Below are 225,275 nucleotides of genomic sequence, written 5' to 3'. Positions count from 1 at the left end.
GCTGGAGTACTACTGCCTTCTGCTCCCTGTGGTCCAAGAAGAAATCAGGGTCCATGAGCCAGAAGGGATCAGCAGCACACTTTGACCAAGCCCCTGCTTTAGATCATGGGACCAGGTGTCCAGAGCTTGGCAATTTCCTTGTAACGTTCCAAGCTTCAGCACCCTCGATTGCAAACCTGCCTAGTCCTTCACTGGCCAGAGAGCACTTCTCCCTTCTCATCTCCCACACACTTCAAACAAGCTCTGACAGGCTTGGGAAGTCAGACGTGGTGGCTGAGGCCAGGGCGGCTTTCCGCATGTGCACGCTGCCACAAGAGAATGAAGGTCTTAGATGGGCTGGGTCTACCTCTGCTGACAGATACCCGTTCGAATCCGCGCTCGGGCGCCCGCAGTTTTCCCCGGGGGAACAGCCGCCCCCATCCCTCACGGCCCAACCGAGCGGGCGCGGTGCTCGGGGCAGCGCCAGGGCTACACACCGGCGCGTGCGGCCGAGCCCCGCCCCGCCCCGCCTCGCTCGCACAAGCCCCCACGCGGCGCACGCCGCACTTTCCCGCCGCGGCCGCTAGGGGTCCCCGCCCCCCGCCCTGCCCGCCCCTTCCTGCTCACGTGACGGCTCCCGGCCTCCCCCGCGCCCGGCGACTACAGCTCCCGGCATGCGCCGCGCCCTGCCTGGGGCCCCGCCGGCCGGCGCCTCCCCTCCCCCGCCCCAAACGGCCGCCGGGCCCACGTGACCGCCGCGCGGCCAACCGGGTTTGAACCTGGATGTTCCGTCCGCCCCTTCCCCTCCCCGCAGCGCGTCTGCGATCAGATCGATCTAAGATGGCGACGGTGGAACCGGTGAGTGTTTCATTCCTTCTCCCGCCGCCTTTCTCCTTCCTCGCTCTCCCGCCGCCGTCTCCTCTTCGAGCGGCGGCTCCCCTGGGCGAGACGGCGGCGGCCGCCGCCCGGCCGTGTGAGGGGCGGATGGGCGCCGGGGCGCGGGCGGCGAGGAGCGCGCGCACGCACGCAGGGGGACGGGGAGCGGGGGGAGGGGGAGCGGGAGGCGCCGGCCGCAGCGGGGGGAGGGGGAGGCGGGGGCCCGAGGGCTGTGCCGGCACCGCCGCCCGCCACACGGCTGCGGGGGGCGCCGGGCCTGCGGCGGCCCAGGGCGGGCGGGAGAGGGGCGGGGGCAGGGCCCGGCGGGTGGCAGCCAGCGAGTGAGGCCTGTGAGCCGCCGGCGCTGCCTTGCCGCCGCGGCGCCCATTGTGCCGCGCCCCGCCCGCGGCCCCCCGCCGCCCGGCCCGGCCGCCCGCGCGGTGCTGCGGTGAGGTGGGGGACGCCGGGGCCGGAAGGCGCGACGTGGGGCGGCCTTGGGCGGCGGCGAACCGGCCCGGCCGCTTGGCGGGCAGCTCTGCGCCGCGCCGGGCGCATGTGGCGCGGTGGAGGTGGCCATGTTGCTTTGCGCCCGGAGAGACCGGTGCGGTAGGCTTGCCGGTCACTGAGGGGGCGGCTCTTCCTCCTCGCCCGGCGAGCGGCCCCCTGGCCGGCGGGGAGCGGTGACGGGCCAGTTAGAAGGAGGCGCAGCGCTGGCGGCGAGAGGCCTGCCTCGTGATGAGGAGGCGCGGGGCCGCCAGCCGGGTGGGGAGCGGTGGGTGAACAGATGCGCCGCTCGGCAGCTGAAACGGGAAAACCGGCAGCGGTAAGACTCCAGGCGCGCTGTGAACGGCATCGGCTTTTCCCGGCAGTGGCGTCTTTCTGGAAGTCAAAATGGTATTCGAGTTCGGTTGGGTTTTGGGGTTTTTTTTTGTGGGTTGCATGATAATTAACAGTTTTTTTGTTTTTCTAGGTGTTGAGTTATGTTTATGGTGATGTGCTCTATCTTATAAACATTGTCCCAGCCTGCGCTTCCATAAAGAACTGAAGCGTTGGGAAGTGGTCCAAGTGTGGTTGTTATTCTCACCCCACGTGCTTGTGTATCATGAGGAGTGGACAGCAGGAGGCTGTATATTAGGGAGTCAAGGAAAGGACGAACTTAAGGGAAGCGAGTGTGTACTTTGGAGAGGTTTTGTGACACTTAAACACTTTTTGTCTTAAGTTAGAATCATTTTGTGGTATTTAAAGATTAATTTTGCACATTTGTGTAAGGGATGCTGACCTTCCTCTTGTGATTTTCTTCCAGCAACAAAGAAATCCAACCCACCTTTACTTGCAAGGAGGAGATTGAAATTGGTCAGCACATGAATTGCTTGACTAACAATTCTGAAGAATTGTTAAATTGTTAAGGCGGTGAGCTGGACCACAAGCAGCACTCTTCCCATGTTCTCCAGACACGGTGTTAGACACTTGTTATTCCATCCAAAAGCTGATCTTTCAGAATTATAGCTCAGAAGATGGGACCTGTCTGTCAGCTTAGTGTTTTGTGATAACCATCAACCTTAGCAAGGGTTATGATAAGTAATTTGTAGTACTGATGGTCATTGGAAATAAAAATTACTCTAAAGACATAGGTTTGTGCCTTTCTTGGCTGTGGTAAGCCCCTCTCTCCACCATTCTCTCCATTGCTCTCGTGCAAGACAGAGATTGCATGTTGCACTAGATCTGGGGCCTAATTTAACCACAAATAAACAACTGATTATGCCATGCCAGTTGCTGGCAAGATTGGTTTCCCAGATTCAATTTAGGGTCCAGTGACAGGCAGTTGTGCTGAGCCAGTAAAAGTGGAAGGGAGGGTAACGCTCGCAACGGTTCAAGTAATTCTGCTGTTGAATGTTCTGCTGTAGTTAAAATACATTTGTCTCAATGAAACAAGTCTCAGTTATGCTTGCTTTGCTTAAGATTTATTTTAATAGTAAAATTTTGTTTATTGTCCTCTTAGGTGGCTCACATTTCTCCTACCTGAGCTTGACGATAGACTTAAGTAGTGACTGAGATCATAGGCACTTAATGTTGCAGAAATATGTGCTTGAATTAAATTAATGTTCAATTACACCAAGCAATTTAATTGTATGTGACGTTAGGGATTGGATCACCTCTTGATCATAGGGAAGCCTTTCTAGTGCTGACCTTGGATTGTAGAGACGTCATATGTGATGCTTCCCTAGTGTGAAAATGTGTTGTGGGAAAATGCAAAGCACTACTGAATGTTGGTTGGTTGGGGTTTTTTCATATGTAGGCTCCTAATGAAGGCAGTGATGTTGCTAGTACTTCCATGCACTCAAATGTAACATCTATTTTAAGTCTTGTTAAGAGGTTTGAACAAAAGTATGAAGCTCTTAAGGAGTACAGAAATTTGATTTTCAAGTACTGTGAATCAGAGTCTCGTGGAAGTTGCTAAGAAAAGCAAGATTATTCTAAATAAATACTGATCTGTTGTACAGTGGTTTGAGTCTCCACTCCAGGGAAAACTTAAACCTCTGCAACATTGACAGGTTAAAACTCTGTTTTTCTTGTGCTGTCTGGATTGGTTTTCTTTTAAGACTGGTAAGTTATTATTTGTTAGAATATGCAGGAGCGTGTCTTATTAAAGTGTGTTCATATTGTAGCCTTTGAGGATTAAATGTGATCAGATAACACTGTGCAAAAGTCCGCAAAGTCAACAGCAAAACCATTAGTAATGCTTTAGTAAATAGTAGTGTACCAAAGGTGACTTTAAAACGTAGCCTCACAAAGCCTGTAACTTCTAGACTTCTAGGTGTGTATAAATCGTGTGGAAGTAACTTAGATGTGAGTGTCTGATCCCTCGCCGCTAACATTGGAAGTGGGCATCATGGTTCAGGTTTAGGTTGTTGGGGTCTTTGTTTCATGACAGTTACCATTACACTTGCACAAACGCTGTTCTTGTGAATTTAAGGTACGTGGGTGAAACTTCAGTTAAGTATAATCTGAAGACTTCTTGTTTAAACAAGTAATAGTCAATAAGCAGGACTCAAAGCTGTCTTCAAATGAAACAGTATTATGTCAAAGCACTGCAAACGTAGTGGTGCAGGGCCTTGACCTTCTGGAAAGTTCAGCATAACTTTGAAAGTTCAAGGTAGGCTGAAAGAGGTATTTCTTTCAGAACTATAACTGACAGACAGTTAGTATGTATGTATAAGTACAGGCGATATTCAACTTGAGACTTAATTCTTACTGCTTGGTACTCCTGCTGTAATATCCTCAGTGACTTGCTGTGGTTGAAGTGGGTATAGTGTGCAGCTGTGATATTGTGAACACAGTTGCTTGCTCATTGCATTTTTCTGGAGTGATGCAGGATAAATGTATCTTGTGTGCTGTTTAAGTGAGAATGCCTATTGTAAACTTTCCAATTATAAATTTAATTTCTAACTGAAATCAAAGCTGCTTCTAAAAGGGGGAAGAGGTCATACGACTTGCAAATTTTTGAGATAAACTTTTCTGAAAACAATTTTTAAATACATTTCAAACATTCTATAAAATGTCAAGCTTATTTCAAGGTAATGCATAAAAATAGCACATGAGACTAGGTTGTGTTTCATTTCCTGATAGTGCTGGCAGGTGTGGAGGTATATGGGAAACTTTAATGACAGAATGTGACCTTTTTGGCACCTTTGTGACAACTGGTGTGAATTTTGAGGGGATAGAAGGGACAATCGAATGAGGGGTGTCAGTAGCTGTACTGTGAAAAAGAAATGCAGATTTAAAAAGTGAATTAATGTGACCTTTTCCTCAAATAGATTTGTCTTTCACTTTTGAAATAGTCTAAAGTCAAGGTTAAACATACGTTTAGAGACTGTTTTTAACTTAAAAACTGGAAGCAGTCACTCATTTCTTAAAGTTATGAAGGCACCAGGTGTGTGATCTACAGGTTTAAATGTGCTATGTAATGCAAGTGTTCTTTTTGCTGCCTTGAAATGGTAGTTGTCTTTGATTCTTACATAATGAGTTCAAGGCAGAAAAAAATTAACTGTTTAAGAGACCTTTCTTAATATGTGCAGAGCAGTCATTTAAATGAATAATCTTTTAAATAGTGAGAAGTTTTTCTCAGGTTTGGTGCAGTTTATCAATCATCATTTGTACATTATGTGCTCTGCAGTTATTTGGCATACCAGAAGTATGTCTAGTACTTTTATCTTGACTGACCTCTTGGACATCCATACATTCATTATACAATTTTGTTTGAAATTCTTTTCTGAAGGTTGACTGTGTCTTAGTTTTTCAGCTGTTGTAAAACTATGCAGGGGTTTGTATGACCAATATGCTTGTGGTAGTCTGGAGAGCTTTTGTGTTTATTGTGTAGAAGTGTTCAAGGAAGTTAGAGGCGTTCTGTCCCCTGAGTCATTTGAACTGCTCTCAGCAGTTTTGGGGAAAGGTTTTATCTTCTTCTCCAAGTGCCTTAGAACTAACAATGTTAGGTGTGGAAAGTCATCTTATCCCATGGGTAGAGCTCATGTTCCAGTAGCAAAGGCAGTGGCAGACTGCAAACTGGGGTGAGAAATGGTAGTACAGGAGCAGCCTGCCTAGGCAGCTAGAAAAAACACAAAGATAGTCAAGTGTTTCAGTATAGCTTGTGACTTGTTTGCTAATTGTAATCATAAGGTTGAGACTTAAATGTTGAAAATCTGATGGGTGCCTTCAAGCATATGAGGAAGTGTTTGACTCTTCTACTTCAGTCCTTGGTTCCTGTCCTCTTCTACATGTGTTGCACTTCTAATTTGGTGGGATGTCACTCAGTTAAAATCACGTCCTGTGTTTGTATGCTAATGGTGAATGCCTTTCTAAAAGTCTGGGGTGGTCTAAGTAATAATGTATGCAGCTAGGATGGTTGCTCTCTGTTAGACCTTATGTCATGCCTAGAAAATTTTTCTCTGTCCTGGTATCTGGGAAGCTATTTAACACTGTGTAATAGGTGACAAGTGGCTACTGGTACCTCTTTCAGTTGATGTTGAATGTACTGCATACAATTTTTACCTCTGTATTCACTCTTCAGAGTTGTGTGGACTACACCTTTAAAGGTCCCTTCCAACACAGTACATTCTAAGATGGTTTTGTTTTCTTACAGCATATAGAATCCTGTTTTGTCCAGAATATTTTGAAATAAAGAACTCCTGATTTTGTCATGTGAATTGTAACCCTAACCATAATGTAGTAGCGGTATCTGCAAGAAGCACAAGGACCAGCAGGTAGTTCGCATGCATTTTCCCTGGACATCTGATAATTGGGGGGGGAACATGGAGTTTTTTGTTCTGTTGGAAACCCTAAACAAGAAGGTGGAAAATCCAAAGCATAATTTATTTTAGTTTGATGCAAGAAAGCTTTAGAAGCCTCTTCCACTCATTGATTCTCTTAACTTTCACGAGGAATGCACCGTAGTGCTAGGTTATGTCCTTTTGGGACGTAGGTGTTGCACTCTCTCAACCGGACTTCCTAAACAACTTCTCTAGACAATTAGCTGACATAAATGTGGTCTGGACAGAACCTGAAAACTCTCGGTGGAACCTAGTCAAGCTAGTTGTTCTTGTCAATAGACAAACCTGATCAAGCAGTTTTTACTGTAAGTGCTATTTGTTTCCTGTCCCAGTGACTCGCACGCCTTCTTTTTGGTATGCTGGTCATTATGTGCTGTGGAGAAAGAATAAGTAACACCAATTAAATCTGCAAGTGTCAGAATCTGAGTAACGTGCAGATACGCACAGTCATTAAAGCTGAATAAGCAACTGTTTCATGACTTCTGCAGGCTGATTCATACGTAAGAAAAAATGTGGCTAGTGAATAAATGTCACTTATAATTATGTGCTGTCTTGTGTATGAGGATTAGGATTGGCCATATGAAGCTTTCCAGTTTATCTGGTAGTTCTACCCTATTTTATTACATCTATTTTAAAAGCAGTAAACCCAGTGGTGGCTTAGTGTTACAGTAGATGCAAAGTGAATTTTAGGTTAAAGAATGCATTAGTTATAAGGAGTAGTGAAGTATTATAAGGATTTTAACTTTCGGAGTCCAGAAACTGAGTGGAGATAGTCTGACTGTAGTTAATAGTGTAGCAATTGCAGGATTTCAAGGTGTGAATTGTAAAAATGTGCACAACACCACTTCAATTCATATGTTGTGTCAATAGGATCTTTTAAAATTCACATGCTTGTGGTTTGGGCAGAATTTCAATAGCTGGAAAGAGGCTGGATACAAAAAGTGGACTTTGATTGCCAGTTAGTGAACTTACATTGTTCGTATTTGACTAACAATGAGAAGTGCTTTGCTATATGAGTACTTTAGTTTGGTGGTCAGAACAGTGAGATAAAAGATGAGAGGAAATAAGAGCTTACGTGATAAACCATCCAAAAATGAATTTTTTGTTTTCTCTGATGACACTGGGAAATAACAGAGTGAAAACAGTCTGCTTTAGGCTTCTCTCTTACACCAGCCAGAAAACTGCTTTGGGGTAGAAAACTCTGCTTCTAACTTTACACCTTTACTCCAGGTTTATTCCTGTGTGTACTGCTGTCCCCTTCCTTGAGGGGCGGTCTGGTACTGAAAAAACCCTTCTTTTTCGGCTGGGCTCTCTTTTGAGGGGCGTAATCCTGGGTCAGGATAATAGGTAGCCAGGCCTGGAGGTGAGGTGTCATTTACTGTTTAGGAGCATGAAATAATGGTTAGTCTGAGTTTCATTAATGTTGTGTATGTAGCTTTCAAAATATCTTAGAGGACTTGTTACTGTGGTGACTTAACTAAAGTGTTTGTACCCAGTCAGATGCCTTCTGTTTGTCCTGAATTGGACTTTCACATAGCTACCTGAAAGGTGACTGTCTGTGTTCTGGGCAGGCATTGAGACTCACTACATTTTTTAAATAGTCTGGAGGTGCTACTTTAGTCCTTTCTGGTGGTATCTTGCATTAGAAATCAGGAAATGGCATAGCCCTGCACGTGCTGCTTAGTTTTGTATTGATTCTTCCAGTTTATGTGGTTAATGATAGTTCGGGAAGCCTGACCAGGGAGAAGTTAGAATTAGCTCTTTGAAAACTATTTGCTGAGCAAACTTGATTCAGATGCTCAACTGAAATTATTTTTGGAAGATGTACTACATGAGTCAAGAGTGACTCTATTTGTTGTAAAAATCTTCAGTGCAATGATATTTGTAAATCAGTTGTAAATATTAGATGGCACAGCTGCAGAGGATTGTGAATGAGAGCAAGCCTTATCACAAAGCCTGCAGTGCTTAGTCTGCTTCCAAAATGTCAACAAGGCTTTTATTGTATGCTCACTGTATTTATGCATGTGATCTTTCTGACTCTTCTAGTCAGAAGTGCCTGAAGGGGCAACACTTAAATTCTAGTTGCCTGTGCCTGGCTTTTTGTAGTGTGGTACAAATGGTAACCTGAAGAAGGAAGTCTTGCGGTGCTGCTATGGTGCATTTTGTGGCCTTTGTGCACTGACCATCTCAATTTGTTTTGTGGGGTGCTTGTGTGAGGCTAAAGGGGAAGATGTGTATTTCATCCCATTGGCTTAAAAATAAATGGGGCTAAGGCTAGCAATCTTATTCTAGATAGCTTAGTAACAGCTTCAGGGTTTTTTTTGAAGATCTGTTTAGCTGTTAGTGTTACAGTGAAGGCTATTTGACAGATTGTTCAGCATTGTCAGTAATGTTCCCCACTAGGGAATCTTCAGAAATCATTTACTTTTATTTAGAGGCAGGAAACTGCTTGTACTGGCTAAAATGAAGCACTGTCCTAGTTGTCACTGCCCCTGTTAGGTCTTCACATTTCAGTCTCTTCACTGTGAACATGGGAGCATGTGAAAGCGTTCTTAAACATGATGTAAATTACATTTAGCTTTTGAACTGAAACTTCTGCTAGGTGAGCTGGTAAGCATACTTAATTATTTTCAAGCGTAAAGGTGTAACTTCTCTGAAGTAAGACATAGTATTATGCTTAATAATGCTTATATACTAATAATCAGAAGCGAGTCCCTATTAAAGCAAACCTTAGGTGTTACCAGAAGAGTTTGCCAGCTGGGAAGGTGAAGGGTAAACAGTGTGTGTTTATGTTATCGCTTTAAATCCATTCCACTTTTCAGCAGCTTTGGTGGTGATAAACTGAGTAACATGAAAGCCTGGAGTAAACTGTTCCATTAATTAGATGACTTACCATTACTTAATCCACCCCTAGATTCCTTTGTTCTCTTAAAACCACAAAGTTTAAATTAATTTTTAAGTACTGCTTTTGTATTGTCACATGTAGGAATAGCTGGAGTCTTTGGGTCTGCTGGAGTTAATATTTGTTTATATTGCTGAAGTGCTTTTTCTTTCACAGGCTTGGCTGTACAGGCATTTGCGTGTTAGCTGTAGGCATTGAGCTCTGGTCCTCATTCCCTGTGTCTAATGTTTTAGCAGGGATTGCAGATTATTGAGAGATGGTGGTAACTGGTGGGGACACTTGGCCTCACAATAAAGCTTTGTGTTCCCTGGTTTGAAGGAATGGCATTAGAATTTCAAACCTGGCACAGTGGCTCTTTGAACTGAATGACAAGCTTGAGGGTGTTTGCATGCAAAGGGAATATATTATTTCACTTCTTTGTGTTAAAGTGTATTTGACATCTCCAGTGCTGTCTAGAGAATTGAAAAAATAATGCTTGGCATCATTCTGATCTGTGGTAAACATGTCATTACGTTTATTTCAGTTTGAAATTTGAGAGCAGATATGTGTTTAAAATCTGGTGTTTAGTGCCTGAAGCTTTGTTAGTAAGGATGTTGTAAATACAAAGACAACTATTTACCAGTTTGACTTCTAGTTGCTTGTAATAACTGATTTCACAACAGAGAATTGTAGGCATGTCTCCTACTTGTAATAACAGATTTTGCTAGATAAACAGGGCTTGCACATCTGTTTCCAATGGTGCTTTGTCAGAAACATCCTAAAATAATTATTCTGGAAATAAATTTTTGCATGTGCATTTTCTAGAAAACATAGTATAGTGTGTATTGCTAAAATAACTCTTATCAAAGACAGACAAGTATGTAAAGCAAACCATTCTGGAAACAAGTGACACAGGAAGCAAATCATGGAACAGCAGATTGTGAGTCCCTGCAGTGAATATTTATTGTAGGACCTGTTAGATGCTGAAGAATAAAAGGATGCAGCGTGTACTTCCATGGTGTGATTTGGCCCCCTTGTTCAGGATGAGTTAGAAAGAACTCTTAGCTTCAACCTTCTTACAGTTACTTCAAATAATTAATTTACTTCAATTAAAAAATCGAAAAGGAACATACTAATAACTTCTTTTTTTTTTTTTCAAACAGGAAACCACTCCCAACCCTCAGCCTTCAGAAGAGGAGAAAACTGAGCCAGCACCTAGTCAGGAGGTTGCCAGCCCTGAACAGTATATTAAGCATCCACTACAAAACAGGTAAATAGTGTGGAAATGTGATCGTAATTTTGCCAAAGATAGAAGAATGCCTGTGACTTTACAGCTCTCATTTATCTTACACTTTCTTAGCATCATTTTGAGAGTTCCAAATTTTTTTAGGTTTTTTTGCAGTGGAAATAGAATCTGATTCTGTTATGAATTAGAGCCTTACTGTGTAATGCTACAGAAGCTAAAAGTCTTTGCAGGCAGGTGATTGGAAAGAGTGTGGCTTTGTGTATATTTAGAGTCTAGCAGAGCTGTTGTTGCTTTTGTCTGTTGTGTTTTAAGCGACTGACACTGATATGAAGCTGCTGCCAAGCAGAACTGGCAAACCTGCCGTTGTGCCTTTGATCTAATTGTGGCAATTAAGGTGCCAGTGGTGAAGACTTCTCATTTCCATTTCTTTTCAGAGGCTTACTCTGTCATATCTTTTTGTCCTCTTTGGCACTGAAAGTAGTAGAAGCTGTGTTAATTGGCCAAGGAACTAATTAGACTTGATCATATGAGTGGTTAGTGTCTACAGTAATACTGTTTTCTTTGTCTGTAGGAAGCATGGCAGAAGAAACCCCCTAAAGTGCAAATGCACACATTTGTACCAGTGTGTCACTAAGAAAAGTGTAGGACATGTAAATTCTTCTTGTTAACAAGAAGAACATGGAGCAGTAGTTAAAAGTATAACTAAGAAAAGGTAGCAAAAAGTCAAAGCCCTCATACTAAATTTTGTGTTCAGTGTGCAAAATCAGGTATGTATTAAAAGCTGCTACTTGCTTTCTGTTGAACGTGCACAGAAGTCACTCCAGCAGGGTACCTGTGCTTTAGAAAGAACAGCCAGGAAGTTGTTTTCTCCAGATAGCTGAAGAGTTGATGTGGAATGCTCAGTGCTTAACATTGGTAGGTAGGTGCTGCTGCTCCAAAGTGAACACTTACCAAGTGACTTGGTAAGATTCAGTGACACCTAAATCTTTTTCTAAGTTTTGAGCAGGCATGGAAAGCCACTGTGCACTACAGTGCTATGCTGTGTGCATCCCACTCCCCCTTGTCTTTCAACTTCCATCCTTGCTGTTTTCCTCTAACGACTTTGATTAAATTGGTGCTGCCACTCCTTTACAAGTGCTAGTGGGGCTATTACTGGAAAAGAGTGAGCTTTTAAAACACAAGTTGCTTAGGAAAGGTCTCAAATCAATAGATTGACACCTGGAGACTCAAGTACCTCACTGTGAGAAGATAAATCTACTTTAGTGCTAACCTGAGTGATTTCAACACTATGAAAACTGGGCTTGTTTTGTTAAATTGCCTCATCAGGTATCCTTTTCCAGCATTTTGTGATTATGATATTTAAGTCCAGAAGGATCATCTTTGAAAGGTTCAATTTTATAATGTGTTGAGATTTGTACTCAGCAGAGATGATGTTATAGAAAATTGGATGGAAATTTTTTTCCATTAGTCATATATGTGCAGATTTAAAATCTTGCAACAGTTAAAGTTAGTTGGTGGGTTTTTTTAACACTGTCACCGTTGTTAAATTTAATATAACTTCCCTTTTAAAATATGTGCTCCCCTAGTATGTTAGCGCTTGGGAAACTCATGTCATGTATAGCTTTGGAGAGGTGTGATTATCTTTTGTAAGATTTACAAGGAAATTACTGGGAAGGGGGAGCTGTGCTCCCAGTTTAAATAGTTGGTGGTGTTTTAGACCATACTAAGTTATCTGTGGTAGGGGATTGCAGTTTAGCAGTAGAAGTGAGGAGAAACATCCAAGGCTTAGGCTTACAGTTATATTCCAAATATCCCAAAACTATGTAAAATATTTAACTAAACTGATCAAGTCTGCCATATTTCTTGTAATGAGAACACAAATATTGTTGATCTGCAAAGAGTTGGACTTGAGAACTGAATGTCTTGTGTAGTTTACTGATGAAAACTGATTTCATGCTGATTATATCTTAGGGTTTGCAATTAATCTGGATATAACCATGCAAATGGTGTATTATATTTGTAATATACTTCTATATGCTATTATTTTATTTTGCTTTCCTTTAGATGGGCGCTCTGGTTTTTTAAAAATGACAAGAGCAAAACTTGGCAAGCAAATCTTCGTCTTATCTCAAAGTTTGACACTGTTGAAGACTTTTGGGCGTAAGTAAAGGGGTTTTTTCAATCTGCATAATAATCCTGGCATATGTTGGCAAAGCTTATGCTAAAGTCAGGAAAAAAGTACTCTAACTGCAACTTTGGAGAAATTTTCCATACTGTAAATGCACATAGTCTTGCTGTTAACATTGCAGCACTGCTTATATTTGTATGTACATGGCCTACCTGTAGAAAGTTGTATTTATGGAGTAGCTATCTCATATGAACAAGAATTTAAATTCTTTTGGCCAGCTGTTACTTTCTTGGCCCCAAATTCTGCTCATTGACAAAATTCTCAGATATCTGGCTCACTTGAGATGCTCAAGAGTGCCTGAATTGAGAGCATAGTACTTGGGAGATTGATGCAGGTTAATGGCATCCTTGAAAGAAGTTCATTAGAGGTTACAGAAGAAAATTGATTCATTCTAAATTGAAGGTGTGTGAAAGCAGTTGGGCTTAAACGGCAAGAACAAAGCCTTTGAAGGTAGGTCTGTGCTTTCCTAATACCTCAGACAAATTTGGGTGGCTTATTCAGAAGATAGCAGCTGCCATAATAATGAAATACAGAGAAAATATAAATGGCATGAAGTTGAGTATGAAAAAAAAAAAGGATTATATAGTTGATCTTCCATAGCGTTTCATGCTGCATTGAGCGGTAGGGGTGTTCTTTTGGATGTGATCAGGAAGGAAGAGATGGTCTCGTTATGGAATAATGAGACCTATCAGTGACCCATTAGAGTCAACCAGAAATAAAGATACCAAAATTGTTGAACAGGTATTTATCAGTGCAAGTATTTGAGGGAGGGAAGTAGAATTCTGTGCTTGTAACCAGCTTTCCCATTCCTACAGTGAAGGTGACTGATGTTTGAGTTAACAGTAGCTTGCAGTCTTGGAGTATGTGAAAGGAGGCTAATTTGTTTGAAGCTCACTATTAAAGTCAGTTAAGAATGAGATTTTTGGAGCTCCTATAACCAAGACAGTCTGGGTAATTAAAAGAAGTGCGAAGCTAGCTGTCTGCAGTCAAGGTATAAAATCAGCCACAAGCAATTGAGAAATCATGCCTCGGTTGTCAGAGTGGGAAATAGGCATGTTGTTCTGAGGAGGTAAACTTAAGGGAGGGAAGCTGGTAAATCTGTAACTAACTTTGTCAATACCTGTGCCTGATACCTAATTACCAGAACATTTGGTGCTAGACTGTGCTTGAATGTTAGTTGGTCTTGGCCTGCAACGTACTATGGTATGCACAGAACTTTTTCTAAAGTCTTGTCTTAACAATGCAAGGGGGGGAAGCATCTCCTTGCCTGGGGAGGAGACAATATGTACTCCTTATTTCCTTTTTCGTGAACAGTGGTGGTGTAAATTGAATTCAGAGTGTGTGTATAGTGTTTTGTTGCTAGGCATATGTTCTTGCCTTTTGAGTCCTTAGTTCAATTTGAATTATCAGGCCTACAGCCTTCACCCCTAGAGTATTGGGCTAAATAACAAAGTTGAATATTTTTCCTAAAACTTCTTTCTGAGTAGAAAAGAGTTATAGTTATAAGAGCAACCTTATAAATAACTATTCTTTATTCCATGTACGTATATGTACAGAATACACATGCCTGCAGAACTTAGTGCCGTGAAAGTTCAGTGAATTATGTTTCCAGTAACTTCATTAGAATTAGGTTTAAAAGAAGCATTACTTCACTATTTCTGGAAAATACTGTTGTGTAGGAATCCAGGAAGTGTTCATTAAACCAGTTTCCATTCTGCTGCTTTAAGCACAGAACATGTTTAAACCTAATGCTTTTGTACTGCTGATGAATATGTAGGGAATAGGGTGGCTTCTGAAACAACTTTATGGCTTTTTAATTTTTGTATTTTCTTCAGTCATATGTCTTAAATTCTTTAAGAATTTTGTACCTTAAAATAATGCCTAGTTTTTAATCCTGCTTTTTTCCCTCCCAATAGTTTATACAACCATATCCAGCTCTCTAGTAATTTAATGCCTGGTTGTGACTACTCGCTCTTTAAGGTATGCTTGCTAACCTTTTTTCCTTCAGTTATGGATGTTGATGGTTTCCTGAATAAGCAAGACACTGTCAAAATATTTCACTTTGGATATTTAGTGAAGTGTTGGGTATGTCCTAAAGATGTTATTTTTTTAGGAAGTCCCCCAAACACATGCCCTCTGAAAACAAGGATGTCACTAGTCTGAAAATGCAAGTACTTGCTTTAACACAGTGCATTTTAATCTGTTGCCATGTGTGTCCTCGTTCTGTGCTTGAGATGCTTGTGTAAATAATTCTTAATTCCTATAACATGAAAGATTTTCCAGCTCTGTCATTTGGTGTGACACGAGGAGTTAAAATATTCCGGTTCTGTGAGAGGCTGCAATGTTCTCCAGTATTCCTAATGAGCATTACTAGCCAGATCCACAGTACACGTATAATTTCTACACCACAAGTTACGTGCTGTATTACTCATGCGTGAAACAGAAAATTGCACCCAGTACTGACACTTAAAGCATGCTGAGGAAGTAATTCAGACTAGTGAATAGAAATGCTGATGAGAGAAATCCTGCCTTGGCTGGAGTGGAGATCTGAACTGGAACTCTAAATTAAATCCTAACCTCTCCGAAGTGCTTCTAACATACGCCTTCCTCTCTGGTTTCAGATACCTAAAAAAACCCCCCATCTACTGGTGCCTGGTTCCCTCTTTGCTATAAAACATAGCTGCTGGCTGGGACCCCTCAGTGGACTGTGTACCTAGTTTGTAAACCATAACAGCTTTAGGTAGGGAGGAGGTGGTGACACTTGACTTTGGGATGGTCATGATACTTTAGGTGACTGAGAAACCTTGGGTTTTTTTGTGTGAATCTTAAATTTGTATTTAAGTATGTGTATCTGTTCAGTGTTTGCATGTCATCGGTCAGCAATAATTTATTCAGATGCATGGAACAGGTACATGGAACAGAATTGGCAACTGTTGTGGGCCTCTATGCAGTCTCTTGCTGCTGTCCTTCAGTCGTGACCTCGTAAGAGTGCCTCTTAAAGGTGATGAAGTAGTTTGAGCTCTGCAGCTGCCAGTGAGGGTGTTAAATTTAAAGTGAGCTGACACCACTCCATCCTGCATGTTGAACACTTAATTAGTTTTCAGCCAAAGTTCTGTAGTGTGGCTCTCCTAATAGACATTTCTTAACCAAATTTCTGTCTAGACAGTTACCTGCTCTTTTCAGTGACTGATGTTCCTGAAGTGTCGTGTAGCTGGTGGATGTGGGAGTGGCAGCTGGCTGCTTTGCTGGATCAATGCATCCAGAGTTACTTAATTCATTGCAAGGCCATGGGTAAAGCATGAATCAGAGTGCAACTTGCTTCTAAATGGTGTGTTGATTTTTGTGGCCCTGGCAATTAAAACCCTCTTATTCTCACTTTATGCGTGTAGGAAGTCATTGAGAAAGACTGCCAAGGGTGTCTGTTTCAGTGAGGTAATCTTTATGCATAAGTGAAGCACTTGGCCAGAGTTGCAACGAGTCCAAGACTTAAAATAAGGACTCAGAATGTAGCTGCTAATTTTGTCTGGTTTCATACAGGCCAAAGTGAATGTTTGGCTTTCCCCATTCCCAGAGTTTTTTATGTAATGTTGTGTAGCTAAGACTTCTGCCAGGGCTGGCTATCTTCTGTAGAAAGAACAAAGTTGGTTAGCAAAAATGCACTTTTTAAGCGGTGTTGGTGTGAGACAGTACTTCTGGACAGGTATGTATCCTAAACTATACACCTTTTTCTTCAGTTGTTATTTCAGTTATCAATGGCCTTTTGGTTATTCTTTAGGAAAAATAAAGTTCAAGTCTGATTTACCTTCTGGCTGTTCTTTGCAGGATGGGATCGAACCCATGTGGGAAGATGAAAAAAACAAGCGAGGAGGACGATGGCTAATTACACTAAACAAGCAGCAGAGACGAAGTGACCTTGATCGCTTCTGGCTAGAGACAGTAAGCACTGTGGCCTTACAAGTAGCAGCTGAAGGATCTTGCATTTGCATTATTTTAGCTGGTTTGTTCTTTCCGTGTGTCACACTAGACTCTTAAGTTCCTGGCTGCGCAGTGCCCTGTAAGTTTTTATTGACAGGCTGATTCGAAACATGAGTTTTCAGTAGAGATGCTGGGTGTAGTTGTGTACTGTTGAATACTGCCTCGTGATGGGCAGCAGTAGTGGTAATTCTACAGGAGGGGTTAACCTTTTGTGCAGAACATACAGAACAGCTGTTGAGCTGCAGGAAAATAACACTTTGCCTTGAATGTGACTCCCAAATTTAACTGCTCAAATGTAGTGCTTTGTTCTACAGAACTCTTACAAGTCAATGGTTTTCAGGTTTAGTCTTGCTGAAACAAGGGAGTTACGGATTTTTTTTTTTGATGTTTCTGTACTCACCTTAACAGTGGGATAGGCAAGTAGTAGCACAGTCTGCCTGCGTGCTGTAAAAGTACTCTTTTCCATTGCTGTTATCTTTGTGGAATAGATTGTTTTAATGGTAAATATACTTCAACATATGTGGGTTGTAGTAACTTGTAGAAAAGGATACAACTGTATTGTCTAGGAAGTGACTTAAATAGCCTAAAAATCTAGTGTGATCTGGGTTTTAGGGGCATGGATTGCAGGTAGTACAGTGCAAAGCAGTCATCAAATCTCTGATCTTTTCTATCTGCTTGTGTGAGAGACACTGTTGCACCCCTTTGAAAGGGAGAAATGGCCTTCAGGATCAGAGCAGCAGTGTCCAACAAACCAGATAAGGATCTTTATAGTTCCTGTAGTGGTGATTTGAAGAAAGGATGGTGAGCATTGTATGACTAGGCAGTATGATGGCACATGAGGCAATGTCTTGCTCTGTGATTTTGACTTCCCCAAAGGCCTGAGTCTTAGTAACCATTACGTATGGATTGGAAACATATAGATGGTTTACATAAACTTGAGGCTAGAGCGCTCTCCTTTTTGTTTAGCAACAAGCAGTGGCACAGAGCCTGAATACCCAGGTGACTGGGATGTGCTCTAAAATACAAAGCAAAGCCAATTCCTTTATCACTCCCTTTCGGAACAAAATTTTACTATAATCTAATGATCTTTACCATTCTTTACTGTAAACTAAACTGCATTTAGGAAGACCTAACTTCCCCCTGCCCCCATTGAGCAGCATTCATGAAGAATGTTCTTGACTGTAGTATTTGAGCATATCGGTTGCCTTTGCAGGTGTATGTACTAAGGCTGTTGATAGATATTTTTAATATGTTGTGTGTGGTTTAACTTAAACATTTGTGGCTTTCATTACTCAGTGTGTGCATCCTGCAATTGGGTGTAACACTTAAAGTACGAGTAGTTATACCTGGTTTATTCAGTGACACACTTTGTCCTTTTTATATTTCCTCCCTGAAATCAGCCCTTGCAGCTCTCATGGGTACTGAAAGACCTGCTCTGTTCAAAAAAATTGCCAGTGTGTTAGATTTCCAAATGTTCTAAGTGATTCTGGAAAATAAGTATAATGGCAATGTATTTAACATACTGGGCAAGCAAGCATCCATTTGGAGACTAATACTTCATTGTGCTAAAGGATTTTTAATGCAACATGGACTAGATACATCTCAACTAGAAGAATTTTTCAGCTTTGTATATCTGTCTACAAATTGCTTGTTTTAAAAGTTTCAGATTTTAAAAATCCCTTTCGCAGTTAGCATATTGCACAGGGATGTGACCTAGCTGAAACTGATGTTCCTGAAGTGTACCATCTTTGCCAATTCCAAGCTTCACCATCTGAAATGTGGGGGAGAAGCTTACATTGCTTGTATGCTTTTATCGTTACACTTGCATTACACTCTGTTGAGGATGACTAATTCTCAATTTAAAGTCCGTGGGAGCTCTGAAGCTTCCTGGGTGTGCTGATAGGAAGTAACACTTTACTAGATAGCACTTTCACCAAAGTTGCAGACTGATTTGCCTCCACATTGATTCACTTCAGAATTGAAGTTGGACCTTACATATTGGACATTGCCCAAATAGTTCTTCACAGGTTTTTCCCAGGTAACAAATGTGTAAGCACTTAAATGTTCATATTTGTCTGCCTGTGTTAAATGTACTTTATAAAGAATAAATTCCTTTAGTTCTTATCTGGTTTTGGAGTGGCGGGATGGGGCAGGAGGCAATGCTATGTAAATGATTGTGTCAGACCTTGAAGCTACTGGGGGACAGTGGGAGAGACAGGAATACTCAAAATAGGAGGGAGACACTTTACAGCAACTGAGTTTATGCTCATTTGTTAAGCTCTTAAGCTCACTTGTTAACATTTGGAACTTCAACAAGATACTGCAAGAAACAGAAAATGATTGTTGTATGGTAAGCACCTACAAGCAGTAAAACATGATACTCCTCAAGTCCTTTGTGCACAGAGTGGTTGCTTTTGGGGCAGGATTCTGACTTTGAACTGCCACTTTTAATGGTTCATTTTTGTTTTGTAGCTGCTGTGCCTTATTGGGGAGTCGTTTGATGACTACAGTGATGATGTATGTGGTGCTGTTGTTAACGTTAGAACTAAGGGTGATAAAATAGCAATATGGACAACTGAATGTGAAAACAGGGATGCTGTTACGCATATAGGGTAAGTAACATGGTTGGTGTCTTGAATATATTAAGTGTAATGATCCATTTAAAGCAGCTAACTTGGTAGGTGTCACCTGTGCAGAGCAATCCCGAGTTCAAGTAACTCAGTGCCAAATTATTTGCATTATTGTGTAGGGATTTTTGTATAGGCTTATGCTAATAACTTCTTCCCACTGCTGCACTACCTTCACTGTATCTAGAAATAATGAAGAATTGAACACAAATCTAAGTACAAGTTTTTGATTTCACAGTGAGGCATTGTAATCACTACTGTAGCATGCTGGTTTGTAAAGGTGGGTTGCCAGTAACAGGAGAGCATTGATAGAAAAGACTTTTCTCAAGAAAGCAATGCTACCAAATAAGAGAATCATTTTAAATCTACAGCTCACAAGGCTGCTCTTATATTTGATGAAAGCTGGACAGTGATGTGCTGTGAAACTCTGCTGGTATCTTCCTACGTTCTTGTCTAAGTGCAAATCAAAACAATGCTGAGTTTCATGGATTATTTGACGTGTGTAATAGCATGTTGCAGTCTTCGTTCCAGGAAGTGACACTAGTCATCTCAGATTGTCATGGGCCTCTGCTAAGGAAAATGGTGTGTTGTGCTCTGCTGTTAGGAAGTATTGCTCAAGCCATTGGATTCCTTATGCTGCGGTATCGATGCTTCACAACTACCTCCTGTTAGTCATGCATTAAAGACCACTTAACCTGTGCAAACTAATGAAAATACTTACCTTCCTATTTTAGTGCTTCTGTCTTAAGCGACTTGTAACTGTCAGACATACTAACTTGCTAAAATTTTTCACTTACTGGGTAGCTCTCTTGACACATTCCTCATTTGGGCCTTGATGAATCTGGTGGGGTTACCTTACAGTAACCATTTTGTTACACAGTCGTGTTCAGACTTGTGGGGTGTTTAACACAGGCAAATAGAACTGTAGTATGCATCTTCTGCTAGTAGAGAATAACTTTGCATTGAAGCCTATTTTTGGTGTGACATGAACCATTAACGAAGGAGCAAAGATGACTCTAACTGTAAAAAAAAAAAGTTAAGATGTTTGCAGACTGATTGGCACAATAACCTAGGTAAATTATGTCGACTACCTGCTGTCACCTTGCTGTAACTAGAGAGACAACACATCAAGCTTTTATTTAAGTTAAAATTGGGGTAAGCTGTGGTCCAGTAAACTGCTCTATTATGATTAGAGTAAGTTTAAAAAAACCCAGCTTCACATAATTAATAATTTGCAGTTGAACAGACTTCTGTGGTTTGGTCAGAGCTTGCAGGCTAGTGCCACTAGTGATTCGCATCTCACTCATACTCTATGCTTAGGAACACAGTGTAAGTGGGGTGCTGCTGCTGCTTAAGTCATAAAATAAAATCCAAGCTGATTTTTCATAGAGCTTTGGTTGGGTAGCTGCCTGACCAGAACTGTAATGAGTTGGGGGGAGTGAGTGTTTTCTTATCAGTAGTTAAAGAAATTGCAGCAAATCTGTGCAACCGAGATGTGTGTGGTGATAAAAACGGGCTGTCTTACTTGGTTCAGGTGACTTTGTCTCAGTAGTCCTGGAATTGGGGACCATGACTTCCCACATGTAGAAAGAAGCCAGCTATGAGTATAGTTTGCTGCTGTTAGTGGTGCTGGCACAAATGCAGCAGAGTCCCCGTGTTCTGCATTTATACAGACCTGTTAGTTATTTTTTGGCAAGAGCTTATCCTATTTTCTAAGGTAAGTCATTGTTCATACAGAGCTATAAGCTCATTTTAGATGCAGTAAGCTAGATAAAGTCCTGTTTCAAGTCCTTTATTAATATTTTAGAAATTGTTTCTAAATAGGCAACTATTTTTCATGGGTTTGTCAGATCTTAAAGGCAGGTGTCCTGTTACTAATTCCTTCCTAAGGGCTTTGCTTAAACTGTTGTATTTCTTCTCTGCAGGAGAGTATACAAGGAAAGATTAGGACTTCCTCCAAAGATAGTGATTGGTTATCAGTCCCATGCAGACACAGCTACTAAGAGCGGCTCCACCACTAAAAACAGGTTTGTTGTTTAAGAAGACACCTTCTGAGTATTCTTTCATAGGAGACTGCGTCAAGCAATCGAGATTTGGGAGCTGAACCAAAGCCTCTTCAAAAGCAGAGTGGACTACATTTAAATTCGATTTCCATCTAAGTGTTGCTAAGATTTGTGAGAAGTCTCATTCGCCTTTGTCTTGTACTTCTGTGTTCTTCTTTTTTTTCTATTTTGGCTGAAGTAACCATTACCAATCAAAATTTTAGTACACTTCACCCCTCAAATCCATACATGTATTCCTGGCCCACTCTGTAACAGCTTGGTAGAAACATTACTATTACAAAAAAAAAAAAACCCAACCAACCCACACCCCATTTGTTTATCCACAGTATTCAGAAAAGAAGCTGCATTTCTGTACCTGCAGGAAATTACTCTGTTTTACATTTGCATTGTATGCAGTAACATTTTGCTGGTTTGGAGAAAAAAAAAAAGAGTATGGTGCATACAGTTTTCTAGCAATTTTTTTATACAGCATCTTCTTTGCTGTAACCTATGCTGATGGCTGCTAGATTAATTTATTTGTTTTCCCTATTTGGTAACATTAGTGATGTTTTGATTTCAGTTGTTTTTCTCATGTAACATTTGGTGAAGAATTTGGGAATATGACAAAGGTGGAATAAACATTAATTTTGTGCATTCTTTGGTAATTTTTTGGTTTTTTGTAACATCAAAGCTTTGCTACAAATTTATGCATTTCAGTCAAATCAGTGATCTGTTTGTGTGTTTTCCTAAACATAATTGTGGATCTTTTTTTTAATGTAACACCATAATTTACATTCCTTACTAGAAATAGTTATGTCTGTTTTTGTATCTTATGCTGTATTTTAACACTTTGTATTACTTAGGTTATTTTGCTTTGGTTAAAATGGCTCAAGTAGAAAAGCGGTCCCATTCATATTAAGACAGTGTACAAAACTGTAAATAAAACGTGTACAGTGAATTGTCTTTTAGACAACTAGATTTGTCCTTTTATTTCTCCATCTTTACAGCAAGTGTTTGTACTTCTTGTGACAAGGCAGTCTCCACTGTGGCTTTGGTAGTGTCTTCCAAGAAAGATGAAGTCTGGAGCTATAGTCTGTTGAAACTTAATAAATCTATTAGACAGCACCCTAAATCTAAGTGAAATTATATTGATGTGGCTGCTGTTTTTTTCTTAGTGGCTGGACTAATTGGTCATGGTTTGCATTGTTTCTCTTTTGACTGGCTTATGCCAGCCAAGAAGTTTGAGGGTTCATAGAAAGCTGTTTAGTTTCACATAGGAGCTACACTAAGCGTGGTTCTACTTTAAGTATATAATTCCTATATGAAGTGCAAGTAAAGCGCATTAGAGCCATGGCTGCAAAATAAAAAGTGAGCATCTGGATAGGCTGCTGGTGTGTGTTTCAGTGAAATGGATCTTTTATTGCCTTGAAAGCTGCTGTGGAAGCTGTCAGTTTGCTTGACTTGGACTGGGGGAAGTTTTGAAGGCCACTGAGTTCTTGTTTTGAGCACAACATGAGAGGCTTTTTCTTTCCTCTCTCTAGGGGGCTTGCAGCAAAATCAGTGCTTTATTGTCAATTTCTTTAGTGTGTGGTAAAGATCTTGCCAGGGCTATATAGCCTGTTACAAGGCAAAAGCTTTGTTTTGATCTTGAAGTGAGTTTAGCCACTGTGGCCGCGAACCTTCGGTTGAATCGGGCTCCTAGGCCAGGCTAGTTAAGGCACTGAAGTGTCACTGTGTGCAGCAGACCTGGGCACTCTTTTGCACGTCTTCTAAGAAATGTGCGTTGTGGTACCTTGTTGGTATAGTCCCACACTAACTTCTGGAGTACTCTTACATCTAACAGAAACACTTAAGGCAGATGTCTGTGTCGAATGGTGCTGTGTAACCAGGGTAGATGCTGGATGTGGAGAGCACTATTGGGCTGTCGGCCTGCTGGTTTCTGCTGGTGTAACTGGCTGCTGCCCTGGTTCCGCAGGCGTGCAAAGCAAGTCAGGTTTAATAGGGCTGTTCGTGGTGGAATATAGCAGTCCCAGCCTGTTTTCCAGCTTACTGCTTCAGCTAATCATCTTTGCAATTGAAGTAAGGTTTTTGAGCTAAATTTCTCTAAACTACTCTTGTTCTAATCAACAGCCATGAGCTGAGTAGTCTTTATAAAGGTGTTGGTATTTCTGAGTAAACCAGTAACGCTTGTTTGCATGGGACAGTAAAGATTGTCTACTCGTACATAATTTGGGAGCACTGGGGCAAGGCTCACCAAAATGAGCGTAGTTCAGAAACACAGGTAGTGCTGTCCTTGTGTAAGGAGTGTGAGATTAAACCAGGTGCTGTTGTGTGTATAATACTGGGTTTGTTACTGTTTGTTACTGCCCGGGTTATTGTTCAGGGTAGCAGCATTTTGTTCATCTAGAAAGGTGATTGGAGGCTTTTGGTACAGCCTCAGGTTTTTGAGTCTAACCCTATTTAAGCAGCCAACTGACTTGTTCTGTAGTATAGAAACTTCTCTAGGTCAATTTGAGGCTCTTCGCTGCTCAAATGACAGTTGCTATGTTTCTAGAAGACTTGAGGGAAAACTAAATGACACACTTCATGAAATACATAACCTATGGCTTTAATGCATTGCTAGAAGCAGCAAGTGACCATGAACCTAGTTTTTGCCAACTTGCAAATCATTTTGTGCTGCAAACTAGTGTTCATCTCATTACAGTGGTGTAGTTTGTATTAGACTCTGGGAGGAAGCTGTGAGCTCCCCATTCTGTGTATTAATGAAACAGCCACAGGCTCAGAAGATGAGGAAACAGCAAATGTTTGAAGTATCTAGTTTTGATTAAAAGTATCTGGTTTTGTTAAATTTCTAGTTAAATGGGTAGCTGCTGTGAATGTTTGGTTTTAGTAAGCCTGAGAAGACTAAAGAATATGTGTCTGAGACATCTAATCTGGAGTGCTTTACGTGGTATAAAACCAGCAGAGCAAGGAAAGAAAGTGACAAGTTTGCAGTGTTCGAAAAGGTGTAAGAAGGTGCCAAAATACAGCCTGGGAAGAAAGGGGTAAAAAGAGATTAATATTTGTGAATTAGTGGCTTCTAGGTGTACTTTAAGTCTTGGCCTGTGCAATCCTTTTCGTTGTCACTTTCTGTTTGTCCTGCTGCACTGTCACTCTACTGTGTTTCAGGCTGTCTCTAGCTCAGGAAATGTAGTTAATGTTACTCAAATTCTGGGAACTTGGAGGACTAGCTTTTAGCAAAGCTTGGACTGAGCTCAAAACTTCCATCTCACCTATGGGAATCTTTTCCTTACAGCAATGTTTGGGAAGAATATTCTGGCCTCTGTGGGACCCTTACTAAAAGAAAAAAAAAAAAAGTGTTGCATTTCAGCCTGGTAAAGTGATGTGGATCTTCCCTTTGATATATTTGTGACCACCCTTGTTTCCAGGAAGCTTTACTTTCCAGTCAGGGCCTGATGGTTTTAAAACTAGGTTGTAAGAACATCCTGCACTGAAGTACTAAGCCAAATAGTTGAGTTTAATGGTTAAACCTGTAGATTTCAGCCTGCCTAGCACTTAACTTGTAGATGACTTTGCCCTCTTCAGAGCAGCCAGTGATTTGCAAGTATGGGGTTGGATTTTTTGTGTGTGTAGGTTTTAGTTAAGTCTTACAACAGTTTTTTAATGAAGATTCTGTGCCTTTTCATATTGGGCAAGAAACAGACAAATGAAGATGCCATCAAAAGTAAGGAAATAGTTTCTACTTGTTTCACTTTGAGACATTTCATACCTGTCTGCCCACACTAGAGTGGGAGGGCAGGCGTGCAGAGCATGTTAGCAGGAGCGTGCAGCCAGCCCCGGCTATGGCACCCGCCGTCCTTGCCGTGAGGCTCCGGAAGCGGCTGTGTGGGAAGGCTTTCCATTTTGATCTCTTTGCAGGACACTTGTCACTGCAGCTGCTGGAACGTTGTGTCTCTCAGTTTTGTATTCCACCACCATTTGTTTTCAGGCATCCAGCCCTGGTGCTGCAGCAAAGCCTTTAATAGGCACTTAAATTCCTTTTGCTGTGATGAAAACCACAGTTACTTCTGCTCTTGCCTGGTGGCTGCCAGGCACTTTCCCAAAAGTCGATGGGATGCCCCACCAGCCTTCCTGTTTTGAAATAAAGCACGTTCCTGTGTCCAGAGCTAGATGTGAATTGTGGCTGAGCACATGATGACTGTTATGCTTCCTAGCATTACCTTGTGTTGTGTGATGCCTTAAATGTAAAAACATCCTCGCTTGAAGTCAGTCTGTTGGTTTGCCTGCTAACCAAACATATCTCTGGGGGTTTTATTTATTTTTTTCCTTGCCCTGCTAGTACTGAGCCTGTGACAAGACTGGCTGTGAATTTGTGGGGGTTATGACTGCCTGGGCTTTTCTCATCTCTGTCTTTCTAAATCCTGATACTTTTCAAGCCTTATTAAAACACATTTATTAAAGGGGGAAAATGGCATTGAGTCTGGTCAGTGCATTTCTCGTCACTGTGGTACAGTGCAGAGTTCCGGGTGCCGCTAAACCCAGATAAAGTTTGTGTGACTACTTTGGCATAATAATCTGCTTATGGGATTTTCACTTTTTTTATCTCTAGCCATGTGAGTATGATAATAGTGAAAATGATACTTGAAAGTACATGTGTGAATATATCGTATATAAAGCAAAAATGACTCATCTATTTTTTCTATTTTTTTCAAAGTAGAAAACTGTTGTTACTTCTAAAAACGTTTCTTTGTAATGAGTTCTTGGAGTTTGCTTTCAGTAGGTAGTTGAGATCAATCGCCTTTCCTTATGTTGTGCCTATTAATGTTATCAAGGAGTTGGAGCCAGCCTCATAGGTAAGGTTTGGCATTCTTCGAAGCAGAGCTAGTTTTTAGCCTTACCTTGCTCCGTGTGTACAGGGTAGTTATCCTACTGCATCTCACCCTGAGCCCTGCGAATCTGCATAACGTATAATGGGAAATTGGAAGGTACTACTCTTACTTCTGTAGCTTGAATGAAAATAAAGCTTCTGAGGAACTGATTGTCTCAGCTTCTTGACTCTGTGGGATGAAGAGAAACGTGAATTGAGGGTAAATGAGTTAAGGTACCACTTTGAAATGTGCCTTTGCTTCAGTGTGAAGTTTGTGTGTCACTAGGGGTTCTGCAGATCGCCCGCAGATGAGCCTTGTTCTTAACAAAGCTGGGGTAATGTGATCGCAGAGTGGCCACTGACTGCTCTTCCCTTGCTCACCGTAGTTTCCCCAGGAGGAAAGACCAGGCTAATTGTGTTTGTGTAGTGGTACCAGCTAGCAGAAAACTGCAGTCGATCTAACTGGAGTTGTGGCTCCCGGTTGATGTTGAACAGGTGGAGAACAGTACCTTGAACATTAGTCTGTTTCTGCTACTCATTACGAGCTTTAAAGCCAGAATGAAATTGTCTCTGTACATCTATCTCCCACAGCTCTACATTTGTATCCAAAAAATCTCCAGTGTTGAAAGTATGTATTTTAATCTGCTGTAAACTGATTTTGCTACATGGCTTTAGTTCATCTTGTGTTTAAAATGGGACTGTTCCTGTGTCGTGAAGAGAGATGATGGCTACTGGCTTCCAGAGGTGATGCTGCCTCAACCTTTACATGGACCCAGAAGATTCATCCTTGAAGTCATTGCCTGAAGGCAAGGGAAAAGGATCTGCAGGCTGCCGTGTGGGGACAGATGTGTTCCAGACTGGTTAGGTAAAAAAATAAAAAGCAGCAGAGGTGTGTCTTCCCTGTATGCACAGACTGGGTGGGGTGAAGGGGAGGGTGGAGGGGTGGGGGGGATGGAAAGCAGGACTGAGACTTGATTTTTCTCAGGCCGTAAGGCTTATTCTAAGGTATTCTGGGGGAGGAAAAAAGGGGGGAAGGTAAGATTCAAGCACTAACGGGTTTAGCTGAAAATCACTGTAAGGTCAATTCCCTGTGTTGGTAGGAACTGCTACTCCTTTAACTATTGCAAAAGTACCCCCAGATCCTCGATGTCATCTTCTCTGAAGTTTGTGCGTGTGACCTTGGGTCATAGGGATTCATCTCATTTTAAATGGGATTTCCCCACGTTTTGGTGCAGGGTGGTCATAAGCTGCAACAGCCCCAAGCTGTTCCAGATATGTAATGCAAAGGAAAAAAGTGAAAATGAAGAAGAATGAAGAATTGGCCTTTACCTGACAGTTGTGATGTTTTTCCTTGGCCGTTGTTTCCTCACAGATGCAGTCCTGCGTAGACATCCCTCTGCAGCTGCCCAGCAGGTCTCCCTGTGGTGGGATCAGTGGCCCTTGCTGAGGGGTACTCTGGCTGACACAGCAGCAGCTGGAGAACGGTTGCATTTTATAAGCTGCTGCTGTGGGTGCTACCTGACAACTTAAGTACCTGACAACAGTAAGCTCCAGGATTGAGAGATGAGGTGCTCAGTTCTGCCCTGTGAGGTAATCTCCTCCAACTGCACTTGTCTTGCAGCGTAAAAACATGCTCAAGCGTCTGGTGTGCCTGATGTTACTGCACTAACCCTGTCACTTGCATGGGTTTTAATACTGGGATACAATCCACGATGAGTATTCCTGTGGCATTCTAGGTGTTCTGCCAGAACATGATTAATTCAGAACTCAACACAACCCCAGTAACCTCTCCTCATTAATGCTTTGGAGGCTACATCTTAATTGCACTGAAGTGTATGGTTTAGGGCCATCTCTAGTAAAATTACCTTGCGGCAGCTCAGTCCTACTCGCTGCTTTTTATAGTTTCTCTAGATTTGAAGACTTTATAGTTTCTCTAGGTTTTGAGACTTTGCATTCCTGAGGTGCTCCAATGTATATGGCTTTGTTGCAACATAGGTGAGTGTCGACTGCAGCCTAGATCTGCCCTCCTGCCCCCGAAGGAAGTGGTTACTGGAATTTGCAGCAGAACTGGTGTGTGTCAGGGAGGGAATTAAACGCTTGGACCCTGTGAGCTGCCTCCAGTGAGGCCATTTGGGGGCTGTCCTGTGCCCGGCTGCTACGCCTGGAGTTTGTATGGAGGTTTGTACAGATACCTATGAGAATATTTCTGGCTTAAAAAGCATCGCTGCTTCTCCGTGGTTTGAAGTGCTTTATTTTTGCCTGTTTTGTACCCGTTTCTGACTTCCCCTGTGGCACTGAGCTGTGCTCAGTAAAGCCAATTGATGATGCCAGAGCACTACAGTGCTTGAATGGTTCTTGAGCGGCGTGTTGGTTGATGTGCCTGTATGAAGGGTGGGCTGGCTGCTGCCCGGCTTGGCTCACTTGGGAAGGAGCAAAGAGGAGATTCCCAGCTGCTTCATGCTTCTATTTAGTTTTATTTTTTTCAAAACTGTGCTGTGACATTAAATTGGAGAACATCTATAGTTACAGTAGCCTCTCAGTTGTTCCCCGGGGAATATCTTCTGGGGGGTCCAGCAGCAGAGAGGGGAGGAGCAGCAGCTCGTGAGAGTGTGCTAAAGGCCAGGAAAATCTATTACTCCTCAGCAGCTCAGCCACTGCTAAGTGGCATGTTTCCTGCTGGATCTAAGAGATCAACCCAAAAAAAGTAGTAAAATCTGTAGGTTTTGACCTAAACTTTGTAATTCCTCCTTTGCATAGGTCTGAGCCCAAATACCTGGGAAGGCTGATGTTCCATACCTGGCTCTGCAGGTTTCAGAGGCCGGTAGAAGCTGTGGGTTTGCCAGAGCAGCCGAAGAGCTGTTTGTGCAAGATGGGCAGCAGCACGGCGCTGTCTTGTGTGAGGGCAGCTCAGCACGGAGCATGGGCTTGAGCACTGGGCTTTCCCCAGCTGCCTTTGCCCTGTGCTCTCTCTTCAGGCTGTTTTTTGCTTAGCTAAAATACAGCTGCTGGGCAGTTAAGGAATGGAAAGTCCTGTGCTGGGTGTGAAGTTTGGGAACAGCTCAGGCACAGTATGTGTGAGCTGGTCCATGGCTTGTCATGGCAGCAGGGCAAGGATGATTCATGCCAGAGGTTTGGTGCCAGGGTATTCAGCAAGCATCACCCTGATGTTAATTACAGTGAGGAAACATGCATTGATGGTGGTGGTGAAGATAAACTGAAGGTGGCCGAGCCAAAGCATTTCCCTGGGCCTTGGGCAGAAGCTGGACCTGAAATCAGACATGATAGAGATTGAATGAGCTTTACAGCTCGTCCTCAGTTGGCATCAAATCCTTTTGCTATACAGCAGCTGCTCTGTGTGGTGACTGTTGTATGTGCAAGAGTTTTGTCAGTTTCGGGGTTTTCTGACTTGCCCCATGCTGCCTCCTTTCCAAAGCGGACGGGAATCTGTGGGATGGTTTGGTTGGATGGGGCGGTTCGCATTTGCCAGGCTGTAGCCTGAGCTCTCTCTTGAGATTGAGACAACTGACTGTGAGGGCCTTGAACTGCAGAAGACTTTATTTTGGGGGGGGGGAGAATAAGCTGGCAGTACTGTGCAGCAAAGTCCATGTGTAAACATCAGCACTCAACTGGGAAGGGAGGAAGGGGCGTGCAAAAGAGAAAAGAAAGGCGTTTGCCCCAGCACTCATCCAGTGTGCTCCTCAGGGGTTAGCAGATGGCTCCTGGGTGATGTGGATGTAGGAAAGGCAGAGAAAAACAAGCTTCTGTGACTTCCTGATAGTCTGGCCAAGTCCATCCAGGACTTTGTATCTGTGTGGGGAGTGTTGGGGTAAAAAAATCCATGGGCTTCCCTACCTGTCTTCTATCTATGTCCTTGTGATAATTTACAAAGGAAGAATTCAATTGAGTTGGAGATCCTGTAGAAGGGGAAACAGTTCAGATAAGCTGCTACTTAAACGTTTTATTTTGGTCACTGGTGAGCCCTGCTGATTTTTATTTTTTCCAAGTATCTGTGAACACTGACAACAGAGTTCTTGTTTTCCAGTAGTTTCAGCCTTGTGGCTTCAAGTTCATTTGGTGTGGTCTGGTCTGTTCTCACCACTTTATTACCCAGGCAGAAACCAGTCATTGACAGCTTAAACTCAGCCTGTTGGCTTCTTTCTTTCAGCAAAGTTTCCTTTGTGCTTTTTCATTAAGCAACACAGGGACAATCTCCTGTGGTCCAGGACTTGCTGCAGAGGCTAGAAAGAAAAGCAGAGATAGGAATGTGTGGATTAAAAAATTTGCCCTGGAGAAAGGAAGGAACTCGGTGGCACAGAACTGGCAGATACTAGAAGAGGATGTGCTGCCTCTGGGAGGTGGAACACTGGTGGCACTGATTAGAACAGCTCTGGTCCAGCTGAGCTGCAAACTCTCCCCCAGACTCCAGTGCCATCCCTGGCTTTTGGGTATCTTTTCTTCCACCAGCAGAGCTGAGCTGCTGCAGGAATGTAGCCACGTGTTTTCCTGCAGCAGGCTGTGGATCACACACAAAAGTGTTGTGAGAGCTTCGCCAGGTGTGTGTATGGTTTCCAGGTATGTTCTGCAAAGGCTGAACAGCTGAGCCTGTTCCCACCTCCCTCCTGGTTGAAACGATGTGATGCTAATTCAAATACTTGTCATTTTCCAGGTGCTGGCCTCCTGCTATCATCTGCCCCCAAGCACTAATAAAAGAGTAACATAGAAAAGTTCAGGAGGTAAACACGTGTGGAGGTTGGCGTTCTGCACCACGGCAGCAGGCAGCACCTCCCACGGGAGACTCTGCTAAACAGCACAGGTGAAGCACGGTAGAACCTGCAGCCCTCTGCCTTTCCCCCACCACTGGTACTGTGCTCACCTGTCCTGTGTTTGAGACCACGTAAAACCTTCATTGTGTGTTCCCGCAGAGCTGGTTGTACCTGCCCCAGTGAGGAGGGCTGACACACTTGGAAAAATCCATAGACTCGAGCAGCAGGAGGCTGTGACATGAGGTGGCTTTTGTACAGAGCCCTTGAGAGAGCCTTTTCCCTTCTACCTGGTGGCATGAGAGATGTGCAAGAGGAAAATAGCTGTTGCAGAAAATGTTCTTGTATCTTGCCGTGGTCCGAAGAGGCAGGAAATGCCAGAGATCCAGCTGGTCTCTGTAGCTGTCCTCATTAGAAAGGCAGCTCTTGGTAACTCTTACAAGGCAGATGTTTCTGAAAGAATATTGGTTTTGTAACATCACTAAAAAGGGATATGCTTTGCTTTTTCTCTGTGTGGTTTAATCCAGGGCCTGTTTGGCTTTGGAGACGGTTTAAAAAAAATACCCTCCTGAACACATGGGTTTCCTTACTGCTTGTAAAGTCACAAAAAAAGATACTTAATATTAGTGTTCCATGCAGAAAGCTGCTGTTCAGGCTCAGTTGAGAGCCAGGAGCTCCCAGAGTGCCTGCTTTTGGCACATACTGTACTTTTTGGATGTACTTCTTTTGACCTTGGGGCTGATGGCAGAGGTGCCCTCCTATCTATTGTTCTGGTCCAGATATTGACCTGACTGTACTGCTTCCAACAGACAGATGATTAGAAAACAGCTAAAGAGATGAAAGAACTGTGGTGTGAACTTTCCTCTGAGATGCCTTGTCAACTTCTGGCAAAAAAAGCCTGTACCTGGACCTTTGTGTTGAACAGCTACTGATTGATCTGTCTCTATATAATTGAGAGTCCCTTTTTGAATGAATTTATACTATTGCTCTTAGACGTTCTCATGGCAACTGAATTTCCAGCGTAGTGAGAAGCTGCTTCCATCTGTATTGTCCTCTGTAGTAGCTGCCCACAAACCAACCTGTCTCAGCTTGAGCCTCCCCTTCCAGTTCAGCCTGGTGGCAGACATGCCAGAACCAACACTTTACAAAAGGAGGTGGAGATACCAACCTTTGCTTTTGATTTTAACTGTGCTCTCTACCAACCCTCTGTACAGCTGAGTTTGCATCTCCCCTCCTGTTGGGTTGTTCAGTTGCCGCATGCTGGAAATCTGGTTATCCGCTTCATTTCTTCCACCTAGGACAACAGTATATTCTTGCAACTTAGCAGACTGTGCCTTCAAGAAAGGAATTACAGAAGCAGAAAAATCTGATTTCAGACTAAAAGCAGTGACTCTTTCCGATAATTAGCAGCGCTTTTCCAAAACGAGTATCAGCTGCCCCCCTCCGAGTCCACCTTTGCCTCAGGTTTGCTTCAAAGGCAAGCCTTCTTTTTTGACCCTCGTCATAGTTGGATCATTAAGTCTGGCTTTTGCTTGCCAGAGCTGCCTGTAGTTACTGTGAGCTTTTCATTGCTCTGGCGCTGTGAGCCCACTCTCGGTTAAAAAGGAGCAAATTCAGACAGTGTACACTTGCAAAGCATCTCCTCTCCTCTTAGCTATCTTCCAACAGCCCTGTGGGTTCTTGATTGCTCCAGGCACCTTTTGACCTAATAAATGAAACGGCCATAAACAAAGCCAGCGTCATTTCTTCACGTCAGGCATTTTGCCATGGAAAGTCAGCGTTGGCCGCCTCAACTCTGTGGTGAAACAGAAGAGGTATCGGGAGAGCGGTGACTCATCCCGTAAACTCATCTTCCTCTGTGACGGTGAGGGAGCTTCAGATGTTCCCCCTTCTCTTGGGGAACTGCACCACCTGACCAGCACACCCTGGGTGGGTGGCAGGTTCATTTTGAAGCATCAGATGTGTTTCCCAGGGGGCTGTTTCCCCAGTGAGTATGCTGTGTCCTTGTGCTGCTTCTTCCACAGTTCAGGCATCCTCCCCCATTCAAAAAACCCCCAAAAAGGTAGCTGCAGTAGCTCTTTTTAAAGCTGACCTTTAAAGGAATAAGCAATGTCAGCTGGGTCCTGTTTTGTCTACTTTGTGCTATATGAAGAAAGGCTGAAGTGAGGGAGATGTCTGAAGATGTCCCCGTTACTATGTTTTTCCTTTTCTGCTTGCTCTTTACATCACTGATGAAGATCCTGTCTGTCCTGGGTGGCAGAATGGCAGACCTGGAAATGTAGCGACAGTGAGAATTCACAAGAGTTAAAAATTGGATCTGCTTAAGGGGAGGGGTATTTATTTTTCCTTTGATTGTTCCATAATAAATTAATTCATGATGAAGCTTGCAAAAGGAAGGAGCTACTGTTACAGATAATATGTAAGAATCCCTGGCTTTCACAGATACTCGTATTATTTTTTATGAAAATCTGACCTGCTACTGGAGCCCGGATTTCAGGTACATCACACTTCCATGTTTGAATCAGTCTGTGTTTGCAGAGAAATAAAAGCCCAACCCTGGTTTAATTGCTACAACTCTCTTAGGTAGAACTGTTAATTCTTCTCTGCCAAGGAAATGTCTTACCAGACTTTGATGTATTCTGTTGCCTCCTGAGAAACTAAATTCCTTCCTAGATAAATTTAATTGAAGATAGAAGTGCTTCCAGAATCAATTGTGCTTTATTTGTGTACCAGTTTTATCAGTAATGGAAGTTTAATGACTGTCCCTCAGCTTGCTTCCATAAAATTTACTTTCACACGTCTGTACTGTAGCCTGCTAATAAAACATCTCTTAAGCCTACAAAAATGCCAGCCATTCCATACAGTAGCTTCTTTAATATACACTTTATGTTTCGAAGGTAAAGGGGGCTACAAATCTTTCAAGATGAGATAGAAGACAAACTCAAGTTAACAGAAAATTCCAGCTATAATCTCCTTTGGGAAAAGAGTGTGTGTGTGAGAAGGTGAGATTTATAGATACACCCAGCTTGTGTTTTATTTCAGTTCTCATATTTAAGGACCTGCATTTCTGTTATGGACCCCGATGTAACGCACAGGCTGCCTTTAGTGCCTCAGATAAAAGTTTCTTGAGAGATCTGTAACGTAGTGGTAAACCAGAGGCACAATTCGAAAGCTAAATGGGAGAGCTGGATGTGACTGCTGCTGAGTCATGCTGACAGCTCAGCCTGGGCAGCCGTAATGAAGGTTCAAAGGGGAACCGGGTGGCTTTATGTTATGAGCGAGGAGGGCAGACGCTGCGGGTGCTGCCCGTGCTCAGTTGTGCTTGTTGCTGAACCTGCTGTCCTGGCCTCTGAGCTGACAGCACAGGAAAGGGTTTGCCTTTTGTTCCTCAGGTTTCTGGTACTGGCAGTAGAGCTTTAGCTTTCGGACTCATGTAACATCAAAACAGCTTGAACAGTTCCTCTGCTGTCAGATATCACCGAGGGTGCAATCAAATTGTCATTGACTTCAGAGAATGTGCCCGAAGTGTGTGGTTGCTGGTTGCTCTATAACTCCCTACGTGTGATTAGGCATTCCTGCACTGGAGGCTGCTGTTGCAGCGGAGGGATGCTGGGAACACACTTAATATACTGCTTAAATTTGAGCACACTGTGAATGGATGAGCTTATTTTCTTGCAACCAGTCAGGTTAAAACTCCTTTGTGCCCATGGAAAGCCAAGGGAAAAGGGATGTGAAGTCACACGGCAAAAGTGTTTTCTAGCCCAAGCAACTGTTTGCGGTTGTCTGTCCCAGTGTGGCCGCCTGCAAACGTACATCTGCCCTCGGAAATGCCTCCTTGAGAAGGTTACATAGCGACAGATGTTCCATGTCCTTAGGTGGGTTTACCCAAGGGTTGGGGGGGGAGGGGGAGGGCAGAGGGGAGGATGTGCTTCCTGTCCTCTGGGTACATGTTCAGTTGAGGGGAAAAAAGAAGTTGCTAGCATGTGACAGTTAATATGCTGCCCAAGATAGAGCTGTTCGCGCTGCAGGTATCCGTCACGCTGCGCAGTGCTAATCAGTCGGTTCAGCCTTGTTAAAATTACAGCTGGCTTGATCCCTCACCTGCCTCCTGGGGGTTATCTTGCCTTAGATGTCAGCTAAGGTCAGGCCTTTCCTCACAACCAAAGGCGACGCCTGCTTTTGCAGGTCCACTGGCTCCTGCTGTTGCAGGGGCTGCACAGCAGGTAACGCATCTGAGCGCGGCTGCGCTCAGTATTATTTTCAGGTTTCCCCAGGTTTCAAACTCACCGGGCTGCCTGACACTGCTCTGGATATATTCACTGGATCTGAATTGAGCTTTATTTACTGTTAGGCTTGCTTTACCGTTCCAAGTAAGGGTAAGTCCCTTGCTAGAGCAGAACATGTGGTATTTGTCAGAAAGCCGCAGCTTTAGGGCTGCCAGACAACCTGAGCAGCCCTGTGCTCCGTGGACAATTTTGTGGGCCTGATAAACTGACTGCCCTGGAGACAATGAGATGCTGATGTCTGCAGGGGAGCCAGGCTCTCTGTGGCAGACTAGTACTGCTCTGGCCTACAACTACCCTCAAAGAGAAGCACTTAGCAACTTAGAAATGCTTATCCCAACGCTGATGATGGCACCTGTCTGCAGGTTTTTTACTGTTGTATGTCATCAAGCCCCAGATGCTTGTTATTCTGTTCTCACCAGAATTGCTGCTTTGGTTTACAAGCCCACAAGAAACTCCATGTGGTTCTCTGCAACATAGTGAAGGACACCAAGCTCCTTCCAGGCCCATCTGGGTGATGCTTATCAAAGGCTTACTCATACGGATCTTGCCTGTGCTAAAAAAAGTGTCCACCCCTAGTATGAGGCATCAGGGCTGAGTGCAGCTGGACCCACGGAGCTGCTGGTTCCATTAACTCTGTTCAGTCTGTTTCAGAAACTGCTGTTAAGCCTTACAGGATTAATAAAAGCTTTTTCATTTAGGGATTATACAGACCTATGAGGTCACACTGGTGCCATTTTCCCAGTGCTCACACTATTTAAAAACTGGATTGTAGATCAAATTCTAAGGGACTCAAGTATTTTAAGACTGTCTTTCAGCCTAGCATGGGTGGGCCAAGTTTACCTGCTATGCATCTGATGAAAACCCTGAGAAGAGCGGAGCTGTTTTCTCATTATGACCACAGCAACAGAGAAGCCATGGCTTTTGGGTAAACATGTCAGGTTTCACCACTGCAGGGAGGTACAGAGGACAGCACCTTCATCCTCCATGCAAACCATGCAAATAGAAAGCAAAGACAATAAAGCAGAAGAGGCTGAAGGGAGGATCTGGGTCTAAGAAGAAGATGGAGTGGCGCTACGTGTCCTGCAAATACCTGATGAAGCATGGGAAGGCATAAAACAGCCTGAAATGTTGAGTATTTGCCATCTGCAGAAAGAGAGCAAGGGAATGAGCGTGCAGGGTTTGCTATTTTCTTTCTGGCTGTGTGGCCAGAGGGTCCAGGGTGATCATGGTTGCAGATGAAGCTGCTACCTTCCTCTGTCTCCAGGGGCTGCGGGCAGCCTAGCAGCCTCCTTGCCTCCTTTCATTTCAGTACAGCTCCACTCCTGATGCCAAATTGTTTTATTTCAGTTCTCATATTTGAGGACCTGCGTTTCTGTTATGGACCTTTACAAGATCTGCGGGTTCTCTTTGCCCACCCTTGCCATTCCCTGTGCCACTTTTGTGGGAGGAATGGATCGATTTTACTCCTCGTGTCTTTGATGTCTGCTGCCTTTATCTCGGCTTCAACTGAGGTGTGACTCGAGTGGTGGCAGCAGGGAGACCGCTCAGCTTCAAGGGCAGCTGCAGTCGCTCTGTGATCCAGAGAAGGTGGTGACTGCATTGAGGGCAATGGAAAATAGGTATGTGGGCGGAAGCCCTTACTCAAACAGTTAATACACCTAAAATGTGAAGAAAAGAGGATTTGGTGTCAAAGTACATCTGTTGTGCGCGTGGTTTGATGCAGTCAGCGTGACGTGCAGCAGTAAACCTTTGTTCAAGCTGGGACGGGCACCGAACTTGCTGGGATTTTTTTAATTTTATTTACTTTTTTTGTCCTGGCTGTGGCTGCTTGTGACATTTGCTGCCTCTGACATGCAGGGATTACTCTTCTGTCAATGTGTGAGCGAGCCCGCCTGACGGGAGCGTTGACAGCACACAGCTGACCACGCTGTGCCCAGAGCTGTAGTGCAGCAGAATTTCAACTCCTGGCTGCAATCATAGTTCGAAAGAAAAAGGATCAAACTGGACAGTTCTTGTCAAGTCCTCTGGTTTGTGATTCCTAAAGAGATTCTCGTCCTAGCCTACTCGGCTGTACAGGGGAAAACACACCTACTTTTCCCTTTGTATTTAGAGAGCAGGCATGGATTAGGCTTGCTAAGCAATAATCAGCTTTCACTGGTTTAACATTAACTAAAACAGCACTAGGTTTGTCGGGCTTTTTTTTCTCTCAGCTCATGGCAGTAGGACTGGGAAGGTGTGTGGAGGTGGCTTGGGCTTTGTGGAGGGGTGAAGAAAGAAGTGACCTGTAGCAAGCTCTTTCCTTTGTCAGAGGTGTGGTGTGACACCCTGGATGAGTTTTCTGACTGCCAGGATGGCCGTACAGGAGAGGTGAAGTCTGGGTTGTGGTGCAAAGGGGGGGAGAGAGAGGCATCATCCTGATCAGGATGGGAAAGCATATCCTAGAGCTGGTGTGGGGTCAGCAGCAGCAGCTGTCCTGTACCAGTGCCCACCACCCTCAGCCTGTTCCCCTAAAGAAAATGTCTCACCCTTACCCCACAAGCCCATGAAGGGGAAACATTGTGTGACCTGAGCATTTGCCAGCACACCTTCCAGCTCTGTGTAACCACGTGCATATCACTGCCCACGGGCTCCGTGTGCCAGCAGAAGGATGCTGGAGCATCAGCGTGCCCCAGCATAGCTGCTCAGGGAGGCTGAGAATGTTTGACCTTGTTTTTCTCTCCTCTAATTAAGCTGGTTTATTTTGGATTTGTGTTTGGGTGTAGGAGGGTGTGGATGCTTTTTAACACGCCTACTATCTGGAACCCTGTAGTGTAACTTTAGAGTGTATCTCCAGGCTTGTGTCACACAGGATTTGGATTTGGGTTAATTTTATTTTTTTTTTTTTTGATAGAGCAGCAACTGAAATTTTCCCTTTCCCGCTATTGAGTGGTTGGGCCAATGACCTCCTGAAATCACAACTCAGACCCAGGTTAAAACAACAATTATGTAATAGTTTACCATGTAGCACAGAGCTGGGCCTAGTGGGCTCAGTTTCTTCTCTTGGCCAAGATGGGAGATGTAATGTAAAGGCTACAAACCTCCACAGCGTGTGGAAGGCCTGTCTGTGTGCAAACCATCTTTGAATCTCCTCTTAGCACTGAATAGTAATAGGTTATTTTCCTTTTCTAGCGTTAGGGGGAGCACAGCTGTTAAAAGAAAGAGATTACATGGTTGAAAAAAAAAAAAAAAAAGGAAAGATGCAAACAGAAATAGGAGTTCCAAACTCATACGAGTGCAATTTAAACCCTGTCCCTACGTTATGGTCCATTTATGATCCGCATGCCTCCAGTAACAAAGCTTCTGCAGATATGCGAGACTGTAGGACGTTGCTCTTAGGGACACTGGGCAAAGAGGAGGAGCGAAAACGGATGGTCTGATAATTTTTTGGTAACCTAGAAAGAAGCAAACATAACTGAGTAGCACGAGCAATTATTGAAACCATGTTTGGTGTTCCATAGGCCTTGTCAAAACCAGAGCTACAGTAGTCCCTCAGGAATGCTATTACACCACTGGGACTGTCTTGGAGATGTCGCGTTGTGTAGACCACACTCTTTTGTTTTAGCTCCCAGTGGTGTAACTGGTGATCACGCCCAGGGCCTTGGCTACAGAGGAAAGTACTCTCTGGTCTGAAGCCCTTGGCTCTGCAGATTGGTTTTCTTTCGTACTTTGGTAGGAACATTGCCCAATAGGCTGTGTGGCCAAACCTGTCCACCCCAGCCACGTAATCCCAACCCCCCTGTTGATTTGCATGGAGCTGGTATTTAACCTGTGTGCTCAAAGTTTCTAGGCCTTTGTAATTCCTCTGCCCCCACCTGCACTGGCTCGTGCTTGCCTCCTCTGTTTATGAGAAGTACCTTATCGTTCAGTTCTCTTTAAACCCATAAGGATGCTTCCTGGCTGCTCTGTGGGCAAGGCTAGCAGAATCAGCCCCTGTGTGCATAAAAAATACCAGATAATGACATTTAGGCCAAATATTCTGTCAAGGATATTTTACTTCACATATTTTTCCACAACTCCGCACATGCTTTAATCATTGGAAGGGACAGGCTGATTCATTGTTTGGCTGATTCCCCTAGACTGAACACCTAAAAATAGGTGTTTAAAAGTTACATAATCTTGGAGCTAAGGCTGCTGTCTGCATGTTCTTGGGAAGCCAGAAGTCCATGTTAGGGCTTGCTGCTTTGTGGGACCAAAGAGTAGTTAGTCTCGGAGCTGGCAATAATGTGTCAGACTTGGTTTTTGAAGAGACACCAGGAGGGAGCATGGTAGTTTGATTCAGTTAGTTCCAGTGATGCTATCAGCTCGTTCTTGTTGGCGTCACTGGCTTGGTTCCATCAGGTTCACAGGGACACATCAGCATCCATGCCTCTCAAGCTAACCCATTCAATTTGTTAGTATTGCAAGAGGAGTGAAGAGACAAAATGATTAAGAAGAACGATTCCTTCCAAGGGAAGAGTCTGGGCTGCCCAAACCAGGCATGCTGGGGGCAAGCAATGGTACCGTGAGCTGCAGGAAGGCTATCCACAGAGGGGTCAAATTGTAACTGGTGCATGTGGATCCTTCCTGGGTGGTATTACTCAAGGGGATGTTTCTATGAGACTTGGGGTGTTTGCAGTGCTTTCAGAGGTCAGAGAAGTGGGAGACAGCTGGAAAGTGACAAAAGAGTGAAGAATCCTGGGAAGGGTGAGAAAGTAGGCCAGAAAGAAAAAAACCACCACCTTTGTAGCTCATCCTTAGAAAGGCTTGAAGGTGACACATACCCAGAGCGACAGTGCCCCAAAAGCTACAACACAGATCTCCAGTGGGAAGAGATACTCTTCTTTCCCCCTCCTTTTTTTGTGTTTAATTTAGTTCCAAAGGATGGCAAACACATGAGGCAAACCGTTATTTATGTAGCGGGGAAGAGACACGTATGAGGACATCTGTTTTAAGGAGCTGCTTCAAAAATAACCACAGGAGAGGAGTGTGTTTGCAGAGCGCAGCAGGCAACCTGCAGAGCAGTAGAAAGTAAGACAGCAGCAGTGCTCTGTGTGCAGACAGCCCCAAATGGCTACAGGACTGCTTGTGTTTGTACTGCCTGCCAAACCACCCCACCCAGACCCCAGTGGGTGTTTTACAAATGGAAGGAGGTGCTGTTTCCATATTTTCTGCCCAAGAACATCGATTCCTTCTCTGCTGCACTCCATCCTGACTCCTCTTTTCTTAAGTCAGCAGCTTTTAAATTCCAGTTTCAGGTCTTTAAAAACGACCCCGTTTCAATGAATATCCAAAACGTATGGCAGAGGAATGCAGATTTGGATACTACCCTATCCCAAAAATGAGGCCTTGTTCACCTGGAGGAAAAAAAACAAAAGGAAAAGCAGGCAGAGATTTTGGAGCAGAATGCTCATGTCTGGCATTCTTCCCTAGCCTCTTACTGATTTCTGAGTACAGGAACAGGCAGAAAACCTGGCTGCTGGTTTCCTGAGATGCTGTAAGAAAGTCCGTTACAGCCTACCTGTTGCCTCAGCTTCCCACTGGGAAAACACAGCTTTTCTGCTCATTTTCCTTCTAATGGCTGTGGTTTCACACAGCTCTGAAAGTGTTGTGGTATAGGATTTAACGTATCAGGTGCCATCCATCAGTGATATGAGAGGGGCAAAGTCAGATGGCATGAGGCAGCAGTCCCACCGGGAACACGATGCTGCAGGCACTGGGCAGTTTGTTTCTCCTGTTACCCAGGTGAGAGAACATGTTTGGTAAAGACCAGGGGAAAAATGAGCAGAATTGCTCAGAGGGAGATTCAACTGTGGCCAGATGGTCCTTAGGACAGAACTCTGGCAAACCATTCATGATGAATCTGCATCCCTATCTACTTCCCAGTTTTTGGTAGGAGAATCAATGGCAAATACAACTTCAAAGTAGGAACCAGATGTGTGTGTGTCCCTGCTTTTTAGCTCTCCTCTATAGGTAGTGGAAACATTATGCAAATAGAAGTGAGAGTTTGAGATATAGTAGCTGATATCACCCTAGTAGGAAACAGCTGTGTTTCTTTTCTACACTAGTGGCTGTCAGCAAGTAACACTGGCTGAGCTGACATTGGATATCCCCTACCTCAAGGGAAGCATTATCCTCTGTATTCCCTCCAGGACCGTTTTTTTTCTGATGCAGAACAAACGTGTCTGCTAAAATCAGTTCATGCTGCAGCAACTATTTGGAGCGAAACTTTGTTTTCAGTAACAAAAATCCTCACAGCACAAAGTAATCATTTGGGGTTTTTCAGAATGAATGCCATGGTCACCTGGCGATGCGTGGTATGTATAACCGTGGTGACTGCCCTTTGGTCAGTGTTTCGCAGCTGAGTTTCATGGGTATGTAAGCAGAGACTGGGATGTGCTTTGGACAAAATTTGGTATTTCGAAAGAGTTCAGGAGCAGTCAAAATAGCTCGCAGTAAAATGTAGCAATGGGGCATTTAATATCATGCTGTTACTCCATAGGTTAACAAACAGATGGAAATCAATTGCTTGTCCCTATGTAATAGAGGCAGTGTCTTTAATCTTGGTTGGTTAAGTAAAGTACTTACATCTATAGCTGGGGAAACAAATAACTGGCTTTATGCTTTTACTGAGGTTCAAATCACATTTAAATTAATGGTGGTTTTATGTCCCACTGGAATTCCCCTTCTCTGTGCTGGAGCAAGTTGCCTTCTAGGCCCCACAGGACTTGCATCTCTGCTTTCAAGGAGACATGGGCTTCTAAGCACTGACATCACTTTTGGAATGGGAGCTCTGGCATCCCAGGCTGAATACTGAGAGGTATGCAGGCATGCACATGGTATGCTTTTTCTTCTTCCCTTGAAGTATGTCATGGTTTACTATTTTGATGTCTCTTGAGGCCTTGCTATGATTAAGCTTTTTCCATTAGTTTAGAAACATACAGAAAATCTAAACCAGTTCACTGTGAATAAGATTGGTGGGTGAGTGTTTTATCCTTGCTCGGACTAAGCGTGTGGCGTTCTCTGTGTAGCTCCTTGGTTGCATCGCTCTCTTTTCAATTGTGACAGTTTGGCTGGTGCCTCTCTGTTCCTTGTGGGAAGCAGGACCTGAGTGCATTGCACCATTCTGTTGTGCCTATTATCTGCACAAGCTGTTCTCTGCCGTGCGACTAGGGAAAACTGTCCAAAATTTTCCCAGAACGCTGTAGGCAGGGTGGCAAGCGCAGGCTCGCAAGGACACGGATATATTTTGGGAAAAGACTGAATAAGCACTGCAAGCAGGCGGTTGTAAGCAGGTCAACTTCTGTAGCGTAGATCTCTGGCTGCAGGCTCTTCCATGCGAACCTAGCAAGTGCTGGCCTTGTGTGTGATACACTTACTTCACCTGCCAAGCTTTCTCCCAATTTGGCCACAGGGTCCACTTCACTTTAGCACGCTCCCTACACATCTCACCACTGCTGAGCCCAGCACCTATCAAAATATGGGCAGAGTTAGGTGAAATATCCCTTTCTCCCCCTGCGGAGCACAGGGAGGCCCTGTGAGCACCCATCCCTGGGAAGGCAGGCTCCAGTACTGCTGCGTCATGTACCACTAGATGGCTGGACCTCCTCTGTCCAGCTCTGGGTTCTGCTCCCTGCTCAGAGTCACAGTGTTTAGAGCAGAAGAGGAGGCTCATTTTAAGCTCCCTACCCACACCCTTTATAGCTTAACATTTTCAAACAACTAATGCTTTTAGCAGGTTCCCCTTTATGACAAAGCATTCAAACTTTTCAAACATACCGAAAGACCTGTGCTAATATCTAAGAAAATGGTCGATGGTTTGCAAGACACAAAGTCCCTGCCTCTTGCTAGGAAGTAAGAATAGTGTGGTGAGTAGGGCTAGGGAAGCAATTGTCCCCATGTACTCAGTGCTGGTGAGGCCCCACCTCAAGTACATGGGGTAGTTTTGGGCCCCTCTCTAAAGAAAAGACATTGAGGTGCTGCCATGTGCCCAGAGAAGGGCAGCAAAGCTGGGGAAGGGTCTGGAGCACAAGTCCTGTGAGGAGCAGCTGAGGAAACTGGGGCTGTTTAGTCTGGAGAAAAGGAGGGTAAGGGGAGATCTAGTTGCTCTCTACAACTACCTGAATGGCGGTTGTGGAGAGGCAGGGGCTGACCTCTTCTCCCTAGTGACAAGCGACAGGACAAGGGAAAATGGAGTCAAGTTATGCCAGGGGAGATTTAGATTGGATATTAGGAACAACTTCACAGAGAGGGTTGTTAAGCATTGGAATGGGCTGCTTGGGAAAGTGGTGGAGTCTCCATCCCTGGAGGTATTTAAAAGGCGGTTAGATGTGGTGCTTAGGGATGTGGTTTAGTGGTGGATGGCAGGTTAGGGTGATGATTACACTTGATGATCTAAAGGGTCCCTTCCAACCAAGACAATTCTATGATTCTAATTTTTCCATTACATTACACGTCATACAACTGTCACTGAGTTTTCTGTTTCATAGATATATGCATAAGTGTGACACATTTAACAGCTCATCACTCCAGCTGAGGGTACAGCATAATAAAGGCCAGACATGGCAGCCACATGTTTTGGTCTGGTGAATTTGGCAATGTAAAATTTGTAAAACTTTTAGAAATGGACACTTAAGGCACTGATTTTGTGCAGAAATATCTGTCCTGAGCAAAATCAGCTTTCCTTGTCCAAAGAAAAAAATATTTTACTCGTGGTCAGTCTCTTCAAAAGGGTGAATAATTCTGGATTAAAAACGTCAACTTTCCTGATGGCTGCTGACTGCTACATTAAGCAGAGCAAGGAGGCCCACTTCAAAGGGCAGATGTTCTGCCTGAAAGCAGACAAGAGGAATAGACAAAGTGTGTACCTGTTTCTTGAAGATATCACTGTGGTTATTTTTTCCCTCCTTATCAGTCTCTTCTTTACATTTTCAGACCTTTTATTTGTATTTACCAGGTCCATAATGTGTGTTTATAGACGTATTTGTATCCTTGAGTTCAAAAGAACCGACAGGTACCTTTAAAACTAAAAAATACTGGAGGTGCTTTGCTGTTGCAACACTAGCATTTTGTACCTGCTGCCTGCAGGAACAAGGGCCAGACATTGTCCCTGCCTCCAAGGTAGTACAATCTAAAATATCAAACCTGGAAGTCTCGGGGCACTTCAACAGCTTTGTGAGAGGCTGAAGATATGCTGAACATGTGGCTAAAGATGGTGGCACATGAAACAATAAGATGGAGATGAATCTAGAAACAGGTCTGGGGTGGGATTTCTTTTCCGTTCCAAATACTGTCTCAGGTATCAGTCACTCACTTTAATTCTCTCAAAGCACTGTGACAGCAAAAAGAGCTGACGATGTAATTAGTGTTGTAGAAGAGCAGGAAATTAACTCCACCCATCCAAACTGTCAGAAAAAAATAGGTAGTGAAACACACAGGAACTGATTAGCCTCTCAAAGCACAGACTTCAGAAGTAAATGTTCAACTCTACAAGAACACCAGTGGGTACTCTGTTGTCCTGTAGGAAGGTTTCTGCTTTTGTTAGTATGATAGGACAGAGCAAGGGAGGCTTGAAAATTTCCACTTACTGGACTTAAAATCTAGTAAACTGTATTTTTCAGAAGTGCCTTCCTTTTAAGGTGCCTGAAGAGTAATATGTGCAAGTTGTGTAGGAAGTGTAACCTTGCACTTGGAAGTAGTTTAGAAACAAAGTCTGGGCCCAGTTTACCTGCTCTTTGGACTCTTCACAATACTGGAGTTCCCCGGTAAATAGAGGAATTGTGTGGCTGGAGACTTACCTTTTGCTTCTTGGTCCTGTCACAAGTGGCATGCTATCACTGAGCACAAAGGCCTCTCTACCAAAGACGTAGGATTACCACAGGCATCATGTACTCCTCCCATGAAACTACAGCAAGTAAAGAGACCTAACTACACAGCAAGGCTTTGTAATTACTCTAGTACTGCTTTTTTATGCCTTTAGGGAATGTTTAAAATGTATTTAATTTATAAATAATGTATTATTGTTCTTAAGCAGGTCTACCAATGTAAACTATACTGAACTTTGCTGAAAAATACCTGTTGATGAGTTTTAATAAAAGTGCTGTGTTTGCTGTGGCACCTGTCTTGGTATAAGATCTGAGAAATTACAAGTGTCAATACTGAAGGCATAGGAAACTCTGGTATCTTTGATCCTGCTATGTGGTACCTTGTCAGATGTGACTAGAGAAGCTTTGTATGAGAAAACAGACACAAATTAGTGAAGAAATCGGGTTAAACAAGTCAACCACCTTCCTTTGGGATTATCAGCTCACTTGCAGGACTCTTGTATAGTCCTAATAAACTGTTAGAGGCCCTGGATATGCTCTGTTCTGCAGTTTGATAGCAGGACACACTGCTGATGTCACAGCAAAGATGGCAGCCCTTTTGCCACTGCTATTGCCATAGCTTGGATGAGAGACTGTTGTGGGTTTTGCATGGCAAGATTCTGGTGAAGAAAGCTTCTGCAAGAAGCAGCTAGAAGCTTTCCCTAGGCCCAACAGAGCAAACACCAGCCAACTCAAGGCTGGACCCACCGCTGAGCAAAGCCGAGCCCATCAGCGACGGTCACAGCGCCTCTGGGAATCACATTTAGGAGATGAAAACTCACAAGCAGCCGCTTTTTGCCACCAGAGACGGGAGTGAGAAGATGTAGGAAACTTTGCAGACACCAGGGCCAGTGAAGAAAGGAAGGGAGCAGGCACTCCAGGCACCAGAGAAAGAGATTCCCCTGCAGCCCCTGGAGAAGACCATGGTGGAGCAGGTCGTCCCCCTGCAGCTCATGGAAGATGACGGGGAGCAGAGGTCCCACCTGCAGCCTGTGGAGAGACCCCACGCTGGAGCAGGGGGAGACACATGGAAGATGCTGTGACCTGTGTTGGAGCAAGCTCCTGGCAGGACCCGCAGCCCATGGTGAGAGAGAGACCCTCACTGGAGCAGGTCTACTGGCAGGGAATTGTGACTTTGTAGGGGACCATGGTGGAGCAGCTTGGGCCTGAAAGACTGCACCCCATAGACGTGACCCATGCTGGGGCAGCTGGTGAAGAGCTGAAGCCCTGTGGGAAAGGACTCAAGTTGGAGAAGTTTGTAGAGGACTGTCTCCCGTAGGAGGGACCCCATGCTAGAGTAGAGGAAGAGTGTGAGCAATGCCTCCCCCCTAACCCCTGCTAACAAGGAAAACAACTCACGAGGAACTGACCAAAACCCTCATTCTCCCTGTGACACCCAAGGGGGAAGAAGGAAGAGAAACCATGAATAAAGTTGAGTCTGTGTAGAAGGAAGAGGTGGAGAGAGGTGTTTTAAGATCTGGTTGTACTTCTCATTATCCTACTCTGGCTTCAGTGTGTAGTATAATAAATTAGATGCTTTTTCTTAATTCCATGTTGAGTCTGGTTTGCCCATGATGCGAATTGCAGAATGTTCTTTCCCTGTCCTTGTCTCGACTCATAAGCTTCTCAATATATATTTTCTCTCCTGTTCAGCTGAAAAGGGAAGTGACAGGGTGACTTTGGTGGGCATCTGACCTCTAGGCAGGGTCAAACCACCACATTGAGCATGTTCCTGCCAGAAGTTAGGAGGTGGCTCCTTGCTGCTGGACTTCACTGCAGATCTGGGGTCTCCAGCAGGTGCTGACTCCCTTGAGCACCTCATCACTCTCACCAGAGGGTTTTGCATCAACTCTGCTACGAAGGCACATACAGAGTCCCTTCAGATCACCACATCTCTACAGCTGTCTGAATTAAAAAAAAAAAAAGCAAAAAAAAGTCTTGCTAAATTTAATCTGAGAGCTCCTTGGTGTTTCCCACTCATTCTCAGCAAGATTATTAAAAGCCCTGACTGCACAGAGGTCTGGAGTCTGAACTCCCAACCAGGCTGGCCAAACACCTACTCCAAACCTTTAGCTCAAGTCTTGACCAAACTATGGTTGAGAACTTTGCTGAAAGCTGGGCTCTGAGACAAACTGGTCTGCTAGCCTCCCCTCCCACCACTCTGACTGCAACTTCGATTTAAAGCCTACAACAACCAGATTTGCAGTCTTGCACTCTCTCATCCCACCTCCTGTTTCTACTCCTTGACCTTCTGACAGGATTACAGATCTGTGTGGAAGGAGATGCCAGGCTGATTCCTCTTCATGTAGACAACTCTGATCCAGGATTCCAGGAAAAACATAAAGGTACACAGGAGAGGGATGGTAGAGGTTCAGGTGGCTCAGGGCTGAGTCAGGGAAACCCTTGAAACATACTCAAGGGTTACTTAAAATGGTGGTTTTGTAGAAAATCTCGTCAACATTAAAAACACTTCGTGCAAATCCTCACTCTCCCAAGTGCTGTTACAAACACCGTATGTTAAGCCCCTGAGGTTTGAAGTGAGGGTGTCCTGTGTTATTTGATGAAGAATGGCTCAAAGCAAGTCAGAAGGCTTTGAAAAACCTCATGGACCTTAAGAACATCATATGCTGCTCCACCATAGGATAAACATGTTACCCTTTTGGACAGAGCATTGTCAAAAATTACACCAGAACCTGCAGCTGTACACAAGCAACAGTCTGCCTTTGGGAAGGGAACACTTTCCATGTTAGCAGTGGTTGTCCAGTGCCGTTAGCAATACAAAGTTAGGAGAATAAATTTGGCACTTTTTGGAGTCTGAGTTTATAGCCATGTTAACTGCTGTGGTCCTGTAGCACCAGTAATGACAGGGGAGGTGACTGCCCACATTCCCCTAATTCAGACTGCAAACCTCTGTCTCTCTTGTACGGTGGTAATGCCCATGTTCTCTCATTAAGCCCTGTCACTGTCCTGGGTGTGAAACGGCAGTAAAGCAGCAACTTATGGTCAATGCACTTGGGAGACAGTTTTGGTGCAAGAGGCTAGTGTTTGGAACCACACCTGCAGCCCCTGTGTGACGGTGAGCTTTGGACCATGTACCTCCCACTTCGCTGCTGTATAGACCTGCCAGGGGAATTAGTAAGAAAGAGCTCTGTAAAAACCGCCACAACGGGACTTGCTGAGGCATCCTGCCATGCCAACAGAGCTGTGTGCTGTATGCTCACCCCAAGCAGCCGCAAGCTGCAGCTGTGGCCTCGGCTGCTCCTCTGCACAGTGTGAGGGGAGGAAGCATGCCACCACTCCCACCCCTTCCTCTCACAAGCAGCAGAGGTAGCAGCAGCTCCTGGCTTGAGGTGCCTGGCACAGAAAACACCTCTTCCTCCTCCTACAGCAGAGAGAGCAGAGTGCAGTTTTCCTCCCTGCTGTTTCAAAGGCGCATTTCTGGCACCAATGGTCCACATATCTCATTTTGCATATGTTTGCTCCAAAGGGACTCCTGGGGCTGCATCTTCATGTCTACCAGCTTAGACTGCTGCAAGACTGGCCTGGGTCATCTTGAGCAAACCAGCTTGCAGACTGCAAGCAGTAGAGCCTGCCTGATTAGACTTTGGACCACTATTGCCAGTACTTGGTAGGTCTCTTTAATTAATTTGCATCCTAGTTAGTAGTTCTCATCACCTTTGTTCCAAAGCTTGCTGAACGTGGGTGGGAACTGGAGTAAATACAACTTGTAGTCTCTTTATGTTGTCCTTCTTACTTTAAAAACATATTAAATAATGGATCCTTGAACCAAAAGTACAGCATTTGGAGAAAGGAAATCGAGGTTCAGACATAGGTTCTTTTGAGAAAGTAAGATCAATTGTAGATGCAATGGGTTACTTGCGGTGGTTTGACCCTGGCTGGAGGCCAGATGCCCACCAAAATCGGGCTATCACACCCCTGTTCAGCTGGACAGGTGAGAAAATATATTGAGAGGCTTAGGAGTCGAGACAAGGAGAGGGAGAGACCATTCCACAACTTGTGTCATGGGCAAACCAGACTCAACACGAAATAAAAAAAAAACCCATCTAATTTATTACACTACAAACACAGAGCGAAAACTGAGTTGGAAAATGAGAAGTACAACCAGATCTTAAAACGCCTTCCCCCACCCCTCCCTTCTTCACAGTCTTACCTTTATTCATGATTTCTCTCCCTTCTTCCCCCACTAGCCCAGATGTCACAGATGGAGACAGGGATGGAGGTTTAGTCAGTTCCTCATGAGTTGTTTTCCTTCTTAGTTGGGGGTGGGGTGGGGGAGGCGGGGAGGGCGTGGATGATGACAACACTTTCCTCACATCCTTCCCCTGCTCCAGAGTGGGGCCCCATCAATGGGAGAAAGTTCTCCACAAACTTCTCCAAGATGAGTTGGGGGCTTCAGCTCTTCACCAGCTGTTCCAGCATGGGTCATGTCTATGGGGTGCAGTCATAAAATGATAGACTGTCTCTCAGTCTCTCAGGTCCAGACTGCTCCATCCTGGACCCCCACAAACTCACAGTTCCCCTCAGCAAACCTGCTCTGGTGTGGGCTGCTCTCTCCACCGGCTGCAGGTACTACCAGGAGCTTGCTCCAGCATGGGTGTCTCACCTGGTCACAGTGCACCCCATATGTCTCCCTGCTGCTCCCGCATGGGATCTCTCCACTGGCTGCAGGTGGGACCTCTGCTCCCCATCATCTTCCATGAGCTGCAGGGAGACAACCTGCTCCACCATGGTCTTCTCCAGGGGCTGCGCCTGGAGTGCCTCCTCCCCTCCTTTCTTCACTGCCCCTGGTGTCTGCAAAGTTTCCTACATCTTCTCACTCCCGTCTCTGGTGGCAAAAAGCGGCTGCTTGTGTGTTTTTATCCCCTAAATGTGATTCCCAGAGGCGCTGTGACCGTTGCTGATGGGCTCGGCCTTGCTCAGCGGTGGGTCCAGCCTTGAGTCGGCCTTGGTGTTTGCTCTGTTGGGCCTAGGGAAAGCTTCTAGCTGCTTCTTGCAGAAGCCACCCCTGCTGCCCCCCTCCTCCACCAGAACCCCACCACACAAAACCACAACAGTTACTGGTGATTATTTGCTATGGCTTAGCTTCAGATACTGGCCTCCAACTCTGTAGATGTAGACATGCTCAGTGCCTTGTGAATCATCCCAACAACAGGGTCGTTGTTATCAAATTATGATGACGTGTGGTTGGTCCTGCAGGAGGGTATTTATATTCAGCATTGAAAGCAACGTTTCCTACTGAAAAAGCAGCTAACTCACCAGAAAGCCACTAATGAGTGTTAGCTGTTACCAGTAATTAGTCGGTACTAGCACTTGTGAATTAATTGAAAAGATTGGTGTTATTTTTGTTGGAAGCTGAAGGCATGCTCAGAGCTAGAACAGGGCATTTAACTCCACCGTGGCCAATACAATTAGTATCGCCCCTTGAGTTTGGTCCTATGACATTTTTATCTCAGAATTCTTTAACCCTAAAACCCACCCCCTCATCCATGGTAACTCATTTGCTAAGCAGAAAACAAAGTTTTTTCCTGGTTACAAAACTATCAAATGAACAGAAAGAGCATCACAAGGTCGTATGATATTTAGATTGAAAAATATTTTGAGGTAGATAATATCTGCGACTCTATAAATTAATCTTGTTGCATGTCAAAGCACTCTATGGCTTCCCCATGGAAAGATACTGCTCTCCTATGAATTTCAACTCAAATGAAGTATCTAGGAAATAACTAGAGTTAGGAACACAGACACTGCACTTTTCTTTGACCACAACTCTCTATCTCACTAAATGTGGCACATGGTGAGCTTAGCAATGCGGTAACTCATGGAACCAGAGTCTTCAATGTGCTGCTTAGCCATTTCTCATCTCAAGTCGCTCAGGCTTGCATCTCTTTTTCTCTGGAAAATGTCAAAGAATTCATAGATCAAAAACCAGGAGCTGACATAAAGAAGTGCTGGATCTAAGAAATGATTGAATTGAAGAATTGGGATGAGAGTTCTTCACTTGGTGGGAAGCATGAATTTCAGAGTCTGCAACTATACCCCTTTTAAGACATGAACTTTTCAAACTTCCTGCACTTAACTAGTGTTAGACTTGGCCAGTCCTTGGTCAGAAGTCCGTTGATATCTACATCTTAGGAAGCAGATTTAATCATTGGGATGGGACTTTTTCTCCAATGTCAGTAGTAAATCAAAGCACTGCCTAGTGTTACAAAGCACCATGTGACTAGAAATGCTGCTTTGTCATTGAAATACTGCCCATTAGTACTCCTGTGACTAGTCAGATGAATTATAAACTAACAGAATTCGAATAACTGTCTTGCCACACTGCAAGGAAAGGTAGTATCGCTCTGGCTTAGTATCGCCTCAGGCTTTCGTGTCAAAACACCACACTGGAACTCAGCATTTACTGGTAACTAACAGTGAATTTAAAGTGCTGTCACAGTCATCTTGCACAGCTTCCAGACCTAGGTGGCTAAAGCATGTAAGAAACGATCCGCAAGAGATGGCACAAAGCCAAGGGACTTCTTTTTTTTTTTTTTTTATCCCTGTTTGTTTAGGACAGGAGACAAAATGTGTTTGTAAACCAGAGAGGCTGCTGCAGGTGCAGGGGACTCTGTTCCAGCTGGCATTCTCAGAGATCAATTACCTACATCAAAGCTGTTCTGCTGCCTTTGCTGTCTGGTTGCTCATTTCTGAGGCTGCACAGGAACTGTACACACAAAGTGAAATAAAAAGAGCGGGGTTCTGTGCTCAATACCCTCTTCAAGTGAGCAGTGTAACCATTAACTCTAGACATCCTAAGTTCTTCAGCTGATGGGACGACGCGAAATGCTTTTGACTTTAAGATGATGCTTGTCTATAGCACTATTTGTGATTGGGAAAACAAGAGAAGTCGTGTAATATGGTGCTGTAATTGATGTAGGTTGTATAGGTTGCATTTATTTTTGTTGATTTGGAATGAATGAATGAATAGGTAAACCGTCCAAGATCGTTACTGCATTTATCGTAATAAATATTACTCTGCAGTATTTTCCTGTTGCTCGTGAAGCATTACAATCCTAAAGGGTGCCAACACACGGGGTTAGTGAGGTGTTATGACAGTAATGTTATGTTTGTACAGGTTGTCACCAATATTTGAAGCCGCTTGTAAAAACAGCACCTTAATATAATGCATTATTACCATACCCTTCTGTAAGTGGTGATGTGCTTTTTATTCATTGGTACACAGCCTACGCATTGCTAATTATTCATCCTTTTCTACCCTCTTCCCATGGATGCTCTTGCAAAGATAGTGTTAACAATGCTGTAGCAATAGACACAGGGGTAACAGTCAGGTGGTAAACTATATGGTAATGGTTAAATTGTATAGATGTGTTCCATTAATTTCTCATTTCCTGGTAACGTTGGTTATTTGAATGGATACACTTCAGCACAAGCTTTTTCTTCTCAACATCTATCAGACCTGACAGCCAAGTACTTCCCATCCCTCCAAAAAGGCACATGAACAAGCTCCATAACCAACACAAAGCTATCTTGAACCAAAGACTTCCCTTTTGTATTTCAGACATCATATGTTTGAAGTGTGTTATCTTTCAACCTTGTAGAGATGGGAAATCTATTACAAAGCAGTCTTCCATGTTTTAAAGTGGCGCACTTATAGCAGGACCAGCAAACTCCAAAGGTGTGAAAATCTGAAATGATGATGCTCTTCAGCAAGGAAATGCCATTCATGCTAGACCACGTGGACTCCAAATCTCAAACAGCTTATGAATACAACTAAGCCACGTAACCTGACACTTGGCAGGTTCAATATAAATTCAGAGCATGCTGAAACGCAAACTGTGGAAAGCAGAGTAGGGCAGTTCTTCACGTCTTCCTGTACATGCAGCGCATACGAGTTCACGTGGGAGGTGATCTGAAGGCACCCATTCCAAACAACCTCCACGCTACAATTATGGTCCGGCTCCTCATTGCCGCCGCCGACCTGGCACCGCGCTGCTCTCCTGCCTCTTCCCCCGTGCAGCCTACGGACCGCAGCCCTCTGCTCCCCCACAGCAGCCAGGCTGGGTGCTCCTCGCTGCTCGGCACTGCCCGGCCCGTGCGAGCCCCAGCCCGGCAGCTCTGCCTTGTGCGCAAGGCGGCGGGGGCTTTGCCGAGGAAGGCGTCTCAGGAATCACGGACAGAACCTCGGCTCACCAACCTGTGACGGGGAGACGAGCCGTCGATTACCCTTGGCTCCCCACGGGCACCCGACGCTAAACGAACCGCCTTTACCTCAGCGCTGGCAGGTGCGGCCCCTGAGGCCCACCCCACCGGCAGCGCCCCGCCGCTGGGACTGCCCCGAACGGCCACTCCAACGGCCCCCGGAGGCCCAACGGCCCCTTACGTAACCGAGGCGGCCACCAGGCCGCCCCCCCTCCCACCCGCCATCGCAGACAAAGGCCGGCGGACACAGACCCCCCGCCACGAACCGCCATGGGAGCCTGCCCACAGCCGCCTCTGCCAGACCCCCTCCCAACGGGCCGCGCTCCCCACCGCTAGGGTACGCCACGGGGGGGAGGGGGTGTGAGAGAGAGAGAGAGGAGGGGGCGCCATAGAGCCGCCTCGAGCCCGGTTGGCGGGACACGACGCCAATCGAGCCGCCGTAGCGGCAACTGGCGCGTCTTTTCTCTCCCCTCCCCGCGGGGCGGGGCGTGCGCGAGGGGGCGAAGGGGGAGGGGCCACGCGAGCGTTGCGCGAGAGGGCGCGGGGCAGCTAGCGGCGCTGTGGCGGCGGCGAGCCCCGCGCCTCTGCCCGGGCGCCTCCTTCCCTGGCGGCCGCGCTTCTCCTCTCCCTCCCCCCCTCCTCCTCCCGCTGCGAGCAGCCGGGGCCTCCTCCATGCGGGAGAAGCGGAGGCGGTGGGAGCTGCTCCCCGGCCATCCCCGGCGCCCGGCAAGTCGGAGCTGACCCGCCGCCGCGCCGCTCCTGCCGCATCTCCCCACGGCGCGCAGCCGGCGCCGAGCCCTGCCCACCGCGCCGCCCCCCAGCGCCCCTTCTTCCTACACCCCTCCTTTCAGCACCCCCCATTCCCGCCACCCCCCCCTCCTTGCCCCCCCCTCCCCCCCCGGCCCCCCCCCGGTTTTGGTTCTCCCCCTGGCTGCGAGCAAAGTGTCTTCATGAGCGCAGAGGATGTCCGGGAAGCACTACAAGGGGCCTGAAGTCAGTTGTTGCATCAAATATTTCATTTTCGGCTTCAATGTCATTTTCTGGGTAAGTGGTCCGGTCGCACGGCGCTTCGCGTCTTCCTCTGCCGCCTCCTCCTCCTCCCCTGCCGCTCCCGGGCTGGGCACGGCCAGACGGGAAGACCGAGGGGCGTGTGAAAGCGGAGCCCGGGGCCGGGCGTGACAGTGCCGGCGGCGGGGGGCTCCGGCGGGGCTTTCGGGGGCGCGGGTGAGGGCGGCGGGGCGCGCCGGGCCGGGGTGCCGCCGTCTCAGCCTCCCCCCCCTGACCCGCCGCAGCCGCCTCCTGCCCGCCTGGCTCCGGGCAGCCCTTCCGCGGGCAAGTTGCATGCTGCATTCCTGCACCTTCCGAGGCTGCTGGATCCCCTTCCCTTCCGGCGTCCTAATTGCTTTTGTTGTAGGTGCGAAGAGGGCTTCGTGCCTCCATCCCTCTACTTCCCTTTCCCTCCCCGCCTTCCCCCTCTCCCTTCCTTTCGTCACCCTTCCCCCTCTCCCTTCCTTTTTCCTATTCCTCCCTTCCCTCTCTCCTTCTCTCCCTTCCTTTTTCCTTTCCCCCCTCCCCCCCTTCCTTTTTCCTTTCCCCCCCCACTTCCCGCTTCCTTTCTTCTCTCCCTCTGCATTATGTTGGAGGAGGGAGCAGGTAGATCCCCAGCCCTGGAGGACAGACCTCTCTGCATGTTTTTGTGCTTTTATGACTGTTAACATAATGTTAAAGACCAATCCCGGCTGCAGGTGTCTGCACAGCGCTGCGTAACGCGCTCATTACGCAGTGGTGACGCTGTGTGGGGCACGGGATGGTTAGGGTGAGCTATTACCATGTAGTAGGAGTAGTAGTAGCAGTGATAGGATGGAGCAAACTCTATTCCCACCCATCCCTAAAGTGCAAGCCCCTGTTGCTTGGGCATTTGCAGGGATTCTGGGCTGCACTTCTTGATCTCCTTGGCTGCACAGTACCTTGCTGCACCATTCTAGCACTGGCTATGGAGTAGACAGGCTGTGTAGTGAAGTGCAACCTGCGTGTAGTAGTATTTCTAGCATCTTCTCAGTGCACTGGGCTTGGAAGAGCAGCAGCTGGGTTTGGATCTGTTTGCTGAATTCTGTAACCACAGAGGGAGAGGGTGAGCATTCTCATACACAAATGATGAGGTTTTGATCTTTTTGGCCATACTTTGGCTTTGTGCTGGTCTGTTTATGCTTTTTCCTTAAACACAACTGAATTATTAGAATAATGAAGGCAGGAAAGTTGCACTCTAATGCTGGAGAGATCACTCAGCAAAACAGACAACCTGGAATAAAATGCATCTAACGTATTACTCAATGCAAACTGAGTACCATGTTATGTTTGCTGACTTCTAGGCTGGTGCAATAGATGCTGCTTCTTTATGAGCCTTTATGTCTTTAGGGAAGCCGTAACCTCATCTGATTTAGCTGAGAGCTGTAGCTGTAATATAAGGTAACAGAACATTTTTCTGTAAATAAAGCAAACAAACTGCCTTCCTCCTCTTCCCCCTTACTTCCATGTATAATGATGTTAAAGGTACTGTGCAAAAAGTAAAAGTAGGTCATTCTTTGGGAACTGTTTCCCCTTCTTTCCCCTTCTACATTTGCAGGACAGTTTTATGATGACTTTTTGTTCCAACAACTGTTTTCAGTTGCTCTGGGCTTTATCAGACTTGATGGAAACTGTGGCTACACGCTGTTGTTTAACTCTGAATTTCAATCCATGCTTGATTTCCCTCACCTGATCAGAAAGATATATAAAAAGCACTGACACCTCAGAAACCTTTGCTTTAGCTGATGATTCACTCTTAAGTTGTGAGAGATGCTGCAGTTATGATACATCAGCATATTACAAGTCATAATTTGTGTTTTAATTCATTTGGCATCTGCTGGTTTTGATGGCAACCATATGGGAATCTAAATAGTCTTCTGAATTACAGAAAGATAACAGAAAGAAGACTGAATAGGGTTATGTAAGTGTTTTATGGGCAAAGTGTTGGAGAAGTGCGCTGACCTTTAAGGGACCACAAATAGATTGTTTATTAAATTTTGTACATCGTTGGTAGTTTGTTTTCAAAGGGGCAGAAGATCATTTTCTGATGTCAGCTGGTTTTCAGATATAACCAAAACTTTCTTGTGGATGTGATTTTCCCCCTGCCACAGCGGTTTTTAAAAAAAAAAAAAATCAATATGAAGCTAGTTCCATGCAATTGTCAGATGCATTCTGTAGCATTTGGTCTATAAAAAATTCCATTGGGAAGATGGACTTGCAGTGGAAGTGGAAGCATTCTGTTCACTTCTCCCCTTTATGCTCAAATGATTTTTATTTTCCTTTTTTAAAAATTTCCTAGTAGCATAGATAGCTTAGCATTTCACAAGTGGTCTTGCCAGAAACAGAACAATGCTTGTCTTGGAAAAATACACAACTGTTCTGAAACAGTGAAAGGCGGTGATGTACATAATGATTAAATAGATGCATTGTTGTGAGCTTGGAATTCCTGAATTCCTCAGTGTCTCTTTCAGCAGATGTAGCCCAAGTCTTTTAAATGCATATAAAAATACAGTAACTCTTTGCTTCAGCTTTGTAGAGGTCATTCTCGGAATAAAAATCTTCCTCGTCCTGCCTTCCCTCATAACTTTGTGGCAGGCTGTATCATTGGTTAGACAAAAAGGAAAAAGCTTCAACCATGTTCCTCATCTATTTCTTTCACCTAAGCATTTGTTTTACAAAAACTAGGTGTTTGTAAATATGTTACTGTTTTAAGTTATTTGATGTTTCCAGTTTAGAAAAGTCTGAAGAATCATAAGGGCACAAGAACAAACTAATTTTGATTAATCGTGCAACTGTTTATGGTTTAATGCCAACATACTTCAAGTGAATGCCAACATACTTCAAGTGAATGTTATAGGAACTGTGCTAAAAGTGAATTTGGTAAATGTATTTACCAGTCTCCCCCCTTGATTGAATTGTCATAGTAAGTTTTACTTACAAGTGAAACCTTTTATGAATTCTTGTATGTGTGAAAACAAGTTATCATTGATCCTAGTCCCACCCCCCTTGTTGCATGCTGATAATGTTTTTCAACAAACATATTTTCTGTAACATTGAATTTAAAGGTGGACATGCTATCTTAATGCAGTACAGATGGTCTTTTCATTATAGACTCTTTGGTGTATTTGTTATGTATACACATATTCAACTGCAGAGTATGATAAAATAGACACGCAGGGAAAGCAAGCATGAGCTGTGCTGGGGAAGAAATTTAGTTTTTTGGGGGGTCCTCCCCCACAAGTGGGAGCCCAGAAAACATGTTTTTCAGAGAAAAAAAAAAAACAACCCACCACAAAACAGTAGTGCAGTAGATGTAAGGCGATTTTTTTAAATGGAAGTTGTGGGGAAAACATTGGTTTGTTTGGGTTTATTTTGTTTGCTGGGGGTTTTTGTGTGTGTTTTGTTTTTGTGTGAGGAGTAAAAAGAAAAATGTAAGGAACTTCTGTGACCTCTCCAGTGGACAGGAATTTGGAAGTATTTTCTGTCATCTGTTCTTAAAGAGCACTCTCTGAGATCTAGTTCTAGAGATTGCTAAGTAGTACTTCAGGATTATTGTAAACTTTAATTTATTCTTTAGTCCTTAAACTTTCTAAGATGCAATAGTTAATGACTAGTAGAGGATAAGAAACTTGGCCTTACAGTTAGTGAAACAATGCTTCCTTTTCTTTGGAACCCTGTACCTACTAAGAGATTTCTTGTTGAAAATGCATTATAAACTGGTTTTGGCACCAGGGCTAATACAAGTTATAAATTTGGAGCAAGAAGCTACTGATGTGTTGTTAAATGCTCAGTTTAGGTATTTCAACAGTTTATACTCCATTAACCATGGGCAGTAACCTGTGAAGATTTGCTATAAGCATTTAGAATAAAATGCTTTGCTTCCAGTTAAAACTGGGGCTGAGAGTATTTTTGACCCAAAGAAATCTCCTGACTGAATTCTGCTAGTTAGGGAATACCAGTCTTTAAATACAGCGCTGTAGGATAAAATCAGCATTCATACTTGGCTTCACCCTAAATATGCAGCTTGCTTCTCAATGCGTGGCCAGTAGCCTGTCAACAGACTGTGATTGTTTTATTGATGTAGGCAGGAGCAAGGAGCTGAACAGCTCATGGAGTAACCCAGCTCTGTTAGTGATGACCTAGAAGTCACTGTCAGCATTAACCATTAAAGTGCCTTCCCTTAGGATAACTTTTTAAACTATTCTAAATATCTGACTCTTAGCTAGTGTTTCCTAGTGACTTTGTGCTCTTGCACCTGTTTACGTATTTTTTCTCATTAAAAATTAGCAAATATTCTTGCAGTGCAATAAATAAACAACCCCCCCCACCTTACCCATTTTTACCAATGTATTGAATTGCATATTGCTACAGTTCTACAGTGCAAAAATCCAGGAAAATGTAGATTACTCTTTACCAATTTGAGGCCTAATTTGTTTCTTTTTCATTGTACCATTGTGCAAGCCTGGAAAGCATCCTGTTTATTGTGACTGTGCTGCTGCTCCTGCCAAAAAATATCCCCTCTCATAGATCACTGTGGATATAGGTTTCCACTGATTCCAGCAGGACCTTTTACAGGTGTAAGGGTCGGTATGGGTGGATGTCACTGTTGACGCGATGCTGTGTGTAGCTGCTTCTGTAACGTACACAGATGTAGAGCAGTTTGGCCTTCCCCTGGCATTTCAACGTGTCACTAACACGCTGAGGCTTGCAGTCAGGGGTGCCTGATTTGGTATCAAACTCTGACTCAGTGTGATCTCATATAACCTCCAGATGGCCTGACTTGCAGAGATGCTAAAAACAGAGATCCTACTCCTTTAGCTGTATAAAATGAGAGGCAAATGGCAGTAGCAGTATTTATTTTAATATGCCTCAATCTCCACATCAGACTCTTCAGCTAATGTTTCAGCTTTCCAGTCGCTTTCCTCTGGACAGCGTTTATAATAGCTATTTCAGCACACACAGAGGATCTTATGAATGAACTGTCAATTTCCCACAGAACTGGGAAAAATCAATATGCCTCTTCCAGGCCTTGAAAATCCCTCTGCTTCTAGTGAAGGCTCCATTACATCAAATAATATTGAAAATCATTTCAAGCAAAGTTCCTGATGTGTAGTGATGGAAGATTTTTTTTCTTTTCTTTTTGCAATGAGGCCAATACGTATTATAAAGCAGTTTGTATGCCTACTTTGTACCTGTTGCCATCTGGCTTTCTCAGCAGCAAGACTTCTTATGGAAAAATCAAAGAATTGTAGAAACTTCTGGCTAAATAGATCTTTCTCTTCAGTAAGGAAATAAAATTATTTCTAAAAGTGTTTGGTGCTTTTGTGTAGTATTGTGTTCAAAGAAAGGATTAAAGGGAGACTAGATACCTTCAGATATGAGAAATGTTTGGGGATTTATAGAGGCTTCTGTTTTCTTTTCCTGAATATAGTGTTAGTGGGTTAAAACCTGACTACGTCTACTGTAATAGCTCCAGTAAGCTACTGTTTAAGGCTAGAGAGTATTATATAAATGAGACTGCAAGGATGCTTGTAATAATTCAGCCTACTGGGTGTTTCCTGGCATCAGTAGCTTACATTTAATGACAGTCCAGCTTAATTTACTTTGATTTAGGGACAAACCTTCCATGACACAGAATGTTATTGTATCAAGACTTAGTTTTTCAGTGTCGAGAGGGCAGAGTCTCTCAGCTGAGCTCTGGTGCCCCACGCAGAGATGCCACAGCACTGGGTGTGCGTTGTCACCCCTATCAGATCTACCTGGTGTCTATCATTTTGTCAGAGCCTGCATCACAGGTTCTTCCTGTTGGATACCTTTGCTCTGTGTGCCCATGAGTAGGGTGTATGTTTACTTTTCTGAGGCTATGTTTCCTGTGCTTCCCTCTCACTGAGTTGTATCTCTGATGCTGCGCTCTGCTTCCCAGCCAGTTACAATTAAAAAGAGCTCAAAGGGGGTTCCCTCTATGTGCTGTAAATGGTTTATATATAAAAGCAGAGTCACTGAGTAAAAAACATTCACAGATAATGTATGACAAAAGCTTTCTTGCTTCATGCGATGCTTCAGTTAACTATGTCACCTGGTGGAAGAACTCTCTCAGGTTTGTCTTTGCAGTGCCATGTGATTGAAGTGTGAGAACAGAATTTGGGAAAAACTGACAATTCAAAACATGGGTTCCTACCAGCAGGTGAGGAAGGGGGTTGGCAGGTATCTAAGCTAGGAGCATACTGGGATGTTCTGCTGTGCACAAAGCCAAGGTTTCAGATGATTTACATACAATTTTTGCCACTGAAATATAAACCCCACCCTTCTCATGTGGGTAAAGAATAGCACTTTGTAGAAGTTGTCTTCCTGACTGCTAGTTTATGTGGGTGTGTGTCTAAAGGAGTAAGTGTAAATTCAGTCCAACAATAATGAAATATAAGTAAAAAAAAGAGGGAAGAACTTTTAAAGAAGCCCTGTTTTCCAGGGAGCTATCTGAGGATGAAAATCAGGCATAAGACTTATGTGAAGACTATGAAAATATGTATGTATAAAATATGTATGATTGCAGTTAAAAACAGCTAAGGCCTTACTTTTTAATCGATACTGTTTGAGATCACAAGCATCCACTTGTTTCTTTCTCCTTCTGTGGGCATCCAGGGGAAAAGTGAAGTCTTGCTGCTTTCTTAATAGTCTGAATCAATTTTGCCCCTGTCTCCCAATGACTGTTCCTGTAGCACAGCTGCTTCCTGCTCTTGGTTATGGCAGTGGCTTCCTGACTGGTTTTGGTTGTGCTGCTTTGTAAATTCTAGTGTCAAAGTCAAAACTAGAGCAGGAGACTACAGGCAGCTGAGGTTGGGACAAGACCGCAGAAGCAAATGCATTTGTAAACTGCTTCAGTGGACTGATAGTCAGTTACCAGATCTGACTGAGAGTTCTCTCATCTGGGCCAGTTTCTACTGACTTGCTGTTTGGCTGCAAGATTGAAGTGTGGGAAGATGGTATGACTGTCTCCTGCTTTCTCTGTAGATCAGCTTAAAGTGATTGTACAGGCACAGCCTGCTTCAGCTCTAGGTGAGGCGGGTTTGGACTGTGGGGTACACAGAGGCATCAGACATGGTGCTGTGTTAGTCATTAGCTCAGTCCAGTGAGGATGATTATGCAGACATATGTGCTACTTGGGATGCTCCTCCAGTGCACTTTGATCTTCTCTGTTTCAGTAAGATTTATGGTTATTTGTTTTCCCCTAATTGCTCAGTGATACTGGAGAAAGGAAGAGTAGTGATAGTCTACCAAGTTTACGGTAATGTGAACTTAAAATTTAAGTGGACAGCTCCACTTGTACCTCTCTGGTTTCTTTTCCTTCCCATATTCCAAACACCATGCAACTCCCTGTAAAAAGGTACTTCATTGGAGTGGCCTGAAAGGTTTGTCACGATTGTCCATTCCCAAGAAGTATGGGTTTTGATGGCTTTAAAAGCATCCCAAACTTTGCAACAATGTTGGACAAATATACACATGTAACATAAATATGTATTTGTATGTAGAAATAAGTTTTGACCTGCTGGAGCAGAAATACATAGATTTATGTGCCTAAAAGCAGGACTTTCAGGGACTGGAAACTCATCTAACTGATGATATGTGTTAAGAAGGCCTTTTTGCACTGATCTTCCTTTGGCCATATTCCACTTTGCTGCTGCTGGTGGGAGCTCTGGCACAGTTACCTGTACTGTTCCCACTTCAGTGACATGGGGCTGAGTGTGGTTTAAAAATATTGCTTTCTTTTACATGTAAGCAGTCTCCTTCCTCTTACAGGATGTCCCATTTTGAAGACAGGCAGAGCTGCTGCCTGTGTAGTCTAAAGGTTTCTAGTGGAATCTGAATCAATGTTTGATTCTGCAGGATCTTCTCTGTGCAAGTAACTAGTACGTTTGACTTGAACACAAGCCAGTTATGTTTTTACCTGGTTTACAGCCTTGCTGGCTGCTGCTCTCCTTCACCTCTCCTAAACTGCTTGTACCTGTGGGGGAGGAAGTAGCTCCTGAGCAGATGCAGTCAATAGCTTTGCATTTTCAAGAAACTGGGTACTGGCCTTGATGAGACTGCTACATTAATATGAACCCTCCAGCATCAGGTGACTGAGTTGAGGTTCCTGTCTGGCCACTTCTCTTCTGTTAGAGGTACTCCTATGCCCTATAGATTTGTGTCCCTATGGCCTGTTCTCCAGAGCTGCTGACCACTGACAGACGCAGAAGGTCAGCTGTGGGCAACAGTGGCTTTTGCCTTCAGCTTTCCCCATCCCAGAACTTTGTGTGTGAGTGGGTTTTCCAGTGAACTCGTGATCGGTTTCATGTCACTTTAAATGTCATGTCTAATAAATGACAGAGATGATGTACTCAACTGCACTGTGGTTTTATTGTCAATAGCAGCTGATTACTGCCTGGATAAGTTACCATGTCTCTTGTAAATACCTGATTTTTGTTGGGTTTGCCCTCCTTTCAGTTTGTGCTCTGCTCTAGCTTGCAGAGACTGTTTTCTCTGTTCCCTTATCCAAGGTAGCCCTTCTTGTGTCTTGCTACATATCTATGCCTGTTCTTATTCCTGCTGCCTGGAATTGAAATCTCAGCTGGGTTCTGTGCTCTCAGATCACAGGAGCCCCTGCATAGTCACTGCTGTTCTCTGAAAGGGCTTTCTACAGGGACAGTTTGCTGGCTTTGTTCCTGGAGTCCATATACCAGTCAACAGGGAAGAAGTAAAAAAAAACAAAACCAGAGAGCACTGCTTTTCTTGGTACCATTTTATAAGGCACTTGTTCCTATTTGACAAACAGCTTTTTTCCATAAACACTTCATAATTACAATAAACCTTTTTCAGTCCTATGTGCAAGCATCTCCTTTTGAAACAGCACGCCTTAGTCTTGGTGTAAGACATCATAACTAAAGAAGGATTATCTCTGCAGATATTAGTTGGTGTGTCACACTCTAAGGCTGATGAATATCAATACTGTACACACAACTCTGGCTCTGATGTGGAGAATTTCACATTTTAGCTTCATCAATAATTGCTGCAGGACTGAGCAATGGAGAATCGGTTGAGGTGGACTGGGGCTGTGGTAGAGACTGGCACAGTAAGCAAAGATTGGAGGGATGTGCTGTGTCTCTTGTTTGAACCACATGGAAGGCTTGTTGCTCTTGAAGCACAGGGTCTTAGCAGTGTTACCTGAGGCTGGAGTACAGGGCTGAAATTCAGATGCTGGTGGTAGTTGCTGTTGTTGTGTTAATTAGAAGCGTACTGTAAAGTCCTGAGTATTTTGAGAGAGCTGATAGAACTCCTTTTTTGTGTCTTTGGCATATCAGAGCTTCAGTGAGTACTGCTATTTGTTCAAACCTACTAATGTACTAGGATCAAGTTTTTACTCTACAAGGCTGTTCCAATCTGCTACTGAAATCTGTCCTTGAAATGACCGCAGATAACTTTTATAGAGTAAAGCAGAACAATTTTGGTGTAGCTGTGTTGTCAAAAATGAGCAAGATTACTCTTAGCTTGATGAGTTTGAAGGCCTTGGAAAGGTGGACTTTGTCCACATTGCAGGGTGGTATTGGACTTCTGTGTAAATAGTTGAGAAGGGAAACCTGTAACTTTTCACAGAAAGCAGGACTATGGAATACACCATAAGCACCAGTTCATAAAGCAGGTAAGACTGTCATCTTCTAAAAGTGAGAAGGTAGCCATGTTTTGTCTGAGTAAAACCTGCCTTGTTTTCTATGTCCGTGTTGCCTTCAGGATGGAAGGTTGGTCTCAATGACCTCAAAAGTGTTTTCCAGCCTAGTGATTTGGTGAATATTTTTCTGTTTTTGTTATCAAAGTGTCACTTTAGCTCTCGTTTAACTTTTTTTTTTTCAGAGAACTTAAGTTTAAAAATGCTTTAGCTTGAAAAAAAAAATTAACTGGAAAAAGGCAAGACAAACTAAACATGTACATAAAGACGTTTGGAATTCACAGAAAACAAACTGTGGATCAATTAAGTGCCTTGCCTCTCCCTGACCCACTTCCTGATGTAGTATTAATTTTGAATGAGCCCCCTGCATAGTGTGCCTTCATCCACTTAGGGTATAGAGCACAAAGGCTTTCAGCACTGTGAAAGCTTGGGCCTTCCTCACGGGCTTCTGCGTAAGAACAGCTCCTGTTCGACTTCCATGGGAATCACTTGGTGGCAGCTGCATAATGGCTTTTCAAGCAAAGTCTTTTTTTTTTTTTTTCTTAAAGAAAAACAATAGGAGGTGGGGGGTGGGAAAGCCCAAAGAGGTTCCCCAAATGAATGCTGGAAAGACTTTCAAAAGAGTTAGAGCAATTACTTAGTTGCCTAAGCAGCTAAGAGCTGCTAAAAGAGGTGATAGTCTTAAAAAAAACCCCAAGAAACCCAAAAACTCTGGCAGAGAACAGTGGAGCCTATCAGGCAGCGTTTCTGCTAGCTTGTGTCTGAGCAAGCATCCTGTCGGACCGTCCTGATCCTTTAAATGAAAACTTCCCTTCAATAATAGGAGCTATATGTGACCGCTACTTGCAGCGTTGGGCTGTTGAAGCACGTGGAGCCCATCCTCAGCAGACACCCGTGGCTGTCTTCTCTCCAGCTGTAGAGCAGCAGGTGCCGGTATGAAATAACCTCACCAGTACGGAGGTACCGCTTACCAGGGGTGGTGCCTGCAGGCTGCGGGCTGGGCAGCAAGCTGGTCACCGCTGCTGGTTCCTGTACCCAGCGATGCCTGGTGCTGCCTCGAGTACCAAGTCCTGCGTTGCCAGGCGTGTACATCACAGCAGCAACCTCATCATAAATCTGTGTCTGATGGAGCTGCTGATGCTCAGCTGTTAAGTACCACTACTTATGTGGTCTGCCATTAGCCACATCAGAAATCAGCACGTTTTATTAATGGCTTCTGAACTTTAACAACGTATTAGTGTAAAGAGAACAACTTCTGCATGAAATACGGTTCCATTACTGCTAATGGTGTCTTATCAAGTCAGCTGGTGTGTGGCAGATAAAAGAATTTCTGTAAGCAAAGCATAAAAAAGCTATGTATATAAATCAAGCCTGAAAATCGGTTTATAGCTGAATGGAAACTGAACATCTCAGACTAGTTTTGTTTATGCTTTGGTGATTGATAGCGAAAAGGTAAAAACAGTCTGTCTAAATACAGAACTTGATGAATATTGTGTTTATTTTCTACACAGATTGTTCCAGCAGTTTGCGGCAATGCAATGTGAGTAAATAGTTATAGTCTGTGTTAATAGCAATGGTTTCAATACTGTTAAAAGTAAACAGCAGAAACGCCTTTTCTTTTGCGTTTAAGGAAGGCTTTAAAGAAATATAAACCTGATTCTTATTGATGGTTAAAAAAAAAGGCAAGATTAGTCTTCTCTGCCTTTAAACTCATCCTGCCACCAAAAGGGATGAAGAACTTCTTTGAGCTATTGCACTAAACCCTCGATCTACTAGATTGCCATGTACTTTCAGAAGCAACATTAACCCACAGAGCCAAACGTTGCTTGGAGGTTCTGGATGAGATGTGCTGAGCTTTGCCTTTTGAGTAGCTTCAGTGCAAGGGAGTTCCCTAAGGGAAAGGACCCTGCTCTTTTGTTGGTTCTCTAGAGTGCGAAGAAACATTGTATCGGTGCAACCACAAGTCAACTAGAGAAGATATGTTTTAAGCATAATGAATTTTTTAAAAAAAAGTTTCTTTGAAGACTATGTAGTCTTGATTTCTGTTAACTTTGTGCATGTTGACATCTTTTAAATACCTACAACACTTTAAAATGTTAATGGACTGTGTTCTGTATGTTACCAAAGATGCTATAAAAGGCACATTTTGAATACTCTTTAATTCCTGCCTGGGGTCCCTTGCAATTTAATGGTAGTTTGATGCTTTTGTCTAAGAGGGTATTTCAAGGTGGTGTTTTTGCCAACAAAAACAGTTTGTGTGCCAGTGTGCAGTATAGATACGGCTTCATAAACCAACTGAGGTGCTGGTAGAGACTGACATGGGAGGAAAACGACTCCACTCAGGTGAGGATGTGACCAGGAGAACTCAGTAGACCATTCGGCTACTGAATTACGTAACTGTTAGCTGCCTTGAGTTAAAGCTGTGTGTTTTTTGGAAGGCTGTCCATGTTAAACACCAACCCTGCAATTAATATTTGGCATAGTTATTTCTGTGGACAGGCTAAATCTGAGAACAGGACTGTAGACTGAGGAATGTGTTGTCCCTTGGAAATATTTAACCTTAATTGGCTCTTAAGTCTGTGGATGTTTTGTCATTTCTCTCTTGGTTTCAAGGTCTAATACCTCTGATCAACCCCAGGCTGAGTTAGGAAGGCCTAAGTAGTGAAAGGTGTGTTGAAATCTCCAGAGCCACAGTTACTACAGAAGTTATGGAAACTAAACCATTAACAAAGATACAGATCTATCTGGTATGACCCAGCATGAGTTTGCCTGGAGTCATATTTCTGCTGTACTTCACTGAATGGTGGTAAAGCTGTGCTTTTTTTTTCCTCCCTTGAGCTTTGGGGTGAGTGTGTGCATGTGTGTGTAATGAAAGTAATTACTTCTGACTGAACCTGAGATAATGTTTGGACTGCTTGGTCTCTGTAAACTGATAATGAAATTTCAAAATGAGTTCTCAGTGTTCAGAATAAGAAAAGGGTGTGGTTATGAAATTTTGTGAAACATTCATAGCTGTAATTATCAGTAAAGAATCTGGGAGCAAAAGGACTAATGATCTAAGTTTCAAAGTGAATATTGGAAGTAATTTTGTGAGCTTTATTAAATGTGGCTCTGAGATTATCAGGAAATCGTTACTTTAATTATATCTAGAAGAATTAAAATGTTAATTCAGTTTTAATTACACTAAGTCAATGTTTTGCCTTTTAATAAGGGGCATTTTGCATTTGAAATAGAAGGGAGCATTCTTGGATTTGGATACGTTGAAAGAATAAAAAGTTACACAGGGCTGGACAGAAATTTGTTTTGAAGTTGTTAGGGGTGATGTGCTGTGAGGTATTCTAGTCAAGCTCCCCTTCTTCTCTCCCTGACATCTAGCATTACATTTGGGTTGAAGCATTTCCTGATACAGAAACAAACTGAAGTGTCACTGTCAAGGCGGTCATACCAGTAATCATACCAGGCCAGATAAAAGGTCAGTTTAAGGTAGATATCCTTAAAACAGTGGACAGCTGGTAAAAAGTGTAAGAATAAAGTGAGTAGATAATTATCATTATTGGGGAATATGCTCTGAATCCTCACCCTTTCAGAACGAGAATTAGGATCTCTGTACTTAGTATCCCTGGATAGGTTTTTCTTTGTGAATTTGTCTGGTTGTTCCTTGAAGTGTGTGACATCCAGTTGCTATAGTTGTACCTTTTCCCTATTAGTTTTTGGCTTACTTCTGGGAGAGGTGGAGTTCCAACAGGCATGTAATAAAGCATTCTGCAGCTTGGAGTCAATTAACTTTCATGTTCATCAGCTTTGCTTCTGTGAAACCACAATGAAAATCCCACACCTGAAGAATGTGGTTTGAAACACCTTTTCTCTGCTCCCCACCATGTCCTGCCCCTGACTTTTCTGCACAATACTGTTACAAAATGATTTTTGGATCCCTTCCTTTTCAGTAGTTCAGATGGTTGAATTACAAATGTTGGAGGCGTGTAAAGTCAAGTAAGTGTACCAGTCCAAGGCAGCTACAGCTGGATGTCACAGACAAAAAAGCTTACTGCTGGGAAAAGGAGCTGTAAGTTTCCAGATGGTGACCTAGTTGGATCTTTACACAGCTCTTCTAATGAATTAACCATTTTCAGCCCAGGCCATGTTTGACAGCAAGGTATGTCGCTGGCAGTTTTTTTTATGTAGGATTGCAGTTACCTGCAGTTCTACCCTTTTTCATCCTCTCCTTGCCTCTCAAAAGGAAGAAACAAGTAGATTTCTTATTTAATTCTGCCATTGGCTACAGTGGATTTAGTAAGTATATACTTTTAAGTATATACTTTTTAAAGTAGTGTATGAGGAATGAGGATTCTGTGGTGGACAGGTGAATCTGAATCTGAAGGGTGTTCTTAGCCAGGCACCAGACTGTTTCTTCCTCTGATTATTGTTTTGGAAGATTCTAGTAGTTAGGTTTAACATAAAAGCTCAAATATAGCACTTGTCCATTATTTTGGAAGGAAAGGTATGAAGTTCCTTGCTCGTCTGGACCCTGAGAAGGCCCATAAGCAAGTCTGTGGCTTTTGGGGAGTGCTGCCTGGGCTGTCTTCAGAGCAGAGTCCAATGTTCTCCTAAGAGTATGATCTTGAACAGTTGCGTAAGATGTGCGTGGCCAGATAGTATAGTCCAGTCACTGAGGCTGTATAAGCATGAGAACCTTAAGTCCCGAAGTGTGTATTGTAGCTAATTCTTTAATCAAGAGAAATTTATCAAAGTCATCTCACGTTCTACCACAGCATTTAACATCTGATACGTGTGAGACTTCTCTTGTTTACTTGCATGAGAGTCAGAGTCATGGGAAGGGAGCAAGAACTAAGTGGTGTGGATGACTGCTACTATTTGCTGTCTGACAGAATGAAGATGAGATAAACAAGACGGCATGGTTCTGGAAAAAAAAAAAAAAAAGATGCTTTAAAACTAGCTGACACTACAGAGGTAGAAGGTACACTTCAGATTCAAGCTAGTTTACTAGGCTTGAGGGTGGGAGGGAAGCTTACAGAGTTACAAGACTTTGTTTACTAAGAAATAATAAATGAGTGCTTCTGAATGCCTTTAAGCCCTTATTCCCAGGGCCCAGGTCCATGATCTGATCCCACTGGGAACTGGATTTCCAGGTAAACAACTCTTTAGTCTAAATTCCTGTTGTTACAGGAAATCTTAAAAATAAATACATACAGGCTTGAGAAACCATGGGATTTTGTTTCGTTTGTTTTTTTCTGTATGGGGATCTATTTTAGAAGTACTTCAATGAAAACTTGGACAATGGAACAAAACATTTTAAGGCTTAGCATGTGAATGTGTGTTATTTTGATTAATAGTTGGTTTTCCTAAGTTTTTTGGGTGTGTCATTTTGTGGATTTTTTGTTTTTGGGAGGGGGGTATTTTTGTTATATATGTGAAATAATTGTATTCATGTTTTCGTGGCGGCAGCAGAAAGGTGGTTCCCTCTCTGCCCCCACCTAGGTGCTTTCTGTATAACTGTGTTCTGTGTCGAGCCCTGATTTTCGTTATGATACTTCCACTGAATGAGAAACAATCCCATCCTGAGCACTGGATTTAATACTTTCAACTAGGTATAATTACTAGAAAATGTGGTTCCTATGAGCATTAATACATCGCTCATGTTGGATTGTACGTTAGGATGCTTATTTTTTTATATATACAGGTATGTTTCTATGTAGATACATCCTTTATTTTAGTGGTCTGTGTTTCCACTGGTACTCCATACCCATACTGCCAAGGCATGTTGGAGAGGACAGCTTTTGCTCTTGCCAGCCAGAATCTGTTTTTGCAGTGAGGGGTCCCTGCTGGGGAAATCTTTTCCTATCTTTCTTCTCGCCACAGGGAAGCAGGCATAAGGACTGCCCTCCTGTCTGCTCTCCTGACAGCCATGTGTTCCCTGCTCTTGCTGCAGCAGCTGCTGCTCCTCAGCCTGACTGAGAGAGCATAAATTAAAATACAAAGGTCTCCTGTGGCCACTCTTGGCTGACACTGCGATGGCAGATCAGACCTTCCTACATCATCTTCACTTGACTTTCTTCTTTTTCTCAAGAATTTCCCCTGCGTTTGTATCAGTCACGGTCTTGTATTGCTGCACTGAATAGGAGCAGCAGTCCAGTCACTCCAAATGTTTTATGTACTTGAGTGACTGGAACAGTTTGTGGAGAAAAGAATTAGCAATGTGGGTTTCATCAAAAGCTCAAGTCTTTTTTTCCTGTTCATGCTGCCTGGAGTAGGGGGATTATTTTACTGCTTTTTATGGCTGCTGAAGATACAGGGCTGAATCCTGATCTCGTTTCCCCGTGAAGGCAGGCAGGGTGTTATAAACTGCAGAACCCTTGCGTTCCCATTGTGTGTGTGTGTGTGTGACTGAGGGCACAGCAGCGAGTGGTTTGCCCCCATGAGTTCCTGTTTTCTTGAGGCTTGGTGTCTTACAGTGTTCATAAGGGGGTCTGTAACTCCCAGAGGGTGGAGGAGGGAGCTAGTTGGGGGTAGGATGGAATGCCACAAAACTTGCTATGTAAATTTACTGACCCTACTCTGTGTGTGGGTTTTTTGGGTGTGTGTTTGATTCTTATCCTGTCTCTCACATACCAGATGTTCTTTGGCTTAATGTGCTTATGTGAGGCCACTTCCTTGTAGGTGATAGATGATGATGGTTATTCTTACCAATATTTTTATTAAATTAACTGTGCCCACCTCTTCTCTGATTTTTCTTCCTCTAGGCCCCACAGGCTAGTTTGGCTTATGTTGGACATCAGCATTTGCCTCATGCCACTGGTGTTGAGTCTTCTGTAAGGATAACTACTCATATTTTGGTAGTCCACTTTCCCATCATACCTATTTCAGACAGAACCTGAATTCCAACATCTTTGTAGAAAAAAATTAAATTGACTAATAGTTTGAGTGTTTGTTATTTTTTAACCCTCCTTGAAATGTCTTTTTCTTCTATTCCCCTCTGCCCTTTGGAATGGAAAAAAAAAATTCCTTGGTAAACTTGAATCCTTTTGTATATAGCTGCTGTCATGACGAATTTCTCTTCAGAGCATTGCTATAATTGGAAGGTAGGCCTAAGGAACACTTTTAGTAAAGGGTTCATCTTCAGTCCCTGAAAATCATATAAGACATGAGAAAGTGTTCCTTTGTGCTTCCGTTTATGTACTTGTCAGCTAGTCTTCAACTCAGGGTTAGTCTGGTCCTGGACTGATCCGATCCTCTGTTGTCTAGATTATGGACAAGGACGTTCTCCGTGACTTGTACAAGGACTCCCTGCATGCTCTTTAATGGTTTTGGCTTCAAATGCAAGCCTCTACACCTATGCAACCATCTTTCTGATTTAATCAGATTGCCTTTTGGAAAACAGTTTAAAAACCGTAATTTGAGTGTAAATGTATTGATACCTCTGTGTGTGAATTTCACATCCTCTTGTAATTTTCAGGAGAGCATGTTAAGCCATGAAGACTGTTTGGGGCATTTGGTAAAAGTATTGATCTGATTATCTGCATCTTCTGAGCAAGTTCTGGATGGAATGGTCTCAACAACATTTTTCCAAAGCGCCCTATTAAATGAGGCTCAGTGTGGACATCAAATTATTTTCATTGTGAAGAGTTACTTAGACCTTAGCTGGACAAGGATAAACTTCAAGCACTTAGAGTTTTACTTGAAATCAGTGGGTACTGCCCTTGTGAACTGTAGTCTAGGGGATCCTGCTCTGGCAGGGGGGTTGGGCTAGATGATCTTTCGAGGTCCCTTCCAACTCCTAATGTTCTGTGATCCTGTGAACTGTGGAAAAAGGGTCCTAATTTGCAGAGGCTTAGTTTTTATCAAATTTTCTTTTCCTCTAAACTTTCAAAAGTAGTCTAAGCTGTGGCCATCGTGTGTGGCCTTTGAAAACTTCCCTGGTTGTCATTTCTTCCTTAAAATATCAAGGTAATTATAAAAATTGTGTAAGCATGTAGTAGTGTTTGGAAATAATCATGGGACTGCCCATGGAATTGCAGTACTGTCTACCAATTGGACTTAACAAGAACAAAATGCCATTACTGCCTTCATAATCAAATTCATTTTAATGTCTTTGAATGAAATACCTCTGGAATCAACTGCTGAGTGCTTTAACTGCTTCCTTGCTGCTTAATGAAACAGCGGCCGTGCCAGACTGCCTGCTAATAGGGCAGCTGCTGCTTCGGGCTTGGGTGGGTTTTTTTTCTTCCCAGTATATTGGGTATCTGGAACATCTTCAGTAATGCCTAATGCAGAAGCATGTAGTAATGAGATAGGAGGAGCAGGGCTATTGTCCCCATATCTTGAATCACAGTTTTCATGTGTGGTGCTTATAATGGCAGACAGACAGGATCAGAAGGTCCCCTTCTTTGAACTTGGCACTCAGTTGAACGTTCTTCCAAGACCAGTGGGAAAATGTTCCCCCCTCATCCCCCCGCTGTGTGAGCTGTCTTGCTAATTTAAAAACAAAAAGCCCACCCTGAAAAAAGGAGGTTCTGTAGTACCCTCTGTAGCCTTTAACTTTTAATGAATGAATTACAGCAGATTTCAATTACCATAACTGAAATTTATATTAAATAAACATTGGTCAGAATAGAATTATCCTTCTGTTAGGTTAGGTGAGGACTCTAATGGGATTGCTGACTCCTTGCCCACAGGGAGAGTGGGAGGATTCACTAAAGGGATCTGAATGGTGTTCAGGATCAAGCTGTTACTGTGTTTCTTCGTCTAATTCCACAAATCTAGAAACAATGAACAAATGCCAATGGTAATTCAGATAACTCTTCTGAATGAATGCATGGGCTGTCGTGTTTTGTCACACTTGATACTCTGCGTTGTGAAAATCCCAAACCAAAACATACCTAAGCTTAGAACCTTTTTATCCATGGTTGTTACATTAAAATTTAACACAATATTTATATAATTGAATCTATCGTTTTGGAGACAGGAAAGTAGCACGAGAGGGACACACTTATGCTGTTCCTTTTCTCATGGTGGTTAGGCAACTGAAAGCTACCTTGTCTTGAGGCAAATGGACAATGTTGTGCAAGTGAATTGTTACATGAAAGCAAGTGCATACATGGTGAAAAACAAATGCTTTTTTTTTTCCTTCAGCAAATGTAATGCTATTGGCAGGTACCAGATGAATAGCCCCCTAAGCTGATGTCCTGTATTTCGGTGCCACATAGAGCAGGATGAGTGGGAAACCAAATGCCCATGCAATATCCTTGGTCCATGCAGTATCCTTGTTGAAGAGCTGTAGCCATTGCTAGCTCTTTCCTGGTAGGAAACTGCTGGTACAAACCCTAGCAAGTCAATGATGTGAACTTGTCAACTAGTGCTTGGATTGGGTAAGTTGCATCTTTCTTAGCCACTCTTTGGGAGAGATGCCATTGTAATAGTATGTTGACTCTTCCTCTTCTCCACCCTCTCCTCCTTTTCCTTCTTTTAAACAGTAGACTTTCTCTGTGGAGGGAATGAGAAGTATTCTATGTGTTGATTTGCTGTTTGTGATGATGTGAAGAAATATTTGTTTTTTGCTTAATTCTGATCAGACCAGGAATATCTTGGTAGAAAGAGTCTAGGTTGAGATACCCAAAAAGGTTGCTGAGGACTTGTAAATTAAACTGTAGGAGTTGCACCATTTCTGTCCTCTGATGGTGCTCACTTATTTTTTTTGGTTCTGAAATTGTATCCTCCTTGAACGCACTTTTGTGAACGGTTGTTTGACTTTCTTGTGGTTCAGAAGATCAACTTTTGTGTAAAGCTCCTCCCTGTCCTTCCCTGGCTGACTAAATAAATAACATTTCCCTGAACTTTTGGCATACCTTTATGATTGTGTTATCCTTTAAAGGTGAGGAAGAGGACTGAGCAGCATATCTACATCCTCTTCCTATTTAATACCATAACTAATGAAACAGACACCAAGAGTTCATGAGGGCACTTTTGATGTTTGTGCTAGTCTGTTTTGCAGGCTAAAAAACTGGCAAACAGGAACAGTACCCGAAGTACTTAGTAGACTGCAATTGCCTACTGTCACACTGTGATTTACAAAGACTGTAGAAGGAATATAAATAACATCGTTGTATTTTTATTTTGGGCAATATTCTTTCCACCATCAGTTATGACCAGTGCACTTTTGTTACAGCTCCCTGTCTAATATGAGCTAAGGTACTCTTCAACAGTAGCTCAATGTCTGAGAGGGACTGTGTAACTACTGTGCAGAATTCATTGCTCTGTGAACTGATACTGGTATGATTCAGCTGACAGCTTTGAAGCTTGCTGGCACGGCCCTTTCACAGCATAAGATGCTTTGTTCATTTATTACTGTGCTAGGTGACTGCTGTGTTTTCAAACAGGCTGATCATGAGATTTTGAGTTTTGTGACGGTTAGTTTGGGTTGACTGTGTTTCTTGTGGGTACTAGTGCAGGTGCTGTAATATAAATAATTCTCCTTTTCCTTCTGACTAAGCATATTCTTGAAATGTCATTCCAAATGTAATAATGAAGAGCAAGTTTCTGACGTTATGCTGTTGTGCTTGTGCAACTTGGTTTTGTTTTCTGAAATAAGAATACGGTGGAAGCCAGTGGGAATTGAGGTGCTTTTAAAGAAAGAATGGGAATGAAACTTGAGATTTTGGTGGGCGTGATTTTTTTTTTTGGTTGGTTTTGGTTTTTTTTTTTCTTGTTGTTGAGACTGACCTGCTCACCCTTCTCTGGACCCTCTCCACTTCTTCATGGGAGCTTGAAAACCACTGCTGTTGTGTGACCTTCAGGGCATTGAGAAGTATTGTTCAGAAGACTAGTTTGATTTCTTCTGTTTCCTCTACTTCCTACTGCAGTGAGTGTTGGCCTGCTCTGTGTGTTAAGAAGGCAGTTACTCTGAAACTGGAGCTTTTGTGAGTTATAGACAAGCACAATGAAAACCTGTTTAGAATTTGTAAGGTTTGAGGCTGTAATAATAGGCTTTGGTTTGGTATGACTTGCTGGTGGTGATGCTTTGCTCAGAATTTGGTAGGGTATGCAGATAGTTGGCTAGTTAGAATATACTTGCATTAAGAATATTAATTTTTTGCATTGAAAGAATATGTATTTTCATCCCATGAGCAAAGTTTTTCCTTGCTGATCTTGTATTTGTTCCTAAAAAGCAGTGTGCTTCAGAGGTGCCTGTGGTAACACAAAGATCATTCAGCTTTGAGTGGCTACTGAAAAACTAATCCTGTACTCTAGAATATTATGAATTGTGTATTCTTTGCTCCACTGGGTGAAATATGGGTGGTGTGACCTAGTTTATTTGTGTAATTAACATACTGGATACTTTTTGGCTTTTTTTTTTCTTGTTTCCTAGGAAACAAATGCCCTGCTATAGTAGAGAGGCAGCAGTCTCCATACAATAGCTGTTTGTCTGAGGCATTGTTCTTTTGTAGGTGGAAGGCTTTAAAGGCGAAAGAACTGGAGTTTTCAAAAACATCTTTATTAACCAAAATAGCACAGGGGTGTTTCACACTGCTGTGTAAATCCTCAGTGTATTTATATTTTTTTCAGTAGGAGTATCTGTGTTGTAATGGCTTATCTAGTAAAACTAGTATATCTGTTCCCATTCAAGGCAGGCTAAATAAACTGAATGAGTAATTAATAAATGGTTGCTTCTATTGTCATTGCTGAGCACCATGCAGATGCATATTTCTAGAAGTGTTTTATTTTGAATTATCTAGAATGGAAAAAATAATGTAGACTATAAGGGTTAGTGAACTACAGGAAAAGGTATTTTTGTTCATGGAGTAGGTCAAGAAGAGGGGTGGGAAACCTTTTTTAAATGTAAAAATTGTCTTCAGTTTGTCATGCTGCTGTGGGTTTTTTGTGTGGTTTTAGCCCAATGCTTAATTGCTGCATCATTAAGAGAAATAGATGTAAATGTTACTATGTTAATTTTGAAGCTGTGATGGTTGGAATGGTTTTGGAATTGGTAATGTTGAATCTTACTGAGTGGGGAAAGAAAACAGCAGAAGCTGGCTCACTTTGAGCTGGCTGGTTAACTAACAGGATGGGGGAAGCGATGACGAATTTTGAGAATACTGAGCAAATGGGAGGAGAAAGAATAAGGGGGATATGTGAGATTTTGGTAGTGTATGAAGGGGATGGGTTCTTAACTGAAAGTGCTGCACTGTTCCCCTTTTGCCTTTCTATAGCGGTTTCAAGAACTGGCATGTAGGGCCCTGTGATTCAGGGTACAAGAAACTTCTGGCTGTATCTTTTAATTTGTGATTCAGTTGTTTCTGAACTGCTTGAACTGAGCACATAGCATGTGGTGTCAGTCGCTTGAGTATGTTTTTCTCAAGGCTCAGTTGTGTGGTTTGCATGGCTCTGGGGCTGCGGCTTGCTGTGAGTGGGTGAACCTGCCCTCCTGTCTGCTTGCATCGTCACAGTTTGGTAGTTCACTTATTTCTTGCTGTTATTTCTGGACTTGATAGCTGTTCTGATCTTTTTTGTTTTCTGTTAGTCCATTGTGTCTTGAAGGGAATGGTGGCAGGATGAGAGAAATCCCTGTAGCTCCACAGTTCCCTGCCAGAACTTTGTTTTGCACCACTTTATTCATCCCTTTCCTGAGGGAAGGATGTGTATCTAACAGTAGCACTAGATGAACATGAGCCTTCTGGAAAGGTGGGCAAATCACAGGCATGTGCTAGAGTTCATTCCCTTTTGGGTTTGGAATCTAGCAGAGCCAATTCTTTGTCCATAGTTGCCAGTAATCTGGATACAATGCGTGCTTATTGCCTTCTCTAAAGGCTATAACTTCCAAAAGGCTAAAATCCTGTTCATATATGAATTTGAAAATCTTACTAAAGTGTGTGGGGTTTGTTTGGGTGATGGTTGTTTGGTTTATTAGTGTGTTTTGGATTTTTTGTTTTATTAATAAATGTGACCTTGCCTTTGGCCCAAGAACTGGGGGGTAAAGGAAGAGTGAAGACCTAACTGATTACGTCTCAAGCAATCTAGAAGTGCATCCACCTGACAGTGACAAGGCTTTCTAGATCATAAAGTCACAAATCTCTGTTGATGGGCTGCTGCTGGAGGCTGGAGAGCTCTGCCAAGAGTGGGAGCTGCTGAGACAGCAGCCACAAAAGAGCTATTACTGGTTATTGCAGTTGTGCAGACTATGAAGGTGGTGAACAGAGGTTTTGGTCGAGCTCTGAGCAAGTACTGTCTCAGAGCTCTTAGAAAGTTGACTGTTGCAGGGACATGTGAAAGACATCAATGTTTGTGAAGTTCTGACCACTGTTGCATGTTTTTTGGGAAACTTCTACACATTTCTAAGTTTTATTCACATTTTTTCTTTCTCAGTATTGCAGAAGTGGCAGTATAGTCATCTCTGTACTGCATTAGGATAACCTTGGATATCTTGGTTTTATTTCTGGTGGATTCCTAAAATAGTGTATTTTGTGAAGGAAAGGAAATTACTATTTGTCTTAGAAAAATCTCCTTTTGGGATTAAGGTTCTGTTCAGGTTCTGTGTGGTGAGTTCTGCAAATGAATCAGGTGGTGGTTTCCCCAGATGGTCATGTGTATTACCAAGTGGTTTTACCTAGTGGAAAGAAAATAGGTAACTGACATTGCTTTTTAAATACCATCATCCACTGCTGCTCGTTGTACCTGTTCTTACTTTTACTTCATCAAAAAGATGGCTAAATGCTAGTAATGAAAGAGATTACAAGTCCTCTTCACATGCCAACTGTTCTGAATGGAAACCATGTTATGCAATTGTGTCTCTTCACTGGTTACCAGTGAACATGGTCAAACTGAAACCAAATTTGAAGATATAAGCATTGTTTTGAGAATCCCTCCAAGTAATTGGTTCAGGTTCTTGTGAAAGCAGCTATACTTGATCTAATCTTGACCTCTTGGAAGGGCTGTGTGCCAGTGATCTGGAACTGTTGATCTTGTTGGCTGACTTTGTGCGTGTCAAATAAGGCTTGCTCAACAGTAGGCAAACTACTTCAGGTTTCAAGACAAAACATAAGAAGCCCCTGCTTCTTGTGCATTAAAACATCTAAAGTAGTTTTTCAGTTCTAAGAACTGGAGAGAGGGAGTGAAAATACATATCTCTCATAGCTCTCTTGAAGTAGCAAAATACCTAGATTACATGGCCCAAGCCAGTTTGTGCTGAATTGTCCCTTAATACTCAGTGGATACTCACGTGAATGAACAAACCATTCATGAGAAGCTGCTAGTTCCCCCATTGACTGTGAGACATCTCAACTAGGGACAACTCTGTACCTTGACTTCAGTGATTAACACCCTTGGATGCATCAACTAAAATTGCAAAAATGGAGAAGCCAAGCATCTGGCAGGGAGAATCTTTCTTGCAACTCCAGCTGGGTTTAAGTCAAAACCTGTGAGGAGTGGCCATGGCAAACTTTGCAGCATGCCACGTCCACAGCGAGAGTCTGTTCTGTGGGGAATTTAGTTAGCACCGTTACAAGTGTATAATGCTTAATGCCTTTCTCCAAAGCCAGTGCTTCATCTGTTGTCTGTTAGTCGCTCTTTGAGAGGAGGTAAAAGGAGGCTGAGATGACTGAAGTGACAGTTGCAAATTGGGCTGAAACTTAAGTCTCTGTATTAAGTGTTCCCATCTGTTGGATCCTTAATACTTTCTTTTGTTTCACTTACTCAGTGTGGCTATTAATAATAGCGTGTGATGGACACATCCATTGCTGTACTCGGAGTATTTGCATGCAAGTATAAAAATGCTGAAGTGTAGTGTATTTGAAGAGCTTGTGTAAAGCAGATTGTGTATGTGAATCTGAAGTACAGGCACTCTGCTGAGGAACAACCAAATATGTCACTTAAGGCAAGATCTCAACTGTTGTAGAAGATACTTTTGAAAATGTTTTATTAGTTCATTACATAACTAGAACATTTGTTTATTTGAAACAATTATCATAATAAAAGCCAAAAATTTGTGGAGGAGTTGTCTGTATGTTAGTCATGCTTTCTGGTCCACAGTTCAGTGTAAATATTACAGCAGCTCTGATGCAGCATTAGGATCACAGAATGGTTTGGGTTGGAAGGGGCCTCAGATTTAATTCCAAGTCTTCGGCCATGGGCAGGGAGTCCCCTGCAAACCCTCCGCTAGTCGCATCCCGAAGTCCAATCCAATCTGGTTTTCAACACTTCTGGGGATGGGGGATCCACAATTTCTGTGGGAAACCTGTTCCTGCACTTTACCACCATAACAATGAAGAAATTTCTATCTTTTATCTAACCTAATTTTACATTCTTTTAGTTTAAAGCCATTACCCCTTGTCCTGACACTACAGAATACTTCACGCTTACATGAAAAGGAAAACTGAATTTCATTTTACTATGCTTTTCATCATGTATGTAATGACATGAGCATAGGAACCATAAAACTTTTTCTTTTAAAAAAGAAATGAGAAATCTGGGCTGCATCTCTGATTAGGAATGGACAGGTGTGTACGTAAACAAGTAATCACTCCAAATGTCATTTTTCCTTGGTTCTTATCTTGCAGGGTGATTTTCCTTTGCTTTCTCCTCCTGTTTGTTACTTACTGTAACCTTCTGCACTGGGGGTTCCCTCTAGGGTTTTGAAGGCTTTTGTGACATGGCGGCGGTGGTGGTATGAGAAGCAAAAACTAGACTCAAGCATGATGGTTTTCTTTAGCACTTCCAATTGATCTGTTGATCAAAACTGTAGCTGTGCTGAAGTGCTGTGTGCGCAAGATAAATGGCTCAGTGTTGCATCTGGATCCTAGTCAAGTATGTTCAAGTCAGAATAGGTAATAAGGTGTGAATGGCTGCTTTAATTCCAAGTACTTGGTTATTAGGTCTCTCTAGTTGCAAATATTGGTCTAGTAATACTGGGTATTTTTCCTAGTGCTTCCAGTAACATTGCAGAGTAAAACAAAATAGAAAATCCTGTCCACTTTAATGACACTTAGTTTGTTCCGAGGAGCATCCTTACTTTCAGAAAAATTTCAATGAGTTCCAGCTAGGTGTAATATGAAGTGACTGGCTGTCTGGGTGGCAGATTCACCATCTGCTGGTGAGTGACACTGTTAATTGTACTGGCATAAATGTTGGTTTGACAGCTTTCTAAACCAGTGAAATTATATAGGTTGGAAACGTACATAAAGCCTTTTTGTTCTTATGTCTTATTTTGTTTTCTTTAAAACCTACATAATTCATAGTACCAATGTAGAGAACAGCTAAAGAAAGTGTAGTGCTAGTGCTGTGAGTAAGAAGCAGCCTCTGTCCCAGGGTGGAACAAGAATGAGCAATGGAGGAAAGATCTGTGGCTTAAGATCTGTTACTGATGAGAAAATTATTTACATAACCACAGACTAAACCCTGCTCAGAGAGGACATGGGTATATGCATGCATGTCACCGTTGAAATGAAGATCAGGATCAGCTGTAAGAGAACGTAGTGGAGCTGTTCTGTGGTGGTGGTGCGGTTTTCTCCTTGCAAGCTAAATGCAGTGGGGCAGTGAATTTGGAATGGTAGAAATGTAAAAAGGATTCTTTTGCATGTAGATGTGATACTTGGTGAATGTTGGACACGTTTATTGAAGACTGTGGTTTTTAATGGGAGTATCAACTCTATTTTGCTTCCATTGCTTTTCAGCTACCTGTAGTTCTGGCTTGTCATCAGTTGAATTTTTCTCTCCATTTAATGATTGCTGCAATCCTTTTTTCTCTTGAGTAAATTGCTGTATATTAGTATAATTATACAATGAGCTTTCATTTTGTTGCTCACTTCATTTCAGTAGATCAGCAGTTCTCTGTAGCATTTAAATCTCTGTACTTCAGCGTTGCTTTGTGAACTGTGGTTTTTCAAATCTGACCTGCATTTTTACTTTTACCTTAGGAAGAGAGTTGAGTATTGCAGGTGGGTTGGGTTATTTTGACCTGAAATTTCAGGGGAATTTTTTTAGGATTGCATTACTGGCTGATGATTTTTTTTTTTTCTTGCTCAGTGTACTGAATGGGGTAGAGCTGGAAGGTCCTCCTACTTCTGTACCAGATTAACCTTAGCAGCATTGCAGGGAAGAGAAAATAGAAGGTTTTAATGTACTGCAGTGTAGATGACATTATTGACATGTAGTCATGATCATAGAATCACAGAATGGTTTGAGTTGGAACAGATCTTTAAAGGTCATCTAGTCCAATCCCCCCTGCCATGAATGGGGACGTCTTCTGATGATCGATCCTCCACAGCTTCTCTGGGTAACCCATTTCAGTGTCTCATTACCTTTAGTGATGAATGATGGCTTTGTAATAGTAAGAAAGAAATGAATGTAGTAGTCAAGAATAACCAGCCCTACGTTCTCATGCAAAATGAAAAGAAAAGAAGCAAGTAGAGATGAGCTGCTTCTGAAAGAAGCAAATGGGAGATGGGCTTGGTGCTCTAGGTGTCCCTGTACAGTGTTTAGCTGGCACAGTTTTCAACAGGCAAGAGTGGCAATGTGGTAGTAGTCTGCTAGTACTTGGAAGGTTAGTGCTGGTTCTTGAGCAGTGACTATGTTTGTTTCATATTGCATACTTCATCAGAAAAAGGTTTGTGAATTTAATGTATTAATTTTGCCAAGAGAAATTCTCCAGAGCTGGTGTGCAGCCCTTTTATTAGTCCTCTGAATGGGATGGGACATTACCTTGATTTCAGCAAAGCATTGGACATCATTTCCCACAGCATCCTTGCAGCTAAACTGGGGAGCTGTGGTCTGGAGGATTGGGTAATGAGATGGATTGTGAACTGATTGAAAGAAAGAAGTGAGAGTTGTGGTGAATGAGGCAGTCTAGCTGGAGGCCTGTATCTAGTGGAGTCCCTCAGAGGTTGATGCTGGGACCAGTACTGTTCAATATATTCACATCAATGACCTGGATGAGGGAACTGAGTGCACCATCAGAATGCTTGCTGATGACATAAAACTGTGAGGAGTGGTTGACACACCAGAAGGCTGCACTGCCATTCAGTGAGACTTAGGCTGGAGAATTGGGCGTGGAGTAATTCAATTAACTACAACAAGGGCAAGTGTAGAGTCTTGTATCTGGTGAAGAACAACACTATGTACCAGGATAGGTTGGGGATGGACCTGTTGGAGAGCAGCATAGGGCAAAGGGAATTGGGGTCCTGGTGGACAGCAGGATTACCATGAGTCAGTAATGTGCCCTTGTGGCCATCTGGAATATTGTGTCCAATTCTGGGCTCCTCAGGTCAAAAAGGACAGGGAACTACTTGTAAGAGTTCAGTGTGGGGCCACAAACATGATGAAGCGAGTGGAACACTTTTCTTATGAGGACCAGCTGAGGGAGCTTGTGGGAAGTGGAAAAGCAGCCCCGAAAGAGACATGATTGTTGGGGACAAGCTGCAAAAGCCAGAGAAAAAGCAGGAAAGAGGGTTGTTTAGAGCTGTAAATTTGTGCATCCTTTAGCAGGGTGGTGGCAAGGTGTACTTAGTCATGGTAAGGAGGGTGCAGATGGAAAGAGCCTGCACAGCAGGAGTCCCCGCAAGGTGGGACAGCCTTTTGTATAGGAATGTTGTGGTTCTAGTATTAATGAAAAGTCCTGAATCCTGACTCGAGGCTGCTGCATCAGCCATGAGAGGGTATAAAAGTTTGTGCAGTTATTAAAGTTGTCTTTGATCCACCACAGTTGGAGTCTGTGCCTTTCAGTACGCCGCAGGAGCTGAGTCTCTCTCTTTAGCCTGGAAAAGAGGGGACTGAGGGGTGATGCCATTAATATCTATAAATATGTGATGGGTGACCATTACGAGGATGGAGCCAGGCTCTTCTCAGTGATGTCCAATGATAGGACAAGGAGCAATGGGTGCAAGCTGGAGCACAGGAGGTTCCATGTGAACATGAGGAAAAACTTCTTCACTGTGAGGGTGATGGAGCACTTAACAGACTGCCCAGAGAAGTTGTGGAGCTTTTTAAACAAGAGCAGCAAAGCTACCTGTGTTTGAAAAGCCAGCACACTTTCTTTTGTAGTGAATTGGCTGTTCCAGTCAGCTGGAGTGAGACTATTTTCTCCCAGAAGCTGTACTTATGAGTCTGCGAGAAGTTGCTTTACTGTGAGACACATACTGGCACTGAGGCTATTGAAAGCCTATTTTACATGACAGCATAATAGTAAATCTTAGTGAATGCTTTTATAAAACCTTTCACAAGAGCTGAGATCCAATGCTATAATTTTTTTCTTGGCTTGTTTCAAATAAATTGTTTTCCACCTTCTTTGAATAATCTGTAGAGAGGCAAAGCAATTTGAAGATCAACAAACAGGTGCTGATCAAAATACATTATAACAGTGATATAGAAATCTTTTTCTAACAATGGATTTATTGCTGAATCTAAGTATTGTTCCCTGGTATTCAATTTGAGGGTTTTTTTCCCATACATTAGAAATATTGCTGTACTTAATGACAAAGTTGGAGTGTATGTATCCACACTGGAGATTAACCAAGCTTTTAATACGAAGGTCATGCAGTGCCCATTTCCTTATAACCACTAAGTTAAGGGTTGCTGCCCCAAGCTGGCAGTCCCTAGCCTGCTCTGGCACTGCTTTGATAGACCACGATGATGTGGCTTTGCAGAGGCTTTCCTGAACTCACCTCCTCACACAGCAGTGTCTGTTCTGGAAGGTTTGCTCTATGGGAATTCAGTGTGATTGTCACTGAGAATGAAGCCTACAAGGGATGATTTGAAAAACTGAAGTTCAGCAAGTTTATGATGACCATTCATGAATTGAAAAACTTTTTCAAGTGGTTTTATGCTGCATAGTGCATCCTAAGTAGCGATGCTGTTGCTTGGGCATGTGTGTCTATTGTTGTGGTTCTTAATCCAGCTGGTAACCAAAGGGGAGGTAAAGTTTCTACAAAATCATGTGTTTTCCAAAAGGGATTAACATGTGGAAACATAGTATTAATAGCAAAGGTGTTTAAAAGAAATGTGTCAGTTTACAGATGGTCTTGTCTCTGGTGCTTTGGGTGTGCAGGTCTTTTTCACCTTGGGAAGTAGGCAGCTCATTGGCAAGTGGAATTTTTATCCCTTTAGGTTACAGTATTGTAAATGTCTACTTAGTATGGTCTTAAAATGTAAGACTTAGAAGCAGTTTGCTGGGTGCACTGCATGTACAGCTATTCCCACTGCCCCCAGCCAAAATACAATTGATTGAACCATGTACACTTGTTATATAAAGTTTGGATGATGCAACCCTGCCTAGTTACTTTGCCACTAGATATTTAAGAGCACTATCCAGGGAATGCTAAAGGTTGCAGAGGATTTGAAAAACTTCCACAACTCTTCATTTGCTTTTGGAGTGTTGAAATGCAAACCAGTTAAAGCTTATTTGGATCTGGGAAGAGAGAAAGAAGCATCTCATAACAACGTAGATTTCCTGATAGCAGACTGATCTCTTCCATGTTGCCCAATCCCATATAATAAAGGGTGTCTTGGTGCCAAGTGTCCCACTACTAAGCCTAGACTGATTTAATTGGGTTGATGTCTGAACTACTTCAGACATCAGCCATGAAGAAACACATCTCCACAGCTAAGAGGCTGGGGAGGATAAAAGAGCTGCTCTGTAGCTCCCTTTGCTACTCAGCTCTGTATTTGACACAAGACTTGCTGAGCTGCAGAAGAAGTAAGATAAGCACTGTGTGGTCTTACACCAGGTTGTGCCAGTGATAGAAACTACAGTGTTTGGAGTTGATGAGTGAGGATGGAAGGCGCTACAAGTAGCATGAGTGTGCCTTGCCTAACCACACGCTGCTGGCTTAGCCCCCAGCCAGCTCCTGCTCCATCCTTGACTTCTGCACTTGTAATTTCCTTTTGCTCCTGCAGAACAAAACCAGGCTGGGTGCTGTTGCCACATGCACTCCATCCTTCTCAACTAAGCGGAACGCTGCTTTTACAAATACTTAATCCTGTGTGTGGCTACACACAGTAAGCACTATGTAATTCACAGACCTGAAGCTGGTGATGCATGAAGATAACTTTCTCCAGTGCTCATTAGCATGTGTGGCTCTGTATAAGACACACTTCATAATGCTTGTCTGAAGGGTCCAGTGATGGAATTAGTTACTGGTTTTTTCTTCTCATTTATATAACTTTGGTGTATTGCACTGGACACTTTTGTTTAAAGACTTAGTAGCCAATTTTCTATACGGAACTTAAATTTGAGGACTTGCCATCAGTTCTAATATGTTAATAAGTAAAGTGCCCAATCAAAAGTTTATTCAATTTTTCATTAAGATTATTTTTTATCTGGCAGGCTTTTTAATTGCCATTCATCACTTCAAAAAATGGTCATTCTGCATTTTTTTTTGATCACTGTGCTGGTACAATTTCTGAGGTTGCTCCTTCTGTAAGGGCCTGGGAGGAGGAATAGCTCACTTCAGCTAATTGTTCTACCTGTCCTAGTGACTATGACACATGATATCAATTCTCCTGCACTTATGGAGAAAAAAATGAGGTAAACATAGACTTGAAGAAAAGCTCTGGCTTTATATGATAAAAGGTGTTTTGGTTTGAACTTGCTGTCAGTAGCACTGTTAGCTTGATATTTTGATGCCTAGCCTGTTTCTGATGGCTCTTGAGCTGGAAACTCCATGCAGATATGGGTAAAGGATTCTACTTCTTGTATCTTGCTTCTGGAGAGGTCAGCCAACTCTTCTATGCAGTTCCTCAATTCAACCACTTTTTTTTTTTTTACACTGTTACTCTAAAATAGCAAGGCATATGTTAACCACCAGCATAATTTGTGACCACTTTAATTTTTTTGTGGAGGTGGGTGGGGTGTGTGTGAAGTAGAGATATATTAGATTGTGCAAAATCTTGGTTTTGTACCATTGCCCAACAGTGGGCTGAAAGACAGCATTTATTTACATTACTATAAGTATGAACTTCAAACTTTTGCAGACCTCCTGTAAAGAATACAGAGGAAGCGAGGTGCTAAATGTATTAGCCCCTCTTTCTTCTCTCGTAATTCTGAACCCCTTTGGCCCACATCTGCATTATTTATTGGGTGGAACATGAATACGTACCTCATACTATGAGCAATGCTGGGAGTTCTCTCTAGTAATGCTTTGCCAAAGGGATGGAGTAGTGATGTGCTGCAGTGGATCTTGTCCTATAGACAGGAACTCTGATCAGTTGGTGCTCTGAGTCATTGTCTTCTGGAACCTGAAAAAGAGAGAGAAGGGAAGAAGAAAAGCTAAGCATAACTGAAGCATCTCTTAATACTTCAGATAACTGTTGCCAAAGAAAAGCAAAAGCAGCGGGCAAAGCTATGTATGATGAGTTAGCATCTAAACCCTTGAGTTATTAGTTGAATGTGTGAGGAAGTGGCCTGACTTTGAAATGAAAGTGCTATCAGAGCACTACTTGATATTTGGCTCTGACGTATTCCTAATGATATGAATAGGGCTCTTACGTTGCAGCATGTAAGCAGGATGAGAATGTGAATCTACTACAGCAGTTGGTGAAAAGAACATATGTTTAATTTTATGAACACTTAAAGACAGCTGATGACCCATAGGATAATTATGTAACAGCCAAAATAGTTTTAAATCTTTTTATAATATCTATAATAATTACTTAAAAATAGCCAGTCATTTAAGTCTTTCTCCAGTTTGTAAATAGTACAGTGTGAGAAATGACTGTCCCAAACAGGATTATAACTGTATATGTATTAGGGTGGGCTCCCCACTATAAAAAGGACATTGAGGTCCTTGAGCAAGTCCAGAGAAGGGCAACCAGGCTGGTGAAGGGGCAGGAGGGCAATACATTTGAGGAACAGTTGAGGGAGCTGGGGATGTTTAGCCTGGAGAAGAGGAGGCTGAGGGGAGACCTTATCACCACCTACAACTACCTGAAGGGAGGTTGTAGAGAGGTGGGCGATGGTCTCTTCAGCCAGGTGACAGAAGATAGAACAAGGGGAAATGGCATGAAGCTGTGCCAGGGCAGGTTTAGATTGGATATTAGAAAAAAACTTTTCTACTGAAAGAGTTGTCAGGGCCTGGAACAGGCTGCCCAGGGAGGTGGTTGAGTCACCTTCCCTGGATGTGTTCAAAAAAAGGGTAGATGAGGTACTTAGGGATATGGTTTAGCACAGGATGGGAATGGTTGGGCTTGATGATCTTCAAAGGTCTCTTCCAACCTTGTGATTCTTGTGATAACCAAATTGAACAATTTATTAAATGAATAAAAGCAATCAAACAGCGCTGGGTGTGCTGGGAGTCTCTACTCCGCCAAGACGCAGACTGCACAGTTCCAGTTCCGTGTTTGAGAGATGAAACTTCTCTCTGTGATTGGTCGGTGTTCTTTCGCTGTCTGAGCTCAGTAACAGTGAGGACATGTGCACCAGCGACCTAGTTTAGCCTCACTTAAACTCTTTGTGGATTTATTCTTTAGTCTAGGTTATTTTTTCATTTGCCTTGTCATCTCTAATCTTTCCTTGCTCTTGATGAAAGGCCCAACTGATGTGTCTAATCAAGTGAAATAAAGCTGAAAATGTCACCTCTGCCTTACATCTGCCTTTTCTCAGGTTATTTTCTTTGTATCCATGGTCTTCCTGTGGCTTACATCTCCCAGTCTCTGTCTGAAAGGGTTAATGTTCCCTGAAGAAATTGGTTACTGCATGTTGCCCTGTGTCTGCCTTGGAATTCACAGAATCAAGATATGCTTTGGATGAAAGCCAGCAGTTCCCAGAAGTTTTTACCCTCATTTCTTCAGCTGTATTCTAGACTGTTTCTTGCATGACTCTTGAGTGGACTGGGAAGTTGTGCAGACTGCTGGAAGAGAGTTTTAAGGATCAGGAATGAGATGGAAAACTACTGAGCCATCAGTTTAGCAGCCTTTGAACCACCAGTGGCTCTGACTGATCTGATACCAAGATAAACTGCCTGCTAGTGGGGACAGTTGCCTTTTGAGGATTTTGAGGGATGGATTTAACTAGCAATGCCCTTTCTTCCTTTTCTAAGTCTAAGCCTTTCAGTATCCAGTAGTTCACAACACATCTGCTTTGTGTAGCCAAAAGGCAATTTTCTAACTCCATATAATCCACAGGTTGCTCCTTGACTGACATGATCTTACAAGGAAAGGACAGAGAAACTTATTTTCTAGCTTTATTTGCATCATGTCCATGCTGATTTATCCTTTTCCTGATGAAGGTAATACGCAGAGCAGAGATGCATATACAGGTGATGTTAAGTAGACTGGCCAAGATTAAGGAGATATTGAAGTGGGGATGGATAGAATTCTGCTAAAACAGTATTTTCAGTGATACTAACTGAAAATAGAAGCATGTATTGAACACTGGCCAATTTGTCTGCAAAGTGTGCTGCTTATTTAAAGGCCTCTTTGAGTGAAGCTATATCCCTGCTTTTCCCAAAGGAAACATTGATAGCTTCCTTGCTAGTCATGGACCTACACCAATCAAAACAGATTAGGGTTTAAAGAAGTAATTATAGGAAATACAGCAGCAAAGTACTTCAGCAAATGCCACTACGGTTTCTCAGCTGGAGAAGTACTAACATTGAGTTCCTTTGGGACACCACACTTTAGTCTCAGTGGTAGATGAGTCAGTCTGGCCCTTGATGATTTTGAGTAAGTTACAAGAAAGTTCCTTGTACCAAGAGCAGCTCTGTGGGACTGCAAAGCAGTAGAGGGAGCTTGTGTTAGTTAGGTCATTACTGTTTTTGAAAACTCATGAGTCTCTTGTGTGACCCTATGCAGAGTAACTTTCATGCTGTTTTACAACAGCATGAGGCCTAAACAAATCCTGTTGAGCAGCTGGCTGGAAGATGATCAAAGACTTGATCAGACTGGGGCTGTATCTCTCCAGGTAAGGGTCCTGGAAGCTCTGCATTCACCTTTGAAAGTACAGACTGTTTCCTGTGGGAAGGACCCCATGCTGAGGCACAGGAAGAGTGTGAGGGGTCTTCCCCCTGAGGAGAAAGGAGTGGCAGAGACAATGTGTGATGAACTGACCACAGACCCCATTCTTCTCCCTGTGTGGCTGGGTGGAGAATTAGAGAAATTGGGAGTGAAGTTGAGCCCAGGAAGAAGGGAAGGGTGGGGGGAAAGTGTTTTAAGATTTGGTTTTATTTCTCATTACTTGATTCTGATTTGATTGATAATAACTTGCATTAACTTCCTGAGTGTTGCTGAGTGATCTCCCTGACCTTACCTCCACTGATGAGCCTTTTGTTGTATTTTCTCTCCCTAGTCCGGCTGAGGAGAGGGAGTGATAGAGCAGCTTTGGTGGGCATCTGATGTGGTGGGTTGAACCCATCTACACACATGTGGTCATAACTTTCACGATTATCCATTAAAAAAACTGTTGATTTTTTGAGGCAGATGAGAAACCTTTTGTTAAGCTGCTAGGACCCTTGCAGGATGGTAAAATGCCTTATTTTCCAGGCCTAAGGTATTTTTTACATTAAAACTTCATAATGTTTTTACATTATACATTTGAATTTTTAGCTCACTTCTAAACAGTGTTTCTCTAGCAGCGTATGACCTGAATGTTAACTGTAGGATCACTCTGAATCAATGGTCAGATACATACGAGACATAGTAGTAGGGTGCTGTCTTTGTTCCCCTATGTAATACAGCATAGCTGCTTTTAATGCAGTTGACAAGTGGATTACCCTTGAAGCCCTTCCAAATGCTTGTAATTGGCACAGAGTTCCTTCTTGCTTCAGAGTTTCTGACCATAAAATTGGTTTCTCGTGGTGAGTCTCGGCTTCTCTGTTCATCAGCCCCGACTTCTTTCCTTACACCCCCTGTGCTCGGTGTGGTTTGCTGTCTTGCTTGTTTCTATTTGCATCTACTAAAAGCAGTGTGAGTGATAGTGGGTGTTTAATATACATAGTCGAGGATTAAAAACTGTATTACGTGGAAAGGCAGTGAGATTTCATTCTTGGCCTAAATTACTTCATATACAATTTTTTCCTATGTGGTGTTTTTTTCCACTGTCCCCTATCTACTGTCAGGACTGAGCTTTTATTGATCAGTGGTATTCCAATATGATAAAAATCAATATTTCTAAACCAGTAGTATAAATAACTGCATTCTCTTTATAATGGAGGGCTGCTTCTTATAATTTTTCCATATCCTACTTCATTTTGGCGTGTTAAAACTACTCAAGTGTTCAGTCTTGTCCTTTTATACGGAGGTGGGATGTTTTGCAGCATGTTTTATGTGAAGCCCATTTAGGAATGATGTGTATTTGTCTCCCAGTATTGGATCAGTTTCATTCTGTAACTTGTTTAAGTATTGTTTGTATATAAATCAAGCTGCAAAGGCACATAGTTTATATTTGTGAGACTAAATAAATACTTGCTGTCTTGTTTTTAGGAACAGTTGGTAAGCAAGCTTTTGGGTTTTACCCTAAAGAATTCCCAGATTACTGTTGGAGTATTTACTTGTTCAGTGTCTTACTGTTGTGCCTTCTCATTTGTATGATTTTCTTTGAGACACCTTCTCAGTCAGTGTACAGACCCTGCTGCAAGGCCTGGGAGCAGGATAGAATCAGTAGGGATCCAGCAACTGGGAACCTCTTCTAAGAATTTCTAGGCCTGAGCTCTCTACTGTTACAGCTTTCTTGTCAATGATGTTTTAACACAAAATGAAAATTGCACATCTTCCCTTGTTGCTTAACATGCTCCACATACTAATTACATCCTTATTAATTTTTTAGTTGTTATATGTGCCCTAAAAAGATCTTTGTGATGCTGAGAGAAGCATTATTTATGCTGGTAATTGTTTGCCCTTCTTAAAGTGTGCTATAAAAATTAGAGAGAAAATTGATCGCTTAGCTATAAGCATGGTGAGGAGCCCAGAAAGCATGATTGCTTTCTAATATGTTAATAAAAATATCAGTTCCCCAATAAGATGGAGTGGTAAGATACAGTCCCAGCAAGATGATTTCTGACAGTGCAAGCCTTGAAAAATGCCAAGGCCTCAAGATAAGAGACCTGATGTTTAGTCATAACTTCGGCAAATTTTTGACTGCCAGCTTTTATCTTTTTTTCTTTGCCTATGGACACTGAATAGCCAATCAAAACTGAGGAATCTCAGATAATGAACAACAAGACAGACCTAACAAGAGTATCTAGAGCTTTGTAGAAAGACATACTAATTCCGAGGTCCATAAAACACTTTCAGGAGTTGATACCTCCCTTATTTTGAGGATTTTCATTTTCTAGTTCTGAGACTTGAAGAAAAGCTCCCAGTAATATTGCTCCTTGTTAATTAAAAGTTGCATGGTGATGGCCTGAAGGAAGAGACTGCCAGTCTTTCTCAATAGGTATGAAACCCCACTGACATGCCTGTTGAGTGGCTGGAGATGCATTTATTTCTGAAGAATAGGAGTCGAAGTGCAAACAGACAGAATTTTTTTCTTTCTGGAATAGTCTAGGAAGATGTCACTCCTCTTCCTCTTAAAAGGTTCTTGAATATTAAACCCTGTCTGAAAAGGTGCTGTTATTGCCACTGTTTGGAAGCTGTTGAAAATGCTTATTAATGAATGTTGGAATAACCTGTATGATGCTAGAATAATGTATGCACCTATATATGTATAGTTATAAACATATTTTAGACATATAAACATGCATTTTAAATTGCTTTATATCAGTAAGTCCTCAATACCTTTTTTCCTTGCATATTTTTCAACCTGTTTTGCTTTGTCCTTGGACCAGATGATGGAATTTTTTTCTTTATAAATTGTCTTTTCATTCAACTGAGGGGAAACTCCTGATCATTCTGTTATAAATATAACTGTAGCAGGTATCTTTTGTGTTGGTAAATTGTCTTTTTCTTTCTGGTAATTAAATGGGACTTTTTGTAATGTAACTTTCATAATGGAAGTGGGGACTGCATGCAAAAGGAAGGAACTAGGGGACAAAAAATGCAACCTTAAACAACGATACTGACAGTGTTGAGGTGGTGTTGGGTTAAAAACTGGCTGGCTGGATGGGCCCAAAGGGTGGTGGTGAATGGAACCAAATCCAGCTGGAGGCCGGTCACAAGTAGTGTCCCCCAGGGCTCAGTCCTGGGTCCAGTCTTGTTCAACATCTTTATCAATGACCTCGATGAAGGGATTGAATGTTCCCTCAGTAAGTTTGCAGATGACACTAAACTAGGAGGAAGTGTTGATCTGCCTGAGGGTAGGGAGGCTCTTCAGAGGGATCTGAACAGATTGGACTGATGGGCTGAGACCAATGGGATGAAGTTTAACATGGCCAAGTGTAGAGTGCTGCACATGGGACATAACAGCCCCATGCAGCGCTACAGGCTTGGGGGAGACAGGATGGAGAGCTGTCAGGCAGAGAAGGACCTGGGGGTGTTGGTTGACTGCAGACTGAATATGAGCCAGCAGTGTGCCCAGGCGGCCAAGAAGGCCAATGGCATCTTGGCTTGTATCAAAAACAGTATGGACAGTAGGTCTAGGGAGGTAATTGTGCCCCTGTACTTGGCATTGGTGAGGCCACACCTTGAGTACTGTGTGCAGTTCTGGGCTCTTCACCATAAGAAGGACATTGAGGTCCTTGAGCAAGTGCACAGAAGGGCAACCAGGCTGGTGAAGGGGCAGGAGGGCAAATCCTATGAGGAGTGGCTGAGCGAGCTGGGAATGTTTAGCTTGGAGGAGAGGAGGCTGAGGGGAGACCTTATCATCACCTACAACTACCTGAAGGGAGGTTGTAGAGAGGTGGGCGATGGTCTCTTCAACCAGGTGACAGAAGATAGGACAAGGGGAAATGGCATGAAGCTGTGCCAGGGCAGGTTTAGATTGGATATTAGAAAAAAACTTTTTTACTGAAAGAGTTGTCAGGGCCTGGAACAGGCTGCCCAGGGAGGTGGTTGAGTCACCTTCCCTGGATGTGTTCAAAAAAAGGGTAGATGAGGTACTTAGGGATATGGTTTAGCACAGGATGGGAATGGTTGGACTTGATGATCTTCAAAGGTCTCTTCCAACCTTGTGATTCTGTAAAGGATTATTATCCTTAATGTGTAATGCTAAATTTGGGGTATTTTCAGTTTGCATGGTTTCATGTTGCTCACAAAATCTTTCAGTACGTTCAAGTTATTCATGTCACAAGAAAAATAGCTTTCAGCTCAAAGGCAAAGAATGCATGTTCAATGAAGGCGTGGGAGATGGGGTGAGAGGTGGCAAAATAATTACAATGACAGCTTGTAAGTTGCTCTATAGTAGCTTCGGTTATAACTATTACAAGGCTGGCTTGTGTTTTATTTTCTTTCACTATTTGCCTTTCTAGAATTCTAAACCCCATCTTGCAGCTTTTCACTTGAAGATGCAAAAAAGGTTTTGGAACTAAATCAACTTCACTTATTCTTTTGTTGATAGTTGATAACAGAAATCTGCTAATTGTTTTGATTGAGGTCTTTAAAACTTATTGAGAGGTTGGGAACAAATCATCTCTCTGTGCAGGAGGACTAAGAATTTTAGGGGAAGAATGTTTAGCTAAGCAAGGATTTTTAATGAACTCAAACTGTAAAATGAGAATGTAGAAGTGAGGACAGGCAGGATAGAAGCTGCCTAAAAGCACCCTTCGGGCTTTAGGGATGCTGTCAGAGGCCAAAGCCTAGTTGCAGGCATAGCAGAGACATGAAAGTTTAACAAGAAGGGCCTCAATGAGTATACCAGCAGCAAAGGAAAGTTCATTGAAAACATGGTCTGTTGTTGAGTAGGGAGGCAAGTTTAGTAATGGATCATAGAGGGGAAGCTGAAGTACTCTGTGTGTGTTTGGCCTTCGGAAGGCAATAGGACAGGGACTCATCAGTGAACCTCAAGTGTTTTATTCTCCTCCTATTAGAATGCTTTACTTGATTGGTATCTTGTCTGAATCCTCCTTGATTAAATACCAGCCAGTTGCTGTTAGTGGTGTAAACACAGACTACAGGTTATTCCTTTTGCTGTATGCAATGGTTTAAAGTCTATTATCAGTTTACTGTCCTTTGTGTTTGTAAATAAATATCTTAAACATGTTCATTCTTAGCAATCATGTCTTTTTTTTTTTTTTCTTAGATACTGTAGCCAATCTGTGTCCTTGTAGAAGTGCATAAAACTAGATCTAACACCCAACTAAGCCTGACAGGGGCTAAATATAGCATAAGGATTACTGTCTGCTCACACTTTCAAGCTCCTGTATGAACCTTGTGGTGTTTGTGTAGTAACTTTTTATCGTTGACTCATTCAGCTTACAATTTACCACAGGTCTTTAAAGTACTTAATCTTTAATTTTTTTAGTTATGCCCTTTCAGTGAGGAAGTAGTGTGAGACTCTGAAATGGCCTGAGAGGCACGTAATCATTGTGGCTGAAATTGCAGCAGTGCTTTGCTGTTGCTGTCCTGGAGTGAGGAAAATTATGGGGAGTGGGAGGTACTCCAGAGAAATGTTTAAGGGGGTTGCATGTGTGTAGCTATGTATCTGGGATTTTGAACTTTGGGCAGAGTTTACTTGTAATGAGAGTTGTACAAGCATCAGTCACTTGAGTAATCTGTATTGGATCCTCTTCTGTGAGGGACTGTCAACGTGCTTGGTTGTTTCTGCACTGCATCTCTGCACATGGCTGTCAGCTTTTGAGTAGCTTCTTGAACATAGTCTCCACTGAATAGATGATTTAATTCTGTCTAGATCTCTATTTAAATAAACTGTCACTCTCATTCTAATGCTGAGGAAAACTTAATAAATATGTTTTCCTTTATCCTTGTTAACAAAAATACTGAATTATGATATGTGCCATATTGAATTGAGTTTACAGGATGTGCCTTCAGCAGGTGCCGCTCAACACCTTTGGTTTGGGTTTGTGTGGCAAGGGTTTGGGGGTCGTGGAGGCTTCTGCAAGAGGCTGCTAGAAGCTTCCTCTAGGTTTGACAGAGCCTGCTTGCTCCAAGAGGGACTCAGTGCTGGCCAAGACTGAATCCATCAGTGATGATGGCAGCACCTCTGGGATAACATATTTAAGAAGGAAAAAATAAGGAACAGCAACTTTTGCAGCCAGACAGAGGAGTGAGAAGATGTGAGAAACTTTGCAGATACGAAGGTCAGTGAAGAAGGAGGGGGAGGAGGTGCTGCAGGTGACAGAGATTCCACCTGCAGCCCTAATTACTCAATCAGCTTTTTTCCTTGTTCCCACTGTTATCCCAGTAGACTCACTAAAACTACTTTTCCCAGACTTGATTGTAAGATCTTCATAATTCAAATTCCTGCAAAATGTTCAAGATTAGTTATTCTTGCTGGAGGTAATGGGGCCCAGAACAGGTACAAGAGAACTTGTGGGTGGATATTTCTGTAAGACTAGGATTTCTACTTTGTGTGTTGACATTAATTAAAATGGTTTCGACTGCACATTGCACAGCTGCAGTGTCTGTGTCCTCAGGGAAACTTTTTTGATCAAAATGCAGTGGGTGACTTGTAAGAACACCTGAAGTGCACAATAGGAGTGCACTCTTGGGGCGTGAAATAATAAGAGTAGTCTTCCTAATGTCTGTCGGGCTTTATTTTCTATAGAGTGTGAAGATGGCTCTCAGGCTTTTTTGCTAGTTTTGTTTGTCCTTCTCTAAAAGGAAGACAAGAAGCTACTATTCATTATTTGATTTGCTTCAGAGCCATTATTGATTTTAGAAATTTGATAAATATCTGAGTTAACGGTTACTCTGCTTTTTCAACTGTAGCAAAACTTGGCAGAGGTTTTGCCTTGGTACATGGCAAACATGAAAGAGCTGGTCGTTATGAGCCTGTGTTTTGATTCTGGTCTAGTCTCAAAGCTGAAAACAGCAGGCACCTAAAATCTGTTTCTCTCTTTCCCCCGCCCCCCCAACTGATTCCCAAAAATACTTTAAAGGTCTGCAAAAAAAAAAGTAAGAACATTTAAGGAGACACTGAATTCTGAAGCTTTCAAGCTTTTAAAAATTGAGTGTAATTTAATGTATCTAATATGCTTTAACTACCTTGCCAATTTTGATGTAAAATTTACTTTAATTTCCTCTGCTGACAATCTATGGGAAGCCGTAAAAGTGATTGAGGAGTGTCGATGTTTTGGAAGGGAAAGTAGTACTTTCTAAGAGTCCTTCTATTTGTAAATGTAACTTTATTTTAATAAATAAACCAAAACCTACCTAAGCGAAAATCATCCTCAAAATAGAGACCAGTAACATTCTAATTTGAAATTATTTTTTAAACACAGTAACCATTAGGACTGTGTGACAAATACTTAGTTAAAATGATGTGAAATTATTAGTAGCTGTTTAAAGTTGGTAATTCATATGGAAGACTGTAGGGAGATAACATTTTAAAGACTTAATCCCTAATAACATTATCAGAGAACATTAGAGAATGTTGTCACCGAACACTAAATTCATAGGATGGCACGTTGCAGGGTATGGGATGGTAATTAATTTTTTCTTTGCTCTTCTGGAGGAGACAAGTAAAGTTAGCTGCTGCTTACTGGCATGTTGGAACAAGTCTCTGTTCTTGTTTGTGATTATTTTTTATGTGCATGTTTTTAAAATAATCTGATGCAGTGAATGTAATTTGCAGTGGGAACGAGATGGAAGAAAACTGCTGTCCCAGGACAGGGATTTCTTTTCAAGCCTCATTTCATGGTAGAATTTCTCCACTTCTGAGAACTGAGTAGACATGGAAAACAGATGAGGAACAGACAAGACAATGGGTAGCTAGTAATGCCAGAGAGAAACGCTAACAGGAGCTTCTGCATGCTTCTTGGGGTTTTCTTTTCTTTCGTTTTCACAGTGTTGTGGGTATCTTTTCATTGACTTTTCTGGATTCTATCTGTGATCTCAGCTCCTATTAGCTTTGGAGTTCCCAGATTTTTATTTGTTATGCCTGAGGATGGCAAAAATATCGCAAGGGGCAGTTCTTGGTCTAGGCAGCACTTCAGATTACTCAGGCAAGGGCAGGGACATGCAGCTTTTAGCAAACAAGCTTAGTGACCTTGCCCTTTTAGGATTAGACTTAATTGTGTTGTTCCCAAATGCACTTTAATTAGGACAGGCAAGGAGAAAAAGAACTAGACAGCACAAGTCACATGAACTCCCTCTATCCTGGTTTTTTCATTGCTTTATTTTTCTTTGTCCTTTGACTCTTGAGCTTTTATTAAGGAAAAAACCCACCACAAACATGTCTGGCTTTCTCAGACACGGTAATTGCATCTCTTAAAGTATAGCTGTCTGCTGTGACTAAATGATATCAAAACAGCCTTTAATGTTCTTGTGCCAATGAAATTTTGTCAGGTGTGAATGGTTGGTAAGGCTGCTGTTAAGGTTGTTTTCTAGTGGCATTTAAAACAGGCCACTAAAAGATGGGTGTCTGGATTTTTTCTGGGTCTTTTTATTATATGACAACAGTGCTACTCCATTACAGCTGCATTTGTCTCTGTTTTTTCTTGTTCAGTATTGTCTTGTAGACTTAAGATCTGTCAAACAGTAGATTCTTAACCTATTGTAATAGTGTATGGCTAAAACCACACGAGTGTCCGCAGTATTGCTAAAATGAAACCTTTGTTAAATGCTTTTTCATGTGCTGTTTTTTTTTCCTTGTACGTTCAGTATTTTAAAGTGGAAGAGAACCTACAATAATCTGTCAAAACTTCAAATCCAGTCTCATTTAATTGAACAGTAAGAAAACAGTGTTTCACCAAGAAACAAGACAATGATAGGGAAAACTGAGGCATGGAAAGAATGTGACCTCTGTGAGGTCTTGCAGATCTGTGGAAAAAACATGGTGAGAACTCTGGTGGTATAGCTGCTGTCTTGTTGCCTGCTCAGCCAGCAGTCACTGTGGGCTACTACTTCCCAGGTACTCTTGATAATCAATTTGCAATGTATACCGAAGGTTGTGCTTCTCATGAACTTCATGGTGGTGATGCTGTCATCTGTTCTTTCAGTTTGTCATCTAATTCAGGTCTTTTGGTCTTGTTTCTAAACTTCTTTATAAATGTGAAATTCTCTTGGAAGGAGAAAAAGTTAATTTATAGAAGTGTTTTACACCAGATTATAATAAGCAGGCCACTAAGCTGTCGTGGTCTATTGTGTCTGTGGAGTTTGAGACCTTTAATCAGTGGATTATTAACACTACGTGGATAAGCAGTCTAGTATGTCAATAAAACTTCATGACCATAGGAAACATTAATAGAAGATCCTGGTTTGTGTTACTACTGGTAAAGAAAAAAAGTTTTCATGTTTCTGCAGTTGTATTTATTCTAGTGCTTTTGCAGTGCTTTATTTCTAAGGTCAGTGAAAGGTGAATAAAACCAGGTACCTTGTAGGTCAGCCCCAAGGCAAATATAGCTGCCAATATTCAATTGTGCTGAGCATGCAACAGTTTCCATATGTTGGAAGATAAAATCACCAAATACAGGATTTCAAAGTTGTTTCAGGTTACTTTGATATAATAAGGGTTTAAACAGTGTGTACGTAACTTTAAATATACCTTTGCTTAATGGCAGCGAACTCTTGCACTTTTTAAAAATATACAGTATAAGCATGATACAGAAGTTGCAGTATAACTGCATGCATCTTTGGGTACAGAAAACCAAAATAGCTCTTGCTTTGTAATGTGTTGGATGGTCTTAGATAAAGAATCCTTGTCTGTACATCTAAACAAAACATATTTTGCTAACCAGCCCCCTCTCAATTAAATGCCTGGGAGTATCTAAACTGGACAAACTTCAGAGCCCTTCTCTAAAAACAGCCATTTCCTCCCAAGCTCAGGGCTTGGTGACTGAAGTAGCTCATGATACACAACACAGACCTGAAAGGAGTTCCTGGATTGTGTGTGAAGTGTAGTAGCCTGTGCTCAGAATACAAGTATGGATGGCCACAGTTCCTACTGCTCCCCTGGAATTTTAACAGCAGTCTCTTGTTCTTCTGTAGTTGACATTTTTTATGTTTCATAGCACAGTGGAAATTAAAACAAATGTTTGGAACCATCAGTGCTTAAACAGAACAAGCTACAGCCCTGGTTATGGATGGGTCTCTAACTGACCATAAAAAGAAATTAAGCCCAACAGAACCAACCATGCTCTTCTCTGTTACATAAATTCTCTATTTAGGATTTACAGAAGTTGTTAGTAATAGCTGGAAGATTATTTTTTCTCATGTTGTTTAAACTTGTTGCAAGTGCTCAAGTTGCCTTTGCTACTCTTACTTTGAAGGAAAACATGTTTACAATTTACTGGCCTAATCCCCAATTAGCTGAATTTGGTAGATAAAAATTTAATAACAAAAAGGATTACAAATTAATACCACTAGATAATACTTTTGAATATTGGGTAAAGCATTCCAAAATATTAAATGGAACATGGGAATATGAAATAGTTTTAATTGTAGCTCTGTTCTTCATTCAGCCAGACATAAATTGATTAGATATTGTAGTCCTTGTCTTACAGTGGTTTTATCTTTCACATCAGTTTTACCAGCACCTTAGCCGTAACTTTATAAGAGGGCTTGTTAGCATGCTTTATTCTATCACTGAAATTAATAACTGGTGTACATATGATGAAATATATTAAATGTTAGGTGTTAAGTAACTGGGAGAAATATTGCACTTGTTAGGCATTTTTCTATGACTTGTAAAATGTAGTAAAAGATCTCATTACCACAAGCTCTCCTTTTTCCCCCCTCTTTTCTATAATAGCACCAATCTATTGCTCCTAATCCCTCTTTGTGGAAAATGTATGGGATTAAACCCCCCCATACTATATAGTTTTATTGAAGTGTGTTCTGTGATTTGTAATTTGATGTAAGGATGTATTGTGCTCTTTCTGTAATTGTGGAGTGAAGAATTCCCCTTGTGAAGTCAATAAATACTTCTTGATCCCTATTAATTATTGTCCAAGTTGCAACCTTGCTTTTGTGGAATTGAATTGAGCAATTGCTAGCAAATGTCAGTGGAAATGAGTTTCTGTGCTGTGTGACATGACTTGTTCAAAGAGTAGCCAATGAACAATAGATCAGGGGTAATTTTTCTTGTGTTCAAAGCTGGTGACTTTGAGCTTGGACGTGTGCTTCTGCCAAAACTCTTGCTCTTGTGTAAATGGAGAGGTGATGGGGAGGTGAGGTTGCTTTGCATAAGCATTTCATTGGCACTTTTTTCCAGTTGAAGGAGCCAGTTGACATTGGCTCTCAGGGTGAAAAAAATCTACTTCCATACAGAGTTTTTTCTAGGCTAAAGGAGTAGCTGTAGCCTTATTAAAAATATATTTTGTTCTAAATTTGAATGATAATATATATAGTTTCGTTACAAGGTATTTCTTGGTGCCCTTTCTAAAAGGCATGGAAGGTATATATGGGGGACTACTGGTTAGACTGTGTCAGGTTTGATAGCACGATGGTGTTGCTGGATTTTTATTCTTTTAATAATGAATGAAGTTTCTAATGTGAAAATTCAGGATCAAAGTCTAAAAGCAAGAATTGTGGCACAACAAGGATTCACTTTAAAAAAATGATCTAACTAATGTATTATTTCTAAATCATGAGATGGGTTGTATTGCATATGAAGTCAGGAGGCACTGGTTGCTTATACAGAGCACTACAATGAGCTATCTCAGCAAAGGGTGTCAAAGATACTGCTTTGGAACTGGCAGATGTTGTGCAGGACTTATAGCAAAGCATGTTGGTCTTGAGCAGCAGCACTGCTCACAGGTTCACAGTCTTACTGTGGGTGTGGAAAAATGGAAGCATGTCACTTGATGAACACAGCTTAGCTCAAGGTCTTGCTCAGTGTAGCAGTCTCTCATTGAGCACAGCTCACCTCTTCACATTTTACAAACAGATGCTATATATTTCAGTGGTATTTTTAATTTTGTTTTGCAGGGTGCTGTGTTGACTTTCGTTACGAAATGAGGTATTTCGCTAATGAAAACTTAACTGGATGTTTATGGTGCAGCTTACCATGGCTGTGTGTTACATGTGCTAGGAATAGCAGTACTTTAGTGTATTTCCAAGGAGACTTCTTCAGGTGAACAATTCTCAATTTGAAGAACATGGGAAGAAAAATCTCAATTTGTAACTGCAGTATAAAGATTAGGAGGGACTCAGACCTACACACTCTAAAGAAAAGAAAGAAGGGAAGGGGAGGAGGGTCTGAGGTCCAGGAAGTATTTTTTTATTAGTGTCTGATTATATTTTGTCCTTTAAAGTCCAAGAAATATTCTGATCAATGTGAAAAATTCTATTCCTACGAAACTGAACTGAAGTTCTGATTTTGCAGGTAGTAAAATCTCTCATTGGCCTAGAAGACTGTGTATCAGGGAGGAGAACATTGTAGAAAAGTTTTAAGTGCATGTGGTCAGTCTATATGTATATACATCTATTTGTGATAATTTTATCATTGTATCATTACTTTTCTTGTATATATTGGGAGTAGTGTGTCGTCTGGATTACTCAGACTTTGGTGATAGGATTCGGAAGAGTGAATTAAGTAGGAAGTTAAACTGAGCTCTTAATTGTATTGCTTCTGTCAGTTGAGATTGACCTATAGAGTAGCTGTTGTCTTTGTGGACTTCCAGTGTTTTCAGCCCTGGTTTATGGGAGGGGTGAAATAGCAATACAGTGAAGTAGCAAAAAAATCTTTTTCTCTTCATTGGTTCCTCTAATGTAGAGGACATGCTATTGATGAGTTTGTGGTCTTTGGTTATTGGTGATTGATATGGCAGAAGTAGGAAGAGTGCCTACTGTTTAAGTATGTGTTACACTGATCAATGAATTTGTTGAGAAAGAAACTGATGTATTTAAGTACATGTAAGTATTGTCTTATGACTCAAACTAGATCAAATTTTTTCATATTTACTGGGAGCCAAGAACTGAGAGAATCCATGAACTGATGAAAAAAAGGGACTCCTTTTTTTCTCCAGCAAAATTGTGATCTATAAGATGCCTTAATTTTGTAAGAGGGATAACCATTTGAAAAAAATAAATTGAACTGATGTACTCTGTGAGAATGCAAAAATACAAGCAGGTATTCTCAGGTGGAGAGGCAAAACAATTTCAGTTGTAAAACATATTGCTTGCTTTCTGAAGTGACAAAGCAGAAGATCTGGTAAGGCTGGTAGGTATTCTCATTAAAATTTGGCTTTCTAAGATGATTATTTTTGAAGAGGAGATGCAGCAGGTGGCTTCAAATACAGTGGTACTATTTTTAGCCTCCTGATTCTCTGATGTGAATGGCATCTGAATTAGGAAAGCTTAATGGTTTAGTATTATGGTTTTTTTCCACTTCTCAGTTTAACTACACATACGGTAACAAATTGGTTCTCTGAAGTCAAGTACTGAGGACATTACAATATTTATGGGGAGAATTTTCAAAATGTTCCAGTAATTCTCAGCTACTGTTAAAGTCAAAAGGTAAATCTGCGACCCCCATGCCATAGTTTAGTATGTATCTTCTTGTGCATCTTCCACCTGGAGAACTAAACATTCCTAATTTCTTCCAATGTCAAAAATAATCTTATAAACACTTTTTTTCAGTTCTATTATATACTTCTAGATTGGTAATAGATGTAGTGTCTTATGGGGACAGACAGTTGGCTCAGCCAGCAGCCAAAACCAATCTCTCTTAGTCACTGGAAACATTGTGGAGTGTGGGCTTTCTCCTTCTGCTGCTTCTTTCACAGCTCCAGCCTCCACACGGCCTCATGGCTGATGAGAAGCTCTTTGTTTGTGCCTATATGTGATTATGTTGGCTGAGAGTGCAGGGGCTCATTTTTCAAAGTTCCTGTAGCACATCCTCAGAGCTCCGCATCTCATCAGGAATTGTGTAGGAGAGGCAAGAGTAGGAGCACTGAACAAGTCAGTGATAGACTACACTGACAGTGTAGAAAGCTATGGGATAGATTTGTTGTCCTGCACTGTTATATAATCATTATATATATTGACTGTAATGGTAGGGCATGTAAGCAACCCCTTTCCTGACTTTGGGGTCTGACACTTCAACGTGCACATAGTTTTTCCTTGTGCTCTGCTTGAGGCAAGAGCTGGTGGTGCGAACTACTGTATTAACTGAAGGAAAGACGACAAACTATTGGTGGTGTCTCTTGGTCTTCCTGCACACTGCTACCCTTTCTCTCTCTTTTCGATGCCCTGAGGGCGAGTGCTGTGGAGTGTAATTGTTTGGTTCGATGCATTGAGCGAGGGGATCTGGCGCGCCACCCTGCACTTGTTTGTTCTCTGCCCATTTGGCAGCGACAGAAACTGAGCAGAGGTCATGTGAGTGCCGCCAGGACAGCGCGGCGGTGCTGGGAACGCAGGCACATTACACTGGGCTCCTTTCATGCCTTCTGTGTGAACGGGGGTCAGCGCTGTACCAAATGTCGTGGAATTAAGTTGTGATTTTTATGGAGATGCATTTAAATGGTGCACATGGTGAGGAATACCACTGAAGCTGGAAATCAGCTTTCGGGGCAAGTGGGAAGGGCTGACCACAGATGGCTGAAGGAAGGTTCAAATGAAAGCGTATCGGTGCGAGCGACTTGGGCAAAGCAGTTACAGGCCTGATCCTTAAAAACCCTGCACCTGCCATTTGTGTGAGGCAAGCCACATGACCTACCAGGAAGACCTAAGTTGAGCAGTCACACAGGGAGCTGTTGAAGGCATGTTCCCTAATTAAAAAAATCTGACACCCTAGAGAGTCAGGTGTGTTATCTTGTGTACTTCTGTGTGTTTGCATTTAAAGGTATGCTCGCTGGAATGCCTTGTCCTCCCTAGCATTGTTTAGGTTGAAGTATAGCTAATGAACCTGCAATTTTATGCCAACAGACCCCTTTACATACTATTATGGGTCCATGCCCTGAGAACCCAGTTTCATTGCTAAGTACTGATGGGGCACAGTGGGATTCCAATAAGAATTATAATGCATGCTGTAACTCGTACAGTTGGATGCTGCTGGTGTTGATGTGACATTTGAAAGAAGAGCTAGCAGTCATTTAGCAGGCTAGGGCCATACTAGTGGTTCTGGACACTTTAGACCTTTGAAGAGATAGGAGATTGAGGGAAACTTATAGAAAGCAATTACATTCTGTCAGAGAATGTTTTATTAAATGTCACAAGATCTTACTTTGCCTTTCTGCATATGCCATCAATTTGCTAGCTCGCAGACTGATGCCTACAATTCTAGCTCACAGCAGATATTTTCTTAGTGCTTAAGTATGTGATACTGTGTTTGGATTGTTAAATTCCATTCCATCTGTATGTCCCATATGTTCAGCCCTCCTACTGTTCCAGTTTGTTTGTGGTCACCTTTCTTCTCTATGTGAAGGAAAGGACGTGAGGTACTAGTGAAGGATTCTTGTTGATAGCTCCACAGTCGTGGTGACAGTTTGTACGGTTGTGTATTGCTGAAGACCTCTCTGGGTAGCCTAGTGCAGGATTAATTGCAGTGTTCGTGTAGCAGGGAATGACTAAATGTAAAGGTCTATTCCTGTCTCTGATAAAGAAAAATAACTCCCTGCTGAAAGGCTTCTCACATCCTTGTAGTGGATGAACTACAGCTCAGGCTAATGGGGAAGCTCCCCAGATTGAAGTGGTTTGATATTGAAGAGAAGGCAAGCAGAGTGTTCTGGATTTTCCTGGGTGTTTTAGTTGAGGTATTGATTAACTTGGTTCAAAAAAAAGTCAGTTATTGAAGTTACATATAAGAGGTTATTATAACTTATATAGATATATATATTGAGGTTATTATAAGAGGTTATTGAGGAAAAAATGTTTGATATTCCTTTTCCTTGTTCAGTTAGTTTTTGGGTATTTTTTTGCATTTCTTTCTTGAGATTTTAGAATTGGCTACTGAATGTACTTACTTTTAAACAACAGTAGGGCTGAATGCTGGAGAAGCTATGTTAGAGTGGTTTTCTTTCCAAACCCTTTTCTGGGAAAGAGTGAGATCGTGAGATTTGAGGGTGGTCAGACACTGGCACAGGTTGCCAGGAGAAGCTGTGGCTGCCCCCTCCCTGGCAGTGTTCAAGGCCAGGTTGGATGGGCCTTTGGGCAACCTGGTCTAGCAGTGGGTTTCCCTGCCCATGGCAGGGGTTGGAACTAGATGGTCATTGAGACCCAAAACCATTCCAACCCAACCCGTTCTGTGATGCTGTGATAAGGCATGCCACTCACTACCTTTCAGGTTGTTTTGTTTCTTGCTGCCTGTGCTTGTCATGGTTAGTGGCTGTAAAATGAAATTCTGACGCCATTGCCCTTATCTAAAAATTAAGCAGTGTTTTTCAGGTAAGGGAAAAACTTCAGGTTTTCAGATAAGTTATTTTTCTCTTTGTAGTCTTATGCTTGCACTATTGTGCTGCAAAATGTTTTGTCTTCTCTGCTAGCTTGGGTTCAGATTGCAGTGCAGTCAGGGAGATGTCAAACTTGGTTTAACACCTTCTCCTTTATACTCATGCTCAAGTTTTTACCCCTGCTATGCCTGGCTATTTTCTTTACACCAGTGTTTTTAGCAGGAATTAATCATCACTGGTTAGTGGCTGAGATGCACCTTTTTTGCTCTATAAATGCATCATTTACTGTTACGTGTAGTGTGGAGGTGCTCCTTTAGAAGATGAAGCAACATTGAGAAAATTTTCTTTTATGTGCTTTTTGCCTTTGTTTCCATCACAAGTTTGTTAGAATACTAATTACTTGATCTCCTTCTGTTCTGGACTTTAGTATCGGTGGCAAGGTTTGTCAGGGGTGGTCAGGATGCTTTCTGAGGCCCTCAGTCTTAGGGAAGTCTCCATTATTCAGTTTCTGCCCTAATGCATTGCCATTGTGTAATGTTCCCAAAACCCTGGTCCAACAAGATCTTGTCAGGCTTTTAAAGGTACAGTTCTTCATAGTTGTGTTATCTTCCAGTTGATCAAGCCAAATGTAGTGGATTTTGCCTGGAAGGCTGGAGTTGAGAGTCTGGATTGCAAAGGTCCCTTTTGAGATTCTGTGTAGGGTGACTATTCCATGGGAAACAGCTAAAGTTGTTTAAATTAGTATTACTGCTGGTATTCAAAAACTAAAGTGCTTTTTTTTTCTTCTCTTCTAATAGTGTCCAGCAGGGCATGGAAACTTACCCAATGTTCATATTTTGATTTAAATGGCTGCTTTGTGCTACTTGTATACCTTGTGCATTGAAGTTCTTCTGGGGCTGAACAGAAAAAAAACACTTTTTTCTATGCAAGGAGAGAAGTTGGGCTTGCTGGATTAAGTTATAATGATGAGTGAATGCAGAAAGTCAAACCCAATCCTGTTCTCTGTCCGTGGTGGTTTGTTTGCTTGGTGTTGTTTTGTTTTTTCTTAATACCCTGTTTGGACATGGGACATGAAGTCTTTATTTTTAAGATGGTTTTAGCATTTCCAAGGCTTTCAAAAAAAATGGTTGTGAGGTACTGTCCTCCCTGATAATGACTATCTACAAGTAAATAAGGTGGGACCTTAAAAGCAGCTGCTCTGCTTTTATGGATAAGGGAGAAAATGAGATTATCTGGTTGACAGGTGCACCCTGTCTTGCAAGTCTGTAATACCAGAACACCACCTTCATCCTGGAAGTGTGGTAGGCAAAGACTGACTGACTGCAAGAGCACAGCTATGCAGCACAAGGATCTTTGTGAGGCAATGTCACTTGGTCCCCCAATAGACAAGCTATAAAAAACATCTGCACTGCAACTACATTTCTACGTCCCTCAAATTTTCTAATCCTTGCCTTTCTGATGTATGTTGAGAGGGATCAGCTGTTAGTGTTTGTGTAACAGTAGACAAAGGTAACAAATTAATCAGGATCTATGGAAATAATATAGTTTAAAGTGGCAATAAAATCAGGAATCCAATCTTGTACTTAGCATATGAGCATTTTATATGATGTAGGTGATATTGCTCATACCATTGGTCAAGCTGAAATTATATAAAACTAGACTCTGTTCACATGAACTGAGTATCTTGCAATATAGTTCCATTTCTTCAACACTTTTATTCTTAAAACAAGTTTAACACCCTCAAATTAAGCTGTAGCAATAGCATTGTGTGTATCTGCAGCACAAGTCCAGCAAAGGTGTGGGCAGCCAAACCTCCCTGTACTGCCATATCACAGAAAGCATCTGTGATTTGAAGGGGCACCTTTACAGAAGTAAAGAGTGTTTTGCCTACATGTTTAGTCAAGCCCCTGATGCCTCTTTTGAGAATGACAAATAATAGAGGTGCTTTTGATGCTGTCTGGAAAGCAGACAAAGGGTCAGCAGTCTGTTTCGTTTAGACAAGCAGCTGGTTTATAGCAGCTTTTTCCTTTTTTTTTTTTTTTTTTTCTCCTCCTCACTGCCAAACTGTGGAATTTATGCCTAGGAATAAAACTTTCAGGTAAAAAAACAGTGACCATTTGTTGCCTCTCATTTGTACCATGTCACTTTTCAAAAGAATTTGAAAGCATGGTTTTGTTTTCTTTGCCCCCTGCCAAGTAGTTTTATTGATGTCAACTCCTACAAATTCTAATTTATTTGCAAGTTCCAAGAGAACCAGGAATAACCTTTTGGGAAAGGTAAGGGGAAAATAAAGCTATTGTAAAATTTGCTGGTAAAAGTTGTACGTGCACGTGTAGGTTAGGTGTGTGCTCACTATTGGCTCTGTGTTCACTGGCTTTTCTTTGTTGGTGGTTTGTTTTGTTTTGTTTTCTATGAGGGACAGCCAGATTAAGCTGTTTGACCCAAGTTTGTGTGTAGAGCTGGTGGTGTTCACTTAGTGTGCATCTCTATTGAGATCTGTTCAGTCTTTTCACGCCTTCCTCATCCTCCATGTGTTCTCTGTGGAGCGAATAGATCACTGAGTATAGTCCACTGAAGCGGCCTGGAATGTGGCAGCTTGTGTAGCTGGGGTAGAAGATTTTGGGACTCCCTCTCTGTGGGCTACAGGCATAGCTAGGAGCTGAGACTGCTTTCTGGAAAGAAAATGCTGAGCATTCAAAGTATCATGCTGCATTGACAAGCCTACCTATCTGTGTTTCCTGGCTCTGCACTCTTTGTGTTCTCAAATACTTAAATCAATTGTGTAGGCAATGTGATTGCCCATTTCTTACTAAAGAAAGAGACTATCTCACATCCTTTCTGTTTGCGGTATCGAATGCTTGAATTAGATGTTACAACTTCACCGCTTGTAGCTGAAATACGTGTTTGTTGTATCAGTTTCACAACGCTCCGTTTTGTGTGGGCTTTGTGTGTGGTTTTTGTCATGTTGGACTCTTCGTTTTGTTTTTAATTTCTGCTTTTAATGGAACAGTAGCTTCAGAAAAACAGTGTGAAGAAGATTCATAATGGGGCTGTGCTAAATAGCCTGAAGTTCAGGTAGGGCAGTTTGGGACAAATGATACCAGCGCAGTGGCAGGAAGAGAAGAGCTGGGGGAGGTCTTGCTGCCCTCTGGAGTGGGAAGCTGCTAGCCCTGGGCAACGAGACAGACTTAGAAAATGACCCATTTGCAATACTGCTTCCAGACGCTTTGCTTCACCCCAGCTTGAAGAAGAACGTGCTTTCTCTGCCTTCATTTTGCTGCTTTACTTGCAGGTCAGAAAGAGAAGACTTGTGTCTTTGCATTATCAAATTGGCTAAGAGCAAGGATTAGCATCCCAATATAGGAAGTAGAATTCAGGTTTTGGTTTTTAGGTGGGGTTTTTTTCAGTTCTTATTTTCATTTTGCAGTTTTCTGCTGCTTGAAGTTATGTGTTAAGCCCATACTGTTTTCATACTGCTACAGCACCACTTACATAATTTTAGAACGGTTTTAAAAATAGAAACTGACTTCAGGCAGAGAAGCTGCAGTGGAGAGGAGTGAGCCAGAGATGGAATGGTATTGATGAAGAGAACAAGGCTGGATTGGAAAAGTAGACGCGTGTGGAAAGGTGTATGCAGCAGAATTTCTCTGCTTGCCTGCATAGTCTTTTGGGCTCAGGGAGAGCAGAGAAAGAGGGGATCATGACATAAAGACCAATAGTGTAAAGAAGAGAAGCGATAGGGTCTGTGAGATGAGTGTACCAAAATGACAGTGAATGATGATGATGTTACTTCAACTCTGTGGGATTTGAAATGTCTTTATGGGGTAGTGGTAGGGTATTTACCTTCAAGGTCTTTGATTTTTTTTTTTTCTGTAGAGTCTCGTTGGGAACGTGGAATGAGTTAAATTTATTTTATCAAGGCTTGAGGGGAGTTGCTGCTCACAAGTTGGAACAGAGGAAATTCATCCTCCTTTTTCTGTATTTCAGTATATCAATTTCTGTCAACAAGAGGAGAGGGACTTCAATCTTCAGGGACTCTTGCTCCAAGCTGATTGGCAATGCTTACAATTGCACCACCAGAAAGCAATAAAATAAATACAAAGAGCAGCAGTAACAGAAAGCAGATGTCTCGCTTTTGCAATTAAAGAATTGGAGAAGGCAATAAGCAAACAATGGCGACTGACACTGCATTTGAGGGGGAAGGGAGTGCATGTATCTTGTTTACTTGTCGGACAAAATGGAAAACCCCGAACTGGTGAAAATGAAAGATACATTAACAGCTACAGTACCTTGCTTTGAAAATTAGGGTCATACGTGATTAACTGCTCATTAGAGAGCATCAAGCTGAGAGTCCTGCAAGGTAGAACAGACACTTTTCTCATTGTGTTCTTGGGTATGTTTTTCTACTTTGGATGTTTATATATAATCAGTCACATCTCTGAGCTGAGCAAAATGTGTGGAAACTGGGAACTTCTTTTTTCCTTCCGTGTCTGTGTGTTTTGTATCAGTTGGGAAAAGGGTTTTACTGTATTTCAGTGATCTGTGAAATAGTTAATGTTTTTTAAAAGCTGCACATAAAATGGAAATAGATTTGATGTCATTCAGTCTATATCTGAATGTTGCTGTGAACCAAGTGATATGTAGTCACCTATGCAGCATCTTCATTCAGTGAGTGTAGTACATGGAGTTTTCCTGTGGGTAATATCTCAAGGCAGACAAGCAGTGGGCTTTAGGACAATGCGTTCTTTGTAAGCGTTAGCATAATATATGTAAATGTGTGTGTATGCCTTGAGCAGTTTGCCTGTCCCACGTATGTTTAGCCATGTGAAAATTAAATGCTTTAACAATTTGTGTTGAGAATGGAAAAGTTAGAGGAACTGGGGTGGATGGAAGAAGAGACAGGGCAGACTTTCTGGTACCTTGCTTCCCTGTGATACGGGTCCAGGCAAATCTGGAGAGTTGAGAGGATGTCCTATTTGTTCTGTTTGAAAGAATGCTATGATGTATTTAAAGCAGAATACACATCAGTGGCATGAAAGGAAGAAGAAAATGGTGTGAGCATTTTAATTTCTGGTTTGGTGCCCTTTCTTTGTCAGGGCTACTTAAAAATAAGCAGGCAACAAAACCCACAACACAATCCTTTGTGCTCTGACACAGACATTAGGTTCCTTTTTGCCCTGTTTTAAAAAAGCAAGAAGACTGATTTGGCATAAAATACTTTCAAGAAAGCAGTGAGCATTCTGAGTTTTGAAATCTCTAGAGTGCTGCAGAGGAAATGCTTAGGGAAAAATAGTTCATCTGGGGTTTTAGAGTCAGTTAGGAGCTTGTCAGTGCTGCTTTATGTATGTACAAAGCTCAGAAGCCCTGTGTTTTCCTGATTGTATTTCAGGATGTGAAATATTACACTTCATGTTGTCCCGATCACTGCTGTGCTTGACAGTAAAATACTGTACCTTGTGTTCCCATGCTGTGCTGGCTTGAACCATACAGAAGGAGATCTTGTGTTCTGAATAAGCTACAGCATATTGCCATGGAAGAAACACCAAAGTGATGCTGATAGTCTCCTCGCTAATGCTGTGTGCAGAGTTCCTGTGGCAGCTCAAAGTAAGGGCAGGTGGGAGGTTTTCGCACTGCCTAAATACAGGGCTCAAACCACCCCCCTCCCCAAATCAAAAAGCTCTTGTGAGGAAGCTCTGGTTCTGAACTCTGACAGTTTTGACATGCTTCCGCTAGTGACGTTGAGGACGTGATGTCGTGGTGAAGATGAGATCAGGTTGCTGCACTACTGTTCCGTCTCACACGAGCCTTCAGTGTACCCACATACGAACATGCACTGGTTTGGTCAGTGTGCCATGTGCATAACCTTTTACTGTGTGGTCCTGTGGCTGTCATACTCTTGGTCAAAAACTGGTGCTGAGTTATTTAGGAACGTCAGCTGAGATTAAAATTTCAGTATGTGAAGAAATGACTCTCAGATTTTTTCTAGTACTTGCATTAGTATTTACCCTAGCACCCTTTAAATGCAGCACCATGCTGTACCATGCCGTATCCCTACCGACCAAGAATAGCTTCCCTCCACGTGGATGGGACTGGGAGTCAGATACGTGCAGTTTGAAACACTTATTGATCAGTCCACTCCTGAAAGCTGCATGTGAACTTTACAAGTGGGGCAACAGTACAAGTACTGCCACACATTCTATTCTATAAAGATTATATGCATTTAGGAAGAGTCATTTCACCACATTTGTTTGATGCTAGTGAATAGAAAACCTATGGCTGAGGAAGTACTGCAATGCAATTTTTATAAGGCTGTAATGCTCCAGAGGAATGTTTTAATATTCTCCTGCAAATTATTGTTTGAAAAAGTATCAGGATTTTACAAGCCCTACCCCAAATCTGGTGAGCATTTATAATCAGGATAAATGGTCTCACTAGATGCTTGTGGAGAATTAGGACTGTTTTTCTTTTGAGTGTTTTGTAGATAATGAGGCAAACTTCCACCTTTTTATTACTTGTTGGAATAATTTAATGGATGTAAATGAAATTTTCCAGAGGTAACTGAGATGATGTGTATGCCATTTCATTCTTTCCCTGTGTGCTTCAGATGTGAAGAGATTTTCTTTCAGGTTACAAGGAAGCAGAACAAGACTGTCTTAGAGACATCTGCAGAAGAGCTGCAAGATAAGCAGGATGTGTGTCCTGTTTTACTTCTGGTTCTAACAGCAAAAATACATAGGGATTTTTGCTAAGCGCTTTCAACTTTTTTTAGGCTATGCAGGAATTTCTTTCATAATTGTCAAGAAAATCCAAAGTTAATCCTGGTGAGAGGTGTAAGTCTCCTCATGAACATCTGTCTCCTGCCAGTGGGGATTAGTGAGAGCATTTCTGTGTGCTTCATTGCCATAGCAGGCTGTGTTTGTGTGAGATGGGCCTTTCTAGGGCATGATTGCACAGAGGGCTTAGTTTGGTGGTCTGCCTAGCTCAGTGTATTGTCTCAACTGATGCAAATTTGTCCAAGAAAAGAGGCATTTAAGCAGTGAAACATACCTACGATGATCCTTTCCCACTTACTATCTCCCAATGAGCAACAGTGTAAAAACATCCTGAGCTAGAAGCTGTATCAAAATGACTTTTCAGTACCTAAGGATCCTCCATTAATTTATCTAACCTTTTTTCTGAATGCCGGCTTTTGATTTCTGTAGCATCCCATGCTGATGAGTTTGTGATTCTATCCTGAATCTTTTTGTCCTAATGGATCTTGTCCATTGTTCCTGTTTCTTCAGCTGCTGAAGAAGCAATAGTACAGAGACTTGCAGTTTGGGATATGGAGAGGGCTGAGAACTCTGTAATCCTTCAATCGTCTTGAAAGCTCTGAGAACTCAGTTTCCTGTTTTTTCTTGACTTGCTTGCCAGAAGCTCGTTTTTTTAGGTGCTTCATCTTAGTACAGTGCAGTCAGTCTATAAATTGAGATGAGCTTGGCCTGGCTTGAGACCCATATAGTCTGCTATAAGTTACCTTTTGTAACATTACCTTTAGGTTTCAGCTTCCCATGAAGGATCAGGGCACTTGGCTGGATGAAATTTAATGAAGCTTGCGGATCAGAGCCGGATGTGCAGCTGACATGTGTGGCTGTTAAATTACATTTGTATGTATTGATCACATTCCTTTGTTCTAGTTCTCCACACTTACTGTTTGCAAAGCATAATGTTCTGTACCTCTCTGAAAATAACAATTTGCCACTTACGGATTTTTATAATACAGGCTGGTTTTCCCCTCTCACTCCTATTTCTTCAACCTTGATGCCTTTGGCTGTGTAAGAGGGAAGCAAATGAGCCTGTTACTGAGTAAAAGAACTGCATTTGTCTGAATGTGATTTGGAAACTTGTACAGCTTTATATCAAGTTTCAAATAATCACTGCAGTCAGAAGTGATTTTACACATACTCTTTTGGCAGGCTTTATAACCACAGAAAAAGAGCAGTCTTGGTACAGGTAGGGTGACCTTTTTAGACTCACAGGAGGCTATACTGATATTCTCAAATCCATCTCTTGTACTTTACAGATGATGCTGCTGAAGTAAGAAACTTTCCTGACCAGCAGTTCTGTTTTTCCATCTAGGAAAAAATTTCATTTATCTTTTATTCAGACATGGCCAAGCCTGTGACAGTTCCCTTTGAAGAATACTGGCTTGTAATATTGTTTAAACTTAGGGTCATGACTCTTCAACTCAAAAAGGAGAGCTTCATTCCCAGTTAGTGTAGATGGGCTTCTGGGTGAGCTGGCTGTCCTTTGTCAGTTGGCAAAGCACACGCTTGGAGGAGAAAGTCAGAGATGTGAAGGGTTTTAGGGAATTCTAGGGAATTGCAACGAGTATATTCCACTCAATACTGAGTTATGCTTTGCAGATGCTCTTGTAGTATAAAGCTAAAATTGCCACTGTGCATAAGGAAGACGGGAACTTTCTTTGAAGCTGCTGAAATCACTTCTGGGAAAGCTTTTAAAGTTGATATTCCCGTCTCTTCCCACTTCTCAACAGAAAAACACTTTTGTCCTGTTTTGCAAAAACAAAATCATTATGATACTTAACTGTTTACACAAATTTAAAGAGAAGAGCATGCTACATGCCAAAATAACTCTGTACACTGCAGTGTGGGGAAGCCACAAAGAAAGCCAGGAACTGGGGTTGGAGCAACATTCTGTTATATGCCCTGAAACTAGAGAGAATAGTTTTCTTTTTATCCAGCACTTAAGTTTAAAAAAAAAAAGGATGAAAGTTGGACAGGAGGACATTTAGAGATGTGCTCAGACAGCCAGGTATGTTTTTCTTTAAGCATTCTGCATAACTGGTACCATATCATGCAAAATACACAGTGGTGATGTTGGGAGATGTTGGGCTTATTTTGCCTTTTCTGTTTGTTTTGTGATCCTTAGCCTAGGTTTTGTATGAAAAACCTGTAGAATTTGGAGGGAAATGGTGCGCTCTAAATTATTCAGTGGAACAGAATACAGGGATATATATATATATATAAAGGTGCTGTTTTCTTCTTGTTTTCTTTCATCATGGGGGAAAGACGCTCTCTTTTGACTTTGGTGCTTTTGAGGCCCTTGGAGGAGGAATGGACTGTAACTTCCTTTACAAAATACAGAAGCTTTCAGTATTGGAAAGGTTATAATATGTTGGCTTTCAGCATTTTTAAAAATTCTTACTCTTTTAGAGCAGTGTGCTGGGTTTGTCTGGGATAGAGTTAATTTTCCTCATAGTAGCAGGTATGTGGCTGTGTGTTGATTTGTGCTGGCAGCAGTGTTAACACAGGGATGTTTAGTTACTGCTTACCCAGAGCCAAGGGCTCTTCTGCTTCTCATGCCACTGAACCAGTGAGTATGCTGGGGGTGAGCAGAGGTCTAGGAAGGGACACTGTTGTGACACCTGACCCCAGCTGACCAAAGGGATATTCCATACTGTATGATGTCATACTCAACATACACAGCTGGGGTAAAAGGGGGGACACACACACGTTTGGAGTGACGGCATTTGTGTTCCTGTGTGGCGTGATGGACCCCCGCTCCCCTGGGGATGGCTGAACACCTGCCTCCCCATGGGAAGCGGTGAACAGATTCCTTGTTTTGCTTTGCTTGTGTGCACAGCTTTTTGCTTTATCTATTAAACTGTCTTTATCTCACTTTTATTCTTCCAGTACTCTTCCCATCCCATCGGGGGGAGTGGCAAGCAGCTGCATGGTGCTTAGTTGCTGGATGGGGTTAAACCATGACAACCAGTATTTTTATTCCCCTCCTGCCCTGAAATCATGGATTGTATTATATTTAAACAGCTTCCTGTGGACAGCGTTTCTAAAACTGATAGGACAAGTGCGTTTTAGGGCTTCCTTTTTAATATCATTCACTGGGAGAGTGAGGACAACTGTTTTGTGCAGGTGGTGGTAATACAACAGTAATGTTTTGGTTGACTGTGGAGTTTGTTTTTAGTCTGATAAACTGAAAAAGAACCTTGCTTGATGCTGAGAAAGTGACATTGCACCTACTATTCCAATGTACAACATCCCTGAATGAGCTGTGCAAGCTTTAAATTCTTCCAGTTACAATGGTTGTGTTGTAAAACAAGCAACTGCATGCATATTTCAAAATTCTTGTGAAGCCCTCAGTCCTGATAAGAACAGAGTGGATGAGTTAATGTGAATGTTTAAAAAAAAAAGTCTAGTTTTTGCTCTGATATGTTGTTATTTTTTTTCCCTTTAGTTCCTTGGCATAGCATTTCTTGGGATTGGATTGTGGGCATGGAATGAAAAGGTAAGTTGAAAATAGTGCCAAATGCCATGTTTTTAGTCTTTCTCCGTCTTTTTCTGATGAAATATTGGAATAGTAATATGCTGCACATTTTGTGTCCACACACAGTTTCTGCTGAAACATAATCAAGCTTCTCTGTCAAATAAAACCTTGGCTCAGCTCACCTAGAGGAAGATCCTTGGCAGCTTTCCCAAGAATGCCTTGGCAAGAAATCATGACTGACACTTGCACATAAAATAACCATTTCAATCCATGCACGCTCAAACTGCAGCTCCGATACTGGAACACTCCAGTGAAGGCAGTAGTGGCAGCATTTCTCTGCTGAATGGTAGTCCCCAGGATTGGGGAGAGAGCCTACATGTATCTGAGGGCAGCTCCCTGAAAATAAGCCTCCTTGCTTTTGCCTTACCATGGCATGCTAATTGCTGTTCCTCTTAAAAAAAACAAACAAAAAAGCCCACAAAAAAACCGACCCACTAACCAAAACCAGATTCAAACCCAAATGAACACTAAAACCCAAGACAAACCTGAGACAGAATAGCTGTTGTTTTTTTTCTTGTGCAAATAAAACTGTCCCCACTGTGCTGTGAGACTGTAAAATCTACTTGGAAATGGGAAGAAAGAGAGGTGGGGAAGGAGTAAATGTTTGTGAACCAGAGCCTAAATTTTAGTTTGCCTGCTGCAGAACTTGGGAAGAAGATAAAATATCAAGACATGATATACAAAACCAGTGAGTATGTGTTGGGTTACTGGATGAATAGTTTGGCTCTCTAAAAGACGACAGCTAAAATTAAAGCCAGAGATTCCTTTCCTTCTTTAAAAGATTGAAAATAATAAAACTTGGCTGATAACAATGGTGTTTTGATAATCAGTTACATAATGTTTTTTTCTTCTTTTAATGAAAAACACTGAGTAAGCTACAAATTGATGTTCACTTAAGGCATAACAACTGGCACTCGCAACAGAACAGATAACGCATTGAAAGCACTGGAGTTTTGCCACTTAAATTCAGGACTAATTTTCTGGTTCAGAAGTGAGTTATTAACTTAGATTCTAATTCCTCTCTCTGTGCCTTGGATGTAGATAATTACAGATAGTAATGGGATATTAATTAACTCACAGTATACACCTATGTATCTGTGTATTTACAAACCAGATGATACTCATTCTGGATGGCTTGAGTAGAGTGAAAAGATATGCTGTGATCTTGGTTTTTTTGTTTGTTTTCTTTTGTTTTTTTCAGTCAGCAAAGATGTTAAGACACTTTTTAATACTGAAATACTCAGCTTATACCTATGTCCTAGAGAAGAACCTTATTTTGGAGTGCTTTCTGGAAGAGATTTGGACATTTTTGTGTCATTTCAGTAAGTAAGACAGGTGATTCCTCTTTTAGAATGAAAGAGCAGGTAAAGGGAAAACAGCTATAGTCTGCTGTTTGAAGGCTAAAAGATACTACAGCTAGAGTGTGTTCTGGCAGAATAATGGTCTGTTAGGTATTACGTATTTTCAATGTGATAAAGCACCCTACTCTGCTCCCGCCCACCTGCTTCCTGGGAAGAAAATCATTCAATTCATAATTGCTAATAGCCAGAGCCAAGGCTCATGTTAAGATCACTTGATAACAGATGTCTAAATATCAAACCATTTTTAATCGGATCCTGAAAGTGGGAGAAAATGTCATGTTGTCATGTAGACAAGTAAATAAAACCACCTAGAGCCGTTTAATATGCATTAGCTCAGACTCCACATGTAGTAGGGTTTTCTACAGAAAGTAATAAAATACTGTTTATTGTTTTAAAGCACAGGTTTTTCATTAAAAATAAGCACCTCTCCCCAGCTTGTCTAACTGCTGTGGTAGTGAACACTGTTTCAGCTCATGGTTGCTGTCAACCAGAATGTAGCATAGGTATAGCTGAACTGCAGAACTCTTCAGGAGAGAAAGACTTTGATTTTTGTAGTCAGAATTATGGGAAAATGGACTTGCATCAAGACAGTTTTATACCTTTCTTTCACTCAGCTCTCTAGAGGACAGGCAATGGCCAGAAGCTGCAGTCAGCCAGGTCAAGTTCCAGGCGCTCATAGGCTCCATGCAACTTAGTTGAGGGCAGATCAGGTATATCTCAGACAGTTGCTGCTGCAGCTGGGCGGTTGGAGGTGAAGGCTGAGTAGGTAAAGCCTAAGACTGAAGAGATCTGTAACTTAACTGAAAAGCACTTGTCTAGCTTGATTGCTTCTTGCCTAAGGCTAGCCTAGATATCCCTTAGGCATTATGGGCCGTACAGAAAGACAGAGAAGGACCTGGGGGTCCTGGTGTACACCAAGTCCAACATGAGCCAGCACTGTGCCCTTGTGACCAAGAATGCTAACACCATCCTGAGTTGTATTAGGAGTGCTGTGCCAGCAGGTCAAGGAAGGGCATTCTTTCCTTCTAGTCAGCACTGGTGATGCCACACCCGGGCCAATTCTGGGCTCCCCAGTACGAGAGAGACGCTGACATACTGGTGAGTCCAGCTGCCAGGATGCTTAAGGGACTGGAACATCTCTCCTACAAGGAAGGGCTGAGAGAGCTAGGACTTAAGCTTGGAGAAGAGCAGGCTTGGGGGTATCTTAATGTTTATAAATACTTGAGGGGAGAATGCAAAGAGGATGGAGCCAATCTGTTTTCAGTGGTCCTCAGTGACAGGCAACTGATGCAAACTGAAACACAAGAAGTTCTCTCTGAAGGTCAGGTAACGCTTTGAGGGTGACTGAGCACTGCCATGGTTTGCCCAGAGATTATGTGGAATCTCCCTCTTTAAACATACTCAAAAGCAGCTTGGACATGGTTCCTTCCAACCTCAGACTGCTACTCTGACAATGAACTAAGTCTATCAAAATTGAACTTGCTGCTGCTATTGTATGATGGGCAAACATAAATTTGGGACTTTTTTCAGCATTGGATCTGCAGAAGAACACCTCTGTAAACTGATTTGGTGATGGGGAGGATTTTGAGTTACTTGCCTTGAACTATGCTGCTTTATATCCAGTGATACTGATTTGTGACCCAGACATCAGCTTGTATATACTTTTTGCTGCTTCACAGAATCTTTTTAAGATAAAAGATAGTGTTCTGGGCCAAGTTAAAAATGCAGAATATTAAGAAATAATCCACACTTCACAGGAGTCCCATTTGCTGCTGGCTAAAACCAGTTTGGGGTAGATTTGTGGGGTATTTGCTCTTTTTGGCTAAGTTGGCTTGAGTTCTCTCCTTTACTTTGTTGGAAAAAAAAGCACGCTATGCTCTCGTGACCTTCCTTACAGTCTTTGCAGGAGGCAAAAAAGCTCATTTGTCAAATAGGTGATAGAATTGGCTTGACAGCCAGTCAGCCAGCCCTAAACAAAAACTGGGCAATTAGCATTCTGAGTCGGGAACCTGAAAGAGAGCTGGGGGATGGGGGCAATAAACTCGAGAAGAATAAAGCTATCTATACATGGGTGCACTATATTGCTCTCTATCTTGCAGTGTTTTCAGGCATGCCAGACTTCGGCTTGTACCATAAAAAAGTTCATTTGTGGCAGCTGATTTCTACCCCCTGCCACCCCCACCCCAATAGTGACATGAACATGGTTAATGTATAGCATCTGTACTCAACAGTCTGTACTAAGCACGAGCAATTTGTTACCTTTACTCAGCAGCAAGGGGAAAAAATGTTTATATCTCACTGGTTCTTTTAACCACTTCAAGTCACTTCTTCTATTGCCTTGTTAAAAATAAATTAGACTTGTGTAAAATGTCTGTATTTTTCCTTGTCTGTGTACATTAGATAAGGTGGTCTTAAGGTTCAGTGGGAGAGTTTGTAGTATGACACCGGTAGGTACTTGGGGAAAATAAGCTTCTTGGTTCTCTCACTATGTGCAGGAGATTAATATGCAAGAGTAGTGAGACTAAGTGATGAGCTGCTGTTACATCTTCTGAGAAGTCAGAAGACTGTACACAGAGAGGGAGCTTTTAGAAGGAAAGCACTGTTTAGGGTGTACTTTAAGTAGGAGGTAGTGAAGGTAGAGATACTGAAGGAGCGGGGGGAGTATGTGTCCTTGTGAAATTTGACAATCAGACTTAGTTCATGGATAAGACTGAAATGAAGAGGAACATGTGGAAGAGGTTAATGATGTCTTTGCTTGGTTTCTAGTCTTTTTTTTTTTCTGTCAAATCAGCATAACTAGAAAGACACTCCAGCTCAGAAGTCAAGTTGCGTGCAGTTTGGAGTATCAGTATAGTACCTCTGTGTGCCAGCTGAGTTATTGTTAGGAAGCAGGAGCTCTGTATACCAAGTGTGAAGATGGACTTTTGCGTGTTGATATATGGTGATTTAGGCCTGCGTTGGTGTTATGGGACAGGCTAAACTCCCTACATAAACAGTCACAATTTGTCAGATCACGTCTTTTTCTCCCTGTATTGAGACAAACAGTTGTTATGAAGAAAAATTCTCATTTTTTTTTACTATCCCAGTGAGTGGCAGACATCAAGGGCAGTGATATACGTGTTACTCCATAATTCTTGTGCATACATGTCTATCACATAGTTTTTCTATTGCTGACAAGGAAAATGTGCACATACCCTTATGGGTCCTTATGGACTGAAGGACACCCAAAGCATGTGTCTTACTCCTGGGCCAGGATTTTGTGTGTTTTTTACAGGACTGGGGAAGAAAGAGAAGGATGCTAGGATTTGCTGTTACATTTAATTTAAATTTCAATATGTAAAGATGCATTATCTACATAGGCTTTAAAATAAATTTAATAGCATTTCTACACCTTGTAACCATTAATCCTGAAAAATGTAGGCATCTGTATCTTACATGTATTTATGCTGGTTATTCACCTATTGAGCTCTGCTTCATCATGACAAGAAAGCTAGACTAGTTCTTCTCCTTCACTAGACACTTAAAAAATAAAGTTCTGCTGCTTTTGCTGTGGGAAATGCAAAACCAACAAAAATAAAGGAACTAAGATTTGTAAACATCCCCTACCTAGTTTTGCTTGCAGAAACAAAATTCTGGAGTTGAATTAATTTGTCATGTTTCAATGACTATTGTTCTGTTCCCCATGCTCATTCAGATGCACAGCATGGAGAAACTGCATAGATTTTATGACTAACAAAGTAGAAAGACATTTTTCCATTTGAAAATCATGCATTTGGAAACACTTTTATTTCTCATCACTCCCATGTATTTGTTTGCCAGTGATGATGAACTTGAGAAAGACTATTTCTCTGTTTGCAAAGAAGAAACATTTCAAAAGGTCTTGTATTGCTGAATTTTTTTCTGACCTCCTGCTTTTTTTGTCCCTCCTGTAATGGCATTCTGCAGCAGAGAAGGCTTTTTCCCCATCTTGGGGGTTGTGGGGTGTGGAGCAAAACTGATTTCTCCCATCCTACTGGTGTTGGCTGCTTCTTTTGAGTCACTCTCTGGGATGATGTTGTCATGGGGACTGTTGTGTTGAGTCCTGTTCTTTTACATGCACTCCTGTGGGCCAAATTCCATATACTGTCACTGTGGATCACCTCTTTGTTCCCTAGGACGATGATTCTGCTAAGTTGTTTCTGACTTAAGTTCTCTTGCATTTTTTGTTACTGGGTCAGCTTTTCAAAATTGCTGCTGCCTAGAGCGTTTCCCACTTGGAGCCATTCTCTTCTGCTCTGCAGTATGCTATTGTGCCTGTGAGAGCAACTGTCCTAGAGAGAAGTAACTTCCCAGCAAGCTTCTGGGAACATTTCTGAGACCTGAATATGGCAGTGGATTGTCTACAGTAACCACAAATGCAAACAGACTCTGGTTTCTTAACGCGCCTGTGACTCCCTTTGGCTTTGGCCTTGTTAGGAATCAGGAGCACAATCAGATTGTATAGGTATGCCAACACTGGGGTGCTGCTCCAACCAAGCTGTAGGTGTTGGCATCCATGCAGTCTGGGGAAATTAAAATAACTTTCTGGGTTCAGCGCGCAGACCCTTGTGTGCTACATGCAAGAGGACAGGGTGAGGACTCAACTTGCGTACTCTACAGGTTTTGAAAGGTTTGAGTTTTCTTCAGCCTAATTCTACTAGGATCTCATGGACTGAATGCCTGCTAGTGGTTGGAGCATGAGTTACATTCCAGGGGCATGTCTTAATATGTAAGTAATCTACTTTGGGGCCCTAGGCAACCTTGTGTAGCTCCAGGCCTGGAGGTTGGTGTCCCTGCCTGTGGCAGGGGGGTTGGAGCTCTATGATCCTTGGGGTCCCTTCCAACCCATGGCATTCTATGATTCTATGATACTCTGCGTGTGCTGAGACTGTTCCCCAATGTGAACAGCATAGCCTGTGTATGACCTTTTTAAAAAGGACTCCTGGATCTCACCTGAAATGGTAATGTAGATGGGCACTAAAGGTGGGAACTGGAGTTGGAGATCTGTCTCTGGAAAATAGTACAAATTGTCCTGATGATCTTAGAGTACAAGATGGAGCAGGGGTGAGGGGTGCACCCTTACTGCTTTTCTAAGTGACTGTTGCTTCCTTGTTCTTTGTTGATGGGATAAAGTCAAACAGCTGTCCAGCTATAATATCAGGAGGGGCATTCTTGAGTTACTGTCTTCAAAAGCAGCATTTTTCCTTTGCCTAGTTCTCCCTTGAGCTATGTGAGAGATCCAGGATGTAGGGTGGAGGGCTCTGGCCATGGGAAAAAATGGCATGACAATGGAGAATGCGTCACTGGATTCAGGCATTTCTCATAGACTGTTTTTCTGCCTGTGCTGACACAACCATTAAGAGATGCCAGTTTGCAGGAGCTTCTGGTGGGCCTGGCTTGGCTGTCTTGTGTTTGTTGGTGTGGCAGAAGGCACCACGAATGCCTCTTTTCTTCACCCTTTTGTTGGAGAAAACCCTAGTGTTTCACCTGATCTCCTCTCCTGAATTGGAGGTGGAGTTGGAATATGAGGTCAGTCTTTCCTATCCTATGCACACATCAGTGCATCCTAGTGTTTGAAGTGAAGGCCATTTCAGAAATCAAGGAACATTTTTCTTAACGTCACCTTTTTTTTTTAATTTTAGTTCAGTTATGGATGGTAACTTGTTGTTTTGTTACAAACAAATTTTGAGTTGTGGTGGATGAAAAGGTTAAACAGTAACCCATGTGCTGTAATGTTCAGCAGGCAATGGAGGGTGGGGGAACAGAGCAAACAGATGAACTGGAGACCAGCCAAAGAACATGTCCTACTGGCTCTCCTTGTGGGACTACAGCCCTGGACTGACGCCATCATGAGAAGAAAAGTATTAGAGCATGTACTTTGCACAAACAAAGTGTTTACTGCCAAATAAAGATTATGCACATGTGTCCACTAAGAAAGTAGCGTACGTGTACTCCAGAAAAACAACCATACTTCCAAAAAGAGAATGTGGGTTTAGGAAGAAAAAGTATTTTCTCCTTTTGGATGCTAAAGCATCAGTAGTACTTGCAGCTGTCTAACAGTAAAGGTTGGACTGGGCTACTGCAAGGGTGTTGCTGGGAAGTAAGTTTGTAGAAAGCTTGACTTAAAGCATTTACAGGTGCTTTGTTTAAAGTCCTACATTGATCAGTTTATAGTCACTGTATATTCTGTGACAGGACTGGTGAACTTTTGGATTCAGGATGTGTTACTGTGAGGCACAATGTCAGGACGCAGGATCCCTCATCCTCTGCTCAAGCACCTCTGAAAACATTCCCTTCTGCTTTTGGCTAAAGATGGCATGAAAACAGAATTGGTCAGTACCAGGCGTTTGTACGTCTCTGCCAAATTTTCCCTAGAAGTAGGGAAGCCAAAAAATACTGAGAGCTGTGGTAACAGAAACCTGTGGTGGGTAGGAAAAGTATGTGCCACCTTCTCAGCAGTGTGAAGTGAGATAATATTACTCAGTCATTGCCTTGTTGCTTGTAGCGAAATACGCTTTTCTTTGAAGCGTTGCACTGCTGCCTCTTCAGAGGGCTGATTTATAAGTGTCCAGAAAAAAACCCAAACGGGAAAACCGTATTTCAGCAGTAAGCAGCAATCTTCTATCAGACTACCTCTGTGCATCTCTAGCTGTAACCACAGAGCACTGTCTGTGTTTGGCATTCCCGCTGCTAGCTATTGTTTTATTGCCAAAGCCTCTCTAAAGATTGTATATCCCGCGATGTCTCTCCAGAATACTGATAACTTGGGATGCACGTGCAGGGAGCACACAGAGTACAAATGAGAGTTAGGCAGTATGTGCTTTGCACTGTCAGAATATATTATTTTGGGCTTATCCAGGCCAGGTTTATGACTGCTGTATGTGGACTAGCAGAAGATGCACATAAAGATGATTTCCAAGGACAGCAAAAAATAAAGCTTGTGTTGTTTTATTCCAGTACATGTCAGATCGTAGCTACCCTGAGGATTTGGAGCCTGGAGGAGACCAGAATGAGATGAGTGGCTCTTGCCAGGTGACCAGCCAACATGTGATGTGGCAGGGTAGTGCTAGAAAATCAAGTAAGGTGGGGAAAGGAACTGATCAGAAAGGCAATATATACAGCTGATTCACTCACTTCTAGTGTCATCAGCTTTAATGGCAGTGTGACAAAAGGAAAAGCGCTACCTTTCTTCTTGTGAATTCTTTGTATCATGACTAGCTTCTCTTAGAGCACTGCCCATAAATGTGAGCTGATTTTCACTTGGATTTCTTCTTTCATTTGGATTTTGCTACTTTCACAAGGAAACAACTTGATTAAACATGATTTGCTGTGGGTTTTTTGTTTTGGTGTGGTTTTTGTTTGTTGCTTTTAAGAAAGACTTGGTATCTTATGAAGAGAGATTTAAATGTCTGCTCATCCCTTTTGGATTTTTTTTAAACTGAAATTATTGTAATACAAAGGCAACATCCTTTATCCAGTTACTGTTTTCTCACTCCACTACAGTACACTAATGCCAAAATCAGCGAATGTTAAAAGAAATGAGTAGTAGTGTTTGCTTTGAGGCAGAATTTTTTTCTCATCTTATGGTAACTATATAGTCACAGAGGGGAAACATAGAAAGGACTTAACAACTTTGTGAAGAAATCATTTTAGCAGTCTTTTTCCCTTGGGGCAGAGTTCACGTTTCCTGCCTTGTGCAGGGCCATGACTTTTGAAAAAGTTTATGTTACCAGATTGTACTGTTTCTTGCTTGAGAAAGTTATGTCTTTGATTTCTTTTCTGTGACATATGTAGTGAAGCAAAAGTAGTGGAAAACTTTGCACAAATTGATTTAAGGGCTAGTAATGGATAGGTGTTCATTTCAGACTGACTTGTACCATCTCAGTCCTAGTTGGACATGCCAACTGGTCTGCTTTGGCAATACTGGCTCAGAGCAGTATTGTCTTATATCTTGCCTTATGCCTAATTTTGTCTTTCTAATGAATGACAGTAAGACTAGTACTATATATAAAGTAGGAGGAAAGTGATGATTGTGACTTTAAAAAAATTTTTTTTCATCCTTCTCTGTCAGGGAATAACCTCCTGTAGTAGGAGGGAGAGGAATCCAGTTTGAAAAAGCCATTCATGCTGTTGGTTTATTGTTCATATTTATGGATTCAGTTGTTGTCAGGTTTTCTCTTTGCTTACAGCATGCTGGTATTTTCTGAGGCTCCTTGCTGCGTGCATTGGAGAAATTCAAGTGTATATTTTATTCAGTCTGTCACTGTCAGCAGAATTAAAAAGCTTTGAATACTGTCTTTGTTTACTACCTGCTCAGTTTTGTATGGAAAACTATGGAAGTGGTTGCAGACTGTGGAGTACTGTATTAGAGTTACTGGTTATGTGGCTATTTTTTTCTGTGTGGTCCAAACTGAGTATCTGGGGGAAGAAAAATAAAAATCACAGGTCTAAAGTCACAGTTGTGAGCAGTTATCAGTTAATGATATTACTAATGAAGATGAGATTATGATAACTTCCTTCAAAATGATTGCTGGTTTGGGACTATTTAAAAGAAGCAAAGGGGATATGAGCAGAGAAAAGGATGAACTTAATTCTGCAAACAAGGAGCTGTAGAGGTAAAAGTCTGTTGTTGCTTTTCAAGCTACAGCTTCATTCAGGCATTAGGAGGGAAAGCAGTAGTCTGAAGTGCTGGACCCGGGTTCAGGCTTCTTCAAGGAAACACATGGAGAAATGTCTGCTACAGCAGCGTGCTCTGTATTGACCTACAGCACTGGGGAGGTGAATGACGAAACAGTGATACTCAGCTTTCTGGCTGCCAAAAGGTTTAGGAAACTGTAACTGTTCCTGTGCAAACTCACTGGAATAAGGAAGACTTTGTACTTGCTTCTTGATACAACCCATCTGTTCATCAGACAAACTTCGGTTAAAATGTAATTAAAAAATAATAGTTCCTCAGGATTACTGGTGTCATAAGCCAAGCTCTGCTGCTAAGGGGACAATGGTATTACAAGCAGACTGTGCTGACTGTCATAGCTAAAAGATAGCATATGTGGTTTACCATATGATAGATGTAGCCTAAGGTAGTGCAAACCATCTATCAAGACAAGTCCTTAAATAAATGGTGCCTTATGTCCTAAAAGACTTAACCTTGTTTTCAATTTTTTCCTGCTAACTGATGAGACAGTAGCTGTACTTTATTGAGATAGTGAATTTTTGGCACTCTACGTGCCTGAAGTGGAATTGTCCAGGTATCTCGTTTGTCAGAAGTTGGAGTAAAATTAATTGTTGCAAGATGCTGCAACGTAGGAAGTCACTTCTGTCAGTTGTAATTACTGAGCATAAATGCAAAAATCAAGGTGGTGGTCTTGCTATTGACTGCTTTTTCTATCATAACATGTGTAACTGCGTACATAAACAACGCATGTGATACCCATGCTGAGATGCATTTTAGGTAAGATGAAGTTTTGTTCAAGTATCCATTCTGATTTTCTGGCAGACTAATTCTCACAGCGACGGAAACAGCAAAATGCCCTGTGGGTTTCTTGAAGAGGGCTCTAGAAGCAACATTTTGTTGTTCATTTCCCATGTTCATTCAGAAATATTGTACGTAATTGCCCTTTTAATATCTTTCTGAATGCAAGTATTTTCTTAAATTATGCTTTCTTGCTGTATTGCAGAACGTTTGCTGTAGTCCTCTTCCTTTTTAGAAAGAAAAATGCAACCAGAATTTGTACAACTGAAAGCTGAATACACTTGTTATCCTTTGGTATTGTTTCTTTCCAGGGAGTGCTGTCCAATATCTCCTCCATCACTGACCTGGGAGGCTTTGATCCAGTTTGGCTCTTCCTAGTGGTAGGAGGAGTTATGTTCATTTTGGGATTTGCAGGATGCATTGGAGCTTTGCGAGAGAATACCTTTCTTCTCAAATTTGTAAGTAGCCTTTGCAACTGTGGCATTCACTACTTACATAGAGTAAGTTATGTCTGTTCATACTTAAGTGTGTACAGGTAATTTTAAAATGTCTTTTGGGGAGGAAGGTGTTAATCTGATTGTGAGAGTACTGTTCTGTGCATTGCTTTTGCTTAACTATTAACACTTCACAGCTCTTCAGTCTCTGGTACTTGCTGTTTGGGTGTTTTTTTTAAGATTCAAAGCTATTGCCAGTGAGATCCTAATATGGAACCACAGCTTTTCATATGGATGTATCCTACCATTTTGCTGTCCTGTCCTGAAAAAAGAAATTTCTGCTAAGAATCTGCATGTTGAGCTTTGAGTCCGTAACAAGCTGGCTATGAGGAATGTAGGTAGGCCACCGGATGTGACCTGTGTTATTTCTGCTGTGCAGGTGCCCCTCATGGTACAGAAGAGAGGACAGTTGCTTGCTGATTTCCTCAGTTCTGTACTGTTTAACAATGCAGCTTTTTCAGATTATTTTATTGTCAGTACTGGGGCCTGAGAGAGAGAAAGGAAGGAGACTGTGCCCAGGATAGGTAAACAAAATGGAAGTTGTCATCTTGAACTCTGGTTGCAGGAGGAGTTGCTGGTACACAAGCATACCTCTATATTAAAACTCCTTTCTCTAAGCAGCCTGGTTCTGCATTTTGAAAGCTTTCCTCCTGTGAGCTTTGAAGAGGAAGATAGTGGTGTCGTGTTCCATTTTAGATAAATTTAAGATTTAAAAAAAAAAAAAAAAATCAAGATTATTTCTTCCACCACCCCAGCTTCCAGAGGTGGCCACAGCCTGGGTAGTTGCTTCACAACCATTAATTGTTAATGTATACATGAAAAGGCTTCCAGTGCAACAACTGTCTTGAAGTGACATATATAGGTCCCGCAGGCATGTTGTATGCGGGGAGGATGCAGTTGAGAGTTCAGGTTCTTGAAGCATTTATAAGGCAGCTTGGGATAGTTCTAGCTTAAAGAAAAGGGGGTGGAGCTATTGTAACACTCTTTCTCCTCTTCCTTGCTTCTCTTAGCTTGTCTAAAATGAACCCATCTGCTGTACCAGAAATAACTTCCTATACAGCAGCTGCAGGAGAAATTAAAAATGCATCGAACAAACACAGAGAGCATATTAAAGTGAAACTCAAAGGCGCAGTTGCAAAAGGGATGGACTTCAGTGTGCCAGGACCCCTGTGTGTTTTAAAGCAGCATACACTCAGTGGAGATGCTTAGAGAAAGCAGCAGTTCATTAGTAATGCCTCTGGCATCCATTGCATTTGCATTAATCATAGCAGCCTCATTTGGTTTTAATGTGGATGTGAATCATTCCACAGACATTCTGCTCCGACTTACTCATTAATTAATTTCTGCTGTTACTAACTTTTGCTTTGTCCACTTAGGCAAAGCTTTCCCAAATGACAGTGTCTAAAGAAAAAGTCACTTACAAAGCATTTTCACTGGCACTGTTAGCTGTTTATGCCTCTGAAAATGTAAATGCCCACATAGAAATAAGATGAGTTTTCAGAGGGCCCTAGAGGTGGCGAGTGGACATGTATCTTGAAATTTACTGTGAATTCTCTTGGACCTCTTTGATAATCCCAGTGAAATGTCCAAAGTTTGAATTCATCATCCATAGTTAAAAATGGTGTATTTTTCTTTTAAAATGTCCTCTGTGCTGGAGTAGCTTGAACCTGCACTGAAACAGGTAAAGCCCTAACACTGTGAGCCTTGAAAAATAAGGTTTTGGTCTCAAAGTGAAATAATTTTAACCTTTTTATTTTTCTTAATAGTTTTCTGTGTTTCTTGGAATTATTTTCTTCTTGGAGCTCACTGCTGGTGTTCTAGCATTTGTTTTCAAAGACTGGATAAAGGACCAGCTGTATTTCTTTATAAACAACAACATCAGAGCATACCGAGATGATATTGATTTGCAAAACCTCATAGACTTCACGCAGGAATATGTAAGTTGGACTATGTTTGTTATTTTTCTAAAGCTTACTTTAAAGATATACCTACTCTGTTTTTCACTTCCCATCTGTTTGGTTTCTTCAAGGAACAACAGAAATATTCTAGCATATAATTTTGAAAACACATATATGTATATTTCTCTTTACAGAACTTCTGCAAGCACCAGGACCTGTGAAAGGGGCTTGTTTTTTGATGTATGACTGAGCAAAACAAGGTGGAAGGTTGGGGTGACTTATTCTTGAAGACTTAGGGATCAAATCTAGAAGTGTATAAAATCTACAAGCTAACTATCAGTGACTTGTGTTCAGTTTCTTAAGCATATTCCATACACATCTAAGATATGTTAGGGTTCTTTGGGGCAAGGTATTTTACTGTAGAAGCTGTCACATCTGCAGGGTTTGTTTGGGGTTTTGTGTTTTTTTTGTTTGAGGTTTGGGGTTTTTTAAGTTTTTTTTAAGCTTAATTTTGTTCTGGTATAGTTTTAGCAACGTTGGAGCTACCACAACATGTTGCAGAGTGGCAGAGATCTTTAGTTGGTCTGCATGGAACTACAACATGATATATTTTTAAATAAACTTAATGCCATTAACCTAAAAAAGTGGGCAACTCATAAGTTTCTCATGGGAAATATCTAAATGATGCTGTATCTGCACTTTTTAGAGGGAAGGGTGAAGGCAGAGATGCCTGTGGGGGCTAAGCTCCATAAATTGCCGCTGTGTGTAAAGGAGTCATGCTCTGACTTCTGCACAGAAGTTATTTTGCCAACACCACCTTAGAGCTCCTGTGCTCAATTCTGGCTTGTGTGATGAACTCTTTGAATTTGGCCATGTGTAGCTAATGTGGTTAGATGTTGGTTTAAATCATGTTTACAAACTTTGGTACATTCTGCAATTAAAATAATTTCATTCAGTATTGGATTTGTTTCTATATGACTTGTGGAGGGGATGGGGGGAAGGGAATGGGCAAGTAAGTGACAGGATGTGGATCCTTGCACTGGTTTGAATCATCTTCAGTTAGAAGATGATTCAGTCAGAGGTCACCACAGTCTAAAAGCGGTGATCCACTTGTATGCAACCAAAAGGCTACAGTTCAGTTTTGCATACACTGCATAAAACATGCTCTCATAACTGGATTAGCAGTCCTGGCAGATAACTTGGGGACCGCATGAGTCTGGAGACCATGGTACTTTTTCAGCTAATAAAGGTAATGCTTGAAGGCAGCACGTCCAGATGTTGCAGAGGGACCTGTACTACATCTAGAAAGAGCATTGTCATTCCAACACTTTTTAAAATGTTTTGGTTTTTTGAAAATATTTTAAAGTTGATATAGATGAGTTTACTGCACTAGCTCCTCAAATGCTGTAAACAATCAGTGATCTTCCCATCTTCTGTCCATTCTTTGTATGTTCAGCAAATGCTACCAATTCTTTGTGTTGTTCAGCATGTTTTGCCAGGGACTAAGCCTGCCATTTGGCATATTTACTTTTTGAAGGATTCTGCCTGTCTTCGGTCAAGACATTATTTGCACAATGCTCAGGAAAAAACGGATCATGTACAGTCAGGTAAAGATTTACCCCAAACTGGCAAAAAGTGGCTCTACCCGAGATGATTGGTTTCACTGAGAACCCAGAGCACATTAGACTGGACAGAGCATCATACTATTGGCTCTACTGCCCCTGGAGCTTGAGCTTGTAAGGCCTGTGTAACTCTGTGTTGTTGTGTAGGTTTATCAGCTCACTTGGTGGATTTCTCTCCAGAGAGCAGCATTGGAGAATGTGAATATAACTTCAATCATGTGTTTTAGAGCAACTTACAGGTTGGAATGGTCTTTTTTTTTTTTTTTTTACTAAAAAACCCAAACAAATCCAAAAATAATATCAAGCCTTCTTCAATGAAAACGTAGGGAATGTTGAAATCTATAGGAAAACTGGCAGCAGTGATGTATGTTACAAGTGCTGAGATTTCTGTGTTCTGCAAGTCATGAAGCTCTCCTTTTTTTTTTCTTTTTTTTTTTTCCAGTGGCAATGCTGTGGGGCTTTTGGAGCTGATGACTGGAACCTCAATATTTACTTCAATTGCACAGATTCCAATGCAAGTCGAGAGCGCTGTGGTGTGCCATTCTCTTGCTGCACTAAAGACCCTGCCGTAAGTAACAGTCAAGAGGGTAGGATGGGTCTGCTCTTCCAATTTTAAATCGCTCTTAAGATATTTTTTGGGGTGCTTTTTGGTGGGGTTTGTTTGGGTTTGGGGTTTTTTTTTGCAAGTTGTGCATGATCATTACCTTCTCACCAACCTTTTTGTACTTGCAACTCAACCACTAAGTTTTAGGCAGTGAACAAAAATCCTGAGCTAATTTAAGTCTTCATTGTATGATGTTTGCTGCTTTTCATTAGAATGAGAGAACCATGGGCTTGGCTGAACATACATATTAATTTCAGCAAATATAAAAACCAGAAGCCCTTAATGATTTGAAGGATATAAGCTTTCATTTGGGTGTCATCAGTATGCTTATTTCACTGCCTTAAAGAACAGCAGCTCTGAGATCAGACACTCTAAAGCAGGTATCGCTCGTTATTTAATGCAGTGTCCAGAGGTTGCAGCCAGTTTGACCTAGTTTGTGCTAGGTCTGCTAATGAATGAGAGCCTGTGCCCTGAAGAACTGACATAAGTTTGCATTAGAATTGTGAGATACGGACATCTTTATCTGCTCTTACCCCCTCTGCCCATCCCCCCTTTAAAATTACTGCTTGTCCTACAGTCACCTGAGATCAGACTTGAAAGGACAGAAATTACTGGAGGGAACAGCTTTTGGGAAAATTTTCATGTCTTTTGAAATAGTTTATTGTTCTGGATCATCAAGCAGAAAATGTTGGAGCCATGCATTACGTGTATGGGTGTGATCAAGAATGAAGGGTAAAGTGTATGGAAGCACTTGACTGGCAGTGAAAGGCTTGAAACAGGGATGGGTGTGTGCATGGAAATGGTTATGTATCTAACATTGCATACCTCTCACTTTGATTTAGCCTGAAAGCAGCTGCCTGCGAGTGCTTGTATTATCTGGTAGGTCAGCTGTGGGTTTCTCTCCACCTGGAGTGACTTCCAATTCCTTTAGTGTATGAGTCTGAGCACTGACTAAAGTGAGGTGAGATGCCAACAGGCACCTCAGGTGCTTCTTGCTTGGCGAATGCGACACAGTCACTGCTCCAGCACCCAGTCACTACCCCTACTGCCCCCTCCCCTGATAAGGTGCTGCCATTTGCACAAGCTGCAGTCTGGTTCCTCTCCAGTGAAACGTGTCTTTGCAGTGATTTGAATCTTTCTCACAAACATGGCTGAAAAGGTTTTAATGAAATATTTAACCAAAGTAGTAAGTAGGTTAGGCTCAAGCATTACATTATGCATAGGATTCCCCCTGCTGTTTGCCTGTCTGCCTACCCACCCATGCAGAGAGGTACCCACCCATGCAGAGAGGTCATTATAACCCAGTTTTGAAAATGTAGCTGTTATAAAACCAAACCAGTGACAGCAGCACAAGGTAATCCTATAACTACATAATCCATGCTGAAGTTATTTCTGTGTGTGCATATGGTTATGCAGTTTTGTAGGGCTAGATGCTCCTAAGTCTCATTCACTGTAGGGAAGTAACATGCTTAATTGTCTGTAAACTAAAGACTAAAAATAGTATTTCTAAAAATACCAGAAGCCATGCATGTAATGGATATAACTGTAAGCAAGCTGTGATTGCTTCAGTAGCAGTGATAAACACAGGTTTATTCTGTGGCAAAGCAAGTTTTCTGGTTTGGAATTAGGATGTGGTCTTGGACTGATAGAAAAAGTTATGTGGATGCTTTATTGAACAGGGCGGACTTTTAGTTCAGATTTTAGTTCAGCTTGAATCAGAAAGTGGTTAAGTTTAAGGCAGGACAAAATAGGTGTCCTTTAAAGCAAATTTGGACTCCTGTGCTTCACTTTGCTGTAGTTTAAAAGGTTGAAATGTTCCAAATTACTGTACAGGCAAGGCCTAAAAAAGTTGTTTTTTATTACATACTTAACTCTTGGTTAATGGATTCCAGGGCTGAAGGCAGAAGACCCTGATGAGAAAGCAACTAGGTATTCAGTACAAAGAAGAAAGCTTAAAAGCTCTTTTGGAATCTTGCTTCCTTTTACAGCCTTACAGTGTGTGGCACTGTTGTATTTTAGGGCCTGGAACAGAAGTATTCATATCATTAAAAGATATAAATGCTTCAAACCTTAAAAGTCCATTGAGAGAATCTGAATTGGGCAACTGACAGGGTGTGACCTTCTGATGTATTTCCTGGGAAGTGAGGAAACGCTTAGAGGAGCTTTAACTGCTGATAAGAGGAGAGATCCTTTTCCGTATTGCTGCTATAAAATCTATTTCTCTGCTGGCTGCCTTTCTCACTTCCCACAATTGGATTAAATTGTGGTGTTCAGTACACCCAGACAAGATTGGCTGATCTCTCTCACTTCCTTGAGTATTTCCTCCTTGTGCTCTGTGTTGATATATGAGCTGGTAACTTCGTATTTTGCTGCCATTGTGGCTGACACCAAAAGCAGTTGCTTCATTTTGTTGCCCTGAAATAACTGCATACAGAATAAATGCAGCTTCAGCTTCCAGTGGGCAGCTCTTCTTCACTAGGAAGAGTCTGCCATTGCCTATTTAATTACCTGTGCCATGGGGGTACTAAAGCAGAAGCTGTAGGAACCCCTTTGTCTTTGCCATCGGTATCAGGTTCCCCTAAGAAAGAACAGACAGTAAGAACATGATTACCCAATCTCTTATCTTTTCTCCCTAGTTTCTGGAAAGGAATTAGGTACTAGATGTATTTCTATCAATACCCTTGGTAAGAACTTGCAGCTTCTGCTGTAGAACTGCCCCTTCTCACCTCTTCACGCTGCGCAGACTGAACCTTGAAAACGTTGACAGTAGTCTTGGCATATTTTTCAGTATAGAGAAAACCTGTTCAGCAGAAGGTTGTTTCACTTAAAATAGACTTTCCCTAATTCCTTTACTTTGACTTGTGCATGCTTGGATCTGGAACATGGAGCTCACCCAGGTGGAGGGCCGGGTTGCTGCCCTGAAAGCTGGCAGACCATGTGCTTCTGTTTGCAGATAATTAACAGTGCTGAAAGGAAAAGGAAGGGGGTTTAAAAACATAATATGGTAACCAGTGTTAGGGTTTTTGTCTGATTACATACAGTACCAACTTGGGGAGCTGGGAGAAAGTGTTTGGGGGAGACTTCACTGACGACTACTCTTCTGTGTATCTCTCTTAGGAAGATGTTATCAATACTCAGTGTGGCTACGATGCAAGGCAAAAACCAGTAAGCTGCTTTTTTGATGTGGTATCTTAAGGGCCTGAAAACCTTTTGCAAGAGCAGGTTATTCTACTGATGGGCTAGTTGAATATAATTATACCTGTCTTCTTCCCTCTTCTCCTTGGCAGGAAGTTGATCAGCAGATTGTTATCTACACTAAAGGCTGTGTCCCTCAGTTTGAGAAATGGTTGCAGGACAATCTTACCATAGTTGCTGGTATATTCATCGGGATAGCATTACTGCAGGTAAACGTCACACTCCCTGTAATTAGCTGAAGAAGGAACAACAGATAATTAGAACGTACGAGGGGGGATCTGTATATATGAACTGGAAGTACAGTGTCAGTTGCACTTGGAAATATAATGTCTGTAGGTTTTAGTGAGGGGAGCTAAATTCATGGGGCTTTCTTTGTGCTAAGGAGTATTTAACTCTTACCTATAGGGATGTGCTTTCTTTTCAGCTGTCGGCAGGTCAAAACTAGCACTGTGTGTTGGGTAATGATTAGGTAGAGATTTTCAGCCTGTACAGACCCACTGTTCCTGATGGTGCTTCAATGAGCCTTTACAGTTTTTGTGAAGCATGTTAAGAACTGTTCAATTTCCCAGAACCTAGCGGCACTACAGAAATACTGGGGTTACACTACAGAAATACTGGGGTTACAGGAGGCTTTGAGGTCTTCTTCCAGCACTTACTGTTAATTTGATCTCTTGTTGCTTGTTTTCATATCGAAGTTCTGTATAACCTAAGCAGTTTGCCTGTGTGAAAAGTTTCTGCTGCTCCAAATGAATAAACTGTTGTCTCTTCCAGATATTTGGGATATGTTTAGCCCAGAATTTGGTTAGTGACATTGAGGCTGTCAGAGCCAGCTGGTAAAACTGCTGAAGTAACCACAACAAGACACTGGACAACCGAAACCCTCTGAAACCTCCAGTGTGTCACTCCGACACCAAGCTCTATGGACATGGGTGACAGGGAAGCCTTCTCTCCCAAGTAGTTTCAAGTCTAAGTTCCTGACATTGCAGTGAACTCGTGTTTCTTTGGGGTGGGGGAGAGAAGAGTGGGCTCTTTAAAATCTGCTGCTCACTGACAATTTTTTGTTGTTGTTTTAAACCACCAGTTTGAAAGCTGTTGAGCCGTGAATCTCTACTGTATTCTTGATCCTGAGTAACAAGTGGACACTTTTTTAAAAGTTGGTGTATTCAGTGGGACAGAGTTGCATCGTTGTAGTCTGTGGATATGCTGTTTATTCTTCGTGTCATGAGCTCTTCGATAGCTGCCAAATACTCCTGAGATGATCTTTCTCCTCACCACTCTGTCAAAGAACAATCTTGTTTTCACAGCTGAACATAGCTACAGGCCTAAACCCATCAAGCAGGAAGCAACTTTCTATGCATCTATTGTACAGTAAAAGAAATTGTTTTTAAAACAAGGGAATTTTTTTTACGCAAGCTTCCAGCCATCTCCCTCTAGGACTTCGAGGTTGGGAATCGGCAAGCTCAAAGGGAGAGTTGCCTAATTTTATCAACATGTTTCTTCCTTTCTCCACCCTTGTATGAAGGGAAAGGAGTTTTGTATTTGACAAGCAAGGGTTGTAGAGCCTTTGGTTGCTGCCATACCTTAGGGCATCAGTCTCTTAAGGCGAGGATGGGATATAACTGTATAAATGTATGAAAGCAGTGTGGATGTTGGGTCCAAGTGAATAATATTATTCAAAGAATGAATTATATATTAACTTAAAAAAATCAAAACATATGTATCTGATATGGCTAAACCTTTAGTTTCTCTGGAATTTAGTGTAATCATTTAGGGATCTCACTAATGTTAGTGCTTGGATATACTTGTGCAAGACTTCTTTTACGATAATTCCTTGGTCTGTTCCTAGCTGAGGCTTTGGTCTTTTTTTTTTTCCCTTTTTTTTATTCAATTCTTTTTACTTGCATGAGCTGTGGAGTAAGGATCTGTGACGCTCCAGTGCTTTAAATCTGTGCATATGTTTTAATACCGTCTAATCCAAACTTATTTATTGATAAATGCATGTGCTTATGGAAAGATCATATCCCGTTCCCTTGGAAATTGGAAAGAACAGCTTTTGCCAGTGTAAATGCTGACCTCCAGTGAACAGATCCTTGCTCTGGAGATGTGTCTCCCTCCCTTTGTTACTCAAATGCAACAAAAAGCTTTCCTGAAGCAGCAGAATAAAAGTTTTAAAATCGCAGCGCACATGAGCCAAGGCAGACTCTGTTGAATCGGACAGAAGAGAGTAGAATTTGGAATGAAGCACAAATAGAGGAAGAAGGATTAGATCAGCCTCCATCCAGCTTAGAGCTTTTGATTCATTCTTCTTCACTAATAAGAGTGAACTTACAAACCTGACCATGGCTTGAGTAGTTTTATTGCACTTTGTATAAATTTAGCTTGTTGTATGACCCGTCTCAGTATCTGCAGAACCTGAAAGCCGTGAGCTTTGGTCAGACAGTGGCAAAGGGTGTGTAGCACTTCTTTGTAAGAGCTTAGCATCTTTGAGATGAGTTTCCTAAAATGAAGTATGTGGAGTAGAAGAGATGAATGCATTGCTTTCAAAGCCTCCCTGTTCTGGGGGATGGATAGAAGGCTGGTCTATTGACCTATTAAGGTCTTCTCTGGTCCTATGACTCTTAAACACATGAACATTTTAAATTTCAAAGTATACATACCCTTGCACACTTTGCCTTTCTGTGCTGTAGTCAGCCATCTTGTCTTTTTTCCCCCTCTGAAGGCTGGTGTTATGCACACCGGTGCTCCACAGATGCCACAGACAGTCCTGTTGTCCTCCTGTCTTTGAGCATTACCTCATCCTCTTCTGGTTAACTCCCACTGACTGGCTCTGAATCAGGCAGCCTCCATATCCTTTGGTATCTGCTGTTAAAGGCCAGCCATGACTCAGACTATATTTTTTTTAAAGCCTTTGAAAGGAATTATGATTCACTGTCCTTAATAAAGTTGGTTCCACCTCACCACAGTGTTATGTTTTTCTTAGCCACTCCTCAACTTGAGGAGTTACTGATACTTGTGCTCCCTGCTCCCCCCGCCCCCAGAGGGACACACCAGTTTACCTGATAGCAGCAGGACAGACAGATCATCAGCACCAGTGTTAATGCACTGAGACAGAATGGTGCCAGGAGAAACCAGGGAAATGGGGCTCAGGAAGGAACCCCTCCACCCAACAGCCTTGACTGTGACCCACCGCGTCGGTCTGGAGAAATATAATAAAAAAAAGCCTGTGTTCCAGGAACACTCGTTGCCACTGATCTTGAATACTGCTGTTGTTGCTGTGGGCTTCTGAAGACACCTTCAGTCTTCTACTTGAATTTCTGCAGTTGTACTGTACTGGCCTTCTGTCTGGTGGCACTGTCCTCTGCGTTCCAGTGCAGTGTCAGACTGATAGGAAGGTAAACGCTCTGAGGTGAGCAAATCCTGTTCCTGGTACTTGCACATGTGCACCCAAACGCGCAACACTTCTGCTGAGTCCCAGAATGACTGACTGTTCTTATAACAACCACTAAACTTATTTTTCTAGAGCTTGTCATTATTGCTGCAGATGCTCATCCCCTCCCCCTTCCCTGCTCCCAAGATATTTTCCTCATTTTTGCAGTTGTTTGATGGGTGCATACTGAATGTTCAGGATTAGCTGTCTATATTGCACATTTAAATCCCACATTTTTTTGTCTACAGATCGGGTTAGATCTCCTAGAAAGGCCCCATCAGCAGCTATTCAGCAGCTTAGATGTCTGGTGTGGAAGGCCTGGGGGGAGGCATTGGAAATCAATCTTATTGTCAGAGCCTGCTAAATGCAAGCAAGCTTTCCTCCAGAAAACTCTGTGAAAACTTCAGTTGAGCTGCAACTAGAGCACAATTGCTGGCTACGTGGGCTCATTTTCTAAAGCAATAAGATACGGTAGGCGGTATGGCTGTGTGGCTATTTCTACCCTGCCTGGTATGGTGGTGGTGTAGATGTGAGTTCAGAGGTCAGTCTGTCCATCTTTTGTGTGCAGTAGTTGTGCAGAATTTTGTTGAAGTGTGTAACAGCTCTGTGTGAGCAATTCAGACGGGATGGTGGTTTTGCCAGCGAGAGGTTTGGTAGCTTCAGCAGCAGCCCCGGCTTTAAAGCCGTTTCCCAATCCTGCACTCAGCCCTGCCAAAGGGCATCACAGTCCTTGCTCCTCTGCTTTCTAAATGCTTTCCATAGTCACAGGCCTTTTTGTTGTTCGATCTCTCTCCTCATTTTATTTTAATAGGCTAATGTACAATGTTTGGTTTGTCTCTGTGTCTGTTTCGGTAGCAGTAGGATCTCTTTGCTTCAAAGTTTGTAATTTTGATTGTGCCCCTTAGAATTTGGAGCTGTGGAGATATTTGTGGAGATGCTTGCTTGAGTGTACTCTGCCCTGAAAGCTGCCTTCTCTCCCCTTTGAGACAGATGCTAATTGTAGTTCTGGTGTGTACATAGCATTTGAAATGTAAATAGTAGCATGTGGACTGAATGACTCTTGCACATGACTGCTTTTCACCCTGCAAGTGTTTATTAGAGACCTGCAAGGTGTCTGTGGGGAGCTGGCTGAGGGGAGGTGGGAGTGCTTTAATCACCACCCCCTAGTGCCTACCTCCCCGGCCTGCCATGTAGCCTCGGGGGGGAGGGGTCAGACCCTGGCCCAAGGCGGCTCTGGGCGGTAGCAGGAGCCCCCTTGCCTTTTGCCTTTCCTCCTTGATGCTGGACTGTGAAGCGGAGGGTGGGAGAAAGCACCCCTGCCAGTCACTGGAGGCTGCCATCACCTGCTGCAGGACTAAACATGGTGCTATAAGATCTGTCCTGGGTGTTGATCTGGGGTTTTACTACTTTAGAGATGTCCTTGGTAAAAATTATTCTGATTAACAGTGTTGGTGGTAAGAGAAACTCTGGTGAAGTTTTGGTTCGGTTTCCCCTCTTGCTGTGCGTGCCTTTGGGATGCGTTGAATGGGAGTTCTGCAAATGCCTAGGAAGGGGATCTGATCTCAGCAGGTGTGGAAAGGTTCACATCCCTCTCCCCATTTTTGTTTTCTCCCTGAAGCTTTTTCAGCTATCTGTAACTAGTCATGGAACTGTCCAAGGCAAACAAAGTAAAACTACCCTTTTGGATCCATTAGCTACCACTGGAAGAAAAGAAAAAGTAAATCTGTCTCCCTTAACATGCAGTATAAAGATAAGTGTTGCAGCTACTAGCGTGCACCAGGCAGCACCGCTAGCTGTCTCTTGTGTTTCAGCAATATAAATGTGTTAATAAAAAGCTCCATCTGTACGTGTGTTCATGTTCATGCTGTGTACATAGTAGAGATGGACCTTGAGCTCTGGGGAGTTTGGGATTTGGGTTTTGTGACTCAGACCCGTCTGAGATGTGTATTCCTGATTTGTTCCAACTGACTCTTTGGTTCATCCTGGGGCGTGTGGCAAGGTGTCGACACTTTCCCTTTGTGTATCATTCCTTTTTATACGAATGTATTCTCTTGTGTTCCTTTTCTATCGGTTGTAAAATTGATTGTAAAAGCCAACTACGCTTACCGATTGAAAGTATTGCTGTAACAGAACTGCATGCCCAGTAGAGTTTGACTTGAGCTTTAGTTGTCTGATTTTGGACTGATTACCTTCAGTCTAGGAGAAGATCATAGATCAGGTGCATAATGTGTTACTTGTCATCTTTAGCATTAGACTGTGGTATTGTATCACATGCTGATCTCAATGGATGTAACTGGAGTCTACTTAGGAAGTTAATGCAACTTCCTGGTAATTCATTTTAAGCTATTGAAAGTGGTCTTGATCCATGCTACTTGTGTTCTTGGGTTTTTGTTTTTTAATAGAGGCATTTTTTAGGAATGTTTTAATACACTTATGATGGACAATACAATAGTTTTAATAGTTGTGCAGTATTCTGTATTTACTTGAAGTAAATCATTTTATATGCAATTTGTTAGATAATTACAATTTTATAAATAAAATTGGGTGAAATACGATGTTGTGAATGTGTACTCTTGATGTAGCACTTAATGTTAATGGTACAAAGATACATTTGCACAAAACTTCTCCAGGGGAAGACCCTTCTGTCTGCCCTCCCCCCAACTAACAGGGAAAAAAGATTCCTGACTCTCTCATATATAGACTATTATGTTCTAATTAAGTCACAAAACACATTATCGCGCCGCCAGTGGCTGCCGTTAAATGAATAATAAGCTAATACATGAAGTGCACGTCCCCACATGAGGAGATCCCGTATGTGCTGTCAACTGTTGTTGAAGTCTCTGGCTAATTAACGTACTCTGCTTCTTTCTGACAGGTCATCGGTGTTCCTCAGTGCTGTGGCTGCTGGTCAGTACAACTGTTGGAGCTTTCCCTGTTGTCACTTTAGTGACCATGAAGTGTTCAGAAGAGCAGCACAACGGGGATTGGTCGTGACTGACTTAAGCATTTGAAAGGGAGGTGGGATTTTCACTTTGCCAAGTGCAACATGCACTTAAACAGAGTTAGTGAGGGCTGGCTTGTTTTATTGCGCAGGTATGAGTGGGTAATGAGGCCATGTGCTTGCTTAGGCAGAGGAGGAAGCAGCCTGCTTTTTTACTATTTCAAGAACTGTAGAGCAAGCTAACCAGGTATCTCAAACCTATGGTTTTGTCCACAAAACACCCCCGTGACTGAGTTAAAAGTCTGTCTCTGTATCCATATTGAAGTCCAATGTCTCTTGCATGTTTCAGGCATTTGCGTTTGTCTGCACCTATGGAAATGACTTGGCAAAATAAGAATGCAGATGTGGAGGCCATGGGTGGGGAGGGAAGAACAAAAGTGAACCAAAAAGAAGTCAAGGGCATTGCCTAGATCTTCAGTGTGTAATAGATGTGACACACCTGAATAAACCATTTTTGCTATGGAGGGGGAGACTGGGAGTGGCCAGCTGCATTCTGTCTAGCTCTGACGATCTATGTATTGTTTTGTGAAGCTGTGGCCAGTTACCATTCCTGGGTGTTCGGAAACAAATTACCTCTTCTGGGTCTAGTGGTCTGATTTGTCCTCTGGATCCTAGGCCCGTATTGTTGGAGCTTGTGCCTTACCCAAAGTGAAACTCTTACATTTCCATGCCCTGAAATGTGAAAACGTGTGTGTGGATTTGTCTTCCTGCCTGGTGTGATGCCAGGTCTTGCAGGAGTCAGAGATGTGGGTAAATGCAGGCAGCAGTGATGGTTTTGGCTTTGATTTGCTGTGGCAGTTGACAAATGCAAAGGCCTGGTGTCTGGCATTGCCCTCAGAATAAGTCTGAGCAGCAAACTGCAAGCTTTGCTTTAACATAATCTCTCTACTAAACATCTAGTTCGAAATTGCAGACAATAGTTCAATTCAGTTGACTCCAGTCAAGTGAGTGTGATATATTGTCCTTAGATCCCCGTTCTTTTAGTGAAAGAAGTTCTGAGGATAAATGATTTACCTGCAGGCTGCAGCATGCCTCAGCGTGGCACAGCAATGTTGTGGATAGAGAGTCTCTTCCCATCTTTTGTTCTGGGTATTGCCTTAGTGCAGACATGGAAACGTGCCACTTAGTGTTCCGTCCAGGGGAACCACCTGAAAGTAGGAGGGTATCTGCAAGGCCTTTCTCTGTGCTTGCTGTGACAGTGGCATCCCTAATTAAAATTTAGTGATAACGGAATGGCTTATGCTTAACCCAGTTAGTCAACCAGGTGAGTGGGAATGCTGTCAGCATCACAACTGGGTTGGCTGTTGCCAGCTTGTGTGAGCATTTTCAGTTTTATACCGATGTCAGAAAGAAAAGTCTCTTGAGAACCAGGTAAGTTGTTGATAACCAGCCTTCCGAATGTATTTTGGGATCTTTTTAAATCAATGACAACTATTTCTATGCCTGAGAATGTGGGCTGACGTGGGTGCACTATGAACAGTGATTGTAAATGTGCTGGTTGCATTCAGCAGTGCATAGGTTCTGTGTTACTGGGAGCCGGATGGGTCCTGCACTGTGTCACAGTTCTACACTCCTGTCAGTGTCTTTATTGCACTGTTACTAGCAAACGTCTTTTGAATGGTTGGTTGCTCTTTAAATAATAAGAGGCTGATGTATGTTTTAGTACGAGAGGCTTTTTCTTTGTGTTTCTGGCACTGAGTTAAATGGACAGAGTCTCTGCTGTGTGAACACTCCTGTAGGTTTTGGTACATTCTCAGAGCTTAATCTATCTGTGACAAGTTTCTTTCCATACCAAGCTTGTGTACATCATCCTTTTCCCATCATGACTGGCATCTTCCCACCCCAGTGTCTGTGGGATAGCCAGTGCTTTTATGGAGCTGGGAGGTGGATTTGGGAAGCTCTTTGCTTGGCCTCTGGGATTGCCTTTTCTGCTGATAAACAAGGAGCCTGAAACTTCTGAGGCTGGCACTGGTAGTGCTGAAGTCACTGCAGAATGTAACAGATCTTATGATCTTTGTGCATTGTGGGCATGATCAAGCTAGACAATGGGTATTGCACAGTCAAAAGGAACATGCTGGCTTTCTGGAAATTGCTATCCCAACAGCTCCCTCTTTTGCCATGGAGTCATCTGCTGGTTTGCTTGCTGACCTGTTACAAACCCACAAAAGAGCAGCTGCGAGATCAGATGCTTCAAACTGGCAGTTCCCCCATCTCCTTTACCTGGGAAAGGAGAAAAAGGATGGCTCTTGCCTGCTGTGTTTCTCAATTGAGGAGGCTCTGTTGAAAAGCTGCTGCGAGACACGCCTTTAAAAATCCATCTAGAAACAAAAACCCAAGCAAGCCTGACAGCACTCCCAGTGTATTCCTGTTAAACCACACAGCGCCTCTGTGTGAGCGCTCAGAAAAAGTGGCTGGAATTGTTCCCTTTGTGTTCACTCAACTGAAAGGCAGCGATTGCGCCGGGCGGGAGCCGGAGCGAGAGAGGCTCCTCACCAGTGCGTGGTGGTGCAGCCGCGGCTTCTGCGTGTCAATACAAGAAAGGACAAACCACAGGGTAAAATGAGAGCACTGAAATTTTTATTTGTTACCTCTAGGTACCACGAGTTTGACATTAATAGGCAAGACCAGTGAATGAGCAGCAGCACATCGCGTTCAAACCTGAATCTCCAAAGCACCAAAAATGGAGCTAAATTTACTTCGTAATCCTATAGTCAGCACGCTAGCCTGGACTTGCTGCGCCTTGTATTGTCCCTAATTTAGTAGTACATTGTTATGCAGTTTGGGGGCGTGAGGAAAGAGTCGTGTAGTACCACTTCTACATCATCATAGGACTACAACATGCACATTCTACTATGTGGCCCAAGCAACAAGAATACAAGTAGAACAGTTACAGGTGGAGACGGGTTCATGTTAACACCACCTATGAATTTGTAGAAACCTTTTTGGACGGGTACCTACAGCAGTTCATCAGTTTGTGTGGGAACATTACACGCATGCACGAGTGATACAGTGGAAAACATAGCAGGAGCGGCAGCAGGACGCAGGACAAAAGTGAAATCTGTGATGGGATGCATCAGAAACAAGACCTTCCTCAGCTTTCTACGGCAAGTCTCTGCTCTGTTAGCGAGGCCTGTTGAGCAACAGTTTTGTTCTCATGGCTGCGCAGTTTTGAGACAACTTCTAGAAAGGCCATGCTCTGCACTTCCTTCTGAAGAGGTTCTGCAAAAAGAAGTGGTGTAAGAAATGGTGCTTTGTCTGAGACAGGCAAAAGAACAGAAAGGGCTGGCAAGTCTGAGAAACTCTTCTGCTGACCAGTACCCCATACACACACAAGCACACAAATGTGCCTGTACGCATCACCTCTATTTACTACTTCGAGTTGCTTTTGAGGATGGAGAGAAAACTCTGCAGGGCCTGGGGCATACACACACACTCCACGGATTTCAACAGAGATGAATGACAAGCTGCTACAGAGCAGTTACAGAAATCCACCTGGATTGCCTTCCAAACCACAGGTGCTTTTAGGAAGTCATTTTAGAGAAAATATTTTCCTGCCTTATCCCTTCACCTAGCCCGACGCCGTGAACTTGCCTGGGAAGGGTCAGGGCGTCCCTTGTGTTGAATGAGCTCTGGCTGGGTGTGTGGGGTGTGAGGTGGTTCTTTAAGGGATGTGTCCCGCTCAGTGAGCTGTCGGGTCACAGTTCCGCTCTGATGTCAGTACAATGTGTGGTGCACTGCCCAGTCCTGTGCATGTACAGACCTTATGTTTTACTCAGAACTATGAGGCACTGTTTTGCGGTTCTGGTCCTGGATTGCACTGTCCTTTTATTAATAAGGAAAGGTTGGAAGCAATGCATAAAATTGAGCAATTTTTTAAAAACCTTCATGAGTTTCAATAAAGCCCTATACTCCACAGGCATCTCACAGCTGAGATGCAGAGCACTTGGTTTTGTTTCATGTCCTGTTCAGGCCACTCTAGTGAGCTCCTACTCAGCAACAATCACCTACCTAGATTTGTTTACTTCCCAGGTGCTGCTGCTGAAGGTCTCATCCCTATGCTTCCCAGGAGAAATCCCAACCATCTGTTGCAGACAGTTATGCTGTATGATATGCACAGTTGGTTTTTTTAAATGACCAAGTTTGATACTTGTTTCCCTTCCCTACCTTCTTTCTTGTTCACGTGCCTTCAGTTTTCGTGCAGTTTAACCTCTACCATGTAGGAGCTGGGAACTCACACTGCTGTGCACCCAGGAACCTGTATTTACAGAACAGTGCCCGTGAAGCTGTTGGAGTGGTTTCGCTGTGTAAGCGCTTCCGGCTCGCTCTCTGCTTCTGAGATTCCATGGTGTTTAAGCAGGTGTTACCAAACTGAATTTTGGGAATTTGCTGTGCTTTACAGTGGTTGAATAGTTCTGCTTAACATCCAGATTCCTGTGAGCCTGGAGAGCCTCACACAGAGAAGTGCCTGCCCTAGCTATGAATTCTCTGCTTTCACCGGTTCTTTATGTTACGAGCTTCCATTTTCCACTGTCTTAATTCTTTTCCTCTTTCTGTCCAGTCACTCAGTTGCAAGAGCAACTTCCAGATGGCAAAACAACATGTAAATGTATATCTATTTACTGCCTAACACACAGCTGTTGGAAATACCAAGTTAAAAGTGATGCCAGATGCCCTGTAACAAAGGCTAGGAAGAACAGCCGTCACTGGGGGAATTAAATGTACCAATAATTACATTGGTGTAACCATTTCTAGCCTATACAGGGAGCAAGCAATTACTTTAAGATGGCTACACAGGTCTGATTGCAGTAGAATATGCAAATGTGTAAATAGAAACGCTTGGTGTGCGGAGACAGTGGTGAAAGTAACTTGGAGGCAGCAGAGCTGGGAGGGAGAAGTATTTCAGTATTTTCAAGCATGCAAAGAGCAAACTTGGCTCTTTGATTTCCCCCAAAGTTTTGTTCAGGGTTTTTTGGGGGTTTTTTTGAAAAAAAAAAAAAAAATAGTTAACAGTTAATACCAGGGTTGCTCAGTCGTTACTCTCATGTACTCACTGGTTTTACACAGGTCTGTCCATCAGGAAGCAGCGCTGAACACTGGGGCAGCCAAGTACCTTTACAGCTGTGTACTGATTGCAAGTACACGCTGTCTGTTCCCTGGGAGCAGGCCAAGGCGCCTCATGTTTGGGCAAAGCTTATGTAGCGTTGTGGCAGAATGACCTCTGCCAGCTAGACACCCCTAAAAAAACCCCTTAAGACAAGACTGCTCTTAACTCTGGTGGAAGAGACACAGGTATTTGACTTTCCAGTAACTGTCAGTCCTGCAGGTGACAAGACTTGGGTCAGGGAAACTCTGTCAGAACTCCTGAGGATGATTATTTTAGCATTGGGAACACACACAAGAACATCACGGTGAGGCTGAGGGAATCTCTGCAGAAAAGTGTCTGTTCTAACAATGGATAATCCCATTCAGTTCAATTGCTGTAAATTCATCTCTGGAGACACTTCAAATGTTTCACACTTGGCAAGTCCTCCACAGACAGGCTCTGAAATTCCACCTTTCTGCACTTAATCCACTTCTTTGTCATTGTATTTGTAAATTTTGGAAACATTTCTGGAACAAAGCTTGCTTTCCTTCCATGCAGTAAATACGTCTTGAAGAATGGGATGAAAGAAATGTGGCCACTTGAAAACTCAACTGGAAATCAAATTTCTCAATGATACCGTGCTCTCTTTTGGTTTTGGTTTTTGTTTGCCCACACCTTGGTGGGACGTTGCAACATCAAACCACAGCCTGCTACGCCATCCTCAGAATAGTCTGGCCTCTAGCAGAGGGGGAGCTCAGAAAGATTAGGCTTTTTCCAGTGTCCAGCACTGATGTGTTAGAACATGTCCTGCTCATCTTTCAAAGCAACCATGAACAGTTGTGCCTGATGGGGCAGACACGTGAGGACTGCTGAGGGAAGGGCTCTTCCTACTGAGGTAAGCATGAGGATCTCTCCTGAAGCAGGATTATAGCCTACATACTGTACTAAGTACTTGTGTGGAGATGTGTCCTTGCAAATATTACCTGTACCTTTGTTTCCTGCCATTCTTGTAGGAATTTAAAGCTGCAAGTGAGGCAGCTCCTTGCTAATGTCTCTTCCATCAAATTTTACTGGACTCAGTTGACCAATAAAAAAGAGCCATCACACAGCAATTACAGGGAGCTTGCAGCTAAGGGAGAAAGAGCTCGTTATCTGTGGATTTGCAAAGACAGCAGGACACCACAGAGTTTGAAATACCCTTCGCTCCTCTCCTGTCAGCTGAAGCTTGCCCTAGCTGCACCCTACAGAAGCCAGAGTCAATTTTCTGCGGTTAATACCCAAAACTCAGGGAACAGTCTCTTTCATGACACTACAAATGCTACAGAGTGCCATAGAAAATGCAATCCTTCTGTGTATGTTCTTTGTGAGCAGAGACCCAGTCTCAGGGTGCTCTGTACACATTCTATGCTCTGGCTAAAACACCAAGCTAAGTTTAAACACATAAACGTGTCTCCTGAATACTCACCGGATCCTATAAGGGCACAGATCAGTACCATGGAGTTGTATTTTATTTCTGGAGCGCTCCTGTCATCTGAGAGCAGTCTGTGTAGAATCTGGACAAGCTGAGCATTTTCAAGATCCTTTTCAGCAGTGACTGAAATACAAGTGAAAATGTGTAAATCTGGAAGCGCTGCTTTGATGCTTCTGTGTGCTAGCCACCCACTGAAACACACATCCCTCACTGTAGCCACAGTGGTGCTACTGGCATAAAACTGCAGCGTGTATTAGCTGGGATGATGATATATGAACCACAGGTCTTGCTCTAACAATGTAAACCAGCCTGCTTGAAAGGACAATCAGAATTTAATGATAGAATCCAATCACAAATCTGCAATGAGCTGATGGAAAAGTCCCCAGTCTTTTCTAGCTGTTTAGGCCAACACTGGCAGTATTTCAGCTTTCAACATTTCCACTGCCTGAATTTGCTTTTGGAAATGTTGTCTGAGTAAATGCAGATGGTGTAATTCTTGATTCTGTGGTAGAGGGAGCTCAGGGTCCATTATAAAGGCTGTGAGAAACTTCAAGATCAGAGTGCGAGTTATTTCCTCTGTAGTTTTCTAAGGGATATTATATGCTAAACTCAGGCTTGAAACCTTTAAATGTCTGAAGACAAGATAAAGAAGGGTTAGACAGTTCATGTGAATAGAAACACTTTTTCCTTTTAATTAAAACAATTCCCTGATGGATTAGCAGTGATTTGGAAGTTGAACATAATATTCCTGTAGTAGAACGATAGCAAGAGATGAAAGCAGGAGCAAAAATATGTAATGCTGTTTTAGTTCATCATCGTCATTAATGAGCAAAGCAAATAGGAGAAACAAAACCTCTGTTGGGCATTTAACTTCTTGTCTGGTGAGGTGGCACAAAGGGAGGTCAAGATGTATAGTCATCTCTGCCTTCATATGGCAACTCCTGCATCGATTTCTGTGGAACTTAGTGACAGTATTTTGGGGGCATCACCCACTGCTGTATGTGTTCTGCAGCTCTCACTAATTAGGTAAGCAAGAGCTTTACTTTGATAAGCACTCTCATAAAGGGCTTAACCATTTCTGTGGAGGAATTTGGTCTCCACTCCAAAGTACTATTTTCTTATTATTTTGGGTGTTTATCTAAAGTCTGAAAGTTATGTTTGAGGGCCTTTCTAGATCATGTGCTCACCTACCAGAATCATGAGTGACAGGGATGGGAAGGGACCTCTGGAGATCCTCCGATCCAACCCCCTTGCCAGAGCAGGATGACCTAGAGCAGGCTGCACAGGACAGCATCCAGACAGGTTTTGAGTATCTCCAGCGAGGGAGACTCCACAGCCTCTCTGGGCAGCCTGTTCCAGAGCTCTGCCACCCTCATAGTAAAGAAGTTCCTCCTCCTGTTTAGGTGGAACTTCCTGTATTCAAGTTTATGCCCATTGCCTCTTGTCCTGGCACAGGGCACCATTGAAAAAAGACTGACCCCATCCTCCTGACATCCACCCCTCAAGTTTTGCAAGTCTTCTCTAGGCTAAAACATCCCAGTGATGGAGCAGAAACTGTATTACCAGCAAAGTGCAGTTTTCTGCATAACCACCTTGCCTACATCTGTCTGAACTGCTGTGTGTCCCCGTGCTACTGAAGGGCAGGTGGAAGGAGAAGGCTTTGCTACACTGCAACAACTGGCACAGCTCGCTCTCTGCAGCTTCTCTTGGGCACAGACTGGAAAGCAAACAGGTAAACAGCTGGGATACTCACCTAACTCTAAAGCTGCTATTAGTGCCAGCGCAACAAGAGCTTCGTTTTGCATTATTACGTGTTCACTGGTTGCCATGGTTACTAAATGCTTGATGCCACCACTCTGTACAATGGTCCTAATTACCTCCTAAAATAAATAACATAGAAATAAAAAAATGTACACAGACTGTATTAAACAACAAAATTGTCACGGATGCAATGTTATCTCTGACACTTGTTGGCTTTCTGCACATATCTCTTTATACATAAATGTACATGCATGTGGGCCTATAAATTATTACTCTCTAGTTGTAAGATATAACCTGTTAAGCCAAGCCAGTTAACCACATGATGAAGGCACAGGCAGCTAACTCCTTCCCAGGTGATGCTGTGTGACTCAGGTTCTCAGGGCATGCTGTCAAGCACCTCACAGTGAGCCCGCGCTCATCTTGGAACTCAGCTGCTGTTCAGTGTTGATTAGTTTTCCCTCCTTTATGTTGTGATGTTAGAGAGCAGCTTATCAAAAGCACCTGTTAAATCACATCTTTGGGATAAGGTGACACATGGATATAGTTTTAATAATAAAGCTATCCTTTATCCCTCTCCCTGAGTTCTCTGTGTTTCTTCAAAATGTTCCGAGAGGTGAGATGGCAGATACTGCACCTTCCTGTGTAACAGCATGTGCTGGACTCGAATAATGGGCTGGAAAATGAGCAGCATTCTCTTGAAGTATTGTGGAAAGCAGGTTAGGAAAGGATCGTTATGGGTGGGTTTCTGTTTTAAAGCCAGCAATTAAAATGAGCTGTCCCCCAGTATCTATGAAATGAAAATGCTAACTGGATCAAATGGCTTTAAAGCAGTTTAAGAACATGCAGCTGGGATCCTGTTTTCAAGTCCAAAATTTGATCCAAGTTACGTAGGATCAATAAACGTTTCTGGTGTCTGCAGGTCTTGGACTTGTTAATTATCATGAAAAAAGTGAGTTTTCGCCTTATGTTTTCATCATTATATGTCACAAAAGTACTTGGAAAATGTCTGGAAATGGGGTGACTTGGCATGCCACAGGGAAATTGTTCCAGGAGATGTGGTTGGCTTTTATTTTTTCATTTGCTCTGTGGGGACACAATGTCTTGAAATAGTAGTTATTTCTTGAAATAAGAATCTGATTGAAATTTTTAATCTGTGTTGAATTTCCATTTACGGCACATGCCCCTTTCTAGCTCCAGCAACAAGTCAAAACTCATTAACTGATACAGGTACGTAGAATGGTTTTTATTCTGCCACTGCACAGGCTGTGCAGTGACACTCCTGATGCAAGGAAACAAGAACAATATGATCATAATCCTTGGGAACCGAAATATTTTTAGATAATCATTTTGAAGCTAAATACAATTGGCATAAATTGCAGCCTAGTGATTTAAGAGCTTAAAATTTAAAGTCTGTTTTTTCTGAATGACATAATGTATGCAAGCACCTAAGTATTTTTCTTCCTTGCAGTTACTGTGATTGTTAGTTGTCATTTTTCTCTTCCCCAGTGGAACTCCAAAGTAGTTTTGAGCCTTCACAGAATAATCTGGGAACTGCTAGTTGCTGTTTGAATTGGTGTGGAGTTTTGGCTATATAAGTTTTGGGAATCAATCAGCACCTTTGGCATATTTTTTGGGGGGAGGGGGAAAGGTTAATGTGCCCCTCTAAAAGGCAGTCCCAAATAGAAGGGATGACAGCAGTAAGGTTGGTGCTAGTGTGGCTTAGCTCACAAGAACTGACTCCATTTTTCAGAATGAAACCACTGTCACCTCTTTACCTATTGCCCCAAATTCTTTAAAATGAAAAACAATTAAAATATGATGTGCTGTAAACAACCATCCAGTTGTACCCACATTCAAACCTAGAGGGCAGTAAAAGCATTAAAAACACCACGTGTTCAGCTGTTTTCCCAGTCAGGTGTCCTCTGTGAGTCCATAAACCACACAAAAGTTCATCGGTGATAAATCTGTTAACTTCTGTAGTATCTACTTGATGCCATCAATAGTGTCTCTACATTTAGAATTGAGTTCTCTTTTCCTGTAGAACCCCTGAATCAGTGGTGGCAGATGCCATCTATGTATATGCATCTTGTGGACTGTGTGCAGGAAAAAAGAGCTCGAAATGAAATTTGATTGGTTCCAGAGGCTGAACATAACATGGAAAAGGGGCATTAGAAAAAGACAATAATACCAGAGATCAGCAAATATTTAAATCCCTGCAAGTCCTGTTGATTTGCTTTTGGAGAGGCTCACTATAGATGAGGTCCATGCTACATGTTTCACTCTGCAAATGCCATGCAGGAATGAAGAGGTCACTGTTAACCTCTGAGTTGTTCAGGTCATGGTTGTTATTTAAGCTCAGTCATGGAGCCTGTGTTCTTATCTGTGAACACGCTATATGCAGCCTCAGCCTTGTTTCCAGAGGAGATGTTTTGTCACCTCTAAGGCTGTTTTGCTTAATACTCTGCTGAGCAAGGACTCTGGATTTGGACTGCTTATGCAAAGGTATCTGGTTCATGTGAAGGTGATGAGAGGGACAGAACTCACCTGTCCCACAGTGTCTCTTCATGTTGTACCCTTTGCCATGTACTTGTGTTAGAATTTAGAATAGAGGATGGTTTCTAGTGACCCCTTAGAATGTTAAAACTCTGAAAAATGCTCTATGAAGAGAAGGGCGACAGACTTTCTGGGTCTCAGTTTTATGTAAATGCAACAATTGAGCACAAAGACTCTTTGTATACAGCAGCATTACAAGTGAGAAGAGGGGGCGTGCGGAACAGGATGCAATAGAGACACGTCAGGCTGTGGCCGTGTGAATCCCCACCGCGCTCCAGCAGCTGGCCTGCCACTCTGGAATGGGGTTACATGGTTTCAATTCCTTTTCTTCTTTTTTAAAAAACTACACAGTCCCAGTGAGTGTTTAAACCTGTCGCTTGTGTCTGACTGGCAGGTCCCAGAGGCGGAGGGGTTGTGTGACACGTGAGCTGACTGACCTGGCTCTCCCGGAGGACTGCGGACTGGAGGCCGCGCTGCCAGCACCGAGTGCAGAGGTAATTCCTAGTTCTTACGAGCTGCCCTTTTTCACCACCAACTTACTTTTGATTTGCTGTGTCGTATAAGTGCAGACAGTAGTCTGTTGGACTCTCCCATCACACCTGCGTGATCCTTGGCTTCACACCACTCCACCAATCGTTCCACCAGCTTTACATTTTTGCCCAGCTGTTCAGCTGCTTCTGCTATGTGATGCCAGAACCAACAACACAACAAAAAAAGTTGGAGCTTTTTTTTTAAAAGCAAGTGTTAGAATAATAAGCTGAAAGTTATTAACTAGGAGGAGATTAAGTAGAACTTTACTAGCTTGTTGCTAAGAGTGGGGAAACGTCTAGGCTTCACGGAATTAAAGCCAATCAAAATGGAAAGGAAATACAGAAAAACACTGATAATCCAGATTTTGAAAACAACTTAACAGCTCTGTTCATGAGGTTTGTGCACTAACAGTAGGGAAAACACAGGTGATGTCACATTCCCAGGTGAGCTAGCTCAAGAATTTAAAATTGGAGGAGACTGCTGCCAGAAGGGGAGCACTGTGGTCACTTAGATTAGGTTTTGTAGGCTGTATGTCACATAAGCTTTGTCAGTGAATTTATATTTCATATCTAATAGCTTTGCTAGAACTAAAATGGAACTGGGTCAAAAATAAACACTTGCCTAATTTATCTCATTAACTACTTTTGGTTTTTAGCAGACTTTACAATCCTTCTCCTGGAACAAGCTGTTAAACTGGATGTTGTTCATTTTGAATCACAGTTTATCAATTAACAAGTGCCTTAGTCTGTTCCAAGGAGCTAGGTACAGCCAGGAAATGTAGTAAGTGAACAGCAAAACAAGAGTGGTAGCTTAAAACACTCACGCCTCAATACATATTTGTAATGTGACAGTGTAGGAGAGTTCTGAAGTACAAAAGTAAATAAGCATTTGACACCTATTCTGAGGGTCCCTGGTAGGCAATTTAGGAATTCTGAAAAAAAATCAACCCACATTCCTCTCCCTTTGCATATGTATTACATTTATTCCAAGACTTCAGGAATAAAATAAAAAAAACCCAACCCCACCAACCAACCTCTGCTTCCCTCTTGTAAGAATCTTGGCAGCATATCACAGACTGAACCAAAGAGAATGACTTAACATAGAGAACAGTTTATTTTTACCTTGTGCATCTATTAACATTCTTAACGTTCCCAGCAGCTTGAACTGAACAGGGGGCATCTCCGATCTGAGAAATTTCAATACAGCTTCTGCAACACCAGCTGATAGCATCTTAGCCTTATTTACAACTGCATGAATAAAGAACAGGAATGATCTCAAGAACACTTCTGGAAGGTGCAGTTTATTTCTGAGACAGTCCTGAAGCAAATTTTCAGATAAGGTTTGGAAAACAGCTTGTGAACAGAGAGTTCAGGAACAGGAGTGTGCACTGACGATACTGCACGGTGGGGAAATGTCATGGTTGCTAAGACACAGGTGTGAAGTTAAGTGCTTTTTCCCAGTGTGCACATCTAATTGCTGGTGTTCAGCCCGAACATAAACAAAAGGCATCTGCCACAAAATGCATGAAGCAGAAGCTCAGGCTAGTGCTTGCTCCCCAAAATATGTGGAAACGTCTCTGATTCTCAACAGCACTCTATTTCACAGAAGCAAATGAACTAAAGCATCTAATTAGCAGAATTACCTGCTCTTACCTGGCTCTAATGTAGTAAACAAACAGCACTGGGGCCTGACATGTCTGGAGGGCCCTAGTGGGGCCTCTCAGCTGTCAGAAATCCCACATGAAATGAAAAATAAAAATGCAGCCCTCTGGACAGAAAGGATTGGGGAATCATGTCTGAGGTCACCTCAGCTCCCTGCCTATGACAAAGCTGCCCTGTCCTTGGTGGGATCAAAGTGGCAAAGGATGGTCAGGAGGCCTGTGATGTGCTTGAAACTGCTGGTCACAGCTGCCGTGCAAAAGACATAAAAGCGATGATGAGCCCGAATGAGAAGCATCAGTCTGATCTGCCTCTGGGACTCTGGATTCTCCCACCCTCATCCCCTGGAAGGGTGCAGTGGGAGAACAGAATTTCACCTTGGGGGGTAATTAGCAATGCAAAGTGAGGCTTACCGGGAATAGCCAGGTTTCTGAGCGCGCTCAGTGCCGCGTGCTGCACAGTTACATTGCCGTCCTCCACATGTCTGTTTAGCAGATCCATCAGCTTCTGAACGATGCCGTTATCCACCATATGGATGCAGTTTCCATCTGGGATGAGACAAGTCACTTGTGAATGGAAGATTATTATTCAGACTTTTACAATAGCTTTTTAAAAACATAGGAGTTATTTCCTTGCTCCTTTCTAGACTTTATTGTTGAGAATTTGACCGCCATCGTCAACAGGAGTTGTGCTTATGACAAATGTAGAAGAGCGAAGAATGAAGGAATCGAGCAAGGCAGAAATCTTCTATACCTCTCTGCAAGTGTGGAACAGGATTTTTAAAGTAGTAATGCTTTTTAGGATTGTGAAGTATAAAATTACTGTTGTTGCTGTATAGCTCAACACTGGCTTTACTGTGATCTGCAGTTTTACTTGTAGCTGTACAGACAGAACATGATAGAAGGGCTCAGATAAATTAACATAAGCTATTATGGCATGTTCTCACCATTTCTGGCAAAATTTGCAATAGCCAGTGCCCCTGCAAGCTGTAGCTGATGGCTATTGGAAGGAATCCACGAAAGTACTCTTTGGAACACGCTGCCTCTTCCTCCTTCAAATAACTTTTGCATGGATTCATCTGGGGTAGAAAGCACAGACAGTCAGCAAGCAAAAGAAGTGTTTGTTAGGGAAAACTCTGCTCCGTTTTGAGCTTCGCTACTATTAATCCAGTCCTGCAATGGGATGACAGAGAAAATCTGACCTATAGAACATTAAGTGGCAGGTAGCAAGTCCTCTACATTATTTGAAAAAGTAGTAAAGAGTAAAATTCATCAGCCAAGTGGCATTACAGGTTATCAGCTGTTGCTTTGCAGAAGGTGATGACACACTGTACTTACCTCCAAGCAATAATAAAACCATAAGATCAGAAGCTGTTTTAAGCTCTGCAACATCATCCTCTTTGTCACTGTCCACAGTCTTCTGGACGATCTCAAGTAAGCACTCCACCAAGCCTGCTTCAACCAGCTGCAGTTTAATGACATCTGAAGAATAGCATGGGTAATAGGAGTTGGCATCATGATTTTAAACACATCTATTGTACATACACACAGGACAAACTTTGAAATGAAATAGTGATGTTAATAGTTTCACTGACAGCTTGGGTATATAAAATGGTAAATTTTAAAATCTTTATTTTTTGTTTTTTAAATTCTCAGGGCCAACTTCTGGTATTTTTAATCTACCAGACGCTCCCCCGGATCCTGACTGCATTTAGAGCACAGATATCGCTGAAGCTGTATGGAGCTGCTCTTCACTTCTCAAAAATGAGGATATTTCTCTACAGCAAATGTCTGGCATCTCAGTCATCACACAGCAGACTCGTAAGGACTGTGCTGTGCTTGGGCTTTCCAAAGACTTTCCACTGCATAGCAGAAAAAACTTTGTGTTTCTTCTTCTAGTTCATGTACAGAAGAGTTACTGACTTCACTGAGGCAAGCAAGTATAAAATACAGAACTTGTTAATGAAGTCTCAGAGCAAGAAATCACCTGTTTTTTAGCTGAGCCAAGATTTCTGCCATTCCCTTAAATGGCTGCAGGAGGAATACAGTAAGGCCGAATCCAAAAGGCTGGGTAGGGAAAGGAATTTGTTGCGATTGAAGAAAAACTGGAAATTGATGAGGCAAACTAATTTCTTAGTTGCTACTGGCAACAAGGCTCAATAGAGAAGGTGATAAACATGTTTTTCAGTTGGTGAAATAGGACTTGGGAGCAATAACTTTTTTCTGTTGCTTCTACAACAGAATCTTTAACAGGTTTTTATCCCTGTGAACTTGGAGCTGGGAATCTCTGTTACATACTGAACCTCCCTTACTGTTAAACCAGGAATGGCAGGTTGTCTGATGCTGTGTTATGTCTTTTTGGCATGTGAATGTGATTCTGGTAGGTTCTGAATGCTGATTTTAGAAAGCACAGCCAGAAACCTCTGCAGAAATGTGCAAAAAAATGTATCTCTTTTAGCTTTCTGCACGAAATGGCATTTTAACAATAAGGAGTTTAATGCAAGTTAAAGTACTTTTGAAGGCCAAAACTTTGGAAATATTTTTTCACACAGTTTACAAGTGACAGCTGGGTGTGGAGAAGTGTTCTACCTCTGGGAAGGATGTGACTGACTCTGCTTCCTGGTGTCACTAGGCTTTTTGAATGAGTGAAATTCATTGTTCTTCTAAGAGCATCTGACCTCATGAACTTTGTTAGGAATGCAAAATATTCAGTTGGGATTTTTTAAAGAGGAATTTTTGCACTGAGATACTTCAAAAACCAGAGAGTTCCCTTAGTTACAGAATACCCTGTTGCAGGTGTGCTGTGATTTGAACTATAAATTGCTACACCAGGGTCCTTAACAACAAAACAAAACTTCTAAACACCCAAACCACCAAAATCCAGGCTCTGCAGATACTCCATTAAGATGGTTTTGCGTGCTGACCTATTGCTAATTGTTTACAGCCAAAAGCATCTCATCAGTACCAGCACAGTGAACTAATTTAAGTACCCCTTGAATCCACAGTGGAGGAGGAATTCAGCTGACTGCCCAAGAACATGCAAGCACCTGAGTTATGGTCAGCAGCAGTAAAAGCACCAAATTTTATTGCGACTATAAAACATACTCTAAGAAAAATAAGGCATTTGAACTGAAGTATTTGCAGATGCAAAAAAGGTTGGACCCAATTCTGTGTCAGTCTGTGGATGGAACCATCTTAGAGCAACTTGTTAGTTATTATGTGATGAACAAATGCATTTTGGCAACATGTGCATTTTTAGAACTGAAAAGAATCCTGGTTTTACATGCCAATTAAAATAAATGAGAGAAGTTTTTAAAATTAAGTAAAAAACTAGCTTGATTTATACTACATAAACCAGACCCAGACAGAGCGTGTGTGTGTGTGTGTGTGCATATACAGCCCTTAGATCTGTAATTAATGTGCCCCTTGCAAAAAGTGCATCCATAGGAAATGGAATGGCCAGTAGTTCTGCCATCCCAGGAGGTGACAGTGACTGATGTCCTGGTGCTGTAACCGACTATGAATGCTCGGGCCAGCGCTTTGCAGACACGTGTTGTAAAGCCCTGTGAAAAGCAGCTTTTGATATTCCTGCTGCAGGTACAGGGAAATTAAGCACCACGTAATCATGTACAGAGTGAATCAGAGGTGAAATTAGCAACAACAATTTGTTGGCTTCTGGCCTATGCTCAGACAATTAAGACCTGTTCACTTCATATGAAACTGTCATCACATGGATCAACCATGGCGGCTTCTGAACGAGGCAGACAGTTACTCCGCATTTAGTCCTCAAAAAGGACACTGATATACCAAAATACATATAAGGGAATGAATAAAAAACAGTGTAAGAAAGAACAAATCAAATTCTCACCATTTTCTGCCAGGGGAGCCAAAACTTCAAAAATCATCTCTTTTTTATCATGCTCTATTTGCTTCTTGAACAGTTTCACAAGCTCTTCAGCAATGTTTGTGTAGGCAAACTGCTCTTTACTTGACTCTGTGAAGCAAAAGGAAAAATTCAGTATCAAGTAAACAAACCACATCAAAAGGTAGGACTGGGTTTTTTTTCCCTTTTTATTACCAGGTTTATTCAGTAAGATGACTAATAGTGCTCTTCACAGACAAGAACAATAGACTTGTGCTTGTCACTAAATGAAAAGAAAAATACCCAATGCTGTAAGATAAATGCGCTGACCTGAATTAATGATTATGGCTGTTAAAATCTATAAATACATGACCAAGGCTGTTGGGACTGTTTCTGCCCAACAGAATGTAAAGGTAGCCACTGAAACAGTCACATTGCAAAGATACACATTGCCTGATTCTTCTCTGCTTAACAGGAAGACTAACAGATTGGATACTGCATTTTTGTGGGGGAGAGATGAAGAGTCATACTGAATGCTTTAGTATTTACATGGTTTCATGATGGTGATGCTTCCTTTGACTATTGTGTGCGTGGCTGGTGCAGGGCAAGTTCATACTGCACAGATAATGTAAACTGGCTTACAGATGGGCTAGCTTGCTAGCAGGAGGTTCGCCAGCACATAACGGTTCTTCAAGTATAGGTTCAACAAAAGCATTTCTTCCTCTGCTGCCTGTCTCTTACTCTTCTTCACTGGCAGTATTGCAGGGGATGCAGGTGGTAGGGCTGGTGTTCTGCATTCTCTAGTTGCCACCTCCTGAGGGCCATCTGTGCTTAGAAAACCTTCCAGCACCTTTGCTACTGCTCTAACGGATGGTTAGGGATTATTTTAATGTAGAATTAAGCCCGAGGACAGGGGAAAAGCCTGAACTGCAGACCTAGACCCTTTTGTGCACGTCCCATTATTGTTTTCTCTCAATATGTGTGATTGCATAGTGTATTCTAAGTGGGTTTTTGACCTCTTTGGTATTTTTTAAAGTAGAACCATCACTTTCTTTATTGGGATATAGCTCTGCTTCACAACAAAATAAGGGTTTCATATGAATGCTTCTCAAGGGATCTGTGGAATGCAGTTGCCTCTTAAGTAATGAAAAATGACAACCTGACAATAAAATTCCCTGAAGTTACAAGGAAAAAAGAAATTACAGTTACAATGTGATTGACTAAGCTATTGCTTAAGGGAGATTAAAGTATTACTAAAGCTAAATTAATTTTGTGCCCATCCTAAAGAATGAGCATCTTTTCAGCGTATGAGAACAGGAAGGGAAGCAGCTGCTCTGAAGCTTCCTTCCCATGGTTCTTATTACCCAGCTGCACAAAGCTGGATCCTTCCAAAGAGGGAAAGGAAATGTAGATCTTGGTGAGGATACCATTTACTACATTTAATAGCCTTACGGTTTGAGTTGCGTTTTAGCACTAGCACTTTCAGTCTACTAACCCGTATTGTTATACTTTGCTGTGCAGACACACATCTTATAGAGCTCTGATCTATTAATTTCTTTAGTGCTGTTCTGACAGTTCTTCCTGTTGTTGTTTTGTTAAGTAGACTTGTCTGCTATAAGCAAAGGTATTATGTGTGCAATCGCTACATAACACGGTATTCTCCCGGGCCTTGAAATCTGTGAACGTAGGACAGCTGTGAATAACTTCAGGCTACGAAATAGTACCAACTCATAGATGTATTTCTCATGCTTTTGAACTGCTTAATCTTACCAGAAATAAAGGGTGATATCTTAACTGCTACGTTATTGTATTCCAATGGAAAAAACCTTTAGGATTAAAAATTGGCTGCACATGTTAGCAAGGGCAGAACAGCAATGCAAACCACAAGTGATAACAAAACACGGGCCCTAACAACCTGTTGGTTTACACATTGTGGAATTCCAGTGAAAACTATTCCACTTGCAAAGATATTGGCTCAAAGCAGGACCACAAACTTCAATAAAGTTGTAACTAAACTTGATAAAAGTAACACCTACAGCTTAGCTGTATTTATGATTTATACAGGCAAGTATTTAGTCTAGAACATGTTAAAACTCTACACCTAAAACAATCTTGTATAGGTAGATTTATGAACTGTGCCTGTCCTTGTTTCATTCAGTAATTTCCATGAGCCAAATTTAATCCTGATGTAAATTTGTGGAGCTACACCAGGATACATTATTTATATTATTAATAAATAATTCACAGTAAGTAGCAGGGCTCAGGAAAGACTGTTTAGATTATTTAAAATGTCCTTAGTTGCATTGAAGAACGTTATCATAAAACACAAGGTTATACTAAGTAACCACATAAATTCCAGTTACTGAAGGGGGGGAAAATAAGAGACAACTATAGATTTTAGAGACAAGAAGCACAAATTGCTTGCTTTAAATTTTGAATGTACCAAAAGGAATTGAATAGGCATCAGTGCAAGGCTTTTGTTAGTTTTAACTTTAAGAAAACTGGATATAAACTTGAGATTAATATTGTGGACTTACCAAGTTCTGCTAAATTGCCAAATGCAACAAGGCACATCTCTGTCAGAGCTGCATTTTGGCAGTGAATGCCCAACAATTTCACTAACGTAGGAATAACACCCATATTGATAAGCTGTGACTGCAGGGTATCTACATGAAAAGAAAGTGCAACAGGACGTTAGCATTTCTGTTCTTTAAACCAAAAAAGCATTTTTCACACATAGCAACTTCTAGGCTAAGCAGCATTAAAATGTCTGTCTCCCCTACTCTTCTACACTAGGATCTGGTCCAGGCTTGACATAGGGACTCGTAATTCCCCCCTGGAAATGGGATGTATTCTCAGAAACATTCCCTCCCGCTCTGGTCATAGGGTACTGATAATTGTGTGGTTAGCGGGTTCCTAAATACACGTTGGGTTTGAGTCTGAGCTCACAGAGACTGGCTGACTGAAATCAAACAAAACTATGTTGGTCAGTGAAATATTTATCTAAGAGCATGTTCCTATATAGTTTTCTCTTAAAGATAAAAACTGGAAAATTAAAATTAGAATGAATATAAACTCGTACTGAAATAAACATGAAAATTTTTATAAACACAGAAAGTCACAATGTAGGTTATGAGGAGCTTGAGAAAAAGAAAGTTTAATAAAGACAAAAAAAATGGAAGTTTTAAGAAAAGTCCTTAGAAGCCATTCTGATAATTTCTTGCATAGGATGAAAGTTAATAGTATTTACAAGTAAGAAAGTTATTGCTTCTAGATGTCTGCAAATAGAAAGATGCTTTGGTGGTTAGGCAGAAACATGATTGTTTTAAAGGATTATTTATAACCATATTTTCTCTTACACATTTTATCTATTACATAGCAAAGAAGAAAAACATTGTTTCACAGTTGAATAGAATGAAGCAGACATGAACACACCAGATGTTTAGTAATTTTCCTAAGCATTTCTCTTCCTTTGTTTCTAAGCATTTTAACTACCTGTAAATGTTACACATTCTAAAGACAAGAATCCAAAGCCCAGTGAATTCAAGAGAGCTGTTATCATTTTCATTTAGCTTTGGGTCAAGACCTACAGGGGAATTAAGTTTTTTTTTAAATTATTTTTTAAGGAATACATTCTGAGCAACTGAAATCAAAGTTTTTATGTTTGTGGAATGAGAGCTGTAACAATTGCAGATTGTTTACTGGGAGATAAAAACATATTATGTCTTAAGTCTAGCAAATTTCAGTATCCTCTCATGCTCTCAGAAAACTCTTTGCCTTCAAGATTCTCCCAAGTGTGGGAAATTTTCATATAAAAATTACAAAAGGAATTTGTAATGTTTATTTATATTCAAAGTAAAATACTTTTGTAATAATTACCAATTTGGTACACTAAGTAAGTAAATGACATGGTTATTACAGGTTAATGGGGATGAGCAGGAATCATTATTATGGCTTGACATCTTTAATAAAACTGTATTACTTACCAGTAACTGAATTTCTTTTTTTTGGGGGGGGAGGGGAGGAGTAGAGGGGAGGTTTTTACCTCTTCCACAGATTCGTGGTCTTTAGAGAAATTTGAGAACACCATGTCAGACATCAAAGAGCTGTTGAAGTTGTCAAATTTCAGGTAAGTACAAATTGCACTAGCGCATGCATTGAATGCCATTTTACCTCCGGCAGATGTGTGAGTCACTGCGATACCCTCCCACTTTGTTCCAAACTGACTGTAAAAATCTATCTCTGAATAGGAAAATTGCGGAGGGGGAGCTGGAATGGCTCTGTGGAGAAAATGAGTATGTAGGAGAAGTCAAGTTACTGGTAAATAATCCAGTTTTGTCCTCGGTTTGTGATTGTCCCCTGCAGACATTTAAAAATTCGGAAGGAAAAATGGTAGTCATGGAGGGTAGGAGAACAAAGACACAATCCACAAATGCCATAGAAAATTATGTGGAAAGAAATTGCTTTGTTACAGGACTATGCTTTTAGTCTCTCTAAAGTCACTGTTTCCAATCGTAATGGGCAAAGAGACAATTAATCTCTATGGGCTTCATCTGGCAAAGTGTTCTGACAATGGAAAGATAAGCTCCATTTTGAGCAGTTTGAGTTCTTTCTGCTGCATCTTTCTTAATACAAAATATGTAAAAAGGATAAAAAAGGATAAGACAAGTGGAAAAAAAGGAAAATTTATCCATCTTTGAAAGGAAATGGGAACTTTGAGAACCAAATATGTTGTTCCAGGGAGCATGGTGTGCGCTTGTTAAAGGGCTTCTGAAATTCCCAAGTAGGAAAAAAAGAAAAAGAAAATATACCAAGGAAGAACAATTGTACTGGATCAAAAGTCAAGTATTATACCTGACTCCATACCAGTCTCATTTCCCTGGAGTAGATGGATGGCACCTGAGCACAGGAATGGTCTATAGTGTTAAGAATGGGATTTACAGGTATTGCCAGTAAGGTAATCATTGATGTCTTCACTGCAGGAAGTGGAAGGATAAATTTTCTCCTCTGCCAAAGACAGGACAACCCTGTCACAAAGCTGCACTGGAGGCAAAGACTTTGAAAATAAAAGGCTGCCAGAGGCTATTTGCTATGTTTATACTGAAGCCTGGCCTTGCCATAAAAATTCTGAACTTGTCATTTATGTCAGTTGTTACCACCAGTAAGAGGCTCTTTGTCCAGCAAGTACAAGAGCAAGGCCTTTTAAGAGGAACTTCAAAAGAAAATTATTAAGCTTGGCACTGTTATGGAGACCTACAGCAGTTTTTAGAAATTAAAAACATCAAAGTGGTTCGGTCTTAGCTGGAGGGACTGACAGCACAGGCTCTCCTATGAAAAACCACAGGCCGGGTAATATGGAATAACTGCATATGTCGGCCTTTCGCTGCTGGAAGTGCTAAAGCCCTATTACAGCAGGAGACGGATTCAGGGGACGCTTGGAGCCATCCCACAAGCTGTTGCCTGACACAGGGCTCAAGTGAGCCATAAAGCCAGGCAACATCATGTCTCAGGATGAAACAGCACTTCTATCAGCTTCCTAAACTGAACTTTACACATAGGGAACAGGAAGCATGAAAAACTGAATTCCTGAATTTATGACTTAGAGCCACAAAAGTAATTTTCTCAAATTTTACACTAGTAAGATGCTTCTGTGTTCTCTTGGGGTGAAAAGCACTGACAGTGATGCTGTACAGATGCATATACAGGTTGATAAAAGGCAATCAATACATGCGCCAGCACAAAGAATTACCTACCTAAAACTGGAGTTTCAATGGCTCCATGTCCTTCGGTGACACACATGGAAACTCCAAAGAGTAAGATCTGGGGAGAATATCCCAAATTGAAAACTTTATTGGGGGCATTTATGTTTAAAATGCTGATTTAGGCTAGTTCATTATTTTGGACAGGATTTCAGAAAACAACTAGTCATTTTGTGTTTCATAGTAACTGTGGCTATAATGATGAAGGAAAATTTGTTTTGTACAAATTGGTGGCGTAATTTGTACCCTAGAGAAACCTGCCTGCGATCCCCATGTCTGTGTTAAACCATTATATAACACATATGTGTTTGTACTGATTATCTTACTGTCATAAGAAACATATTTTTGTCTGCTTTTACATGTTTTAGGTTACATTGCATTTGTATATTTAGGTCTGAAAAGCATGAAACCATGCTAGACATCTTTAGCTGTGATGTAAATGAAACAAAAAACACGGCAAGCATGAAAATTAACAAAGGTAAGCCTTAAAAGGAAGCATTACTGAAATATTGCTGTTAGACCATAAGAATGGTGCCATAAATCTCCCTTTCATTTCTTGTGTATTTACTTGGGTTCTGCGGATGGTGAATAGTGCACATCGGTCCCTGACCGTTCCAGTCACTAAGAGTTTAGTGAGAATAAGAAAGGCTTGGCAGTTGTACGATTTAACATCAGAATGCTGCATTTTACAAAGGCACTGAAGGAAAGACAACCTAAACGGACTCTTCCACAGATATGAAATGAGATGAGGAAGCAATCTATAACCAGAATTATTTTTATCTACATATATACTCCCATATAGAAATATATGTATGCTTTTGCACATGCATACTGGATCCAGTTAACTTCTGATCTCCAATCTGACTACCTAGTAAGCCAATTGGCCTACTTCTTCCATTGTTTCTGCATTTCTTTAAAAATGCTTTCATGGTTTGTTTTATAAATTTGAAGAGACAATTAGCTACTTTATAGACTGAGCCCATTAACTTGTAAATAGTTTTGGTTTACAGGATTATGAGATCTGCAGAATAACTACTCTTTTACATGAGTGTTTGCATGTGATTAATAATTTTGTTAATTAATTATTAGTTTTCCACTCTTTATGCAAGCCTGCTTTGCCTCTTGCTCTAAAGCTAGCAGATTCATAGCTACACGGAGACTATGTGGAATGAGAACAGTCTTCCTAATGAGAGAAGCACATACTGAACTCACTCAAAGGTGCCAGAACAGCAGCTTTAAGCATGGGTGCTCTGTACCCCAAATAAAGTTTGCATAGCTTGGCAGGGAAAGAATTACGATAAGTTTTTTGTCAAGACTTCTTCTGGGATTAAGTTATGAGCTAAAATATCCCCATGTTTATGTGTGACATGTTTGCTTAATTTTTAAACATACCTGCAAATTTGCATTTTAACAACTAATAATGGAAAGCAGTGATAAGCTGTCTGTGTCTGATTGAATTGGGGTAGTAAAATATGATTACGACAGAGAGGGTCAAGATAATCTGGTCTGAAGTCAAAGGGATGTATCCCATTGGAAAAACACTCTGATTTATACCAATGCAATTAAAAATTTAGATTGTTTTGGGTTTTTTTAACATAAGCTGAAAAGAACTGCAAGAGATGCCAAAGCTGAGTTTGTTCTGTTAACATTATAGCAACTAATGAAATGGTAAGATACCAAGGAGGCAAAGGAAGAATTGATTCAGCAAGCAAAAATAATTTCTGAACACAAGCAGATGGCACAAGAACCTTGTAAAGAAGAGTCTTAGTTGTAAAGCTTAGACAACAGTGTTATGAATGGAGTTACAATTGCAAGCTGAGTGTCCAGAACTGGGACGAGATACAAGAATGCTCTACTAATTTGCTCTGTTTAGGAAACGAAAATATTACTAGTAGCTGCTCTTTAGCTGCCATTTTTTAAAAATTTGTGTGAAAAATCCCTATGCTAATTTAAAAGCTTGAAGTACTCGAATGAGTCTCTCATTAAAAAAACCCAAGGTACTTGATCGCTATTAAAAATAAAGCAGTAGCTATGGGAAAAAGAGGGCAATTAGTTGACTGGGAATGACAAACTGTTTAAAATGAAATAAAATGATCATAAAATGCTAAGGATTAGAAAATATTAGGGTGTTCATAGATAATTAGATGCAACTAAGAACCAAATGTGCTGTAACCGTCCTTATCTGGATAGCTAGCACGAGCCATTAAGAGCAGAACAGAAAATCCTCAAAGTCTGTACCTGTAATTTTGTCACAGAGCATGCTCAGCAGGAAATGTTACAGAAAACAGAAAAGACAAGGTGAGACTGATATTTCGAACACTGAAACACTTCCTTCTTATGTTTAAATTAAAAAAAAAAGAAAAAAAAAAGTGTTCAATTTGTTTCATAACTACTGACAATGTGATCCATGCTCTAGGCTGCAATCCCATACGCCTCATCCTTCAGGGAAACCAGCGCAGCGTTTATCTTCCTAAGTAACATGGGATCAAGCCTTTGCAAGTAAATCCTGAAAATACCTGCTTATCTGTGAGCACAATTAATTGTCAGGCCAATCCAAGCTTTCATGTTTAACAGGTCAGCAAAGAACTGCCTTTACTCAGACTGTGACCCGCTGGATGCTGCCATGTGTGGAAGTTAAGTGTTTGTCTTGGGCTTGTATCTGACACTTAGCTGTTGTCCTGAATGTTTATGATGTTTTTTCAAGCAGTTCAAAACTATGGTTCAGTTGCACCTGTGGCTCTTAAATCTGTCAGGACCAACCAACGACTTGTCTCTCCACGCACATGCTGCAGGTACGCTTACTGAGTTTTCTTCTAGAAGTGTAATCCTCTCTTTTTAAAGCATTTGGCAGATTATTGGGGATTTAACCCAGGCAGCGGTCAGGTTCACAGTGGAACTAACAAGACTCGAGTCTTACACAGCATGCCCATGGGTGCTGGGCCAAACAGGAGCTGGGTGCCAACCGAAAGGCCCTTTCTCATGAGGACCAGCAAGTGTGTAGGGGTAAGGTGAGGGTTTGGTCAAGCCCCCAGTGTTCCTCCATGATGCGGTGTTAGAGAGGGTGGTGGTGTAGCACCCAGCTACAGGAGCAGGGAATACTACATTTCTCACTTCAGTGGTTCCTATGAATATTGCGTCAGTTTGTTAGTTTGTGTGAAAGTGAGAGCTGAAAGATGCCATTTAAGCAGCACAGAGAGCAGCTAGTGAATCCTCCTAGCTGTCAATGAGCTACACAACTGCTTTATTGATTGCATCAGCATAAGCTATCTTACTGGATGGAATGAGTCATTTATTCAACATTCATAACAGTTAAACTGTTCAGAAGGTGCTTGTTTGGGAGATTTATCTCATAATTAGTTTTCCTAGGGAAGATCTGCTGGGAGCTTGGTCACTGAAGCAAAACTGGTAAGAGTATCTCTACGCAGCGCTTTTGGGCTGGTCTGTCTTGAGCTACCAAATATACTGGATGCTCATTAGTCTTAATTAATCCAGAGGATTCGGGTAGCTTACAGGTGAAAAAATCTATTTCTCTAAATATTTTAACCAATAAAGAAAATAAGGAGAAATGTAATAAAATGTGGCACTCAGACATCACGCAAAACAATTCCTGAAAAATATATGAAATAAAGGAACTAGAAAATTGCTATTTGGAGAAGGAAATAGTACTATAAACACGTGTTCTTAGTTAATACTAGGAAAAGGAGAGATAAAAAGGATACAAGAACAAAAGAAAGATATGACACATAAACCAGAGATATTTGGAGGTGGATAAGCAACACCAAGAGTGAGAGTTCCAGAGAGAAGACACAGAAAAAAAAACCAAGGAAACTATGCTAGAACATATGATGAAGCAGATTCAAAAATGATATAGTAAAGGTTAAAATAAAATAAAATAAAGCTTATGGACCATTCTGAAAAGCAGAAGAGTTTCAGGGACATAGGTTTAGAAAGCGAGTTACAGCAAGTGATAACTTTAAGGAAATGGTGAACAGTTAATAAAGAAGCTATTTCTTCCTAAGATAAAACACTACAATTCAGGAAATGGGCATGATCAAAGAAACAATGTGATTAGCTAACTATGTTTGCAATCTGTGCCACTACAGGTCAGAAGAGCCTCCATTTAGCTTTCCTCATTTATCCCAATTTTCCTAGAGATTCAAACTTTGAAAAACTTGAAAATGTGTGAAGGCTGTAAAATATGCGTTGGCATATTACTATGCTTGTGTGCAGAAGACAACTAGGTATTAAAATATCAGTGTGTACAACTAGCATAGAACATTATTTTCTTATCCTCAGTGGTCAAGGATTTCTCAGTTAAGAACTACCTTGAGTTTTTGTCCCAGACCCTAAATGTCTACACTTAGTGGCATAAAGGGCATAATCTTCTTATTTGTAGACATAGAATAGTGTTGAACATACGTATAAATTATTCCCCATTTATCTTAGAAGAAAGTACATATGGTTTTATATACATTTCACAAGGAGAAAAATGATTAAGGAAAACCATTAGGCATATATACCCCCAAATCATTAACAAGACAAGGCTGCATGCCTGTGACAAATTAGTCTTACAGAGTTGTTTGATGCTAAATGAAAAAGAGAGGACTTCAATGTAGCCTTCTAGTTTACTTTTGTAAATCTGATTTTTTTTCCAAGGTGTACTCTGTGTATTGCTTTTAGACAAAGAAGTAAATTGCAGATGTTGATTTAAAAACTTTACACAATGGAATCACATCATATATGTACTATTTATATATGGAATTGCATCAGGACGTTATCTAGTATTTTTTGGAACATAATTTTACTGAAAGAGAAAATGGTATATTTGAATTGAGGTACTTGATCTTTTCAGAGTAACTTAGTGTTAGTATCCAAAATTAAACCTGCAGTTGAGTTTAACTTTTATCATTTTCTTTTTTTTTTTCAGATGGGGTTGTTCTCCTGGTAGACATAAAGCAAATTTTTCAGTGTTGTTTACCATTCTCATTGCTATAGTTCATCAGCATGCCACAAAAGACAGTCAAGAGCTTCTCACTGGCTGGATCTGTTTTACTGCACAGTGACCTTATATGGTCTACTACAATATGTGCACCACCTGCATGGTCAACTGCATTCCTGCCCTCATCTGTAAAACAAAGAGTTACATTAAAAAAAACCGAAACCAAAACCCACCGTAGAGTCCCGAACAGAACAAGTAATGACACAAAACAAAGTTTTTAAACAGAATGAAGTCGTTCCTCCAGTGTTGTCAAATTCAGTTAGACAGATGCTTGAGGGCCAGCTTTTAGTGCGCCAGAGCTAGGAAAGTGAAAACACCTACAACAAAAGGGATTAACCGCCTGGCACTAATACCTTTGTGAAGAAGTTCAGTACTTGAGGCAGAGCCGCTGGAAGCAATATATTACATTCTGAAGATAGGCCAGGTTTTGCCAGAGGAAGGTTCTGGGCCCTTTAGAAAGCCTAGGCCATACATCCTTGAGGACCAAGGAAATTACTCCTGCTGTTACACATATTGAGAAATTGCAATACAGAAAATAAAATGCTTAGTTTACTTAAAAACGAAATGGGGGAATAAATGGGCAAAGCAGACATAGGTACTCATTCCCAGCCACAAGCTCTGTTCATGCACTCACTCTGCCACACAGTATGTTCTCTGTACTTCTATACCTGAAATTTAATACCACTATCAGATTCTTTTTGTATGGCTAAAAGAAAAATTTGCTCTGCATCTATAATAGACTACAATGTTTTGTAGTTTTGTAAATAATACACCATAATCTTTGTATGGAACTCTTTCTGTATAACAAATCAGATTTCATGTGTCAGTGTAAGAATAAAGGAAAAATTGGCTTTCTATTACAGTAATTGACAATACCACTTCCTTTCCCAGCAGGCAATCAGCAACAGACAGCCATCAATATCCTAACTACCAAGGCTTCCAAAAGGAGATGTTCCAAGGTTTCCAAAAGGAGAGATTTCCCAATGAGGTACAGTTGGAATCAACTAGAAAAGAAAACCTTGGGGGGGAAAATCACTAAAGCAAAATTTTGCAAAATAAGAAAAAAACCCAAACCTCTCCTCAATTTCTTAATGACCCCAAAGCAAATCTCCTCTATCCCTTATTATTTACCACTCTATCATCACTTCTCTCTTTCCCCAAGATACATGGTCAAGCTACCAGGTTTTCCTCATTCTGCAGTGTATTCAGTATGCAAACACAGGCTGTCCACATTTATAATAGGATCTTCTTCTATAAAGTCTTCAGAGCTCTGCCAAAAGAAGTCTCCAATCTTCAAATTCTTATTAATACTATTTATGATGCATATACACCCCTTGTATGCTCTCTCTACATCTATAAAAGGATTGTAAGTATGGTGTATGCACCATACTTACATTTATATATTTATAAATAAAAATCTTTATATACGAGGGGTATATATGGGAACTTCTGATAATCTGCTGACTTGTGCTGAAGAAGGAAGGGTATTTCAGGATGGATCTTTAATATTAAATGTAATACCAAATTAATAAGTGTTTTCCAGAATAATTGAGATACAAGCCACAGAGAAAAATCGTCACTGCCGACTGTCTCCAGCTTGGACGTGATAGGACATCAGGGGACTGTGTTTCATGGCAGGTATGTGTATTCTGTTTTGAAAAAGGAGAAGTTGGAATCTGTTTACAGTCAAAAGAATTCAAGAGAAGATTCTGTGTCTATTAAAAGTAACATTAAAAAAAGAGAAATATAAAAGAAATAAAACTCTCACATCCATTACACTGTGACAAAATAGACATACTGCTACACTGAAAGGAAGTCCTACACCAAAATACAGTGAGACAGAATAGTCAGGTGTTCAGATCCAGTGCTTACACGTACCAAACTGGCAGAGGGAAAAAACCCAAACTCAGCTGCAATACTCTACCATCCTGCTTTCTGTACCTCTGCTCATAGTTTTTTTACTACAAAAGTTATGCAAATACAGGATTTTGTATTTGACTTTCCTGTTTTGAGAGTCAAAACAGGTGCGCAAAGCGAAACTGAATCACTGATTTTGTGGTCCTTGTATTACTATAATGTAACTGAAGTCAACACACTGAAATAAATGATAAAATTAAGCTTGAGATAAGAATCAGGTGTCAAGCTTGTTCCTGTGTCATGATAATGGGACTGCACATAAAATGTGTAAACAAGGAATAACATACAGTTGTGTGAGGGTTTGGAAGCCAGAGTTAAAAAAACAGAAACCATTTACAAGCCAAGTTCCTTACCTGGATGGAATTTGGCAAAGCTTCACTTGAAAATAACTGTGTGATAGTATCTTACAGGAAACAAAAAACTAACTCGTATCCTTCTACATTAATTCTCCCTGGTTTGTCAGTTATAGATTAAAAACTGCTGTATCTTTAAGCTCAAAATACTCAATACAAATACAAGACAAAATTCTTATCCATAGAATATTTTTGTTAAGTAGATAGATAATGAGGTTCAACCACACAGACAGCAAAAGGCAGAAAGATTCAGAAAAAAAAAAAATCTCACTCCAAGAAATGTCCCTCTATCTCTACGATACACTCAAAAAGTTAGGGTAAAATGAACTTCAGGATCCTTCCCAAGTAGGTAGCAGGCTATAAGTGCCAAACTTTGATGTGACTCCATAGGCTGATAGATTGATAGAAGAGGTGCCTTAACTGAGTTGGCTGCTCCCACCTCTTTCCACCCAGCTTCTCTGCCGTAGGCAGCGTGGTGAAGAACAGACCTGGGCTAGTGCTCTAATTAGAATCTCCTGGTGCTGCTGCTTTATGCTCAAGGGGATTAACTCAGCTCATTAGTGCAGGGCCACAAAGACTTCCCCATGCAGTGGAAAAATCTGAAGGTCTTGACTCCCCACTCCAAGCTCAGGCCACGACACCCTGTTGGATGCCCAAGCAAAGAGTACTTCTGACTCAGAATGCTCTGTGTGCTTATTACTGACTCGCTTCTCCCTGCTTCGTCGCTAAGAAACAGATTTTGCACACGATTACTCACTCACCAAACTCCCAAATCATTTACAGTCAAAACAAGACCACAGCATGTTGCTGTGTCTTGTTCTTAATCCAACTATTACTTTGCAGTTCAGCAGCAATATGAACTCCCACACTTAACGTGCTTCCAGCCTCCCAGAAGCTGTGTTGAAATTTTTTCCTGTGACCTTTTAAAATAAACATTTGCTATTCCTTAAGAGATCAGTGATTGAACAGTTTAATGAGAGCATTCACATTTCTACTTAAAAATGCTTCACTGCAGCTCACAAAGGGCAATGCTTGTACAGCTTTTTTTTTTCTAAATACACGTAATGCTGTTTAAAGATGACAATGACCATAGAGACCATAGGAATTTTTTACCCCTACAAATTATACAGTAAGATTTATTACAGAATGACTTGTTATTTCCAGTGTGTTCTTTAGCCCAAAGCAACACAGCCATCTCTAGGAATGTGCACAGTCTCTTTCTGTCCTGAGGTGCTCACAGGCATTTTAGGAAAAAAATGGAGTTTAATGTGGATTATCAAATTACTGTGCCTGCTCACATCCACCCAATGAACAGAGTCTTGTCAAATTTCCCTAGGGCTCAGCCATACATGCTCCAGTGGATGCCCAAGTCCAAGACCAACATTTTTTTAGTGCCTATGATTGTTAGATCTTTAAAATGCAGCACCTGGAGTAGCTTCAATTTGCTTTTCCCAAAATGTGTACAGATAATTTTCCCTTGAGTTTTCTTCCCCAGTTTACTAAACCCCAAAACAAATGACTAAGTCATAAAAGGTTAACAGAAAAAGAGAATTAAAATGACACCTTAAAATACATAAACGTAAAGCAAAAGTTATATAGAGCCAGTGAGTTATTTCTCAAACACATGCACCAATATTTTGGTATTTGCCACCACTGCAAGGTGGTTACTTCTGGAAACAGAGTTACACCAGGCAACGGGCTGTGACCTCATATAGGCAGATACCAGAAAATATTTTTGCAAAAAGCTCACCTAGTACTTTTTAATCCAAACCTTAAGTTAGCTTTGCTGCTTTCATACTGGGCCCTTTTTTAATATAAAGTCTAAGCTCTGCTGATCCAAGTGACATTAAAGAAGCATATGAATTTCATACAGATTTGGACAAAACCATTTCTTATTAATGTCCTATTAGGATACAGAGTTTCTTCACTAGAAAAAATAACCAGTACATTTTCAGACAGTTCTAAAACATCATGTTTTACACAATTTTTAATTAAGTTTCAAAATATATTCATCTGGTTCCTCTCTTGTTCCAAACTTTTCTCTTCTTCATCTCTAATATTTAAAGAACAGTTTAGAAATCATTTGCACTTCAGAAAAGAACCTGATCCTGAAAAGATGCACATTGTTACTTCAGTGTGCATATGGTGAATAAACCCACAGGCCAGTAAAAATTAGGTAGGTGTGTCTGATTCTGATGATGATGACGGCATCACAATGAGTTAAGTAACGACTACATAAAAGCACAGAAAATAGTGATGTAGTGAGTGGCTGTTGGAAAGATTGTCCAATTTATTTCCTCACAAAAAGGTAAGGTATGAACACTGTATTACCTTTGTGTATTGTATCTTTACATCGCGATGGCCACAGCGCCACTGCTTTCCAAACAGTTCTTTGCTAAGTCTTTGTTACTGTATCTTTGTTCTGAAATGTGAATTTTGTGTTTCACAATACAATTTTGTATCTAATGGCATTTCCCAGTAGGGGCCCTATATTGGTTTGCAGACTTAAAATGCTTTAATTAGATTTAATCTTTAAGAAGCACCAGAAATCACAAGTCACCACGCTGTTATAATGTTTACCATATATGAAAGCTTCAAAAACATACCTGTTTCTCAGATAATCCACTAGAAACTATTTCACAGCATTTCTTAAAAATTATCTCTTGGGCTTCAAATTTAAAATTTGTGCTTTGACATGTTCTGGTTTTGTCTTACAACTGGAAACCATAATTCTTTCTCCAACTGATGTTTACTGCTGTAATTAGTTGCACTGATATAAATGATGCAAGTCCAGAAGGGGAAGGTTGATTTGTATGATCAGTGTCCCTGATCTGCAAAAACCAAGCTGCCAAGAAAGCAGCTTCTGATGACATGAGAAAAATACAGTATTTCTTTGTAAATTCTTTTACTCTGCAGTTGGGTACAATGATAAAATCATTCAAATGACATACTGCTGTTTTACTTTAAGTGCTTCATCTTTATTGCATTTGGCTCCAATCCTGCATTCTTTTTGACCAAAATTTCACTTTAAGTTGGACCAGTGCTGTATGGATAACAATTTTTTATTCTTATTTGTTTTAAGATGAACTGAATTACAGTAGCCCAAGATGTGTGTGGGAAGAGTTCTTGCTACATGTTCTGTTCTCATTATCCTCTACTTTTTAATTGGGTCCTTTTTGCATGGCTTTTATACAGAGGCATTCATCTGCTCCTGCCGCTTGTTCTTTCACCTGAAGTCATAATCTTCTGGCTGCTGCAGAATAAATGATGATGTGACATTTAGACAATTATGACCACACATGGCTAAAAACAGGCAGGAGTAAAGCTCAAAAGGAAGAAAGGTCCTGCTTATATGTTTTCTCTTCTTATTAAGGAAATAGAGAAAATATTCAAATAACACTGTTAGGGGCAAACTCTTAGCTAATGTAAACCATGTTATCTATGTAGACTTCAGTAAAACTTTGCCTGGGAGTTTATAACTTTTTAACTCATAAACCTGGAGTTTATAATTGGGGTTTTTCCCCCTATTTGAAGATTGTAAAAATGCTGTCATTCAGTTTTAATACTTGACCCTTCTTTTTATCTTTATGTTTTAAATCACTGGATTCTAGATCCTGTAAAGTTTTTGGCTGCAAGATTGAATACTACAACCTTGTTACAGAACACAGGGCAGCATTCCATTAATTTTAATTTTTCAAGGAAAGTAAGCTTCGTGTACTCATGTTGCTGTTTCTTTTGTGTCTTCTGTATATTTTTCTACAAAGGACAGGACACAGCAATGCTGTATTTTGAGATTCATGTTTTAATAATTTGGAAGATATTTTTTGGGATTGCTCTGTCTATCCTGTACTGAAATTTCCTTTCCCTGAAGGAATTATAAGACTGATTACCAGAAGCACAGTTTCTTTTTATTTGCTTATTGATTATAATCAATCATCAGAGATTCAAAATTCTTCTTCATGAAGTAAAAATAATCTCGAATCAGTCATGCTTGTTTCAGAGATAAACAGATCGGTCTTGTGATCAGTCCATCTTAAATTGCTGGCAACTATCCTTAGCCCTAACTCCAGCTGCATTGAGGGTATTGTCTCCTAAGTTGGTTTTTGTTTTCGTTTTTTTTTAAATTATTGCTAAAATTGTAAGTATGCAAACAGTAAACTAGAAATTCTATCAGAATACTACCTTTTAATATCATGCCTTCAAGGTCTGAAAAATATGTAGCATCGTTCCTTTTGGTTACACCTGTTGCCAGTGTGTTTGGTGGCTAATGAGGACGGATGCCGCAGAGCGCTGGTGCTCTCCTGCAACTCGTTTATTCTAACAAATAAAATTTTAAAATGTTGCATTCAAACAGAGCTCTTGGGTTGTTTTCAACAGACTCCTCACAATGTGTTCAATGTGTGGACATCAATACCAACGAGCTCTCATCTCTCTCGTGAGTATCATGGGATTTCTTCTGCTTACAGAGACCGGAGTTTGGCAGAACATTTGATGGGACACGTAAATGTGACAGTACTGCAGTCTCCCCAGTGGCATGCTGAGGCAGCAGTCAGATACAAGCCAGATTCAACTCCACAATTTAATTGCAATGAAATTAGCTTATTTTTCATATTCCTTGTGTCAGATAAATACGAGAAAAATCATGTGCTTCTGACTTCAGACAAAAGAACAGTGATGAATTTACTGTTCAAGACTCTTCATATCTGCACTTCCAGTCAAGTTCTAGTAGTGGACCTAAGGGTTCAATATAACAGTAGAAATGCTTTTATCAGCAACAAGACATAAAATAGTCTCAGTACTGGCAGGTGATTTGTTCTGGATTACAAGATTTTAGTTTTAAAATGTAGCAATTGCAACTACGAGATTCTACTTGAAAATAAAGAAGCTGAACTTCTAAATACATAAAAGTCAAGTAAAGGCCCTCAAAGTTGAATGTAATGCTTCCCTCCACCTTCCTCTCCATGTGCAATATGCTTACAGCAGATTTGTCAGTTGATTTTACAACTCTATGAAACTCCTCAGTAATTCCATTGCAGTCAAACAAATTACTTGAGGTTTATGAGAACATAAGCCAGAGCTGAAGCCAGCCTATGCTTATTATTTCATAGAGCATGACATAAATCATGGAATGCAATTTAAAGTAAAACATCAAGCAGTTTTTCTACATGGGTAAGTAGGTATTTATAGCATCTCATGCTATTAACAGAATAAACCTGCACACAGCAATTAATTTAGAATTTTCACTCCCAGGCCTTGAGTGCAGTGTAGTTTCTTGGCTTCAAACTCTTAAAGAACAAGGGTATAAACTGAGCATAGCATGGTCACAGTCTAGTGCAGAACAAGGGTGTTCTACTGGATGCTCCTGAAAAAGACAAAGAGGCTAAGCATGGTACTGGGTGAGAGCTGTACTGCTAGCTGAAGGAGCTCGAAGATGTGGGTCTTCACCAAAACAGTCAGAGGAGCAGCCTCAGAAAGTGTGTGTCCCGTGGGGATTTGGAGTAGGTTGGGGCAAGCCCAAAAGCAAAAAATGAAAGCAAGCAAACAACAAAACCCCCCAAAGCCCACAAAAGCATGGAGAGAAAAAAAAACGTAGTCAGAGAAGTGAGACTATAGCAAGTGGCCCTGGGATTTTAGGAAAAGCTGGGGTGAGTCTTGGCCTTGGTGTCAGTGCTATCCTTGCCCCAACTCATGAGGCCTTGGGGGAGTGAGAAGACCTGTCCTTGTAAAGCAAGTGCAAGCAGCAGCTTGTGAGCTTTTCGTCGTCAGTGTGCAGCCTGCACAGAGGAACTGGCCTGTAGATGATCCTTGTATCTGAAAGGATGCAGCATACAGCTTGAGAAAGATCAGCAAAATCTTCTCTTTTAGGAAATATTTTACCTTCTTATCAGAAGAAAATCCACCAGTTTGACCTAAGGGCAATTAACAATGCACTAGACTGCAGGACAGCCGTCACTTGAGAGGCCAGGTGGTACCAAGGCATGTGTGAGAAAATGGACATTGTCTCAGGTAAGTGACTATTTTTTTAAGGGCAATGCAAATGCTGTTATAGATTTATGGGGGGGTTTTATATTAAAAGCATCCACCCTGACTCCTCAGGTCATTCTGCTGGCTGGACAGCTAACCAGACAAAAGGTAGTGTCAGGATCATGGAGGGTCACTGCATTAAGGGATAGATTCTACTAATAGTTCTTTGCCAATAATGTCCAATTTCTGCTTCTGAGAGTTGCATAGTATTCCTTAGATATGAACTCAACAATTGTAACTGAATTTAGGTGGTTTGACTTTTTGTATGTCATCTCTGTGCTGTTACTGCAGAGTATGAGATGCTGCATAAAAACAGATGTCGGTGTGGCCATCATGAAAACAACTAAAAGGGTCTGGCCCTGCAATATATGCATGGTGTTCACCGTGCTGCACACATCTACAGAAGTGGATCTGCGAGTACAACAAAATTATATCTTATATTGTTACTTAAGAAGCTATGATTAGATAATCAGACTATATTAAAACACAAAAGGAGAAGAACGATGGTGGCAAGCTTAACAAAAACCCCAAATTAATAAACACTTCCCAATTACACCTAAGCAATGCTTAACGAGATGCTAACAGATTCTTTCTTCTGTTTTCCAGAAAACAGTTGATGTATTCTACCATTGCTGATGTAGTGGCAGTTGATATTTCTAATCACATAATGCCTACTTTTCTAACTAAAGTAGAATAAGCTAGAGACTTGGGCCATGTCTAGACACTCAACTATGAAGCTTTGTTTTCTGAAGGGCTTGAAAACAACATATGACTGTGAAGTTATCTATAAACATCAAGAATCTCAACTATCTTAAAAGGCAAAGTGAAAAAAGTCTTGAAAAGGCAGGTTGAATTGACAGAAGAGTTACGTATCTCGCGTGATTCCCTCGTTACTGAAATTCTACAAGCTTTTTTCTCCTAATAGGTAATTTTTTTTAGTCTTCATAAAACATGAGAGAATTCCAAGTTTTTGCCTTTCCTACTCTGTTTAGGTTTGAAGCATGAAGAAATAGCTTGGTTCTTAATCAAAGTTTGAATCCTTAGCTTGCTTTTAGCAAGATATAGTGAATAAAGCAGGGTTTCTTTCCAAGTCTGTTCATGACCTCCTTTAAGACTGTGAATTAAGCAGGTGTCTCTGAGCCTGTTGGAATATGAGCAATACACAACCTTTAAAAACTGTGAATGAAATGCTGGAGGGGGAGAAAGTAAGGGGTTGGGAAGAATCTGCTTTGTTTTTTAGATTTTTCATTCTTTTTTCTACCAGTACCGACAGAATTCTGATCTATTTATTCTGCTTATTTAAATAACCTTCCTGGAAAAAAACAGGAAGAGGAAAAATATTTCAACTGCAGAAAATAATCAGGATCTATCACACCTATACTCTTTGCCACTTGTTTCAGCAGAATTAACATTTAGAATGTAAATTTTAGATAGGAGAATAGCCTGGGAATTCAAGTTTTTATATCACCTCTCAAATGGCTCTTTTTGATGCTCTAGAAAGGTTTCCTCGTCATTCAGATTCCATTTAGGCCAGCTATAAAATAAGTAAATGAGAATAATATTGTGTAACAGCTCCTTAAGAACATTCATGATTAATTGCTGATAAGTACTAAATATTACTGTGAAAAGTATGTGTTGGCACGCATACGGTGTGCTTAGTTTCTAGCTGATGTAATACTTGTGCTAGAGAGGCTTGGAAAAAATACTGCATTATCAAGGACTTCTAACTTTAAAATGCTGTAGTATTCTATGACTCTGACATGCCTTAGAGAGGACAGATCTAAAGGTAAAACACTGCTACTGTACAATTAAAACCTAGAATTATATTTCTCTGTAAGCTGTTTTAAACAATCAGTTGTCAAGCAACAAGCCTCTGGTCTCGATTTCATGATACTGCTTGGGAAACAGCTTAGTAGGTGACATTTGCATTTGGTAGGATCCTAATACAACAAAAGCTGAAAGATTGGGGTTAAGATGCTGCCTGGCTGTATGAATTAGTGTGACCTTCATAAAAATGTTTAGCCAGTAGTGTGCCATCATTGACACCAGTTGTGTTCTAGGACTCTGCTGTTTTCCCATATGGTACTGAAAAAGGTTATGCCATTTTTTGGAAGAAAAAGGAATGTGACTTCTTTCCAGTATGTTAAATATTCAAATTGTTGTTTTTTCTGCTTTAGACCCTGAAATTAACCTCTTCTGAGAGGAGATGTATGTAACTGTACAACTGAGTAGTTTCTTGGTTTTGTACTTGGATCTTTCTTAGCAGATCTCTGCAAAAGGTCTGTGTACCTTTACGGGATGGTCAGCTGTGTATACAGAATTTATAGCATGTATAAGATCTTTTTAAATAAGAGTTGGTATAATGTTCATGGTCTGGTGTTAAAGCTGAGATCAAGAGAGATGTGAAAGGCTGCATCTCTGGAATTCACCAAGGAGTCTCGCCATTCATATAAGTAAGACTGGGTAGATAACAAAGAAATGTACAGCTTGGGAAATGAGAAAAGGACTGAGTAAATTTCCTGCAGAAAAAGGTAGATAAGCAGCTGTCAGAGGAGAGCCTTCAAAGAATGAGTTGGCGTTTTTAGTTTCTTTCCAATCCTATAGCTGTTTATATCATGAAGTGTGGTTGGTGAGAATATGTACCCAGGCTCGTGGTTTCTTGAAGAAACAAGGTTATGGATGGGTGCAAAAAGAAATAGATTTGAGATTCTCCAAGGTAGATCTCTAAGCACTACCATTAATATGAATATGATGGAAGGGCAGAATGTGATTTTTTTTTGTTTCCCTTTCAGAATATGTGGATTCTCTAAACTGTACAGCTACAGAAACGGGCCCTAAATATTCTAGCCTTTCACTTTCTCTTATAGTGATCACTTTTGTCATATAATTTTGGTAGCTTCTATGGTGTGCTCAAAGCTCTATAAAAACAAAGGAAAATAGTATGTTGATCAGTTCAACACTGAAGTGTGTAACAAACTACCTGTGGAAAGATGACTGAGATTCAGATAGCATATGCATCACAAACTTCATGATAAAAAATATTATCAGACTATTATCTGCTAATAAAATACTATTATTTTAATTTAGTATCATCTTCCATTAAAATTAATGACTAAAATTTATCTGGTTGGCCTGATATTTCACCTATGCCAACAGCATTAGTGTCTGGGGTTCAAAGCCATACAAAGACAGGTATTGTCTTTCTCTCGCTTTCTCATGTGGGTCTTGCAAGCAGGCAGTCCTAGTTTGAAAACTGGTCTCAGCTGCCCTGTCCCACAAGCACTCAATCTACCATGATTTGATTTTCCCAGTCTGGTGGGAAAGAAGCCAGCAGAGAGAGCTGAGGCCTGTACTACCCAACAGGTTGTTCATGAAGTGATCACAATCTGCAAGTTGGATGGTGGTGTTCTGTAACTTAATAAACTTAAGATCCCAACTGCCAGAGCTGATTGTAGAAAGTCATTTTTATGCTTTATGTACAGCAGAATTAACCATTCTGCTCTGATTTATGGCACTGCTTTTTATAGCAAAAGACATGTTATGTTAAACATAACCTTTCCCAACCAAAGGACATCTTCATGTTGCACATGGAACCAAGTTGCAGCGGTAACGTAGAAGAGTTTTGGAGGTATCCTTTATTAGTCTGTATGTCTGTACCAGCCTTTAAACAACAAACTTACTAAAGAAATAGTACTGGGGAGAATGGCAGGGAGACTGGAAAGAAAGAGAGTAGACAAGCAGCTATAGTTTGATTCATGGATGAAGAGAGGTCAAGCAGCTAGAAGGACATGTCTTATGCTCAGACTGGACAATGCCTAAGAATTTAACTTTGATTATAAATGAAAAAAATGTTAACTGGTGGTTAAAAGGAGCAGGTGGGCTAGGAGCTTTGCATTTAGTAATATAATGCAGATGAAAATAATTCTGCTCCCGAGTGAGACTGAGGAATCTGTTGTCTGGGGATACGGAAGTACAAGCAGCTGTACTTGGTACAGGCTTCAGATATAGTGGGGGAGAAAGCAGGAGGGAAAGGAGGAGAGATCACATCTCCATTTCTTTGCTTTGCACTTTCTGCTTTGATGAAGACTTGGGGGCTGAGGTGTATGTGATGTTTACTAGATAAAGCATGTAGAACAACTGCAGGCTGTACAGGAACAGTGGTAATGTATCTGTTCTTAAATTGTAGGACAGTACTGAACAGTCTGCATGCTGTGATTAGTTAAATGCATTCTTTCTGACTTAAAATCTTTTTGGCTGCCTCAGTTGTTTCTTTCATCTCTATATACAAGAGGAAAGCTGGGAGACCAGAAACCGTATTGGTACCAACAAAGCTTCCTTCTACTCTGCTTTGCAATTACACTTGCCTGTATTCTTGATGTTCAGAGATTCACATAAAGCAGATCTCTTCACAATATAAATATTTCTAAAAGGATGCTCTCAAGGCTACTTACGATAAATTTGATCTATTTTTTTCCTCATTAACTGTTTACAAAATGCATTTAATCTCTTTTCTTCCATGCTCAAACAGATGAGTCAGTCTTATTTTAGGGGGTTAACCGACAAGCACACAGGCAGTAACACTGTGGATGTGTACCTCAAACGTAATAGAGAAGAAACTCTGTCAGTAAGTCACCAGGTTTTCATTTAAGGTTTTCTGTGAGGAGATTAAGCTGTTCAGTAAGGTCACTGGCCAACAAGGGTGTAATTCCATGATTTAGCCATAAATTACCTTTTTACAGTAGTCATGTTCCAGGAGTAGCCCTTCCGGAACTTACTTGGAAATGGTCTTGCCTTCATGCAGCACCTCTGGGATCTGTGAACTCTGAGAAACCCCTGCCATTTTTATTTAATCAATAAAAATATTCAAGCAGTGCTTCTCCTCTGCAAGGCCACTTTTAAGGGCCCTTCCCTGTAGGTTAAGCCATTTGTCCCACAGCTTTCATCCTGTGCCATGCAAACTTGTCTGAAGCATAGAGACCTGATTAACAGGATGTTATCTACCTGGACTTTAGTGGAGCCTTTGACCCTGTCTCCCACAGCATTCTCCTAGAGAAACTGGCAACTTATGGCTTAGACAGGTGCTTTCTTCTCTGGATAAAAAAACAGTTGGAAGGCAGAGCCCAGAGATTTGTGATGAACAGAGTTAAATCCAGCTGGTGGCCAGTCACAAGCAATGTTCCCCAGGGCTCAGGAAACGTTGTAGCAAGGGGGGGGGCAGGTGTCTCCTCCCAAGTAACTAGCAATAGTATGGGAGGAAATGGCCTCAGGTTGGGTCTGGGGCTGTTTATACTGGGTATTAGGGAAAATTTCTTCACTGAAAGGGTTTTCAGGCACTGGAACAGGCTGTCCAGGGAAGTGGTGGAGTCACCATGCCTGAAGGTGTTCAAAAAATGTGTAGACATGGCACTTCGGGACATGTTTTTGTAGACATGGTGGTGTTGGGTTGACAGCTGGAATTGATGATCTTAGAGGTCTTCTCCAACTTTAAATATTCTATGATTCTATGAATTCCTTTTGCATAAACTGTCACTAAACAAAGTGATGTGTGCTTGCTGGCATGAAATACAGGAGGATAATTGGGATTTTCAATAAATAGAAATGTTGCTATGAGTCATTCAGTACAGATTTGATTTCATAATTTCAGCCTAACATTGATTTTAGGACTTAAAGACCTCCCTCATTACTGCATGTTATAGTTACATGAGCAGAAGTGAAAAAATGTATATGGTAAAATACAGTTACTGCTGTATTTCAGGTTCTTATGTGAGTCTCAATTATGAGATGGGTAACAGCTGCTTTTGTCTCACCTGAAAAGGATTATCAATACATAAGATTTTTTAATGAGAACTATTGGCCTCCACACCTTGTCTTTCCTAGGGGAAAATAATAGTAATAAATGAATTACTATAAATTTTATAGTAATAAGCATATTGAAAGTATTTGTCTTAAATAAGAGTTTAGGAATTGGTACATAACTACATAATGATTACACATTAAGATAACCTTCAAAATCAAGTCAGATAGGGTGAATGTGATAAATAAGCACTGTAAATAGCATCTTCCACTCAAATCCAAGATGCTAATCTTGATTCTGTGACATTTTATTATACTTTATTCATTAATCTTATTCAGATACTCAGGGAAGGCAGTGACTGTTCTCCCACAAGAGGGACAGCAACACATGGCATACAGAAAACATCACTGCCTACTGTAGATTTTATCAGTGCCAGCTTTGCTCCACAGAAAGGCAAAACAGCTTTTCTGTACTGGATGAAACCAGCACTGTAAAAACTAGCAGTAGTCCAGAATACCTGATAGTAAAAAAACACTTTGTCTGTTCTTATTATATCTCATGAAGAATGTGCATTGAACAAGATGAATATTTATGTAGATTTTGCTTATATGCAATAAACTAGTGCCACCTGGGAGTGAGATTTATATCACATGTGACCCTGAAATAAAATACGGTAAATATGTTATAAAAAGCTCAACAGCTTCTCCTTGAAGTTTCCATGGGGAAGCAGCTGTTCAGTTGATTGGTCACCTTGAAGAAAATCCTAAATGAAAGAATTATACATTAACATCCTCAAGCAGTAGTTGTCTGTAAGTGGAAATGCCAACATGGAAATCTGATTAACCTCCCTGAGGTCAAAGGCAAGGTAATTTAAAATAATATATAAATTTCCAAACCAGGATTAAAAACGTAGCAAAGATAAAAGCTGCTAATTATTAATTTCTTTTTTCAACAGGCAGCATTGAGAACAGCAAAATCTTTAGTAAATGCAGCATATAGTAGAAAGAAAATTTATTGCCATATGAAATAAGGCAGTAAATCTCAAGATAACAAAATGCTTTTACAATTTCATCTCACTTCCCATCTGCAGACATCCATAGGCTTCTAACTCCTTCATGTGCATAGAAAGATGTTCCTGGTGTCTCTGCTTCTGTAGCATATTTATCATACGCTGGCTTTTATAAAAATATTTAAAGTATGGGATAATAAGGCTGCATTATCAAAACACTGCAACCACTGGTTTGGTTTTGCAAATGACATGCCCACACATATAATTAGCACACAGAGTCACAATTGCATTTCAAAACTCAATTGCTTGGCAGTGCAAAATTTATTGTGTCCACAAAAAGCTAAAAATCTCCCCAAACTCCCCCCTCCATAACCCCTGACTACCAAAAATAGTGATATGTAATCTTGGAGCAATTAGCCACATAAGGATTCTGTGAACCAGCACCATAGCTTGGGCATGATTTCAGCAGCGTATATAGGTAGCTCTGGACAGCTTTGAGACTAGTAGAATAAGAATATTCCCTTCTGACTTTGTCTATTCCCTTCTGGTACGTTCTGTTTGAGCAAAAATTAACTATTTGGGCCTCGTAGCACCTGTTCTTTGAAAACCCAGCTCATTATGATTTAAATAAAACAAACCCAGGATCATAAATATTTTCTATTCTTACACGCAGTCGCATCACAATATTGAAACAGGTTTTTTAAGAGTTTGTCACAAAAGCATAAAGCAAGCGTGACGTTCAATTGTCCCGCAGAGTTGTGTTGTGCTCAAAACATAAATCAAGGAAAGGGGGAAATGACCCCCTCAGTACACAATGTATAAAACACTGAAACATTCTGCTCCGTTCTATAAAATATGGCATATTTCAACACTCACGGCTATCGTAGCATATATTGCCCAGGGCACGTCCTGTTTGAAGCAATACTTCCTGGTCTTTGCAGTTCAACAGCTGCACCAAAGGAGGGATCAACCCAGCATCCACACACGGGTTCCGCATGAATTCTGCAAACAATGCAAAGCCTGTTAGAGCACGCCGGCTGTTTTCAGTTTCATCTCTTCTGGTTACGCTGGCATTGCAACTGGGCCTTTTGTGAGAATAAACACATGCATAGGCAAACAATGTAAATTCTCGTGCCAGTTATTCTAGAGAACAAGCCCAAATCAGGATTAGGTCTTACCTTCTTTCTATTCTTTGTAATTTAGAAGGAATTAAGAGTATTTAATTGACCTTCATGGAAACTAATTTAACGGAGCTCAGACTGAGCATGTTTCTATCAACACAAAGTGTTGAAAACAACAGTGTCCTTTTTCTCCACCCCAACAAATTAAAATTACTAAGTAATAGAAAAAGATTACTTAAAACTAATATTCATACTCCAAAATGAGCAACACTTTTTACTATTCCATTAATTAGGCCTCCCAAAAAGCTTTTGCTTTAAAAAAGAAAATAAAAAAGGAATTAAACCTAAGAAACTAAGTAAAACATTTTTTATTTGGAAGGTAAGGAAAGGAAAATAAAAGGAAGGAATGAGAAATACAAGGGAGATCATGTGTGCCCAAAGGCCTTGCCACAGTCTAACTGATGTCCACTGTGGGAGGAAAGTTAAAGGACCCAGCCTCTGGGAAGTTCTATGCCTTTCTGTCCTTCCCATTATGTCCTCCTGTCACACAGAACGAGTTTTACTTCACATTCACCCAAGTCACAGATAGAGAATTATCTTGGTGTCAGAAAGATAAAAGACTGGTCTCCAGAAGGACCTACAGTTAGGTGGGCACTGTGCTGCACATTTTACAAGGTGGGTTTACAGAAACAACCACCAGATACACCGATAGTTTTAATTAATCATCACTACAGAGTACCCTTCAGGGACGTAGCATTGGAACAGACAAAAGGTCAATATGTTTTTGATTTGTTGTGAATTGCAATTTGTGTTTCTTCTTTATCCTAGCCTATGTTGGATCTTCCAAAATCAGTTTACCTTTGGGTTACTTAGTCATTTGTGAAACAGAATGAGGCAGGGTGTACAAAGTTTTTTTGATTCTGGACAAACAGTACCCATCACACCAATAGTTTAAAAGATTTCATGCAATGCTTGAAGTACAATTGCATGTTAAATATTCCCTTTGTTGCACCTATTACAGTGTTCTTCGATGCTTCTCTAGCTACAAAATCTTGTGTCTTTTGTATTGTTATTTTAGATAAAGAAATAATTGTCAGAAGTAAGAAATCCCGATGCGATGATAAATTCTGAAATATTAGCAAGTAGAGGAAGTAGAATCAGCAATATCTGTACACTTGCACAGGGCCAACAGAAAACAGTAGTCCACACAATTGACCCACCTTCTTTAAGATACTGTAACATTTGAAAACTGGAATAGATAGTGATAGTATCCATCATAATGAACAGAACCAGTATCAGATACATGTTATTTAAAACTGGTCTTACCATGTCCTTGCAACTTTTAATCTAATTCTTTATCACTCACCTTCATCTCGATGTTTATTTACTAAATATATTATATTCCTCTTTCTGTCTTCTCTGTCCCCTCAGCCTTTTCCTCTCTTAATTGCCTAAAAAAACTCTTATCTGTTCCTCAGCTTCTCCTTGCATCAATTTCTTGCACTAATTTACCAGTCTCCACATCATCAGTCAGATTTTTTTTTTTTCTCTTAATCTGTGACAGGAAATGGAACTTGTTCTCTCCTAAAAGAGGTTTTGGTCTGTTCTGTTGTACGCTTAGGTTATTGCTTATGTAGTGAAAAGGAGTAAGAAACCCTTCCTCCACCCCTCCCTCCATTTGGAGTGAGCAGAAGCTTTCAGTCTCCATTCGGCAACAAAACAATAAGACAATATGCTGAGCAAACTTGTATTTGTCAAGGTCATCTAAGGGCAAGAAGTAAAAGAAATGGTGCTATATATAGCAAAATAGATCTGTGAGACAGCAACAAAAACCTGGTAACAGCAACTGTATTTGCAAGTGATACTACACAGAAATATTAGAAGAAAGAGAAGGTAATCAAGAACAGTCATCTAGAAGGTTTCCACTAACCTGGTGGAGAAATGAAGCAGATCCTTTGAAGAAAACAGTGAAGAATCACTTAAGATATTAGTAACAGAGTAGACAGAGTAACAGAAACCAAAGGAGGACAAGATTTTGAAAGAGAAATGTAACTGTGTTGTAGTATTAGAGAGAGCTTAAAAGGTCTGCAGTGGGGAGAGAAATTCCACACAGTTAAGTGCATCTGAGCTCAGAGCTGAAAGGTGAATGGCTGTAGCTGGAGAGGCAAGAGTGACTAAAGGAGTTTTGCGTGTTTCAATATTTTAAAGGGGAGAGACTAACATGAGCTTATGTTGGGAGGAGGAAGAGTCACTTGAGCTGGAGAGGTGAAACAAGAGCAAGAGCAGAAAGAGGTATAAAGGAGATAAAAACATGACAAAACCACTGAGGCGAGTGGACAGATTTGATGTGACCAGATGAGGGGAATAGAAAAGAAAAACAAGAAGCGGGGGAAGGAAAAGATGGTCTTTTGTTGCTAAAGCTCTGCCAGTGCTGCATGGCATGACCATAGGGAAAACACTTCAATCATCTGGGTCTAATGCCTATTGTTTGTAGTTGACAATACACGTTTCTTGAAGTACCCTGAAAGTTGTTGAAAAAAGGTGCAACACAAGCAGGAAACACTGGTATTTTTTTTTGTAAGAGGACAAACACCAAAATTCAAATGAGGTGTTTCCTGCTATCCTGCTCAAGCAACTATTTCAAAAGCAGTGGACTCCAAAGAGAAACACCCAGCACATCTCAGTCTTGCAAGCACTGTCCACCCTAAATAATTCCTGAATACTTTCCCTTTAACCTTGGCTGCTAGAGGTCCCAGTTACATCTGCTAATAACTCTAAGAAAAAGACCAGGTAAATGCCAGCTCTTTGGAAGAGTGTGCTCATAACAGCAATTTAAAACGATAAATTAGAAACTATTCAGAGATTTTATGTATTCATTTGAATTTGAAAGATATTGGCTAAAATGTTCTGTAAGAAAATCTTCAGGAAACTTATAGTAATCAGTTCAGCTACTGTGAATACTGTGAACATTGTTTTTATTCTTTACTTTTCCTTTTCTGAGGTAGGAGCTACAAGGGCTAACTGTGAGGATACACAGTTGACAGCAATATTCTAAATATACTCACTATGAATGTATTAAGTAAAGAAAAAGTATTTTATATGGTTGCATGAATATCACTGAAACATTTCTAAGTTTAGATTTCTATGTTTTAATCTTTTACTGGCTATTTATCTAAATAATTTTAAAATTTAAAAAGGACAAAAAATATCTGCTTGTTAATGTTATCTCTGAATATCCATAGATAGCATTGTCTCAAAATCAGTGAGTTGGGTGGAGGAGATCACACTGGGACTATCAGTAAGAAGCTCTAGTATTGTGATTACAAAGAAAATGTGGAAAAATGAGTGTGGGAATAGTCATCAATAAGGTAACCCCTCTTCTGAAGAGGCATCATGAGAGTTTACACAGGGGGAGTGACAGCCGCCAGTTCTGCATGAGAACAGACACCCTATTTTTCTCTGCCTGGCCTCGGGGAAAGGCAAGCAGAAAATGCAATCTGTGTCTCTGGCTGGAACAGCAACGAGTCAAGGAGTGAGAAAACTCAGCCACAAACCTTTACTCTCATCACAGGGTTTGCTACTAGCAGTTGCCTGCAGATATGAGGCCCTTTTTTTGAGTATGCAGGGTATTGGGTGAGTTTTAAGATAATTGTTTCTAAAGAAAAAAATAATTAAATAGTTTTAGATTATCTCCTACATTATATAACTGTATGTGTATAATATATATTAAAATAGACCTGATTCTTATTTGGGATCTTTGGCTCTTACTTTAACACATATAATGCTCTTTAGGGTGGAGTAACTGGTTTTAGTGTGGTATCAAAGGCCTCAGAATAGTACTAATGTTATCACAAACCTCAGACCAAAGAAACAGTCTACTACCACTTAACTACCTGTATGCATACCACTGTTGTAACTACCTGCACCATGTGTAACTGGAGGTACAAATGATGCACATCTTTTTTTCTTTATGCGTTTCATACAGTCAGTGACATGTTACTTCTGCCCAAGAAATTATACTACTGATCGTCTTAAAAAGTAAATAGCATGAAAAGAAGGACTAAAAAAAGTTCCAGCAGCCAAATACTGTTTTGATTGCATTAAAAGGAAGAGAAATAAAATTTGACAAAACAAAACCAAAAAGAGTGAAAGGGAGGGATATGAGAGGTATCTAATCTACAAAATGAAAACATAAATGAAGTAAAACATACTGACAAGTGAGGTGAAAAACTGAAGATGTTCCAGCAGAAAAGTTCTTGTAGAAAACCTCACCATTTCTGGCTACTTCTGCTATGATGTTAGCTACTTTTGCTGTGCAGGAAGACTGTGGCGTCAACAGACTTGCAAACACCTGAAGAACTCCACTTTTCTGGATTTTTTCACTTGTCTCCATATCTGAAAAACACATCACACAAAAATTACTTGTGCATCAGCTTGCTTTGGGGAAGAAAAGAAAGAAAAGCAGAGTGGAAGTTAAGTCTTCTCAAAGGTAATTCTTAAAGTACTTATTTTCCCGAATAAGAAGCCAACTGCTGTTTCACTGATCATATTTATTTTACATGATGTGCTTATAAAACTTAATACTTTGCCATTCCTAAATTGATCTTTATAAGGTAACTCTGTGTTATATACATAAATACAGGCAATACAGGGTTTAACAGGCAAATGACGCACAGGGCTGCCCTCTAGAAATTTGAAGCCTGGATGAAGATCTTCAGCCAGATCTGGATGAAGACCTTTCAATTGTCTGAAGAGTCAACTGTACACTCAGTTCAGGTAATACATGTTGAAACACATGGCTGTAGAAAAAAATACCAAGTTGGAGGTTTTGAAGATGACTTCAGCACAGCTAGAGGTATATAAGCAGCTTGTTGGTTTCTTAGAAATGCCCAAAAAGGACAATTACTTCATGGCTACTTGTAAAACATGAGCTAAGAGTCTTGTGCATGACATGGTATGAATGTATGTGTGTGGTTCTAGACTGTTCTGCAGGATGCACTGAAGGTGTAACTGCGGTGGTAAAGGTCTACTGCTGCAGAAAGCATTGAAAAGCAAACAGCTGCCCTAAATCAAGCCAAGCTTTTATTGTCCCTTGTTTTTTTTTCACTTGCAACTAGTGGCATGGATGTTAAGACAGGGGCTTGAGGAAGAGTGGATTTAGACTTCCTGCCCATTAAGGCCCATACACCTCTGTGTCTTTTTTACTCAGCTTCACAAAACACAAGTCCTGTATAAAAGCATAAAAGGCAAAGGGATGAAAATTAAGGAAAAAGCCTGTGTGGCATTATTATTTTTGAGAGGGCAATGAAGGGTCATGTGTACATAGCACTATTTTCACTGTGATTATAAAAACCGTGATTTGCTTTTCTTTCTGCAGAATCTAATATTGGAAGATCCCACACAGATGTTTCCAAAGGGCTGGTACCCATACCACTGCCTCGTCCTAGCAGAAATAGTTTGGGGCTTGCTGAGAATTAGAACTCGCTATTGGCTTTACCACAGGTAACGCTCGAATCTTGGCTCTCTTCAGAGGCTGGAGAAGGCCTACCTGCCTTCCTGTCTCTGTGTGTATGCACAAAAGAGGTACTATTTGTTAAGGAGATGAATCTGCTGTTTGCTTGCTTTCCATTCTGGGCTTCTTAGTATACTGTCAAAGGCTAAATTATTTTGAAAATGTAGTTGTTGTCTCTTGAATTGCTATATCGATACAATGTCAGTTGTAGTTGGAGCAAGTAAGGCTGACTGTTTCTCTAGGAGCAACAAAGATCTAGGCAAAACCTCCACCGCCTCACCTACCCCCGTGCTTTCTATACTGGAGAAAAAAATTGTAGCCAATGTTAATCATAGGCTAAAACACTGGCTTACATTTCCCATTTTAACTCCTTTAGCAGAACTGCATCTCCTTTCAAATCTGCTCAATTTGTCTCTTAAGGAAGCCTACCAATCTAGGTAGCCTGACATTAGCGTGCCACACCTCAAAATCTTTTGCTGTATGCAGTGTGCAGATTTGTAATACTTCCTTTTAAAGCCTGATTTTCAGTCTGCATGCACCATCCCACCCGTAGAGCACCCACTGTCCCCTATCTTAGAGCAAAGAAACTGTAAGGCTGTAATAACGCTGCTTTAGAAACAGCCCTTTTGCTCACGATATAATAGAGTGGTGTGCCACAGCAGCATAATTGGGGGAAAAAACCTCTAAGGTTAAACCTGCACTTTTAGATGTCTCTCTGTATCACTAGATATCAAGGCAAAGGGTATGTTAGATCACATAGTGCCAAAATCTTATTAATGTCATAGCTAGGTGATTAAAATGTCAATATCCTTGCTTTTCATGGTTTTTTGCAGTGCCTGAAGTCAGAATAATAGAGGGTATGGGCAGGAAATTCTTTAATGGCATAGATCAGAGCTGGAGAGCTGAGCACTGTGGCTATCGGACTGATTAATTAAGTAGCAGAAATCACTGCAGGAAAAAAATCCAATGAGTGTCTCAAATTAAATTCTACACTCTTTTCCTTCTCCAGGTCTATTTCCTACGAAATTTCACTCCTCTCTATTTCACTCTCTTCTCCTTGCTGCATCCTTGTGTTCACCTTCACGTGAAAGAAAAGCCAGGGAGGGGGAAGAGAAAAAGCAAGGCTCATCAGTCAGAAATGCCACTACTTTGCTGTTGCTAGCAGAAGAAAACTATGGCTTCACCATTCCTGTTCTCCATGAACAATGATTTTAAGTTAAGCTGCTAGAAGAAACCCAACAGTAGTGCAGGCTAGCACTGCAATAATTCCCATGTTGTGGAGCTTTACATGAGAAATTAGGCATACCACAGATTTTTAAATGAGCAGCTTTGTGAGTGTCGTCTTTATTGAGCCAACTGTGTTTGCAGTGTACTCGTGAAAAATGTATGTATTTCTCACTGCAGAGATGTTTTATAAATCTCCTGAAACAACTCCAGAAAATTACCTTTACTTTATTATGTTCCTCCTACATGTACTCTCATCAGAAAGAGAAAGAAGAACACATGAATAAATAATGAAAAGCCATGTATATCATGAAAGGAACCTTCCATCTGCTCTTTCAGAAGGCAGAAGGGGAGGGGAGAATGAAGGGAGCAAGGGTATCTCTTTAACTGACACATCCTCTAACCACCACAGTAAAAAAGGTTCATGTGACCAAGAGCAAGTATTGACGCTCTCCCCAGATACAGCTTCCCTCAAAAAGCATTGTCTCTCTCCATAGCCTCCCACTGTATTTTCCAAACCACAAAACAAATATTTTAGTCTGACTACATGAGCACAAAGACTGAGTTGTAAGGAACCTGGGTGAAACAAATGATCTGTTCTCACACAACAAAGAATGCACTGTTGATAAAGAGGCTACTGCTTAACATACCTCCGCCAAAAAGACTCTTCCAATTGTCAAGGAGTTGCTTTTACAGGAAAAAAACCACTCCTCTAATAATAATTTGTATATAGAAACAGCTTCCTTTTTGCATGCTCCTCCTCACATGGGGAAAGCCTAACAATTGCAATCTGATTGCTCACCTATCCCTCAAACTAGACCCCTAGGAGGCAGGGAGGAAAGACTCTCTCCTAGCTGTGCAAGTGTTTCCATTGTGGTGTTTGCTCTGTTCTGTCTCTGCCAGCAGCAACAGGGCAACTTCAACTCCTATTTTTAATGAAGAAACAGAAAGAGTGCACAGATGTTTGTAATTAAAATCTCAGTTCTTAACAAGGAAGGAAGGACAGATGGAGAGACAGATTCACCAACCAACTAGCTGCATGATTCCTACTGATTAAATTCTCCAAAAGCAATATCCAAAGAATAAAAGTGAATTCTAGGATGAGACACACCCCTTAAATAGTTTGCTGCAGGTACCAGTGAAGTAATTTAATAGAAATATATGCCATCTTTGCTTTCAATGAAGAAATATGCACATCAATACTTCCACGTATACATGACAGTACAAGGCAGAATATTAAAGCTAGGAAGCTCAGAACCCCTGAGTTCCTGAACTAGATCTAGCTGAAAGCCTTGACGCATAGTTTCGTGGATCTGAGCTGTTAGTTCCTCCGCTCCCCCTTTCTGACTCACCCTCTGCAAGAGGGAAGCACTTTGGTAGCACCATTGCTGTTCATGTTTCATACTCTGTCTGGGTGGACATTTTTGCCTGCCTCCTCTTGTAGTTGTACAAACTGGACTTATTAAAGCACCCAGGGTAAAGCTGGGAGTATATTCATGCTTTAGTTTTTCAATCTGTGTAACAGAAATTGTAGGCCCAAAATTATTTTTCCAAGTTCAATTTAGCTTTAAAAACAAAATCAGATTTGAAAGCTGTGCATTATGTATACAGGAAATGTTTCATATTCCTTTTAAACAATCTTGTAAGAGTGCTCTTGAGCAAACTCAAATACCTACTGTAAAGTTCTGTCCAATGCTTATTGCAAGAGTATGTTTACATAGAAACAATTTATTTTTATATTTTTTTAGCTACTAATGTTTTTAAAAAGTTTGCTGCTGAGGTAGCTTAAGGTAATATTAATCTAAAAAGATTCTGTCTGTAAATCATAAGAGATCGGGACACAACTAAGAATGAAATTTCAGACCTTAAATTATGAATTACCCATTACCTAAATGTAATTTTTTGTAACAAGCAGGCCCTTTCCTTTGCCTTCTGCATTGCATTCAACAAGCAGGCCTCTTCCTTTGTTTCTGGATTGCATTTTAAAATGCAAAAAAGAAATTTGTCAATTCTATTATATGGAACTACTATTCACTGATGCCTTCTGTAAAGAAAATATATATAATAGTTAATCTTTATTTGGCACATTGTGTATTCAATGAATAGCACTTGGAATTTAACACTTGGGTAAACATCATTTAACTATCTGGCAGTAACTAAATACAGCACTATTAAGAGGAATTTATGTAAAACAAAATCCCACTAAGCAGCAGTGATTACCATTCGGTATCATTAGGGTATGCCAGTTTACTGGGAGACAGTCCAATAAAAAGCCATCACCTTGATTTAGTATGTTGCAACTAAATAGGTATACTGTAATAATATATACAGCACTTATGATGAAACATTTCTGGATTATGGGTATACAGTGCCATGAAAAGGCAACAGCTGCATGAGCTGAAACGCAACAAACATCCTTCTTCAGCAAAAAGAAGGAAAGCTTTATAACACAGTATTTGAGCCAAAACTCCCTCTTACAAAATATCCATCAGGATCCCCAATTTAATTCAATGGCAAAATGCTTATGTCGTGCCTTTTAATTTTTTAACTTTATACTGCCCAACAAGAAAATCAGGTTTATAAGATGCTCACCAAAGACAGCATACTGCCCCTCTGCTCTGGTGAGATCTCACCTGCAGTACTGTGTCCAGGACATGGACCTGTTGAAGCACATCCAGAGGAGGGTAATGAAAATGATCAAAGGGCTGGAGCACCTCTCCTATGAAGACAGGCTGAGAGAGTTGGGCTTGTTCAGCCTGGGGAAGAGAAGGCTCTGGGGAGGCCTTATAGCAGCCTTCCAGTACCTGAAAGGTGCCGGTAAGAAAGCTGGGGAAGAACTGTTCACAAGGGCAATAAGACGAAGGGTAATGGTTTAAATTAGAAAAGGGGAGATTTAGGTTGGATATTAGTAAAAAATTCTTCAGTAGGAGGATCACTGGAACAGGTTGCACTGAGACTTAGTGGAGGCCCCATCCCTGGAGATATTCAAGGTCAGGCTTGATGGGGCGTTGAGTGATCTGATCTGGTGAAGATGTTCTTGCTTACTGCAGGGTGGTTAGATTAGATGACTTCTAAAGGTCCATTCCAACCTTACACATTCTGTGATTCTAAATAAACTGGAAATAGACCTTTGAAGAAAGAATATTTTTCCTTCTATTGGCATATAAGAAACCTGACTGATGGTAACCCAAACCAAAGGAATTGCGAAAACAAGCTGTACGTATTTTGGTTCTGAACATGCGAATACTTTGTCATGGAAATATAGCTTTACATATACAAACATACCTCTTGGGCTTGATGGGACTACCAAAATGTAAAGAATCTATGTCCTTAAAGGTAAGAATATATGCTAATGTTAGCAGATTCAGGATCTCTCTTTATATTCCGTTTACTGATTTTACTCTCCGCTCTAAACCCATGTGCTGCAGTAACACACTGAGCTAAATCAATAGAGATGCTGAACATAAGCAGCTGTTGTAGAAGCCAGTGGGAATTAGGAAGATATAGCATCCACTGCTGGTTAGATACTCGCATTTAGCTTGCTGTTTTCTTTCCAAAAGTTTTATCTTTAAATCTGTGCCTCCCTTCTATCATTTCTCTCCTTCCTCTAAAAGGTCTTATGCATTAATTTGGTCCTTGTTACTCATCTGCTTAGTTTCATTTTTTCTTTTTAATTTTTCCCTCTCCCTCCCTTGGTTTGAGTAGACATTAAATATAGTATCCCTGCACCACTGAAGTTCAAGGAAGCTGGATCAGGATTTAGCAGCTGCTACACAGACACCAGTTCATGTCTCCACTACACAAAGGAAACAAGTTCTACAAGGGACTACAGGTAGCTCAGTGCTATTCTTACTATTTTTGTGGTTTCCAAGACAAAATCGGAATAATAAAGTAGTAAAATCTTTGTCACAGACTAAGGCCACCATCTTCCTAAAAAATGCTTTCATCTCAGCAGATAACTGTAGATTTCAGTAGACATTGACAATTAGCAATAAAATTGTCATTTTGGAAGAGAGTATTCCAGCTTCCATCCACATATTTCCTTTTCATGGATATACACCATAAATGTCTGTTGCTTGTTTGAATGTTCAGACTGGGACACTTAGATTTCAGGACTAACAGGCGTATATGTTCTGTATCCAAGTATACATCCATGGGTGGCCTCCTCCTACTCCTAAGATCACAGGAGAGTGACACATACTAGGGATCACTGGAGGACAGACATGAAGAGGATCAGAAAGTCTGCTCGAATAGTGTCTTCAAAGTAGAGAAAGGTTAGTGTGGTGATGTTTAAGGACAGCTTTGCTTGAGCAAGGTGTGAAATGTGGAGCTTTTCTCCATGCTTCAGAAAGGGAAAGTTTAAAATGTCTAGCCAATGGGAAAAATGAAAGTGATTTCATTTCAGGTGATTTTTATAGTCTGCTAGGACAGAAGTTTCTACAACATAATTCCTTCTGTTTGGGGCAGGAGGGTATCATGTCTTTTATTTTCATGCTCATGTGTAAGAGTATGGAAACAAAAGATGAAATGACTATTTCTCAAGAACATACACTGAACTGTCAATAAGGCCCAAAAAGGATACAGATAAAAACAGGTAAAGCTCTCATTTTTTTCATGAATCAGAGGCAGTAATAGTGGCAATAATACATTTAAGAATTTCAGAGAGGCAGATTTTTTTAGTTGAGACCTGAATTTAACAGTTATAAAACATTATCTCCAAATGCTCTGTGATTTTTCTGCTCCAGGAGATTAATTGTTCCATCTTCTATGGTCAGTTAAGATCAGAAAAAGGAACATTAAGTATAGGAAGCACATGAGTACTAACTAAATTCAAAACCACATGGAAGCCTCAGCTATAAAAAACAGAATAAAATGAAGATTTTCCAACTCAAATATAACCTCTGTGTTAACATATGGTTGTAAGAACTGGAAATCCACCAAAACATTAAAGATAGGAAACTAGATGCCTTTGGAAGCAAATGCCTGCAGAAATTTCAGGGCATTGGATGGAAAGCTTTATCATGATGAAGAAATGTGAGAATCTGCAATCTCTGCAGAAATCCAACATTTTCTTAAGCACTCCAGATGCTAACACATCCTCCCCTGTGATGCCATCAGATAGGAACCAACGCATTTCAGAAAACCCACTGGTGATTTTCAAGAGAAAGCCTGAACAGAAGCTTTAGGGAGGAGGGCTGAGCTCATGATCTCAACACCATAAAACTGAAACCATGTGAAGTGATGGCAAAGGCTTGCTAGCAGTTGCCCAGGAAGTTTGTAGCATGTTATTTTCTCTGATACAACACAGTGAGTACATTCAAAATAAAATGTGGCTACAGTATTTAGCCAAAATATATTTTGGGGCTGTCCTGGTTTTGGTCAGGATGGAGTTAACTCCTTCTGTAGCAGTGGATGGAATGCTGTGTTTGGGTGTTAAAATGGAAGCAGTGCTGAGAACACCCTGATGCTTTTAGTTGAGTCAAGCAGTCAAGGACTTTTTCAGTTCTTCATATTTCCCTATTAATGAGAAAGGAGGGGATGAAGCCAGGACAGGTGACCCAAACTGGCCAAAGGGGTTATTCCATGCCAATTATGTCATGCTCAGTATAAAGGGGGGCTGATGGGAGGAGGAGCAGGCAGCTCCAGGATGCGCGGTTTTTGGGGGCCGGTCGGGTTCCAGGATGGCTCTGGGTGGCACGGCCTGAGTTGTGGGTTCGGTGAGAAACTGCATTGTGTATCAACAGCTTCATATATTTTTGGCTCTAAAGTCCTGTTATCATTGTTATATTTTATCTTTCTGCTATTCCAGTAAACTATCCTTATCCCAACTCACGGGGTTTTGGCTTCTTGGTTTTTGGTTGTTATTTTCCCCTTCCTTTTCCCTTCCCTTCCCCTCACCCTCTCCCACTTCTCCCCCTCCTCTTTTCCTTTAAAGAGCAGGCAGCTGTGTGGATCTCGGCTCTCAGCGGGGGTAAAACCACAACAGGGACAAAACAAAATAGCATAAAGAAAATGCCTTTACTATGGGGAGAAAAGTTACATGCCAAGGTAGCCTTAGAATAATGCTGAAATTTCCAGTGTGCTGAAATCAGTACATCAGCCAACCACATCTTCAAGGTAAAGGGCATTATTTCAAACCACCTTCTTTAAACTCCAACACTTTTCAAAAAATTTTAAATACCTTTGAAACCTGGGGCCTGCCTTTTTACTTTAGCATATCTTTACTGGTGTGATTTTGCTTAGCCATTTTTACACAGAAACCTGTAAATTCATACTCAGCCTCCCAAAAAATGTATGTAAAAAAAAGTTTCAGATACTTGTGCTAGCCTTTGCACTTCAGTTTCATGTCAGGCATTTTTCAGAGCCAGGTGCTGAAGGCTGGGATTAGTGGGCATTTTCAGCCTCTTACACTGAGTAGATCAGAGCCAAAAATAACGTTCTCGGCAGATTTTCAGATTTCTCATCCATCAAAACTGGGTTATTTCTGTCTGCTATAGCCTCCTGTATCTCATGCACAGCATGTCTGGACTAGCAATAACATTTTTTTGTTGTTGTTGCTGCAATAATTATGTCCCAGAAGGTCTGTGGCTTGAAAGAAAACTTCTATTTCCTTCTTGTTTTCTTTTTCTCAGCCAGTTCTTTCTTGTGAACCTCTATTAGAGGATCTTAAGATAACTGCACTTTGATAGGCACAATATTTATGAGATGGCTCTTAATAGGCATAAATTTGTATATGCTGATATAAAATAATAGCCAATATTGTTTTTTGTTGAATTCCTATCTATAATACAATTAATCTATTTTCCCCATATCCCATAATATTGAAGTGTATTTTTCTTTGGGTGTGAGATAAAAAAGAAAGCATTTACTACTTCTTTCCAGAAATATAAGCATATTATATTTCAAAATACTTTTCTCCAGTGTACAAGTGCTTTACTCATTCGACAAGTTTTTTTTTCAAAAATAAATTCCATATGTTAAGCCATCATATTTTTCTGCTAGTTTAGCCTGTCATTGATTAAGGCCCAAATTGAAAGTATCTGAGCCAATAAAATCAGAAATGGATGAAATAGTATCACTGATCTTTTTCTACATATAACTAGTTCAAGTCTAACTGCTAAATCATTTGTTCTTTTAGAACAAAACTCTTGAAACCAGTAATTAATTCATTTTTCAGAAGTAAGATTATGGTTCCAAAACAGTACGTAACTTGAGCTTGCAACATTCAGCTGGTGGCTTTTTTTTTATTATTCAAAAATTTCAGTAATATACCAGTCCTAATAATGCCACTGGAGCTTGTGTTCAGTACTATCATTTTTCTACAGTATTAGCACTGAGAATTTCTGTTGGTCAGGAAAGCAAATAAGGCTCCCTTGTATCTTTAGCGTAATTCAGAGAATGTTCTTCTCTAAGCTGTCATTAAAAAATGCAACAAACAAAACACAACCTCGAACTTCCAAGTTGCTAAATCTGACAGAAACTTAGCAAAAAATATTGGAGTAAATACACAGCTTTCATAACTGTCACAGAACCACAGAATGGTTTCTGTTGGAAGGGACCTCAAAGACCATCTAGCTCCAAACCCCCTGTCAGGGTCCTTCTAGATGGCATCCCTTCCCTCCAGTGTGTTGACTGCACCACGCAGCTTGGTGTCATCAGCAAATTTGCTGAGGGTGCACTTGATCCCACTGTCCATGTCACCAACAAAGATGTTAAAAGGTGCTTGCTGGTCCCAATACAGACCCCTGAGGAACACCGCTTGTCGCTGGTCTCCACTCAGATATTGAGCAGTTGACTACAGCTCCTCGGGGGAGATGGCTGTGGGCTACAGACAAACAAGCATGTGGCATTTGTGTGTTGGTCAGTGGGTGGCGTGAAGCCCAGAGCAATGGAACTCAATTCGCACATCTGCAGTGAGAACAGGGAGGTGACACAACTGCATTTTTCTGAGACAAATGCACCTATGTTCAGCTACTGGAGCTCTCCTTCCCCCAGTTTCCTCCTGTGGATTTTTCTGCAGAATTAAATTCTTTTCTTCTTCACATGCATTATTATGAAGCAGCTACAAGATAAGCTAATTATTACTCTAGCCTATTGGGGGCGGGGGGGGGAGGAAATATCTGCTGTTTGTAAAAAGCCTCAGATTGTAATCTAAGGAATTCTGACATATTAAATTCATTTTGCAATGCACAATTAATCTCAGAGTTTTTTTAAACTGAATTAAAAAAAGATGCAGAACCTCAGAGTTATATTCTCTGACAAAGGACTTCCTTGTTTTTTGCATTTTCTGATTGTTATGATCATTCTATGCTTCGTATTACTGTAAACAGTCTGTTCCAGATCAGTAAAATTATTTCCTATGTCTATATAGAAAGAATCCAAATTCAGACAATTAAGTAATTTGTTTTAATGCACAGTTTTTTAAAGAAAATGCATGCAGTATATGAATTTCACCTCCTGATTCAGTAAAAGACAGGATCTGGTTCAATGTATGGCAGACACTGCTAGTACTGCTTATAGATCATGCACCCCAGCCTTCCTTTAAAAATCTGAATTATGGGAAGTGTAGCAATCTAGACATCTCTCACGTTGGCAGGTGAAGAGATATCAAGCATTTGTGTTTTCCTTTCAGAAGTAAGGTGGGCAGAATCTCAGCTTACATGTATGAGGTAGATCCACAGAGGTAAGAGGAGCTGTGCTGATTTCTGTTAGCTGGGAGTCTAGACTCAAGTTTTTGCATGTCTTCATTCCTGCAGGCCTTAGGGATGCAAGTCCCCAGCTATGTCAGTGCAGTGAGAATGCTGAAGGAAGTTCACAGCAATGAGGTATGTTCTTATTATTCTAAAGCATTTCTAATGCATGTTTATCTCTTACGCCTCTGTCATTGCTGCCTCTTTCATCCTAAAGTCCACAGTTTTATCTACTGCCTCAAACTACTCCATATATGAATGCCCTCAGCTGTAAGTGCTGGTGACATGTAACAACTAACATATCTGCATAAATATGAATATAGAATCATAGAATCTTTAAGGTTGGAAAAGACCACTAAGACCGTCCAACTGTCTGTTGGACCAGCATGTCTACTAAACCATGTCTCAAACTGCCATGTCTACACATTTTTTAAACGCCTCCAGGGATGGTGACTCCACCACCTCCTTGGGTAGCCTGTTCCAATGCCTGACAAATCTTTCAGTGAAGAATTTTTCCCTAATATCCAATCAAAACCACCCCTGATGCAACTTGAGGCCATTTCCTCTCATCCTATTGCTTGTTACTTGGGAGAAGAGACCAGTCCCCACCTCACTCCAACCTCCTTTGAAGCAGCTGTAGAGAGCAGTAAGGTCTCCCCTCTGCCTCCTCTAGGCTAAACATCCCAAGTTCCTTCAGCTGCTCCTCATAAGACCTGTGCTCCAAACCCTTTACCGGCTTTGTTGCCCTTCCTTGGACCCGCTCCAGCACCTCAATGTCCTTCTTGTAATGAGGGACCCAAAACTAAACACAGTGCTCAAGGTGTGGCCTCACCAGTGCCCAGCAATATACATCTCTCCAAATAGTGTCTCTTAAAGAAACCATCTGTGCAGGATTTTCAGACCCTGGTCTCAGATGTGAAGGGCTATACAACTATCTCTCTAGACCTAGTAGCTAAACCCATTTGAATTTGGCTTCCCAAATATTTGCCCATACTTGTCACATTCAGCAAACTATTTGATTCACCCCTGTGTAGTATAGCACGTGTGTGCATACACCTTAATTTGATTGCTGTGACAAATGGCAGAATAGCTTGTAAAGCCAGATGGGAGGTATCACATTCCGGGGCACTTCAGCCTGTCTGGGATCATCAAAAGATCAGCTGTCAGAAGGAGTGTGAAAAACAAAAGCAAAAGCAGCAGATTACATACAGAGAAATTACAAGCTACAGTATTCACCATAGTTTTGCCACCCCTTTCTATATGGTAGACAATACAGAAAGAAAGTAGTTTGTCATGTTTTAACATAAAGAAAAGTTAAAAGATTGGCTGCAAAGTAAATGGAATGCTAATTGTCACTGTATTGGTAGAGGCTAAGGAATTTAACCTATGTGTCTGCACCAACCACAACCCTGTGCTGCATGCATGCACTTAGAAATTAAAAGCAGTGTAATGCTCTCTGAAACTTTCATATGTACATGTAATATGCCCAAATTGAAGCTGTGGACATGATTACTTCCTTTGTTAAAAAGTCTCAATGTTGTATTAACACTGAGTATAACTACTGGTTTTGGCTGGCAGTAGATGGGAGTGAGTTGCATTAACATATTAGTATTATGCTAAATTTTACATAAGAAAAAATAATACGAAGTGAATAAAACTTCATTAAGATAATCATTCACATGAGAACATGCTAAAGGAGAGCAATCATTTGAGAAATCTTATTTAAATTATTTGTGTGTTAAATTAATATGTAGTTTCATACAAACAAACTGATTTCTAATTACCATAATAATTTATACATGGATACAGAGGTACAGTGTGTAACCCATTTCTATACATATATGATAATACATGCTGTAACTAAACCGTGTCCTGGAGTGCCACATGTACGTATTTTTTAAATGCCTCCAGGCATGGTGACTCCACCACCTCCCTGGGCAGCCTGCTTCAATGCCTGACAACCCTTTAGATAAAGAAATTTTCCTTAATATCCAATCTAAACCTTCCCTGATTCAACCTGAGGCCATTTCCTGTCATCCTATTGCTTGTCACTTGGGAGAAGAAACCAACCCGCACCTCACTGCAAACTCCTTTCAGGTAGTTGTAGGTGGTGATAAGGTCTCCCCTCAGCCTCCTCTTCTGCAGGCTAAACAACCCCAGTTTCTAATTCACTTGAAAGGGAATTGATGTACAGGCTCCCAGTCATCAGCAAGCTGTTGAAAAAACCATCCCATCTAACCCATCTAATTTTCTGTGAGTTATATTGTTGCCCTCAGTCTTGGGCAACGGAAATTGTGATGCATATCACGTGGCAGCTCAGCAGGGTTATACTGATTTACATACAAAGAACACGATAAATGGTGGAGAGATTGTAGGTAAATTTTTAAATACTACACAAAACAGAAAGGTAAAAATCCTAACAATCTGCTTTTATGATCTGGCAGCTACAAGAGTAGAAAAGACTTTGGAAAGAAGACCAAAGCCCTAGACTGAGACAGAAGAAAATAATCTGGTTGCAAGGAAGCATTGGTAAGCTTGCTGTACGCTAGTCAAAATTATTTTGCATCTGCCAAACTTGTTCTGTGGCATAGCAGTGTAACATTCATAGGCCAAATGGTAAACTCTGTTATTTACACTAAGTGCTTTGTCATTTTTCATACCATTTTCTTTTCAGTACTTATCATTTGAGTATTAGACTTAAGAGTACCGAGAATTCCAAATCAAATTGGAAGCAGAATTAAAGTATTGAATATAAATATACCCATAAAAATGATTCAGCGTCTTCAAAAAAGGGGTGCATTTTTTTCATTTCCTGGCTGACATCTCCTTACAAAATAATCAGAATTGAAAACCCACTACCATTAAATGCAGAGACTGTTATACTACGTCTTTGATTTGATACGGATGATGTTTGTATTTTATTGGGAAAAAACTCATGAAGTATTTTACAACAACTAAGCCGAAAGGTTGTGATTTATAGAATATCATCACATGAAAGAAACAAGGCTTATTAATAGTAGGTACTTTTGAGTGTATTAGTATTTACAAAGGACTAACATTTTTTTAAAATAAAGGATTTCTAATCATGGCTTGTATCTATCCTGACAAGTTTTTCAACTTGAAACTGTACACAGATTTTTCTTCTGCTACCATCTGAAGCGCTAAGAAAGTTAAACTTGGAAAAGTCTTATAAGCTGTCATCTTCATTTACCATACCTTTCTGCCTACTGCGAGTGGGGGGAACGCATTCTACAGCTTTTGGTGAAAAAGACATCTTGTTCCATTTTTAAGTTATTTTTGTTATCATACCACATGTCAAATTTGGACCATCTTTGGATATCCAGCCTATTTCTGCTAATTGAAACTACTGGAATTAAGAAATGTATGATCATAAGTATGAGGGAAATGTATTACAAACTGGAAACTATGCTCTTTTAAACAGAATTAGCAATCTGCTCCCATAACCTTCTCCCCATCCTATCGGGTTTATTTGTTCATCCCTGTCCTTTGTTTCTTGAGTGATCAATTGGAAAAGTAATTGTGCTACTTATTGTTAGCAAAAGAGCTGGACTACAGCTGTTGCAAATATCCAGGTATTTTCTGTCTCTGTTTTTGATGCTACCTGTATGTTAGATATGAGGGTTAAAACCCCCAAAACCCAGCCAATCCAGCAGTCAGCCTTTCTACCACATTTTACTGCCTCCATTTTAATTCACTGATCTCATTATACTATTTAAAATTTGAAAGGTCCATACAACTTACTGTTTTGTGCCAGAGCTTGAAGCAGACAGTCCAAGCATCCCTCCAAGCTATCTGCTGTGCTGTCAGTGGTTGTTATCTTCAGCTTTTTCAGGGCATCACTTAGATTATCTGTTTGGTAAACACAAAGAAAAGATAAATCAGCGTCCTCATCAATTTGGCAACAGCACTACAGACTTCAATGTAAATAGCTACTGTAAAATTAAACAGGATCCTGTATCAATGAAGAAGGCATGTGTGATCTGTATTCTGAGGATACAGAGAGCCTGGAGTCAAAGGTTATAGATGAAATGAAACTTTTTGAATTTAAATACATATTTATCATTCTGCATTTGAGAACAGGATGCCAGCAGGCACTTTATGAAATGCCACTGAACAGAATTTAGCCATCAATATTTTCTCAGGCTAGTTGGTGCAGAAAACCAGCAACCGTTGCTTTGCTCCTATCCTTGTGTGTGGGGAAAAATATGATGGAAATATGCACATCAATGAAGGTTAAGTAATTGAAAATGCCATTTTCTGCATGCTGTGTAGGCTTCCATCTTGGCTATACATTCACAGATCCCTAGTGCTAAGCTTACAGCCTTTTAAGTATTACGCCATTTCCTGCCGCTATGTTACAAGCATCGTTGTTTATATGAATGGTGTTAACTCTTTAAATTCAACTGATCCATAAAAACATAAGGCATCTTCTAGAAATAAGAAAGTTCTGTTGTGTATTTCAGATAAATAACTCTTCTCTCTTAAAAAACCAAAACCAAACACAATACCCAAATCATATAATATAATTCTTATTAGATGTAAATTTATTCCCATAAATATTGGGGTAATATGACCACTACCATTTTGAGTATTCTGCTTATTCATGAACAAGGTGTTATCAGCTGCAGCCTGCGTCTCTGATTAGCCCACTGATGACTAACCTTACTCTGAATGGACTATCCTTTTAAAAATGAGTGCTGATTCAGTTTCCATGCCAACTGGAGTAAGCAGAAAGTGCTATTCAAAACAAATAATATTAAATAGTGTCTTCTTGTCTCTTTTTCACCAGTGACTAATCAAAGAGCCTTGACCCAAGCTCTACAGACCCACAGGTACAGTTTCTTTGCAATGCATCACTGGTATCTTCCAAGCCTGAAAGGCAGCCAGTGCTGCCTTAGAGCTTCACACCCATGTAGGAAGCCTTTCACAGGCAAATTGGCAGCTCCAGTGCTTTACCTCCTCTTCACTTGCCTACATATGGGATGGCACAGAGGAAAGGAGGCATGGCAAGAACTTCCCTTTATTTGTCTTTGAGGCACTGGCTACCCAGTGGAGACATGGCAGGCTACTTGTGAGGATGGTGAAATCTCCTCCTAGAACTGCTCTGCTTCTCAGCCAAAGCTGTGGCTTTTGTGCCACCTCTGGGTTTTTTATTACTGTATGCTTTTGTAACCCAATATCCCAACTAGATAAAGTTAAGATGCTTCGTTTTTTATAATATTCATTATTTAGGTATGAAATTTGTCATGAAATTGTTTATCAAGCAGTTTGTCTATTCAGTAATGAGCATGTTCTCAGCTACGCTATGCCCAGGAATTCCATTACTGCTAAATGCAGAGCCAGCAGCAGGCAGGCAACTCTGTAAAAGCCTTCGGGGCAGCTGCAATTGGTTGCAGTCCTTGAGATCTCAAACCTGCCTCCCTACCACCTCTCCTTGCTATGCTGAACTGAGGTTTCCTGGAACAAGCTACCAAGGGGAAAGAAAAACAAACCACACCAAACTATTTTTTAAAGTGACTGATGTTCCTGTCTAGCAGGCTTACTGCTGCACGGGTACTGAATGACACTTTACCAACAGTAGAGCTGTACATGCACCACAAAGTCTCATTGCTTAAATATATTATTCAGGAAATACCACTGGAATTTGTCAAAAGGCACAGGTACAGAGTGCCCAATGACCAGCCCCAGTACTACAGTTTAACATTGAGCACTCCAACTCTTCTTATACTTTTCTCACGGATCTCCCTCTCATATTACTCTCTTCAGTTTTCCACTAATATAGCACTAATTCTCTTCCATCCTACAGGCATCTCATCATCTCTCTGTGTACTCACATGCTTAGCTTTGAAATTGTAGCAACCATTTATAGTAAGAGGACTAAATAGACTTTTATATAAAAAACCAGGGGTTCCCACAATCTGGGGAAGAAGAAAATGCATAGGCAAAAATTCACCTTCACACCAGATTTAGGAGAATATGGAGAGATGCTGTGTTATCAGAGAGGACACACCGACTTTTCTCTTATAGCTTTCTCTACCTTGCATGTGCCAAATAAATCACAAGTTCACACTTACTTTCCTGTACAGAGTATTTTCCCTGAAGTACCTGTATCTTCCTGCCTTTGACACAGTCCCCCATCACATCCTTATCTCTAAATTGGAGAGATGTGGATTTGATGGGTGGACCATCCAGTGGATAAGAAACTGGTTAACAGACTGTAGCCAAAGGGTGGTGGTCAATGGGTCTATGTCCAGGTGGAGGCCGGTGACAAGCGGGGTCCCCCAGGGGTCTGTCTTGGGACCGGTTCTCTTTAACATCTTTATCAAAGATATCGATGATGGAATTGAGTGCACCCTCAGCAAGTTTGCGGATGACACCAAGCTGAGTGGTGTGGTTGACACAACAGAAGGAAAGGAAGCCATCCAGAGGTTATCTTGACAGGATGGAAAGGTGAGCCTGGGTGAACCTAATGACGTTCAACACTGTGAAGGGTAAGGTGTTGCACTTGGGCTGGAAGAATCCCAGACATAGATACAGACTGGGAGAAGAGCTTCTTGAGAGTACCCCTGCTGAGGACTTGGGGATGCTGGTGGATGAGAAACTTAACATGAGCCAGCAGTGTGCTCTTGCAGCTCGCCAATGGTATCCTGGACTCCATTAGAAGAGGGGTGGCCAGCAGGGACAGGGAAGTGATTGTCCCTCTCTGCCCTTGTGAGGCCCCATCTGGAGTCCTGTGTCCAGATCTGGGGCCCGCAATACAAGAAAGATGTGGAACTGTTGGAGAGGGTTCGGAGGAGGGCCACGAGTATGATTAGAGGGCTGGAGCACCTGCCCTACGAAGACAGGCTGAGGGAGCTGGGCTTGTTCAGCCTGGAGCAGAGAAGGCTGCGGGGGGACCTCATTGCAGCCTTCCAGTACCTGAAGGGAGCCTATAAGCAGGAGGGGATTCAACTTTTTAAAAGGATAGACAATGGCAGGACAAGGGGGAATAGATTAAAAAACTAAAGGAGGGAAGGTTTAGATTAGAAATAGATATTAGGGGGAAGTTTTTTACAGATAGAGTGGTGAGATGCTGGAACAGGCTGCCCAGAGAGGTGATGTTCAAAGCCAGGTTGGATGGAGCCCTGGGCAACCTTGTGTAGATCCAGGCCTGAGGTTGGTGTCCCTGCCTGTGGCAGGGGGGTTGGAGCTCAGTGATCCTTGGGGTCCCTTCCAACCCATGCCATTCTATGAGTCTATGATTCCTCCACTCTGTGCCACATGAATTAGGAAGGTCTCCCCAGTCTTTTTTCCTACCTCCCCTTTTGGCTCAGTGCCATGTTAAGTTTTTTTCTGGGTAAAGCCCACAATTACATATGATATGCAGGATTATGCTTTTTGGGCAAAAGTTTCGAATGTGACTATACAAATATTTCATTCCCTAGGACAAAAGACTCAATTTTTCATGGTACCAAGCATTTGCATATCCCACCTGGACATTTATCTCCAGTGTTACATACATAATCACTTCAAGAATCAATGGACAGTGTGGCAACAGTATGTCACTTTTTAAATGCTTTATGAAATTATGTTGCAATATGTGCCAAATTGCCATTTCAGTAGATACGATAAGTACTTTTATAATATAAGTACTTTTAAAATAATACTACAAATTAAATTAGAAATTTAGAAGTGTGTTTCTAAAATAAATTATAGTAATCACTGGTTATTGCTAAAGTTATTGCAGCTTCAGATTTACTCCTGTGCAAAAGAAGGAAACATAAGTAGGAATGTTGCAGAAACAACAGACCTCTTGGCACAATGTCAGGCAGCCATGGGCACAGGGGGAAAAGCCCACCCTTCAGGAAAGACTTTATTTGCCCTCTTTCATTCTTTTTACCAAAGCCAGTCTTCTTTGTAAACAGGGTCAGTATCTTGAAGGACACATTTATGTCCAAAACCTGAGAATCCTGGACATATGCAAATATACCTTGAACAGATTCAGAGATTTTTTGTTTTTGTTCTGAAAAGAACAGAACCTTGCAGCCTGAGATGACACTGAAAGGGATATTCAGAGAGGAAAGGCTGTAGTGTTCCAGCAGGTTCTCATCATATAATCATGCAAGGCTTCCAAACTTCTGCAGTTTCATAGTTGTCCTGAACCTGTCATTTAATCAAGAAGCTGCAGATGCTTGTATTCCATGTACACCCCCTCCCCACTGTTTTCTTCCGATCATCTCTTGCTTACCTTTCTGTCTCTTCTGTTTCCAGTAGGCTGCATGAACTGATCAGATTCTTAGAGGTAAAAACCCATGGGATAAAAACAATGTAAGGAATCTTTTTGGCTGAGTGTCAGGGAAATGTGAATAAGTAGATTTTGGTCAGTATTCAAGGTCATGAGCTTTCAGCTCACATTAGCTGGGAAGCTCTGAAGAAGCAAAATTAGGATGGTAAAGGTAAAAACAAGGCAAGTGATGATCCCTACAGGATGGTTGGTCAGCAGTCTGGTATCAGGTTGCTGGTTTGTGAGGCATCAAGTCTGAATTTTAACAGAAATATCAACCATTTTGTTGATGACCCCAAGCACAGGGAGTCGCTTATACTTACACCTGGCTTACTGGATTGCTTTCAGAAGGATTAGTTCCATTATCTGTACAGAAAGCCCCAAATCCCAGAGGCCTTAATCCCATATATCCTAAGGATACAAACTGATAAATCAGCAAGTGGAGCCTAGCATGAGCTGCTAGACCTGTCTGGCCCATTCCACCTATCAGGTTTCCCTGATAATACTCCTGCACAAACACTCATAAAATTTAGGTAGTGTAAATACTATAGTAGCCTGCATTGCTTTTGATGGTGCAGCTACTATCTCTTGCAAACAACTGCTACCTCTTGCAATGGCACTTCTACAAAGAAAAACAGTCGGAAACTAACATGTTAGCAATAGTCCATTCATTTCATTGTACCTTTTTTCTGAGATATTTTCTGTGACTCAGTCCTATTTTCAATCACTAAGTTATTTTATATGGAAGAACTGTTTTTTTCATCTTGTAAAACTTTGGTAGTTGATCAACCTTGCTTAGCAACAGAACCACAGGAATGCTGGCTAGCCTGGAAAGAGTTTTACAGGGTCCCCAGTAGCATACCTAGGGATGCAGCTACTGCAGACAAGAACCATCTTGCTAATTTTGTCTTGAGGTCACAGCATCTTTATCTAAACCACAGAAAGTGGTATACAAAAAAATCCATCTTCTAACACTGACATTAAAAAATATTTACAATGTTTTAGCTAAGTATTAAAGGAATGCCTTTTGTCTGGACAGTTTATTTTTATGTATTTTGCATACACACATTTTCTGTATCTTTTGATTGACATCTAATGTACTGTTATTACAAGGACTATTACATTGCAACTTAACAGATAAGGAATTCAAAATTGATAGGTATTGAAATGGGACATACTGAAACAGGCTGATCAGATAAGAAAAGTTCAAGCAGTTCTACTGTTGCAGGGATGGTGGCTCTGTTAGCCTCAGAGCCTTTAGAGTCTGTTTTACTGCAAGACACCAAACTGAGCAGAAGGAATGATGCCATTTTATGGGTTTCCTTGTGTTATAGTGGAATAAATGTCTTAAAAATTTAAGCGTGTACATCTACATGTACTAGACTTCAGAAATTACTTAATTTTCTTGTATGGACTTTATAACTTTCTAGCATTTCAGTACAAATTAACCTATATGGAAAACCCACCACCGAGTCACCACAGCTGTTTTTGACTAAAAGGGTATTCCAGGATTCTATTATTTGAAAACCTGGAACTGACACAAAGATCAGACACGTAAGCCATTTAGGCCAGCATCCAGCTCCCAAGCCATTCATACCCCACAGTCTTCCCTTCTGATACCATCTGGGTTTCTACTCTAATGCAGACACCATGTCACAAGCAGAACATTTCATGCACAACTGTATTCAGGGGTGCCTGAGCAGCCCCGTGGTATATAACACCTACCTCACAAGTCATTGCCCAACCTCGACAGCCTCCCATGGGGAAGCGGTGATTGACGTTTGTCGATTCTGAAGGTTGCTGCCTGAAGAGCAGGCAGATTTGGGCCTGAATTACTTTTTGTAGCAGGAAGCCCAGGAACTGGTGAGATTTGTAGTGTGCTTTTGGTCTTTAAGGACTGCTGATGTCCCTTCCCCCAAGAATGCCTAGAAGACTGGTTCAAAATTATCAGAGTTCATGAGTTCCCAGGACATTGAGTAAGACAGCAGGAATGCACAGGATAGCCCCTTCTTGAACCTACATATGGGAAAGCTAAGATGCTTCCTCTTGGATAACTTAGAAGATACCTAGTCCCATACAACGGTTTATCTACCTAGACACACAAAACACCCAAAATACACAGTGTTTCTTGAAGACAAAGGAACTTAGGTCACTGCCACAGTATACTCCCTGCCTACCCTTCTTTGCAGCAGCTGTCCTCAAGTACTCCCAAGTGTACAAGCCACCCAAATCTGTCATTAGAAACCACTCTCTTCGCCCAGCCATGAAAGTCTGAAATTTGACATATGATCAGGAGGCAGATATGCTGTCAGAGGCATGCGTGGTAAAGTATTAATTTTTGACAGGTAATGCTAGGAGAACTTTAGCTGTCTATTGTCTCCTAAAAATAACAGAACTAACAGTGCTCATCCAATAGTAGAGACAGAGTTCAGTGTGACTCAATGGATTCCCACAGTGTTTTACTCTTCTCAGGAATGGCAAACAGATGGACCTGGCTGAGAGTGGGTCCTTGCCAATGCGATGTCTTACATGCTGCCAGGACACAGCTGGGACAACCCTGATGTGAACCACATCTGACATACAGATTGGATTTGCCGTTGCCTGGTGCAGACAGGAGATGGATCCGCACGTGCTACCTGTACCTGTGCTCTGTCTTGCTTCTCTACTCTGTAATGGCATTGCAGGCCAGAAAAGCTGGGAAACAGAGTTGCTGGCCATTAAAGCAAGCAATTACCCTTTTTTACTACCAGGCCCTCTTGTGCCCAGTTGCTGTGGAAATTTCGGCTAACTGAGAATTACAGACTCTGTTCTGCAGGTGCTGTTCAGTCTCTGCAATGTCAGAGAAGAATCTGCAGGCGCAAACACATCTCTGAAAGCTGACAAACAGCTATGGGTGCTATAGTCATGCTGGTTTTATCAGCAGGTGGCTTTTTTCACTTGGCATCACTTGAACAAGATGCTTTTGGCTGCGCTGGTGCTCTTGCATGTAATCTTTCCAAGTGACAACCTGGCATAGGATTCCTTTTCGGTCCTTAGAGATGTTCCTTCTGTGACTTATGCCACCAGTAGAACGGGCAGTCTGAAGCACCTCTATTTTCTTGAGTCTCTGGAGAGACACAGCATCTCTCCAGGGCACGTGTTTTGTAACATGAGCCACAGGGTGCTGATTTTGCTCTGCTGCCATGTGTGCTGGCACCATGGGCCTATCCCCAGCAGGAGGTCTTCAAAACTGCCTGAGGATGCAAAACCAGACGTGGTAAGGATGGAGCAGACCAAAGTCTATGTCAATTCGAAGGTTAACAGCTTTGCTGGGAAGTGAACAGGAAATGCAAAACTCTTTTGCCACTGTAAAATTATTACTGTGCACCCACATTTCTAGTGCTGCATACAAGCCCAGGCACCTCATGCTGTAAATGACATGCTGCATAACTAGAAAAGGCCACAGATATGGCTGACCAAAGATATGGAACAACTACCCCACAAGGTAGAAAAAGAAAGATGACTGGGGATAAACCATGATCTAGATATACAGAATCCTAACTAGGACTAAGGTAATGAAAGCTAAGATTTACTGCTTCTCCTAATACAACAACTAGCCTACCAAAATTAAATCCTGTTTGCTAGTTTCTGTCCTACCCTGTTTATTGAGGTGGGTTAATGATTTTTTTTCCCAACTAATTTTACTAGTTCTAGGGAAATACTGACAGATCGTTATCTGCAGGGCTTCTGGTGCAACCTGTTTTTTAACTTAGGTACATTTGCTCTACTTTTCTAGCATAGTAACTAATTTTAATGAGAGTTCCTATTTTTGTCCACAGTTCAGCTGCTTCATTCTTAAACACTTTTGAATCTTAGATATATACCATCTGGTCTTAGAGACTTGTTACTCTTTCATTTATCCATTTGCTTTTGCATCTGTTCTTGTGACACCTCAATCTCTCATGAGCTTCATTTTTATTACCTGAAAATACTGACACACGATGACTCATTGCCACCTGAGCAGCAAAATACCTCATTATTTTTTGTAATTATCTGGTCAGCCTATGCATGCTAACAACTACTTAGTTTCTATTCAAAATCAGGAAAGAAACCTAAGAAAGCAGCAACAGCCAGCATTCACTTATCTTGGAATCTCTTACAAATACAAAATTTTCATTTTGTTGTAGAATTCTGTTTAATTTTAAGGAAAAAAAAAACCCAAAGAAGTGATGTGGTGTTGGTTGGGGTTTTATGTTTGATTGGCTGGGGTTTTTTTGCTTTGGTATTTTTTCTTGGTTTGTTGGGGTTTTTTTACTACTTCTGAAGTCCTTCAATAACATGTCCGTGAGTAGAATGAAAAGGATCAACCCTATAGATAACAAGAAACAGAGACTAGCTAAAATGACTTTTAAATTTATTTTCTGATTTGTATTTTTTCAGAGAAATATATGATCTTTGATTATTTTAAATTATTTTACTGTAGTCACAGATAAACAAAAGACATTAATACAAACATGTTTCCACTATTGCAAGGTGTGTTGACCTGTAACTGCTGTAAGTGGTTCCTGCGTGATAATGATCTTTCTCTTATTACTTAAATCCTGAGCTGCTGTTGCTAGAATATAAAAACGACATTTCAGAAGATTTTGCAGAATCTTGGAAGATTTTTTTCATACAGGTTTAGGTATCTTTATATTTCATAATTAAACATCGACTATCTGAAATATATTGTTTTAATAGGAGAATCTGTATGAAACAAATCTCAGTTAAAAAACAGCTGATAATAGAAAATTGATTATTTCACTAAAGAAGACATACAGCTCTCAGTTTATGGAAAGATCTCTTTCCATTAGCATTAGCCAAAATCATACACCCCGATCTGTAAAGAATTATATTTCACTGACAGATAACTGCATATTTTCATGTAGTTTGTTTTCTCCAGGTGCCTGATCTTCACTGAGTCTACATTATGAAAACCCAGGAGACGTGCGGGGCGTAAGAGAAAATACTAATTGGAACTTTTGATAGACAAAAGCCCTTTTAATTCTCACTGAATCCTCAGTAAGCAAGAAACACACAACATCATTTGCAATCCAAACTGAATCCACTTCAGTGGCCTTATTCAATGCTCCATTATAAAACTGACAACAAAGAAGGTAAGAGGTCTGTTTTATCCTAAGGGATGTGTTGTATCAAGATTAGTCAAATTTCAGAGAATGGTTTGGGTGCTGAATGGAAGAAAAATATCTTACCGTTTCTACCCTGAGTAACACATAATTTTCCTCTGTGTTCTCTGGTTTAATACTCACATATTCATATGACTCTTTTATAGACATATTAATTTCATAGTCACATGTTTCACAGCTAATTTCTTCAGAGTCACCCTACTGAATAGATCCGTTTTCAGGTAGTTTTTTTAAGACAATCTTTAAGTGATTTCTCTCTCCAAACTACTATTCAGGGTGCTTGCATTTATAGAAAGCAGCATCAGAAGTTTTAATACAGAGGAAAATCAAAGTTAATTGCAGCAATTTTTCTATACAGCAAAACCCAGTAAGGCAGGGCAGGGCACCCATCCTGTATCCAGGACAGAAATTTCCCTGGACACTTTTATCTACTGCTAGCACTAACTCAGAAAGAAAAGCTGTAAGATAGTCAAAAGCCTAACTTTAGCATTTTGGGAATTTGTGTAGTTCTTACCTACTCACTTTGCTTGCATGGAGTCTCTAAACCTCTTCCAAGTAAATCTATACAGGTAATGTAGCACAGAAGTAGCAATCTTCCTACCCTTCCTACTGTATTTACATGAAAAAAAGTACCAAGTCATCTCCCTGGCAAAGAGATCACACCATCCTCAGAAATAACAACTTGGGCACAAATGTATGGCAAAACCAAATTAAAATTATAAAAAGTGTATCACAACCTAAGCCTTTGAACAGCCAATCTTGTTACAGGCTCAACTTTTTTTATACGTTGAGAATGTAGCTAATGCAGGGGACAAATACCTGTACATCATGGTGTGTATGGATTTTTCTTACTCTGTGTAACTGGCTAACAAAACCACAATGTTATTTAATAGACAGAATGTTCTCACATTGACAGATTGTGTCAAAATGTATGCTACTAGCCATGCTGTGAGAAACAAAGGCCAGGGGCACTGCTGTCTCTACACAAATGCAGTGAGCATAAGGGAAATGGACAATTAAGGATTTGAAAGGATGTTGTGTAAGTGCACCATTGTGCACCTCTGCTTGCTGGGTGTGATGAGTGATAAGCTCCTTCTGCCTCCCCTAGGTATGAGCTGCAGTAGTCTAGTATGTGACAGCTCATGTGAAACATGGTTGGGGGCTGAAGCTCAGGCCGCAAGTATCCTTTCTTTCAGCACCACTGGTCACCCTATCAGTCCCTGATGAAGGACAAGAGTGGCTAACCAAGAAGTAAGCAGGTTTCTTGCAGGATTTAAGTAACTACAGGCTGCAATGATATGCCTTTATGAAGGCAGCTAATTGTATGTAGCCACAGTGTTTGGTTCACAAAAGACAACAGGGTCTGTTGTCAACCAGGCTGACTTTTTAGCCTAAACTAGGAAAATGAATCATTCAGTTCTGTAGCGTCCCACACCAGCTTCCAAGAGCAGTTAATATTATGCAGTTCCCAGGTCACTGGTTGTCACAATATTATCATGTGTTAGGTGGCACATCTCACAAGGCATGATTTTAAGTGACTCTCAAATACCTGAAAATATCAGGTTTCATTGCTCAATATATATATTTCTAGCCTTCATGCTTGGAAAAAACCCAAAGAAACCCACTTGAAAATAAAGCCAGATATTACAAGAGTAAACAGAAACAGCCCAAAGGCTTATTCTTTACAAAATAATGACTTTTTAAGCCCATCTCAATGATTACTTTTTCTGTTTGCTCATGATTTGGCATTTTCAAGTACCATTGTTTTCTTTCCCCAGCTATACACATACTTGTTACAGTTTCCTTAAGTTGGTTAGATTTAAACAAATACTATTACTAATGCAGTCCCCCAAACTAGTAACGTATGTTTCTAAGCAAGAGTCTCACCTATTCCATGTTACAAGATCTCCATAATTCCTTTTTCTTAGAGATAAGTGCATGTATACACCCAAACACATATAGCATATACAAACACTGCTGCAAACAAAAAAAAATTGCCACAGTGATATTAGGTTGCATGTCAGTTATTAAACCCACAGAAAATTCAAGAATTCAATCTACCTACATATATTTGACCATGTAAAATGTCTGCCATATAATACAGTGCATGCCAAGATGTAGACATGATGAATACAGGTTTTTTTCCAAGGGACCCCTATCTCTTTCAAGACTAATCTTCTGTCAAAGAACACCTACTTAATGTCTTATCTTCCTTCCTAGTCTTATCTACCAGATACTATTAAAAATCCTGTTCTGAAGGATTACTTCATTTCTCACTGGCAATTATAAAATTAGTATCATGTCATAATGCTTCAAAGATATTAATGTGCTTATTTTCATAGGGTATTTATAAGGTGAGATGCAATCAATATACTATGTGAGTGAATGTGAGAACTGAATCTTGGAAAATTTAAGGTCAAAAGTGTTTATGTGGGAATTTGGGGTTACCAACATGAAGGCGTTTCTGATTTTCAAGTTCCAGAGTTACTGGATTCCTCTGCAGTCTTCGGATGCAGATATGCTTTACAGCACTTCTCTAAAGCCAGACCACAACACATCATGGATAGGTATCAAGAGAACATGAGATATGAGATTACTGGGGCTAATTTTGTTTTTAAAAATTGGCTACCATATTTTCCTACAGGAACTGTTGTCACGGGGGAGAAGGGGATCCAGTTCCTTGTGGGAACATTCAACCCTGCATGACTGCCCACTCTATGCACAGAACGAAAAATAAAAAATAAAATTGGGGGAAAAGAACAGGACCAAAATAGTCTCTTAAATGACGATACTTCAGACAATAGTAGAAACCTATTTCTTGCTAATGATAAAACAAAAACCCACCAAGCAAATGAAAATGGACAGGCTAAAGCAATTCTGACATAGAATATAGTTCTTACTGAAGCATCAGTAAATGACTGAAACACGATCTTGTAAATAAATGAGCAACCTTAATAATTACCAATGCTATCATTCCCTACAATGCCATATTATATATAAATAGAGAACCATAGAGTAGGAGTATAGAAAAGAAAAACTTGTGTGTGCATGTGTGCACACATATTCAACTAACAGGGCCTGTATCTCTTTACTGGCTCTGTTTTCATTTGTGTTAGCTGTTTTATTATGGGTTTTTGTCCTCTTTCTCCTCCCTTCCTTTTCTGCCCCTCCAGATGCTTTATGCCTAAAACATTTTGAATCTAGCAAGTAAGAGACACTTTGTTAAGTCAAGATAGCAAAAACAGAAAACACGGTAGAAAGCATACGGAGAAAATTAACTTACAGAAGCAGTAAAGTCTAGAAAGAGCACATTTAAAACTGTTAGCTCTCTCAGCGTGATCTTTTCTTTGGGATGATCTTTGCCTCTGCTAGTGTATATAACCTTTTCTGACCTAACCTACTCTAAAAGTCTCGATCTTAACGTGATTCTAATTAACTGACTACAGATGACAAATGCTAATTTAGACATTACACAAACAAGTAAAATGAAAACACCTTCCTCTATTATTTTTGAATTTTCCTTTATTTCCTATACAGTATTAGAACACTGATTTAATACAAACATATTACAACACTAGAAGAAAAACTGATTGTTTTCCCTTGCGTAACTTAATGGGGCTCCCAATTCTTTAGACTTTTTCCAAGTTCTGTACCAAACATGGCTTGTTAAGCAACAAAATAACACATATGTAATGCCAGAGGTTAGCCTGAATTGACATTTGCAGAATGCTATAACGCAGGGCAATGATTTAGATTTGAAGTATACATTCCTAATATATACCACAGGGTTAATCTACTGTAAGCTTTTCCAATGAACAAGTTAAAATTGGGGGTATTTTTCCTCTTGTAATGGTACCAGGCCTATTACATAAAAGGTATAAACAGCTGAGGCTTTAATGAAAATTAAAAAAAATACATAAATAAATTTCAATTAATCAGGCAATACAAGGCTGAGGAGACAATTTTCCAGGATTGGCAATAGTACTGAAGCGGCAACTGAGAAAAGCTCTCATTGACTTCAGCAAGCTCTGGATCTGGTCTTCAGCCTACACTATGCAAGTAAGTACATATAAGTTATACAATATACGTCCACAGTACAGTATCTGTCGTAACTATGCTTATACTACCAGTTTGAGTTATGGAACAAATATGGGATCTGATTCTCTACAAAGCCCTCAGGCATATCTTTCACCAGCAACAGTGAGAATTGTGCCTGAGTAAGATACCCAGGCTCAAAATTGGTACTGCCAACTCAAACTGTATGTCACATCAGCGTTCTTCTGTCAGATGTTATGAAATACTAATCTGTAACACAGCATGCTTCTAGCTATCCTGAGTTCCCTGAATGCCTTGAATATGGAAAGGAAGCACTTAAATGACACAAGACAAATGATGAATCCACAGATTTTGTTTCTTTCTTCCTTAAGTTGTCTGGTTTGAAGGTCATCCTGCGATTTACCAGAGGCAATGGGGATTTTCACTTCTCAGTTATTTCTTACTGGTAATAAACCCATGATGATGCCAGAAAAGCTGGGTTCACATGGTTTTATGTTTGCCAGAGTCCTTAAATGGAAATCTGACATCACTGCTGTCAGTGGTTATTGATGTCAGAAATAAAGGTTATTTTAATATTTAGATATTTTCATCCTCTTATAATAATACATTCTTTAAGTCTGTTTATTAAAAAGCCTGTTTCTAAATTCTGTTTTAATATGACCATTACCTGTGTACATAGAACTGCCTTTTCAAGATTCACTAAAAAGTGGTATTTAAATTACTATACATTTCATATCTCTCTTCTTACATCACCTTACAGAATTGGCAACCTCTGAAGGAGTCAAAATCTTTGCATTAAGGGAAGGTATATGTGTAATTTTGCGTAGTAGGAAAAAACATCAAGCTTTCTGACACTTTCTCTACAAGTGTTTCAAATATAGTAAGTTAAAAAACAAAATCTTAGCCCTTGTCCTGTTGAGTGTTAATAAAATTCCATCTGGTCACTTAGGAGCTGTGCCAACGTTACTACAAAAAGAGCCTTTGAGCCATTTGAATGTTCAAGAGTCATTTGACAGCTTTTTTTATTTACCTTTTTTTTTTTTTTGTCAAATACACACCTAATAGTGTACAGATGGCTAGGTTCTAACAAGTTTACTTGCATGTAAACTTGAAACTAACCTTGAAAGTAAACTGCTGAGGTTTTGCTTTGGGTTGTTGCTTGGGTTTATATATTTTTTCTAACATTAAAGATTGTTCAGTCTACTGCTGCTCCAAACTCCTTATTAGGCAAATATAAAGTGAAAAACCTGATGCCTAGTTGTTCTAAAACTGCAAACATAGTAAGAATCTGCCCAGCCTGCTCAGAGCCCACAGAATGGGAGTAGGTACAGGGAGTTAAAGTTATAGTAGGCAGCAAGTTACAGAAATGTTAAGTGACAAAAATTTTCACAGGGGAAACAAACCTCAAGAACCGCTCTGAGCGATGAGAGAGATTTCAGCAACAGATGGGTACTACGCTCAGTATGTATTAAGTACGTATCTTTTAGTGCCAAAATCAGTTCTAGATTTATTCTTGAGTCGCTGTGCTAAAATGTGTATTTAATAGAGAAGAATAAATTCCACACAATTTGCTTTGGAAAACCAAAATTATTTTGAAAAAAGTCCCTCTACTCCAATTAAAAAAAAAAAAAGGGGTTTTGAGCAACCTGTTCTCACTTCAAAGTTAGCCCAGCTTGGCACAGGAGGTTCTATTAGGTGACCTCTGATGCCCCTAATGCCTTCACATTTTTTATGATGCTATGAGTCTATCTGATAAGGTAATGTATGTCATAAACACATAGCACTAAATTATTTGGTCTGTTCTACAGCCTTCAATGCAAAACAGCTACTAAAATAATCATAGTACTAGCCAAATTATCAAGGAGGATTCAAAATATTGCAAGATTGGCAGAGGTAATCTAGGTGATCCACTTCCGCACAGAGAGGTAAAATAATACAGATGCTCAGCTAGAGGATCAATTGTCTGGTATGCAAAAGGTAAACAGTGAGACAAAAATGCTATTTCAGTTTTAAGAAGTGGCTTAGTAACACTCCCTTCTCACTCATATCCCTCAACACTTTTTAACCCAGACAAGTAAAAAATCTGTAAAGTAATGGGATTAATTTTTATCTTAAATCTCTAGGATGAGCACTCCAAAGACAGATAAGGGTCAGATTCTGTCACTACTTATCTGCAAGTAACTTATTTGTTCTTACTGCTGCATTTTTATAAGTAGTTTTCCATGTGAGTAAACACTTGGAGGTCCTGACATGTAATAAGATACTAAAGCAAATAAAACCACAAAAATATAGACTTTTTATTGATGTTTTATTTAACTTACAGGCAATTAAACAAAATGGAGGTTTGTAAAGAATTTGAATAAGAAGATGTTTTCACGTTCTCTTTCAACTTTTGGCTGTGAAGTTAATTAAAACTAGCTACTCTAATATTCAAAGCCATAACATACATGATTAGGACTCAAAGAGCAATTTACTACAGAAGGTAAAAGAGGCCTGAGCAGTGGAAAAACTGAGACTAGTCTAGGAAAAGCTGTGAAGCTTTAAGGAAAGGCTATAAAAGACTTAATAACAGAACATACAATGTTTCTAAACATGTTCACAAATTACTTAGTACTGAATTTTAAAAGATATTTGGGCAACTTAAATGAAGTTATCATAGAAAATTAACAGTTTATGTAATATATTTCTGCACGCCTGGTCTGAAATCTTACATTTTTATCCATTAGTAAGTTTTCTTTATTTTGCTACTGTCTTTTTGCATGTGTTTATAGGATATAAATTGCTGTACATGCCTGCAAACACATACCACTTTAGAAAGAAGATTGGACCTTGAGTATCTTCCTGAATGGTAAGCCCTTTAAAAACTCTTAAAATACAAAGACTTGAATTTCTCAGTCCTTTTATAAGCTAATAAATTGTTCTGCTTGCTGGAACTTCAAGCAGCTAGTTTTAAATTCAAGGTTGATCAAAGCACTCTAACAACCCACTTTTTTCCTGGTCTAGCTATTGACTTGAGTTTCTCTGTGACAGTTGTTACCATGGTGTCCTGTGCTGATACAGTTCCTTTAGCATGTTAGCTCTGTGACAATACTTTCTGACACTTGACACAGAACATAAGCCTGGACATTGGAAGACTGAGGGCTACCACAACACACCTCAGAAAAACCTGATATAATTATAATGGTTGCTTTGAATTCTATTGTAATTATAAAGACATATATAAAATAATACATGTATCACTAGTAGTGATAAAACAAATTTTAAACACCCAAATTCTTAAAAAAGTCATAAATTAAATTAGTTTAGCTGCTCCTGATTAAAAAGACCTCAGACATTCTGTCACACAACAACACTAATACAAGTTCCATTTTCCATCTTGACAAGAAGATACATAACCTAAAGCAGTAGATCTACTACACTTGTCCCTGTAGTTATCTTTTTATGGAAATGCTCAGTTTTTCTCCAATTCTCTATCTCAGCAGAGGGCTAAGAGTTGCAACCTCTGCATCTTGTCAGACCAGGGGACTTCACAATGATGTCCCAAATGACATATATTCCTTAGGTTTGAAGTCTTAGCAGTGCTTTATGCTGTTGTCCAGACACCTTTAAAAATTTGCTTTTAATTTGTTTTTATTAATTTTTCCCAAAAATTAGAAAAAATATTCACTACTTATAATTACAAGCTACATGATAATTACAAACTATGCATGAAAAGTTTTAGCCCTAAAATACACTGTTTGACTTTGATGTGTGTGTGCAAACATTTCGTAATGGAAGTGACCTGCCATTTGTGCTATTTGCTTTCAGTGAAAGTTTGTTTGAGATCGGTTGCAAATCTAATACTTGACTTTCAACTCCTTTATTTACAAACGTCTTACAATTAAAAATTCATATGGTGGTAAGTACTTGTTTGCCTGTATTCTCCTGATAAAGTTACTCTCAGCAAAACATTTTTGTCCCGAGGAAGGAAGGAGGGAATGACTATCACGTAAGGATGAGCCCTTCCTCCTGAAAACACAATTGTTAAAACTTGTAATTCCACAATTTCATTTAACCTCACAAGGACCAACAGAATTGTGACAGTCTCCTCATGCCTTGGAGAAAAAGGCTTTTAATATTCTCAGTGAAAGACACAAAGGAAATTAAGCCAATTCTAGAAAGCACTGCTTCCTGACCGGTGAGCTTGTCTGATGCCACCAGTCCTTCAATTTAGCAGTTTAGCACAAATTACAAAAATGCCCCCAAATCTACAATATGCACTTTGTAGGCAGATTGTGGTGCCCACATATTGTAAAATGAAGACTGGGTTGTCAGTATCATTAGTCTTTTAGGTCCAAAATATTTGTTTTTATAGGTATCATGTATTGCCTTAAACCTGGTGTCACTAAGATTAACAGACATCTGTGGTTAATCCCTCTAGTGATAAATATTTACCTATTAATGCAGTTATTTGTTCTGACTTAGGAATGGATAGGATGTAGAGCATCAATAAAAACACTGTAGTGATAGGATCAGCTCAGATGCTCTCTCGGGGAGAAGTATTCAACTGAGTTTTCATGTGAGACTGACAAAAAAATTGCATAATCAGATGGCAAAATATAAATGGTGCACAAAATGCTCAATACATCCTCACTTTAAAGAAAGATTTCCACAAACCCCACCACTATTCTGCATGATTGCTGCAGTTATAAGTGATCATTAACCTCTACACAGCATTTAAGAGCTTTATTTAGTAAAAATCATAGAACAGTGACAATGCAGTAAACATGATCCTGATGTTCGGAGGCAGCACATTACAGTATGTATGCACAGCTGCGTACACCGTAATCCAAACGGCATAGGCCTCAAGTGTTATTTCAAACCACTGACGATGAACGTTGAATGAGTGAGAAGATGCAATATGTATCCACTAAAAATATGCTTTTAGGGATAGAATATCTGACAGTGCAAATCCAGGGAAAATATCTTGAAAAGGCTACTTTCTATGTCTTAAATCTCATGACTCTTAATTAAACTATTAATACCTCATTCTGCAATCAGCTGTGTTTGGACAACATCCAAAAAACAAGTGAAATGCTCCCAAGACACATGTATTTGTAGAAAGCTTGATAGAAAAAAAGGCAACCAAGACTATTCTTTTTTCCCCAAAAAGAAATGCATTTTTAAAAGACAAAAGATTTCTGCAAAATGCCACTTGTTACACAAAATTGCAAGTCATTTTTTTCCCCCACGAGCAGGATCTGAGCGTGTTGCAAAGTGGAGGAGCTGCTTTGCCTTCACTGCTTAATAACCATCTCTCAAACTAAGTAAAGAGTCATATTGACATAAAGTGAAAGGAGTCAGGCTCTGCATACAATCCACAGGTCTCAAGAACGAAGGGCAGAGCTAATAGCAGATGGGGAGAACAAACAAATCCTTGGGACGTGTTTCACAAGGGATGCAAGGTTCTCTGACAACTGGATACGACTGCAAATGTTAGGGCCCCCAAATGAAGAATGTTGACTGTACTCTCAAAGACATTTATCCCTCTGATGACCAAGCAGATATTGGATGACCCTTAAATCACAGGGGAAGAAAATACAAATCAGGTTTATACACAGAGATGACTCTAGGAAGCCTACTTCCCATTCATGTGTCACCAAATTTTGCAGAAATGTAACCTTTTTCCCCTTGAAGTTCACGTGTGCTCAGCTTAAGCCCTAATGCAGAGCGCTCATAGCTTTCTCAGGCAGTGTAATAACCAAATTCATGTATTCACCTTATCAGGCTCTCTGAAGTTAGTGACTCTTCTTGGCCCTTCTTTGAATGTTCCCCATACACACAGGCAATGCAGGAATTCTTGAAGACAGGCACTACTAGAAAGCAGACGGCAAAAAAAGTAGAAGTGCTTTTTGCACATTAGCCTAAACATGAAAATAGAATCATAGAATCAACTGGGTTGGAAGAGACCTTTAAGATCATCAAGCCCAACCACAGCCTAACCCTGCCTAGTACACCTCTAGACCATGTCCCCAAGCACAACATCTGCACGCCTTTTAAATGCCTCCACAGATGGCGACTCCACTTACCTGGGCAGCCTGTTCCAGTACTTGACTACTCTTTCAATAAAGAAATTCTTCTAAACCAAGTGCTACCCTCTACCTGAAAGGATTTAAACACAATTTCCCTGAAACATACTCAAATCACATATTTTTCATGCAAGGACTGAAACACCTTCTGCTTCCATTGAGATAAATTTTAGATTAAGCAGTCATTGCATAAGCCAAATGACCAGTCACAGGAAAACGTGCTCAAACACCTCCCTCCCCCTTTTAAAAAACATGCCATGACTAATAAGCTATGAGCCCATACCACTATTAGGTCTGGTTTTCTGGCCTGTTTGACAGCACAGCTTCATTTTCAGGCACAGCTTGGATCATTCTCTTTCCTACATAAACATGTGCCTATCCCAAGGAAGGTGGTGGTAACTGAGTTGGAGCCTCTTCATTTACATTTGAAAAGAAGACGGAATGAAGTTTCAGACTTTGATAGAAAAAATACAGGCATCCACCTCTATGGGCTTGGTAGTTGATCCTGCTCTGAACTCTCCAGGTACCACACAGAGAATCAAAACTCCTGGCTCAGGTTTCTGAATGCAACACTAAGAACCAGCAGCTAAAATCCAGAGCATATGTGTAATGCAGCTTGTCCCTAAACACGTATCTATTGGGAAATTCCTAATGCAGGAAATATTTCAGAATATTTATGTTATTTATTTTATACTACTTTCAATCTTTGTCTCAGAGAATTTTATCACTGTTAACTGCACTTGTGCTGTTACACTGGTCCATGTCAGCAGTTGAGCACTGATCAACTGCCAGTCCATTTGTCATTAGGGCTGAAAGATGCAGTGATACTTCAGAAGGCAGAGATGCAGAGCACAGAAGTCAAAACTCAGCATGATTTTCCAAGAGGTGATTTCCTGACCAACTTCTGCATGTAACAAGGATGCTGCGACCTTTAACATGACTGAGTACACTGAGGAATTATTTATGGACTGCTTGACAGACAAGAGACATTAAAAATCTTTGCAACAGTCTGTCCATAGTCTGAGACACTCCAACAATGTGTCCTAGCCCATCCTCCACTAGGAATCTTGGGCCAACATTAAGGAACAGCACAGTCCTTTCTATATTGTATGTTTATAGTGTTTGCACCAAGGAAATTCCTCTCGGTCAGCACATACACCTCCCACAGATGCCAGCCACAAAGGGATCACAGTGAGGAAAGAATCTCTCCCATTAAGTTTTCCAGTTATGTTTTCCCAAAACTTTATTTCTCAATTACAATTTATCCCTTGAAAGTGGAAGGAAGGAGCAGGAGAAAAGAATAGTTCAGAAGTTGTCACACGTTACATGGGGAAAGCTTAGAGACACATTTCATGGACTAAATGTGTGGATTACACAGAAGCCAAAAGCTGCTGCCAGTCTTAACTACTGGTGATATACTGAGGTTTTAATGAAATGAGAGGAAGAAACCAGCATGCTTCTGTATCAGCAGGCATACATTTGCTTTGCAGGCAGAGATTTCAGCTTTGCTGTTGGCCATATTCCATTTACATCCAGAAGATGCATATAAGAATAAAAATTTTTAAAAGCATTATCAGGTTTGATAACCTTCATCTCCATTTTATTAACACACAAATGCCTCATATGGAATGTTATTGAGGTAATATTAATACAGAATTAATACAGTCAGCAATTGACCCTTAAAGCTCTATTTACCAGGAAAATTGCTAATAAT

The 225,275-nt window shown here is 41.1% G+C and overlaps 3 protein-coding genes across 3 annotated transcripts; 2 read left to right on the top strand and 1 right to left on the bottom strand.

Annotated features, from left to right (window-relative positions):
* The first annotated feature begins 783 nt into the window (after nt 1–783).
* Nucleotides 784–21,795, top strand: EIF4E (eukaryotic translation initiation factor 4E). The gene is made up of 7 exons (XM_084262941.1): nt 784–837; nt 10,227–10,333; nt 12,374–12,469; nt 14,414–14,477; nt 16,320–16,433; nt 18,945–19,084; nt 21,025–21,795. Exons 1-7 carry the CDS (start codon nt 820–822, stop codon nt 21,137–21,139), a joined length of 654 nt encoding a protein of 217 aa, XP_084119067.1. The 5' UTR covers nt 784–819; the 3' UTR covers nt 21,140–21,795.
* A 32,304-nt stretch (nt 21,796–54,099) lies between these two features.
* Nucleotides 54,100–135,077, top strand: TSPAN5 (tetraspanin 5; the record flags this gene model as incomplete). Its single annotated transcript, XM_084263345.1, has 8 exons — nt 54,100–54,199; nt 115,487–115,537; nt 126,739–126,885; nt 128,688–128,858; nt 130,884–131,009; nt 134,163–134,210; nt 134,333–134,449; nt 135,012–135,077. The coding sequence occupies exons 1-8, from the start codon at nt 54,119–54,121 to the stop codon at nt 135,075–135,077; spliced, it is 807 nt and encodes a 268-aa protein (XP_084119471.1). The 5' UTR covers nt 54,100–54,118.
* An 8,160-nt stretch (nt 135,078–143,237) lies between these two features.
* Nucleotides 143,238–206,147, bottom strand: RAP1GDS1 (Rap1 GTPase-GDP dissociation stimulator 1; the record flags this gene model as incomplete). Its single annotated transcript, XM_084263251.1, is given in 17 exon segments — nt 143,238–143,887; nt 147,217–147,345; nt 148,976–149,102; nt 152,077–152,216; nt 153,189–153,314; nt 154,139–154,273; nt 154,672–154,803; nt 155,063–155,206; nt 157,593–157,718; nt 160,124–160,252; nt 163,340–163,406; nt 168,246–168,311; nt 168,313–168,470; nt 184,318–184,443; nt 188,835–188,957; nt 203,751–203,858; nt 206,084–206,147. Coding segments are annotated over 17 exon segments (2,028 nt in total). The 3' UTR covers nt 143,238–143,759.
* Nucleotides 206,148–225,275: the final 19,128 nt, after the last annotated feature.

This window comes from Gallinula chloropus (assembly GCF_964237585.1).
Source record: "Gallinula chloropus genome assembly, chromosome: 4".
NCBI lineage: Eukaryota > Metazoa > Chordata > Aves > Gruiformes > Rallidae > Gallinula > Gallinula chloropus.
Note: the sequence above shows the minus strand (reverse complement) of the source record. Positions and strands in the feature narration are given on the sequence as shown.

Excerpts from the sequence above, each read along its gene's own strand:
- EIF4E (XM_084262941.1), top strand. Across the intron at positions 12,470-14,413 it reads ACTGTTGAAGACTTTTGGGC|TTTATACAACCATATCCAGC; the intron begins GTAAGTAAAGGG and ends CCCTCCCAATAG. Across the intron at positions 16,434-18,944 it reads ATCGCTTCTGGCTAGAGACA|CTGCTGTGCCTTATTGGGGA; the intron begins GTAAGCACTGTG and ends TTTGTTTTGTAG.